Raw genomic sequence first — 288,358 nt, forward strand, 5'->3', positions numbered from 1 at the left:
TCTTTTATGTCCACCGGAGAAAGACAGCACCTCTGACAGTGCAGCACTCCCTCAGTACTGCTCCGGAGTGTCAGCCTGGATTATGTGCTCAAGGAGATCCACCAGGTAAAGGTTAGCCTGTACCCCATGGCCTCCTGCACCCATTGCAAGAAAGGCCAATCTGCTTTGCCAAAGACCTTCTTGGCATCTTAAGAGAGGATGAGGCTGGATTCATCTGATAAAGTCACAGAGTGAGTTATGTTGAGAAGACACCAGACATTATTATAAGAGTGGCCTTTGCCTACATTACAACAGTGACTACACTTCAAAAGTGCTTCATTGGCTGGGAAGGGTTTTAGGATGTCCCGAGGATGTGACAGGCGCCATATAAATGCAAGTTCTTTCTTCTTTTCACAAATTAAACCCATCAGATCAGGGTGGATTAACTCAGACAGCATATTGTAATCACAATTCGACCAAGAAACAGGCCAATAGGAGGTACAATCAATGAGGTCCTTTTCAGTTTACGAGAGCGTCGGTCCAGGTATCAGGGATGGATTAGTAGATTCATGACAATGCTCAAGATCATTTGATGAGCAACTCTTTGCAAAAATCACGCAGAGAAACCCCCAGGGCTTGGGACCTTAAAGGTTGGATCACTTCATCCATTGTGAGGGGTATTTCGAAAGCCACGCAATGAGCTTCATCGAGGCGCATCAGGGTAAAGGCATCACCTGCCGTCAGTCCTGGTTCCACAGTCCTTTGAATTAAAAAACCCAGCCTCATAATATCTTTTTAACACAATTGTTTTATTGAAACAAATAAACAAGTGGTGAACAGCAGTGTGATTATTCCGGGTTAGCAATGCAGAGTGAGATTCAATTCAAATATTCGATAACAGCAGGTGAGGTGCTCTGAAATTCTATATGTACAGTGGAGCATGCTTAAAGTCTCCATTCAAGTGCCTTTCATTATTTTGAGGGTCCGAGGGGTTTTGAGGTACAATGAGGTTATGAGATGCCTTTCATTATTTTGAGGGTCCGAGGGGTTTTGAGGTACAATGAGGTTATGAGATGTCTTTCATTATTTTGAGGGTCCGAGGGGTTTTGAGGTGCAATGAGGTTATGAGAGGTCTTTCATTATTTTGAGGGTCTGAGGGGTTTTGAGGTACAATGAGGTATGAGTGGGTTGCAGTTGAAATGATCGCGAATTATTGGATGTATTACTTGGTGCAGTAGGATGCCATCAAAAGCAGATGTGTCATGAATTTGACCCGGAATCACACAAAGAGATTTCACAGGGCTTGCCGGGCAGTCAGAGGTTGTCCACGTTGCAACCTCCAGCAACTCTAGGTCAATGTGTGACACCAAACTCGGTGATTACACTTCTGCATAAGATCCAGGTGCCTGAGAGGCAGCTCTACGAGCAGGAAATGCAAGGAGTGAAGCATTGCTGCTGGTATTCTGACACAGAACGTGGGAGCAAAGCCAGGGCAGTTCTTGGGGTACACACAGAGATCTGGATTGAATGTCCAGCAATTCTTTTAGGCCTCCAGGCAAGGCAGAATCGCACCTGGGAACGTCAAACTAACCGCAAGCGTTTCTCAAGCTGCAGTCTGCTGTACTGCCCCATACATCTGAACGCTAAAGGTATTCAGTTAGACTGCAAGTGCAAAGGGCAAAGGGCAAAGGGCCCTGGCGTCCAGAGGAGCAGGCATTTCCACACTTGGCGTTGGATGATAGGTCGCTATATGGTATGACTCCACCTTTTGGTAGTAACAGAAAATGCACGCGTGGTGATCTGCTCTCACGGGCTTGAGTGTGATTCTTCCATTGGTGCCTGAAGAAATGTTTTGAAACAGGAACGTCAAATTATGGGGTTCAATGAAGCCCAAACTGCAGGTACATTGAGGTCATATTAACTCTTTAACAGGAAGTATTGTGTTCAGTTCTGGGCACCGCACCTCAGGAAGGATATATTGGTCATGGAGGGAGTGCAGGTGCAGATTCACCAGAATGATACCGGGGCTAAAAGGGTTAAATTTCGAGGACAGGTTGCACAGACTAGGCTTGTATTCCCATGAGTGTAAAAGATTAAGGGGTGATCTAATTGAGGTGTTTAAGATGATTAAAGGATTTGATAGGGTAGATAGAGAGAAACTATTTCCTCTGGTGGGAGAGTCCAGAACAAGGGGGCATAACCTTAAAATTAGAGCCAGGCCGTTCAGGGGTGATGTCAGGAAGCACTTCTTCACACAAAGGGGAGTGGAAATCTGGAACTCTCTCCCCCAAAAAGGTGTTGAGGCTGGGGGTCAATTGAAAATTTCAGAACTGAGACTTTAGTTAGGCAAGGGTATTAAAGGATATGAAACCTAGGCGGGTAGATGGAGTTAAGATACATGATCTAATTGAATGACGGAACAGGCTCGAGGGGCTGAATGGCCTACTCCTGCTCCTACATTTCTACATTTTGGAGTTGGAATCAGCTCAAACAGGTGGCCCAAGGCTGAGATGCTAAACATAGCGTGTGGAACTAAACCAGATATACCAGGAGAGTCCCAGACTAATCCGTGATCACAGCCTGGATCCCTGGTGATACTGGACTGAGTACACGCTCTCTCATTTTACCAACATAAAACAGAGACACCTACTTAATACCTACAATGAGACAAAGGTACTTTAGTTGGGCATCATCAATATTGTAGCTAGAACTATAGAATTTGCCTCAGTACCCCTGGATTAGGGAGTAGGAGTTCCAATTGGTTCTTATCCAGTGACTCCCTCTAAAAAATGCTCCTGTGTGGACATTGGTTGAGGGCAGGTGTGACTTAGAGTGTGATGAACCTTATAGTTGAATAGCCTACTATCTCTCTCTAGGCTCAGCATCCTTAGGAAAGGAAGGTCAAGGGGAGAATTGGAACGGCCGTAGAGTTTTTAAGAACAGGGAAAAACCATTAGGCCCAACAAGCCTGCCTGATTATGGTAGATCAGCCCCATCTATCCACCGTCTCACTCCATCCCTTCTCTTTCCAGATTTCCATCTCATCTAATTGTCTCTTGAAACCAGTTACACTGTTTTAGTGACCGACCTGGGCAATGTATTCCACTACTCCGTCACTCTTTGGTTGAACTGCCCCTCTCTGTCAGCCACGGCTCAGTGGGTAGCACCCCTGAGACACAAAGTTCACGCCCCGCTCCATGAGACTTGAGAGCACAAAATCCAGACTGACACTCCCAACGCAGTACTGAGGGAGCGCTGCACTGTCGGAGGTGCCGTCTTTCAGATGAGGCGCTAAACCGAGGCCCCGTCTGCCTTCTCAGGTCGACGTAAAAGATCCCATGGCAATATTTTAAAGAAGAGCAGGGGGGGTTTTCCCCGGTGTCCTGGACAATATTTATTCTCAACCAACATAATTGAAACAGATTATCTGGTCATTATCATATTGCGGTCTATGGGATCTTACTGTGCGTAAATTGGTTGCCGCGTTTCCTACATTACAACAGTGACTACACTTCAAAAAGTACTTAATTGGCTTTAAAGCGCTCTGGGAAGACCTGAGGTCATGAAAGGCACTATAGAAATGAAAACCTTTCTTTACTTTTAACGGCGAATGTATATAGTAAACTGTATGGGTTTCCTGTCCATGAGCACAAAACACTTCTAAGCAGTGTACTATCATGGTGTATCTAATACCTGTAGAGAAACGGAAATGTGACTGTAAATTGTAATCTAAAAGCAGGAGATCAACAAACATCACAAGAGATAAGGCAGCGTGGTGGTAAAGTGGTTGAAATTACAGGGTGGATAAAGGGGAACCAGTGGACGTAATGTATTTAGACTTCCAGAAGGCATTCGACAAGGTGCCACATAAAAGATTATTGCTCAAGATAAAGAATCACTGGATTGGGGGTAATATTCTGGCATGGGTGGAGGATTGGTTATCTAACAGGAAGCAGAGAGTTGGGATAAATGGTTCATTCTCGGACTGGCAACCAGTAGCCAGTGGTGTTCCGCAGGGGTCGGTGCTGGGTCCCCAACTCTTTACAATCTATATTAACAATTTGGAGGAGGGGACCGAGTGTAACATATCAAAGTTTGCAGATGATACAAAGATGGGAGGGAAAGTAGAGAGTGAGGAGGACATAAAGAACCTACAAGGGGATATAGACAGGCTGGGTGAGTGGGCGGAGATTTGGCAGATGCAATACAATATTGGAAAATGTGAGGTTATGCACTTTGGCAGGAAAAATCAGAGAGCAAGTTATTATCTTAATGGCGAGAAACTGGAAAGTACTGCAGTACAAAGGGATCTGGGGGTCCAAGTGCAAGAAAATCAAAAAGTTAGCATGCAGGTGCAGCAGGTGATCAAGAAGGCCAACAGAATGTTGGCTTTTATTGCTAGGGGGATAGAATATAAAAACAGGGAGGTATTGCTGCAGTTATATAAGGTATTGGTGAGACCGCACCTGGAATACTGCATACAGTTTTGGTGTCCATACTTAAGAAAAGACATACTTGCTCTCGAGGCAGTACAAAGAAGGCTCACTCGGCTAATCCCAGGGATGAGGTGGTGGACATATGAGGAGAGGTTGAGTAGATTGGGAGTCTACTCATTGGAGTTCAGAAGAATGAGAGGCGATCTTATTGAAACATATAAGATTGTGAAGGGGCTTGATCGGGTGGATGCGGTAAGGATGTTCCCAAGGATGGGTGAAACTAGAACTAGGGGGCATAATCTTAGAATAAGGGGCTGCTCTTTCAAAACTGAGATGAGGAGAAACTTCTTCACTCAGAGGGTAGTAGGTCTGTGGAATTTGCTGCCCCAGGAAGCTGTGGACGCTACATCATTAAATAAATTTAAAACAGAAATAGACAGTTTCCTAGAAGTAAAGGGAATTAGGGGTTACGGGGAGCGGGCAGGAAATTGGACATGAAGCTGAGTTTGGATCGGTCAAGGCCCTGTGGGTGGCAGAGCGGGCCCAGGGGCTGAGTGGCCGGGTCCTGCTCCTACTTCTTGTGTTCTTTAGATTTGAGGTTAGGATCAGCCATGATCTTATTGAATGGCGGAGCAGGCTCGAGGGGCCGATTGGCCTACTCCTGCTCCTATTTCTTATGTTCTTATGTTAAATTCCAACAAACTGTATCACAGAGAGGGAGGAACTAGATTGACCTTCTGGGTTAAAATTACTTCACAACTGCAGCAGCGATGTGGAGCAATTTTGCTTTGCACCGATGCTACGGTCAGGGAGGGGGAGGTAAAGGCAACCCCCAATTACTCACACAAGGTGGTACTGACTTCAGCTATGCCATTGTGCGAGACGCTAAACTGAGGCCCCGTCTGCCCTCTCAGGTGGATGTAAAAGATCCCACGGCACTCTATTTTGACGAAGAGCAGGGGAGTTCTCCCCGGTGTCCCTGGCCGATATTTATCCCCTCAACCAACATCACTAAAAACAAAACAGATGACCTGGTCATTATCACATTGCTGTTTGTGGGATCTTGCTGTGCGCAAAATGGCTGCTGCGTTTCCTACATTGCGTCAGTGACTACACTTCAAAAGTGCGTAATTCGCTGTAAAGCGCTTTAGGATATCCTGCGGTCTAACCTGGTGATCCCAATCTGGAGACTGCGTTCAGTTCTGGGCACCGCACCTCAGGAAGGATATATTGGCCTTGGAGGGGGTGCAGCGCAGGTTCACCAGAATGATACTGGGGCTAAAAGGGCTAAATTATGAGAACAGGTTGCATAAAGTTGGCTTGTATTCCCTTGAATTTAGAAGATTGAGAGGTGATCAGATCGAGTTGTTTAAAATATTAAAATGATTCAATAGGGTAGATACGGAGAAATTATTTCCACTGGTGGGAGAGTCCAGAACGAGGGGACATAATCTTAAAATTAGAGCCTGGTCATTCAGGAGCAAAATCAGGAAGCACTTCTTCACACAAAGGGTAGTGGAAATCTGGAACTCTCTTCTACGAAGTCAATTGAAACTTTCAAGAACGAGATCGATAGATTCTTGTTGGGTAAGGGTATCAAGGAATGTGGAGTAAAGGCTGATAAATGGAGTTAAGATACAGATCAGCCGTGATCTAATTGAATGGCGGAACAGGCTCGAGGGGCTGAATGGCGGAACAGGCTCGAGGGGCTGAATGGCCTACTCCTGTTCCTATGTTCTGGAGCAGAGACAACTGACAAAGTGGCTGATTCATGGGTTGATATATGGCCAGCTCAGTTCCAAGAAATCATAAAATAACGGCCTATGTTTTGGAAGATTAGAGACAGATATATCATTGGTTTTAAACCACATTCTTGTCTGGGAAGTGACTGGTCACTGAACACATATATTAGCATTCTAACCGTGCTGTCACTACAAAAGAGCTTTGCTCTTAGCTAATTCTTGATCAAAAAGTTCTGGGCCTGTAAGTCAAGTAAATCCTCTCCAACGAGCTCGACAGATAGGAGGCATTTGACGATCGACCTGCTCCTCCTACTCCACATCAGTAGCTACTTTGACTAAATGTGTGACACGGAGGCTTGAGAGACTCCTACTTGAGTCGAGGAGGAGGGACGGGTGGATTCAGAGAATGTCGAGTATTTTGGTATCTTAATCACACTGAAGAGCCTTGCAATCCACTTTCGGTATTCATCTCGAACCTGTTATACACAAAGGGGAATATACACCATGAATTCGTTGCACATACAATGTCTGGCCCCCCGAATCCCATTAACTTCTCCATCCCTCTCATAGACACAGTCAATACAGGGACCTCAGTCCTGTTATATACACAGTCAGTGCTGGGACACTCAGTCCTGTTATATACACAGTCAGTGCTGGGACACTCAGTCCTGTTATACACACAGTCAGTACAGGGACCTCAGTCCTGTTATACACACAGTCAGTACAGGGACCTCAGTCCTGTTATACACACAGTCGGTGCTGGGACACTCAGTCCTGTTATACACACAGTCAGTACAGGGACCTCAGTCCTGTTATGCACACAGTCAGTACAGGGACCTCAGTCCTGTTATACACACAGTCGGTGCTGGGACACTCAGTCCTGTTATACACACAGTCGGTGCTGGGACACTCAGTCCTGTTATACACACAGTCAGTGCTGGGACACTCAGTCCTGTTATACACACAGTCAGTGTTGGGACATTCAGTTCTGTTATACACACAGTCAGTGTTGGGACACTCAGTTCTGTTATACACACAGTCAGTGCTGGGACACTCAGTCCTGTTATACACACAGTCAGTGTTGGGACATTCAGTTCTGTTATACACACAGTCAGTGTTGGGACACTCAGTTCTGTTATACACACAGTCAGTGCTGGGACACTCAGTCCTGTTATACACACAGTCGGTGCTGGGACACTCAGTCCTGTTATACACACAGTCAGTGTTGGGACATTCAGTTCTGTTATACACACAGTCAGTGTTGGGACACTCAGTTCTGTTATACACACAGTCAGTGCTGGGACACTCAGTCCTGTTATACACACAGTCAGTGTTGGGACATTCAGTTCTGTTATACACACAGTCAGTGTTGGGACACTCAGTTCTGTTATACACACAGTCAGTGCTGGGACACTCAGTCCTGTTATACACACAGTCGGTGCTGGGACACTCAGTCCTGTTATACACACAGTCAGTGTTGGGACATTCAGTCCTGTTATACACACAGTCAGTGTTGGGACACTCAGTTCTGTTAGACACACTGGGAATCCTGTTATCTGTCTGTTTCGTACACATCGAACAGGATAACACAATGTGGTGCCCTATGGTACTGTGACCCTTACCTGTTTGTTGATGATGCAGTGTAGGATGAAAATGAACGTTCCCTGGAAGCTGTTGATTATGGTGAATATATAGGCCAGCGCAATGGTCCTGGCCTGAAAATGGAAAACTCCAAATACCCAGGTACAGCCCAGAAGAACCAACTGAGCAACGGCAGTAACGATAAACATTCTGTATGAGGCAAATAGAACACGTCGTCAAAAAATAGGCCAACAAGTGTCTGCCAATAGAAATCAGCACCTGGGGGTTCTCTGGTGGGAGGCCAGCAGAACTCTGGAGGGATGGTGTAAAGAGTGAGAGACCAACAGAACTCCAGAGAGATGGTGTAAAGAGTGAGAGACCAACAGAACTCCAGAGAGATGGTGTAAAGAGTGAGAGACCAACAGAACTCCAGAGAGATGGTGTAAAGAGTGAGAGACCAACAGAACTCCAGAGAGATGGTGTAAAGAGTGAGAGACCAACAGAACTCCAGAGAGATGGGGTAAAGAGTGAGAGACCAACAGAACTCCAGAGAGATGGGGTAAAGAGTGAGAGACCAACAGAACTCCAGAGAGATGGTGTAAAGAGTGAGCGACCAGCAGTGGAAAGGAGGTAGAAGCTGGTTGTGGTTCTTTGGGTATGGGGAATGTGAGTGCCAGCATGAACTTCAATAGGGGAAAAGAGCATCAGTATGATCAGGAAGAGTTAGAGGAAGAGAGAGTGTCTGTGTGAGAGGGGGGGGAGTTGGATGGGGTACAGTGTCTGTGTGAGAGGGGGGGGGAGTTGGATGGGGTACAGTGTCTGTGTGTGAGGTGGGGAGTTGGATGGGGTACAGTGTCTGTGTGAGGGGGGGGGAGTTGGATGGGGTACAGTGTCTGTGTGTGAGGTGGGGAGTTGGATGGGGTACAGTGTCTGTGTGAGGTGGGGAGTTGGATGGGGTACAGTGTCTGTGTGAGAGGGGGGGAGTTGGATGGGGTACAGTGTCTGTGTGAGGGGGGGGGAGTTGGATGGGGTACAGTGTGTGTGTGAGAGGGGGGGGGAGTTGGATGGGGTACAGTGTCTGTGTGAGAGGGGGGGGAGTTGGATGGGGTACAGTGTCTGTGTGAGGGGGGGGGAGTTGGATGGGGTACAGTGTCTGTGTGAGGGGGGGGGAGTTGGATGGGGTACAGTGTCTGTGTGTGAGGTGGGGAGTTGGATGGGGTACAGTGTCTGTGTGAGGGGGGGGAGTTGGATGGGGTACAGTGTCTGTGTGAGGGGGGGGGAGTTGGATGGGGTACAGTGTCTGTGTGAGGGGGGGGGAGTTGGATGGGGTACAGTGTCTGTGTGAGAGGGGGGGAGTTGGATGGGGTACAGTGTCTGTGTGAGGGTGGGGAGTTGGATGGGGTACAGTGTCTGTGTGAGAGGGGGGGAGTTGGATGGGGTACAGTGTCTGTGTGAGAGGGGGGGAGTTGGATGGGGTACAGTGTCTGTGTGAGAGGGGGGGGGAGTTGGATGGGGTACAGTGTCTGTGTGAGGGGGGGGGGAGTTGGATGGGTACAGTGTCTGTGTGAGGGGGGGGGAGTTGGATGGGGTACAGTGTCTGTGTGAGGGGGGGGGAGTTGGATGGGGTACAGTGTCTGTGTGAGGGGGGGGGGAGTTGGATGTCAGAGAGTGACTGTGGGTGAAGTGACCATCTAGTTGGTCTGTTGAAAATCCAAACGGCACATCATGTTGCCTTTTTTTAAGATTAAAACCTATCCATTAAACTGAATCGAGGGAGTGATCAATCTATGGAACAGGCTCCCCGGGGAGACGGCGCAAACAGTCAGTAATGATTCATTCAAATGCAAATTAGATCGATTTCTTTCAGAAAGTAATATTTTGGGATACAGTCTATGAGTAATTTGAGACATGACTTGATGGTGAGTGTAGCATGTTCGGGAAGAACAGGACAACTTTGGACCAATGCTGCCCAAAACTCTCCACCACTGGGGGTTTTCCTCGCCTCAGGTCTGGGGTCTGTTGTAGATCAATTGATGAGGGATTGATTGCTCTGATTAGTCAACAATTTCATTATCGTTGTATCACGCGATAATCAGGATGGTAGGAGGAGATCTCGATGGACCTCGGTCATTTCTAGTCTGACAATTCCTATGTTCTAATTGTGAAATATAATCGTATTTAAAACTAATCGAAATACATCATTTGTAATCTATAAAAATCAGAATTTCCTTGGGAAGTCTGTCTCCAAACCACCAATTTTGTGCCCTCAACACTTATCCCTTCAGGCTGCCATGTCCTGGAGTTAATCCTGTCTTTGGTTTAAATATGGCGGGAATCCAGGTGGCCCAGAATGACGTTACCTCAACTCAAAGAAATCCCAAGGTCGTTCGTTGTTTAAAGGAATAGTGGAGCATTGTTGAGTGAATCCGATACCTGATTTTCTGTAAATGGGGTAGATCTGGATTGATGGTGTAAAACTTCTGGGCCAGTTTCCATATCGTCAAGATGAGGAAAACAAGGTTTACCTGCAAAGCATCATGAGGAAATGTTTGAGATGAGTTCTATTTATTTATATCGTGTATGTGCGTATATGTATTTGTCTTTATGAGTGAGTGCACGTATGTATGTGTCAGCATGTGTATGAGTGTGTGTGTGTGTGTGAGTGTGAGTGTGTGTGTGTCTGTATGTGTGTGTATGAGTGTGTGTATGAGTGTGTGAGTGTGTGTATGAGTGTGTGAGTGTGAGTGTGTGTGTATGAGTGTGTGAGTGTGTATGAGTGAGTGTGAGTGTGTATGAGTGAGTGTGAGTGTGTGTGTATGAGTGTGAGTGTGTGTATGAGTGAGTGTGTGTGTATGAGTGAGTGTGAGTGTGTGAGTGAGTGTGTGTGTATGAGTGTGAGTATGAGTGTGTGTGAGTGTGTGTATGAGTGTGTGTGTGTGTGTGTGTATGAGTGAGTGTGTGAGTGAGTGTGTGTGTATGAGTGTGAGTGTGTGTATGAGTGTGTGTGTGAGTGTGTGAGTGAGTGTGTGTGTATGAGTGTGAGTGTGTGTGTATGAGTGTGTGAGTGTGTGAGCGTATACATATATAAGGTGTCAGCCATAGCTCAGTGAGTAGCAGTCTCACCTGACTCAGCAAATTGTGGGTTCATGTCCCACTCCAGAGACTTGAGCACATAATCTAGGCTGACATTTCTATCATGCCTTTCATGACCTCAGGACGTCCCAAAGCTCTTTACAGCCAATGAAGCACTTTTGAAGTGTAGTCACTGTTTTAATGTTGGAAAAGTGGCAGCCAATATGCGCACAACAAGGTCCCACAAACAGCAATGTGATAATGACCAGATAATCTGTTTTTTTAATGACGTTAGTTGAGGGATAAATGTTGGCCAGGACACATACTCCTCTTCGAAATAGTGCTATGGGATCTTTTACGTCCACCTGATAGAGCAGACCGGGCCTCGGTTTATTGTATCATCTGAAAGATGGCACCTCCGACAGTGCAGCACTCCCTCAGCGCTGGGCTGGGAGTGTCAGCTTAGATTAGCTTCATAAAATACAAATGTCCATTCTTAAGAACACAGTTAAAAGAAATTTAAGAAAAAGGTCAGAGGGATATCATAGAAAAACATCGAGCTTCCACCCCGTTAACACCACCAGGAAATTCCACCCTATGGGGAGGTGGAGAACAGGGGCTGCTCTCTGTGAAAGTGGCTGACATGGACCCATTGGCCCCGTTTTGCACTTGCCGAGAACTGTATTTATCGGCGTTGCAATGCTGCAGTATCACCATCCTCCCACAAGAGGCCCTCAGCGAGCAACAGAATCAGCGCGTTCCCTCTAGTGACAGAAACAGCTACTGCAGCAACAGGAGTAGGCCATTCAGCCCATCGAGCCTGTTCCACTTCATTTTAGTCAATAGACCTTACCAAGGGAGTTGACTACCAGTGGGCACAATGTCCTTCTATGCACTTTCCTTGGGATTGGCAGAGGTACAGACTGCTTTCTGTAAATGTTATCCAAGCAAATGGTAAAGGAATGTGTGCCTGAGGGAGGGGGGGAAATGCCTGAGGGAGGGGGGAGGGGAAAATTCCTGAGGGGGGGGAGGGGAAAATCCATGACTGGTAAAACCCAAACAAGAACTGTCTTAAAGGGACAGTCCAATTATTGGGACTTCCCTTGCAAACTGGACCATTGCTTTTTGCCTACAGAGTGACAGCTATCAAAGTACAGATGGATTTTGCTGCTTGTTAACAACACTTACCAGACAGATGACGCAGAGTGGGCCCACGAAGCTCCATCTAAATCCTTTATCCATTGTCAGCCAGCAACTGCCAGTGAAAAGAAAACCTCTGTCATTTTAAGAAGACATCGGAACAGACAACTCGTGCCTCGTTGCCTCTCCCTTCCGACCAGGCCCTACCAGCTCTCCTCTAGGACTAGGGTTGCCAACCCTCCAGGATTGTCCTGGAGCCTCCAGGAATCTCCCGGACACTGCCGCAGGCAACCCGGCAAAAAAAAAAAAAAATCACAGGAGGCATTAAAAAGAAAAAATGTGTATTTGTCTCTTTGAACACTTTCCGCTCTCGGTTATCAAAATATTGGAGATGAGAAAAAAGGGGCTGTTTGACTGACAGTCAAGGGTCATCCAATTGGGTAACGAAGAGTCTGTTTTCTATCCAATTGGCCGTGGGGCACCGTGAGGATGGACGTGTCGGGCGACCAATGGCCGGAGGTCATGTGATGAAACCTCCAGGAATACATCCAACCAGAGTTGGCGACTCGATCTAGGTCACCAGTGCAAGCAGTAGCAGATGGTGAGGTTAATTAACTGAGCCCTCCCCTAGTAACGGGCCTCCATTGCTGTTGTGGACATTTTGTGACCTCCACAATTGCCTCCAGTGGATTTTGACCTAGCTTTGGATCTCAGGCCTTCCTGCTCAGATACGGTTTGCACCCGGAGGGCCGCAGAGGCCAGGATTTCTGTTCGAGAAAAGAAAATTAATTCATGCCACATTTCTATCCAATCCAAACCTCCCTGATAAAGCGGGGAATCGCCATCAACATTAGTCCCCTTCACGAGAACTGTTAATACTAAATTTTACAGCTCTGATTCGAAGAGGAATTTAGCTTCATCCCGATCAGTGTCTCCACACGTCACGAGGGGAGCTGCTCACTCATCATTCGCCGGGTACAAAATCTCACGGCAACATTACCAAAAATGCCATGATTCAGACTGCGAGGAGTTCGGTTAAGAGCGACACATGATGGGTTGTGTGGACATCACACGCGTTCCATCGTTTTGAAGTCTGTATTGGCGCTCGAGACAAGGGCAAAAAAAAAAATCAACAAATCTACCGGCTGAAAGGAATTTCTTCTCATGGAGCCTGTGGGACAGATTTGTGGCTCTTCAGTGTCTCAGCTAACACCTTTACAGGGAGCTGTGAGATAATGCTGCCTCGACAGTGAAAAGTTCCAGTTATTTACCTGACGCAATAAAAACTGTAAAGAAGAAAGAACTTGCATTTATATACAACCTCAGGACATCCAAAAGCATTTCACAGCCAATGAAATACTTTTGAAGTGTAGTCACTCTTGTAATGTAGGAAATGCGGCAGCCAATTTGCGCACAGCAAGATCCCGCAAACAGCAATGTGATAATGACCAGTTCATCTGTGATGTCGGTTGAGGGATAAGTATTGGCCAGGACACCGGGGATAACATACACTTCAAATATTGCCATGGGATCTTTTACATCCACCTGAGAGGGCAAAGGGGGCCTTGGTTTAACATCTCATCCAAAAGACGGCACCTCCGACAGTGCGGCACTCCCTCAGTACTGCACCGGGAGTGTCAGCCTGGATTATATGCTCAAGTCTCTAGAGTGGGATTTGAACCCATTTCCGACTCAGAGGTGAGCACGCTACCCACTGAGCCATAGCTGATATCCTTGTAATTGCTTCTTCTACTGCATTTTTGAGACGCTTAGCCAAAGGGGCATCACACTTAGAGCAGGAGAGAAAATGAGATGAATCAGAAATTAATGGTGAGGTGATCCTCTGCTTCAAACCTTTATCTACTTTTCTCCTAAAAGTTGCAACGGCCTCTGTCTAAATCACTCCCTGAGCATTGTTAGCACTCTCGCCTCTGAGTCAGAAGGTCTTGGGTTAAAGTCCCACTCCAGAGACTTGAGCAGACAATCCAGGCTGACACTCCCAGTGCAGTACTGAGGGAGTGCTGCACTGTCGGAGGTGCCATCTTTCAGATGAGATGTTAAACCAAAACCACATCTGCCCTCTCAGGTGGATGTAAAAGATCCCACGGCCACTATTTCACTGAAGAGCAGGGGAGTTCTCCCCGGTGTCCTGGCCAATATTTATCCCTCAACAAACATCACTAAAAACAGATTACCTGGTCATTGCTGTGTGCAAATTGGCTGCCGTGTTTTCTACATTACAACAGTGACTACACTTCAAAAAAAATCTTTCATTGGCTGTGAAGCATTTTGGGATGCCCTGAGGTTGTGGAAGGTATTATATAAATCACATCTTTCTTTCTTTCTCTCTCCTTTCCTTCTCTCTCTTTCTTTCTCTCTCTTTCTTTCTCTCTCTTTCTTTCTTTCTGCCTTTCTTTCTTTATTTCTCTCTCTTTCTCTCCTTCTTTCTCTCTTTATTTCTTTCTCTCTCTCTTCCTTTCTCTTTCTCTTTCTTTCTCTCTTTCTCTCTTTCTCCCTTTCTTTATTTATCTCTCTCTCTTTCTCTCTATTTCTCTCTTTTTTTCTCTTTCTCTTTCTTTCTCTCTTTATTTCCTTCTCTTTCTCTTTTTCTTTCTTTCTTTCTCTCTTTCTTTCTCACTTTCTCTCTTTCTCCCTTTCTTTATTTCTCTCTCTCTCTTTCTCTCTTTCTTTCTCTTTCTCTTTCTTTCTCTCTCTTTCTTTCTCTCTCTCTCGTTCTCTCTTTATTTCTTTCTCTCTTTCTCTTTTTCTTTCTCTCTTTCTTTCTTTCTCTCTTTCTCCTTTTCTTTCTTTCTCCTTTTCTTTCTTTCTCTCTTTCCTTCTTTCTCTCTTTCCTTCTTTCTCTCTTTCATTCATTCCACGATCCAACAATCCTCAGTGTGAATAAGTTGCTCCTCATCCTTCCCCTCACTTCTAACCACTGAAACAGTCTTTCCCTATTCCCTCGATCTGAACCCGAATGTAAAAAGCAACTTCTGTTAACTCTCCTCCGATCCAGTGGCCCTTTGCTGGAATCTGGCTGGCACAGGATTGGGCTCCACTGAATTTCCAGTTGAAACGCCTGCTGGCACTCATCGCCCAGGCTCAAACGTAAAGGACGGGCGACTGGGCGAGATGGCAGAGGGCTGCCAGTGCCCCAGGGAGCCGTGACCCCATCGGAGTCAGAACCTCCAGGGGAAGGAAGAACAGGGAGAGGTCACACAAAGGGAATTCTGTCGCAGGCTCACTCACTATTCTCTGGTGCCGTATCCCTTCGGGTTTGCTGCTGCTGATATAATGACAAACAGGGCCGGGATGGCGTAGGCAACCGGATAGGTGTATTTCCCTCGAAGACTCTGCGTCAAGAACACCTTCACCACCATCAGGTAAAGCTGGACGCCTTCCAGAAGCATCCACATGAAACACACCAGGAACAGATAATGAAGGAATCCAGCGATGGCCCTGCAAACACTCTGGAGATAAAGAGTCCTTTCAGTGTTACTCAAACATTCGCCCTGATAAATTGTCCTGCGCACTGAGGTGAATTTTGAGTGGGCCTTAGCCTGGGATTAACGGCCTCGGAATGGGGTCAGGAGTCTCACCGCCAGGTGTCCAAAGCGCCCGCCCCGATTCAGGCGATCGGCCCCTTTAAATATGGAAATCGGGTTCCTGTGATGTAAATAGGGCCCTGATTGCCATTTTACGTCCAAATCGGTCAGAGCCTGCGCAGTGCTCACTCGGACCAGCACCACGTGGCTCGCCTGGCGAATGTGAATGAAGCCAGAGCCTCAAAATCAAGGGGGGATGAGGATGGGGGTTGTGGGGTTATGTGAGGGGGGAGATGGGGAGTGGAAGGAGTGGGGGTGGGAGGTGGCGAGGGTGGGGGGTGGGGGAGTGTGAGGGTGGGTGGGGGGGATGGGGGCATGAGGGAGGATGGGGTGAGGTGGGGTGGGGATAGGGCAGGGGGTAGAAGGGGTGTGGAGGTGAGGGAGGCTGGGATTGGGGGTGAGGGAGGTTGCGGTAGCGGAGGTGAGGGAGGGTGGGGTAGGGGAGGTGAGGGAGGGTGGGGTAGGGGAGGTGAGGGAGGGTGGGGTAGGGGAGGTGAGGGAGGCTGGGGTTGGGGAGGTGAGGGAGGCTGGGGTAGGGGTAGGGCGGGGGTAGGAGGGGTGTGGGGGTGAGGGAGGGTGGGGTGAGGTGGGGGTAGGGCAGCGGTAGGAGGGGTGTGGGGAGGTGAGGGAGGGTGGGGTTGGGGAGGTGAGGGAGGGTGGGTAGCGGAGGTGAGGGAGTCTGGGGTTGGGGAGGTGAGGGAGGGTGGGGTTGGGGAGGTGAGGGAGGGTGGGTAGGGGAGGTGAGGGAGGGTGGGTTTGGGGAGGTGAGGGAGGGTGGGGTAGCGGAGGTGAGGGAGGGTGGGGTCGGGGGGGTGAGGGAGGGTGGGGTCAGGGGGGTGAGGGAGGGTGGGGTCGGGGGGGTGAGGGAGGGTGGGGTCGGGGGGGTGAGGGAGGGTGGTGTCGGGGGGGTGAGGGAGGGTGGGGTCGGGGGGGTGAGGGAGGGTGGGGTCGGGGGGGTGAGGGGGGGTGGGGTCGGGGGGGTGAGGGAGGGTGGGGTCGGGGGGGGTGAGGGAGGGTGGGGTCGGGGGGTGAGGGAGGGTGGGGTCGGGGGGGTGAGGGAGGGTGGGGTCGGGGGGGTGAGGGGGGGTGGGGTCGGGGGGGGTGAGGGAGGGTGGGGTTGGGGAGGTGAGGGATGCTGGGGTCGGGGGGGGTGAGGGAGGGTGGGGTCGGGGGGGGTGAGGGAGGGTGGGGTCGGGGGGTGAGGGAGGGTGGGGTCGGGGGGGTGAGGGAGGGTGGGGTCGGGGGGGTGAGGGGGGGTGGTGTCGGGGGGGTGAGGGAGGGTGGGGTCGGGGGGGTGATGGAGGGTGGGGTCGGGGGGGTGAGGGGGGTGGGGTCGGGGGGTGAGGGAGGATGGGGTCGGGGGGGTGAGGGAGGGTGGTGTCGGGGGGGTGAGGGGGGGTGGGGTCGGGGGGGTGAGGGGGGGTGGGGTCGGGGGGTGAGGGAGGATGGGGTCGGGGGGGTGAGGGAGGGTGGGGTCGGGGGGTGAGGGAGGGTGGGGTCGGGGGGGTGAGGGGGGGTGGTGTCGGGGGGGTGAGGGAGGGTGGGGTCGGGGGCGTGAGGGAGGGTGGGGTCGGGGGCGTGAGGGAGGGTGGGGTCGGGGGGGGTGAGGGAGGGTGGGGTCGGGGGGGTGAGGGGGGGTGGGGTCGGGGGGGTGAGGGAGGGTGGGGTCGGGGGCGTGAGGGAGGGTGGGGTCGGGGGGGTGAGGGAGGGTGGGGTCGGGGGGGTGAGGGAGGGTGGGGTCGGGGGGTGAGGGAGGGTGGGGTGGTGCGGGGGCCTTTTCACTGCTGGAATGGGCGGCCGACCAAACCCCCCGTCTGTTTCTAAACCCAACGTCGTGGTTTCCAGGAATTTATCCGGAAAGTACACACACTGCTCCCCCTGGTGGCACGGTGGGGAAACGCACCAGCCGCTGAGCCACCAGTGATTGGATGGTTCAAGGTTGGATGCCAGGTCTGTGCTGCATCAGCCAGGGGCGCGGGGGGCCGGGGCGGGGGTGGAGGGGGGGCCGGGGGCGGGGGCAGGGGTGGAGGCGGGGGTGGGGGCTGGGGGGGGTGGCGGGGGGTAAATCAGGTCCCGCTGCGGTGGCCTTTGTTGCAAAGTGCACGGGTCATCTGTTAGACGACAGGAATGAGTTGAGCTTTCCTAAATGGTGAGGAACTAGGAACTGTGGACGAGCAGAGAGATTTGGGAATCCAACTACACAAATCATTAAATGATAGTAGACAGGTACAAACAGCAATCAAAAAAGGGCTAATGGAATGTTGGCCTTTATCTCAAGAGAGTTGGAATACAATGGGGAGGAAGTTATGTTTCAGTTGTACAGAGCCTTGGTCAGACCCCATCTGGAATTTTGTGTACAGTTCTGGGCACCGCACCAGATATATTGGCCTTGAGGGGGTGCACAGATTCACCAGAATTATTCCGGGGTTTAAAAGGGTTGAATTATAAGGATAAAGGACAGGTTGCATAAATTTGCCTTGTATTCCCATGAGCACAGGGGTGATCAGATTGAGGTGTTTAAAATGTCAAAAGGATTTGATTTATTAGATAGAGAGAAACTATTTCCTCTGGTGGGAGAATCTAGATCGAGGGGACACAATCTTAAAATTAGAGCCAGGCCATTTAGGAGGGAAATCAGGAAACACTTTTTCACACAGAGGGTGGCAGAAATTTGGAATTCCCTCCTGCAAAAGGCTATAGAGGCTGGGGGACAATTGGAGTTTTCAAGACTGAGATCGATAGATTTTTGTTGGGTGAGGTTATGGAGTAAAGGCAGGCAAATGGAGTTGAGGTACAGATCAGCCATGATCTAATTGAATGGCAGTGCAGGCTCTAGAGGGGCTGAATGGCCTCCTCCTGTACCTATGTTCCTAGACCCTTCCTTAGCTTATTTTAGAGATGACAGCATGCACTGGGTCAGTGAGGCCTCCGTTAACCACCGTTCCTCGCCTTCTTACCATGTTTCTGGTCGCAGATAACCCGACGAGGAACAGGAGCTCTGCCACGAACAGACACAGGCACAGGTGGGTGTGAATAGTCGTCCGCGTGCTCTGAATTCCCCGGCACACGATGAACGTGATGATCGCAGTGAACAGACACACCAGTGAGGTAATGATCCCAATGTAAGTAATGGTGGTTAAAGCAGGGCTCTACGGAGGAATTAACGATCATTACTAAGCAGGAAGATGCTGGGATTCCACTGCTGGAACTAGCACTGTGGTAGTGATGCCAATGGATTAATTCATAGAATCGTACCGCACAGAAGGAGGCCATTCGGCCCATCGTGACCATGCCGGCCGAAAAAGAGCTACCCAGCTTAATTCCACTTTCCCGCATTTGGTCCGTAGCCCTGTAGGTTATAACACTTCAGGTGCACATCCAGGTACTTTTTTAATGAGTTGAGGGTCTCTGCCTCTACCACCCTCTCAGGCAGTGAGTTCCAGACCCCCACCACCCTCTGGGTGAAACAAATTCTCCTCAGCTCCCCTCTAATCCTTCTACCAATTACTTTAAATCTATGCCCCTGGTCACTGACCCCTCTGCTAAGGGAAATAGATCCTCCCTATCCACACTATCTAGTCCCGTCATAATTTTATACACCTCAATTAAATCACCCCTCCTTTGTTCCAAAGAAAACAACCCCAGCCTGTCCAATCTTTCCTCATAGCTACAATTCTCCAGTCCTGGCAACATCCTCGTAAATCTCCTCTGTACCCTCTCTAGTGCAATTACGTCCTTCCTGTAATGTGGTGACCAGAACTGTACGCAGTACTCAAGCTGTGACCGACCCAATGTTTTATACAGTTCTAGCATAAACTCCCTGCTCTTATATTCTATGTCTCGGCTAATGAAGGAAAGTTTCCCGTATGCCTTCTTAACCACCTTATCTACCTGTCCTGCTACTAATTAGTCAACCTCTAGCACTAGCTGGTTAAACGCAACTATTGAAGGGGGCGGGGGGCAAAGGATCAATCCAGCAGCCTCTGTTCAGAGAATGTCCGGCCCTGTCCGCAACAGATGGCCATCGATCAGGCAGCTGTCTGCATCCTAGAATGTCCATTAAATCGGCAGCTCCAACTTTGGACCTGCCTTTGGAACAGATACAGAATTACCCATCACAGAGACATGGTTGAGGGAGGGGCAAGACTGGCAGCTCAATATTCCGGGGTACAGAATCTTCAGGCGAGACAGAGGGGGAGGTATAAGAGGAGGGGGGGGGGTCGCAATATTAATTAAAGAATCAATTACTGCCAGAAGGAGGGATGATATATTAGCAGGTTCCTCTAATGAGGCCATATGGGTGGAGCTTAAAAACAAAAAGGGGGCAAGCACTTTGATGGGAGTGTACTATAGGCCCCCAAACAGTCAGGGGGAGATAGAGGAACAGATATGTAGGCAAATCTCAGAAAATTGTGCAAATAATAGGGTAATAATAGTGGGAGATTTCAACTTCCCCAATATTAGCTGGGATACTCAGAGTGTAAAAGGCTTAGAGGGTACAAAATTCTTAACGTGCATCCAGGAGAGCTTTTTGAGCCAGCATGTAGAAAGTCCTACAAGAGAGGGGGCGGTACTGGACCTAATTCTAGGGAATGTGGCCGGCCAAGTGGAAGAAGTGCTTGTAGGTGAGCACTTTGGTGACAGTGACCATAATTCGGTGAGATTTAAGGTGGTCATGGAAAAGGACAGGGAGGGGCCAGAAATAAAGGTTCTAAATTGGGGGAAGGCCGATTTTAATAGGATAAGGCAGGATCTGGCCAAAATGGACTGGGATCAGCTGCTTGTAGGAAAATCCACATCAGAGCAATGGGAGTCTTTCAGAAGGGAGATTGAGACCATACAATGGCAACATGTTCACGTAAAGGTCAAGGGTGGTTCCAAGAACTCCAGGGAACCTTGGATGTCAGGGGATATACGAGAATGGATTAGGAAAAAAAGGAGGGCTTTTGGCAGATACAAAAGGCTAAAGACGGAGGAAGCCCTAGAGGAGTACAAAAAGTGCAGGGGGGTACTTAAAAAAGAAATTAGGAGATCAAGGAGGGGCCATGAAATAACACTGGCGAGCAAAATAAAGGAAAATCCTAAGATGTTTTATAAGTATATTAAGGGTAAGAGGATGACTAGGGAAAAAATAGGGCCCATTAGGGACAAAAATGGCAATCTGTGTGTGGAGCCGGCAGATGTAGGAGGGGTTCTAAATGAATTTTTTGCATCTGTTTTCACTATGGAGAAGGACGATGTAGACATAGAAATACGGCAGGGGGACTGTGATATACTCGAACATATTAACATCGAGCGGGAGGAGGTATTGGCGGTTTTAGCAGGCCTAAAAATGGATAAATCCCCAGGCCCGGACGAAATGTATCCCAGGCTACTGTGTGAGGCAAAGGAGGAGATTGCGGGGGCTCTAACACATATATTCAGAACCTCTCTGGCCACAGGGGATGTGCCAGAGGACTGGAGAACCGCTAATGTAGTACCATTATTCAAGAAGGGGAGTAGGGAAAAACCGGGGAACTACAGGCCAGTGAGCCTAACATCAGTGGTAGGAAAATTATTGGAAAAAATTCTGAAGGACAAAATTAGTCTCCACTTGGAGAAGCAAGGATTAATCAGGGATAGTCAACATGGCTTTGTCAAGGGAAGATCATGTCTGACTAATTTGATTGAATTTTTTGGGGGGGTGACTAGGCGTGTGGATGAGGGTAACGCAGTGGATGTGGTATACATGGATTTCAGTAAGGCCTTCGATAAAGTCCCCCACAGGAGACTGGTCAAGAAGGTACGAGCCCATGGAATCCAGGGTGCCTTGGCACTTTGGATACAAAACTGGCTTAGTGGCAGAAGGCAGAGGGTGATGGTCGAAGGTTGTTTTTGTGACTGGAAGCCTGTGGCCAGTGGGGTACCACAGGGATCGGTGCTGGGTCCCTTGCTGTTTGTGGTCTACATTAACGACTTGGATATGAATGTAAAAGGTATGATCAGTAAGTTCGCTGATGATACAAAAATTGGTAGGGTGGTAAATAGCGAGGAGGATAGCCTCAGTCTGCAGGACGATATAGATGGGATGGTCAGATGGGCGGAACAGTGGCAAATGGAATTTAACCAGGAAAAGTGCGAGGTGATGCACTTTGGAGGGACTAACAAGGCAAGGGAATACACAATGAATGGGAAGACCCTAGGCAAGACAGAGGGTCAGAGGGATCTTGGTGTGCAAGTTCACAGATCCCTGAAGGCGGCGGAACAGGTAGATAAGGTGGTAAAGAAGGCATATGGGATACTTGCCTTTATTAGCCGAGGCATAGAATATAAGAGCAAGGAGGTTATGATGGAGCTGTATAAAACACTGGTTAGGCCACAGCTGGAGTACTGTGTGCAGTTCTGGTCGCCACACTACAGGAAGGATGTGATCGCTTTGGAGAGGGTGCAGAGGAGATTCACCAGGATGTTACCAGGGCTGGAGCGCTTCAGCTATGATGAGCGACTGGGAAGATTGGGTTTGTTTTCCTTGGAGCAGAGGAGGCTGAGGGGGGACATGATTGAGGTGTACAAAATTATGAGGGGCACAGATAGGATGGATACTAAGGAGCTTTTTCCCTTCGTTGAGGGTTCTATAACAAGGGGGCATAGATTCAAGGTAAAAGGCGGGAGGTTTAGAGGGGATTTGAGAAAGAACTTTTTCACCCAGAGGGTGGTTGGAGTCTGGAACTCACTGCCTGAAAGGGTTGTGGAGGCAGGAACCCTCACAACATTCAAGAAGCATTTGGATGAGCACTTGAAATGCCATAGCATACAAGGCTACGGACCAAATGCTGGAATATGGGATTAGATTAGACAGGGCTTGATGGCCGGCGCGGACACGATGGGCCGAAGGGCCTCTATCCGTGCTGTATAACTCTATGGCTCTATTCCACTGATCGAGCACACAGCAGTACCCAAATGGTCCAGTAGGGAGCAGAACACAACTGCTTTATAAGGGCGGAATTTACCAAGAGGCTGGCTGTGACATCAATGCACTCTTGGTAAACTTTGTCCTTATGTAGAAGGTGCCCTGGGTTTCTTGGCTCTATGTTGGAAAGGAGGATGATGCAAAAGGATAGACAGCAAGTAATGTGAAAAGCCCCGACAACATCAACAACAATTACATAACGCCTTTAACGTAGTAAAACGTCCCAAAGTGCTTCACAGGAGTGTTATCAGACAAAAACAAAAAGCCCCAAATTGAGATCGAGGTGGAGAAGGTTGTCTTCATTGGAAATTGTGAGGTTAGCCCCTCCGCCTAATTGTATTAGCCTCCCAGCATCTGGAAATTGGGACAGATGTTCTCAAATTGACATAATTTCAACACAGGAATCATCTACTCGATATCCAGCCCCTCCGCCTCTGGCGCACTGTATCTGCAGTGTGTGCGATCTGCAGCAACTCACCAAGACTACGTCGACAGCATCTCCCTCCCCTGTGACCTCTGTCATCAAGAAGGGCAAGAGCAGCAATGTTCTGGGAGCCCCTTCACCCCCAGGCTCCCATCCGAGTCACACACAATCCTGACTTGGACATATAATGCCGTTCCTTCATTGTCGCTGGGACAACATCCTGGAATTCCTTAAATCACACCATTCTGGGAGCCCACCACCCACAAGGACTGGTACAGTTCAAGGTGAAGGCCCATCACCATCTTCTCAGGGCAGCTAGAGATGGACAATAATTGCCGGACTTGCCCACACCCGAAGAACAAATAAAAGGAAAAACGATTATTCCATTTTTTTAAGCCATGAGAACTTTGGACAGAAAATATTCTCTCTAGATGTTCCTTCCCTTTAAATTTTCATTGACCCTGTGTTTTTAACGTTCACACACACTGGCAGCTGGTTAACAGAAGACACAGAAGGAAACAGTGCAGATAGGTGAGTTGCCACCACTAAAAAAGGGACGAAACCCAATATCTCCCAATCTCTGTTGCGTATCAGGCCTTCCCAATACCCTCAATCTCTTACCTCCACCTTGTAGAGTGCAACCAGCACTGCAAAGTTACTAAGGTGCCTGCAGTTGCAGGTGGTGTGAGTCCAATTGGAGGCCACTTTACGACAGCCGCTGGTAGACCAAAATTTCCTGTTCTCTGTCTCACGCCAGTGCACGCAGACCGTGTAATCTTCAACATCGTCAACCTGTGAGACAGGAGCCAAACACAGGGAGATGGAATAAAGCTCACTGTATTTTCTGTAATAGCACTCCCTGATATACCCCACACCCCTCACTGTAACACTCTCTGATATACCCCACACCCCTCACTGTAACACTCTCTGATATACCCCACACCCCTCACTGTAACACTCTCTGATATACCCCACACCCCTCACTGTAACACTCCCTGATATACCCCACACCCCTCACTGTAACACTCTCTGATATACCCCACACCCCTCACTGTAACACTCTCTGATATACCTCACACCCCTCACTGTAACACTCTCTGATATACCCCACACCCCTCACTGTAACACTCTCTGATATACCCCACACCCCTCACTGTAACACTCTCTGATATACCCCACACCCCTCACTGTAACACTCTCTGATATACCCCACACCCCTCACTGTAACACTCTCTGATATACCCCACACCCCTCACTGTAACACTCTCTGATATACCCCACACCCCTCTCTGTAACACTCTCTGATATACCCCACACCCCTCACTGTAACACTCTCTGATATACCCCACACCCCTCACTGTAACACTCTCTGATATACCCCACACCCCTCACTGTAACACTCTCTGATATACCCCACACTTCTCATTGTAATACACTCTGATATACCCCTCACTCTGACAATCTGATAGACCCGATGGGGTGGTGGGGACAGATTCAATCATGGCCTTCAAAACAGAACTGGATAAGTACTTGAAAGCGAAAATTTGTAGGGCTAAGGGGGTAGGGAGGGGGAGTGGGACTAACTGGATTGCTCTTGCATAGAGCCGGCTTGGACTTGATGGGCCGAATGGCCTCCTTCCGTGCTGTCACCTGTCTATGATTCTAAGACTTCTACCCCACATCCCACACATAGAGGGTGTTAGAGAGCCTTATAGTGGGGGTGTTGCAGAGAGAGTGTTATAACCAAAAGCCTTATAATGGGGGGGTGAGAGGATTTCTCTGTTTTTACAAACCTCATGGTTTTTGATGATAAAAGTGACGTTCTGGAGAGTTTTGTTGTTACTGTTAATCGTGGCCGTTAGCATATCAGAGTTCAGCTGCAAATACTCCTTCCCATACTTCTTATTCTCCATTTCCAAATCATCCACATCCAGAATGGATTCCATCTGTTTGTAGGCGAGGAGGGACACGGCTGCAAAATCTGTCAGGAGACAAAGTCTGTGATGTTACTTCATGACCACAGCTTGTTTCATTTAAGGAGAAGGGACAATACCAGCACAGTGCTCCTAAACTTCGAAGGATTACTTTAAAAGAAAACACAAGTCATGGCTCAGTGGATCGCCCTTGTTGTGGTTTCAAACCCCATTCCATGAGACTTGAGCACAAAATCCAGGCTGACATTCCAGTGTAGTACTGAAGGAGTGCTGCACTGTTAGAGGTGCTTTCTTTCAGATGAGCTATTAAACCAAGGCCTCTTCTCAGATAGATGTAAAAGATCCCGTGACACTATTTGAAGAAGAAAAAGACTGGTGTCCTGGTCAAAATCTCTCTCTCAACCAACAAAAACAGATTGAGATGGATCTTACCTTTCTGGCGAAAGTGTAAATTGAAGTCAGAGAGATATAGAACAGGCTGCCTGCTCGCTATCACTTGTTTTATATCGTCGCACAAAGCCAAAGCCCATCCCATTAATTTGTCTTTTATCTCATTGCTGTTTGTGGGAACTTCTTGTGGGCAGATTGGCTGCTGTGTTTGCCTACATTACAACAGTGACTAAGCTTCAAAGGTACCTTCATTGGCTGCGAAACACTTTGGAACATCTTGTGGATGTGAAAGGTGCTACATAAGAAATTGGAGCAGGAGTAGGCCAATCGGCCCCTCGAGCCTGCTCCGCCTTTCAATAAGATCAGCCATGATCTTATTGAATGGCGGAGCAGGCTCGAGGGGCCGATTGGCCTACTCCTGCTCCAATTTCTTATGTTCTTATGTTCTTATAAATGCAAGTTCTTTCATTCTTTAACCACCTCTCAGGAAGGATGAGCAGCAAGTTTCCTCTATCTAACAGCATTATCCGGGGCGGAGAGGGGGGAAATTTTGGGACTCCACTTGAACCAAGACTGCGGGGGCCAAAACCTCTTGAATGAGAAAGGTGTGAAGCAGGTTCACATGATGGGGGGGGCTATTAGGTGCAGCCCACTTTAGCGGCCTTAAATGTAGCGCCAATGGCTGCACCGTGGCTGCAGTGTGTACCATCCACAGGATGCACTGCAGCAACTCGCCAAGGCTTCTTCGACAGCACCTCCCAAACCCGCGACCTCTACCACCTAGAAGGACAAGGGCAGCAGGCACATGGGAACAACACCACCTGCATGTTCCCCTCCAAGTCACACACCATCCCGACTTGGAAATATATCGCCGTTCCTTCATCGTCGCTGGGTCAAAATCCTGGAACTCCCTTCCTAACAGCACTGTGGGAGAACCGTCACCACACGGACTGCAGCGGTTCAAGAAGGTGGCTCACCACCACCTTCTCAAGGGCAATTAGGGATGGGCAATAAATGCTGGCCTCGCCAGCGACGCCCACATCCCAAGAACGAATATAAAAAAAGTATTAAAGGGGCTGGTGCAGGCGGAGCCTCCAGATGACTCCAATACTTCCTGATCCAAAGTACTTGTAGAGGTAATGGTTTTGGAATACTGTGTTGAAAGGGTAGTTTTTACCTTGAACGTTACTGATCAAGGATGTTGAAGATATTTTGGGTAAAAACGGAGAAAAGACTTTATGAAGCGATCGTTAATTCCATATTATTATACAGAAGGTCCGAGAGAGACGCCTGCAATGGTTTGGGGAACGTTTCAAGAATGCTCTGCACACAGAGGGACATGGAACAAGAGGCCGAGGAAGACCAAGGGAGTGCTGGTCAGACAATGTCAACAGCGACTTGTCACAGAAAGGAACGCTGATAATTGAAGTAGCCAGGGCTAGTTCAGAAGTGACAACAACAGTAGAGTGAATTCGTTCAGCCCCATCGTCACTGCTGAGCTGACGGATGGGAGCTCAGTCGTAGTTAGTTACTGATAATGGGTTTTAAAAATACTAGTTTGTGGTCAAAGTATAAATGTTAAGCCATTTTTCCCAGAAGCTGCAGTGCAGTTTGTGATTTACATTCTGGTGCTGAGGTAATGAAAGTGACTGCACTGCACCCGGGGAGGGAATACTGCCAGTTTCTGTGGGAGCGCCCAGTGTTACATAGAACTACATAGAATTACATTGAGTCTATTCACAGAAACAGGCCATTCGGCCCAACTGGTCTGTGCCAATGTTTATGCTCCACATGAGCTTCCTCCCTCCTTGCTTCATCTCACCCTATCAGCATAACCTTCTATTCCTTTCTCCCTCACGTGTTTATCTAGCTTCCCCTTAAATGCATCTCTGCTATTCCTCTCAACTACTCCTTGTGGCAGTAAGTTCCACATTCTCACCACTCTCTGGGTAAAGAAGTTTCTCCTGAATTCCCTATTAGATTTATTAGTGACTTTCTTATGGCCCCTAGTTTTGGACTCCCCCACAAGGGGAAATATCTTCTCTATATCTACCCTATCAAACCCTTTCATAATTTTAAAGACCTCTATTGGGTCACCCCTCAGCCTTCTCTTTTCTAGAGAAAAGAGCCCCAGCCTGTTCAGGCTTTCCTGATTGGTATAACCTCTCAGTTCTGGTATCATTCTTGTAATCTTTTTTGGCACCTTCTCCAATGCCTCTAGATATCCTTTTGATAATACGGAATTCAGAACTGTGCACAGTACTCCAGAGTGCAGAGTTAGTTGACATCCATTTGCATCTAATTTGCACTGGTTGTGTCCTCTTCACATTCAGGCACCAGATAACCATATCAAGGAAGCTCATGGGCAGTGTTTTTCAGGTGCAGAATGGAGGAAAAGGATCAGTCCCCGTTTTCCCTCCGTTTTGCATCTGTAGTTCAGCCAGTATTTGGGTTCAGTGCACAGGAAAACGACCAGAAAAGGAGATGAGTTCAATCCCCTAGCTCCGTGGAAGTCTTAGTTTCAGTCGCGTTCAGCTCGGGTTAGCCCATCGGCAGCAGGGAGGGAGTGAACCACATCTGAACAAGATCCGTTCGCACAACGGTCAAAGACATCTTTTTATACATTGTTGATGGCATCCATGAAAATTCCCAAAGGATCAACCACTTATTAGCCTTATCCTCAAGGACCATTGTTAATATTGGGACTGCTTCCTTAGTCACAAGGCCTATTGAAAGGCTTGGGCCCACTGCCTTAGTTACAAGGCCTATTGATAGGCTTGGGCCCACTGCCTTAGTCACAAGGCCTATTGATAGGCTTGGGCCCACTGCCTTAGTCACAAGGCCTATTGATAGGCTTGGGCCCACCGCCTTAGTTACAAGGCCTACTGATAGGCTTGGGCCCACCGCCTTAGTTACAAGGCCTATTGATAGGCTTGGGGCTGTTGGATTTGACCTGTGCCAAGAAGGATATCTGCTGTAGATCTTCTAAAGTTTGCATGAGTTGTAACTTCAGAATTCATTGTTAAAAGAGGGAAAAAATTGTTACCAGACATTTTTGTTTCCCAGTAAAAGTCCATCTCATTTCCTTTAGCCAATAATGTGACAGTTCCATTTGTTTTGATCTTATCATTTTGAAGAATTTGGACTTGGAGATCTGAAATGAAATGTTAATAAGAACAAATAACATTCAATATTGTTTGCAAATGCTGCTTCCTCCTTTTAATCCTTTATACCATAAACCAAGCCTGAAACATGACTCACTCAGTCTATGTTGATGAACATGTATTTTAAATAAAACCTATTCTGGATATGGCTAGACTCACTGATCCTATTCTAGGAAGACCTATTTGAGCCAATTCCAACTCCAAAACTTAGGAACATAGGAACAGGAGGAGGCCATTCAGCCCCTTGAGCCTATTCTGCCATTTAATTAGGTCATCGCTGATCTGTATCTTAACTCCATCTACCTGTCGTAACCCTTAATACCCTTCCCTAACAAAAATCTGTCAATCTCAGTTGTGAAATTTTCAATTAACCCCCACCCCGCCTCAACAGTTTTTTGGGGGAGAGAGTTCCAGATTTCCACGAGCCTTTGTGTGAAGAAGTGCTTCCTGACATCACCCCTGAACGGCCAAGCTCTAATTTTAAGGTTATGCCCCCTTGTTCTGGACTCTCCCACCAGAGGAAATAGTTTCTCTCTATCTACCCTATCAAATCCTTTAATCATCTTAAACACCTCAATTGGATCACCCCTTAATCTTCTATACTCAAAGGAATACAAGCCTAGTCTATGCAACCTGTCCTCATAATTTAACCCTTTTAGCCCCGGTATCATTCTGGTGGATCTGCGCTGCACCCCCTCCATGACCAATATATCCTTCCTGAGGTGCGGTGCCCAGAACTGAACACAGTATTCCAGATGGGGCTTAACCAGAGCTTTGTATAACTGTAACATAACTTCCTCCCCTTTGTATTCCAGCCCACTTGAGATAAAGGCCAATATTCCATTAGCCTTTTAAATTATTTCTTGTGTCTGTCCACTCTTCCCAGGCCTTTTGTGAAGGGCCTAGGCCCAATGGGCCTGTTCTCTAGCTGGCCTATTGGTCTTGGAACACATAGGACTGAGTGAGAGAGAGAAGAAGGAAGCCAAAATGGAAAAAAAAGTCCCAAAAGCACTTTAAGGAGAAGATACTCCCTGAATTTCCATGGACCTTCTGCCATACTCCCGGGGAGAGTGCGGTGAGTTAGGTCAGGGCCTGAATGCACTGGGTCCCAGTTTTCACTGCCTGTTTCTGTGGGGAATTGTTTGGGATGGAACCTCCATCTTCTTCGAACGAGATCAACAGAGGAGTTGGGACCAGAGAAGCGGCTTCCAAGGCCAGGAATATTTAAATTGAGGACACTTCCCTCATCCTCATATACTCGGACAAGGGGACAGTGCCCAGAGGTTCCCAGTGGGGGGATCACGGCCCTTACACCAGGATCAGTGACCTGTGGGAGTTCAGGGGTCAGACAGTTGTCCTTAGGTGTTGCTATTAATAGACCGTGAGAGTATCAAGTTCCCAACCTCGGCTGTCCTATCGGGGGGTTCAATAGGCGAGATGACTTCCCAACAAATCAGGAGTCATTGGGAACAGGTCATCCTGAGGGCCTTCAGACTTCCGATGGGGCCAGGGTGCAGAGAAGCCCTCCGGTATCTCGACTATAATCCATTCATGAACCTGAATAGTGACTGTCAGCAGGCTACTCTGTGGTGGGGCACTTGAGGCTGACAATTTTTTCATCTAACTTTGAGAGCCGACGTCACTAGATAGCAACATTTAGGTGTGGCTCAGTGATATCACTCTCGCCTCTAGAGTCATGAAGGTCATGGGTTCAAGTTCAGAGGCACCAGAGACTTGAGCGCAAAATCTAGGCTAACACTCCAGTGTAGTACTGAGGGAGTGCTGCACTGTTGGAGGTGCTGTCCTTTGGGTGAGGTGGATGTAAAAGATCCCATGGCACTATTTCAAAGAAGAGCAGGGGTGTTCTGCCTGGTGTCCTGGCCAATGTTTATCCCTCAACCAACATCACTAAAAACAGATGATGTGGTCATTATCACATTGCTGTTTGTGGGATCTTGCTGTGTGCATATTTGGCTGCCGTGTTTCCTACGTTACAACAGTGACTTCACTTCAAAAGTACTTCAGCTGTAAAGCACTTTGGGCTGTCCTGAGGTTGTGAAAGGTGCTACATAAGTGCAAGTTTTTCTTTCTCTAACAGGGCGTGGCGATCATGGCTGAATTTCCCCTCCTCCAGTCAAGAGGCGGTGAAACCAATGGTCAGACTCCCTACTTCTGCCATCTGAGCTCATGCCCTTTGGTGGAACCTTACCTAGATTGTCTGTTGTTAAGTTAAATGTCTCATTGCTCATGCTTGCTGCAGCCACCATCACGATGCTCTCCATACTGTCCATGAGTAACATGACAGCTTCCTGGCGCTCACCCTTCCCCATTTTCTTCCACTCGGAGATGTTTTGGATCATGCCGTTAACGGTGTGTGTGAATTTCTGTGGGATTAAGAAGAACTTGAACTGTGATCTCCTCAAAAGGTTATCGGCTCAGATTGGGGGTGCTGGATGATGCCAGATGATGGAGCCCAACTGCGTCCTTAGCAAGTGCACACTGGCCACTGCCCGAAAGAGCTAGTGTAGACTAACAACTGGCCATCAGCGACAAATTGGGTCTGGCTCCCACATGTCCCGGGTCTGGACAGCCCATGGGCATTGGCTAGTTTCAGGCTCAGATTTGGTACCACCCATAAAAGACAGTTGGTGTAGCTCAGATCCAACTCCCACATGTCCAGGTTGGTGCCCAGCCCATGGGTTACAGACTTTTTCAGGGCGGGGATGCTTAATGCAGTATAGGCAGGTTCGAGATTGGTGCAGGCTGACTTAAACCATGGAGTACGTGCAGGGTCTGGGAAGCCACAGTCCAACCGATACAGGCTGTACAGCCAATGGAGTACAAGTTGGGTCTGGACCAGAGGCCAGAAGCTGATCCAAGCCTAGTGTAGGCAAGATCCAAATAGGTGATGGCACAGCCCAGGTTCTGCCTGTAAATATAGGTGTACCAGGTAGAATAGCCATAGTAAGCGTTTGTTAATATAATATATATGTCCACAAATGATTCTGGCATGGTTGCAATGGCTGTACAGGATCAGGCCTGGAGCAGTGGAGACATTACCCCATTAACCGTCCATGAGAAGAGAAATGGAGATAATCTGATAGGAATAGGGCTTGGGTTCATAGAAATTTACGGCACAGAAGGAGGCTATTCGGCCCATCGTGTCTGTGCCGGCCGAAAAAGAGCTATCCAACCTATTCCCACTTTCCAACTCTTGGTCCGTGACCTTGTAGGTTACGGCACTTCAAGTGCATATCCAAGTACTTTTTAAATGTGATGAGAGTTTCTGCCTCTACCACCCTTTCAGGCAGTGAGTTCCAGACCCCCACCACCCTCTGGGTGAAAAAAATTCTCCTCAACTCCCCTCTAATCCTTCTACCAATTACTTAAATCTATGCCCCCTGGTTATTGACTTCTCTGCTAAGGGAAATAGGTCCTTCCTATCCACTTTATCTGGGCCCCTCATAATTTAATACACCTCAATTAAATCTCCCCTCAGCCTCCTCTGCTCCAAAGAAAACTTGCCACTTTCCCTTGAATCCAATGGACTCTTACTTTTCTTACCAGTCTGCCATGTGGGACCTTGTCAAAAGCCTTGCTAAAATCCATGTAGGTTACATCAAACGCGCTACCCTCATTGACCCTCATGATTTTATATCATGTTCTTCAGTGCCAAGAAACCCACATAGATCATGTCCACCAGCTACTACCATGTACTGTATAGTTGGTCTGTTTTGTAAACGGATCAGAAGCCACCTAAAGCAGTTCCCTGCCAAATGTTTCTTTCAGCAGAGAACAAGATAAAACTTGTCAGTGACTGTCGGTTTAGTGGGACTCGATGCTAGCTACAGAATGTGATTCGTGAGGACGGCCATTGCCTGCTGTTGGCAGAATTCATATACTTCAATGAAATTCAACCTGCAATGCTCTTCAAAGGAGCTCTTCAACCATTGATCATTCTCCAACAGAAAAAGGCTGCTCACAATTAACACCATGGGACACTTTGGGGAGGGCAATCACTTTACAGTTAAAGAGCTTCATCCTATATTAACATCCCTCTTTAAATTCAATCTTGACTTCTAATTTGCAATGTTTTTACAGTTTGGTCAGCTTTGAGATATGTTTGCATTGGTTTATAGATTTAATGTATCTGATTCAAAAGATACACTTCTGAAAAAAGGATTAAGAATTTCTAACCTAAGAGATATATAATATAGCTACTCGAACTTAAGATTTTAGAATTCATTTCTATTATACTTTTAGATAAAGTTAAAAGTTCTGTCTACTAAGATCTGAATATTTTCAATTTAACTATTTTATACTGTTATGGATGTATTGGGAAGAGAATAGACTTCGAATGTTACAGAGAACTAGAGAGCACTCATGTATGGAATGTCTGGAGTGTGATAAACAACCGAAGACATTAATGGACATGCACAATAAATGGTAGGAGCTAACCTCACCACTAAACGAGCTTCAGTACACACAGGACGTGATGCCATATGGTACCCACATTTGTCCTACGTAATTAAACCTATTAAAGATTCAACACACTGGAGCTCCATGGGGAAACTTCAATCTAGACTTGCTGAGGCTGGCCTAAGCAGTCAAGACGAATCACTTGCGACCTCCTGAGGAGTCCTTGGTATGTGAGTATGGGTACCCATATCTCATACACACTGCATGTAAAGGGTTGTGTTATATTATCTCATTGACTTGATTTAATAAAGATTATTACCAAAACCTTCCAGTGTTTCCCAGTCCTTGAACCTGTATTAGAGGTAAAAGGATGTTTGAAAATATCCTATAATACCTCCATATAAGGGCAATAGGCATGTATGATAATATCTTATGTAAACCTAACATCGCCCATGCTCCATTGACGGCTTTTAATATGTAGTTTTCGAAATGTTGCCTCGCCTAGAGATCCTAAGCACCATGGTTTGAGTTGAGCTGTTGCTAGGGAACAATGCCATACGGCAAGCTTTGGCTCACATTTACCTACTGGTGCTGTGGATGATTCCATGAGGTTTTCATTTCTCCAATGGAGCAACCGCTAGACAGGAAACATTAAGAGGTGTGCTCAAAATCATTGAAACTTCACTGCATTTCATGTTGTGGTTTTTATTGAGATTGAAGGCCCATCCTTCGGCCCACAGAGCAGGCTCGAGGGGCCGAATGGCCTATTCCTGCTCTTAATTCGTATGTTTGTATCCCACAATGTCCCACCGTGACGGTCATAACCCATCAAGTGGACAACAAGGCCTCAGATAGAAACACACTCTCTTTTGAGCCAAGGGTCTTACAAGAGTAACAGCACTTTTAAGCTTCAAATTGTACAATCTAATTGATGAGGTGATTTCAGGAAGCACTTCTTCAGACAAAGGGTGGTGGAAATCTGGAACTCTCTCCCCCAAAATGCAGTTGAGACTGGGGGTCAATTGAAAATTTCAACACTGAGATTGATAGATTTTTGTAGGGTAAGGGTACCAAGGGATATGGAACCAAGGCGCGTAAATGGAGTTAAGATACAGATCAGCCATGATCTAATTAAATAACGGAACAAGCTCGAAGGGTTGAATGGCCTACTCCTGTTCCTATGTTCCTATGAGGCAGTTGGGCTGCTCTTGGCTTTGGCAGCAGTGTGAAGCACCTCACGATACCACCGGCATTCAACCAAGAGGGAGGGCAGCCTCCTTCAGGACCCCTCCAGCCTGTGATGGGCTCAGGAGGCCATTGATCACTGGGCTGCTCGTCTCTGTGTGACTCTGCTGGGCCCTCAGAGAAGAGTCCGAGTGGAGCAGGCCGTCGAAAACAAGTGGGCCTCTGAGCAGAGTACCGATTAACTGGATGCCAATGAACCAGAGTACCCAATGTCAGAACCTCCATCAAACTAAACGCTGAGAAGACTCACCTCCAGTGAAAGTTCCCTGCTGACATTACTCTTTTCTTTGTATTTGTGACAATTTTCATTGACGTCAGAGGCCATGTTAAAGATGGAACAATAGAAATGTTTATTCTTTTCATTCTTGGGTTGTTTTCGATTATTCCCTTTCTCCAGCTAGACAAAAAGGGGAAACAGATTAAATATAAAATTAACAAGCCTCAGGTAACATCACAGGTCAACAGAAACTTCCCCCCACAGATAGTAAATGTGCATCAGGGGCTCCTCCAAACATGTATTTAAGGGGAAGCTAGATAAAAACATGAGGGAGAAAGGAATAGGGTTAGATGAAGTGGGGTGGGAGGAGGCTCGTGTGGAACATAAACACCGGCATGGACCAGTTGGGCCGAATGGCCTGTTTCTGTGCTGTACATTCTATGTAAACATCTGCTGAATAAATATCTGGTTGGGAATGAGATTGGCGATTCGGAGGATAGATACAGACCGCGATAGTTAAATACTCCACAAGCCATTGTTATGACAAGCGTACATAAAATGTACAGCACAGAAACAGGCCATTTGGCCCAACCGATTTATGCTACACACGAGCCTCCTCCCACTCTATTTACTTCATCTCACCCCATAAACATATCCTTCTATTCTTTTCTCCCTCATGTGTTTATCCAGCTTCCCCTTAAATGCTATTCGCCTCAACCATCCCATGTTTTTTTAATTCGTTAATGGGATGTGGGCATCGCTGGCAAGGCCGGCATTTATTGCCCATCCCTAATTGCCCTTGAGAAGGTGGTGGTGAGCCGCCTTCTTGAACTGCTGCAGTCCGTGTGGTGAAGGTTCTCCCACAGTGCTGTTAAGAAGGGAGTTCCAGGATTTTGACCCAGTGACGATGAAGGAACGGCGATATATTTCCAAGTCGGGATGGTGTGTGACTTGGAGGGGAACGTGCAGGTGGTGTTGTTCCCATGTACCTGCTGCTCTTGTCCTTCTAGGTGGTAGAGGTCGCAGGTTTGGGAGATGCTGTCGAAGAAACCTTGGCGAGTTGCTGCAGTTAATCCTGTAGATGGTACACACTGCAGCCACAGTGCGCCGGTGGTGAAGGGAGTAAATGTTTAGGGTGGTGGATGGGGTGCCAATCAAGCGGGCTGCTTTGTCCTGGATGGTGTCGAGCTTCTTGAGTGTTGTTGGAGCTGCACTCATCCAGGCAAATGGAGAGTATTCCATCACACTCCTGACTTGTGCCTTGTAGATGGTGGAAAGGCTTTGGGGAGTCAGGAGGTGAGTCACTCGCCGCAGAATACCCAGCCTCTGACCTGCTCTTGTAACCACAGTATTTATATGGCTGGTCCAGTTAAGTTTCTGTGGTAGCAAGTTCCACATTCTAACCACTCTCTGAGTAAAGAAGTTTCTCCTGAATTCCTTACTGGATTTATTAGTGACTATCTTATATTTATGGCCTGTGGTTTTGGACTCCCCGACAAGTGGAAACATCTTCCCTACATTTACCCTATCGAGCCCCTTCATAATTTTAAAGCCCTCTATCAGGTCACCTCTCAGTCTTCTCTTTTCTAGAGAAAGGAGCCCTAACCTATTCAGTCTTTCCTCTCTTAGTTCTGATATCATTCTTGTAAATCTTTTTTGCACTTTCTCCAGTGCTTCTATATCCTTTTTGTAATATGGAGACCAGAAATGTGCACAGTACTGGTCTTCATGTTTTCTCTCAAGGGCAATATTTTTTCTAAAGGGCAGCAGACCAGCATTAAATCGTGGTAATATGAAGACGTTTGAATATTGTGGAGTTCTGTTTGATAAACTTTGGGGATCAGAGAGTATTTATGCAGAATTATACAGAAGAGTAGCATTGAGTCCATGGGCCTCATGTTGTATGTGACAGGAGTGGGTTAGATTTACAGAATAGCCTATTATCATTCCGTGCTTCTGTCCATGACAGGGTTTATTTCAGTTCGTAGATTGCTAAACCAGTCCTGGATATCTGAACTCCAACAACTTGCATTTATACAGGGCCTTTAACGCAGTAAAGCATCCTAAGCTGCTTCACAGGAGCTTTATGAGACAAAAATTGACGCCAAGCCAAAGAAGGTGGCATTAGGACAGGTGACCAAAAGCTTGGTCAAAGAGGTAGGTTTTAAGCTGCGTCTTAAAGGAGGAGAGAGGTGGAGAGGTGACAAGTTTTAGAGAGGGAAATCCAGAGCTGAGGGCCTAGATGGCTGAAGGCACGGCCGCCAATGGAAGGTGAAGGAAGTGCTTGATGCTCAAGAGGCCAGAGCTGGAGGAACGCAGAATTCTCAGAGGCTTGTAGTGCTGAAGGAGGTTACAGAGATAGGGAGAGGTGAGGCCATTGAGGGATTTAAACACGAGGGTGAGAATTGAAAATTTCGTAGGATGGAGCACATCTGCCAAAAATTGAGTTTGCACATTAATCCAGCCCCAGTTGGACCGCTGCCCACCACTCTGGTCCCAAGACTGCAGTGGGGACATCTTTACTTTGGGGAGGGTGTAGCAAATTGATACCTAGAATGAGGCACCTGAGTTGTGAGGAGGTGCAATGGAAATGGGCAATGTTGACCCTTGAGGAAAAGGGAATGCTGGGCACATCTTATTGAAGACTAAAGGGCTTCAACAAACTTCAGCCCTCGTCGTGCGACTGACAAAGTCACAAACCGTATGAGGGGGGGGGGGGCATGGACTTAAACTGAGAAGGCAGTTGTGAGGTTTCTAATTAATTATTTTGCACAGAGGGGAGTGAGTGCATGAAATAGACCGCCTGGAGAAGTAGTGGCAGTGCAATGAACCAGTAAACGGGCACGGATGTGATTGCAGCCTTTGAAAGATGGAATGATGTCTTCCTGGAATTTGGGACCAGCTCGATGGTCCATAACGATCGTTTGAGGCATGACTGCCAAGGCCAATACTGTCCTCAACCAGCACCTTCCAAGAAGGGTCAGTAGATCAGGACCAGGAACACTGGTAGGTTTTCATATCTCCAGCTCAAGGGCACATGGGTCATTTCAGTGCCCCTACCAGCCCCACTTACCTGATACCAGCTAACTCAGCATGGACCAGCAATCAAACCCAGGACTATCTGGTCTGTTTGAGTCCGAGGCACAATTGAGATAGCACAGTAGTTTTTAAAGACATGTTAACCGCAACAACAAGTCTTCTGCAACGTCGGGTTTGTATATTTAGCTGCATTTAAACTGAAACCAATTGAGAAAAAAGTCTATCTTCACATATTTTTACTCGGTCTATTGTTTTGTTTCTTTCCCAAGCCCTCTAATTCTCTTCATGTGGGTTCGCAGTACATCTGCCCTCTGCCCTTCCCTGTGGTTGCCATGTCAACTTGGCTTCCGTCTTATGTTTTGGCTAGGTTGGGATTTTTTGCAATTTCCTCTCAGCTTTCTGTGCAATATTGTTAACTACTTGATGGGCAATTTATACTCAACAAGGTGTCAGCTGTGGTTCAGTGGGTAGTACTCTTGCCTCTGAGTCAGAAGGTTGTGAAACCCACAGACTTAAGCACAAAATCTAGACTACCACTCCAAGTGGAGTGTTGGAGGTACCTTTTTTGGATGAAACGTTAAACCAAGGCCCCATCTGCCCTCTCAGGTGGATGTAGAAGATCCCTTGACGCTATTCGAAGAAGAGCAGGGGAGATCTTCCCGGTGTGCTGGTCAATATTTATCCCTCAACAAACATCACTAAAACCGATTATCTGACCATTTATCTCATTACTGTTTGTGGGATCTTGCTGTGCGCAAATTGGCTGCTGCGTTTTCTACATTACGACAGTGACTACACTTCAAAAGTACTTCATTGGCTGTAAAACGCTCTGGGATGTCCTGAGATCTTGAAAGGTGCTGTATAAATGCAAGCTCTATCTTTTTAAACCTCCGATGAGTAGATTTTGTTTCTGTCTTTTAGCCAATTTTCTCTGCCCGCCCACCCCATGGCACTGGTAAATCCTGTTGACAGCTCTCCTGGGCACCAGGCTCCCTCTATTGACGAGCCCAAGTGGTCACTCTTTGGCTGTGTTGGCACACCATTCTGTCGTGGGATGGGGAGAAAAATCACGACCGAGCCCTATCCTTTGCTCAACTGATGTCCAAACACCCACACTTTCCGCTGGCGTTGCTGAATATTGACCAGGAGCTCAAAACCCTCGCCCATTTTCCTCTCTCTCTAGACTGGAGGACATGATTGCAATTGCAACACCAAAGCTGAGAGTCGGTGACTTACCAGAAATCTTCTCATTTATTTGACTCGGGTGGAACTTTAAAGAAAAACATATATCTATCACCAGGATGACGGAGAAATAATAGTTATGAGGAGAGACTTGGGATACTGGAATTATTTCCATTGGAGCTGGGAAGGAGAAGAGGAGATTTAGTAGAGCTTTTGAAAATTATGAAGCGTTTGATAGGGTGAATCGATTACTCCCTCTCTTTGGTGAGTCAGTAACAAAGGGGCATCAGTTTAAAATGGTCACTCAGAAATCAAAGTGAGGGGATAGCGTGTAGCTCAGTGGGTAGTACACTCATCTCTAGAATCAGAAAGTTGTGGGTTCAAATCCCACCCCAGAAACTTAAGCACAAAATTTAGACTGATTTTCTAATGCATTATTGAGTGGGTGCTGTTTTTCAGATAAAATGTTAAACTGAGGCCCCATCTGCCCTCTCAGGTGGATGTAAAAGATCCCACAGCACGAATTTAGGGAAGTTTGCCTTGGCCAATATTTTTCCCTCAACGGACACCTAAAACGGATTATCTGGTCATTATCACATTGCTGTTTCAAGCCCCACTCCAGAGACTTGACCACATCATTTAGACTGACACTCCAATGCTGTAGTGAGGGAGTGCTGCACTGTCGGAGGTGCCGTTTTTCGGATGAGACGCTAAACCGAGGCCCTGTCTGCTCTCAGGCGGACGTGAAAGATCCCATGGCACTATACGAAGAAGAGCCATAAGAGATAGGAGCAGGAGTAGGCCATTCGGCCCCTCGAGCCTGCTCCGTTATTTAATGAGATCATGGCTGATCTGATTTTCACCTCAACTCCACTTTCCCGCCCTTTCCCCATATCCTTTGACTCCCTTGCTGATCAAAAATTTGTCTAACTCAGCCTTGAATGTATTCAATGACTCAGCCTCCACTGCTTTTTGGGGTAAAGAATTCCAAAGATTCATGACTCTCGGGGAGAAGAAATTCCTCCTCATTTCCGTCTTAAACGGGCGACCCCTTATTCTGAGACGATGCCCCCTAGTTTTAGATTCCCCCATGAGGGATAACATCCTCTCAGCATCTACCCTATCGAGTCCCCTCAGAATCTTGTATGTTTCAATAAGATCTCCTCTCATTCTTCTAAACTCCAATGAGTATAGACCCAACCTGTTCAATCTTTCCTCATAAGACAACCCTTCCATACCCGGAATCAACCTAGTGAACCTTCTCTGAACTGCCTCCAATGCAAGTATGTCCTTCCTTAAATAAGGGCACCAGAACTGTACGCAGTACTCCAGGTGTGGTCTCACCAGCACCCTGTACAGTTGCTGCATTAGGGCAGGAAGGTTCAGGTTTTATTCCTGGTCTTCGTTGAGTTAGATGGACTTAATTTGGATGTAGCAGGGTGTTAACTGTTAAACTTAGTATTCATGGAGCGGATAAGGATAAGACATACCGGCCAAAGCTTTCTGCTCCGGGTAGCAATTTAGTTGTTTGAGGATGTTTGTGTGTAAACATTGACGAGGGACAGGGTCAGACTCAGGTGTGATGCCGCCACAGTTGAATAACCAGCTGGTACTCACTGTCCGGGCACATGCATGAAGAATAACCAGTTAGTCAAGGGTCTGCCGCTGGCCACGAGACTGTATCAGGGATGAATCAGCACCTTCAGTAAAGAAGGGGATAAAACTGGACATAAATACACACAGAATCGATCACTGACCTACCTTCATTGATGAACACTCTTTAGGGATCATGTCTTTCTGTTCTGAAAGGCAGTCTAAAACTACAAAAGGAAGCAAAATCCAACAATAAATCATCTGGGGTTTTTTTCCGTGTAAAGTTCGAGACCTTCCAAGCAATGAACACAATTGAGACCAATGCCTTTGATCCTATGCAGGTCACACCCTCACAAAGCAAACCCATCTCATGCAGGAAGCACATCCATATCCCTAGACTCGATGCTGTCCCAATCCTCCCGAGAAGGCGCTGATTCTTCAGAAGGGTCGGTGACCAGAGGACACAAATTTAAAGTTTATTGGCAAAAGAACCAGAGGGGAGATGAGGAGAATTTTTTTTACGCAGCGAGTTGTTATGATCTGGAATGCGCTGCCTGAAAGGGCGGTGGAAGCAGATTCAATAGTAACTTTCAAAAGGGAATTGGATAAATATTCGAAGGGGAAAAAATTGCAGGGTTATGGGGGAGTGACATATTTGCAGGACTACGGGGGATTGGGACTAAGTGGATAGCTCTTTCAAAGAGCCAGCACAGGCACGATGGGCCAAATGGCCTCCTTCTATGCTGTATCATTCTATGATTCTGTGACGTGGTTATAACCACAGGTACCCAGCTGTAATCCGGTACTTCATCCAAGTGGCCATTTTTCACGCGCGTGCCTTGACGGCGAGTGTCAGCAGTCCAGTCAACTATGGGGGGCATCACAATTGATCCTAATCTTATGCTTACTCAATGTCTGTAAATGTGCACTTCCAGTCGGGCTCGTGGATAGTGATCAGGAGTGACATGTCTGACCGACAGGGACACTGAGACCCTTAACTCCAACTTGGCTGAGCTCAGCTAATTCCAAGCATTGAAACCTCTGGGGTCTGTACCCCTAAGCTACTACGTTGTGTCGGTGGGACAAACTATCAAAGAAAGGTCCAAGTGTTTTCCGGCAAGACGGAGAAAAAAATCAGAAGGTGATTTTATGCAGATTTCTCTCGTAGACATCTAGGGGCGATTTTTGGACGAGCGCTGTTGCAGACCATGGAGCAGCTCAGTTTGGATGATATATAAGGGCAAAAGTTAATAAAATCTAAATAATTTACCAAGAAGAATGATCATGATCAGGGCGTTAGATGTACCTAAGACCCAGGCCCTGTTATTTACTCGGGGCCGTGAAGAGAGTAGGGGAGATGAGGATTTCCGGGAAGTCCAGATGTACGAGCTTCACGGATGTCCTGATGATTCCGACATCAAGACGTCTTTTAAATCTTTTCAGCAGGTTTCCCGCCCGACAGGCAACGTGATTGACAGGCTGTGGCTGCCTGTCTGGACGGGAAAGCAGCCGGGGAGCAGATGTCAGGCAAGTGGGAGATCGGGTGAGGGGGAAGAGGGTTGGGGCTAGACATCGGGAGGTGAGTCGGTCACCGGGTTAGGGTGGAGGAAGGCGTCGGGGATCATGGGCGGGATCGGAGACCGTGGGGGGGGGCGGGGTGGGTCGGCCGATCGCGTGCCGTGGGATTGCGGCAGGTAAGCTTGTTGAGCCTGGAGGAAATAATCCTGCTCCTCCTGGCCCACAAGCAGTGCAATAAAGACACTTACCCATCTCAGCTCCTCTTACGTGGCGTGAAGCAGAAGGCCTGGGAATCCCGGCCCCAGGAGTTAAAAATGAAAAAAACGATCAAAATGGGGGCCACGCAGCCTCCTATAAAGATTTCACTGACCGACCTGCCTCCTGGGATCGGAATGATCGCCGCCCCCCCTGACCGACCTCCGTTAAAATCGAAAGTGGGCGGGTCGGAGGAGAGTTGGGGTCGGCTTTTACATTTTCCCAACCTGTTCCCAACCCACCCATTGAAATTACCCCCTAGGAGTCAGGTGTCTAACTTTTAAAGGGTTACATTCGAAGAGATGAGAGAGCAGTTAAAGCAAATGGATTGGGGTAGGTTGCTGAGAAACATTACTCGAGAAGGTATGTGGAATACCTTTAAATGTATAATGCTGAGCACGCAGGATAAATATATTCCTAAATAAAGTCAGACTAAATAAACGCGACCCGAAATGGATTAACACAAATGGATTGAAAGTAAAATAGAGGGAGAAATTTGACCGCTAAAAATTCTGAATGGAGAAAGTGGTGGAGGTTTGACAAGAAAGTGCAGAAAGAGGCAGAAAGGGGTGGTCAGAGGAGCAAAGAGGAACCTCGGAAAAAATGGGAAAATGAATCAATCAGGGTTCCTGCTCTTGTTTGCTACTCAGCAACTCCTGCGGGAAACTGTGGGCGTGGGCGTGTGTTTGTGCGTACTTGTGTGCAGGGTGAGGCCGGGACTGGTTGTGGCGATGCCCCCTGTAGTCAAACAGCTCATCACCGCTCACCGTCTAGGACTCACACATGGCCAATTTGGAGGCCAGCAAAAAGCAACGTCCTTCGATGGATCGGCGGGTGGGGGTGGGGGGCAGGGAGGTGGGGTTGGGGTGGTGGGGGGTTAAATTGACCAAAAAAAGGCAAACAAGGAGTCTTTAAATAATGTTGTGTGCTTGCCACTTATTCGCCCTAAATTTCTACACTAGCCTCCTTCTGGTCTGAGAAGCAAGTCCATTCAATCCATCGTTGATAAACATGTACAAAATAATCCATTACCTATGCAGGGTTTTATGTTCTTGGCCGACTCCTTTCCTCTGATGCAGACGCAGTAGTGACCGTTCTCTTTTGGATGGCAGCGACCATTGTCACCACATATACGATCCTCCGCGCAATAGTCTGCAATTGTACAAAAGAGAAAACACGAATCGTATATAATTCCCAAACTTTTTAACATGCCACATGTTGGTGCGTGTAACAGGCTTGGGAGGAACAGGTGACTTTGGCTCCCAAAGCTCTCCACCATTGGGCGTTTCCCTCGCCTGATGTCTGGGGTCTGTTGGAGACTAATTGATAGGGATTGATTGCTCTGATTAGTCAACAATTCCATTATCCTTGTATCGTGCGATAATCAGGATGGTTGACGTTTTTGAATGCGATCAATTGGTTTGAAATGATTCTCATGATGCACACACCTGTACCAAGCTCCTATATCTGCTACTTCGATTGAGTTAATGTTGACTTTACAATAAAAGGTTCAAATAGTGACAGTGGGAATTTTTAACATAGAACGACACAGCACAGAAACAGGCCATTCGGCCAAACATGTTCCACACGAGCCTCCTCCCACCTTACTTCATTGCACCCTATCAACAGATCTTTCTATTCCTTTCTCCCTCATGTGTTTATCGAGCTTCCCCTTAAATGCATCAATGCTATTCGCCTAAGCTATTCCTTGTGATGGCGAGTTCCACATTCTCACCACTCTTTGGGTAAAGAAGGTTCTCCTGAATTCCCTATTGGATTTATAAGTGACTGTTATGTTTATGACCCCTAGTTTTGGACTCCCCTCACAAGTGGGAACATCTTCTCTACTGGTTCGAGTGTGTTGGCCATTCATATGATAATGAGGCAATTTTTTTTTATATTCGTTCATGGGATGTGGGCATCGCTGGCGTGGCCAGCATTTATTGCCCATCCCTAATTGCCCTTGAGAAAGTGGTGGTGAGCTGCCTTCTTGAACGGCTGCAGTCCATGTGGTGAAGGTTCTCCCACAGTGCTGTTAGGAAGGGAGTTCCAGGATTTTGACCCAGCGATGATGAAGGAATGGCGATATATTACCAAGTTGGGATGGTGTGTGACTTGGAGGGGAACGTACAGGTGGTGTTGTTCCCATGTGCCTGCTGCCCTTGTCCTTCTAGGTGGTAGAGGTCGCGGGTTTGGGAGGTGCTGTCGAAGAAGCCTTGTCGAGTTGCTGCAGTGCATCCTGTGGATGGTACACACTGCAGCCACTGTGCGCCGGTGGTGAAGGGAGTGAATGTTTAGGGTGGTGGATGGGGTGCCAATCAAGTGGGCTGTTTTGTCCTGGATGGTGTCGAGCTTCTTGAGTGTTGTTGGAGCTGCACTCATCCAGGCAAGTGGAGAATATTCCATCATACTGCTGACTTGTGCCTTGTAGATGGTGGAAAGGCTTTGGGGAGTCAGGAGGTGAGTCACTCGCCGCAGAATACCCAGCCTCCGACCTGCTCTGGTAACCACAGTATTTATATGGTTGGTCCAGTTAAGTTTCTGGTCAATGGTGACCCCCAGGATGTTGATGGTGGGGGATTCGGTGATGGTAATGCCGTTGAATGTCAAGGGGAGGTGGTTAGATTCTCTCTTGTTGGAGATGTCACTTGTCTGGCACGAATGTTACTTGCCACTTATCAGCCCAAGCCTGGATGTTGTCCAGGTCTTGCTGCATGCGGGCACGGACTGCTTCATTATCTGAGGGATTGCAAATGGAACTGAACACTGTGCAATCATCAGCGAACATCCCCATTTCTGACCTTATGATGGAGGGAAGGTCATTGATGAAAGATGGTTGGGCCTAGGACACTGCCCTGAGGAACTCCTGCAGCAATGTCCTGGGGCTGAGATGATTGGCCTCCAACAACCACTACCATCTTCCTTTGTGCTAGGTATGACTCCAGCCACTGGAGAGTTTTCCCCCTGATTCCAATTGACTTCAATTTTACTAGGGCTCCTTGGTGCCACACTCGGTCAAATGCTGCCTTGATGTCAAGGGCAGTCACTCTCACCTCACCTCTGGAATTCAGCTATTTTCTCCATGTTCGGATCAAGGCTGTAATGAGGTCTGGAGCCGAGTGGTCCTGGCGGAACCCAAACTGAGCATCGGTGAGCAGGTTATTGGTGAGTAAGTGCCGCTTGATAGCACTGTCGACGACACCTTCCATCACTTTGCTGATGATTGAGAGTAGACTGATGGGGCGGTAATTGGCCGGATTGGATTTGTCCTGCTTTTTGTGGACAGGACATACCTGGGCAATTTTCCACATTATCGCGGTAGATGCCAGTGTTGTAGCCGTACTGGAACAGTTTTGCTGGAGGCGCAGCTAGTTCTAGGGCACAAGTCTTCAGCACTATAGCTGGGATGTTGTCGGGGCCCATAGCCTTTGCTGTATCCAGTGCACTCAGCCGTTTCTTGATATCACGTGGAGTGAATCGAATTGGCTGAAGACTGGCTTCTGTGATGGTGGGGATATCGGGAGGAGGCCGAGATGGATCATCCACTCGGCACTTCTGGCTGAAGATGGTTGAAAACGCTTCAGCCTTGTCTTTTTCACTCACGTGCTGGACTCCGCCATCGTTAAGGATGGGGATGTTTACAGAGCCTCCTCCTCCCGTTAGTTGTTTAATTGCCCACCACCATTCACAAATGGATGTGGCCACGCTGCAGAGCTTTGATCTGATCCGTTGGTTGTGGAATCGCTTAGCTCTGTCTATAGCATGTTGCTTCCGCTGTTTAGCATGCATGTAGTCCTGTGTTGTAGCTTCACCAGGTTGGCACCTCGTTTTTAGGTACGCCTGGTGCTGCTCCTGGCATGCTCTTCTACACTCCTCATTGAACCAAGGTTGATCCCCTGGCCTGTTGGTAATGGTAGAGTGAGGAATATGCCGGGCCATGAGGTTACAGATTGTGCTGGAATACAATTCTGCTGCTGCCTCATGGTTGCCCAGTTTTGAGCTGCTAGATCTGTTCTGAATCTATCCCATTGAGCACGGTGATAGTGCCACACAACACGTTGAAAGTGTCCTCAGTGCGAAGACGAGACTTCATCTCCACGAGGACTGTGTGGTGGTCACTCCTACCAATACTGTCATGGACAGATGTATTTACGACAGGTAGATTGGTGAGAATGAGGTCAAGTAAGTTTTTCCCTCGTGTTGGTTTGCTCACCACCTGCCGCAGGCCCAATCTGGCAGCTATGTCCTTCAGGACTTGGCCAGCTCGGTCAGTAGTGGTGCTACCGAGCCACTCTTGGTGATGGACATTGAAGTCCCCCACCCAGAGTACATTCTGTGCCCTTGCTACCCTCAGTGCTTCCTCCAAGTGGTGCTCAACATGGAGGAGGACTGATTCGATCAGCTGAGGGAGGGTGGTAGGTGATAATCAGCAGAAGGTTTCCTTGCCCATGTTTGACCTGATGTCATGAGATGTGGAGTCAATGTTGAGGACGCCCAGGGCCACTCCCTCCTGACTGTATATCACTGTACCGCCACCTCTGGTCAGTGGGACAGGACATACCCAGGGATGGTGATGGAAGAGTCTGGGACATTGGCTGAAAGGTATGATTCTGTGAGTATGGCTATGTCAGGCTGTTGCTTGACTAGTCTGTGGGACAGCTCTCCCAATTTTGGTACCACTCCCAAGACGTTCGCAAGGAGGACTTTGCAGGGTCAACTGGGCTTGGTTTGCCTTTGTCATGTCCGGTGCCTAGTGGTCCGACCGGTTTTATTCTTATTATGACTTTTCTTTAGCGAGATTATACAACTGAGTGGCTTGCTAGGCCATTTCAGAGGGCAATTAAAAACCAACTACATTGCTGTGGGTCTGGAGTCACATATAGGCCCAGACCAGGTAAGGATGGCAGGTTTCCTTCCCTAAAGGACATTAGTGAACCAGATGGGTTTTTATGACACATCTGGTAGTTTCATGGCCACCATTATTGATACTAATATTTCAATTCCTGATTTTATTTAATTAATTGAATTTATGTTCCACAGTTGCTGTAGCAAGATTTGCACTCATGATTCCAGATTATTAGTCCAGGCTCTATGGATTACTAGGCCAATAACATAACCACTATGCTACTATACCCGCTATATTCTACCATATCTGCTCCTCGCTGGGTGTGCATATCTGGAAACAGCGCACTCCCGGCCTTGGCATTACCCACCCATTAGCTTTAATGGATGGAGACCCTCGGTCTGAGAGGGTGCACTTTCCCGTTGTAAGCTCCGGCTGCGAACCAGGAGTGGTTGCGGCTGAATTGTTACCCCATTGACGCCTGCAGGAAGTCCAGCTGAACTTTCTAAAAAAGAATGTGTTTTTCTTGTGCTGTGAATTTTTACGCTGATCAAAGTGAGGGGAGAGATTGTTGCAGTTGGGGGAGATCTCTTACGGAATTTCTCAGGTTGAAACGTCCTGTTTTGCAACAGTAGGAAATTTGAATCCTGCAATGCAGTTACCATATAACGCAACGACTAAGAATGCTTTACAAAAGCGTGAAAAGAAAAGTCTTTGGGTGCAATAAGGAGAACGGAGGACATTGTACAGTTATGAAATATGTTCGCACAACACACAGAAGGAGTTGAGAAACACAAGCTCAGGGCCTTTCAACAAACGGACTGAATTTTCTTTTTATTTGTTCATGGGATGTGGGCATCACTGGCAAGGCCAGCATTTATTGCCCATTCCTAAATGCCCTTGAGAAGGTGGTGGTGAGCCACCTTCTTGAACAACTGAATGGCTTGCTAGGCCATTTCAGAGTCAACCACATTGCTGTGGGTCTGGAGTCACATATTGGCCAGACCAGGTAAGGACAGCATTAGTGAACCAGATGGATTGTTACAACAATCTGGTAGCCTTCATGGCCACCATTATTGATACTAGATTTTTTAAATTCCAGATTGTATTTAATTAATTGAAATTAAATTTCCCCAACTGCTGTGGTAGCATTTGAACTCATAACTCTGGAATATTAGTCCAGGCCTCTGGATTACTAGTCCAATAACATAAACACTATGCTAAATTTGATTGAGATTACATTGGGCATCTTTCACCTTTCACCACCTTGGCGCCAGGCTGGCAGAGCGGGTTGCCTGCCCATTGTAGAAGCTGGACTATTTTCATCCCGTTCAAGTCAATAATACCAGGGGTTAAATTATGAGGATAGCTTGCATAAACTTGCCTTGTATTCCCTTGAGTGTAGGAGATTGAGGGGCGATCTGATCAAAGAGTTTAAAATGTTGAAAGGATTTGATAGAGTAGATACAAGAGAGAGTCTAACCACCTCCCCTTGACATTCAACAGCATTACCATCGCCAAATCCCCCACCATCAACATCCTGGGGGTCATCATTGACCAGAAACCTAACTGGACCAGCCATATAAATACTGTGGTTACAAGAGCAGGTCAGAGGCTGGGTATTCCATGGCGAGTGACTCACCTCCTGACTCCCCAAAGCCTTTCCACCATCTACAAGGCACAAGTCAGGAGTGTGATGGAATACTCTCCACTTTCCTGGATGAGTGCAGCTCCAACAACACTCAAGAAGCTCAACACCATCCAGGACAAAGCAACCCGCTTGATTGGCACCCCATCCACCACCCTAAACATTCACTCCCTTCACCACCGGTGCACAGTGGCTGCAGTGTGTACCATCCACAGGATGCACTGCAGCAACTCGCCAAGGCTTCTTCGACAGCACCTCCCAAACCCGCGACTTCTACCACCTAGAAGGACAAGAGCAGCAGGTACATGGGAACAACACCACCTGCACGTTCCCCTTCAAGTCACACACCATCCCGACTTGGAAATATATCGCCGTTCCTTCATCGTCGCTGGGTCAAAATCCTGGAACTCCCTTCCTAACAGCACTGTGGGAGAACCTTCACCACACGGACTGCAGCGGTTCAAGAAGAAGGCACACCACCACCTTCTCAAGGGCAATTAGGGATGGGCAATAAATGCCGGCCTCACCAGTGACGCCCACATCCCATGAAGGAATAAAAAACAATACGGAGAGTCTATTTCCTCTGGTCGGGGGGGGGGGGGGGGGGGGCGGGGGGAGGAGTCCAGAACACAGTGGGCATAACCTTAAACTTAGAGCTAGGCCATTCAGGACTGAAATCAGGAAGCACTTCTTCACACAAAGGGTAGTGGAAATATGGAATTCTCTCCCCCAAAAGGCTGTGGATGCTGGGGATCAATTGGAGCTTTCAAGACTGAGAGAGATAGATTTTTGTTAGGTAAGGGTATCAAGGGATGTGGAGCTAAGGCAGGAAAAAGGGACGGAGGTACAGATCAACCCGGACCTGACTGAATGACAGAGCAGGCTTGAGGAGCCAAGTGGCCTACACCTGGTCCGAAGAGTCCTGCAAAAATCAGGCAGGCTTTACAACGTGCGGGCACTCCGCTCTGCCAGGTTACTGCCAAGGCGATGAAGGTGAAAGTTGCCCCCTGTGTTTCAGCAATGAGAGGATTCTCTGAAGCGCCTTGGGGCGTTTTATTACGTTAAAGGTACTATACAAATGCAAGTTGTTTGTTTGTTTGTTTTTGGTTGTTGTTGTTGTTGTTGTTGTTGTTGTATACCTGACATAACAAACACCTCAAAAACTGAACAGTTCTGGGAATAAAACTACTTCCTAGCAAACTTACTCACTTCATATTGCGATCCGTTCACTAACTTTCATGTCTCCTCTCAGGCAGCTTGATCTTTCCTCCCATTACATTCCTGAAGCAAAAAATCCCTTCATTGCGGCCTTTAGCCCCCATATATTTCAAGCCTCCTTATCGCTCCAGGGCAGCCTCTCCTGCATGCTGAGCCACTCTAAACAAATAAGGGTTTTCCATAACCCAATGGGGAGGAAACACTATTGCTATTCACACCTGTTTAATTTCTATTGGAAGTGAAGGGAGGAAATATTACCAGTACATTGGACAGCAACTCCAACCAGCCCCCGGGGGATGTATATGTACAGGTTTGGTTGGTGCAGGGTAGACAAAGTCACTACTCCGAGTTTCTGTCCTTCAGGTGTAGCTGGGGACTGTTTGGAATTGCTGTCCAGTGTAGGTCAGCGAGCACAAGGGGTGATGGGTGAACATGACTTGGTGCGAGTTAGGATATGGGCAGCAGAGTTTTGGATGAGCTCAAGTTTAGAGAGGGTGAAGATGGGAGGCCGTCCAGGAGAGCATTGGAATAATCGAGTCTGGAGGTAACAAAGGCATGGATGAGGCTTTCAGCAGCAGATGAGCTGAGGCAGGGGTGGAGACGGGCGATGTTACGGAGGTGGAAGTAAGCGGTCTTGGTGATGGTGAGGATATGGGGTCGGAAGTTCATCTCAGGGTCAAATAGGACACCGAGGTTGCAAACGGTCTGGTTCAGCCTCAGACATTGGCCAGGGGGAGGGATGGATTCGGTGGCTAGGGAACGGAGTGGGGACTGAAGACAATGGCTTCCGCCTTCCCAATATTTAGTTGGAGAAAATTCTGCTCATCCAGTACTGGATGTCGGACAAACAGTGTGATAAATCAAAGGCAGTGGATGTGGAGAGGTGGTGGTGAGGTAGAGCTGGGTGTCGTCAGCGTACACGTGGAATCTGACGTTGGGTTTTCGCCGAGGGGCAGCATGTAGATGAGAAATAGGAAGGGGGTCAAGGATAGATCCATGGGAGACTCCAGAGGGAACGGTGCGGGAGCGGGAAGTGATTCTCTGACTGCCACTGGATAGATAGGAATAGAACCAGGCGAGCGCAGTGCCACCCAGCTGGATGACGGAGGAGAGGCGTTGGAGGACGATGGTGTGGTCAACTGTGTCAAAGGCTGCAGACAGGTCAAGAAGGATGAGGAGGGATAGTTTACTGCAGTCACAGTCACCTAGGATGTCATTTGTGCCTATGATCAGGGCCGTTTCAGTGCTGTGACGGGGCGGAAACCAGATTGGAGGCGTTCAAACATGGAGTTGCGGGAAAGATGGGCACGGATTTGGGCGGCAACAGTTCAAGGACTTTGGAGAGGAAAGGGAGATTGGAGATAGGGCTGTCGTTTGCAAGGACAGAGGGGTCACGGGTAGGTGTTTTGAAGTGGGGGGTGATAACGGCAAATTTGAAGGGGAGGGGGACAGTATCTGAGGACAGGGAACCATTAACAATATCAGCTAGCATGGGGGCCAGGAAGGAAAGTTTGGTGGTCAGCAGTTTGGTGGGAAAAGGGTCGAGGGAGCAGGAGGTGTGACCCATAGTCAAGATGAGCTCGGAGAGGGCATGAGGGGAGATAGGAGAGAATCTAGAGAAAGATGTGAGCTCAGGGCCTGTGCAGGGGGGAACCTTAGGGAAAGTTTGGCTGCGTGGGCTAGGGGAAGGGATGGAAGCGGCAGAGGCAGCTGAACGGATGGTCTCAATCTTAGAGGTTGATGAGCTCCTCGCACCTGATGTTGGAGATGAGGGTGGAGGAGGCAGGGGAGAGGGGTTTAAGAAGACGGTTTGTAGTGGAGAAGAGAAGCCGGAGGTTGTCTTTGCATTCCAGGGTGATCCTGGAATAGTGAGCAGTTTTGGCAGAGGAGAACAGGACCTGATAGTGCTTTATGTGGTCCAGCCAGATCTGGTCTATGGTTGGGACATACAGTGCACACCAGGTACAAATCCTTTACATGTGTGGCTAGAAAGAGTATCTTATCATGTCAAAATATATCTTAGCACTACACATAATGAATTACTTTAGGAACACAGTGACTGTTGTTAGCTAGACAAATGTGGCAGCCATTTTGCATCCATAATATCTGAAAAACAGCTATGGGATTAATGGCCAGCAAATGTGGCACTGGTGTTGTTAGATGAGGAACCAACAGCGGTCAAGACACTGAGAGAACTCCCTGGTCTCCTTAAAACAGTTGGGAGGAGGGAAGGATGTTCTGCAAGGATTGTCCTGCTCGTCTGCTGTACTTCAATGGAAGAGCCGTGGAAGCAGCTTTTTCCTCTAGAAAAGAGAAGGCTGAGGGGTGACCTGATAGAGGTCTTTAACATTATGAAGGGTTTTGATAGGGTAGACGTAGAGAGGATGCTTCCATTTGTGGAGAAAGCCTAAAACTCGGGGCCATAAATATAAGACAGTCACTAATAAATCCAATAGGAAATTCAGGAGGAATTTCTTCACCCAGAGAGTGGTGAGAATGTGGAACTCGCTCCCACAAGGAGTAGTTGAGATGAATAGCATAGATGCATTTAAGGGAAAGCTAGATAAGTACATGAGGGAGAAAGGAATAGAAGGATATGTTGATAGGGTTAGATGAAGTAGGGAGGGAGGAGGCTCGTATGGAGCGTAAACACCGGCATAGACCAGTTGGGCCGAATGGCCTGTTGCTGTGCTGTAAATTCTATGAAATCCTATGTAATTCTATTGAAACCCTGGAACAATGGTGTAAAGGGAGTTTTTGGCGTTTTTCTGGGGCCTTGATCTTGCCTCCCACTCAATTCCCGGAGCAAAAATCCCTTCAGCACGGCCTTCAGTCCCAACATTTTTCAGGCCTCCGTGTTGCCCAAGTGCCGCCTCTCCTGCATAAAGCTCCATTTTAAAAAGAAAAAAGAAAGAGTTGCATTTACACAGCGCCTTTCACATCCTCAGATTGTCCCAAAGCGCTGTCCTACTTTTTTGAAGTGTATCCACTGTTGTAATGCAGGAAACGCGGCAGCCCATTTGTACACAGCAAGGTCCCACCAACAGCAATGTGATAATGACCAGATAATCTGTTTCAGTGATGTTGGTTGAGGGATAAATATTGGCCCAGGACACCAGGGACAACTCCCCCGCTCTTCTTCGAAATAGTGCTAGGGGATCTTTTACATCCACCAGAGAGGGCAGACGTGGCCTCAGTTTAACATCTCATCCAATAGACGGCATCTCCGACAGTGCAGCACTCCCCCAATATTTCACTGGGAGGGTCAGCCTGGATTTTGTGCTCAAGTCTCTGGAGTGGGACTTTGATCCCAGAACCTTCTGACTCAAAGGTAAGAGTGCTACCCACTGAGACACAGTGGACACTTGAAATAAATACTTTTGCCATAAGTCGTTAGTTCTGAGGTTTCTGCGACTCTGCGGCCAAAGTTACGATGGGCGAACGTGAGAACCCCCGTGGACAATCACCCCCGCCCCCTCCCCCCCCACCTCCCCCGCCGTCGGGATCTTTATTGTCCACCTGAACAGGGGGATGGGACCATCCCTTGTTAAGGAGGGAATCTTTTGACAATGCAGCAATCCCTCATTGGCAGATTTGAGGCAGAAAGGTGGGAGATTATGATTATGACCATCCACTGTGCAGCCTTTGGCAAGCCCCGCGCCTCATTTGCATGAGGCATCGTAGTGATAAACATTAATATACAGCTGCTATAGCCCCTCCTCCCCAAAAGGAGATTTACAAAGCTGAGTTTCATGAAGACTAATTGATCCCCGATGGCATTGCTCATAGCAAGTCAAGACCATGTGTAATCTTCAGGTGAAAGGTCTCCAGAGGGTGGGGCATAATTGGGCCAAGGTGCATAAGTGCAAATCAGTCCCCATTTTAAAGTCATACATTCTGCCCTTATTTTTAAAGAATACTTAGATTTTATATCATCAGTATTTAGAACAAGTTGGGAAGCAGAGACAGAATTGGATAGATAATAGCAGCTTCTCTGCAGTACAGGTAAGCTTCTGGGAGATGCAAACCTGAAGTGCTACACTGCCACCAATGGTGGGATGGTGTAATTACACTGTGACAAGTTTACATAGGCAGTTTTCATTATAAATATGGACTTAGGAATTTGTAATGAGATAAGTAGACAGAAAAATATCACAAAATCGTGACAACAAATCATTGGTTAGGCTTCAGCTAGAGTATTGTGTCCAATTCTGGGCACCACACTTTAGGAAGGATGTCAAGGCCTTGGAGAAGGTACAGAGGAGATCTACCAGAATGGTACCAGGGCTGAGGGACTTCAATTATGTGGAGAGACTGGAGAAGATGGGGTTGTTTTCCTTAGAGCAGAGAAGATTAAGGGGAGAATTAATAGGGATGTTCAAAATTACGAAGGGTTTTGAAAGAGTAGATGGGGAGAAACAGTTTCCACTGGCAGGATGGTCAGTAACCAGAGGTCACAGAGTTAAGATAATTGGCAAAAGAACCAGGACGGAGATGAGGAGAAATGTTTTTACGTAGCGAGCTGTTAAGATCCGAAATGTACTGCCGGAAAGGGTGGTGGAAGCAGATTCAATAGCAACTTTCAAAAGGGAATTGGAAAAATACTTGGAAAGGAAAAGTTTGCAGGGGTATGGGGAAAGAGCACGGGAGTGGGACTAATTGGATAGCTCTTTCAAAGAGCCAGCACAGGCACGATGGACTGAATGGCCTCCTTCTGTGCTGTATGGTTGTGTGATTCTATAACAAGAAGTAAGATTCTGTAGTCAGGAACTGCACACAGATGTAATACTTTTAATATATTATGGGTATAAACCGGACATTAATTTCTAATGTTTTAAATGGAAGTCGCTCTGTATCTTATGAGACGCGGTGGTGTTAGTTTCTAAGATTACGAAGGTTTTCAATGAGTTTACATCATGACTAATGCAAACCTGTAACACCTCAGACCCTTTCCAGTTATGGACTTTAACAACCTTAGACCTTGCAGTCAGACGCATCCTCAACAAGACATATTCAAAAGTAGAATTTTCTACAAGTTCTATAATATGGAAACATTATTATATTATAACAATAACATCACATTTTTAATTAATAATTTATTGTTGGTTACTTACCAATCACATGTTTTGAGAACCCAGGCTGGTTCCAAATTATGCAAATGTAGAAAACTGGTAGTCAATAATGGGGCAAGGGAGAGAAAGAATTCAACATTAGACATCTTCAGTTTAATAATTACTTTATGCACTTAAAAACTGTTATCATCTTCCATGTACTCAGTAGCAACAGAATCAGATGACTGGGGGTGATTTACAAGACTGAGGGCCACAGGTGACTGGGAGTGAGTTACAATGCTGAGGGGCTCAGATGACTGGGAGTGAGTTATGAGGCTGAGAGACACAGGTGATTGGGAGTGAGTAACGAGGCTGAGGGGCTCAGATGATTGGGAGTGAGCTACGAGGCTGAGGGGCTCAGATGATTGGGAGTGAGTAACGAGGCTGAGGGGCTCAGATGATTGGGAGTGAGTTATGAGGCTGAGGGGCTCAGGTGATTGGGAGTGAGTTATGAGGCTGAGGGGCTCAGGTGATTGGGAGTGAGTAACGAGGCTGAGGGGCTCAGGTGATTGGGAGTGAGTTATGAGGCTGAGGGGCTCAGGTGATTGGGAGTAAGTAACGAGGCTGAGGGGCACAGGTGATTGGGAGTGAGTAACGAGGCTGAGGGGCACAGATGATTGGGAGTGAGTAACGAGGCTGAGGGGCACAGATGATTGGGAGTGAGTAACGAGGCTGAGGGGCTCAGATGATTGGGAGTAAGTAACGAGGCTGAGGGGCACAGGTGATTGGGAGTGAGTAACGAGGCTGAGGGGCTCAGGTGATTGGGAGTGAGTAACGAGGCTGAGGGGCTCAGGTGATTGGGAGTGAGTTATGAGGCTGAGGGGCACAGATGATGGGAGTGAGTAACGAGGCTGAGGGGCTCAGATGATTGGGAGTGAGTAACGAGGCTGAGGGGCTCAGATGATTGGGAGTGAGTTATGAGGCTGAGGGGCACAGATGATTGGGAGTGAGTAACGAGGCTGAGGGGCTCAGATGATGTCACAGAAGTGATCGTATTAAACAGTAATAGATCAAAGTACTTATTTCTTTTATTTTTTTCGAGTTTCTCTCTTCTTTCCCTGAAGTGGCTTACTCTTGCTGACCCACAGGTGACAAACTACCCTAACGGGCCCACGGGCTCATGCACGAGCCTCGAAAGCAGAGTGCCAGCAGGTACTTGGGCCATCGCAGTTGGTCCCTAATCCGATCCTCACCAAAACTCCACCCTCACGCACTCAGTTTGCAGAATGGGTCATTGGATAGAGAGCAGAAGCAGGAAAGCTGGATGATTTTCCTCTCCCTCGTCCAGTGAGATGAGATAAGTTGTGGCAACCTCCCTCCGACTGCTTCCCCAGATGAGATCAGCCAATGCAGCATAGGCTAAGGATCAAATTTGTGTTCCTCTGGTCTGCAAGGCTTTAGGCTGCATGGTGGTACCTTAACTCACTCGGCCATAAGGAGAAACGTCCAGGTATTTTGTAGCAAGTCACCACCGAATATATTAGTTGCTCCACAGAGTGTTGCACCAACCCTCATCGTGTTTCTTTGCCCAAATGCTAACCACTATGGAGATTAATCTCCAGCTAATGGCAACTTCTCCAACTGAACTGTGCTAAGGGAAAAGTACAGTTTACTTTTGGCAGGTTTTGCACCATTCCCCGATTCCGTCCTATATTTATTGGACTTGACATTGTTTTGCACAGTGTCTAAAGCCACCAATTTAGCCAGTTATTAGGGCACGCATTTGGTCAAGTTTAGTCAGGAGGAGATTTCCCAACAATGAAGACAATCTTCTGCCAGGTTTGGAATGAATACTCAACCACACTAGGTTTGAAACTCGCATGGAGACTCCATTTTGGAAAACGTGTTTAGAACACAAATACTTACCCGTTCTCAGACAGCATCCCCACTGACCCCCTGCCCCTGTTCTCATCATATCCCTCAAACCCTATTCTCTACATCTTAATTTCTCCTGAACCCATTTATACCATCCGTTCAATGACCTTCCTTGTTAGCTTATACCACAACTCAATTAAACTGTGAAAAATTTCTTCTGAGTTCCATTCTCACTCCCAACTTCCTCATTTTTAACTGGTATTTGAACCCATCATCAGAATCAACAATTTTCCTGCATAAATTTTGATAATTTCCTTCAGAATCTTAACAAGTTCATTTCGGTCATCTTAAAGTATCAATTTTTCCAAAACAAAAGTCCAATTTTATTGTGCCTTCCTCATAGCATCTTTGCTGCTCACCTCTCTACCTTTCCAAGGGTATTGATACAACACTCTGTTCCTCGTGAGTCAGGTCCATTTGATGCTTCAATATAATATAACACCAAGACCAGATGGTGTTGTCTCTGTGTGACATGCTGGGTGAGGTGCACGTAGTAATGTTTTTAGCAGGAAAAGACTCTTGGTCCATCTAGCCTGCCCTTCCAAACCTCCCATCAGGTTCCTTACTGTGATAACAGGAATTCACCCATTCCTTGTTTTAAAGCCGGCCGTTGTTTTCTGTTCCATCACCCACTCTGGTGATCTGTCCACTCAATAGAATAAAATGTGACCCAAGTATTTTACTTTCCACTGACACCTTTAATGTTAAATGGCGTCCCCTGTTCCTCGAATCATGTGCCTCACAGAAGAACTTACTTAGATCTAAATTCTCCTTTCCCATGAAAATCTTAGCCATCAACTATCCCTCATCCTTCTCTTCCCCAGAGAGTAAAGTCCCAGGGTAAACAATCTTTTCCTAAACTCAACCCCCCAAAATTTAGCAGAGAGCCTTTTCAACCTCCTCTGCATTCTCTCCAATAATTCTATATCTTTTCTGTAATACGGAGACCAAAACTGAACACTACTCTAGTCTTATCTCCAACCTCTCTTTCCTCTCCCCGTTCCTGGGACGTGTTGTCGCCAATTAAATCCGTGCCCACCTTACCCGCAACTCCATGTTTGAACTTCTCCAATCTGGTTTCCGCCCCTGCCACAGTACTGAAATGGCCCTAATCAAAATCACAAATGATATCCTCTGTGACTGTGAGTGTGGGACACTATTCCTCCCCATCCTTCTCGATCTGTCTACAGCCTTTGAGACGGTTGAGCACATGATCTTCCTCCAATGCCCCTCCCCTGTTGTCCAGCTGAGTGGGACTGCCCTCCACTCTTACCTATCCAGTCGTATCCAGGGCATCTCCTGCAATGCATTCTCTTCCTGCCCCCGCATCGTTACCTCTGGAGTCCCCCAATGATCTATCCTTGGCCCCCTCCTTTTTCTCATCTATATGCTGCCCCTTGGCGACATCAACCGAAAACAGGTCAGATTCCTCATGTGCGCTATCTTTGTAACATCCTCCAACCCTACAAGCCTCCGAGAACTCTGCATTCCTCCATTTCTGGCCTCTTTTGCGCCCCCCCACTTCCTTCACTCCAGCATCGGTGGCCATGCCTTCAGCCATCTAGACTCTAAGCTCTGAAATCCCTCCCTAAACCTCTCCACCTCGCCACCTCTCTCTCTCCTCCTTTAAGATGCTCCTTAAAGCCTCCATCTTTGACCAAGCTTTTGGTCACCTTTTGACACTCCAGCTCCACATCGCCACCACCACCACCACTCTCGACCTCTCCACTGCCTCTGTGTGGTCAGGCTACTTATCTGACATCCAGTCCTGGATGAGCCACAATTTCCTCCAATTAAACATTGGGAAGACTGAAGCCCTAGCCTTCGGCCCTCGCCGCAAACTCCATTCCCTGGACACTGATTCCACTCCCCGCCCTGGCCACTGTCTGAGGTTCAGTCAGACTGTTCGCAACCTTTGGCGCCCTATTTGCCCCTGAACTGAGCTTCCAACCCGATATCCGTTCCATCTCAAAGACCGTCTACTTCCACCATAATATCGCCTGTCTCCACCCTGCCTCAGCTCATCTGTTTCTGAAACCCTCATCCATGCTTTTCTTACCTCCAGGCTTGACTATTCCAATGCTCTCCTGGCCGGCCTCCCCTCTTCCACCCTCCATTAACTTAAGCTCATTAACAAAACTCTGCTGCTGATATCCTAGCTTGCACCAAATTCCATTTATCCATCACCCCTATGTTCACTGACTTACATTGGCTTCCAGTCAAGCAACGTCTCAATTTTAAGATTGTCATCCTCATGGTCAAATCCCTAGATGGTCTCGACCCTCCCTATCTTTGTAACATCCTCCAGCCCTACAAGCCTCCGAGAACTCTGCATTCCTCCAATTCTGGCCTCTTTTGCGTCTCCCACTTCCTTCACTCCAGCATTGGCGGCCGTGCCTTCAGGCTCTAAGCTCTAAAGTCCCTCCCTAATCCTCTCCGCCTCTCTCTCTCTCCTCCTTTAAGATGCTCCTTAAAACCTACATCTTTGACCAAGCTTTTGGTCACCATTTGGTCTTCTTTGGCTCAGTGTCAATTTTTGTCTGATAATCACTCCTGTGAAGCTCCTTGGGGAGCTCCTCAGTAAGATAAAGGCGCTATATAAATGCAACTTGTGGCTGTTGTTGTGGGACATCCTCTGATTCCTTTAACCCTTTTTAGTGATCTACCATAGCAACCCATCTTTTTATTAAGTGATTGCCTCTAACATATTCCTACCGTTAACATCTTCCTCTTTTCTTTCAACGCAAAGAGACGTTGTGCCACTCCCCAGTTCCTTCTTTCCAGCAACGTACAAATTTGTGCACAAAAACATGACTATCAGTTCATCATTTCATCAGATCCACCTGTTCCTCCTCTGACTACAACTAACCGTTAATAACCATTCCGTCTCAGTTCTAATGCACTGTTGACGAGTGAGACTTACTCAGTAAGGGTGCGAGTTGTACTGTTTTCATGTTGATGGTACCAGGGTCCGTCAGGAAGCAATAAGGGCCACACCACAGCCTCGACTCTGCAGCACCAACAGATCACTTCTAGCCAAGCCCTCCTATGATCAGATATAACAGCACAGGAAGGAACCACAGCAAACTGTGTCACCAGCCCATTCACCGCAGAAAGTTCTTCACTGTTTGGCTATCTCCACTCATGATGTGGAGATGCCGGTGATGGACTGGGGTTGACAAATGCAAGGAATCTTACAACACCAGGTTATAGTCCAACTGTTTTATTTGAAAATCACAAGCTTTCGGAGAAAGCCTCCGAAAGCTTGTGATTTTCAAATAAAACAGTTGGACTATAACCTGGTGTTGTAAGATTCCTTGCATTTATCTCCACTCAGAACTCAGAGATTACTACCGCCTAGTTCCTATTCAGTAAAATATTCTATTTTCCACAAAATTATACGAGCAACTCAGATCAGGAATTCACAGCGAGATATTTTCAGATTGCTCGTTGCACTCTTTCAACTGAAGAAAACTGTCAAAATGTCAACAGGTTAGTGCTAGTGCTGGAATCTAACACTTTTTAAGACAATGAAAAGCCATTAATTCCTTTCTTATTTGAGCCCCACCCACCCACCTTCTCACCACATAGTTCAGACCCACCCACCCACCTTTTAGAACCATAGAAATAGAACCATAGAAAGGATACAGCACAGAAGGGGGCCATTCGGCCCATCGTGTCCGTGCCGGCTCGAAGAACAACCAGGTGCCCATTCTAATCCCACCTTCCAGCACCTGGTCAGTAGCCCTGCAGCTTACAGCACTTTAGGTGCAGGTCCAGGTACTTCTTAAAAGTACTCTACCACCAATTCAGGCAGTGAATTCCATACACCCACCACCCTCTGGGTAAAAAAGTTTTTCCTCATGTCCCCTCTAATCCTTCCACCAATCAGCTTAAATCTATGTCCTCTAGTTCTTGAACTCTCCGCTAGGGGAAACAGGTACTCCCTGTCTACTCTATCTAGGCCCCTCATAATTTTATACACCTCAATCAAGTCTCCCCTCAGCCTCCTCTGCTCCAAGGAAAACAACCCCAGCCTATCCAATCTCTCCTCGTAGCTGCAATTTTCAAGCCCTGGCAACATTCTTGTAAATCTTCTCTGCACTCTCTCCAGAGCAATTTCGTCCTTCCTGTAATGTGGTGACCAGAACTGCGCACAATACTCCAGCTGTGGCCTTACCAGCGTTTTATACAGTTCCATCATTACATCCCTGCTTTTGTATTCTATACCTCGGCTAATAACTGAGAGCATTCCATATGCCTTCTTCACAACTTTATCTATCTGTACTGCCACTTTCAGGGATCTGTGCACATGCACTCCAAGGTCTCTCACTTCCTCTACCCCTCTCAATATATTCCCGTTTACTGTGTATTCCCTTTTACTGCTTGCCCTCCCTCAGTGCATTACCTCACACTTCTCTAGGTTGAACTCCATTTGCCGCTTTTCCGTCCACTCCACCAACCCATTGATATCTTCTTGGAGTCTACAGCTATCCTCTTCACTATCAACTACACGGCCAATTTTTATTCTGCAAATTTGCCAATCATGCCCCCTATATTCAAGTCCAAATAGTACAGACCCACCCACCCACCTTTTAGAACCATAGAAATAGAACCATAGAAAAGATACAGCACAGAAGGGGGCCATTCGGCCCATCGTGACCATGCTGGCTCGAAGAACAACCAGGTGCCCATTGTAACCCCACCTTCCAGCACCTGGTCAGTAGCCCTGTAGCTTGCAGCACTTTAGGTGCAGGTCCAGGTACTTCTTAAAAGTACTCTACCACCAATTCAGGCAGTGAATTCCATACACCCACCAACAGCAAGGGACCCAACACTGAGCCCTGTGGCACACCACTGGAAACAGATTTCCATTCGCAAAGACATCCATCGACTTTTACCCTTTGTTTCCTGTTACTGAGCCAATTTTGGATCCAATTCGCCACATTTCCCTGTATCCCATGGGCTTTTACCTTTCTGACCAGTCTGCCATTTGGGACCTTTTCAAATGCCTTACTAAAATCCATGTAGACAACATCCACTGCACTACCCTCATCAATCCTCCTTGTCACTTCCTCAAAGAATTCAATCAGATTTGTAAGGCATGACCTTCCCTGAACAAATCCATGCTGACTATCCCTGATTAAACCATGCCTTTCCAAGTGAGAGTTTATCCTATCTCTCAGTATTGATTCTAATAGTTTGCCCACCACCGAGGTAAGACTGACCGGCCTATAATTGTTTGGCCTTTCCCTCGTACCCTTTTTAAACAATGGTACTACGTTTGCAGTCTTCCAGTCCTCCGGTACCTCCCCTGTATCTAGTGAGGATTGGAAAATGATCCTCAGAGCATCCGCTATTTCCTCCCCGGCTTCCTTCAATAGCCTAGGAAACAATCCATCCGGCCCTGGTGACTTATCAACTTTCAAGGATTCCAGTCCCTCTAGTACTTCCTCTCTCGTAATGTTTACCTGATTCAATATTTCACACCTCTCCTCTTTAACTACAATGTCCGGATCATCCCTTTCCTTTGTGAATACGGAGACAAAATATTCATTTAAAACCCTACCTACATCCCCTGCTTCTATATACAAGTTACCCTTATCATCCCTGATAGGTCCCATATTTAACCATATAGTTCAGTCCCACCTTCTCACCACATCACTGAACCCCACCTACCCACCTTCTCACCACATAGTTCAGCCCCACCCACTCACCTTCTCACCACATAGTTCAGCCCCACCCACTCACCTTCTCACCACATAGTTCAGCCCCACCCACCCACCTTCTCACCACATAGTTCAGCCCCACCCACCCACCTTTTTACCATATCCTTCAATCTCTTCTCCCTCCTGAAACACATCTAATTGTCACTTGAACCCACCTGTACCATTTGCTTCAATGGCCTCCCCTGGTCACTTGTACCACAACTGCTCTGGCAAAGTGATGGCAGAGGCACGACCGGCCAGCTGTCCTCCTTCTGTTCTGTAAACTCCTACTGTTTTAACTCAGACTGTTTTGCCTGACTTCCCTACTTATGCTTAGCTTTCAAATGTTTAATTTGTGTCCATTAAACCCTTCACTAGAGTGAATTCAATAAATCTGGTATTATCGGAGTTGGCACCAGTAAACAATGACCATGAAAGCGGTTAGATTGTCGTAAATGTTCACCTGGTTCACTAATGTCCTTCAGAGGAGGGAACCTGAAACTCCTACCCCAGGCTTGGCCTACTCGCGATTCCAGGCCCACTTTACATGGTTGACCTTTCCTGATCTCTGAAGTGGCCGAGTAAACAAGTGGTAAAAGCAATAACTACGGCTAGCCTATCACCACCTTCTCATAGCAACTGGACATGACCAATGAGTGTGGTTTTGCCCACATCCTAAGAACCAATAATAAACAAACTTGCCACAGTCGACTTTGACGTCCCTCGTCATCATCCAGAAAACAGCCCTTTTTCAAAGAAAGCAAGCCAACTTCTTCAAGTTTTTCTTATAATTGAAATTTCAGACTTGGCGTAATGTTTTCTTTTGCACCCTCTACCAGGTCAATGATATCCTTAGAATCCTACAGCGTAAAAGGAGGCCATTTGGCCCATCGTGCCTGTGCTGGCTCTTTGAAAAAGCTTATCCAATCAGTCCCACTCCCCCCACTTTTTCCCCATCGCCCTGCAAATTTTCCCTTTTCAAGTTATTTATCCAATTCCCTTTTTGAAAGTTACTATTGAATCTGCTTCCACCGCCCTTTCAGGCAGAGCATTCCAGATCATAACAACTCGCTGCGTTAAAAAAAAAATCTCATCTCCCCTCTGGTTCTTTTGCCAATTACCTTAGCATCCACTGAAAACATTTACCATATATGGACGCTTATGGTGTGCTTCAAATATCTGGAGGCACTTTAAATCCATTGAATTTGAAGTGGAGTGAGAATCGTGCGGATGAGTGCGGTAGATATTTTGTAGCTGCTAACCGATACAAACGATATTTAGACGAGTGACCGGTTAATCTATTTTTGGGAGTTTTGCCTGTAGGAGGAATGTTTGTCAGGATATCAGCAAAGCATCCTGATCCAGTGCCTTGGGATCTTTAATAGCCACCTGAACCGGAAAATGGGACATCGGCCAGCGCAGCACCTCCAAGATCATAGAATCGTAGAATCATAGAAAATTTATGGCACAGAAGGAGGCCATTCGGCCCATCGTGTCTGGTCAGCCGAAAATGAGCCACCCAGCCGAATCCCGCTTTCTAGCACTTGGCCCGTAGCCTTGTAGGTTACGGAACTTCATGTGCACATCCAAGTACTTTTTAAATGAGTTGAGGGTTTCTGCCTCTACCACCCTTTCAGGCAGTGAGTTCCAGACCCCCACCACCCTCTGGGGGAAAAATGTTTTCCTCAGCTCCCCTCTAATCCTTCTACCAATTACTTTAAATCTATGCCCCCTGGTTATTGACCTCTGCTAAGGGAAATAGGTCCTTCCTATCCACTCTATCTAGGTCCTTCATAATTTTGTACACCTCAATTAAATCTCCCCTTAGCCTCCTCTGTTCCAAAGAAAACAACTCCAGCCTATCCAATCTTTCCTCATAGCTAAAATTCTCCAGTCCTAGCAACATCCTCGTAAATCTCCTCTGTACCCTCTCTAGTGCAATTACATCCTTCCTATAAAGTGGTGACCAGAACTGTATGCAGTACTCAAGCTGTGGCCCAACCAATGTTTTATACAGTTCTAGCATAACCTCCCTGCTCTTATATTCTGTGCCTCAGCTAATAAAGGAAAGTATCCCGTATGCCTTTTTAACCACCTTATCTTCCTGTCCTGCTACCTTCAGGGATCTGTGGACATGCACTCCAAGGTCCCTCACTTCCTCTACACCTCTCAGTATCCTCCCATTTATTGTGTACTCCCTTGCCTTGTTTGCCCTCCCCAAATGCATTACCTCACACTTCTCTGGATTGAATTCCATTTGCTACTTTTCTGCCCACCTGACCAGTCCATTGATACCTTCCTGCAGTCTACAGCTTTCCTCCTCACTATCAACCACACGGCCAATTTTTGTATCATCTGCAAACATCTTAATCATGCCCTCTACATTTAAGTCTAAATCATTAATATATACCACAAAAAGCAAGGGACCTAGTACTGAGCCCTACCAAACCCCACTGGAAACAGTCTTCCAGTCACAAAAACACCTGTCGACCATTACCCTTTGCTTCCTGCCACTGAGCCAATTGTGGATCCAATGAGCCACTTTCCCTTGGATCCTATGGGCTTGTACTTTTTTTGACCAGTCTGCCATGTGGGACCTTGTCAAAAGCCTTGCTAAAATCCATGTAGACTACATCAAACACACTACCCTCATCGACCCTCCTTGTTACCTTCTCAAAAAATTCAATCAAGTTAGTCAGACACAACCTTCCCTTAACAAATCCATGCTGACTGTCCTTGAGTACTCTGTGCCTTTCTAAGTGACGGTTTATCCCGTCCCTCAGAATTGATTCGAATAATTTGCCCACCACCAAGTTTAGATTGACTGGCCTGTAATTACTCGGTCTATCCCTCTCTCTCTTTTTAAACAATGGTACAATGTTAGCAGTCCTCTAATCCTCCGGCACCATGCCTGTATCCAGTGAGGATTGGAAAATGATGGTCAGAGCCTCCGCTATTTCCTCCCTTGTTTCTTTTAACAGCCTGGGATACATTTAATCCGGGCCTGGTGATTTATCGACTTTCAAAGATGCTAATTCCCTTAATATTTCCTCTCTCACTATGTTTATCCCATTCAATATTTCACACTCCTTCTCCTTAACTACAATCTCTGCATCGTCCCCCTCTTTTGTGAAGACAGACGCAAAGTATTCATTAAGAATCATACCCACATCTTCCGCCTCCACACATAGGTTCCCTTTTTGGTCTCTAATAGGCCCTACTCCTTCCTTAGTTATCCTTTTGCTCTTAATGTATTTACAAAACATCTTTGGATTTTCCTTGATTTTACTTGCCAGTATTTTTTCATGCCCTCTCTTTGTTTTAATAATTTCCTTTTTAATTTCACCCCTGCACTTTCTATACTCCTCTAGGCTTTCTCTAGTATTGAACGCTGTGTCTGACATAAGCTTTCCTTTTTTGCCTTATCTTACCCTGTGTGCTCCTTGACATCCAGGGGGCTCTAGATTTAGCAGTCCCACCCTTTTTCTTTGTGGGAACATGTTTACTCTGAACCCCTTGAATCTTCCCCTTGAACGCCTCCCACTGCTCTGACACTGATTTACCTTCAAGTCGCTGTTTCGAGTCCATTTTTGCTAAATCACTTCTCAGCTTATTAAAATTGGCCTTTCCCCAATTGAGAACTTTAACACCCTTTCTATCTTTGTCCTTTTCCATAACTGTACTAAATCTAACTGAGTTATGTTCACTATCACCAAAATGCTCTCCCACTGATACCCCTTCCACCTGCCCAGCTTCATTTCCTAAAACTAAATCCAGAACTGTCCCCTCTCTTGTTGGGCTTGCTACATATTGGCTAAAGATCTGCCTTCTCAGGTGGACATGAAAGATCCCATGACACTCTTTCCAAGAAGACCGGAGGAGTTCTCCCCAGTGTCCTGGCCAATATTTAACTTTCAATCAACATCACTAAAAAAACAGACTATCTGGTCATTTATCACATTGCTGTTTGTGGAATCTTGCTGTATGCAAATTGGCTGCAGCATTTCCTACATTAAAATAGCGACCACAACTCAAAAGTGCTTCATTGGCTGTAAAGCAGATTGGGATGAGGTGATGAGAGACGCTTTATAATGAGGCCCTCCCTCAGTACTGCACTGAAGTGTCGGCCTGAATTAGGTTCTCAAGCCCTGTCGTAGAGTTTGAACCCCAGTCTAGTGGCACAGGGCATGAACAACTGAGTCAAGCTAACGCCAGCTGGCTATATTATATCATTCAAGAACGATAAAAATAACTTTCTTTCTCTAGCGCTTTTCATGACCTCAGAGATCCCAAAGCGCCTTACAGCCAATTACGTACTTCTGAAGTATAGACACTGTTGTAACGTAAGGAAATGTGATAGCTAATTTGCGTACAAGAAGGCTCCACAGACAGCAGTGAGATAATGATCACATAGTAGGTTGAGAAAAACAGCATTGCGTAACCTAAGTTTACAGTTAAGAACGTAAGAACATAAAAAACAGGAGCAGGAGTAGGCCATGCGGCCCTTCGAGCCTGCTCTGCCATTCAGTAACATCATCTTTAACCTCAACTCCACTTTCCCGCCCGATCCCCATATCCCTTGATTCCCTTAGAGTCCTAAAATCTATCGCTCTCAGTCTTGAGTATACTCAATGACTCAGCATCCACAGCCCTCTGGGGTAGAGAATGCCAAAAATTCACAGCCTTTTGAGTGAAGAAATTCCTCCTCATCTCAGTCCTAAATGTCCGACCCCTTGTCGTGAGACTATGCCACCTAGTTCTAGACTCTCCAGCCAGGGGAAACATCCTCTCAGCATCTACCCTGTCAAACCCCCTCAGAATCTTGTATGTTTCAATAAGATCACCTCTCATTCTTCTAAACTCCAGAGAGTATAGGCCCATTCTACTCAATCTCTCCTCATAAGGCAACCCTTTCATCCCAGGGATCAATCTAGTGAACCTTTGTTGCACCGCCTCTAATGCAAGTATGTTTTTCCTTAGGTAAGGAAACCAAAACTGTACACGGTACTCCAGGTGTGGTCGCACCAAAGCCCTGTACAATTGTAGCAAGACTTCCTTACTCTTGTACTCCAACCCCCTTGCAATAAAGGCCAACATACCATTTGCCTTCCCAATTGCTTGCTGTACCTGCATGTTAACCTATTGTGTTTCGTGTACAAGGACACCCAAATCTCTCTGAACACCGACATTTAATAGTTTCTCGTCATTTAAAACATATTCTGTTTTTCTATTTTTCCTACGAAAGTGAATAACCTCACATTTCCCCACATTATACTCCATCTGCCACCTTCTTGCCCACTCACTTAACCTGTCTATATCCATTTGCAGACTCATTCAGTTCTGTTAATAGGAAGGAAACACAATCGGCGTAGAACAGGAAAGAGCTTCGGGGAACTTGGTATTTTTCTAACTGATTGAATGTGTGTCATGGAGCCCATTCTATCTGCAATTATTTGCATGGGCCTTTACTCTCTAGAGAATTGTTCAGTAACTCTGTTCTGTGTTTATAAACAAAAGCAAATGATTTGCTTAGCTAAATTGAGTTGCAGGATGAAATGTGAAAATGTCACAACAATATGGGGGTAGATCCTGCGATAGTGTAAAATGGGTGATAATGAGTCTTCAGCCCGTTTTACATCTCTTCCCGTTTCTATTGCCATCGAAGTCTTAGAAAATAATAATAATAATGTAAAACGGGCTGTTGACTCGCTGTCGTACTTATTACACTATCGCACAAAGTCAAGATCTATTCCCTGCAGTGGCTGCCAACTCTGAAGGATAGCAGGGCAGGGTGACCAGTGGAGATATGGGGGTGGAGGAACCTCTGGGGATCAGAAAGTGTTTATGAGATCTTTCCCTCAGGAGGTCAAACGGGTGGGATAGAGTCCGTGCTGTTAATTGTATCCATGTGATTTATATCAAATTAGTGTTAATTGTATTCAGGTGGTGTGTATCAATTGGGGACTCTCTTGTATCCATGGATATATATGAGAGCTTATCTAGGGTGTGGAGTGGGTAATGTGGATCTCTGTGAATAAAGGCTTGGAAGCAACTGATGACCAGGCTCTAGTATTCTATCCTTCTCCACCAGGCTATCCAGTTTTTACACATGCTTTCTTTGACACATTTCCACACAACGAATGCCAAACTCTGTCGCTCTGTTAAATATATCTTTACAAAGGTACCCCGCTGCTGTAGAGATAGACTAGGATGTACTATTCAGTTTATGGTCCTTAAACGATGAGCTCCTGAGGAAACATTTTTCAGGTCCTCGCAGGTAATGAGATACATTGTGCATCGCAAGAGCTTACCATAAAATCCCAGGCCCACGATTTTGCGAAGATGCCTTGCGACGTTTGCTGTACCTTGTCACAAGTGGAGACACAGAACATCTAACCCCCACGCCCCCCTTTCTTTCATTCTGAACATCAATTGGAGGTTAGCATTTCTCATAAGGAAGTGCGTGTGTGTGTGTGTGTGTGTCTGTGTGTGTGTGTGCAGATGTTGGGCAAGGCCAGGTTTAGACTCAGCAGTGAGATTTTCCACGGTAAATAACCTGTCAACGGTCACTGTCCAGGCTCACAGGTGAAGAAAGCAAAGTTACCAGAAGGGAGAGACGATCGTCTCTTGCACGGGATTAGGGAGCTCCAGTGGCCACCATCGAGGAAGGGGGCCCCTTACACACTGGCTCAACTGAGAAATGCTGCCATGGTGTGGGGAATCTGAAAGGAAAGAGAAAAATCATACAGTGCGAGAAATAAAAGAGTACACCTGAAAATTATTACATTGAGTGATTTCCATCTCTTTTTATATCTTTCCGTTCTTTTATTTCTGCTCAGCCCAACTCATCTCTCCCTTTATCTTTTCACTCCTTCTCTTCTTTTCCCTCTCCATCCCATTCCTTTCATCCCACTTTCTCCTTCCCAGTTCCTGCTTTCCCACTGCTTTCATCTCCCTCTAACGCTACTTTTCCCTTTCGATCTGTTTTATTTCCTCCTTTTCGTCCTATTGCTTCACATCTTGTCCCATCAGAAACCCAATTGCGCAGTTACTGATAGTTCCTGACGGGCACCTCTTCATCCGGATCTCCTGCCTTCCTTCCATTCCTCCGGCTTTCTCCCTGGCTGATGCTGGGATACGCTTCTTCGGATACAGGCTCTCCTTCATCAATTGGCCCAGCTGTACATCCATCCATGAACCTAGAATGCCAGGAGACTAGTTCACAGTGGAGAGAGTCACAATGGTGCTCAATATGAAAGCAAGAAAATGCTGGAAACACAGCAGATCCATCAGCATCTGAAAACAGAATAAAACGCTTCAGGAGTGGAATCTTGGTCACAAATAACGAAGGGTTTACACCTTCTCAGGTGTTTCCAACATTTTTAGCTGCGCTCAATCTTATACTCACCTAAAGTCTACGCACGTGCCTTCCAACAGGGATTGCTGGATACCAATTGGAAGCTGAAACCCTGGCCGATATTTACCCTCCCTATCCGGGGACACTGGATCCAATTGTATCGCTCCAACTCAGCACAGGCCAGGAATCAGCTACAGATGAGGAGGCCATTCGGCCCATCTGTGCTCACCCATCCAGAAATGCCTTAAAGTCTTCCATTTGCCGCATCCAATTGGTCCTTAAATGTTCCCAGTGTTTTAACTCCACGGCTCTATCTGGGAGACCATTCCCAGTGTCGATCACTCTCTGTGTGAAGAAGAACTTTTGTGATATCAGTCCTAAATTTTTTTTTTTTTATTAGTTTCAACCTGTTCCACCGTGTCTTACTCCCGTAACTGAATTTGAAGTATTTTTCCACGTATAATTTTCCACTTTGGAAATTCATCCAATTTGGATCTAAGAATTAGAAAAGTGGGAATGCAAAAGTGAGCAAGTTATGACACAGCTGTACAGAGCTTTGGTCCGACCCCATCTGGATTCCTGCGTTCAGTTTTTGGCACTGCACACTTCAGGAATGATTATATTGGCCTTGGAGGGGGTACAGAGCAGATAGCGGGACTGAAAGGGTTAAATTTGGAGGACAGGTCGCATGGACTTGGTTTAACCCTGGAGTTGAGAAGGTTGAGGCATGATCTAATCGAGGTTTTTAACATGTTAAAGGGATTCAGAGGGTCGATACGGAGAAACTATTAAAATTAGAGCTAGGCTAGTTAGGAGTGAAATTAGAAAGCACTTTTTCAGACAAAGAGTAGTTGAAATCTGAAATTCTCTCCCCCCAAAATGTTGAGGGTCAATTGGAGCTTTCGAGACTGAGATCGATAGATTTTTGTTAGATAAGGGTATCAAAGGATATGGAGCATGTAGAGTTGAGGTGCAGATCAGCCATGATCCAATGGCGTAACAGTTAACTATCTTATATTGCTCTCTTAAATCACCGCTCAGGTGCCTCACTTCAAGACTGAAAGGCCTAAGTTTCTGTCGGACTGTAGGATGCCGCAGAGGGGCCACGGAGCGATTTGAACACAATGCGTTGCTCGATCGGGAGCCAATGTCGATCAGCGAACACAGGGGTGATGGGTGGATGGGACTTCCTCATATGTCATGTCTTCTGCAATAGCAGCCGTGTGGAAAGACTGAAACAGCCTTGCAAGATTTCCCGTCTGACGTGCACAGCAATGATTCAGAACAACCTGTGTTTCCTTTCCCTTGGCTTCTGTCTGTCATATTCTTTCTGGCCGTACGGCTGAGAATGCAGGGGCACAGCACCTATTTGCTAATGTCTGTGGAATCAGTAAGGTATCCAATGACTGATCAGTGTTGTGTATGGAATCAGTAAGGACTCCAACATCTGGTCAGTGTTGTCTATGAAACCAGTGACAGAGCTAATGTCTGGTGTAGGAAGAGACGTACAGGAAAAGTATACATCCTGTTGCACCAGGCCCGACATCTATGACATGTTTTTGCTTTGAGAATATCTGCACTGATCAGAGCTCTGAGATGAGAAAACATGAATGCTCAAAGCCTGATAGAAATTTAGTTAATTTGCCCTTTGAAAGATTGTTGTGCAAGTGCTGCTGGCAGCCAATCAAATGATAATTAAATACACTAAACCTGGTTTTGCGCCATTTTTAGCAGCAAACCATTTTCTGTTCCATTTATTCCTTCCCGATATTTCCTTCAAGCTCTCTGGAGGGAGTGCAGCGAAGGTTCACCAGACTGATTCCTGGGATGGCAGGACTGTCGTATGAGGAGAGATTGGGTCGACTAGGCCCGAATTCACTAGAGTTTAGAAGAATGAGAGGGGATCTCATTGAAACGTATAAAATTCTGACAGGGCTCGACCAACTGGATGCAGGGAGGATGTTTCCCCTGGCTGGGGGGGTCCAGAACGAGGGGTCACAGTCTCAGGATACGGGGTAGGACATTTAGGACTGAGATGAGGAGAAATTTCTTCACTCAGAGGGTGGTGAACCTGTGGAATTCTCTACCACAGAAGGCAGTGGAGACCAAGTCACTGAATATATTTAAGAAGGAGCTGGATAGATTTCTGGAAGCAAAAGGCATCAAGGGGTATGGGGAGAGAGCGGGAATATGGTATTGAGATAGAGGATCAGCCATGATCATATTGAATGGCGGAGCAGGCTCGAAGGGCCGAATGGCCTACTCCTGCTCCTATTTTCTATGTTTCTATCATCATTGCTTCTTGCTCTCCTCCCAACTTCCCTCTCCCTCCTTTCCCTTTTTTTCTCTCTCTCTCTCTCCTCCCTCTCCCTCCTCTCTATCTTCACTCCTCCAGGCCAGATGAACCCCTGACAATATTTTCTATCCTTGTGTTAGATAAGAGCCTGGAAATTCCTGGAGTCCTTCTCTGCCAGTGTGGAGGACAACCTCTGCCCGCCTGTAACCAAGGCCAGAGGCCCTGTTCCACATTCCAAGGACAGGCTCATTTGCAGAGCTAGGGTGGGCCACTGGGCTGCTTTGCCTCGAGCTGGTCCGCCCTTGTAAGAGAGAGTGGAGATGTCTGGAGGCCCAAACTCCAGCTGGAACCACTCCAACAAGAGAAGGTAATAAATCCAGCCCAGGATCAATTACATTACTCTAGTGAAGGTTTGAGGCCTTTAGCAGACCGTGAAGGCAGCCAATTTGCACACAGCAAGATCCCACAAACAGCAATGTGATAATGACCAGATAATCTGTTTTTTAGTGATGTTGGTTGAGCGATAAATATTGGCCAGGTCACCGGGGAGAACTCCCCTGCTCTTCTTTGAATAATCCCATGGGATCTTTTACATTCACCTGAGAGGGCAGACAGGGCCTCGGTTTACCATCTCATCTGAAAGGCGGCACCTCTGACAGTGCAGCACTCCCATCAGTACTGCACTGAATCGTCAGCTGAGATTTTGTGTTCAACTCTCCGGAGTGGGACGCAAACCCACAATAGCCCATGTCTCAACTGACATGAGTTCGACAGAGATCTTTCAAGGGTGCAGAGGGATTAACCTCCTGGAGAAACCTGGGAATTTTCCCCCGACACGCACCTTGACCTGGGGGAGGGGGGAGGGAGGGTGGACCTGGCAGTTAGTTGCCCCTCCCGGACCAGAATTTAATGATCCAGTTCGAGCGAGGTGGAATCCCTGTGGAGCTGGGAACCAGCCCATTTTCCACCCTGGTCCTACTGACCATAGCCCTTGGTGTGTTTGTTTGACAATAACAATGACTTGCATTTATATAGCACCTTTCACATAGTAAAACACCCCAAGGCCCTTCACAGGAGCGTAATCAGGTTTCATAATGCCAAGCAAACCATGCTAGCAGCACAAGGACCAAAAACTTGGAAATATATCGCCGTTCCTTCATCGTCGCTGGGTCAAAATCCTGGAACTCCCTTCCTAACAGCACTGTGGGAGAACCTTCACCACACGGACTGCAGCGGTTCAAGAAGGCGGCTCACCACCACCTTCTCAAGGGCAATTAGGGATGGGCAATAAATGCCGGCCTTGCCAGCGACGCCCACATCCCATGTACAAACAGCTAAATAAAAATTAAAATGCTGCTCTCAGGATCATGGCCTGAAATATTAAAATTGTTTTCTCTGTTGATATTCAATGAGTAGGGTTTAAATTCCTAAAAAAGTGTTCACATTGGGAATTCTTTCTATTATCGGTCTAATGTTACAACTCTCCACCTGCCCAACATTCATTTTCAGATGACTGGGAGAGGTCCTGGGAAAGAATGGTTTAGTGGAGGAGACCATGTGATTAGCAGGGAGTTGAGGGAATGCTGCCTCGGATCGAGATTCAGGATCGGGTCAGAAAGGCATGACGGAACGGGATTCTCCAAAACACGGGTGAAAATTCCAGAATCCCATGTGAGAACTTATTCAATCAGCGTACACAACAGAGCAAGAGAAGACACAACTCAAGAGGCAGCGGGTACACAAGAAAAATGAGTCATCCCGTTGCTGCTTTTCCCGCTAACTCTCATTACCATGGCATCCAATTGTGTTTTTAATAACTCTTGTGTTGTCTTATGTGAGAGATCAATACAACATTAATCACTTTGACTAAAGCCTCCCGTGATATATATCTCTCTGTTTTTGGTGCAGAAATGGCAAATCTTATTCAAACTTCATCATACTAAAAGTTATGTTCCAACAGGAAGGCAGGATGCAGCTAACTTTGCATATACAAAACAGACTTCACCTCATGAATTGACTGCCTGTTCTTCATTTAACAGGGAAGTTGTGTGAATGACAAACTATAGTGGTTTAATTCAGGGCATGTTTTGCATAGCTGGCAGATGTGACTCTTGTCCTTCCGATTCTCAGTTTGAAAGCATCTCTCCTGAGCACTAAGTGAATCACATGGTCTCCTGCGCCAGCTCATTCTCTCCCCAGGACCCCAGTACCCTGGAATGCCTCGCCTTCCTTGGATTTTTGATATCCTTTCGCCCTGCAGCCGAGTCGATCGGCGATCCCCAGGTAGGGGGCGGAGGAGAAAGGGTTGAGGTCTCCAGCATGTTGGTTCCCCACCCTGGTCAGCGCTGCCCTGAGAGCTGCCGGACTGTTCCCAGCAAGTGTTATAGAACCCCATGACTGCGGGGTAAATGATAGTGAACTGCCTCCTGTTCCCTTGTTTCGGAGGGTGAAACTTCCACAGTCGGAGGCAAAATTTCAAGGTTTGCAGATGACACAAAACAGTGAGGAGGATAGTAAAGAAAGAAAGACTTGCATTTATGTAATGCCTTTCACAACCTCAGGATGTCCCAAAGAGCTTTACAGCCAATGAAGTACTTTTGAAGGGTTGTCATTGTTGAAATGTAGGGAAACATGGCAGCCAATTTGCGCACAGCAAGATCCCACAAACAGCAATGTGATAATGACCAGATAATCTGTTTTTTAGTGATGTTGGTTGAGAGATAAATATTGGCCAGGACACCGGGGAGAACTCCCCTGCTCCTCTTTGAATAGTCCCATGGGATCTTTTACATCCACCTGAGATGTGGAGATGCCGGTGATGGACTGGGGTGGACAAATGTAAGGAATCTTACAACACCAAGTTATAGTCCAACAGTTTTATTTGACCTGATGAAGGAGATAATCTCTGAAAGCTTGTGATTTTCAAATAAAACTGTTGGACTATAACCTGGTGTTGTAAGATTCCTTACATTTATCCACCTGAGAGGGAAGACAAGGCCTCGGTTTAACATCTCATCCGAAAGGCGGCACCACTGACAGTGCAGCACTCCCATCAGTACTGCACTGAATGGTCAGCTGGATTTTGTGTTCAACTCTCTGGAGTGGGACGCAAACCCACAATCTTCAGACTCAGAGAGTGCTACCCACCGAGCCATGGCTAACACAAGCAGCAGCCCAGAGGAGGACAGGGACAGATTGGACAGATGAAATTTAATGCAGGGAAGTGTGAAGTCATGTATTTTTGGACGGAAGAATGAGGAGCGGCAATATAAACTAAATGGTACAATATTCAAAGGGGTGCAGGAAGAGAGAGACCTGGGGTTCACATACACAATCTTTGAAGGTGGCAGGACAAGTTGATAAAACTGTTAAAAAAGCATAGGGGATCCATGGCTTTATAAATAGAAGCATAGAGTACAAAAGCAAGGAAGTTATGGTAAACCTTTATGAAACACTGGTTAGACCTTCGCGAGAATATTGTGTCCAATTTTAAGCACCACACTTTAAGAAGGAAGTCAAGGTCTTAGAGAGGGTGCAGAGGAGATTTACTGGAATGGTGCCAGCGATGAGCAACTTCAGTTATGCGGAGAGAATGGAGAAGCTGAGATTGTTCACTTTAAAGGAGAAAAGGTTAAGGGGAGATTTAATAAAGGTGCTCCAAATTATGAAAGGTTTTGAGTTATTACGATCTGGAATGCACTGGCTAAAAGGACGGTGGAAGCACATTCAATATTAACTTTCAAAAAGGAATTGGAAATACACTTGCAAATTTGCAGGGCTATGGAGAAAGAACAGGGGAGTGGGACTAATTGGATAGCTCTTTCAAAGAGCCGGCACAGGCACGATGGGCTGAATGGCCTCCTTCTCACTTGCATGGATTCTATGTGGAAGCTGACCCCATATCTCCACAGTTTCATTGTTCCATTTTTGGGCGGATGGTGTGAGTGGTGGGGACTGTACCTGACTGATATTACACGGGGCCTCGATGAAAATCTGGGGAGGCAGGAACTCTAACATTCGGACCCCCCTCCTCCTGGCCTCCGGACCTCATGTGGCTATCCAGGAAACCTCAACACCAAAGTTATGGCAGGTATGCAAAGGAACAGCCACAGATTTTAGGCCCACATGCCAGCAAATGTTAGACATATTGAGGTATTTGATGAAAATGTCCAACAATGAATAACTTATATCGAGCACCTTGATCATTTTTTTCTACAGGCAAAACTTGGCAGTTCTTCCTGGTGTCCTGGGCAATATTTATCCCTCAACCATCATCATTCAAACAGATTATCTGGTCATTATCGCATTGTTGTTTGTGGGAGCTTGCTGTGTGCAAATTGGCTGTCGTGTTTCCCTACATTACAATAGTGACTACACTTCAAAAAGTACTTTATTGGTTGTAAATTGCTTTGAGACGTCCTGAGGTCATGAAAGGCACTACATAAATGTAAGTCTTTCATTTTTCAACAAGGGCGTGGCTGCACTGTTGGAAGAAATTGGATGACCTTACCCGAGTTGTCAAGGTATTTGATTGGCATTGTAGTAATCGATTAAATAAATAAAATAGTTATGCAGGGCAGGAGGTGTGTTGCAGCTGCAATATGTGGGAGCTACTGGACAGTTTTGTCCAGGGCGACTACATCTGCGGTAAGTGTCTGCAGCTCGAGGAACTTCGGCTCCGAGTTGAGGGGCTGGAGTCCGAGCTGCAGACATTGCGATACATCAGGGAGGGAGAAAGTTACCTGGACACTTTGATCCAGGAGGCAGTCATGCCCCTTAGACTAAATACTGTAGAATTGGCACGTGGTCAGGGAGAGGAGGGTGTGACTGCGAGTGAGGGAGGTACGGGGATCCAGGAGGTAGCATTGCAGGAGCCTCATCCTCTGCACTTGTCCAATAGATACGAGGTTCTTGCAGGCCTTGTGGATGAGTGCAGGGATTGCAGGGAGGATGAGCAAACTGGCCACGGCACCGTGGCTCAGGGGGCCATTCAAGTGGGGGGAGTAAAAAAGAATGTGGTTGTAGTAGGCGACAGTATAGTTAGAGGGATAGACACTGTTCTCTGCAGCCAAGAGCGAGAGTCCTGAAGGCTGTGTTGCCTACCCAGTGCCAGGGTTAAGGACATCTCCTCAGGGCTGGAGAGAAACTTGGAGTGGGAGGGGGAGGATCCAGTTGTCTTGGTCCACGTAGGTACCAACGACATAGGTAGGACTAAGAAAGAGGTTCTGCTGAGAAAGTTTGAGCAGCTAGGGACTAAATTAGAAAGCAGAACCACAAAGGTGATAATCTCCGGATTATTACCTGAGCCACGAGCAAATTGGCACAGGGTAAATCAGATCAGAGAGATGAATGTGTGGCTCAAAGATTGGTGTGAGAGAAGTGGGTTTCGATTCATGGGGCACTGGCACTAGTACTGGGGAAAGAGGGAGCTGTTCCGTTGGGAAGGGCTTCACCTGACCCATGCTGGGACCAGTGTTCCGGCAAACCGAATAACTAGGGCGGTAGAGAAGGCTTTAAACTAAATAGAGGGGGGGAGGGCTCAGGTGGGGCGAAGTTTAGATTGATAAAGAGAAAAGACAAGGAAGTAGTACAGGAAAGTGATGGGGGTAACGATAAACAGAGTCCGGAAGGGACAGAGCGTACAAACATAAGAGTGCACTAGCAAATGGGGCCGGGGTAGGAAAGAATGGTAAAAAGACAAAATTAAAGATTCTTTATCTGAATGCACGCAGCATTCGTAATAAGGTAGATGAATTGATGACACAAATAGAAACAAATGGGTATGATCTCGTGGCCATTACAGAGACGTGGTTGCAAGCTGACCAAGGTTGGGAGCTAAATATTCAGGGTTATTTAACATTTCAGAAGGATAGGAAAAAAGGTAAAGGTGGTGGGGTAGCTCTGTTAATAAAGGATGAAATTGGTATAATAGTGAGAAATGATCTTGGCTCAGAAGATCAAGATGTTAATTCAATTTGGGTGGAGGTAAGAAATAGCAAGGGGAAGAAATCACTGGTGGGAGTAGTATATAGGCCCTCTAACAGTAGCGACACTGTAGGGCAAAATATAAATCAGGAAATAAGGGGGGTTTGTAAAAAAGGTAATGCAATAATCATGGGCGATTTTAACTTTCACATAGATTGGACAAATCAAATTGGCAAAAATAGCCCTGAGGAGGAGTTCATAGAGCATATCAGGGACTGTTTCTTAGACCAATACGTCAGGGAACCAACCAGGGAACAGGCCATTTTGGATCTGCTAATGGGTAACGAAACAGGATTAATTAATGATCTCAAAGTAAAAGATCCCTTGGGAAGCAGTGATCATAACATGATAGAATTTCACATCCAGTTTGAGAGCGAGGATCTTGGGTCTGAAACTATTGTATTCAGCTTAAATAATGGCAATTATAAAGGAATGAGGGCGGAATTGGCTAAAGTGGACTGGGTAAACAGATTAGATGGTATGATGGTGGATAAGCAGTGGCAAACATTTAAAAAGATACTTTATGGCTCGCAACAAAAATGTATCCCTGTGAGGAGGAAAGACCCCACAAAAAGAGTGAACCAAACATGGCTAACTAAGGAAGTCAAGGATGGTGTCAGGTTAAAAGAAAAAGCATACAACATGGCAAGGATTACTGGTAAGCCTGAAGGTTGGGAAAACTTAAAAACCAGCAAAGGATGACTAAAAGAATAATAAAGAGGGAGAAAATAAATTATGAGAGTAAACTAGCAAGAAATATAAAAACTGACAGTAAAAGCTTCTACAAGTATATAAAAAGGAAGGGGGTAGCTAAAGTAAACATTGGTCCCTTAGAGGATGAGACTGGGGAAATAATAATGGAAAACAAGGAAATGGCAGAGGAATTGAACAGATATTTTGTATCTGTCTTCACAGTAGAAGACACTAATAATATACCAATAATAGTAGAAAATCAAGGGGCAAAGGGGAGGGAGGAACTAAAAACAATCACTATCACTAGAGAAAAAGTACTAGGTAAACTAATGGGTCTAAAGGCTGACAAGTCCCCTGGACCTGATAACTTGCATCCAAGGGTCTTAAAGGAAGTGGCTACAGAGATAGTGGATGCATTGGTTGTAATCTTCCAGAATTCACTAGATTCTGGAAAGGTCCCAGCGGATTGGAAAACTGCAAACGTAACACCCCTATTCAAGAAGGGAGTGAGACTGATCAGCCATGATCTTATTAAATGGCGGAGCAGGCTCGAAGGGCCAATTGGCCTACTCCTGCTCCTATTTCCTATTTCTTATGAGACAGAAAGCAGGTAACTATAGACCAGTTAGCCTATCATCTGTCATTGGGAAAATGCTAGAATCCATCATTAAGGAAGTAGTAGCAGGACATTTGGAGACTCATAATACAATCAAGGTGCATCAACATGGTTTTATGAAAGGGAAATCGTGTCTGACAAATTTATTAGAGTTCTTTGAGGAAGTAACGGGCAGGGTGGATAAAGGGGAACCAATGGATGCAGTATATTTGGATTTCCAAAAGGCATTCGATAAGGTGCCACATAAAAGATTACTGCACAAGATAAGAGCTCATGGTGTTGGGGGTAATATACTGGCATGGATAGAGGATTGGCTAACTAACAGAAAACAAAGAGTCGGGATAAAAGGGTCATTTTCAAAATGGCAATCTGTAACTAGTGGGGTGCAGCAGGGATCAGTGCTGGGGCCTCAACTATTTACACTATATATCAATGACTTGGATGAAGGAACAGAGTGCCTTGTGGCCAAATTTGCTGATGATACAACGATAGGTGGAAAAGCAAGTTGCGATGAGGACACAAAGTGTCTGCAAAGGGATATTGACAGGTTAAGCGAATGGGCAAAAATTTGGCAGATGGAATATAATGTGGGGGAAAATGTGAAGTCATCCACTTTGGGAGGAAAAATAAAAAAGCAAAATATTATTTGAATGGAAAAATACTACAAAATGCTGTGGTACAGAGGGATCTGGTGTCCTCGTGCATGAAACACAAAAAGTCAACATACAGGTGCAGCAGGTAATCCGGAAGGCAAACAGAATATTGGCCTTTATTTCTAGGGGGACGGAGTATAAAAGCAGGGAAGTCATGGTACAACTGTACAGGGTGCTGGTGAGACCACACCTGGAGTACTGCGTACAGTTCTGGTGCCCTTATTTAAGGAAGGACATATTTGCATTGGAGGCAGTTCAGAGAAGGTTCACTAGGTTGATTCCGGGTATGGAAGGGTTGACTTATGAGGAAAGATTGAACAGGTTGGGTCTATACTCATTGGAGTTTAGAAGAATGAGAGGAGATCTTATTGAAACATACAAGATTCTGAGGGGACTCGATAGGGTAGATGCTGAGAGGATGTTACCCCTCATGGGGGAATCTAAAACTAGGGGGCATCATCTCAGAATAAGGGATCGCCCGTTTAAGATGGAAATGAGGAGGAATTTCTCCTCCCAGAGGGTCGTGAATCTTTGGAATTCTTTACCCCAAAAAGCTGTGGAGGCTGAGTCTTTGAATACATTCAAGGCTGAGTTAGACAAATTTTTGATCAGCGAGGGAGTCAAAGGATATGGGGAAAAGGCGGGAAAGTGGAGTTGAGATAAAAATCCGATCAGCCATGATCTCATTGAATGGTGGAGCAGGCTCGAGGGGCCGAATGGCCTACTCCTGTTCCTGTCTCTTATGGTCTTATGGTCTAATGTAAGAACACTGCTCTCATGAAGTCTCTACTCACAGCTGCATCACTGACACTTACTTTTCTAGGCCTCCATGTTCTAAGAACCCTCTGTGTGCCAATCCTTCTCCCTTCATTCTCCTACTGATAATTCTTAATCTGTGCTCCCTCCTTACTGATTTGCTAATCAGTGGAAACAATTTTTCACTATTTACCTTCTCAAAACATTCCATAATGTTCCCGATCCTGCAGCACCTTGATTTTAAAATTCTCATCTTTGTTTTCAAATCCCTCCATGACATCACCGCTCCCTACCTCTGTAACCTCTCCCAGGCCTACAACCCTCCGAGATCTCTGAGCTCCTCCAATTCTTTTGCGCACCCCCAATTTTAATAGCTCCATCATTGGCGGCTGTGTGTTCAGCTGCCTAGACCCTAAGATCTGGAATTCCCTCCATAAACCTCTCCACTTTGCTCTCCTTTAAGATGCTCCTAAAGATCTACCTTTAACAAAGCTTTTGGTCACCTGTCCTAATATCTCCTTATGTGGCTTAGTGTCAAATTCTGTTTGATAATCATTCCCGTGAAGCGCCTTGGGATGTTTTATTATGTTAAAGTCGCTATATAAATGCAAGCTGTTGTTGTTGTAATTCTGAAAAGTTACCATCAACTTTAATCACTAGCTGTTGCATAACAAGGAAGTAAGCACCAGCTCATTTACCTCTAAATTAAAATAGAAATCTAGCAGAGGGATCTCTGTTCACGTATTTGTGTTTCTCCCTCTCCTGCCAGGGGCCTCGTTTCCTAGTTGTAACTGAGAGTTTATAGAGGACCTTTGCCAGTACTAAGTCATTGAGAGTGTCTACATGCTCACTACAGTCCGTCACAGAGGCTGCGTGAGGGAACCATGAAATGCAGACACTTTTACCTAATATTGGGTAAGTGTTGGCACTCCAAATGCATTATTGTCAGTTTGATAATCCAACAAAGGTTATAGAGAGAGAATGCAATATAGACTCACCGGGGATGCAGAGCTATGAGGAGAAACTTGATATACTGGGGCTATTTCCACTGGATTGGAGAAGGGCAAAGGAAGATTTAGAGAAGGTTTTTAAAAAAAAAATTATGAAGGGATTATGAAGAGATTTGATAGGGTGAATAGAGAAAGATTACTTGGTTGGATGACCAGGCATCATCAATTTAAAATCGTTACTGAGAGATGGAGGAGATAGGTTAGGAGAAATTTTTTTACACTGTGGGGGAATCTTGACTTTGTGCGATAGTGTAAGATGGGTGATAGGGAGTCAGCAGCCCATTTTACATCTCTCCCCATTTAAAACGGGAGAAGTGGTGATCTCTTAAACAGAGAGTAGTGGTGAACGGTTGTTTTTTGGACTGGAGGGAGGTATACAGTGGTGTTCCCCAGGGGTCAGTGCTGGGACCACTGCTTTTCTTGATATATGTTAATGACTTGGACTTGGGTGTTCAGGCCACAATTTCTAAATTTGAAGATGACACAAAACTTGGAAAGGTAGTAAACAGTGAGGAGGATAGTGATAGACTTCAAGAGGACATAGACAGACTGGTGGCACGGGTGGACACGTGGCAGATGAAATTTAACACAGAAAAATGCGAAGTGATACATTTTAGTAGGAAGAACAAGGAGAGACAATATGAACTAAAGGGCACAACTCTAGAATGGGTACAGGAACGGAGTTATCTGGGGGTATATATGCACAAATCGTTGAAGGCGGCCGGGCAGGTTGAGAAAGTGGTTAACAAAGCATACGGGATCCTGGGTTTTATAAATAGAGGCATAGAGTACAAAAGTATGGAAGTCATGATGAACCTTCATAAAACATTGGATCGGCCACAACTGGAGTATTGTGCCCATTTCTGGGCACTGCACTTTAGGAAAGATGTGAAGGCCTCAGAAAGGGTGCAGAGAGATTTACTAGAATGATTCCAGGGATGAGGGACTTTAGTTACGTGGATAGACTGGAGAAGCCGGGGTTGTTTTCCTTGGAACAGAGACGGTTGCGAGGAGATTTGATAGAGGTATTCAAAATCATGAAAGGTCCAGACAGAGTAGATAGAGAGAAACTGTTCCCTTTGGCGGAAGGGTCAAGAAGCAGAGGCCATAGGTTTAAAGCGATTGGCAAAAGAAAAAAAAGGTGACATGAGGAAAAACCTTTTTACACAGCGAGTATTTAGGATCTGGAATGCACTGCCCGAGGGGATGGTGGAGGCAGATTCAATCATAGCCTTCAAAAGGGAACTGGATAAGTACTTGAAAGGAAAAACATTGCAGGGCTACGGGGAAAGGGCGGGGGAGTGGGACTAACTGGATTGCTCTTGCATAGAGCCAGCGAGGACTTGATGGGCTGAATGGCCTCCTTCCGTGCTGTAACCTTTCTATGATTCTATGGTTCTAACTACTCAGTTGTCTCCACAGATACTGCCTGATTTGCTGAGTATTTCCAGTGTTTTCTGTTTTTATTTTATTGGAGCATGGAATGCTTTGCCATAGGGAGTGATTGAGGCAGAGACTAATGTATCTTTTAAGGAGAAAGTAGATAAATATATGAAGCAGAGGAGGATACACGGAAAGAGTAGGGCAATGGGATTAGTTCTGGATTGATACAGGACTATGGGGAGAGAGAGGGGCAATAGGATTAGTTCTGGATTGATACAGGGCTGTGGGGAGAGAGGGGCAATAGGATTAGTTCTGGATTGATACAGGGCTGTGGGGAGAGAGAGGGACAGTGGGATTAGTTCTGGATTGATACAGGGCTATGGGGAGAGAGAGGGTCAGTGGGATTAGTTCTGGATTGATACAGGGCTCTGGGGAGAGAGAGGGGCAGTGGGAATAGTTCTGGATTGATACAGGGCTATGGGGAGAGAGAGGGGCAGTGGGAATAGTTCTGGATTGATACAGGGCTCTGGGGAGAGAGAGGGGCAGTGGGAATAGTTCTGGATTGATACAGGGCTATGGGGAGAGAGCGAGGCAATGGGATTAGTTCTGGATTGATACAGGGCTATGGGGAGAGAGAGGGGCAGTGTGATTAGTTCTAGATTGATACAGGGCTTTCGGGAGAGAGAGCAGGGCAGTGGGATTAGTTCTGGATTGATACAGGGCTATAGGGAGAGAGAGGGGCAGTGGGATTAGTTCTGGATTGATACAGGGCTGTGGGGAGAGAGCAGGGCAGTGGAATTAGTTCTGGATTGATACAGGGCTGTGGGGAGAGAGCAGGGCAGTGGGATTTGTTTTTATGGTCCTATGCTATTCAATTGAAGTATTTCAAATGCAACAGAAGATTTCAGTAACTGAGTTTACTCTCTAGTTCTTTCATTTGCTTCTTGGTATTTTTAATTGCTCTGCTCCATGTTCACCTTTGATTTGCCCTGATATTCCCTCTCTGCGGTCTTGAGGGACCTTTACTGTTCAGTTGGTGTATATAGGTTAGCCTTTCGACTTTGCACTCCCAGAAACTTATGCGTGGTTTTTCAACATTAATGGTCGGAATGGTTGGAAAAACGTTCACAGCAGGTCACCTGAGTTTTCCAAAGAAAGGAACCCAAAAAATTGAAGGACTTCAGAATCTGGAAATCTGAAAATAAAAACAGAAAAAAGCTGTACCCTGGAAAGATAACAGTCAATGTTTCAGGTCTTAAACAGTCTTAAGGCCTGAAACGTGCACTGTGGTTTATCCACCAATGCTGCCCGGCTTTCTGAACGTTTCCAGCTCTTTTCTGTTTTTTTTTCCTGAATTCCCAATAGGCGTTTCCCATATGCAAGGCTGCCCTTTACTGTGGCTCAGTGGGTAGCATTCTCACCTCTGAGTCAGAAGCTTGTGGCTTCATGTCCAGGGAGTTGGGCATAAAATCTAGACTGACGCTCCAGTGCAGTGCTGAGGGAGTGCTGCACTGCTGGAGTGTGCCGTCTTTCAGATGAGACGTTAAACCGAGGTCCTGTCTGCGCTCTCAAGTGGACATTAAAGACCCCATGGCAATATTTCGAAGAAGAGCAGGGGAGTTCTCCCTGGTGTCCTGGCCAATATTTACCCCTCAACCAATATCACTAAAACAGATGATCTGGTCATCAACTCATTGCTGTTTGTGGGATCTTGCTGTGCACCATGTGGCTGCTGTGTTTCCTGACATTACAATGGTGACTACACTTCATTGGCTGTAAAGCGCTTTGGGACATCCTGAGGTTGTGAAAAGCACTATATAAATGCAAGCTCTTTCTTTTACCAATTGTATTATCATTTCCAAAGATATTGGCCCTCATATCCCCCTCCTTCCACCCTCTAACCAGGCACCAGTCAGGCAGAATGTCCCTGAATTGGCCTCACCCCCATCTGCTACACTGACTGCAGATTCCTTGCATCTCACCCTCTCCCCACCCAGCCACCCACCCCGTGGGAAACCACGCAGGCAATGCAAGGAGGCCTTTGAGGGTCTCCCCCACTTCCCTCCTCGACTTTGCGCCGAGGAACTGAGCCGTCTCCAGGTGCGGAACGCAGGAGAATTGGTCACCTGTTCCCCCCAAGATCGTTTTAAAAGAAGAGAGGGAGATCGCCAATCACTTTAAAGTGCGAATACACTCGTGCGGGATACGATCAAACCTGAGGCTGAGTGAAAGCAGCAGAACAAACAAGCATCACACAGACCCCAGAGATTTGTTTATGACGACAGCGCTTACAAAGTAGAGACATTTTGTTTGCAGCTTTCAGATCATTTGGCTGATAACATCTGCTTTGTGCCCAGAGATTGGGTTGATTCTAAATATGAATTGGCACAATGAACGCACTGTCTTGAGGTTAATATAATATGTAAACTTGACACAGACCTCTGACCTGCAGCATTGTGTTCCCCAGGAGCTACCTGTTTTCCAAGCTTTATTTTTTGCCGGTTTGCTCCTGATTTTCTCCCACCCCGGAGGCATTTGACTCCCTGCCTACGCTCCTGTGGCTATCAGTCTCCCTCCAGCACCTCCCAACAAGCAGCCATTCTCCGCGCGTGAGCCTGGCCTGTTGAGTGTTGAAAGGCTATTCGGCCACAGGAGGCATCTCGTTCAAATCCTGATCCTGCCCTCAACTGACGTCCACCGGCCTGAGCTTTCCGGCGGTGACTTTCACTGGACGACAAACAGGAACTGGAATTCTGAATGACTGTTTTGCCTTCCTCAGACCAGGGAACTGAGGCCAACTGTAGCCCCCCCCCCCCGCCAATCCCAACACTTGTCGTGACTGTGAAACAAAACTGGAATCCCCTGGTGTTTATGGCGTAGTCACATTTTTGCCTTCACCGACTGAACTATCGTGCTAGGTTGGGGGGGTGGGTGGGGTGCAGTTGTTGCTGCTGATTTAAATACACTGTAGCATTATAGAATCATACAGCACAGAAGGAGGCCATTCGGCCCATCGAGCCTGTGCCGGCTCTTTGAAAGAGCTGTCCGATTAGTCCCACTCTTTCCCCTGCAAATTTTTCCTTTTCAAGTATTTATCCGATTCCCTTTTGAAAGTTGCTATTGAATCTGCTTCCACCGCCCTTTCAGGCAGCGCATTCCAGATCATAACATCTCGCTGTTTAAAAGATTCTCCTCATCCCCCTCCTGGTTCTCTTGACAATTATTGTAAATCTGTGTCCTCCGGTTACCAACCCTCCTGCCAGTGGAAACAGTTTCTCCTTATTTGCTCCATCAAAACCTTTCATGATCTTGAACACCTCTACTAAATCTGCCCTTAACCTTCTCTGCTCTAAGAAGAACAATCCCAGCTCCTGCAGTACCTTGAGATAGAATACTCCCTCTCCATCACTCTGCTTTTTTGCACCTTTGAAAGCATTTTTACAACTCACCATTTTGACTAAGCTGAGTGCCCTTTTTCTCCATGTGAAGTGCCTTAAGATGTTTTTCTAGATTTAAGGCACAACATGTGGATGGGTATTCTGCCCAGTGGAATTTGCTGCCCCAGGAAGCTACATCATTAAATAAATTTAAAACAGAAATAGACAGTTTCCTAGAAGTAAAGGGAATTAGGGGTTACGGGGAGCGGGCGGGAAATTGGACATGAATTTAGATTTGAGGTTAGGATCAGATCAGCCATGATCTTATTGAATGGCGGAGCAGGCTTGAGGGGCCGATTGGCCTACTCCTGCTCCTATTTCTTATGTTCTTATGTTATGGTATTAGACTAACTACCATGAGTTCAATTCCCATCGTGGCAATTTATCTTCAGGAATGGATTTGCCACCCCTGCACAGTCTGACCTACAGGTGACTACAGTCCCATACTACATGCTTGACGAGTAATGCCCTGTACAACTGTAGCAAGACTTCCTTACTCTTGTAGTCCAATCCCCTTGCATTAAAGCCTGGACAATAGATCTTGCCTTTCTAAACGATCCCCACATCCCAATAAAAAATAAATGCGAGTCGCTGCGTACAGAAAAAGCAAACATTACCTTTTGGGGTGAAAATATTAATTCTGAAGCCCCACTCAGGAGAATTAAGCCCATAATCCAGGCTGACATTCCAGGGCAGGACTGCAGGGGTGCTGCACTGTCAGAGGTGCCGCCTTTCGGATGAGACATTAAACCGATGCCCTGTCTGCCCTCTCAGGTGGACGTAAAAGATCCCATGGAACCATTTTGAAGAAGAGCAGGGGAGTTCTCCGCGGTGTCCTGGTCAATATTTATCCCTCAACCAACATCACAAAAACAGATTATCTGGTCATTATCACATTGCTGTTGGTGGGATCTTGCTGTGCATAAATTAGCTGCCGTATTCTCTACATTACAACAGTAACTACACTTCAAAAGTACTTAATTGGCTGTAAGATAAGATAAGAAATAGGAGCAGGAGTCGGCCATACAGCCCTCGAGCCTGCTCCGTCATTCAATCAGATCATGGCTGATCTTCAACCTCAACTCCGCTTTCCCGCCTGATCCCCATATCCTTTGATTCACCGAGAGTCCAAAAATCTATCCATCTCAGCCTTGAATATACTCAACAACTGAGCATCCACAGCCCTCTGGGGTAGAGAATTCCAAAGATTAACAACCGTCCGAGTGAAGAAATTCCTCCTCATTTCTGTCTTAAATGGCCGAACCCTTATCCTGAGACTATGCCCCCTAGTTCTAGACTCTCCAGCCAGGGGAAAGAATCTCTCAGCATCTACCCTGTCAAGCCCCCTAATAATCTTATATGTTTCAATGAGATCACCTCTCATTCTTCTAAACTCCAGAGAGAATAGGCCCATTCTACTCAACCCCTCCTCATAGGACAACCCTCTCATCCCAGGAATCAATCTAGTGAACCTTTGTTGCATTGCCTCCAAGGCAAGTATACCCTTCCTTAGATAAGGAGACCAAAACTGTACACAGTACTCCAGGTGAGGTCTCACCAAAGCCCTGTACAACTGGAGCAAGACTTCCTTACCCTTGTACTCCAATCCCCTTGCAATAAAGCCCAACATGCCATTTGCCTTCCTAATTGCTTGCTGTACCTGCATGCCAACTTTTTGTGTTTCTTATACGAGGACACCCAAATCTCTCCGAACACCAACATTTAATAATTTCTCACCATTTAAGAAATATTCTGTTTTCCTATTCTTCCTACCAAAGTGAATCATCTCACATTTCCCCACATTATGCTCCATCTGCCACCTTCTTGCCCACTCACCTGACCTGTCTATATCCCTTTGCAGACTCTTTGTGTCCTCCTCACAGCTTACTTTCCCACTTAGCTTTGTATCATCGGCAAACTTGGATACATTACACTCGGTCCTGTCATCTAAGTCATTAATATAGTTTGTAAATAGCTGAGGCCCAAGCACTGATCCTTGAGGCACCCCACTAGTTACAGCCTGCCAACCTGAGAATGACCCATTTATCCCGACTCTCTGTTTTCTGTCCGTTAACCAATCCTCTATCCATGCTGATATGTTACCCCCAACCCCATGAGCCCTTATCTTGTGCAACAACCTTTTAAGTGGCACCTTATCGAATATCTTTTAAAGATCTAAATATACTACATCCACTGGTTCCCCTTTATCGACCCTGCTAGTTACAATAAATTTGTCAAACACAATTTTGCTTACATAAAACCATGTTGACTCTACCTAATCATATTATGATTTTCTAAGTGCCCTGTTACCACTTCCTTAATAATGGATTCCAACATTTTCCCGACGACTGATGTCAGGCTAACTGGCCTCTAGTTCCCTGTTTTCTCTCTCCCTCCTTTCTTGAATAGAGGGGTTACATTTGCTACCTTCCAATCCGCTGGGACCGTTCCAGAATCTAGGGAATTTTGGCAGATCAAAACCAATGCATCCACTATCTCGGCAGCCACCTCTTTTAAAACCCTAGGATGTAGCCCATCAGGTCCAGGGAATTTATTGGCTTTTAGTCCCATCTTCCCTACTGATATTAATTACTTTAAGTTCCTCACTCTCAACTATTTCTGGTATGCTTTTTGTGTCTTCTACTGTGAAGACAGATAAAAAATATTTGTTTAAAATCTCTGCCATTTCCTTATTCCCCATTATAATTTCTCCTGTCTCAGCCTCTAAGGGACCAACATTTACTTTTGCTACTCTCTTCCTTTTGAAACATTTGTAGAAACTCTTACAATCCGTTTTTATATTTCTTGCTAGTTTACTTTCATATTCTATTTTCTCCCTTTTTATCAATTTTTTGGTCATCCTTCGCTGGTTTCTAAAACTCTCCCAATCCTCAGGCTTACTACTCTTCTTCACAACATTATAGGCCTCTTTTTTTAATCTAATACTATCCTTAACTTCTTTAGTTAGCCACAGATGAATCACTTTTCCTGTGGAGTTTTTATTTCTCAATGGAATGTATATCCGCTGAGAATTTTGAAATATTTCTTCAAATGTTTGTCATTGCTTATCTACTGTCAAACCTTCTAATCTAATTTCCCAATCTATCTTAGCCAACTTGTCGCTCGTACCTATGTAATTGCCTTGATTTAGGTTTAAGACTCTAATTTCCGTCTTAAGTATGTTGCTGTCAAATTCAATGTGAAGTTTAATCATATTATGATCACTCTTCCCCAGAGGATCCTTTACTGTGAGATTACTCATTAACACTGTCTCATTACACAATACAAGATCTAAACTTGCGTGTTCCGTGGTTGGTTCTATGACGTATTGTTCTAGGAAACTGTCTCGAATACATTCTTTGAACTCATCGTCCTCCAGACTGCCTTTGCCAATTTGGTTTGTCCAGTTTATAACCGCCCACAATTATTACATTACTTTTGTTACAAGCTCCTATTACTTCTTGATTAATACTATGTCCAATAGTATAGCTACTGTTAGGGGGCCCTATAAACTGCTTCCACCAGTGTTTTCTGCCCCTTGTTATTTCTTATTTCCACCCATATTGATTCTTCTGTAAAGCACTTTGGAACGTCCTGAGGTTGTGAAAGGTGCTATATAAATGCAAGTCTTTCTTTTTTACTCCTAGTTTTATCACTTCTCTCTCACTTTGGAACCCTTTGCCAGTGTTTGCCCCCGCCTGACCTACTCTGATCAAAGTTGTCCATTATGTCTGCATGTGACTGGAGTGGGACTTGAACCCACAGCCATTCTGACTCAGGGGCAAGAGTGCTACCCACTGAGCCAGGCAGACTGGAAGGCCTTGGGTTTGATCTCCGGAGTGCATTGAGTTAGCTGATCGCAGCTGAAGCGAAGTTGGGTCGCAGCCAAGGTTTCCAAGCCTAAACAATATTCAGTGACTCCTGCTGGAAAGTTGGCAGGGTAGAAATTCTCCCTGGAGGGGCGGCGCAAAGCAGGTGGGATCGCATGGGCCGTAGGCAATGGAATTGAATATTGGATGTAACGGAGACTATACCGTCCGCCTTGTACTACCCTCCAAGACAAATTGCTGAGGGCAAAGTTGGGTGTAGCCGCGATGTCCCATGGTCGAATAGCCTGCTGACACTCACATATGAAGAATGGACGAGGGTATCAGGGAGTGTCCAGCACTTGTGGAATTGTACGTCTAGCAGGGAGGAAGGGGGAGTAGAAAATTAGGAGACAAAAAGGCGAGGGGGGAGGAATCAGAAATGAAAACAACTGAAAATATATACAAATTACATCTGTTTAATAAGCTAACGCTGCCTTCCTTTCCCTTCAGTGACGTTTTGCTACAATGTCTGGGATCTGTTTGCATTTACAGCCCAAAGCAGCAACTGCCCAGGTGAGTCATGATGTTTTAAGAAATATATATTTACCTTTAAGCAAGTTCCATAATCAAATGACCTGCTGAGCATTTTCTGTTATTATTCCTTCTTAAAATATCTTAGTTTAACAAAGATTGTTCCATTAAAATTGGCATTGCATTTAGACATCTAGAAGATCAAAGTGCTTGGCCATCATTAAGGTGCTCTGCGTAGCGAGGTTGAGGATTAGTGCTTAATATTGTAAAGTCAATTTTATTGTATATACTTTTTAGAATGTATCTCTGAATAGTCCTTGAATCTTTAATGGATGGTGAATATCTGACAAATCCAATGTGAAGGGGAGTGCTGCAATCTCAAACTGATTCTATTTCTGTTCAAGGGATGATCTTGACTTCAATGCACGAGGATAAACGACCAACCGTAAGTCTTAACAGCCTTAATGGTGTATCCCTTTATCCCACACAATTGGGCTCGATTGTCACAGTCAATTTGTGATGAATTCATTTTCTGCTTCTATTCTATTTGCAAGGCCACCAGCTATAACAATCTGCCCTCATTTAGTTCCTATTCCCAACCAGCATTACTCCCGTACTCTCTTGGAGATGTTGCACTTAGCACAAATTCTTTAGGCACTTCTTGGACTACTAAGGCCCCAATATGGCGGGCAGGAAGTGTGCACACATTTCCGGGCAGAAGTGCGCCTCCCACCATATTGTGTGAGGACAAAAAGAATGCTTCCTTTACCCACGCCTGAGGCACATGCAAATAAGGGGCCTAATGCCTGCATGAGGCCCCATCTCCAAGATTGGTTTGCCTTGAGACAACCGGCACCGGGCCTAGGTTATCGCCTGCCAGGCCCAACCATGAAGTTAAGTAACTTACCTGAATGTGGAGCCGGGAGAGCAGGAGTGCTCCTCCCGATCGATCTCCGGCACTCCCTGAACTGACCCTCTGGTCCCCTGCCCCCCCACCCCCCCCCCGCCCCGATGCCTGGCCTCCATGATCCCCGGCCTTGCGATTCCCAGACCCGCCTCTGGCAGCTGGCCCTGACCCCTAACCCAGGCCCTGATCCTGACCTCGACCCCCGAACCCGCGGATCAGCGGCCTGATCTTGCACTTCTCTTCACTGGTGGCCTCTCATATCCTCGCTGCCTCCATTGAAATATCGGGGGAGCCTTGGGCCGCACCATTCAGATGCAGGGAACATACGCTGCGTGCCCCCCCCCCCCACACCCCACGCACACAAAAAATGGGCACGCCCGAATTGTTGGGCCATTGACTCTCCGTTGGAATTTGATTCCATGGGCACGACAGGAGCCTTGGGCACTTTGCTTGAGTGGTCACTCTTCACACATGAATCCAGGTAGGAAGTGTCCGTGGGCTGTTCAATTGCCAGAGATACGATAGCCCAGCTCGAGCCTGACCTCTGTCGACACCCACATGTTCCAGGAAGAGTCATTCAATGGCAAAAGATCCAATGTTTCCCTCCAAATGTAGGAGGCACTGAGGCAAATAGCAGAGCGCCTGCAGATCAGCTAACTAAACACAGAGTAGGGAGATGAACATCGGCCCTTCCCAGTCCTTATAGACCGATCCTGACATCCACACTCATACACATTACAGGAGGACTCGTTCGATAGTTATAGAAACCCAATGATTCCCTCCTGTGAATTAAGGTCCCATTCACTTCCATTCTCTCCTTTTCTCTTTTCTTAAACTTTTTCTTGTTCCTTCTGTGGCCCTCTCCTCCACTGCCTGTCTCTAATTTTCCTTATTATTATTCTCTTCCTGCCATTATCCTGTCTTCAATAATTCCATTTTCCCTTCTCCTAGCCAACGCCCAATTCTCCATCCACACTGCCATCGACCGTAGTTCCCCGTTGGGAGTGCAGAGTCACAGAACAGTTCCCAGGATCTCTTCCATGGCAGAATTTATTCCACACAAGTTTTTAAGAGATTAGCTCCCTTGCTATTTGTTGCATTGTCATATTTCTTCAACTACAAAGGGTTAGGGAGGAGCAGAGCTCACAAGTTATGGAAGACCAGAACTAGGTTAGATGTCAGGAGATGGTTCTTTGCCCAGAGAATAGTGAACCTCTGGAACAGGCTGCCAACTCGTGCAGTGGATGCCAATTCGCTGAATTCCTTCAAGCGAGAGCTGGACTTGTTTTTGGCTGGGGCGGAGATCGCCTTGTACAAAAGGTGGGTACTGCATGACAATGATCAGGGCCAGAGTGGTCAGCTGGACTAGTGACGGTCACCTAAAGGGGTCGGAGAGGAACTTTCCAGATTATCATGGTGAGATACCAAGAAAGCTTACCAGTTTTAAAGGGAGATACAGACGGTTTCAAATCTAAAAGAATTTTGCCTAATACATCCTTCTGTGGTAACAAAACAATATTAACTTTGCTCACCATTTACAGGTAAATGTAATAGTGAAATGGAATTCGCTCAATCTAACTGGACAAATAATTACCTCCATGTGGGTCATGAATTCTGTTGACCATTTTTTCAGCTGGAAAGGTAAAATGCCCTTATTATCTGACATTGTGCTATTACGTACTGATGTGACATTCATTTAATAAACAATCTTATACCCAAATATGTATTAGAACCAACTCCAAGTCAATATCAGGTTCAATGAAGTAAAAGTCTACTGATGCCACAGAATTCTAATCTCCTTCTTCCTCTTTTATACAAAAGGGGGGAAGCTCATGTGTCGTGAGGAGACATTACAGGAATCTTTATTCACTCGAAGCACGGAATTAAAATTTGAACATGAGCTGCCCACTATTGTCCGACCAATGATAGCAGCACGTGCCTAAATTGAGAGGACTGAGAGGATATTATTATCCGGAAAGCCTGAACAGGCTGGGGCTCCTTTCTCCAGAAAAGAGAAGGCTGAGGGGTGACCTGATCGAGGTCTTTAAAGTAATGTTCCAATTGTGGGGGGGGGGAGTCCAAAACTAGAGGTCATCAATATGAAATAGTCACCAGTAAATCCAATAGGGAATTCAGGAGAAACTTCTTTACCCAGAGAGTGGTAAGAATGTGGAACTCACTACCACGAGGAGTAGTTGAGGCGAATAAAATAGATACATTTAAGGGGAAGCTAGATAAGCACATGAGGGAGAAAGGAATCCTGATAGGGTTGAATGAAATAGGGACAGAGGAGGCTCGTGTGGAGCATAAATGTCGGCATAGGCCAGTTGGGCCGAATGGCCTGTTTCTGGGCAGTAGTTTAGATGTAACTCGACGTAAATTCCTCAAAGCACCCCACTGTAGATTCGTAAAATGAACTCTTGAGCACCCAAAGCCTGGCGCTAATTATTCAAGAGGAGGACTTTCACGGGGGAGGACTTTCTTTTCAAGAAGCGGCCCCCACCTTGGTAAAAAAAAATAGAGCCACAATATTTATGTTTGCTAAAGGTCGAGCTTTTCCCAACATTTGTTCTTCTGTTCATAGCTAGTCTATAGTTTCCATAAGTTGACTTTATCAACCAGAACTCATATCTTTATTTGCTACTGTGTATGAGTAGGCTTGGCTATGTTTAACAATTAACCCCTAATCTTGGTATATCACCCTCTGGAGAACACATGGAATGCCCACCACACTCTTCGGAAGCAGAAGATAACATATCAGCAGGCCAATGTATACAGGCTAAAACTAAAGAGTCAGATTTATTTACATAGTAAATAATATACAGAAGCAAAATAAAAACATATATTAAAATCATTGGGTGTGCCACAATTGTGACACTTGGTACAGTGATATCAATGGGGAATGCTGTAACTTTTCCTTCAAAGTACTCTCTTGGAAAGAAAAAGATATAAAAATATTCATCGATGGTCTTTTAATAAAATGTCAAAGATCTGTCACGTTGCATTTCTTGTGATGTGTGAAATGTGCAATGGCAGATGAGTGTGTGTGAGTGTGAGTGTGTGTGTGTGTGTCACAGACACTGTTGCTTTACTGTAACGGACACAATGCCCTCTGACCATTCTATTTCATAGATATTGATATTCAGTCTATCCCAACGAGTCCAGAAAGTAAAGCGGCAAATTTATCCACGTCCAATAACAGCCTGGAAGTCAGTTGGACTCGAATTGAAGATGACACCATAAATGGTAAACATGGCTCTGAACTTCCTCAGTGATACTTTGCAAAGCAAAAATATTTTTTAACAACTAATTATTTTTTGCATGTGAAGTCTGTGCTCTCTCAGGGCGAGGGATTTTTTTATTGCTGCACAAACTTTCCATTTCAGCCGTCAGCAGCTCCAGGTCAGGTTTGTTGCTGAGTAAAGCTCCCTCTATTCTGTCTGCACAACTTGCCTCAGTCCAAACGTCAGAAGAATGCCCCATTCAGTGGCGCTTTTCCATTTTACGCCCTCAGTTAATCTGCGGTCCCCCTGCACAAAATTTATTGCCAGCTGGCCCCTGCCCTTTGCGGCCTGGATTGAGATGCCTAAGTTCATGTGATGCTCAGAGCCAGTAGACAAAGTAAGGTTTCATCCTATTGAGCCCAAGTCCCAGGGGTGAAAGGCCACCTTCTAACCTATGACTTCACTCAGTCTGGAAATTCAGATCCATTCCTTTCAGTCCCTTTTTAGCTTGTAATCATAGAATCATACAGCACAGACGGAGGCCATTTGGCCCATCGTGCCTGTGCCGGCTCTTTGGAAGAGCTATCCAATTAGTCCCACTCCCCCGCTCTTTCCCCATAACCCTGCAAATCTTTCCTTTTCGAGTATTTATCCAATTCCCTTTTGAAAGTTACTATTGAATCTGCTTCCACTGCCCTTTCAGGCGGTGCAAAGTCAATATTACCCTCACAGTCTTTGGCAGAGGGTAGCAATTAGGAGCTGGAAACAGAGGGAAATGGCAGTGACTCCTGAGTGGCTTCCCAGCTGAGTGAAGCTGCCTCATCACGGGCCAGGAATCGAACTTGGGGGACCTTCTAGTCTGTGTGGCTTAGGACCATACCAGCTAGGTTATTAAAGGAATGGCAACCATCTCGTCAAAGGGTGAAGGAATCTGTGGAACGGGTTTGTTTCTTTGTCCGAAGTACTCTGGAAAAATATACAAAAATATTCGTTGATGGTTTTAAGAAGGAATGTCGATCGTCTGCCATCTTATCGCTCCAAATCTCCAGGCAGCGGTGGTGGTGTCAATGCTGGGAGGAGCTTCATGGTCCCCAGTGCAACTCCACTGATTAACTTCTGCGCCAGGGCTGTAGGCTTGGCTTCACTGTTGAATTGGAGGCAACCAATCCTGGGAAAACTTGCAATTGGCCAGGTTATGCATCTATTCAGCCTCTGCAGCAGGAGGCTAATGGAATGTTGGCCTTTATCTCGAAGGGGGCTGGGATACAAAGAGATGGAAGTTATGTTACAGCTGTACACAGCTCGGCTTAGACCCCATCTGGAGCACTATGTTCAGTTCTGGGCACCGCACCTCGGGAAGGATATATTGGCTTTGGAGGGGGTGTAGCACAGATTCACCAGAACCTAAAAGGGTTAAATTATGAGGACCAGCCTTGTATTCCCTTGAATATAGAAGATTAAGGGGTGATCTAATTGAGGTGTTTAAGATAATTAAAGGATTTGATAGGGTAGATAGAGAGAAACTATTTCCTCTGACGGGGCAAGTCCAGAACAAGGGGGCATAACCTTAAAATTAGAGCTAGGCCGTTCAGGGGTGATGTCAGGAAGCACTTCTTCACACAAAGGGGAGTGGAAATCTGGAACTCTCTCCTCCAGAAAGCTGTTGAGGCTGAGGGCCAATTGAAAATTTCAGAACTGAGATTGATAGATTCTTGTTAGGCAAGGGTATTAATGGTTACGGAACCAAGGCAGGCAGGTGGAGTTAAGATACAGATCAGCCATGATCTAATTGAATGGCGGAACAGGCTCGAGGGGCTGAATGGTCTACACCTGTTCCTATGTTCCTATTGAGGCACATGCTTCTTGTTCTCACCATCTGACATTTCCAGAGCTGTCCAGAAGTTAGAATCGGATATTGGGACAAACCAATTTGCCAAAAAACATGGGGGTGACTTTCTGTCTTCAGTGTCCCAGAATTCCTGATTAAGTGCAAAACTCTTGCACTAGGACTATGGAAGATGAAACTTTACCTCATAAAGTGTAATGGAGGTCAATTGCCTGTTAATAATGTTGGAAACCCTTTCTGTGTGCAGATAACAATAGTCTTGTCTTCATCGCTTACCACCGACTGGGGGAGTTTGTGCACATACAGTATTCTTTAAACGACACAGTTATTAACCTGAAGTTGGCCAGCAACATAGTGACAGTCTTATGGAGCAATAGATTGAATTGTGGCACTTTTTCACCAATCACCTTGACTTTCCCCAACGATCAGGTTTGTGAAGTTTTCTGTCTCCCTAAAAAGGGATTGTTGCTAGTTTGGTAAAGAGATGCAGGCAGATTTTCACTGGTGCAACTCACATTTGATCTCATGAATAAACCTTTATAAAACCCTGGTTAGGCCTGAGCTGGAGTATTGCGTCCAATTCTGGGCACCGCACTTTAGGAAGGATGTCAAGACCATGGAGATTAATTAGAACGGTACTAGGGATGAGGGACTTCAGTTACGTGGAGAGATTGGAGAAGCTGGGATTGCTCTCCTTAGAGCAGAGAAGGTTACAGGGAGATTTAATAGAGGCATTCAAAATTATGAAGCGTTTTGATAGAGTTAAATAAGGAGAAACTGTTTCCACCAGCAGAAGGTTCGGTAAGCAGAGGACACAGATTTAAGGTAATCGTCAAAAGAGCCAGGGGGGAGATGAGGAGAATTTATTTTACGCAGCGATTTATTATGATCTGGAACACATTGTCTGATAGGGCGGTCAAAGCAGATTCAAAAGTAACTTTCAAAAAATAATTGGATGTAGTTTGATGGATGAGTTACATGGATTTTAGCAAGGCTTTTGACAAGATCCCACATGGCAGACTGGTCAAAAAAATAAAAGCCCATGGGATCCAAGGGAAAGTGGCTCATTGGATCCACAATTGGCTCAGTGGCAGGAAGCAAAGGATAACGGTTGACGGGTGTTTTTGCGACTGGAAGGCTGTTTCCAGTGGGGTTCTGCAAGGCTCAGTACTAGGTCCCTGGCTTTTTGTGGTATATATTAATGACTTGGACTTGAATGTGGGGTGCTTGATTAAGAAGTTTGCAGATGGTACAAAAATTGGTCGTGTTGTTGATAGTGTGGAAGAAAGCTGTAGACTGCAGGAAGATATCAATGGACTGGTCAGGTGGGCATGAAAAGTGGCAAATGGAATTCAATCCGGAGAAGTGTGAGGTAATGCATTTGGGGAGGGCAAACAAGGCAAGGGAGTACACAATAAATGAAAGGATACTGAGAGGTGTAGAGGAAGTGAGGGACCTTGGAGTGTATGTCCACAGATCCCTGAAGGTAGCAGGACAGGTAGATAAGGTGGTTAAAAAGGGCATACAGGATACTTTTCTTTATTAGCCGAGGTACAGAATATAAGAGCAGGGAGTTTATGCTAGAACTGTATAAAACATTGGTTATGCCACAGCTTGAGTACTGCGTACAGTTCTGGTCACCACATTACAGGAAAGACGTGATTGCACTAGAGAGGGTACAGAGGAGATCTACGAGGATGTTGCCAGGACTGGAGAATTTTAGTTATGAGAAAAGATTGGCTAGGCTGGGATTGTTTTCTTTGGAACAAAGGAGGCTGAGGGGAGATTTAATTGAGGTATATAAAATTATGACGGGACTAGATAGAGTGGATAGGGAGGACCTATTTCCCTTAATAGAGGGGTCAGTGACCGGGGGCATAGATTCAAAGTATTTGGTAGAAGGATTAGAGGGGAGCTGAGGAGAAATTTTTTCACCCAGAGGGTGGTGGGGGTCTGGAACTCACTGCCTGAAAGGGTGGTAGAGGCAGAAACCCTCAACTCATGCTTAGGTGTACACTTGAAGTGCCGTAACCTACAGGGCTACGGACCAAGTGCTGGGAAGTGGGATTAAACTGGATAGTTCTTTTTCATCTGGCACAGACATAATGGGCCGAATGGCCTCCTTCTGTGCTGTTACTTTCTATGACTCTATGATTGTATGGATAAATACTAGAAGGGGAGAAGATTGCAAGGCTATAGGGATAGAGCAGGGGAGTGGAACCAATTGGATAGCTCTTTCAAAGAGCCAGCACAGGCACGATGGACCGAATGACCTCCTTCTGTGCTGTAAGATTCTATGATTCTATAAGTACAGGCTAACCTAGTAAACTAGCGGCATTAGGATAGCAGCTTCTGAAAAACAACTCTGAGGATGGACCTTATCACATGCGAAGACAAACAACTGGACTGAAGATAGAAGGGGGCCAGGAGGTTTGTTATGAACCAAACTGTGAGTTTTACACCACATCTTCTCATGTTTAAGTAGGGCAAGATGGCTGGGCTGGAGTTTATTGCTTCTGCGTTCAATGGCTTGTGATTTGCCTGCCCCCCAACAACAAAGTATACGGCGGCTTGGGATATCACTGGTCAGATGCACTCCTTATAATGATGGACTTTACTGAAGGGGTTCACGTGAGAAAAGTCTGGGATTCACTTAATGGGGCCCAGACTATTTCCCCCATTTGGTGCCTGCTGTAATTCTGCCTTCCAAAGGTAAAAATAATGGGGAAGAAATTTGACCTTATTGCACCCGTTCCATGGGGGTACAATGGGCACCACGAGGAACAATATTGGTAACAAACCCCCTTTGCGCTCCCAAAGACGCCCGATCCCAAAATTGGGTTGGATGGTTTTTCAGGTGTCCCTGGCAGCCGCCTAAATCAGGCGTGAGGCCCCTGACATATGTCAACGAGGGGACTAGCCTGTTTTGGGACCTCTCTGCCAAATTGGGCAGTGTGGAGTGGAGCAGGAGTGCTCTCCCCTGACTCCACAGTATCCCGATCACCTCACCCACCCTGGCCCCCCCATCGCCACTCCAGCCCCCTGCCAGGATTCACCTTCAGGTCGTTGTTCTCTCATAGCCCTCAGTTTAAAAACCAATCTCACCCCCAATTTCTCCTATCCGCGACTCAGTGGTAGCACTCCCGCCTGAGCCAAAATCTAGGCTGACGCTTCAGTGCAGTACTGACAGAGTGCTCCGCTGTCAGAGGTGCCGTCTTTCGGATGAGATGTCAATCTGAGGCAGCCTTCTGCCCTCTCAAGTGGATGTAAAAGATCCCATGGCACTATTTGAAGTAGAGCTGGGGAGTTCTGCACCAAAGTCTTAGATTACGTGCTCAAGCCCTTTAGTGGGGTTTGAACCCATAACCATCTGAGAGTACCATCATTGAGCCAAGCTGACACTTTGTACACATTTACGAGGCATGGATTTCTCAAGCTCAAGAGATAATTATAGCCGGGCAAGGCCATTCTGCCCATCTTCATTCATCCCTCCGGATAGACCCTACAGTCCCCACCAACGCAGCATCCAATTGTTTTGTTTTAATGATTCCAGGATTTTGCCTCCAATACACTTTCACCAACAAACTATCAAATTCAGCCGAAGCATTTCCCTGCTTTTTATGTATTCTATTTTGAACAGAGTTTGGCGAAAGAAGACGTCGTTTGTGTTCATTGGCATGAGAAAGATGAAGTCGGAGTCTGGTCTTCAGATGGCTGTGATCTGCTATTCATCAACACCAGTGTCATTGGCTGTAACTGTACACAACTCTCCTCATTCACCGTACTGAAAAGGATAAAAGGGATTGAGGTAATGTCAGAGTTTCATTGTGGACGCGGTCGGGGTGGGGAGGGATTGTTGGGAAGAGGGTTTGCTTGCGATATTGATCTAATTCACCTGTTTTCATGGAATCATACAGCACAGAAAGAGGCCATTTGGTCCATTGTGCCTGTGCTGGCTCTTTGACAGAGCTATCCAGTTCGTCCCGCTCCCCCGTTCTTTTCCCATAGCCCTGCAATTTTTCTTCCTTTCGAGTATCTATCCAATTTCCTTTTGAAAGTTACTATTAAATCTGCTTCCACCACCCTTTCAGGCAGTGCATGACAACTTGCCAAGTAAAATGATAAGGAATTCCCTCCCTAACCCTGTCCACCTCACTATTGTTCGCCCTGCCTTTGCAAAGTTCCTTGATACCTTTCTTTTTGACCATGCTTTCGATCATCTCTCCTGCCTGTTGCTCTACTGATCTGCTTCCATCTTCTCCTCTGTGAGACTCCTTGGAAATATACTCTGTTAAAGGCATGATAGCAATGCTGGTTGTTGTTGTAGTAGTACAGATGCTGGTGTCCGACTGAACATAATGCACAGTATGGTGACAGCAGAGTAAGAAACAGCTGGAAAACACCCAGCAGGTTCAGGCAGCATCTGCGGGGAGAGAGAAACAGAGTCAATGTTTCAGCTCGATGACCTTTCGTCACAACTGGAAGAAGTCAGAGACTTAACAGCTTACAAGCAAGTGCAGAGCCAGGGAAAAGGGGAGAGGGAGGGAGGAGAGCAGGGGGTTGGAGTGCTGGAGGACAAAAGGGAAGGTTTGTGATAGGGTGGAGGGCAGGAGTGATCAAATGACAAAAGGGGGTGGCAATGGGACAAGTAAAGAAACAAAAGATGAGTCCAGAGGTGGTGTAAATGGCAACAGCAGAAACATTACAAGCCCTTGATGTCCGTGTGCTGCTAGTTGTATTCCGAAAGGCATTGCATTGAGCTGAGCAGTGAGGGATTCTGCAATGTATATTTGTACAAGAGGAATCAGTGAGAATGGACTGCAGTTTGGGGTCCCTTGTGTCATTAAAAAATAACCGTCACCATCTGATCCCTCATTCTCACCTCATTTGTTAGCTGCTGTGGATTTTTAACAAATGCTACAGATCTGTAAATTCTGTACGACAGTACAACGAAATATATGAAAGTTAATACAGGCACATTGGGAGATACGCAGGAGGTAAAGGAGACAGAAGAAAGGACAGACAGAAAGAGTGATAAAGAGTCAGAAAAAGAAACAGACACACAACCAGAGAAATACGGACATCACAGAGTAAAGTGTGTGAGAGCCATAGAGAGAGGGAAAGAGAGATCAGTTCGGATTTCTGTCTCTCCACCATTGGCGGCCGTGCCTTCAGCTGCCAAGCCCCTAAGCTCTGGAATTCCCTCCCTAAACCTCTCCATCTCTCTACCTCTCTCTCCTTTAAGACACGCCTTAAAACCTACCTCTTTGACCAAGCTTTTGGTCACCTGTCCTAATATCTCCTTACGTTGTCAAATTTTGTTTGATAACGATCCTGTGAAGCCCGTCGGGACATTTTACGATGTTAAAGGCGCTATATAAATGCACGTCGTTGTTGTTGTCTACATTTTTTAACTGTCAACATAAAGGTGATAGTCAGGTGAGAAAATTAGTGGCTTTTTGCTTCAAAATTCAGTGATGAGTTTTAAAAGAAGAATTCAATTACAATGAGGAAAGACACTGTCTTTTCAGCTTTAATGTTCTTTCTGAAGTTAAAGAGCCCGAAGCTAAAGTGATAACGGATGTAAAACCAGCAGTCTCTCTGATGTACACACACTTATGCAAACTCTTTTAAAAAAGTACATCGCGTCATCATTTAAAAGGAACAGCGCTCTGTTAAAAAAGCACTCTATATAAATTTTACCCGAGTGAAGGTTTTAAGACGACCTCTAAATTATACAGATAGGCACGTTTAGATTATTAAGTAGAATAATCTAATTGGCATTATATAGAATTAGATAATATTGAGCTGGAGTTGTTAGGTTAAAAGACACCATTGTTGGACCTGAGAGGCTTTTAGCACAGCAGTGTGAAATAAGAATTTCCATTAGCAGTATAGATAAAAGACTATGTTTCTTTGCAGTAAAGATCGGAAGAGATAAGACATCAAAGATATACACAACTAAGAGCAACAGCGAATAAATTAAATGATAGCAGTTGTGTTTTTTTCATTCATTCATGGGAAGTGGGTGTCGCTGGCAAGGCCGGCATTTATTGCCCATCCCTAATTGCCCTTGAGAAGGTGGTGGGGAGCTGCCTTCTTGAACCACTTGCTAGGTTATTTCAGAGGGCAGTTAAGAATCAACCACATTGCTGTGGGTCTGGAGTCACATATAGGCCAGACCAGATAAATTCAGTAGGTTTCCTCCCCTAAAGGACATGAGTGAACCAGGTGCGTTTTTATAACAACCTGGTAGTTCTATGCTCACCATTACTGATACCAGTTTTTATTCCAGATTTTTAATTAATTAACTGAATTTAAATTCCACAGCTGCTATGGTAGGATTTGGACTTATGTCTTTGTGGATTATTAGTCCAGGTCACTGGATTACTAACCTAGTAACATAACCACTATGCTACCATACCCATAACTTTGCTACAGCACCCCTGTAGTCCATGAGTTTCGGCACGGAGGTCAGTACATGTGTCAACAGGATATACACAGTGAGGTACATATGATCATACGAATTAAGAGCAGGAGTCGGCCATTCGGCCCCTCGAGCCTGCTCTGCCATTTGATAAGATCATGGCTGATCTGATTGTGACCTCAACCCTACTTTCCCATCTACCTACTATAACCTTTGACTCCCTTGTTAATCAGGAATCTATCTAACTCAGCCTTAAAAATATTCAATGACCCTGCCTCCACCGCTCTCTGGGGAAGGGAGTTCCACAGACTCACGACCCTCTGAGAGAAAAAATTTCTCCTCATCTCCGTCTTAAATGGGAGACGCCTTATTTTTAAACTGTGGCCCCTAGTTCTAGTCTCTCCCACAAGGGGAATCATCCTCTCAGCATCTACCCCTTCAAGTCCCCTCAGGATCTTATATGTTTCAATAAGATCACCTCTCATTCTTCTAAACTCCAATGTATACAGGCCCAACTTGTCCAACCTTTCCTCATAAGAAAACCCCCTCATCCCAGGAATCAGTCGAGTGAACCTTCTCTGAACCACCTCTAAAGCAATTATGTCCTTTCTTAAATAAGGAGACCAAAACTGCACACAGTATTCTAGATGTGGTCTCACCAATGCCCTGTACAACTGTAGCAAAACATCTCTACTTTTATATTCCATTCCCCTTGCAATAAATGACAACATTCCATTTGCCTTCCTAATCACTTGCTGTACCTGCATACTAACTTTTTGTGATTCATGTACTGGGACACCCAGATCCCTCTGTACCTCAGAGTCCTGCAATCTCTCTCTATTTAAATAATGTACTGCTTTTCTATTCCTCCTGCCAAAGTGGACAAGTTCACATTTTCCCAAATTATACTCCATCTGCCAAATTTTTGCCCACTCACTCAACCTATCTATATCCCTTTGAAGACTCCTAGGCCCCGATATTAGAGTGGATGTGGGGTGGCAGCGGGGGGGTGAATGGGCACACGGATAACCCGACAAATAAAAAATGTCCTTTGGTTTCCCACCCGATCGCAATTCAATTGGTGCCACTTAACGTGGCTTCCGGGTTTGCCGTCCGAAAGCCGCGCAGCGGGCGGACTGCGCACCCGCATCACAGGCCGTCAGCTGGAGGAGCTCTACTTAAAGGGTCATTGCTCCAATGGCTTTTCCTGGAGTAAACACTCACACACCGCAATGGAGCAGCACAGGGGCAAGGCTGCTCCAAGATTCAGTGATGCTTCGCTCCAGGTGCTACTGGATGGGGTGAGGAGGAGGAGGGATGTGTTTTAGCAGGAGGACGGGAGGAAGTGGCCTGCCTCTGCCACCAAGAAGATCTGGCTCGAGGTGGCAGAGGAGGTCACCAGCAGCAGCAACATCTCCCGCACCTGGATCCAGTGCAGGAAGTGTTTCAATGACCTAACTAGGTCAGCAAAAGTGAGTACAGTTATTGATTCTCCTGCATTCCGTGTTCCACATCACTACCACCCCGCCCAACTCATTCTGCACTGCCAGCACTACTCCATCACATCACTCCTCATATCCAATTACCTGCACTTCCTCAGCATTTCCTCACCTCAGCATTAGTCACCCCACCACTACCACTCAACCCAATCCTCATCCAACGTCATGGCTCACACGTCGGTGGGTCCTAGTCCTCAGTTCGTTGGGTTGGCGCCTGGTGAGTTACCACACACATGAGAGCACGAGCAGACATTGGTGGAAGGGGCAGCTGTGGAGAGTCCGCGTCGGTGAGAGCACTCCTCTCCAGGCTCTGCTCAGCTGGACACAGATGTGGAACCCTGAGGGCTGTCCTTTAAAATGAGAATGATCGAGGGGCAGCAGCACATTTGTGAGATACTGGAACAGGTGCCATGCGCACTCTCCACAATAGCACAGAGGATGGAGGAGTCCAACTCCTGCATGAGTGGAATGGTGGCCCAGGTACTGGAGGGAATCTCTGAGATAGTGTCACAGGGACGTGAGGGCATCTCTGAGATAGTGTCGTGGGTAAGTGTGGGAATCTCTGAGATAGTGTCGCAAGGACGTGAGCAACTCTCTGAGATAGTGTCACAGGGACATGAGAGAATCTCTGAGATAGTGTCACAGGGACATGAGGGAATCTCTGAGATAGTGTTGCAGGGACGTGAGCAACTGTCTGAGATAGTGTCATGGGTAAGTGAGGGAATGTCTGCGAAGGAGGGAAGGCTAGCCTCCATTGAGCTTCAAGCACAGCTCACAAATGAGTCCATTCAGGCCCTGACAACGGACAATTGGACTCAGGGTTAATAACATTCTGCCGCCTTAAAAAGGCAGGCAGATACACTAGCACTGGCCTTACAAGGCATCACACATGTCCTCCAAACTGTTGTCCAGCAGAGTGATAGGAGTGGTATGGGCCTGGCCCAGGGGAGGGATGATGGCGAAAGGGGACATGGAAGTGGGGACGCCACTCAAAGCGCCCCCATGTCTCACCCATTGCCCCCCTCTCAACCAGTACCCGCAATGCTGCCTCCTCTCCAGGTGGCCGAGTCTGCCCCTGCACAGCTGCAGGTGGAGCAGTCTTCGGAGGGACCCTCACGGGCACCAATACCCAGAGGGCATCGGCCCAAAGCATCTAATCGGTCAGGGCATGAACATGAGCAACCTGCCACTACCTCTGCTGCAAGCACAGGGTTTGCACCACGGAGAAGTGGTCGGAAGAGAAAGGCGAAGGTTTTGTAAGCACGAAGGGGATGCACAGGGTGTTTGACGGTTGGTCATGTTTTTTATTTATGTTTGCTTTTTGTTAAAATCACATTAAATATTATGATTCACACCACTACTGCCACATCTTGGCCATTCTTGACTGGCTTTTGTGATAGGGCCCTTTCATGAGGTTCACCATGAATGGCGACACTTGATGCCACCCATTGGGTCACTCTACAGTGGGTGTATGTGTTGCTGCAGGACTATTTTGTGCGGGGGAGGCGCCTGGTGTGGCCGCTGCTCTTTCCAGGTGGTCTGAGGACTGGACTCTTCACACTTCCTGTTGTTAGGAGAACTGTTTACATATCAGTGACTCCCTGGCCTCACAAGCAGCCGGGTGAGCCACTGCTCTGCCCATGGGTTATTCCTGCTCCTCCTCCTCCTCCTCCTTCACCTCCTCATCCTCCTCAAAGTAGGTGGCAGATGTGGATGGGGCCTCCTCAAGTGGCACCCCTCTCCGTTGTGCCATGTTGTGCAGGGCACAACACACGACTATAATGCATCCCGCTCTGTCTGGTGCGTATTGAAGCACTCCCCCAGAACGATCGAGGCTAAATCGCATCTTGAGCAGCCCTATAACATGCTTAATTGTAGACCTGGTAGTGATGTGGCTGTCGTCATATCGACGCTGTTGCTCGGTGATGGGGTTCCTCAGGGATGTCATGAGCCACGTGTGCAGGGGGTATCCCTTGTCCCCGAGGAGCCAGCCCTTAAGGGTGTTCAGTGCGTGGGAGAGGGGCGGGATGTTGGATTCCCTCAGGATGAAGGAATCATGGCAGCTGCCAGGGAATCTGGCGCACACGTGAAGGAATCTTTTGCAGTGATCACAAACGAGCTGATGCAGTGATAGCCCTTCCTCTTGATGAACAGTCCTGGCTCGTGTGGAGGTGCTCGGATTGCTATATGGGTGCAATCGATTGCACCCTGCACCTTTCGGAAGCCAGCCACAGAGCGGAATCCCATTTCCCCCTCCATCTGGCTGAGGTTGACGTACTGCAAGGCCCTGCGAAACAAGCCGTCGGTGACCTGCCTTATGCACTTACGTGCAGACGACTGAGAGACCCCGGCGATGTCCCAGGTGGCCCCCTGGAATGATCCGGAGGCGAAGAAGTTGAGGGCAGTGGTGACTTTGACAGCAACAGGTAAGGAGATGCTGCTCGGCCCAGCCAGGAGCAGCTCGGCATGAAGGAGGCTGCAGATACTTGCGACTACCTGGCAACTGCCTCTGAGCCTCCGTATGCACTGCTCCTCAGAGAGGTCCAGGAAACTGAGACCCTGTGGCGAGGGAAGTGCCTCCTGGGACATCACTCTCTCTGTTGTTGCCCTCCGTGCTCTTGTGCAGGTGCCTGTGGCGCAGCACTGTGTTGTGGAGCTCCACGTGGCGGAGGTGGACAGCGTGCCTGGCGAGGCTGGTGATGTTGCTCGTCCTCGGATGTAGTTGTGAATGCAGCCATGGCGCCCCCCCATCCTGACGGTGTGAGTTTGAGGGGGTCCGAAAAGTAGTTAAATATGTGTGAACAGAAGAATTTTGAGTGGAATGTAAGAATTTTCAGTGAAAACTCAAAGATCTCACAGCCAAAGGTTTGTCTGAAAGAACTGAGTGCCCTGCTGCAATAAGTGATATGTTCTCCCCATCTGTCAAACAAGCATTTGAATGTGTAACTGGCTGCTGGCTGAAACACGTCTGTTAGAACATGGAGTGTTTCCCACAGCACTTAAACTATCTGAACAACTGTGTAAAGTATCATCCCACCGGCTTTGATTGTCCAGACGCGTGAGTGGGGAATCCGGAAGTCTGCGGGTTGGAGCCGGGTTCCGAAACCAATCGGGATTTTCCCCGATTTTCGAAGCCCCCCCCACCCCGCCCCCATCTCACCCGCTACTTCCCTGCAAAATTGAGCCCCTTATGTCCTCTTCACAACTTACATTCCGACCTACCTTTGTGCCATCTGCAAATTTAGCAACCGTACATTCGGTCCCTTCATCCAAGTCATTGATATAGATTGTAAATAGTTGAGGCCCAAACACTGATCCCCTGTGGCATTCCACTCGTTACATCTTGGCCAACCTGAAAATGACCCATTTATGCCTACTCTCTGTTTCCTGTTGGCTAACCAATCCTTTATCCATGCTAATATGTTACCCCCTACACCATGAGCTCTTAGGGAGCGATGACGTATGATACCCACATTTGTCCTACAAGAATACAACTCACTGAAGCTCAGTTAGCAACTTAACTACCTTCAAGGTGAAGTAACATGAACGGCTTTGGATAGGCAATTGCTCATGATTCTCAGGGCGTTCTTTATACCTGAGTTTCTAGACGTAGCTCAGCGTGTACTGCTGTGTATGTAGTCTTAAGATGAATGTTTTGAAAGAACAATAAATGGAGTTAATTGTCAGACGTATTCCTGTCTCTAGCTTTTCAAATCTGTACAAGGAATGATCTAACACAGATGGTTCAACATTGTGTATTATATGGCATAATGCTCTTATTATAAAACAGCACATGCTCCAACTCACTGTGAACAATATCATGGGAGATCTACCAGTACATGAACAATATCTGTACCATATCCTTACAGCACAGTCAAAAAAAATCCGGTCCAAACCCCAGCTGCATTGCTGTGGAAATACTGGCGTAGATTCTTCAATCAGTAAGGTTTGTAAACAAATGCTTCCTGTAGTCTGGGAGTTTGGGCACGGAGGTCAGTACATCTGATTCATGGCTTGCATGACTTTCCAACTGCAATGAGTGAGAAATAAGGCAGGGCACAAATCAGGCGCGTTCACCTCCGCATCCAAGTTCCCAGAGGGCGCTGCTGCCATGTGTAGCTCTACCCCGGGAACACGAACTCTCAACTCTATCTCAGGACTGACGTAAAACAACGAACACCTCTACCCCATCCACTAATCAATTCATCTTGTGCTGTTCTGATGAAAGGTCATCGATTTGAGACGTTAACTGTTTCTCTCTCCTCAGATGTTGCCTGACCTGCTGAGTGTTTTTTTATTGATCTTACGTTCAACTTGTTTTGTTCTCCAATTTGCTTCTCTCCTCTCCCAGAAGCAGTGTGTTATCGTTATGATAGATTGCCACAGATGCCCTTAAACAAACTTGCATTTATATAATGCCTTTAACATAGTAAAACATCTATAGACGCTTCACAGGAGCATAATCAAACAAAAACTGACACTGGGCCAAAAAAAGGAGACATTAGGACAGGTGACCAAAAGTTTGGTCAAAGAGGTAGGTTTTAAGGAACATCCTAAAGGAGGAGAGAGAGGTAGAGAGGGGCGGAGAGGTTTAGGCAGCTGAAGGCACAGCCGCCAACGGTGGAGCGATTAAAATCGGGGATGTGCAACAGGCCAGAACTGGAGGAAGCAGAGATCTCAGAGGTTCGTAGGGCTTGAGGAGGTTACAGAGATAGGGATGGGTGATGCCATATAGGGATTTGAACACAAGGATGAGAATTTTAAAATCGAGGCATTGGTGGAATGGGAGGCAATGTAGGTCAGGGGTGTTGGGTGGAACGGGACTTGGTGCGAGTTAGGATACGGGCAACGGGGTTTTGGATGAGCTGAAGTTTATGGAGGGTGGAAGATGGGAGGCAGGCTAGGACAGCATTAGGGTTAGTCGAGTCTAGAGGTAACAACAAGACGGATGAGAGTTTCGGCAGCAGATGGTCTAAGGCAGGGATCCAATAACCCCGGTGAAAGTGGGTTTATTTGAACGTTGGTCGAGGATAGGATTGGGTTTGGCTGTGATACCATGATGGGTGGAATAGCCAGTGAATGCTCATCGTCAAGGCTTCTGGAAGAAGAAAGACCACTTGGGCACGATGCTGGATGGCGACCAGTGTCTGCGGAACTATTGCCCACCAGCCCTTCAGGAGGCAGGGGAGAGATAAAAACTGACATGGAACAAAAAGCAGGCCAGGTAAAACTGAAATAGTTCACTAATCAAACTCATTCTTTGCCAACAGAATGTTATCAGAGTTATAGACTCAATTTCATTCGTTAAGGCCCCATCTGCCGGCGAAAGTAAAAACAAGCACTATAAAGACATCGCTGCCAATCTGGAGAACATGCAAAATATCGTAAAGAATTTCACGGCCAATATTGTGAACCAGGGGCAAGTAAAGATATCGTCAGGCAACATAGGTAATGTCATGTACACCTGAAAAGGATGGGAAAAAAGATCATGGGCCGGATTTTGCTGTGAGCGGTGAACGGACGACACCAGCCGTTAGATAGACTTGCACTCGCCCGCGGACTTTCCGTGGGGATTTTGCACAGCGAGCCAGCGGGACGTCCAAACAGCGCAGAGCAGCGCAGAGTCAGACTGGGAATAGGAGTTAGTACAGTGAATTCAATATCAAATCTGGTACAGCAAGTGGAACAAAGAGAGGGAAAGAATGATTGGATTAAGAGACAGAGAAAAGGGACAGAAAGAAAAAGTTAAAAAGAAATGTTAGTCACATTTTTATTAAAAAAATCTCCAACAATAATTAAAAGCTGAAGGAACGAGACTCCACACTTGTAAAAGTTAATTTTCAGTGCCAAAGACATTGTTTGGCACTAATTAAGACTGACCCCATTGTTAAAACGGTGCTTCGACTGGAATGGACAAGCACTAACCTTTTTGTGGCGAGTTTAGTCCGTATCTACGGCACCAGTACAGGAACTTCACGCCGTTCAATACGGGAAGCCAAACGGCGAGGTGTTGTTTTCGTGCAGCTTACGGAGGGGCAGCGCATCTTAGACAGCAACGTCCGGACTGTCACGTTTAACTGCGCGTGTGCGCTCGCCAAGTTACTGTTCGATTTGCGCATAACGGTGAGCGCTGTTAGCCTTACCGTTATCTTCACAGCAAAATCCGGCCCCATATTGTGGCAGGATTGACGTAAAGAAGTTACATATCAAAATGAAAAAGAGAGAGGACTTGTATTTATTTGCTGCCTTTCACGTCCTCAGGACTTCCCAAAACACTTCACAGCTAATGAAGTCACTGTTGTAATGTTGGCAAATGCAGTGGGCAAGTTGAGCACAGCAAGATCCCACAAACAGCAATGAGATAAATGACCAGTTCATCTGTTTTGGTTGAGTTGGTTGAGGGGTAAATGTTTTGCCAGACAGCTCCTTGTTCTTCTTCCAATAAAGCCATTCGATCTTTCACATCCACCTGATCAGTTTAACATCTCATCCAAAGACAACAATTCCGACTATCAGCACTCCCTCAGTACAGGCCCTCCGACAGTGCAGCACTCCCTCAGTACTGACCCTCCGACAGTGCAGCACTCCCTCAGTACTGACCCTCCGACAGTGCAGCACTCCCTCAGTACTGACCCTCCGACAGTGCAGCACTCCCTCAGTACTGACCCTCCGACAGTGCAGCACTCCCTCAGTACTGGCCCTCCGACAGTGCAGCACTCCCTCAGTACTGATCCTCCGACAGAGCAGCACTCCCTCAGTACTGACCCTCCGACAGAGCAGCACTCCCTCAGTACTGACCCTCCGACAGAGCAGCACTCCCTCAGTACTGACCCTCCGACAGTGCAGCACTCCCTCAGTACTGACCCTCCGACAGTGCAGCACTCCCTCAGTACTGGCCCTCCGACAGTGCAGCACTCCCTCAGTACTGACCCTCCGACTATCAGCACTCCCTCAGTACTGGCCCTCCGACAGTGCAGCACTCCCTCAGTACTGGCCCTCCGACAGTGCAGCACTCCCTCAGTACTGACCCTCCGACAGTGCAGCACTCCCTCAGTACTGACCCTCCGACAGTGCAGCACTCCCTCAGTACTGACCCTCCGACAGTGCAGCACTCCCTCAGTACTGGCCCTCCGACAGTGCAGCACTCCCTCAGTACTGACCCTCCGACAGTGCAGCACTCCCTCAGTACTGGCCCTCCGACAGTGCAGCACTCACTCAGTACTGGCCCTCCGACAGTGCAGCACTCCCTCAGTACTGGCCCTCCGACAGTGCAGCACTCCCTCAGTACTGGCCCTCCGACAGTGCAGCACTCCCTCAGTACTGGCCCTCCGACAGTGCAGCACTCCCTCAGTACTGGCCCTCCGACAGTGCAGCACTCCCTCAGTACTGGCCCTCCGACAGTGCAGCACTCCCTCAGTACTGGCCCTCCGACTATCAGCACTCCCTCAGTACTGGCCCTTCGACAGTACAGCACTCCCTCAGTACAGGCCCTCCGACAGTGCAGCACTCCCTCAGTACAGGCCCTCCGACAGTGCAGCACTCCCTCAGTACTGACCCTCCGACAGTGCAGCACTCCCTCAGTACTGCACTGGAGGGTCGCAGTGGATTATGGGGGAGAATTTCCACACAGTGGGTTAGATCTCGGCTTTGAGCGATTGTGTAAAAAGGGCAATTATGAGTCGACAGCCCGTTTTACATCTCTCCCGATTTTTATTCTGTACCAGGGCAGGTACAGCACGGGTTAGATACAGAGCAAAGCTCCCTCTACATTGTCCCATCAAACACTCTCAGGTCAGGTACAGCACGGGTTAGATACAGAGCAAAGCTCCCTCTACACTGTCCCATCAAACACTCTCAGGACAGGTACAGCACGGGTTAGATACAGAGTAAAGCTCCCTCTACACTGACCCAACAATATTTGTCAGCCCCGACCTCAGAAGAGTGTTCCACTGACATGACATTTTTCCATTCCCCTCACCAAAAATGTTGCAGCCTCTCTGAGCTTGATTGCTAATTTATTTTTTGAATGAGAGCCAGTTTGTGCTGTTTACTGGAACTGAATAGAGACTGACATATTTCAAAATTGCTACAATGTTCCCACATACAAATAAATACACAATGCATTTTAAAGTTACAATCACATATTAATCTATTAATCGAAATATTTTTGTGGTGCTTGTACAAATTAATCTTCATCATTGTTATTTCTAAGGTCAGTACATCTCTCAACTTCCCACCTCCCTGTCCTAAACTGCAAATAACCCCCGCCTCCCCCGCCATTACAGACTCTTCCCCCTCCCTCCATCCTCACTGTGTTGAAATCAAGACGCATCGGGATAGAAATTGGTATGGCTTGTGCCTATTTATTGGGCGTAAAACGGGCACAAATCAGAGCAATTTAGCAGTGGAACGGCCTGCGCCCAATCTGCACAGGTGTTGGTTCCACTGCCAAATTTGCGGGATCCATTTTGTAGGTGTCCCGGGTGAATGCCTAAAACAGGCATTCTTAGCCCCCGCCACTTATACTGTCCGCGATTAACAAGGCCAGCCGCCTATATCAGGCAAATGGCCCTGCCCGTTTGCTATTACCACAGGAGTGAATTACAAAGGCATGGCCTATGACGTATTCAGCCGGCCAGCTGGTTTGAGGAGTTCGGTAGGTTCGTCAATACATTTGTCCCTCGTTAACCCCCTGTATTTGTGGAATCGTTTCTTGGTCTTGATAACTGGATTCATCAAAGGCATCAAAACAGAGGAGTGAAGGGGGAGAGAAAAGCACAATCAAAATTGGCCTATTAATCCTGAATATTGGTTGGATTTCAGCCTGTACAGAATATGCTAGCTGGCTTCAGTCTGCTAGAGCAATCAAGTGAGGAGTCTGAACACTGAGATCGAAATGAGGAGGTTTAACTTATTAATGAAGAATGAGGAGAGGAAATACAAACTAAATGGTATAATTTTAAAGGGGGTGCAGGAACAGAGAGACCTGGGGGTGCACATACACAAATCAAGTTGAGAAGGCTGTTAAAAAAGCATACGGGATCCTTGGTTTTATAAATAGAGGCATAGAATACAAAAGCAAGGAAGTTATGCTAAACCTTTATAAATCACTGGTTAGGCCTCAGCTGGAGTATTGTGTCCACTTCTGGGAACCACACTTTAGGAAGGATGTGAAGGCCTTGGAGAGGGTGCAGAGGAGATTTACTAGAATGGTACCAGGGATGAGGGACTTCTGTTCCATGGAGAGACTAGAAATGCTGGGGTTGTCCTCCTTAGAGCAGAGAAGATTAAGAGGAGATTTGATAGAGAGTTTCAAAATTATAATAGGTTTTGATAGAGGGAGAAACTGTTTCCACTGGCAAGAGAGTCGATAGCCAGAGCGCACAGATTTAAGATAATTGGCGAAAGAACCAGGGAGGAGATGAGGACGTTTTTTTTTAACACAGCGAGTTGTTATGATCGGCAATGCATTGCCTGAAAGGGTGGTGGAAGCAGATTCAATAGTAAGTTTCAAAAGGGAATTGGATAAATACTTCAAAAGGAAAAAATAGCAGGGCTACGGGGAAAGAGCAGGGGCGAGTGGGGCTAATTGGACAGCTCTTTCAAAGAGCCGGCACAGGCACAGCGGGCCGAATGGCCTATTTCTGTCCTGTGAGATTCTATGATTCTATAAGCGGTGCTGCTCATTTGGAAATTTGAGAATTGTTTTAGTTCTTTTGGTACTCGTTGTAAATTGTGTTTGTCGGGAAGGGTCATTGAAAGGACTTGAGGGGAAAAGAAAGACTTTGGCACTCAGAGAAAGTGAATGTTCAAGTGTTTTTGATTTTGGATTGATTCTGGGAAACCCCAGCCCATTAGACTGTGAGGAATGTTCCCCAGTCACGACACCCACCAAACACAAGGCCTTTATACACAAAGATCAACATAGCTTCAGAATGTTGCTAAAGAGTAAAATCTGCCTCCCTCCCAATTATGTCCAGATGAAGGACGGATTTAGGGGGAGTGAGGGGGGGATGGGTCACTCTGGATGCCTGCCTCTCTCTTCCGCGGTTTTGTCCGTGCCCGGGTGGCCACCTGGTACGCTGGGGGCCTCCCGCGACCGGTGGGCACCGCGGGGTATACAACAACAAAAACAACTTGCATTTATATAGCGCCTTTAACGTAATATAACGCCCCAAGGTGCTTCACAGGAGTGACTATCAACCAAAAAAAAACATTGCCTCCTAGACGCTGATAATATAATTTAATTGTTGAATCATCTCTAGGTGTTTTTCCTGTTTGTTATTAAGCATATTAGTTTAATTAGACCTTTTGTTTATTTTATTATAATGATTTTAGAATCAGCCGTGGCTCAGTTGGTTACACTTTGGTCCCTGAGTCATGTGGTTCCATTCCCACTCCAGAGACTTGAGCACAAAATCCAGGCTGACGCTACAATGCCGTACTGAGGGAGTGCCGCACTGTCGGAGATGCCGTCTTTTGGATGAGATGTTAAACCGAGGCCCCGTCTGCCCTCTTGTTTGGATGGAAAAGATCCCATGGCAATATTTCGAAGAAGAGCAGGGGAGTTCTCCCCGATGTCCTGAGCCAATATTTATCCCTCAACCAATATCACTAAAAAACAGATTATCTGGTCATTTATCTCATTGCTGTTTGTGGGACTTTGTGCAAATTGGCTGCCGTGTTTCCTACATTATACTTCAAAAGTATTCATTAGTTGTAAAATGCTTTGGAACGTCCTGAGGTCATGAAAGGCGCTACATAAATGCAAGATCTTTCTTTATCTTTTCTTTATTTTGCATCAAAAAAGATAATATACAGGAGCTGAGGGGTTTAGAAACAAGGATACAAGATTAAAAGTAAGAGATTTAGATCAGAGGGCAGGAGAAACTTCTTCACTCAGAGAGTTGTGGGGTTTGTGGAATTCACTTCCAGGGTTCATGGTTGAGGCATAAACCATGTCAACATTCAAGTTTAGAATGGGTCAGTAGGTGAAGGAAAAGGAGATAAAGAGGAATTGGGATTAGTGTCAGTAAATGTGATTAGAACTGTTTACTTGGGTGGAGTGTAAACACCGACACGGACTGGTTTGGGCCGAATGGCCTGTTTCCATGTTGTAACTTCTATGTGTTTCTGTGTAAAAGCCACACATCTGTCTGATTCTGCTTTCTAGAAATCGCTGTTCAAGCATTTCACGGACATATTCCACTGGATGAAAAAGCAAACTTTTCGATCACCAATGTCAAGGTCGAGTTGTCCTGGGAAGCGATTGCAGGAGAAGATCCCTCTGGTAATATTGGCTTCTGCTTTAAATGTTGGATGTCTGTAGGTAAAGCCTCCTCCCTCGGGGGAGAGGGGGTTCTCCCGATTGCAGCCCACCCACCCCTGTAACTTCAAAAGTTCTTCCTTGGATGTTTCCACTCGTGGGGGAGTCCAAAACAAGGGGCCATAAAAAAAAAGGATAGTCGCTAATAAATCCAGTAAGGAATTGAGGAGAAACTTCTTTACCCAAAGAGTGGTGAGAATGTGGAACTCGCTACCACAAGGAGTAATTGAGGCAAATAGCATAGATGCATTTAAGGGGTAGCTAGATAAACAAATGAGGGAGAAAGGAATAGAAGGATTTGCTGATAGAGTGAGATGATATAGGCTGAGAGGAGGCTCGTGTGGAGCATTAGCGCCAGCATAGATCTGTTGGGCCGAATGGCCTTTCTGCGCTATAAATACTATATAATTCTATGTAACGTAGCCGTTATGTGGCTTATCTGGGGCTTCTGTCAATCTTCCGCTGATGTTACAGCAGCCGATCGGGAGAATCTCCTGAGGAAATTCCTGGCCTTTATCACTGAGCCGTACAGACCAGGAAGGTCTCAGGACCTATGTTCCTACGTTCCTACGTTTCTACCTTCCTAAGTTCCTACGTTCGAAGGTTCTTATGTTCCTAGGATCTTACATTCCTAAGTTCCTAGGTTCCTACCTTCCTACGTTCCTAGGTTCCTATATTCCTAAGTTCCTAAGTTCCCCGGTCCCTTGGTTCCTATGTTCCTAAGTTCCTAAGTTCCTAGGTTCATACATTCCTAAGTTCCTATGTTGCTACATTCCTAGCTTCCTACGTTCCTCGGTTCCTTGGTTCCTAAGTTCCTACGTGCCTAGGTTCCTAAGTTCTTACGTTCCTAAGTTCCTAATTTCCTAGTTTCTTAAGTTCCTATGTTCCTAAGTTCCTAGCTTCCTATGTTCCTACCTTCCTAGCTTCCTACGTTCCTAAGTTCCTACATTCCTACGTTCCTAGGTTCCTACATTCGAACATTCCGACATTCCTAGGTTCCTGTCAAAGCGGCAGGTTGTCGTCCGCCCTTCTCTGGTCCACTTCCTCCCCCTGGAAAGGTTCTGCAGAACTTTGGTTCCACATGTGCAATTGCTGAGGAACAACAATGTCCACATTACCGGCTTTTATTTTTACCAACGAGTTGTTAGAAAAATATATCATCTGCTCAACAAATAGAAACAGAAGGAATTTTAGGAACAGGAAAAGGTTAATAGGAGAAATAAGGCCTTCCCATTTTTTTGCACCTGTCCACTTCTCTGCCAATTCCCTCAATTCTTTCTCTCTCCGGCTATCTCTTGAGCCCTTTGACATTGTACTTCCCTGTTGACTTATTCCGCAACTCAATCACCTTTATGGTGACAAAGATCCCGCTGACTCCCCGCCTTGCTCCTAATTTTTAACTCGCGCCCCTTGGGCTTTGACTCCTGTACCACCGTGGGAACTGATGTTGATTACTTTTGTTAATGCCTTCCCCTTTCATATTTGTAATACCCACCCCGTGTGCAGGAATTGCTTCCATTACCTGCATCGTCCTCAAGGGCTCGGAATCTGGAATGGATGCGGATTTCTTAGCAGGGAAATATGAACAAAAACCCAAGTTGCTTTCTGACGTGGTGACAGTCACCGTCAGTAACCAGAAGACAGAGAATCTTCCCTCTCCAATTGTCCTCAAATTCGCACTGAGTGAGGTTGGTTACTTTGTGTGGTTCAATGTGTATTAACGCCATCGTTCTGCTTGTATGATTTTATGTGAGTTTTTTGATGTCATCAAGGTGAGAAATGTCAATGTTGGAGAATGGAACACTTTGCATTTCAATACTTAATGTCAGCAGCAAAAACACCCACTGTAGGTACAGCATGGGTTAGATACAGAGTAAAGATCCCTCTACACTGTCCTATCAAACACTGCGAGTGCAGGTAGAGCATGGGTTAGATACAGTGTAAATCTCCCTCTACACTGTCACATCAAACACTCCCAGGGCAGGTAGAGCAGGGGTTAGATACAGAGTAAAGCTCCTTCTACACTGTCCCATCAAACACACCCAGATCAGCTACAGCGCAGATTAGATACACCCCACCTGCTCTGGCCTATATGTGACTCCTATCCCACACTATTTGGTTGACTCTTAATGCCATCAGGAATACTACTTTGCCAGTGTTGCCGAAATCCCTGGAATAAATATTGACCTCTATCTTTGATGCTGCTGTCCCCAGCAAAACAATCCCCCTTGTTGTTCCCCCAGCATGGACTGCCCCTCAAGACAAGTCTGAGGGGCATAAATTGAAGCGTACTTGGTGCACAATTGGCCAAGCCGTCCATCAGCAGTTCTTGCTTGACCATATCACAGAATCACAGAATGGTTACGGCACAGAAGGAGGCCATTCGGCCCATCAATCCCAGCTTCTCCAGTCTATCCATGTAACTGAGGTCTCTCATCCCTGGAACCATTCTAGTAAATCTTTTCTGCACCCTCTCTAAGGCCTTCACATCTTTCCTAAAGTGCGGTGCCCGGAATTGTTCACAATACTGCAATTGTGGTCGAACCAGTGTTTTCTAAAGGTTCAACATAACAGCCTCACTTTTGTACTCTATGCCTCTATTTATAAAGCCCAGGATCCTGTATGCTTTCTCAACCTGCCCTGCCACCTTCAACAGCCTGTGTAAATATACCCCCAGGTCTCTCTGTTCCTGCACCTCCTTTAGAATTGTACCACCTCTCCTCGTTCTTCCTACCAAAATCACTTCACACTTCTCAGCGTTAAATTTCATCTGCCACGTGTCCCCCCATTCCACCAGCCTTTCTATGTCCTCTTGAAGTCTATCACTGTCCTCCTCACTGTTCACTACACTTCCAAGTTTTGTGTCATCTGCAAATTTTGAAATTGTGCCCTGTACACCCAAGTCCAAGTCATTAATATATATCAAGAAAAGCAGTGGTCCCAGTACTGACCCCTGGTGAACATCACTGTATACCTCCCTCCAGTCCGAAAAACAGCCGTTCATCACTACTCTCTGTTTCCTGTCACTTAGCCAATTTCGTATCCATGCTGCCACTGCCAGTTTTATTCCATGGGCTTCAATTTTATTGACAAGTCTATTATGTGGCACTTTATCAAATGCCTTTTGCAAATCCATATACACAACATCAACTGCATCGTCCTCATCAAGCCTCTCTGCTACCTCATCAAAAACTCAATCAAGTTAGTCAAACACGATTTCCCATTAACAAATCCGTGCTGGCTTTCCATTATTAATCCACACTTGTCCAAGTGACTATTAATTTTGTCGCAGATTATTGTTTCTAAAAGTTTCCCCACCACCGAGGTTAAACTGACTGGCCTGTAGTTGCCGGGTTTATCTTTACATCCTTTTTTGAACAAAGGGTGTAACATTTGCAATTTATACGGCCAACTCCTGTTCTTATGTTGCAATATCAAGTAGTTTGATGCATTGTTGTCTTCAACCAGAACCATAGACTATCCCAAATCTTCTTGGTAGGCAAGGCGCCTCAAAACCCTCTCCTCCATCCCTTTCAACCTCACCTCAAACATCAAGTGTGAAGAGCTCCTGGACTTCTTCGTTGCGAGGATTGAAATTGCTCATGGTGCTACCTCTGCTGTGCCCGGGTCAAGGAAGGCCCAAAGTCTCCTTGTGAGGCCCGGACGTGCACTCCTGCTCCATCTGGCCTGCATGGAAACCTAAACATTTACAAGAAAGCTTAACTTGCCTGGGCCTCTTCTGGCCCTCGATCTGGCTCCCGACAGGTTTGGCCTTTAAAATTGCAGTCGGTCAGATACAGCTGGGAAAATGTATGTGTATGTCCCCCGACTCCATTTTAATCAACCCTCAACTGGTTTCTGCCAGGCCCCCAGGGGGGGGGGGGGAGTTAAAATCCGGGCCTCTAGTATTTAGATGGCTGCAATTTGCCTGCTTTATTTGATTGGCAGAACAAACTGTAGTTTCTGTATCAATAGAACCAATTTACCTAGAGAGTGGTGAGAATGTGGAATTCGCTACCACATGGAGTAGTTATGGTGAATATTATAGATTTTAAGAGAATAATCTATAATAATGAAGAAGGGGCTTGATCGGGTGGATGCGGTAAGGATGTTCCCAAGGATGGGTGAAACTAGAACTAGGGGGCATAATCTTAGAATAAGGGGCTGCTCTTTCAAAACTGAGATGAGGAGAAACTTCTTCACTCAGAGGGTGGTGGGTCTGTGGAATTTGCTGCCCCAGGAAGTTGTGGAAGCTACATCATTAAATAAATTTAAAACAGAAATAGACAGTTTCCTAGAAGTAAAGGGAATTAGGGGTTACGGGGAGCGGGCAGGAAATTGGACATGAAGCTGAGTTCGGATCGGTCAAGGCCCTATGGGTGGCGGAGCAGGCCCAGGGGCTGAGTGGCCGGGTCCTGCTCCTACTTCTTGTGTTCTTTAGATTTGAGGTTAGGATCAGATCAGCCATGATCTTATTGAATGGCAGAGCAGGCTCGAGGGGCCGATTGGCCTACTCCTGCTCCATATTTCTTATGTTCTTAATATAGATTTAAGGAGAAGCTAGATAAGTACATGAGGGAGACAGGAATAGAAGGATATGTTGATAGGGTGAGATGAAGTAGGGTGAGAAGAGGCTCGTGTGGAGCATAAACACCGGCATAGACCAGTTGGGCCGAATGGCCTGTTTCTGTAATGTGAAATTCTATGTAATTCTATGATTGCAATATAAAAATGTTTCAGAGTTAATTACCCAAAGTAACTTTGCTCCCTTTTTTTATATAGAAGAAAGAGTTGAGGCAAAATGCGTTGTGCGTCTACTGGACAAGTACCACAAATGAGACGGGTTGGCTGTCTGACGGGTGCACAGTGATATTATCCAAAGAGAATCAGACGATCTGCAGTTGCACACATCTGACCAGCTTTGCTGTGCTGATGACACAAAATCCGATCCCGGTACAATCTATATTTGGGTAAAATGTCTCTTTGGTGTCTGCTAAATGGAAGAGTAGGCCTCAGACAGAACACCTTGGAGGGTATCAAGGGACACGGGGCTAAGGCAGGTAAATGGAGTCGAGGGTCAGGAGCAGGATCAAAGGTCTGAATGGCCTACTCCTGTTCCTGTGTTGCTAGTTATGAAGAAGAAAGAGAGAACTTGCATTTATATAGCGCCTTTTATGATCTCAGGGCGTCCCAAAGTGCTTTACACCCAATGAAGTACTTTCGAAGTGTAGTCACTGTTGTAATGTAGGAAACGTGGTAGCCAATTTGCGCACAGCAAGCTCCCACAAGTAGCAATGTGATAATGACCGGATAATTTAGTTCAGTGATATTTGTTAAGGAATAAATATTGGCCAGGACACCAGAGAGAACTCACTGAGTGATGATATAGGGCATTATGGGATATATTGTTTCCACCAATCGAAGGCCATTTCATGGGCTCGTCCACTTTTTCTCTAACATAGCTGATTGGCGGAAGGTAAATCCACCATATTTCATTATCTTTCAGATTCGAGAGATATTTAAGTTGACATTTCTGATTCCGGGCAGCAACGATTTTAGTTTGTATAGGGCCTTGGCAGAAGGTTAAGCAGTGTACGGGCACTGTCCTGAAGTACGATGGGCCGGTCTAGCCCTAGATCGGGCAGTGGTATGGAGCTCTACACCAGGCCAGTGTAACCCATGGGCCAGGAAGGGGAAAATCAGTCAGTGTAACATCTGGTGCATGTGTGGGTGTTCGGTGAGAACAGGATCGAACTTGATTGTGATGCCCCCCTACAAGATGTTGGAGAGACGTTCAGCGTGACTCTTACTGCAGGGGAGCAGCTGAATAGCTCTTCAAAGACTGAAGATCCCTGGTTGTAGGAAAATGTTGGAGCCCTCATCACAATTCTCTATATCATCAGGTGTCCTCCCCCCCCATTACGCTGATGGTTGTCGTCCAGTAGTGGCTTTGTGTTCCCATTGCAGGACCAAGTTTTGCTGGATACGACAATCTACTATCATATGGGACACCTTTTCTGCCCTTAATGCCCAAGCTTGAAAAGAGTAAAAGATGGGGTAAGTCAGAAAGTATTGGTAAGATGTGCCAAGTTTAAGTCCTAAAAGCTGTAAGTTCGAGGAGGAATGGAAGACAGAGGGGGAGAGGGAGTTCCATAGATTTGAAACCCTGCAAAAAGAATAAGTACAAGATGGTGAGATGCTTTCCACACAGTGAAGGATAAGCGTCACTGTAAAGTTTATTTTTATTCATTCTTGAGACATGGGCGTCACCGGCAAGGCCGGCATTTATTGCCCATCCCTAGTTGCCCCTTGAGAAGGTGGTGGTGGGCCTTCTTCTTGAACTGTTGCAGTCCGTGTGGTGAAGGTTCTCCCACAGTGCTGTTAAGGAGGGAGTTCCAGGATTTTGACCCAGCGACGATGAAGGAACGGCCGATATATTTCCAAGCCGGGATGTATGTCCAAGTAGGAATAGGAATGGTGTGTGACTCGGAGGGGAATTTGTATCAGGAGTTTAATGTCTCAATGCGTTGACTCCTTGCTGGGGTATGATTTCAGAGTGTCCTTCAGCCCCTCACTCAAATGGCCATGTAGGATTCGAAACAGTGCGTATAAGCAGAACATTCCATCATGTGAGAGCCTCACAGACCAGCCTGACCCGATCCTTCCTTCACCCAATATCCAAACATATGCATGAACTTCTGGCAGGGAACGCTGGTTAGTGATGAAGACTGAGGAGTCTGCCTAACTTTCTCCTCGCCAAACAATGGGGCACCTCTACAGTCAACTGTAGCTTGCCTTCCACTGAACACAGGCTGGGAATCAAACCTGGGGCCTACCTGGACTGCGTGACTCAATTGCTCACCGGAGAAACTCGCGGAGCACAGTGAGGTTGGATTTCTGTATATTTCAATGTATTGTTCTTTGCTCTTCCTTACCCAGGTGGCCCATGAAAAGAATTTGCAATACATCACTTATATTGGAATAACAGTGTCATTGGTTTGTCTCCTGCTTTGTCTCATCGTCTTCTTCTTCTGCTGCTCGATTCAAAACATTAGAATCACTATCCACACACACCTGTGCCTGAGTCTTTTCCTGGCAGAAATCCTGTTCGTTATGGACTTCCAGAAAAGTGATAACACGGTAAGTCGGCAACTCTTTACAGCAAGTAATGTAATGGTCACCCCTGAATTAGCAGGTTGTGGGTTCAAACCCCACTCCAGAGAATTGAGCACAAAATCTAGGCTGACACTTCCAGATGCAGTACTGAGGGGGTGCTGCACTGTCAGAGGTGCCGTCCTTCAGACTTTAAACTGAAGCCCTGTCTGTCCTCTCCAATGGATGTGTAGGATCCCATGGTGCCATTTTGAAGAAGCCATGATGTGGAGATGCCGGTGATGGACTGGGGTTGACAATTGTAAACAATTTTACAACACCAAGTTATAGTCCAACAAATTTATTTTAAATTCCACAAGCTTTCGGAGGCTTCCTCCTTCCTCAGGTAGAATGGTGTGGAAATGTTGGACTATAACTTGGTGTTGTAAAATTGTTTACAATTTTGAAGAAGAGCAGGGGAGTTCTCCCCGGTGTCCTGGCCAACATTCATCCCTCAACCAACATCACTAAAAAATAATTATCTGGTCATTTATCCCGATGCTGTTTGTGGAATCATGCTGTGAGCAAATTAGCTGCCACATTTCCTACATTACAACAGTGACTACACTTCAAAAGTGCTTAATTGGTTGTAAAGTGCTTTGGGACGTCCTGAGGTCATTAAAGGTGCTATATAAACGCAACTTATTTCTTTCTTTCTTAATACACATGCAGCAGCCTGGTCTTACTGCTGCTGTAACAAATTTTGGGGCAGTTCTGGTAAAGGCCCTAGTGCCCATGAAACCATAGCACGAAACTGCTTCTAGTTTGGAACTAAATTGATAATCTCACTCAGAGAAACGTCAGAGTGGTCGGGAGGGTATGTACGATGGAAAAATGTCACGCTTGTGCAATGGGGAGGCATCTCATTGGGTCAGTGCACGGGGAGCTCTACCTTGTAACTTACCATGCCACAGCTGACCAGGGAATACTGGATGCTGCCACTTTGAGTGCCATTCCCAGCACTAATAAAGTGTCACCCTAGCCTCAGTGAGTAGCACTCTTACCTTCTGCCAGAAGATTATGAGTTCGCTGAGAGGTGAACATGTAGTCTGGTCTGATACTTCAGTGCAGTACTGAGGGGGAAGAATGAGGAGGGATAGTGCACCATGGTCACAGTCACATGGGATGTCATTATGGGATGTTTCAGCGCTGTGGCAGGGGATGGAAACCTAATTGGAGAGATTCAAGCATGGAGTTGTTGCAAAGACGGGCACGGATTTGCGGGGCGGCAACAGAATCCTGGTGAGGGCGGGATCAGGATTGGCCCGTCACGGGCACAAAGCTGTCCACACACACCGTCCAGGCCCAGAGATGAAGAATGGCCAGTTGAAAAGGTACAACAGGCCAAACGATCCTTGCGCAGTCTACTGCTTGTCAGCTGAGAACAGTAACTCAGCAGGAATCAAAACAAGGGATCTTTTGGTCTGCGTGAATCCCAATTGATGATGTACATGTTACCGTATCTTTGCGATATGTGATTCTTTCAGATTGTGTGTAAGGCCATAGCCATTGCCCTGCATTACCTGTTCCTGGCGTGCTTTGCCTGGATGCTTCTGGAAGGTGTCCAGCTTTACCTCATGGTGGTGAAGGTCTTCCACTCACGAAGCCTTCGACGCAAATACATGTATCTGTTTGGCTACGGGTCGCCTCTCCTCATTGTTATAATCACAGCAGCAACCAATATCAATGCTTACGGATCAGAAACTTAGTAAGTATGAGATATCCATACATGAGTACAGTACCTGTTATTTAAACAATGTCTTCAACAAAGATACTTCTATTATTTATGCTTCTATAAATTACTAAATGATTTGAAAATAGAAAGTTCACAAGTGTTAAATTAAGTTGTTGGAGAGTTCCCACAACACATTTGAGATGAACTCTTCCAATCACACCGGTGAGCTTTGACCTTTGACTGATGATACAGTGTTGGAAAACTGGCTCCAGATGCAGTTGTCCTCTGTGTTTTATTAAACTTTTGTTTCTTTAACTGTAAGGGCACCAAGATGGTGAGAGAGAAAACGCAGGTACCAGCAAAGGTGCAATTCCTGATTTATGAATTTGCACCATGTTCATGTCAGTATTGCGTTTTTCTAACACCAGAGTCATTTAATTGTAAATCGGAACGTCTATATTGCCATCTGACAGGTCCTTGGCATATAGTGACCTGCTGCATTTACTCTGCGTTGGCCCTGGGAGAACAACTAATGCCAATGGCTTAGTTGGTAAAGGCACTGCCCAGTGTAACCATACAGACCAGGTACTGACCAGTCCCAGTTGGACCATATGCACCAGGCACTGCCCAGTGTAGCCATATAGACCAGGCAGTGCCCAATGTGCCCATACCGACCAGGGAATGCCAGATGTGCCCATAACAGCTGCAGGTTTGACCTTTGGTCTGTGCTCTTGGATGAGACAATGCCCCGGAAACTGACAGGGACAGTAGGAAAAAATTCCAGTCCCCTCTGAAGCAGGTAAACTGATGTTATTATGTGTAGTTATATGAAGTAGTACAACCAGGAGCTTTGCACTGTAACTAAATACTGCAATGAATATCCACCTTGTATAGTTAGACTGACTTGAAACTTCTTTCCTTTCAAGCTGCTGGATAACGCTCAAATCTGGATTTATCTGGGCTTTCATGGGGCCAGTCTGCACAATCATTGGGGTAAGTTCATAACAACCAACAGGGTGACATAAACTGCCATTCATTCCATTCATAGCAACGGTTTATAAGGCCAATTACAGTCTGGTGAATCGTAATGCTCTGTGAAGCCTGCTTACAACCTGAGTCCTGCTCCCATATCTGGGAGGCTCCTCAAGCCCCTCCCTCACACTCCTAGTCAGGATTCAAGACAAGCTTGTTGTCTGATAGGCCTCTGTCACCTCTAACCTCTCTCTCTGTTGCAGTCTGTGCTGCCTCTCTGTTTGACCAATGGCCAGTGCTGTTCTCATTTTTCCTCTTTAATTCAATCCAAGCTGCAACTATGTGACCTCACATGACCTCCCTTCATGGTGTTGAAGTAGTGTGTTTCCAGGACTGGCTGTAATTCATTTCCAGGAGTATCGAACACCTTACCTCTCTCAATCTTCTTCCCCTCCTTACAGGCCTTAAAAGCCCAAACTTGCCATCATCTAACCAATAGTACTGGTACTATCTCCTCTGCTCCCCTACTTTTTTCAATCTTGGTGGCGTGCTTAAGGGCTTTGACCCTTCACCTAGGCCTCTGAATAAAAAGGAGAAAAAAAGTCCAGTTAGGGTCACACCTGCCTTTTAAACAGTGTAATTGAAAGATCCCAGGGCACTATATAAAAAAAAGAGCAGGGGAGTTCTCCCCGGTGTCCTGGCCAATATTTATCCCTCAACCAATATCACTAAAAACAAGTTATCTGGTCATTTATCTCGTTGCCGTTTGTGGGATCTTGCTGTGCACAAATTGGCTGCTGCATTTCCTACATTACAACAATGACTACACTTCAAAAAGTACTTCATTGGCTGTAAATCGCTTTGGGACGTCCCGAGGTTTTGAAAGGCGCTATATAAATGCAAGTTTTTCTTTAATTAGTGAGCAATAGCTTTTCTGTTCTCCATTATTGACACCTAATTAATTGTTTTTAATTTGCAGCTGAATACAATTTTCTTCATCATTACTGTGTGGAAGTTGATTGATAAATTTTCAATGCTCAGTACCGACGTGCCGCACTTTAAGAAAGTGAGGTAAAGCTAATTTTTTAATTTAATCTACTTTCATTCTTTAGCCTTTCTCTTTCTACCTCAGTGAAAAAAACTATCATTGAATGAATGGTGAATGATGACCATGAAGCTGTCCCGTTCACCCATCATCCTTTGTGCTCGCTGACCTACATCGGCTCCCGGCCCGGCAACGCCTCGATTTTAACATTCTCATCCTTGTTTCCAAATCCCTCTCTGGCCTCGCCCCCTCCCTATCTCTGTAACCTCCTCCAACCCTACAACCCTCCGAGATCTCTGCGCTCCTCCAATTCTGGCCTCTTGCGCATCCCCGATTTTCATCGCTCCACCATTGGCGGCCGTGCCTTCAGCTGCCTAGGCCCCAAGCTCTGGAATTCCCTCCCTAAACCTCTCCACCTCTTTCTCCTCCTTTAAGACGCTCCTTAAAATCTACCTTTTTGACCAAGCTTTTGGTCACCTGTCCGAATATCTCCTTTTATGGCTCGGTGTCAAATATTGTTTGACAAAGTTCCTGTGAAGCACATTTTACTACGTTAAAGGTGCTATATAAATGCAAGTTATTGTTGCTGTTCGGGAAGGAAACCTGCCGTCCTTACCCGGTCTGTCCTATATGTGACTCCAGTCCCACACCAACGTGGCTGACTCTTAATTACCTTCTAAAGTGGCCTAGTAAGCCACTCAATTGTACAGGGCAACTAGAGATGGGCAATAAATGCCGGGCTTGCCAGCGACGCCCACATCCCGAGATAAAAAAAATCCACTGTCCCTTCATTTCAAAACCTTTCAGTTGGTTCTCCTAATAGCCTTGCAGGTAAAACCAAGTTACTGGGACAACCAGACCAGAAGACCTTGGGTTTGAGTCAGTTCAGCCAAGGCAGCAGATCGAGTGCTACAAATCTTCCTGTGAGGGGAGAAAAATAATCTTGGGTTTCCATTCCTGGTTCTTCTCCAATGCCCCTGCTGGGAAAACTTGTGTGTGGACATTAGGTATGGACAGGATTGGTTTTGGCTGCGTGTCTCCCCTTCAGTCAAAAAGCCCGCTGACTATAGTTATCTCAGCTCATTTAGAGGAGGCAATGGAGGGCCAACAGGGCCTGTGACATTGCCCTCCACCATGAGTCAGTGCCTTCAGGAGACGAGGGGCCAAAGGAGAAGAAATGTTGGAAAATAATATCCATGAGAAACCCATTTGTTCTATGGCTCTATGATAGAACCTGTTTCTACATTCGTTCTAATCTACCTGATACCTGATTTTGAGAAACAAAAAGTAACTGCTTCTGTGTGTAAGATTCGGAACTTAGGAATAGGAGTAGGCCATTCAGCCACTCGGGCCTGCTCCGCCGTTCAATTAGATCATGTATCTGTCCCTCAACTCCATTTTCCTGCCTTTGCTTGATATCCCTTGATACCCCTACCTAACAAAAATTTATCAATCTCAGTTTTAAAAGCTCCAATTTTACCCCAGCATCCACTGCCTTTCGGGGAAAGAGTTCCAGATTTCCACTACCATTTGTGTGAAAAAGTGATTGCCCCCCTAAATGGCCTAGCTCTAATTTTAAGATTATGTCGCCTCGTTCTTAATTCCCCCCAACCAGAGGAAATAATTTCTCCTATCGAATCCTTTTAACGTTTTAAGCAACTCAATCAGATCACCCCTCGATCTTGTATACTCAAGGGACTAGAAGTCAAGTTTAAGACAAGTTAACCTGTCCGCATAATTTAACCCTCGAAGCCTCCGGCATTATTCTGATGCCATTTTTGATCACTGATCTCCATTTTTAATAACTTTTGCTAATTTTTTTTTCATTCTCTCCTGACGATTCTTATTGGGTTACAGTTGACCCGAGTGAGGCAGAGAGTGTTGGAAGACGAGTCCAAGTGCGGAGATTACCCTTCGGGCCTAGTCCTGTCCTCACTCAATGTCCAAACACGGTAGCGGGGAGATCCCTAGTGGATATTTGCCCTCCCCAGCTTTGGGGCGATGAATGCAGCTCACTCTTTAATCTCGGAGAGCTGTGCCGGAGCGAGAGAGGAGAAACAATTTGCAACGACTCGCAAATATTTTTAACAGTACAATTCCTTTCCGCAGATCATTCACCTGTACCGCGATTGCTCAGCTCATTCTCTTGGGTTGCACTTGGATCTTTGGTACGTTGTATTTCACAGAGGAAACTATCGTGATGTCTTACATATTCACCGCAATCAACAGCTTCCAGGGGTTTTTCATCTTCATCCTGCACTGCCTCCTAAACAAGCAGGTAAGGATTCATTAAAAGACATCCATAAGTAAAACCAAACCGAATTCTTCCTCCTATAAGAACATAAGAAATAGGAGCAGGAGTAGGCCATACGGCCCCTCGAGCCTGCTCTGCCATTCACTAAGATCATGGCTGATCTTCGACCTCAACTCCACTTTCCCACCTTATCACCATATCCCTTGATTCCCTTAGATTCCAAAAATCTATCTATCTCAGCCTTGAAGATACTCAACGACTCAGCATCCACAGCCCGCTGGGATAGAGAATTCCAAAGATTCACAACCCTCTGAGTGAAGAAATTCCTCCTCATCTCAGTCCTAAATGGCCGACCCCTTATCCTGAGACTACGCCCCCTAGTTCTAGACTCTCCAGTCATGGGAAACAGCATCTCAGCATCTACCCTCATCAGCCCTCTAAGAATTTTAAACGGTTCAATGAGATCACCTCTCATTCTTGTAAACTCCAGAGAAAATAGGCCCATTCTACTCAATATCTCCTCATAGGACAACCCTCTTATCCCAGGAATCAATCTAGTGAACCTTCATTGCACCCCCTCTAAGGCAGGTATATCCTTCCTTAGGTAAGGAGACCAAAACTGTACACAGTACTCTAGATATGGTCTCACCAGAGCCCAGATAATTGCAGCAAGACCTCCTTACTCTTATACTCCAACCCCCTTGCAATAAAGGCCAACATAACATTTGCCTACCTAATTGCTTGCTATACCTAAATTTCGGTGTTCCTTTTGTCTGTGTGTGTGAACTTCAGCGGTGGTTTTGTGATGCTGTACTCCCGGCAGGGAGCACGCTGGGGGAGAGCTTGAGTCAGAGACAGGGCTACAACCACTGTAGCCCCAATTCTCCAACCCACACTGCCCGAGGGCGTGACTCCCCTCTGGGAGGGAAGGATGGTGGAGTTATTCCTTCCGTGCTTATCAAGGTAAGGGATGTTGGGGCCGGGAATGGGACACTTTCCCATTGAGGGCACCAAGTGTCTGGAACAGCATATTTAGATGCAGAATGAAACTTCAGCATAAAGCTGTCAGCTATGACGTTTGATTGGCACCCCATCCACCACCTTAAATATTCACTCCCTTCATCACTGGCGCACTGTGGCTGCAGTGTGCACCATCTACAGGATGCACTACAGCAACTCGCCAAGGCTTCTTCGACAGCACCTCCTAAACCCATGACGTTTTCCACCTAGAAGGACAAAGGCAGCAGGCACATGGGAACAACACCACCTACACGTTCCCCTCCAAGTCACACACCATCCCGACTCGGAAATATATCGCCATTCCTTCATCGTCGCTGGGTCAAAATCCTGGAACTCCCTTCCTAACAGCACTGTGGGAGAACCTTCACCACACGGACTGCAACGGTTCAAGAAGGTGGCTCACCACCACCTTCTCAAGGGCAATTAGGGATGGGCAATAAATGCTGGCCTTGCCTGCGACGCCCACATCCCATGAACGAATAAAAAAAATATGACTCAATGGTAGCAGTCTTGCCTCTGAGTCAGAAGGTTGTGAGTTCAAGTATCATTCCAATGACTTGAGAACAAAATCTTGGTTGATATTCCAGTGCAGTACTGAAGGGGTGCTGCACTGTTAGAGGTACCGTCTTTTGGATGAGACGTTAAACCGAGGACCCGTCTGCGCTCTTGGTTGGACGTAAAAGACCCCAGGGTGCTATTTTGATGAAGAGCAGTGGAGTTCCCCCCAATGTCCTGGTCAATATTCATCCCTCAACCAACATCACTAAAAAACAGATTATTTGGTCAATATCACTTGCTGTTTGTGGGATCTTGCTGTGCGCAATTTGATTGCTGCGTTTCCCATAATACAACAGTGACTACACTTCAAAAGCACCTCATTGGCTGTAAAGCGCTTTGGAATATCCGCTATAGAAATGGACACCTTTCTTTCCAACAATGTCTCTGAGTCCCAAGCTCAGAGCAGCGCCCCCTATGCACGAGTGCAGCATATTTCTTCTTTCCTCAGACACTGCCATCATCAAGCCCTTCTTAAAAAGTTGCCCTCCAAGCCCTCCATCCTCTCTAATTACCCCATCTCTAAGGTGCTAGAATGTGCCATTGCCACCCACCACCATGCCTACTAATCCCTATTGGAATCCTTTCGGTCCAGTCCACCACATTGAGACCTCCCAAGTCAAAGCCTGCAGCAAAATTCCATTCCTCCTTGACCTTCAATATTTTCAATCACACCATCCCCCTCCAACACCTCTCCTCCAGGGCACTACCCTGGCATGCTTCAATTCCCACTCGTGCCAAAGCAGTCGGCACATCTCCTACAATGGTTTCTCCTCATGTCGCTCTTGCTGGTGTCCAGTACCACAAGCGGGGGTAAGTCCTTCTGGTACCTAGCCCCCGATGGGCCCGTTATTCACGTGTGCGCGTGAACCTGGACGGTGCGTTGGTTATTCAACCATGGAAGACGTCACAGCTTATGTCGTGCCTCAGTGGGTGGCGCTCTCGCCTCTGAGTCAGAAGGTCGTGGGTTCAAGTCCCACTCCAGAGACTTGAGCACATAATCCAGGCTGACACTTCAGTGCAGTACTGAGGGAGTGCTGCACTGTCGGTAGGTACTGTCTTTTGGATGAGATGTTAAACCAAGGCCCTGTCTACCTTCTCAGGTGGATGTAAAAGGTCCAAGGGCACTATTTTGAAGAAGAGCGGGGGAGCTCTCCCCGGTGTCCTGCCCAATATTTATCCCTCAACCAACATCACTAAATCTGGTCATTATCACATTGCTGTTTGTGGAACAGTGACTACACTCCAAAAGTACTTCATTGGCTGTAAAGCACTTTGGGACATCCTGAGGTTGTGAAAGGCGCTATAGAAATGCCTCAACTCTCCCTCATCCCCCCCACTGATAGTACGATCTCTTGCCCGGTATGATTGCAAGTGGCCATCCTTCATGTCTAAGTCTAGGCTGGACGTTCATCAAGTTCACATCCTGTCCTCGCCCGATGCCCACACACTTGCAGTGTCCAGCAGGAGCCATTGGGTGGCGATCAGGAGCTGGAGCCCTGTTTGCTTTTTAACCCGGCGACACTGAGGCCAAATGTGGCCCAGCCCCTCCGGGAGAATTTTCTGGTTCTGACCCAACACAAGCAGCCAGCAGGGGACGGGAGAACACTGGGGGTGTGGGGCTGGGAGCTGAATGCTCCTTTCACCAGGAGACAAACAGGCATCGATTGGAACTTTACTGCAGCAGGCTTGCCCGAAAAGGGAGCGGCTGCAGTGGAATTAGGCTCATTTAGTACTGGCACTTGGAACGTCCCTTTATGTTCTGACAGGTACGTAATGAGTTTATGAACACGTTACGGAAGATCTCCAGAAGAACGACAGGAGACACCGGCCAAGGGACTTCTTGGAAGGTAAGGGTCAAGGGTCAATAACATTGGAGTCAGTGAGAGGGGGAGAGGGCGGGGCAGTGTGTTGGGAGGGAGGGGCAGTGTGTTGGGAGGGAGGGGCTGTGTGTTGGGAGGGAGGGGCAGTGTGTTGGGAGGGAGGGGCAGTGTGTTGGGAGGGAGGGGCAGTGTGTTGGGAGGGAGGGGCTGTGTGTTGGGAGGGAGGGGCAGTGTGTTGGGAGGGAGGGGCTTTGTGTTGGGAGGGAGGGTCAGTGTGTTTGAAGGGAGGGGCAGTGTGTTGGGAGGGAGGGGCAGTGCGTTGGGAGGGAGGGGCAGTGTGTTGGGAGGGAGGGGCTGGGTTTTGGGAGGGAGGGGCTGTGTGTTGGGAGGGAGGGGCTGTGCGTTGGGAGGGAGGGGCAGTGCGTTGGGAGGGAGGGGCAGTGCGTTGGGAGGGAGGGGCAGTGCGTTGGGAGGGAGGGGCTGGGTTTTGGGAGGGAGGGGCTGTGTGTTGGGAGGGAGGGGCAGTGCGTTGGGAGGGAGGGGCTGGGTTTTGGGAGGGAGGGGCTGTGTGTTGGGAGGGAGGGGCTGTGTGTTGGGAGGGAGGGGCTGTGTTTTGGGAGGGAGGGTCAGTGTGTTTGGAGGAAGGGGCAGTGTGTTGGGAGGGAGGGGCAGTGTTTTGGGAGGGAGGGTCAGTGTGTCTGGAGGAAGGGGCAGTTACTGGCTGAAATCTCATCTTGCGTTGGTCACTTGAAGGGGATCGCTGCAAAAATGGTCATTTCTCCACTTCAGTTTCTCTCTCGCTCCCCTTCTGTTGATGAGGAGACACTGCCGGGAACCAATGAACACGAATAAACCAGAACCCAGTATAATTAGCACAATGTGCAAACGGATTTATATACACTGGTGAAACCCCCCCCTGCGGAATTGCTCCTGGTCAGTCAGAGGTAATAATGGGCAGAATTATTCTCTGCGAATCCCGGCCGGGATCAGGTGGGATAACATTGGAGAATGCTCTGGCGATCCCTAACTCTGTCTCACCGCTCGACCTGCATCTCTCTCCCCCTCCTTGCTGGGGGCACTACTGGCCCTTCCTTCCCTGCCCACCCTGTGCAGATGGCGGCGACAAGGGGGTGAGGCCCAGGTTTTCCAGTTGATTTGCTTCTCGGCTTCGGGAAGGAAACCTGCCGTCCATTCCCGGCTTGGGCCTGTTTCTGACTCCAGTCCCACACCAATGTGGTTGACTCTTAACTGCCCTCTGTTGGGGTCTAGTGAGACACTCAGTTGTACTAAAGGAATGGGCAGCAAATGCCAGCTTTACCAGCGATGCCCACCTCCCGAGAATGAACAAAAACAAAAGCGATCCCACATCTCACCACGATGGCCGAAGCAACTTTGTTGACGCAACGCAAAAGCAAATTGATTTAAAGATGATCTATTGATTATTGGCACCAAGCAAACGGGATCCATAATATGATCGACTAAGCACGGGAAGTGACCTCACTGCCTTATGGTGAACTGTAGGAGTGCAGAGGATTGAAAGGTTATCGAGGACACTAGCAATCTTATCACTGATATATATGCATGTCTGTTTGATTTCAGGGATGGCAAAGCCTGTAAGAAATACACATGGCAAGATCGAAAGCAAAGAGCAATACAGTTCAGAGACTGAGCTGCTCTCAGTCATTTCGCTTTTCTCTTGCGTTGGGAGCTTTTACAATCTCACTGGACATATGTAACGCGCAATGAGGTGGGGTTTTATCTGAGTCTGTCTCCTTTCCTCCCCCATTGCTCCGTCTGTGCCGTGACTGATGGCTGACTCTTTTCTTCCATTCACTCAGGCCCCTCCCCTCTTCCCTTCAATGGCCGTCTCCACCCATCAGCTGATCCTATCCACCCCTTCACTGACCATCCCGCTCAACAGGGGTCATTGTGATTTTGGGCGATAGGGGAAAACGGACGCTATCAGATCACCGGCCCGTTGGACATCTCCCCTCAAATATTCCTTTCTGTTGCCTACAATGGAATGGAAAATCAGGAGAGATGTATGATGTAACACTATCACCAGAAGTTAAAGTTACCCCCAGCGATCTTCAATTTCCTTCAGACTAATAATCCAGAAATCCCACCAGGGCATTTTGAGAATTTGAATTCAGTTCCAAAACAAAAAAATCTGGACATAGGAACATAGGAACAGGGGTAGGCCATTCAGTCCCTCGTGCCTGCTCCGCCATTTGATAAGATCATGGCTGATCTGTGATCTAACTCCATATACCTGCCTTTGGCCCATATCCCTTAATACCTTTGGTTGCCAAAAAGCTATCTATCTCAGATTTAAATTTAGCAATTGAGCTAGTATCAATTGCCGTTTGCGGAAGAGAGTTCCAAACTTCGACAACCCTTTGTGTGTAGAAATGTTTTCTAATCTCACTCCTGAAAAGTCTGGCTCTAATTTTTAGACTGTGCCCCCTACTCCTAGAATCCCCAACCAGCGGAAATAGTTTCTCTCTATCCACCCTATCCGTTCCCCTTAATATCTTATAAACTTCGATCAGATCACCCCTTAACCTTCGAAACTCGAGAGAATACAACCCCAAGAAAAGCTGGCACCAGTAAAAGTGACCATGATGCTGTTGGATTGTGGTAGAAGCCCAACTGGTTCACTAATGCCCTTTAGGGAAGGAAACCTGCCGTCCTGGGCCTATACCTGACTCCAATCCCACACCAACGTGGTCGACTCGTAACTTCTCCCCGAAATGGCCGAGCAAATCCCTCAGTTATAACTAACTGCTACCACTGGTTCAAGAAGAAGGCCCACCACCGCCTTCTCAGGTCAACTAGGGATGGGCAATAAATGCCGGCCTTGTCAGCGATGCCCACATCCCAAGATTTTATTTTAGAAATGATGCGACACTCTCAGCCTTCGACAATCTTGCCTGTTTCTTTACTACGTGTGTTTTATTTATTTTTTGATGGTTTACATGTTTCTGCAGACTTTGGGTGACAAAATACATGGGGACTGATACAACCGGGGGGTTTTACAGGCTGCATTGCCAGAGCTCGTGAGCCACATTTGGCTTCCTGATCGTAGTTTGGACAGCTGTGCTGCAGGCAACGCAGCCCACAACGGCAGTGCAAGGAGCGACAGGTCTCCCAGGATATTGGGGCCTAGTTGAGTTCGATCTCTCTGAGCTCATGAGATCCCGGCCTCAACCCACTGCCCCTCCCTCTCCCCCCCCAACCCCGCTCCTCAAACCATTACTGGCAAGGCCTGGTGTCAACATAGGACTGTTTTCCCTTTGACAATACAAGTTAACACGAAAAAAAAATCCAAATATCTCCAGGCCTGAACTGAAGCTAAGTTTTGAGCTCATTCTTATCGCACAGTTAGGGTTGCCAACCCTCCAGGATTGCTCTGGAGTCTCCAAGAAATGAGGAAGAGCTTCTTCACACAAAGGGTAATGGAAATGTGGAATTCTCTCCCCCAAAAGGTTTTGGATGCTTGGGGACGATTGGAGCTTTTAAGACCGAAATCGAGAGATTTCTTTGTTGGATAAAGGCATCAAGGGACACGTAGCGAAGACGGGGAGTCCTGATCAGCCATGATCTAATGGATGGTGGAACAGGCTCGTGGGGCTGAATGGCCTCCCCCTGTTCCTAATGTTCTTATAAAGGGCATCACAGCAGAGCCAGATCCTGTCCATACCCAATGCCCACACACAAGTTCAGCAGGAATCACTGATGGTAGTCATTCAGAAGCTAGCCTGATTTAACTCCTTGCTACCTCAAGGATAGCGAGGCCCATTGTAGTGATCAACAAACACGCATCACGATAAATGGAGTTGAGGTGCAGATCAGCCATGATCTAATTGAATGGCAGAGCAGGCCCGTGGAGGCTGAATGCCCTCCTCCTTTTCCTATGTTTCACTACTTGGTGACTGTATTTAATAAAATAGGCTGTAGAAATATATTACCTGTGGTCAATTGATGAACATATGTTTTTTTTATACGAGATGGCAACGGAGTTTTTTATATAGAATTACGTAGAATGTACAGCATAGAAACAGGCCATTCGGCCCAACAGGTCCATGCCGGTGTTTATGCTCCACACGAGCCTCCTCCCACCCTACTTCATCTCACCCTATCAGCATATCCTTCTATTCCTTTCTCCCTCATCTGCTTATCCAGCTTCCCCTTAACCGTATCCGTGCTATTCGCCTCGACTGCTCCATGTGGTAGCGAGTTCCACATTCCAATCACTCTCTGGGTAAAGAAGTTTCTCCTGAATTCCTCGTTGGATTTATTGGTGACTACCTTATATTTACGGCCCCTAGTTTTGGACTCCCCGACAAGTAGAAGCAAGGGACCCCCCACCTTGCTCACACAGAGCTACCTAGTGGCCAGAGTCTGCAAATTCGTCATGACAGTTGACATGACAAAATTGAATGGGAAATGTTGACATAGCAATTTAGAATGGTAAACCGTGACGAAAAGTTGTGACAATGGAAAGTAATGTTTGTGGACAGAAAATGCACGATTATTATGACAACTGGTTATTAATGGTATAAAGATGTACATGAATCTTTCAATAATGTAGTTATATTTGTAAGTTTTGTTTCTCAATAGTTAATGGGTTAACTTCTCAGGTTAAACATATTAATGATTTGAATATTAATATTTCATTGTGTACTCTTGCTTTAATTTTTAAGGATAGTGTGGTCTTGGATATTTATATTGCATTATTACTTTTTTGAACTGATATTGAGGCCTTTCAGGGTCATGTTTGTGACTTGTGTAAATAATTGTCATTTAACATAATTGCGCCTGTTATTCTCTTGCTTGCTTTGAGGTTTAGTGGCGTTTAAAATAAAAACTGATCTTTACTGATTTTCTTCAAATTTACCCTAGTTTTTTGGGCTCTACGTTTTTCTACCCTGATTTGCTCCTGGTAAAAATCAAAACTGGAAACATTCGAACAAACCCGTTTTTTTAAGCCGGTAATAAAAGTCCTTTCTGTTTTGGTGTCCAAAAGCGGGTGAGAGTCATTGCCATCTAGTGGCTGCACAAGTAATAGCAGATTGTATTCTGGGGATAAAGTTTGACTGGGAGCTGGGTGGGTGACAAGTGCAATAATAAAAAGTACTTGTTCTTAAAGAGCGGCTGCCTTGCGTGTCTGATTTGAAGTAGCCCATGGAATTAACATTGAGATATCACAGCTTTGCATGAATAGATAGCTCCCTCTACACTGTCCCATCAAACACTCCCAGAGCAGGTACAGCACGGGTTAGATACAGAGTAAAGCTCCCTCTACACTGTCCCATCAAACACTCCCAAGGCAGGTACAGCATGGGTTAGATACAGAGTAAAGCTCCCTCTACACTGTCCCATCAAACACTCCCAAGGCAGGTACAGCACGGGTTAGATACAGAGTAAAGCTCCCTCTACACTGTCCCATCAAACACTCCCAAGGCAGGTACAGCATGGGTTAGATACAGAGTAAGGCTCCCTCTACACTGTCCCATCAAACACTCCCAGAGCAGATACAGCACGGGTTAGATACAGAGTAAAGCTCCCTCTACACTGTCCCATCAAACACTCCCAGAGCAGATACAGCACGGGTTAGATACAGAGTAAAGCTCCCTCTACACTGTCCCATCAAACACTCCCAGAGCAGATACAGCACGGGTTAGATACAGAGTAAAGCTCCCTCTACACTGTCCCATCAAACACTCCCAGAGCAGATACAGCACGGGTTAGATACAGAGTAAAGCTCCCTCTACACTGTCCCATCAAACACTCCCAGAGCAGATACAGCACGGGTTAGATACAGAGTAAAGCTCCCTCTACACTGTCCCATCAAACACTCCCAGGGCAGGTACAGCATGGGTTAGATACAGAGTAAAGCTCCCTCTACACTGTCCCATCAAGCACTCCCTGCCCCCCCACCCCCTCCAATTGGCCCAATTATAGTAGGCCCGGGGCCTCTTCGGTCCTGTTGCCAGTGAAACCGCTCGGAGAGCGCACAGAGCATGCTCCAACCGGTTCTATCTTAAAATGACGGCCGGGGTCCCCTGTACTCCACGGTACCCCGAGTTGCAGACTAAAATGGAGCCTACCAACCGAAACAGGCAGGTGCTTCGGACGCCCGATGGTAGACCGCCCCCTCCCCCGCCTCTGAAAGTGGCAGCGGGCCGATCGGCGGATGTTCACGGGGAAGGGGGTGGGGGGTTTAAATCTACCAACCCCACTTCGAGGCTGTTGCTGCCCCGTCTCTGCTCTCCCCCGGTCCCGGCGAGTTTAAAATGGACCCCTTTTATTCAGTACGGGCGCGTGAGACGCTCGTACGAGAAATGCACCGCCTGCGAACGTCACCCTGGAATAAAGGAGGAGGGATCGAGCCAAGGACCTGCTCTTTCTTTTATCCGAAAGGAAACTGGTGAGAAGATGAGGCAGCAGCGTTCAGCGACGAGAGATACAAGAGGATGCAAATCGCAGCAGTTAAAAATAAAATACATTCGTCACTGAAAATGAACAACAAACGTTCCTTAATCCAAACTTCCCTCAGCTCATTGCTCTCCGCGCTACAGCTTCCCCTCCGACGTGCAATCCTCAAGCGGCCAAACGCAGGGGGGGCAGCCCCGTTCCCCTTCCCGCCTCCCCCAACCCTATTTGCAGGATCGTGTTACCCTCTCGCCCCCGGGTTTAGCCTAACCCGCCTGAACGGAGGCTTGTTGGGGTCAGATGCCCCGTCTCAAACAAACCCGCTCGCTCAGACTGTAAAATGGGTATCTAACCCAAACCCGCCCCCTGCCCATCGGGAGGCGTTCGGTTAAAATTGTTTCTAAGGCCCAGTACCAGTTCATAAACATATACAAACGTCGTGATATAAATATATAAACAGGAGTCAGTAATCTGTGTGTGTTTTTTTTATAAATAGCATTACACTTTCAAAAAAGTTTTACATTTCTACATGAGAGCGTATTGTAACAAAATACAAGCAGTCCCACCATCAATACCTTGGCAGAATGTTCCTTTTTTGGTCTTTATTGCGATGGACAAACTGTATCTGTGTAAGCTCCAGCAGACTCCTGGCAAACTGCGGGCCTAGGGCACAGTTGCATTCCTCAATGGCTAAAGAGTTGGGTTGGCTGTGTTTTTTTTAATTCGTTCTCGGGGCGTGGGCATCGCTGGCAAGGCCAGCATTTATTGCCCATCCCTAGTTGCCCCTTGAGAAGGTGGTGACGGGCCTGTTTCTTGAACCGCTGCAGTCCTGTGTGGTGAAGGTGCTCCCACAAAGACCATACCCCATTAGGTCGGGAGTCCCAGGATCTTAACCCAACGACGATGAAGGAACGGCCGATATATGTCCAAGTCGGGATGGTGTGCGACTCGGAGGGGAACCTGGGGGTGGTGGTGTTCCCATGCACCTGCTGCCCTTGTCCTTCGAGGTGGTGGAGGTCATGGGTTTGGGAGGTGCTGTCAAAGTGTTGGGCATTCTTCTGCTGTGGAATTTTTATACCAGTCCTGGTTCAGACCATCCCAGTCAGACCAGGTTGGACTCTGGCTTGTTGCCAGGTTCCTGGGCTAGGTACTGGCACTCTTCTGCTGGCACTGACCATTCAGTGCCGTTGCTGCACCAAACACATCATCAACATAAAGGAATGGACTCTCTGCCTCCGATGGTGGCCCAGGGCCAATCAGAAGCTGTCATTGTCAATGGGAAATGCAGGCTTCCTTCTTATTGGCTCGCCAATGGACCAATAATGATTGACTGGTAGAGAAAAATGGGGTGTGGTCTTTGTAGGCCACAGGTGTCCCCTTGTCACTTTGTTCTGCCTCCAACCAATGTCAAGAAAAGAGGCAAAAGTTCACGCTAGACTTGCCTTCTCTGCCGTTCTAATTCACCTCAACCCTTAAGGGGACAGCAGTCACCACTGTCACCTCAAGGCTCGATTGTTAGGAACGTAGGAACAGGAAGAGGCCATTCAGCCCCTCGAGCCTGCTCGGCCAGTCTTTTAGATCATGGCTGATCCGTACCTCAACTCATCCACTCTCCTCACACTTCTGTTCTCCGCCCCACCCCCACCCGACAAGCTCCAACTCATTCCACACAAAGACCAGCCCTGTCCTCACCGACCCTCGCTGGCTCCCTCACCCCCAGTGCTTCAACTTTAAGATCCTCCTTTTCCAATTCCTCGCCCTAATCTTCCCTAACCGTCCATCCCAGCACGCCTCGCCTGCCCTTCCAGTGCTGATCTACCGTTCAGAGGAAATAATTAATCGTCTGGCTCGAGTAGATGTGTGATAAGACCATTGGTAGCCCTTCCGTGCCCTAGCGACCTGTGATATTTTTCATGCTTTGCTTTGGATCTGTACAAAGAAAGGTGGAGAGTTTCTTAATAAATGGGGCTGAAGTCGGGTTATTGTTGGTGCAGTTCTTTCTCCTGGACCCCTATATCCACACCATCTTCTACTCTAACTCCATGCCTCACCGCTATAGATCTTCCTCCCTCAGTCATACAATCTAAAACCCAAGTTTCATGACACCGAACCACCATTTGATGAATTGTGACCCTTTCTCTCCAACCCTTGGTGTTGACCTGCACTCTGAGTCTCGGCCTTTCACTTGGGTGTTCTGTTTTCTCTGAAACATCACACTCAGCTAAACCTAGAATTTCTTTCTTGCCACTTTCTCCCCTCCACCTCTCCCGAAGGTGCTGTCTCCGGGTGGGGTTATGATCATCAGGGCATCAGTCGTTCCCCGTTCAATACCTCGTCCAAGTTGCCTTTCTTCCAAGTGCGAGCTTGGGCAATAGGCGGTCATCAGACTCCTGCGAGTGCGGAAGGGCCATGCCTGAACATCCAAGAGACACGCACACTTAACAGAGGGAGCAGTGACTTTGCAAGTCCTCCTGCTTCATTGGCAACCAAAACAGCCAGTCAGAAGAGCGTCTCACTCCCCTGGACCTGCTGTTACTCCCAAGGGATTGGGATGGACTTGCATTGGAAGCAGTTGAGTTCTCTGTACATTCTGTGAACCCCTCCTTTTCATCAACTGGCTGTGCTGCTATTTCAGTGACTTATAGGTTAAGCTAAACTGCATTGAGGTCGTTGAACCCAGTACAGCTATGGACTGCAGAATCACAATTGGCCCTCCCGCATTATTGCATATAAACTGAGTTCACTATAATGTTGTAACATATATATATATACATATATATACACACACACATATCTGCCTTACATACACACACGCAGACACACTAAACGATCTGTCAGCTTACACTGCAGTTGGCTTGATCCAATAATATAACTTTCAACGTGATTAGGTTCAGCCTCTGCATCACCTCAATGTAACACAGCACTCAGTGCCAGTTGGGTAAAGGGAGTGGGGAGGAGGAGGGGAGGTGGGTAGCACATTTTGTATCAGGGAATAGTTCCATCCCTGCACCATGAGGAGAGGCTATGACTTTCCAGTCTCCAGTGCCATTCAGCCATGTTGGTTTCCCATCCATCCGGTGCGTTGCTAACGGTGACGATGGCCAAGACTCTCAGGGTGACACCGAGGTGACTGCTGGTTGTCCCTCAAGTTCTGCACTAACTGTCCCCATCGCACAATCCAACCTACATACACTTCAGTGCTGATACTGGAGTCTTGGTTAGCAGGTTGTCTGCCCAATTTTGGATTGGACAGCCCATATTTCGAATGATCAGTCTGGACAAATTCTAGGAAGTAAATCAAACACCAAAAAAACTCTGTTAACAAAAAACAAAACTACATTTTCTTTTCCCGCTCACACCAATACCTCATGGTGAACGGGTACAAATTATTAAGGTTTTTGGTGAATTTTCAACAGCAGCAAAATCAATCCACAGAACTTAAGATGCCACCTCATCCTCGTACCCTGACCAGCCCCTGTCTGGTTCAGGATTTAACAACCGGTGGAAGGGCAGGGTTGGTACTGACCCCCTTTATTCACCCTTCACCAGTCTCCCGTCTTCCAGACGGAATTCCAAAGCACTTGAGATGTGGCACAACAAATGGAACGGGGAAACAGGAGAGAAGCGGGTAACAGTTATCTTATTTAGAAGTGAGGGAGGTAACCAGTGGGGAATGGAGAACTTTCTATTTCAGATGCTTGCATCAAGCATGGGTCAGATACCGCCCATCGCTCTGCAAAGTTCCCCTTCGCTCTGTCCCAACAACACATCTGATGCCAGCCCCCAAAGAAGCAGTGAGTGGGACAATCGTCCTGAGGCCAATGTGGCTATTAGAGACTAGATGGAGACTGCCCAGACTCATTTCATATGGGAGCCCTAATCCAGCAGAAGACCATCAGCTTGGACTGGATATGAACCTAGGACCTTGAGGTGAAAGGGCACCATCTAATCGGCTGTACCATCTAGTACCCATACTGTAGTTATTGTGTGTTATTGTACGAGTTCATGCTACAGACACGCTCATTAGAAGCAGTGAGCTAGATATCGCTCGAGTGGATTAGGACATTCCAACTTTGGTGGCGAAATGCTTTGCTTTTTCTCTTTCTTCTGAAGCTCGTTCTGCATTTACACAGAGAGACGGCAGAAAGAACGGGCGGCAGGAATGGAGCAAAGTCCCGGCGGAGAGGCCGGTGGCAGTCCCAAGCAGAGTGAGTCAGTGCGAAGCCGTCTCTCTCTCTCTCTCTCTCTCTCGCAATTGCACAAATTCAAGCAGTTCTCCAGGCAGCCCTGCATTGGCGCTGTGTTTTAACTCACATTCCGGTCTCGTGCGTGCTTTTCAGTCCCTGAAGGAAAGCGGAAAAATAAAGGACATCAGTTGTCTGAAATGGTTAACAATTTTTATCAAAATAGCGCCTTGGGGTCTTTTATGCCTGCCTGTGAGGGCAGATGAGGTCTTGGTTTAACATCTCATCTGAAAGACAGCACAGGCACTCCCCCAGGGGTGTTAGCCTAGATTACATGCACAGATGTTTGGAGTGGGATTTGAATCCACAACCTTCTGCATCAGAGGCGAACACACTACCCACTGGACCACAGCCGACATGGGCGACAGGCTAAGAGCCAATAGATTGAGGAGTGCTGCCTGGTTAAAGTAATGCTCCGCTGGCCATGGGCAGCCTTCTCTCTGACTGGATCTGATCACGTACGTACCTGGGTGGAAGTGGTTGAAAACTCTGAATACTTTGATGCTTTCTTCATTTGACAAACACCCACTAATAACTTGGCATATTCGTCCCTCACCTGTAAGACAAGGAAAATATGGAGTTTGTATGGCTTTATCTACACCACTGGCACTGATCATACTGCTGGGGCTATCCGGAGCCCCGAGTATCTCTGGAGCCTCCAGTTACGTCCTGCCTGGGTAAGGGATGATGACTGAGATGGGATCTTGGCTGCTTTCCTTGTTCTGCTAAACCACAAGGCAAGGGATAATTATTAGGAGGAAGGGTCATCCCAGCTTCTAGACAGCGAGTGAAAGGGCCACACTAACGGTGCAGTGGTCACACGGACCAAGAAGGTTCCAGCTCCAATCTCTGTTCTGGATCGAGATGGCAGATCCTACAATTGTACTTAATATCCATGGGATGGTGAGGGTTAAAATGAGCCAGAGTATTTATCCCTCACCGGTATCTGAGATATGCAGGTATATGGATATTGTGGTCGGCTATGATGCCCGCTATTGTGGAATAGCCTACCGACTGGTGACACCTCCCAACATAGGCACATCATTCTTCATGTCTGCGTGCGCATAGCCCGCCGTAGGCTCAGACATGAAGAACGGTCACTTGGGCATGGTTTGGGAGGCTGCATGAGAAAAGGAGAGAACGTTGCAGAGGTGGGTAGACTCCCGTTGGCTGGCAGTCCAATTCCAAGCTCCATTTAAAAGAATATTGGGGCTGATTTTCCTCTCTAGGCTTCTGCTGAGCACCAGGTGGGTGGAGCATACCCGAGGTGCACTTGCACTGCACCTGTGAGGGAAGGGGCGGACCCAGTTTTTCTGGCCCGGGCTATTTGCTTGGCCTGGACATTCCCTTGATGCAGACCCTTCCTACAGTAGGGTCTTGTGGTGGGATACGAGGGGCAGGGTGAGGATGGGAGTGACTGCAGCTCCGAGGCCTGAAGATTGCTGTGGGGCAGGGTGGGAGGGAAAATACTACATAATGCTTTCGGCAAACGTGTGGTTCCGATCTGCAGGGTGCTTCCAGGCCCCCCAATGTGAGGAGGCTCTTAGCACAAAGCTCCCACCAGTAGGTATTATGGGCACCCCTAGGTGTAGCCAGGGGAGGCAGGGCCTTCTCCTGCCTCATCAACATGCTGACACTGGTCTTTCTCCCACTACAAGCCCAGCAATGTCCATTATGGGATGTCCTAAGCCAACATCAGGCAGGGCCCGAGACCTGACAGAACAAGTCTCCATCCCCCTTTCTCCTTCACTGTTCCTGGGAGTGGAGCATTCAATGAATGCAAAGGATGTCACCCCACTTTGTTCTGTGGTTTGTCATTTTAGGAAGGTAACAAGGCCAATGGAGCAACTCATCCTCCCAATGGGTTCAGACTTTTTTTTATTCATTCATGGGATGTGGGCATCACTGGCAAGGCCAGCATTTATTGCCCATCCCTAATTTCCCTTGAAGAAAGTGGGGATGAGCCACTAGGCCATTTCAGAGGGTGATTAAGAATCAACCACATTGCTGTGGGTCTGGAGTCACATATCGGCCAGACCAGGTAAGGACGGCAGGTTTCCTTCCCTAAAGGGCATTAGTGAACCAGATGGGTTTTTAATGCCAATCCAGTAGTTTCATGGCTAGTTTTTTATTTATTTAATTGAATTGTAAATTCCCCAGCTGCCTGTGGCAGGATTTGAACTCATGACTCTGGATTACTAGTCCAGTAACATAACCACTATGCTACCGTACCCAATAATAATACTCTTACCTGCTTGTTAAAGAGACAGTGCAGGATGAAGATGTACGCCCCCTGCAGGCTATTGATGACAGTGAAGATATAGGACATGACAATGGTTTCCTTCCGTAAGTGCAACATGCCAAATATCCACGTACATCCCAGGAGGCAGAGCTGGGCGATGGCAGTGAAGGTAAAAGCCCTGAGAAAAAGACAGGAGGCATGGCATGAGGGCACTGAATTGAAAATCTGCCGGTAGGGTTCTAGCTGTTTGGCGAGCCCCACTCCCACTGCAGCTCACACATTGACAACACAGTAAAAGCTCCCCCGGTGCTTCTGGGATCTTATTCAGTGGAAGGTTTTTTTTCTTTATTATTCATCGCCGCTGGGTCAAAATCCTGGAACTCCCGGCCATAACAGCACTGTGGGAGCACCTTCGCCACACTGACTGCAGTGGCTCAAGAAGAAGGCCCACCACCAACTTCTCAAGGGGCAACTAGGGATGGGCAATAAATGCCGGCCTTGCCAGTGATACCCACATCCCGAGAACGAACTAAAAAAAAAACAGAGTTATCTTTACTTTCCCCAACCCAAAACTGAGGAATTTTGTGGTCCATTTCAAACTGTAAAATGCAAGGTGGATGATTCCTTGTAACACCAGGGTCATAAGCCAGACCTCCAAAATATCATTGGATACCATTACATATGATCATACGAATTAAGAGCAGGAGTAGGCCATTCGGCCCCTCGAGCCTGCTCTGCCATTTGATAAGATCATGGCTGATCTGATTGTGACCTCAACCCTACTTTCTCGTCTACCTACTATAACCTTTGACCCCCCTTGTTAATCAGGAATCTGTCGAACTCTGCCTTAAAAATATTCAATGCCCCTGCCTCCACCGCTCTCTGGGGAAGGGAGTTCCACAGACTCACGACCCTCTGAGAGAAAAAATTTCTCCTCATCTCCGTCTTAAATGGGAGACCCCTTATTTTTAAACTGTGGCCCCTAGTTCTAGACTCTCCCACAAGGGGAAACATCCTCTCAGCATCTACCCCTTCAAGTCCCCTCAGGATCTTATAAGTTTCAATAAGATCACCTCTCATTCTTTAAACTCCAGTGTATACAGGCCCAACTTGTCCAACCTTTCCTCATAAGAAAACCCCCTCATCCCAGGAATCAGTCGAGTGAAACTTCTCTGAACCGTCTCCAAAGCAATTATGTCCTTTCTTAAATAAGGAGACAAAAACTGCGCACAATATTCTAGATGTGGTCTCACCAATGCCCTGTACAACTGCAGCAAAACATCTCTACTTTTATATTCCATTTCCCTTGCAATAAATGACAACATTCCATTTGCCTTCCTAATCACTTGCTGTACCTGCATACTAACTTTTTGTGATTTGTGTACTGGGACACCCAGATCCCTCTGTACCTCAGAGTTCTGCAATCTCTCTCCATTTAAATAATGTACTGCTTTTCTATTCCTCCTGCCAAAGTTGACAAGTTCACATTTTCCCACATTATACTCCATCTGCCAATATTTTGCCCACTAACTCAACCTATCTATATCCCTATGGGAGAATTAAGAATGATTGGCCGTTTCACACGTCCAACCTACAGCCCTGGGGTCACGTATTCTCCCCGAACTCTGGCAATCGAACCCAGGCCAGCTCAGTCCCATTTTGTACTTATATCTTAGTTGCCGGTTTGCCTCGTTTGAGTTTGGTGGGGCCTGAAGTTTTGGAAAGGGCTGTTCTTAGCACTGTTCTCTCCTTGATGGATAAATCCTAAATCAGAACGGCAAGATCTGTTAGTATGAGCAACTTGATCCATATATATACATAGGAATTAATGGGAACAGGAATTGAACCATTAAGCGAGGTCCCCTGAGGTATGGATCTATATAAAGACAAAAATCTGGATGTAAGGTGCCATTCCATCTGTTAGATCTCCTCACCTGATTTTCTTCAACTGGTCCATATCAGGATTAAGGCTTGAAAACTTATCGACTAGCTTCCACACAGTAATAATAAAGAAACCCCCATTGACCTGCCAGAGAAAGATAGAATATTTTGAGATAGATAATGGTTTATTTTAACATGTTACTTTGTCTGTCAAAACTTTTGTGGGCTTGCACCTCTCATTGGAAAATGGCTACACCTAGCCCTTAGTTTGCTCTATTTGAAGATCTTATCAAAGGTTTAATGAGATATTGCCGTCATGCAGAACATTTACATTAAATGTAGTGTAGTGGATTAGCAACCCAGAGGTGATGAGTTCAAATCCCACGATAGCACATTGTGAGAGTTGAAATCAAAGCAGCCCGCTTGATTAGCACCCCATCCACCACCCTAAACATTCACTCCCTTCACTACCGGCGCACTGTGGCTGCAGTGTGTACCATCCACAGGATGCACTGCAGCAACTCGCCAAGGCTTCTTCGACAGCACCTCCCAAACCCGCGACCTCTACCACCTAGAAGGACAAGAGCAGCAGGCACATGGGAACAACACCACCTGCGCGTTCCCCTCCAAGTCACACACCATCCCGGCTTGGAAATATATCGGCCGTTCCTTCATCGTCGCTGGGTCAAAATCCTGGAGCTCCCTACCTAACAGCACTGTGAGAGAACCGTCACCACACGGACTGCAGCGGTTCAAGAAGGCGGCTCACCACCACCTTCTCAAGGGGCAATTAGGGATGGGCAATAAATGCCGGCCTCGCCAGCGACGCCCACATCCCATGAACAAATTTTTAAAAGTTGATAATTTATGGGCTTGCACCAGAGGAAAGGAATGGCCGTAAAAAACAACTAGTTCACTCATGCCCTTCAGGGAACCTACACATGATCCAGTTCTAGGTGGTTGATTCTTAAAACCTATAGTTGCTTCCTCTGGGTTATTAGGGATGGACAGTGATTTTGGCCTTACCAATGTTGGCTCCATCCTGTGATTCAATCCCTGCCCGGGTCACTAAGTGTCGAATATGGGCACGGAGAGGATCAAGTTTGGTTGCAACTTCTTTGCATATGGTTAAGGTGGCTGAGGGTTGCCAGCACAATGAAACTGCTAGCAGCAAGATCACAAGTTAATTATGGGTGAGGATGGCTATTCGGCCCATTTTAATCCATCCAGAGAGGCCCTAATGTCTCCCCACCCCCCCCCCCCCATTGTAATATCCATTTGTTTCTTACTTCAAAGAGTGGAGGGGATTGGAGGAGGAGAAAGAGTTTTATTAAACCTTTTCTCACTTGAGTACAGACACATATAACAAACCCTGTTGAAACGCCCAACTCCTTATTTATACTAAATAACACCAAAACCAATGACTTCACTGATTCTTCCCCATCCCAAACAATAAACCATTTTCCCCAGCCCTTTATCAGGGACACAATGGCCCCTTTGATCTGCTGATAATGTGCAATCGCCATTCATGTGCCACATGCTCTATCACTGGAGCTTCGAAAAGCTAAACAGAAAGCTTGGAGCAAGAGAGGCCACTCTGGGCCTCTCTCCGGCTCTGGACCTTACTCTCTCTCCCTTGGTGTCCCTCTCTCTCTCTCTCTGGGTCTGTCTCTATCTCTCTGCTGTTCCTTCCGCGCCTGCTCCTTCCACCCGACATCCTCAATAACGGACTCCCCGCCCTACACTTTCTTCCGAATCCCCGTTGACAGCTCCAGCTCTCTCAATCCTCTTCGTTATCACGGTCGGGGCCTCACCTAAATATTCTGGGCGAGCAGCCAAGGCTCAGCAAGCTCCCCACAGTGGGCAGGGCAGGGTCGGATTGTGGGGAGGGGGGGGAACAGGGGCGGTGCGGACAACCTGAAGGATCCTGCGAGGTGCCAAGATGGAGGCAATCCAGAAGGTTGGGGGGAGGGGGCCACTGAACAGCTAGCAGCGGGCCTGAAGTTTTCTGAGGTGCTGGCGGGACGTTCATGGTTCTCCAGACCCCACAAAAAATCGTTCTAAAAGTGTTGTGGGGGCTTCAGCCAGACCCATTAAGGGCTGTTAGTTAGAACGGTCACCAACTAATCCCATTGGTAGTTGGAAATTGCAGCGGGGGGGTCCTTCAACCATTATACGATCCTGGCTTAAATATTTTAATAAGCCTCCCATCTACCTTGAGTCCGCTGGAAAATCAAGTCAGGCGGGCATTGAGTGGAACATTTCTTCTTCAACTTTTAACTGCTTAGCGTTCCAGCATGAGCAGGGCGGACAGCAAGAGAATATCACCCCCACAATGCCCGAGGTAATCTCTTTTTTGTGAAGCAAAAATGAAAGAGCCTTCGAGCAGAAATGAAGCTGCCCAGCACATCGTGAATTTACTTTATTCATTCTCTGGGCATCGCCGGCAAGGCCGGCATTTATTGCCCATCCCTAGTTGCCCCTTGAGAAGGTGGTGGTGAACCGCCATCTTGAACCGCTGCAGTCCGTGTGGTGAAGGTTCTCCCACAGTGCTGTTAGGGAGGGAGTTCCAGGATTTTGACCCAGCGTCGATGAAGGAACGGCTAATATATTTCCAAATCGGGATGGTGTGGACTTGGAGGGCTTGGATGGAGAGAAATTTGTTGAGTGTATTCAGGAGGAATTTCTCATTCAGTATGTGGATGGCCCGACTAGAGAGGGGGCAAAACTTGACCTCCTCTTGGGAAATAAGGAAGGGCAGGTGACAGAAGTGTTAGTGAGGGATCACTTTGGGACCAGTGATCATAATTCCATTAGTTTTAAGATAGCTATGGAGAAGGATAGGTCTGGCTCAAAAGTTATAATTCTAAATTGGGGAAAGGCCAATTTTGATGGTATTAGACAGGAACTTTCAGAAGTTGATTGGGAGAGTCTGTTGGCAGGCAAAGGGACATCTGGTAAGTGGGAGGCTTTCAAAAGTGTGTTAACCAGGGTTCAGGGTAAGCACATTCCTTATAAAGTGAAGGGCAAGGCTGGTAGAAGTAGGGAACCTTGGATGACTCGGGAGATTGAGGCCCTAGTCAAAAAGAAGAAGGAGGCATATGACATGCTTTGGCAGCTGGGATCAAGTGGCTCCCTTGAAGAGTATAGTGATTGCCGGAGTAGAGTTAAGAGAGAAATCAGGAGGGCAAAAAGGGGACATGAGATTGCTTTGGCAGATCAGGCAAAGGAGAATCCAAAGAGCTTCTACAAATACATAAAGGGCAAAAGAGTAACTAGGGAGAGAGTAGGGCCTCTTAAGGATCAACAAGGTCATCTATGTGCGGAACCACAAGAAATGGGTGAGATCCTGAATGAATATTTCACATCGGTATTTACGGTTGAGAAAGGCATGGATGTTAGGGAACTTGGGGAAATAAATAGTGATGTCTTGAGGAGTGTACATATTACAGAGAGGGAGGTGCTGGAAGTCTTAACGCGCATCAAGGTAGATAAATCTCCAGGACCTGATGAAATGTATCCCAGGACGTTATGGGAGGTTAGGGAGGAAATTACGGGTCCCCTAGCAGAGATATTTGAATCATCAACAGCTACAGGTGAGGTGCCTGAAGATTGGAGGGTAGCAAATGTTGTGCCTTTGTTTAAGAAGGGCGGCAGGGAAAAGCCTGGGAACTACAGACCGGTGAGCCTGACATCTGTAGTGGGTAAGTTGTTAGAGGGTATTCTGAGGGACAGGATCTACAGGCATTTGGAGAGGCAGGGACTAATTAGGAACAGTCAGCATGGTTTTGTGAGAGGAAAATCATGTCTCACGAATTTGATTGAGTTTTTTGAAGGGGTAACCAAGAGGATAGATGAGGGCTGTGCAGTAGACGTGGTCTACATGGACTTCAGCAAAGCCTTTGACAAGGTACCACATGGTAGGTTGTTACATAAGGTTAAATCTCATGGGATCCAAGGTGAGGTAGCCAATTGGATACAAAATTGGCTTGACGACAGAAGACAGAGGGTGGTTGTAGAGGGTTGTTTTTCAAACTGGATGCCTGTGTCCAGCGGTGTGCCTCAGGGATCGGTGCTGGGTCCGCTGTTATTTGTTATTTATATTAATGATTTGGATGAGAATTTAGGAGGCATGGTTAGTAAGTTTGCAGATAACACCAAGATTGGTGGCATTGTGGACAGTGAAGAAGGTTATCTAGGATTGCAACGGGATCTTGATAAATTGGGCCAGTGGGCCGATGAATGGCAGATGGAGTTTAAGTTAGATAAATGTGAGGTGATGCATTTTGGTAGATCGAATCGGGCCAGGACCTACTCCGTTAATGGTAGGGCGTTGGGGAGAGTTATAGAACAAAGAGATCTAGGAGTACAGGTTCATAGCTCCTTGAAAGTGGAGTCACAGGTGGATAGGGTGGTGAAGAAGGCATTCGGCATGCTTGGTTTCATTGGTCAGAACATTGAATGCAGGAGTTGGGATGTCTTGTTGAAGTTGTACAAGACATTAGTTAGGCCACACTTGGAATACTGTGTACAGTTCTGGTCACCCTATTATAGAAAGGATATTATTAAACTAGAAAGAGTGCAGAAAAGATTTACTAGGATGCTACCGGGACTTGATGGTTTGACTTACAGGGAGAGGTTAGACAGACTGGGACTTTTTTCCCTGGAGAGTAGGAGGTTAAGGGGTGATCTTATAGAAGTCTATAAAATAATGAGGAGCATAGATAAGGTCGATAGTCAAAATCTTTTCCCAAAGGTAGGGGAGTCTATTACAAGGGGGCATAGATTTAAGGTGAGAGGGGAGAGATACAAAAGGGTCCAGAGGGGCAATTTTTTCACTCAAAGGGCGATGAGTGTCTGGAATGAGCTGCCAGAGGCAGTAGTAGAGGCGAGTACAATTTTGTCTTTTAAAAAGCATTTGGACAGTTACATGAGTAAGATGGGTATAGAGGGAAATGGGCCAAGTGCAGGCAATTGGGACTAGCTTAGTGGTATAAACTGGGCGACATGGACATGTTGGGCCGAAGGGCCTGTTTCCATGTTGTAACTTCTATGATTCTATGATTCTATAACTTGGAGGTGATGGTGTTCCCTTGCACCTTGTCCTTGTCCTTCTCGGTGGTGGAGTGCACGGGTTTTGGAATCGGAGGCATTATGAAGAACTACAAATGCAAACAAACGTTCTTTGTGTTTTCATGCGTTTTCCTTAACTAAACTTACCAGAATAATAATACAGACTGGAGCCAGGAAAGCCCACAGAAATCCTGATTTCAAATCCAGCCAACAACTAGAAAAAAAGGAAAAGAATTTATTGGTATCCAGAGTCTCAGTGTGTTATTTTTACATTCCCCCACACACATGCAGCTTTCTCTCCACCTGTCCTGCAGATGCTGGCTCTACTTAAATGGTCATCCCTTATGTGTGAGCCTAGAGTAAGTGCCGACTTGCTATTCTACAACAGGTGCATCACTGCCCAGCTCGATTCTGTCCTCATCCAATTTTCCACTGTCGGCCACTGGATTGCAGTCAGGAGCAGGGACCCTACATTTGGTTCCTGGGCTAGAGGGGGTTACCAAAATTGAGCCAGGGTTCTCTCTCCTGATCATCATTCAATGAGTCCCCACCCCCTCCAACTGGAAAGAGCTGGTGTGTGGAGGTCGAGTGAGGAGCTGGTTGGGCTTGGCTGTCCAAAGGTGAATAGTGTGTGCCCACACTCACTATCAAGGCACACATGAAGAAGGAGCACAGGAGCATTTGAACGAGGTAAAAGACAACAGCCAGCGAGAGTCAGCAACGTCAAGAAATGGAGAACGTTGAGGAACAATCTTCTCTCAGATACAAACTCATCTAACGCTCTAAATTAATAGTACTGTTCACTGAAAGAAAGGCACACATTTTCCATACTTACTACTTGTCTGTTCCGTATCCCCGAGCATAAACTGCAGCCGAAACGGCAACCACAATCAGCGGAAACCCATAGCCAAACAGGTACATGTACTTTGGTCGAAGGCTCTTTGCATTGAAGACCTTCACCACCATGAAGTAAAGCTGGACGCCTTCCAGGAGCATCCAGGCAAAGCACGCCAGGAACAGGTAATGCAGGAATCCGGCAATGACTGCACAACCAACCTGAAAGGGATGCAAAGGAGAGCAGGCTCATTAACCTTGTGAGCATATCGTAGGGGTGAGCAGCGAGCCAAACCAAACATGCATCAAGAACAACAACAACAACAACTACTACTACTACTACTACTACTACTACTACTCACATTTATATAGCACCTTTAACGTAGTAAAACGTCCCAAGGCGCTTCACAGGAGCGTAATCAGGCAAAACTTAACACCGGGCCACATAAGGAGATATTAGCTTGGTCAAACAGGTAGATTTTAAAGAGCGTCTTAAAGGAGGAGAGAAAGGCGGAGAGGTTTAGGGAGGGATTTGCGGCCTAGGTAGCTGAAGGCACGGCCGCCAACGGTGGAGCGAAGAAAATCGGGGATGCGCAAGTGGCCAGAATTGGAGGAGTGCAGAGATCTTGGAGGGTTGTAGAGCTGGAGGAGGTTACAGAGATAGGGAGGGGTGAGGTCGCGGAGGGATTTGAAAACAAGGAGGAGAGTTTTAAAATCGGGGCGTTCCCGAACCATCTGTAATCTGTACGGATGCAGGGCGAAGGAATGATTTATACTTAGGGTCCCATAGCCAGGGAATGGGAACAACCTGGACAGAGTTCCCTGCTCCTGGTCACATCATCCGATGAAGCCTGCTGGAAATTTCAATTCCAGGGTTAGTGGTTGAGGCAGAAACTATGCCGGCATTCAGGATTAGATTGGACGGGTGGATGAACAAAGAGATATAGGAACAGAATGGGTAAATGTGATCGCTCGTGTGGAGGGTCAATACCGACACGGACAGATTGGGTGGAATGGCCTGTTTCCATGATGTAACTTCTATGTGAACAGAGGTGTACAGAGTACTTCAGATAGAGTCTAACCATGCACAGTCTCTTACCTGGTTTTCCGTCTTGGTTATCCCAACAAGGAAGAGGAGCTCTGCCAAGAAGAGGCTCACACAGAGGTGGGTGTGAATAGTGGTCCTTATACTTTTGATTGAACGGCACAGGATGAAAGTGAGGATCGAAATGAAGAGGCAGACAAGCGACAAAATGATCCCAACTGTAGTGATCATACGCAGGTAGTAATCGTCACTCTTCTGTGGGGAAACAAAAAGCCAGTTTTAAAAACCAATGACCGATCAAGATGACACGTCCTACTGCAAGTCAACGCCAAGATCGCAGAGAGTAAGAGAACAAAGGCCAATCAGGATGTGGTGATTAGATTATGCCAATCTTGGCTTTAAGGGCCTCTACGTTGTATGGGGAAGGGACGAATGAGGGAGATAAGGTCCTGGAACAGGATCAGAAGGAGAGGCCAGTGTGAGTCTAGGTTTCAACACAGCGAGGAGTTTGTATGGTGGAATGTTTGCAGCTGACGAGGAAGAGAGGAAAGTTCAAAGTGCAGTGATTAAATCACAAACACTCTGAATATTATTGCTCTGGAGGTGCTGTCTCTTGCTAGGGTAAGTTCCATGGGAGCTGCCTACTCTCCAATCCCTTCCAACACAGGAAGAGCAGCAACACCAATGAGTGAAGCCTTTCATTTCTCACATGAGCCATGCTGCGGCTCTGGGCGAGACTGACAATTTTGCAATCCCCTGGACCTTCGCCGATTGGCATCGAGAATCTGTATCGAGACTGCCGCAGGCTTGTTTCATGACAGGTCAAGTGACTGCTGGCAGACTTTCAGTCCTCTGTTTCTAGGTAAAGATCGCTGATTGCTCTTCGCCCCCCCCCTCCCTCTTTTCCAATTTGGACAGTACCTCTATTTCGTGCAAGGCCATGAGCACAGCGAAGCTGGACAGATGTCTACTGCTGCACACGGTGTGCGTCGTGTTGAAATTGTCCACCTTGCAGCCACGATCAGACCAAGCGCTCGCTGAACTGTCCCAGTAGACGCATTTTGCTTTTTCATTATTGTTCTGATAAAAGAGCAAGACAATGTTTAAGGATTACATTAAATATTGATTCTCTTGTCAGTTGACACGCAAACAAAATGGGATCCACCTCGTTTTGTATTGTTATTGAGTTCATCTCTGGAGCTTTAAAAGAATAGAACTTGCATTTATATAGTGCCTTTCACATCCTCAGGATGTCCCAAAGTGCTCCACAGTCAATGAGTTACTTTTGAAGTGTAGTCACTGGTGTAATGTAGGAAACGCGGCAACCAAATTTGCGCACAGTAAGATCCCACATATAGCAATGTGATAATGAATCCATTTTAGATGTTGGTTGAGGGATAAATATTGGTGCCGTCTTTTGGTTGAGACATTAAACCGAGGCCCCGTCTGCCTTCTCAGGTGGACGTAAAAGATCCCATGGCACTATTCGAAGAAGAGCAGGGGCGTTCTTCCCAATGTCCTGGCCGGTATTCATCCCTGAACCAACATCACTAAATACAGATTATTTGGTCATTATCACATTGATGTCTGTGGGATCTTGCTGTGTGCAAATTGGCTGCCACTACTTTACAACAGTGACTGCACTTCAAAAGTACTTCATTGGCGGTAAAGAGCTTTGCGATGTCCTGATGTTGTGAAAGGCGCTATATAAATGTAAGTCTTTCTTTCTTTCATACCTCCCTCAATCTTCCCTTTTCCCTACAATCTATAGCCATGTTCAGGGAAGCACAGGCAACAGTTAGCAGTGGTCAAACAGAGAGATGAGAAAGATTGCTTTTGTTATGCAACTGTTGCCATGACGGTAGACAAAGTGGGCCAACGTTCTCCAGAATTGCGTAGGCCACAGATCCCCCCCACAGCCATGTAATAATCTCCTGGGAGAGGAAAAAAAAAACAGAGAAAAAAACCCAGGGCCAATAAGGGAAAAAATACTCTGGAAAATTCCTCTCTGACCCCCCTCAGTCAGTCGGAACCAGTCCAGGAGATCACATGGACCACACGAAACCTATAAAAACATTCTATATGATGCGATCTCTGTCCCAGCCAAGAACTGGTCCAGCTCCCTCTTGAAGGCATAAAGTCTTGGAGCATTCTGGCCCAATCTAAACAATGTCAGAACTTAAAAACAAAGTTGAACCAACCTTCTTGTTCTCGAAGGTGAGGATGACTGGGTCAGAAAAGATCTTCCTGTCCACGTTGGTCACTGTGGCAGTGATGACTTCAGAGATCAACTCTAGCTTGGTTGCCTTATTCTTATCGTCTACAAAATTGCCTTCCATAAGAGAGTCCAGCTGTTTGTATGAGATTAGGGCGACGGCAGCAACATCTGTACAAAGGAAATGTTAAACGTTAAGCTGGTTTACATTTACTGTAATAACAATGGGTGATTTTTCAAGTGTGGGTCAGGCCGTAATGATTGTACCAGGAATTAGGGTTGCCAATCCTCCAGGATTGCCCTGGAGTCTCCAGAAATCAGAGATTAATCTCCAGGACACTGCAGCGAGCAACCTGGGAGAAAAATCATAGGGGCATTAAAAAAAAATGTTGTGCTTTTATCTATTTTTGATGAACACTTTTGTTCATTCGCTCGAAAAATATTGTAAATGGGGAAGAAAAGGTTCATTGACTGACAGTCAAAGAATCATCCAATTGGGCCATGAAGGGTCTTTTTTGCTTTGTAATTGGCGTGGAAAGGCGGTGAGAGGATCGATGCGCCGGGCGACCAATGGCTGGAGTGTGGGGGCAGGGAGGTTGGAGGTAGGACATCAAGTGATGAAACCTTCAGAAATACGTCCAACCAGAATTGATGACCTTAACCAGGATAGGTCCGTCGATTCTACCTTACAGAAGAGAATTTTTTTTTTGAACTGGGAAAGTTGAATCAAACCAGGAAAGGAGTAGCATCTGATTGGATTTATCCTCCAGCAGCCTCACATGTGCGGTACTATCAATAACAGTGATTTTGTTTACTCTCTTTGCCTTGCATCATGAATCACACACATTAAAATAATTGCAGAGTAGATGCATCCAAATTACACAGGTTCGGACGCCAGAGGTAAATTGTTGGTTTTATCATTATCGACAGAAAGTACAAGCAAGTTATATATCTATATACTTACTAGTAGGATAACCATCGGGGTCTGTGAACTATGAACCAATCTAGGCAAATTCTTAGCATGGGATACCAAAGAATTACTGAAAGTGAGCCTATTGCCCCTAGCACCCAGATGGACAATGTCAGATAACTTGTTCTATACCTATCAATTCTGAAATTATCATCATGAGATCTTTATGTGTCATATGCTATTAAACCAGTAGATGGCAATGTCGCACCACATTCTCACTGGAATGTGTGTTTTGTTTATGTCAAAGATAACACAATTTTTCATGGTTATAAACATCCCACTTTTAAAGCTGTAACCTAGATATGTTGGCTCTAAACCAGCTATAAGTCTTACACAAACTCTTAGTTGCTTTTTAAATTGCATTAACCTGACACCTCCTGCTTACTTAGCATTCTCCAGTGGAATCCTGACAACCTAATCTAAACCATGCAGAATCTATTCTGATAATACAAAGATATTAATACTAACTTCTGTATTGTGAATCTACTTTTTCCTATTATATTATGCGTTCTCCTACACAAGACATGACTTTGACCTTTTATGCACCATGAGACAGGGAAGAACCGAGTTATACATCTATATACTTACTAGTAGGATAACCATCGGGGTCTGTGAACTACGAACCAATCTAGGCAAATTCTCAGCACGGGATACCAAAGAATTACACTCAGGTCTGTGACACTTCCAACAATCTACAACCAAGGCCTGTATAATTGGTTCAATGGTACTGGCTATATTAGAATGGCAGAGAGCTAGAGCAGGGATTGAACACAAAGGGAAGTCTAGACTCACCAAAACTCTCTTTTCCAGCCACGTTGTTCCAGCTAATGTCCAGGCTATTCTTGGCAGTGGCTAACTTTGCCCTTTCATCCGTAAGGATTGTGTTGTTCCAGATTGCTTGAATAAGGATATCTGTGCAACACAACAGACCAAGTTGGGGGGGTCAGCATTAAAATGTCAACAGTTTTAGAAACAGGAAAAAAAGGCCATTGAGCCTCAGCTAACCCGTCCCAGTTTCAGGAATCAACCCCACCTACCCACCTTTCACCATGTCCCTCAATCCCTTCTCCCTCCAGAAACGTACTTAATTATCTCTTCACCCCATGTATACTGAGGGCTGTTAATTGTATCCATGCGATTTATATCAATTAGTGTTAATTGTATTTAGGTGGTGCATATCAACTGGGGATGCTCTTGTATCCATTTATATGAGAGCTTATCTAGGGTGTAGGGTGTGTGATGTTGATCTCTTTGAATAAAGGCTTGGAAGCAACTGAAGACCAGGCTCTAGTATTCTGTCCTTCGTCGCCTGACTATTCAATTTATCTCAAGGGCTTCAACATCTTTCCCTGGTAACTCATTCCTCAATTCCATTGCCATTGGAGCAAAGAAGGCTGAGGGGAGATTTAATAGATGTTTTTTAAAAATTATGGAGGTCTTTGCTGGAACGAATAGGGAAGAGTCTATTTCCTCCCTTTGGGGAATCGGTGAGAAGAGGTCATCAATTTAAAATTGTGATGAAGGCGATGGGGAGGAATTTCGAGTTAGAATGTGGAACGCTTTGCCACAGGGAATAATTGAGAAAAGGCCATTGCATCTAAAAAGAAGAGTCAATAAACATGTGAAGCAGAGGAATATGCAGGGCCATGGGGAGAGAACAGGACAGAAGGAGTAGTTTAGGGTTGCTTGAGCAAAGAATCAGCACAGACATGATGGCCTGAGTGGTTTCCTTCTGTGCTGTAAATTTGCATTCTTTGTGGTTCTTCTCTTAATAATACTTCTGTGTGTCCCCTGGTATTTGACTCCTTCGCTATAGTGAACAATTTTCTTGAACCATCAACCTTGTCAAGGCAGGTCCGGTACTCGTAGAAACTGAGTGGTAGTTCATTGGTCTGGAGGTGGGCTCACTGTCGACCATCTTGGACTATCCCATACACTACATTATTTAAGAGTTCAAGTTGTATAGAGCCTTGGTCAGACCCCACCTGGAGTACTGCGTTGAGTTTTGGAAGGATATATTGGCCTTGGAGGGGGTGCAGCGCAGATTCACCAAAATGATACCGGGGCTTAGAGGGTTAAATTGTGAGGACAGGTTGCATGAACTTGGCTTGTATTCATTTGATTATAGACGATTGCGGTGTTTAAAATATTAAAAGGATTTGCCAGGGTAGATACGGAGAAACAGGTGGACATAATCTTAAAATTAGAGTTAGGCCATTTAGGAGGGAAATCAGGAAGCACTTTTTCACACAAAGGGTAGTAGAAATCTGGAATTCTCTCCCTTAAGTGGATATGGATGCTGGAGGACGATTGGAGCTTTCAAGACTGAGGTAGATTTTTTTGTTGGGTAAGGGCATCTGGGGATATGAAGCTAAGGCAGGTAAATGGAATTGAGGTCCAGATCAGCCATGATCTAATTGAATGGTGGGGCAGGCTCGAGGGGCTGAATGGCCCACTCCTTTTCCTATGCACCAATGTTCCTAAGTGAATACATTAGCTCAGTCTCAAAAAAGGGCATTGATACACACTCCAACAAGTGAATCAACTTCACCTGCATCTAAATAGGAACATTTTAATAACTAGTGATGTTTATGATAAGTTAAAAATAAATATGATACCATTTTTTTATAAAAGATTTGTATTTACAGAGAATCTTAGCACAGTTCACAGGCAACAAATCACTTTTTAAGTGCAACTACTGTTGTTATGTAGTCAAATGCTGCATCCAATTTTTTTTTATTCGTTCATGGGATGTGGGTGTCATTGGCGAGGCCGGCATTTATTGCCCATCCCTAATTGCCCTCGAGAAGGTGGTGGTGAGCCGCCTTCTTGAACCGCTGCAGTCCATGTGGTGACGGTTCTCCCACAGTGCTGTTAGGAAGGGAGTTCCAGGATTTTGACCCAGTGACGATGAAGGAACGGCAATATATTTCCAAGTTGGGATGGTGTGTGACTTGGAGGGGAACGTGCAGGTGGTGGTGTTCCCATGTACCTGCTGCTCTTGTCCTTCTAGGTGGTAGAGGTCGCGGGTTTGGGAGATGCTGTCAAAGAAGCCTTGGCGAGTTGCTGCAGTGCATCCTGTGGATGGTACACACTGCAGCCACTGTGCGCCGGTGGTGAAGGGAGTGAATGTTTAGGGTGATGGATGGGGTGCCAATCAAGCGGGCTGCTTTGTCCTGGATGGTGTCGAGCTTCTTGAGTGTCGTTGGAGCTTCACTCATCCAGGCAAGTGGAGACTATTCCATCACACTCCTGACTTGTGCCTTATAGATGGTGGAAAGGCTTTGGGGAGTCAGGAGGTGAGTCACTCGCCGCAGAACACCCAGCCTCTGACCTGCTCTTGTAGCCACGGTATTTTTACACAGCAAGACAGTACAAGCACAGTATTGACACACAGCAAGATCTCACAAACAGCAACAAAATAGGTTACCAGTTAATCAATTTTGGTGGTATTAGCTGACTGTTAGCCAGAAAACTAGAACTCCCTTGTTGTCTTAAATGGTGTGATGGAAACTTTAGCGTCCACTGACACATATATATATATGTAGTATTAAAGGCTGGGGAATGAGAATAGACTGAAACTAATGGCTAGATAGAATCTTTATAGCACACAGCTAGGACCACATACCAAAACTGTCGGATGAGAAATTTTTCTTTTCTTGGTGACTTAAATTTTGAGCGGCTGCAATTGTGTAATTTTCCATGACTTCCAAGAAGTTCGAAACCAGCTCCTTGGCCTCCTTTGAACTCGTATTGTTCAACTTTGAAATGCTCGTGAAAGATTGATGGGCGAATGAATCAATATCCTGTTGGGACAGAAGACAGCGATTGATGAAGCTATCGAATTAGGTCTGGAGATTACATCACATTAGTGCATTCTGCCTCCCTCAGTAGCTCGTAATAAAAGTTATGTTTAGTGTGCTAACACCAGAAATTTGATATTTGAAGCAGAGGAAAGCGCAGGGCTATGGGGGATGAGAACAGGGCAGAAGGATTAGTTTTGGATTGCTCTCGCAAAGAGTCAGCACAGACATGATGGGCTGAATGGCCTCAGCTGCCTCAAATCTCTTTGGTGAAGGATTATGGACTTTTCAATGTCAGTTTTAAGGGAAAATAAACTGACTGCGCTAAAAACCCTGAATTGCTTTAAACGTCTGGCTCCTGTGAGGAAAAATGCTCGCAGACAAGGACATCGTGTTGCGGGGAGATAAGCCCGAGCAAAGACAAAGGAATTCAGCTGACCAAGAGGACGGGGAGATTATACGGATCGAGGTAACCAAAAAATAAAAGGCACGTGAAGAGAGTGTATGGGAGTGGTGGACAAGGCATGCTACGCCAGTGAAGAAAAAACATATCATTTAAGCAATCATGCGTTAAGCCTGTGACGAGGGGATTTAAAGAAGGACAGCTTAATCCTCTCTTACACTGCAGTCAGCGGAGAAGGAGTCCATTGTCCCGGAAGAAAGATGTCGTCAGGAGCATCTGACGTCTCCATAGACAAGGGCGTGACAACCCCTCGTTTTGGGCATTATATCAGTCAAGCTTCCCGCTCCTAATTGCTACCCCAGTGTCTCCCATTGGTCAAGTGCATGTGTGTGGACTAAACTCAGCTTGGTCATGACGTCCTGTATGGTCCACTACACTGCCAACACTCACTGCTGAGGCTGACTGGAAGGAGAGTCACTTGGGCCAAGATGTGAGCAAGCAACCGGAGCATCTGAACCTGGACTCCAAGAAGGGTCACATGCTCAGGGGAGGGGAGGTGGATATTGGACAAACGGAGAGAAGAAATTGGAGCAAAGCTTGTCACCACAAGACCAGTCGCAAACTGAGCCACAGTGAATCTAAAAATTATTTCTACTTAATGCGTGTACTTGGTAATTTACCTCAAGTGATGAAGTCTTAGGATGAAAGTGTTTCAGATCTGTAAAAAGAAAAGAAACCAATTCAACTGGCAATCAACCCACCAATTCAACTGGCATTCAGACCAATTTACCTGGAAATCAAAGCATTAATTCAACTGGAAATCAACCCACCAATTCAGCGGGAAATGGAATCGGAAAGGCTGACACTGTCAGTGCAGTACTGAAGGAGTGCTGCACTATCGGAGGTGCCATCTTTCAGCTGCGATGTTAAACCGAGACCCCTTCTGTTCCTTCAGGTGGACGTAAAAAAATCCTATGGCACGATTTCAAAGAAGAGCAGGGGAGTTCTCCCCGGTGTCCTGGCCAATATTTATCCCTCAACCAACATCACTAAAATAGATTATCTCATTGCTGTTTGTGGGATCTTGCTGTGCACAAATTGACTGCCGCATTTCCCACATTACAACAGTGACTACACTTCAAAAGTACTTCATTGGTTGCAAAACGCATTGGGATATCCGGAGGTCGTGAAAGGCGCTATATAAATGCAAGTCCTTTCTTCTTTATTTCTTTACACTGTGACTGTCACTTGCTAACATGGCCTGGAGGGTTTACATCCCATGTACAAGTCTGTTCCATTCCCTAGCGTTGATATCCAGCATCTTCAGAAACACTACTTAGTAAAATTAATAATTCGATAAGGAGGTCTCTGCACAGATTGTAACTCTATATAAAGCAGAAGCAAGGATTAATAATCTTTTAAAATCTGATTATGGCCCTCATACCTCCAATAATTCAACCATTTTTCTCCCGCTGTCTCCGATCTTTTTCTCCGATAATCTCCAAACATGCAGCAGGCGCCATTCTGTCCACATTCCAACTCAATTATTCCTTAATACTCCTCGTTGCATCATCATTCTCTACTCCTGGGTGGGATTATTCTTCCCAATGGAGCAGTCAATAGGACCCACTCAAGTGCCTCCGAGGGATGGAGACAAATCGTTCAATACACTTACATTGGAAACAAAGGGGCCAAATCTTGCTGGAATATCTCACGACGTGCCCCATTAGTTAGACTTTTTTCTGCACCCATCAACTCAAAATTCTCTTGCACCGTAACTTGCTGGAAGTGCGAGCTGATAAAGGTGGGGCCATGACAACAGGGCATCTGGGCCCTTAGTGAAGGGTGGGACCAACAGTCTATCTCCATAACCAGTGAGATTTAAGGATTGAGAAAGAAACAGAGGAACGACGGAGAAAGTCAAATCAGGTACAGAAAGAGAAATAAAGAGAGGGAAAGAAAGATTGGATTAAGAGACAAAGGAAAAGTAAGACAAAATTAAAACATTTAAAATTAGGAATTTTTTTAAATTTCTAAAAAATTTTTACTACAAACAGTTTAAATTTTTCTCTTTCTGGACCAAAGGTTGATTGGCATTGCATTAACAATCATCACATAGTTAAAAAGATACTTAAGCAGTTAATCACCAGCCCTAAATTTCTGTGGTGAGTTTAATGGACGATTAATGTGCAAATCCAGCAAGTTCTTAAAAATAAGACCGAGGCTAAGGTGGAGATGCTGTTTGTGCAAAGCAAATGGCAGAGCAACGTAAATCGACCAGTAAGTTCCGGAGAATCGCAACTCACTCGCATCTCTTAATTCCCAGAACTTGCTGGCTGATTTACATAGAATTACATAGAATGTACAGCACAGAAACAGGCCATTCAGCCCAACAGGTCCATGCCGGCGTTTATGCTCCACACAAGCTTCCTCCCACCTTTCTTCATCTAACCTCATCAACATAACCTTCTATTCCTTTCTCCCCCATGTGTTTATCTAGCTTCCCCTTAAATGCATCTATGTTATTTACCTCAGCTACTCCTTCTGGTAGCAGGTTCCACAGTCTAACCATTCTCTGGGTAATTAAGTTTCTCCTGAATTCCATATTGGATTTATTAGTGGCTCTCTTATATTTATGGCCCCTACTTCTGGTCTCCCCCACAGGTGGAAACATCTTCTCTACGTCTACGCTATCAAACCCTTTCATAATCTTAAAGACCTTGATTAGGTCACCCCTCAGTCTTCTCTTTTCTAGAGAAAAGAGCCCCAGCCTGTTCAATCTTTCCTGATAAGTATAACCTTTTAGTTCTGGTATCATCAAGTCCCTGCTTTTCAATTCTATCCCTCTTATTTGCATTTTTTATGCCCTTATTAACCTGCATCGCTACTTTTAGTGATTTGTGTATCTGTACCCCCCCAGATCCCTCTGTTCCTCTACCCCATTTAGACTCTTATTTTCCAAGGAGTATGTGGCCTCTTTATTCTTCCTACCAAAATGTACCACCCAACACTTATCTATATAGAAATTCATATGCCAAATACATGCCCATTCTGCAAGTTTATTAATGTCTTCTTTTATTTTTTCGTATTCCTCAATATTAACTAAACCCACCAATTTGGTGTCGTCCACAATTTTTGAAATTGTACTTCCGATTCCTGAGTCCAAATCTTTTATGTAAATGGTGAACAACAGTGGTCCCAGCACCGATCCTTGTGGAACACCACTTCCCACCTTTTATCAGTCTGAGTAACTACCTATTTTCTGTTTTGTAGCCAGCTTGCTAACCATTCTGCCACTTGCCCCCGACTCCACATGCCCTGACCTTTGTCATGAGTCCACTATCCGGTACCTTATCGAAGGCATTTTGAAAATCCAAATATATTACATCTACTACATTACCCTTGTCTGCCTTTTCTGTTAGTCCTTCAAAGAATTCAATAAGGTTGGTCAAGCATGAGTTTCCATTTTGAAGTCCGTGCTGACTATTCTTTATTATATTTTCAGTTTCTGGATGTTTTTCTATTACATCTTTGAGTACCGATTCCATTATTGTTCCTACCACCGACGTTAAGCTAATTGGTCTCTAGTTCCCTGATATACAAATCACTAAAAGCAGTGATGCAGGTTAATAAGGGCATAAAAAATCTCACAAAGCACTGGGTTGATTTCTGGAGGGATAGAATTGAAAAGCAGAGAAGTTATGTTAAACTTGTATAGAACCTTCTCTACCTAGAATGTGGAACTCGTTAGCCACAAGGAGTAGTTGAGGCGACGAGCATAGATGCATTTAAGGGGAAGCTGACTAATCGCATGAGGGAGAAAGGAATAGAAGGATATGATAATGAGGTTAGATGAGGTAGGGTGGGAAGAGGGTCGTGTGGAACATAGACACCAGCATGGACCTGTTGGGCCGAATGGCCTGTTTCTGCGCTGTACATTCTATGTAATTAACCTGTGGCCTTTTGCTAAGCTGCGAAGGGTGGAGTTTATATTCTTCAAGATCATTCAATCAACAGACTTTTTGCGAAACGCTTTTTCCTGTTTATATATATTAAGAGGGACAAACACATTTTTGGTGCCTTCCTGCCCTGGCTGGTCTTGGGGGGGGTTAGAATCATTGAATCTTACAGCACAGATGGAGGCCATTTGGCCCATCATGCCTGTGTTGGCTCTTTGGAAGAGCTAACCACTTGGTCCCACTCCCCCAAAGCCCTGAAAAGATCTGCTTTCATTGATAGAGCAATTTTTATTATCAATCTTGGTGTGGCATTCCCCTGGCAAACAACTCAATCCTTTGTGAGTGCTCTGCACCTTGTGTTACTTTGAGCATTTACGAAAGACAGGTGAATGTTTTGGATGTAACCATTGCAACAGAATAGTCTTTACCTCGGCACTGGGTCTTTGTTTTATTTTTAAAGTTACGTTCTCCGGTGGTTGAGACAAATCCTCCATTACAGGTGCAGTAGAAATCTCCAGGTCTGTTGGTACATGTTGCATTCGCACCGCATGGATCTGACTCACACTCATCGATATCTGGAATAAAAAACAATCTTATAATCTCCCTGAACACCTTCGTGCACTGATCATCTCTCAGTCCTGCTCTAGTTTCTGCCTGAAGTGGGGTTTCCTGTGACATTTGCCTCCCTGTGTCACGGCTCAATTTCTGGAGAAGTGAAACTGAGAGAACTTCGACCCCATTCAGCACCGTGCAGCAAACGTGCTGGGAGGAGATACCAACAACATGGACAGTAGGTCCTTTTTGGGCCAATGTTTCTCCCCTCCTGAAGGCGATGACTCCCATTAGGGGCCAGTCAACCTTCAATCTCTCACCCAAGTGTCCATTCTTCCTGGGTGAGACTGGACAGTGAGTGTCAGCAGATTGTGGGTGGAGGCATCACAGGTGAGTGTAAAACTAAATAGTCCACCCATTAACTCTGAATGTAAAGAAAATCCAATCGTTAAGTCTTTCCGAGGTGCCAGCAAATTTATAATTTACCATTTCTTCTATTAATGACGAATAAATTCACTCATCCCTTGGCTTCATCTGTCTTCTAATGACCTTCAATAACCTCCAACCTATGAAGTCCATTTTAGTTTTCTCTCAGTGTGAATGGTACTTCTCTACATTGGGCAACTGATCATAGAATCATTGAATCTTCCAGCACAGATGGAGGCCATTTGGCCCATCGTGCCTGTGCTGGCTCTTTGGAAGAGCTATCCATTTGGTCCCACTCCCCCATAGCCCTGCAAAGATCAACTTTGATTGATAGAGCAATTTTTATTATCAATCTTGATGTGGCGTTCCCCTGGCAAACAACTCAATCCTTTGTGAGTGCTCTGCACCTTGTGTTACTTTGAGCATTTACGAAAGACAGGTGAATGTTTTGGATGTAACCATTGCAACAGAATAGTCTTTACCTCGGCACTGGGTCTTTGTTTTATTTTTAAAGTTACGTTCTCCGGTGGTTGAGACAAATCCTCCATTACAGGTGCAGGAGAAATCTCCAGGTCTGTTGGTACATGTTGCATTCGCACCGCATGGATCTGACTCACACTCATTGATATCTGGAATAAAAAACAATCTTATAATCTCCCTGAACACCTTCGTGCACTGATCATCTCTCAGTCCTGCTCTAGTTTCTGCCTGAAGTGGGGTTTCCTGTGACATTTGCCTCCCTGTGTCACGGCTCAATTTCTGGAGAAGTGAAACTGAGAGAACTTTGACCCCATTCAGCACCGTGCAGCAAACGTGCTGGGAGGAGATACCAACAACATGGACAGTAGGTCCTTTTTGGGCCAATGTTTCTCCCCTCCTGAAGGTGATGACTCCCATTAGGGGCCAGTCAACCTTCAATCTCTCACCCAAGTGTCCATTCTTCCTGGGTGAGACTGGACAGTGAGTGTCAGCAGATTGTGGGTGGAGACATCACAGGTGAGTTTAAAACTAGATAGTTCACCCATTAACTCTGAATGTAAAGAAAATCCAATTCTTAAGTCTTTCCAAGGTGCCAGCAAATTTATAATTTACCATTTCTTCTATTAATGACTAATAAATTCACTCATCCCTTGGGTTCATCTGCCTTCTAATGACCTTCAATAACCTCCAACCTATGAGGTCCATTTTAGTTTTCTCTCAGTGTGAATGGTACTTCTCTACATTGGTCAACTGATCATAGAATTATTGAATCTTACAGCACAGAAGGAGATCATTCGGCCCATCATGCCTTTGCCAGCTCTTTGAAAGAGCTATCCACTTAGTCCCATTCCCTGCTCTTTCCCCATAGCCCTGAAAATGTTTCCTTTGATTGATAGGGCAATTTATATTATCAATCTTGATGCGGTGTTCCCCTGGCAATCTAATTAAACCTGTGTCACTTTGAGTATTTACTGAAAGACAGGTGAATTTTTGGATGAAGCTTCTGCAGCCGAATAGTCTTTACCTCGGCACTGAGTCTTTGTTTTATCGTTAAAGATAAATTTCCCAGTGTTTGAGACAAATCCCCTGTCACAGACGCAGTTGAAAGACCCGAGTGTGTTGGTGCATCTTGCATTAGTGCCGCATGGGTTTGTCTTACACTCGTTGATATCTGGAACGAAAAACACACTTAGAATCTGCCCTGAGCACCGCAGCCTACTGACCACCTCTCAGTCCAGCTCTGGTGTCTCTATCTCAGAGAACGTAACATCATCCAGCACCGCAGCAGTGATGGGAGGAGATACCAACATGGAGAGCAGGATCCTCTTGATGCCAATTGTTTTCTCCTCTTCCTCCCTCAAAGGCATTTTCTGCCATTAGTGCTGATAACCCATCCAGTACCTGAGCCAAGTGACAAACCATTGTGTGTGAGCTTAGACAGTGAGTGTGAACAGGCTAGTTGGCTATGGGGACGTAGGAAGCAAGAGACCAATTCTGTCTTCACACAGGTACTTTCCAATAGGGATCGCTGGATAGTGCTAAACATGACTGATTTGACCCTCCCTGTCTTAGAGGTGTTGAGGCTAATCGCAGCATCCCTACTGCTACCCTGACTGAGATCAGCTAACTCAGCAGATAGGAACAGGAGGAGGCCATTTAGCCCCTCGAGCCTGTTCCACCATTCAATGAGATCATGGCTGATCTGTGACCTAACTCCATATACCTGCCTTAGCCCCATATCCCTTAATACCTTTGGTTAACAAAAATCTATCAATCTCAGGCCAGGAGTAAAACCTGGGACTTGACAGCAGTTTCATCGAGTGTAAGACAGTCCTACTATTGAGCATAATCTTTAACAGAAAGGCACATAACTTGTGCTGGTTCACACATTGTTCAGATGTCACCACTTGTCATGAAAGTCAATGCAGATGAAATACTTTCAGTTGGAAAGATTTAGCGGGACTGATAAAGGGTCTAAGGACCAGTTATATTATTAGCAGCAAATCTGTTCACTCTGAAATCTCCCTGAAAAAACGAGTATTTCTCAACATTAATTATTTGCACCATTTGGTGCCCGGAGTGTTTTCATTGCTTTATATTTCTCCTTACACCCCCTTGCTCTTCCCTTCCTCCGACAATCCATACCCTTGTGAAACTCTATCTAACACCACATCATTACAACTTCCCAATTTATCACATCTTCTTTCCAATTCCCATCAACCTCAGTATGTCCTGCACTATGGACCTTCATCTGGGTCGCTCAATAAGAAAACATATTTTTCCATGGAATTTAATTTAATTTAATGTTTTCCTCCCATTCCCTCGTCCTCTGGAAACTTTAGCCTTTCAAAATCATCTAAAGATTGGAAATGACTCGTGTAAATATTAACACATGACATTCCTCAGCCCAAGTCCATTATTTTAGTGGGTTAATGTCTACATTAAAATACCAGTCAGAGGAGCATCACATGAACATGTTGAAAATTGATTCACTAATTTCATGCCCTAAACATTTCTCACAATGTCACTTCAATCTCACAATTAAACCTTCTTACTCTCGGGATTTGATTTGTTGGACCAGGTCTTACATCCCCTATTCCATCTGGAGATGATGGTAGTTAATCACACTCTCTGGGTACCACATATCTCATCCATGATTCAGAGTTCCAATTCCTCATTTGCTTCCCTGATATTCTGATGATTATGTCCAGGTGACACACCTTGTTCTGTTTGTACTAAGTATGACCTTTGATACATTTGATGGGCCCTTTCTGTGTCCATGTATTTATGGTGTGATTTCTAAGACACATTTCATTATCAGATTTCAATGCTGGCAGACTGTGTTATAAAAATAACACTTTCCCTTGAGCTTTCACTGCTCATCGTTCGGTCTTGTAATCTCTGAATTAACAACTTCTGTAACTCTTCCTTGATACTTCCATTGGTTCTTGACCATCAGTATGGACTTCACCAGGAGTCCCTTCAACTAATTTGGGTTTGAAGAATGTGATGAAGAACTCATGGGATAGTGGGAATGATGAGTATAATTCTTCTAGTTTACTATAGTTGGGTACAGCAGCTTAATGGCAGCAGCCTCGAGGTCATGGTAATGAATTAGTAAGCCAGAGATCAAGAGTTCAAATCCCAATCATGACAAGTTGTGAAATTGAATTCAATAAATGTGGACTGACACCAGGAAATTACCATGAAATCTGTTGGATTGTCATAAGGTCCCAACTGGTTCATTAATGCCCTTTGGGAAAGGGAACCTGTCACCACTATCTGGCGGACGTAACTTCAGTCCCACACAATGTGGTTGACTCTTACTGCCCTCAGGGAGGTTAACTAGGGATGCAAACATCTAAAGAAAACAAAAATTAAAAGAAGAATTGTTGTACTTTAGAAAGTGGGCTATCAGCACAACTAGTTGTTTCAATTAACAGCAACTTTCACTATTGAGAATTCTTTGACTGTGGTTACAGACCATCTAGATGCTCATGGAGTGTTTTTATTTTCTGATGAGTGTCATGGAATCCTTCAATGACCACATGAATACCATCTCCCCAACAGCACGTGGACAATAACAAAGATTTAGATTGGTTCAGAACATCACAAGTTCCTGATCACAAAGCAGACCAAAACTACCTCACTCATTCTTAGAAGCATCACCATCTCATCATCATTGACTGACACAAGTGCCATTGCTTCAAGGTAACTCAAGGACTCCCTATCTCCTGCAATGGGTGCGTAACCAGTACAAGAGCACATAATTATCAACAAGCACATTCATTCATCGTCTTGAGACAACATCTCATTCAGAACTGATCTCCAACTTGATGATCCATAATTTCTGCACAGATTACAAGCAAACTTAGGCCAGTCAAAACCTAATCACTTAATAGTCTTCCAATGAATCGTCAAATTACAATTCTCTTCATAACTCAATAGCTCAGTTGGCAAGGCACTTGGCTTGAAATTGAAAAGATTAGAATCCTCCTGAGTTCCAATGATCCTTCTATTCTCTAGAGGGCAGCAAAACTAACACGGGTAAGGTGAGAAGTGAGCAAGGTCCATGCATGGCACTGGGCAGGTTACCATGGCAACTAGCCAAATGGCAGCCCTAACTCAAAGCAAAGAAAGCAGAGCTGATCAGCCCTGCCTTTCTTCCCAACAGATTGTCGACAATCATAAATGGCGTCAGAATGTACCATCTTTGAATATTAAGAACCTGACTCTTCAAGAACACTCATCCATAACATTTGCTTAAGATCTGTGAGGCCAGTGTTAGATGAATTCACATGGTCAAATGGATGCAAAAGAGAGATTAAAACAGAGTTGAAGAATTTGTCATCAATTATTTTTCGTTACAAATTTATCATCTAACGAGCCAGGTCAGTACAAGAGAGATACTAAGTAATCTCGATATTGGTTTTATGGACACTGGAGCTGATGGAGCTCCCATTTCTTTTTCCATCAATTTTCTCCTTTCACTCTCTCCTCTTCTTCTCACTGAGCTGATTCTTCCCGGCTTTGGTTCCACAAGCTCCAGATTTTCTCCATTATCTCGTCCAAATGGTCATTCTTGATGTAGGTGCCTCGATTGGATATTTGGCTGTGGGTTGCCTCACTGCCAAGCCCAACCCTCTCCTAAGCTGTTACTCACAGTTGCACATTCCCAGCAGGGCTCAGTGGATAATGATCGGGAACAGGAACCCTGGCTGGCTTTCCCTTTTCTAACCCCTGCTGGCTGAGATCAGAAAATCCAGCACTAACTGGCCTAACCAGCTTAGTCACTGGGAGGGCAACTTCCCATTCCTAAACCTGTTGATCCAACACTCTCATTATCTCCAACGTAAACAATACTGGGAGTCTCTGAGCCAACTTCACCTTCTTTATTAATTATATGAATCTAGCTGAATTGAGCTACGGCGATTTAAAAAATTCCATTACATCAACGGCAAGAAGAAATGCTATGTGAATAGTCCACCTTGGACAGGGAGTCTGAAATACTGGATTGCCTATCTATAGGTTCCAATTGCTATCACTGGCCGACCTATGTCGTAGTTCTAAACTAGATACGGATCCAACTCAAGCAAGTCTGCCTACTTCTACCTCCGTAACATCGGCCGTCTCCGCCCCTGTCTCAGCTCATCTGCTGCTGAAACCCTCATCCATGCCTTTGTTACCTCTAGACTCGACAATTCCAATGCTCTCCTGGCCGGCCTCCCACCTTGCACCCCCCGTAAACTTGAGCTCATCCAAAGTTTGCTGCTCGTATCCTAACTTGCACCAAGTCCCATTCACCCATCACCCCTGTGCTCACTGACGACATTGGCTCCTGGCCCAGCAACATCTCGATTTAAAAATTCTCATCCTTGTTTTCAAACTCCTCCATGGCCTCGTCCCTCCCTATCTCTGTAACCTCCTCCAGCCCTATAACCCTCCGAGATCTCTCTGCTCCTCCAATTTTGGCCTCTTGCACTCCCCAATTTTAATTTTTCCACCATTTGCAGCCGTGCCTTCAGCTGCCTCAGCCCTCCCTAAACCTCTCCGCCTCTCTACCTCTTCCTCCTTTGAGACACTCCTTAAAACCTACCTCTTTGACCAAACTTTTGGTCACCTGTCCTAATATCTCCTTCTGTGGCTCGGTGTCAAATTTTATCTGAGAAAGCTCCTGTGAAGCACCTTGGGATGTTTTACTACATTAAAGGTGCTATTTTAATGCAAGTTGTTGTTGTTGTTCCACTGTTGCTGTATGTTTTGCCCATGAAGGGTAGTGCAGTGCTGATCCTCTACCTGTGACTTTGGATTCAGTGCCAGCGTGAAGAGCATTCTGCTGAGTTAAGTCCTGAGTTCCCCTGACATTATTCAGACAATTTGCCTCATCCTCAAACTCGTCAATGGTAACACTGGAATTCCCCTTTTTTTAATGTTGATGTGGGTTGACAGCAAGATCATACAATTAGTCTCACTTGAGGTTAGTTTTATGCTGTGATTGGTCTCTACTGCAAATGGAAGTGAGACCGTCCAAATTCATCCCCTTCGTGAACAGGTTCCAGGCATGTTGAGCAGAACTATTTAGACCAGGTATACCCAACAATACATAGCCTAACTCTCCCTCTCTCTCTCTTAGCATAGGGACATCACGTTTTGAAAGGGCTCAGTAACGTTCTTACCTATACACCCTGTATAACCATCTGTAAAGTTAGTTAGTCCCGTTGATGTGGCGAATCCTTTCTTGCAGAGACAGTAGAAACTCCCCACTGTATTATAACATATTGTATTTGGCCCACATACTGGTGGATTTTGGAAACATTCATTATTTTCTGTAATAAATATGAAATGTACATGTGAATATTGTCTATTATCTATATTGTGTTGTAGCCTCCTTGTTCCTCTCTGGAGAGTGTCATCTCAGTGTGACAGCCTTCTTAGCAAATGCTGACAGCTAGTGATCCATCCAGTATATTTGAGAGCCTGTCAGTGGGCTGGATGTGGAATGGGCAATCACAAGAGTAACAAGGAATGTATCAATTTGGGACCCTAGAAATCTTTGAGTTTGAACCATTTGGGGGAGATTTTATAAATCAGATGCTTGATAATTCTACAGTTGCCAATTGTGATACTACAGTTTGCCTCTCAGCTGGTAGAAGGACATTTTTTCTTACCAATGATCTGTCATCAACACTTTATTGAGGATCATATTCCCAACTGGGTATTTGGCCACTCTCAGGAATGCTCCAAGATGTTGGATCTCAGACTGACTGGACATCCTGGCTTCCACAGGGGCCACATGTCGGAGCTGCTAAGTGGCCCTTCCACTTGGTGTAATGGAGGCTGGGATAATCCCACTGCTAACAGTGGTGGGGAACAAGAGACGAAAAGGGAACGACACTACACACCCAGCTCCAGCAAGATCCCACAGCTGAGCAGACTACAATTGAAGGCCCTGAGACAAATGCAGCAGCAAGTTTTCCAAGAGTCACCAATGGAGAGAAGGCAACCTCAAATGCATCAGCATTTCATCCAGGCAGGGAATTTTACACTGAGGCGATAGAGTGTTAAAATATTAGTCCCCCAATAGACTGGTCAATGGAGTAGCAGGTGTATCTTAGACATGTGGAATAAATGGGTCAAATGAGGCCATTCCTGGTCTAGATTCAGCATTATGTTCCTTGTTATAAATGAAGTGTGTAATATAAAGGACACTTTATGGTCAGGAGAACGATCCCAATCCTAAGTTCATGGGTACAAAATTGTGTCCATTTTTGACTGATCACGCTTCTGTGAAGTGCATTTGGGTGTTTTCCCAGTTGCCGTTGATGGTTCCATCATCCTTTCTTCTGTTGTAACCCTGTGTAGTTTGATCAGCCAATGCGTGCGATAGCTTTGTCTGCTAGGGGAGGGGTCAAGGCCCATAGTACAAGGTCGAAAAATGTAAAAGAGAAGATGAGGTAAATCAAATAGTGATTAGTTGATATCAAATCTTGAAGATTATGGGAAGAAAGGAAGACTGAGTGAGGTAAAGACTTTTGAGGTTGTGGGAAATAAGTTAGAATTGTTAACAGTTTCTATTTTAACTCCATATAAACTAATGCTACAAACATCATAGAAGACCAACAGGACAATGAAATTCAGGCTTCATGCCATTGGCCAATGGAGGTGTCCATTTCATTGCAAAAATCCTGGCCCACACATTCCATCCAAGGACCTCACTGTAATTATTGTAAATACGGTTTGAAGCAGACAAGAACACCTTTGCAAAATGAAATAAGAAAGAAGGACTTTCCTTTATCTGGTGCCTTACGATGTCTTTGAGAAACCTTTCAAAGTGCTCCAGATATAGTAAGTTACTTTGAAGTGCAGTCAGTGTTGTTGTGTTGGCAAAGTGTTATTATGCCATTTGGCAATCGACAATGTCTCACAAACTGCAATAAGATGAACGTCCAGTTAAGAATATATGAAAAGAGGAGACTTTAAGGTTATATTATTGAAGTAATCAAGATTATGAGGGCATTTGATAAAGTTGATCCAGGTAACTTGTTCATTATGATGGTTCCAGTACCAGGGAACGCAGAGGTTAGAAAGTCAAGAATCGGAAGGAAAGTCAGATGGAACTTTCTCACCTGAGAAATGTTAGAATTGTTAATTTTTTTTTTTATTCGTTCATGGGATGTGGGCGTCGCTGGCGAGGACGGCATTTATTGCCCATCCCTAATTGCCCTTGAGAAGGTGGTGGTGAGCCGCCTTCTTGAACCGCTGCAGTCCGTGTGGTGAAGGTTCTCCCACAGTGCTGTTAGGAAGGGAGTTCCAGGATTTTGACCCAGCGACGATGAAGGAACGGCGATATATTTCCAAGTGGGGATGGTGTGTGACTTGGAGGGGAACGTGCAGGTGGTGTTGTTCCCATGTGCCTGCTGCTCTTGTCCTCCCAGGTGGTAGAGTTCGCGGGTTTGGGAGGTGCTGTCGAAGATGTCTTGGCGAGTTGCTGCAGTGCATCCTGTGGATGGTACACACTGCAGCCACTGTGCGCCGGTGGTGAAGGGAGTGAATGTTTAGGGTGATGGATGGGGTGCCAATCAAGTGAGCTGCTTTGTCCTGGATGGTGTTGAGCTTCTTGAGTGTTGTTGGAGCTGCACTCATCCAGGCAAGTGGAGAGTATTCCATCACACTCCTGACTTGTGCCTTGTAGATGGTGGAAAGGCTTTGGGGAGTCAGGAGGTGAGTCACTTGCCGCAGAATACCCAGCCTCTGACCTGCTCTTGTAGCCACAGTATTAATATGGCTGGTCCAGTTAGGTTTCTGGTCAATGGTGACCCCCAGGATGTTGTTACTAGAGAAGGACTATGAAGCAGACAGTATATATAGGCTCAGGAGAAAACTTCTGGAGAGAAGAGATTGAGGGATATGGTAAGCAGGTGGGTAGATGGGCTTGAGGTCAATTAAAAACAGACTGGCATGGTGGGCATAGTGAACTTTACTTAAATGTTCTTAATCAGAGGAATGTTGGTGTTTGGAGAAACTTAACCACATAACCAGATATGGAGGCTTTGGTTAATCCCTGCAGTTTGGGAACATAAGGCAAGAAATGTAGGAAATCTCTGAACAGCGGAGTCTCACTCATCATGGATATTTGACTTCTGCTGGCATTTGAGGGAAAATGGGAAAACTAGTAAGGAATTTTTACATATCCCACGCAAGTGCACCTGTTGGTGGGACAACGAAGGAGCAATTGGGATCTTTGTGGGCTAGATCATCAGAGTGACAAAGATAGCACAGATGTTATGGGTCAGAAAAGAGTGAAACAAGGGAAAAATTACAAAGGGACAAAGGGAGGAGAACTAGAGTCAAGAAGGATAATTAAGAATAGGCCTGATAGCACCAAGACATCCAGGCATATCCTGGCATCAATTTACAGTCATTATGGTATCGTCACACTCCATGTGGACTGTACTCCTGTAGAGAGTTCAAGGGCTCAACAAAGAGCAAAGGGTAGCCTCTTTACTTTGTATTTGCCTCTTTATGAGCAGCGTCGTTGAGGTCTATTCAGTGTATTGCAGAGAAGGTGCTTTGTAAAAGGGGCCATGATAGTAGTTGTGGTAAAGCAGACTGTCGTCTGATATACGGGGCATTTCTGAATGAAGTCTTACATCCTGTATTTTAGATAACTCAACACTTACGCTGCTCTCTAAAGTCTGTACAGGTAGGAGAATTGAGAACGAAGCCAGTTCAACCAATGGACGTTGAACATGATGACAGCATCTACAAAACAGATGAACAATGGGTTTCCTCTTCCCTTAACTAGTCTCATCGTTACTGTCCTTCAGGCAGTTGAGAAGTGAGTTCTACCTTATCAGTGCGGTACATTAGAATCTGTCACAAATAATTGTGATAAATAGCAAGCAAGAAATTATTTGTCCAGGTATGTTAATTGGTCGTTGATGATGAAAGAATGGATGATGTCATTGATCCGTCACTGAGGCCCAGGAAAGCATCACTGTCAAAATCCAAAAGGATGGATCACAAATCAGCAAATCAGATAACATTTTAAATAACTATAATCATCAGGGTACCACAGTCAAATGGCGCTTTATCATCAGTCACTGGGAGGAGGCATTGTATTCTCATTAAGTACACGGGGCCCCTCATTCTTCTACCCAAACAAGCTTTTGGTTGAGAATCCAATAGCTCTGCCCATGGACTGGTCATAGCAGCTTATCTCTCACAGTTGCACACAGCTGAGTCCAATTTGTTGAAATGATACTGTACAACTCATTATAACATGGTGTTAGGGACGAGTACTTGGCATGTTCATGAGTACAAGGCAATCAACAAAAGGATCGATGTTACTTCAATAAGTTTGGAGGCAAGTTCATAGACTAAGGATATTGTTATAAATGAGATTTAGACCATGCCAGTTTGAGAACACTGTTCTGGGTAGGGGCAAATTTTACTTTAGAATTGGGACTATTGCTCTGGATGGACAACTTTTACTCTAGAATGCAAACCGTTGTCCTGCTAAGACACAACTTGTACTCAAGAACAGGGGCCTTTTTTATGGTGCAGCTAAAATTCCAATTTTAAGGATGGTGGCGATCTTGAGAGCTTGCCTTGCTCGTTTTGGGGTAGAACTGGCCAACTGGGAGAGATAATGAAACATATTACAATGAAACTCGTGCAGCAAGATATGCCTTTCTTTTCAAAACCATAAACATAAACATTTCCGCCACAGGTATCTCCAAATATAACTTCCAATGCTTCAGCTAACCCAAACGCCTGGGAAGAATCTCACACTATTGAATCAACCCAGTAATCAACAAGTGCCATGCCTAAAGTACCTCTGTCAATAGTAGAGAATGCCAGCCATGCCACCTGCATACGCCATGACACACGGACTAACTAAACCAGCCGCAACACCTGTTGGATGGTATTTTCTCTGCCAGCCATGCAACTCCAGTAACTGCTTGCCAATGCTGCCATTTGTCTCAGCTCTAACACTCTTGCAAGTATTCCTTATAGTATTAAGATTACATTAATGCCAGCCATGCCATGCCAATTGAGCCAACTGTACCAGGTTGTGTGTGTTAATTGTGCTCAGGTAGGTATTTAGCTCCATGTGCCTCGCCATCCATGCCAGATAAGCCATTCAGGTTCAGTCAAAGCGTAAAGGGGAAGAGAACATCTGCATTATTTGAAAAACTATAATCTTTCGACAATCTTTTTTTAACACAGATTGCTTCCCCTGTTGCTCCTCCTCCCTGAAGGTGGTGACTCATGCTGTGGTACATCGTTGGCACCGGCCACCCACCAACACCTCACCAAAGTCACCATTCTTCACGTTTGAGCCTCAACAGTCAGCAATGACAGCTTTTCGACAGGTGGAGGCATCGCGGCCGACCCCTGACCCCGTCCTTAGCCGGGCGCAAATGTGAGATTATCGCTCCGGAGAAATCTCTTTTACACAGAAGTGGTGTTAGGAGGTGCAATGCCTGTCCAGAAACAGTAGGAAAAGTACGAGGGAATGGGACAAAGTGGACAGCTCCTTCACAGGCATTCGTCTTTGGGCAATAACGCAAATCGGGCGGCATTCCAACAGCCACCCATTATTCGCCCGCTCGATATTCAATGCCATTGACTTCAATAGAGCTCAATATCGGGGGGCGTGAAACGGTTGGCCCATGGACGGATGGCCTCCTTCTGTGCTCCAGATGTCCATGGTGCTACAACAATAGCTACACAACCATTTTTCAGTAGGAGTCACTGGGTGGCGGTCAGGAGGCAGAAGGCTGGTACTCATGCCAACTGTCGTGCCCAAAACCGCCATACCGATCCAGAAGGTTGCGAGCTTCAATCCCTGGTCCGTGGTCAGATAGGTGACCTCAGCAGCTGGAGAACGACAATTCGCCTCAGCGGCCCCGGGGCTTGGGAGGGGGAATTTGGCCAGGGTCAGCCTGCCCCTGATCGCTATCTCTTGTTATGTGGACTTTTGGGTGAGAGAGGAATAGGCTCAGCTGTGATGCCACCCATGGCCAGATAGCTCACTGCCTCGGGTCATCGATGGAAAATGATCACTTGAGCTGGGTGCCACAAGGTGACAGATGCCCGTGGAGTTATTCTTGTTATTCACTTAGATTCCGAGATCCTGGTTCTGAATCTCAGGCTCAAGAGAGTTTGATTTCTTAAAGGGACCACCCAATCTTGAAATAAAATTCCGATAATGCCTGTTTTATCGATTTATTTGATGTCAGTGAGGAAAATCGCACCTCGTGTCACATATGCGTAACGGCGGCGTGGCGAAAATTAGACTCTTTGTCCTTCCTCAAACAGAATTGAAGTTTGCCAAATACTTTTTGTTTTAGATTGATGGAGGTGACGCTCCTTTAGTGACTGTTGGCTGAGACTCGTTGCATCCTAAAGGTCAACGGACGCAGCAACACTGGGAATCGAGAGGGGCAGGCTTGCCCACTCAGTGCTCCTGGGTCCACATCCGTCCTTTGACCTGAGCCAGGTGCGCTGAAATGGACCATCTCCCCTATCGAGCCACAAAGTCAAGCATTAAAATACCAGAGATAAGAGTTTCCTCACCTTGGCAGTGTGACATGAAGGTAAAGATCATTTCTCCTGATCGGGTGACGAATCCTTTCTTACAGGTACAGTAGAAACTCCCGAGTGTATTGTGACATATTGTGTTCACACCGCATCGAGCTTCTGAAGCATCTTCATCATAACACTCATCGTCATCTGAGATGAAGAGAAAGAAGATTGCAGGCTTCGTATTACTTTAAATAATCTATCGCATGAGAATTCTTTTTCTCTCTTAGACTTTTTTTTGCCTTCTACTGCCGTAGAGTCCAATAGCAAGGGACAGATCCACGTGTCTGAGCTTCTGACATTTGCACGAAGGACCTGTACAAAGTGGGGTCCTGGACATCAATGGCAACATGCAGCCTTTCCTTGTTGGGCCCGGAGGAGTTTAAAATCCTGCAGATTGTAGGAGGAGAATTGGAAGAACAAGGGAGGGGAGGAGCCCCACAGTTTTGAGTTCCTGTGCTGGAATGAATTCAAGTGAGAGAATGTGATAACAGGTAATCAGTTTCTTTTTTAAGTGATGTTGGTTGAGGGATAATTAATAGCCAGGACTCCAAGGGGAACTCCCCTGTTCTTCTTCGAAATAGTGGCGTGGGATCTTTTACGTCCACCCGAGAGGGCAGGCGGGGCCTTGTTTAATATCTCATCCAAAAGACGGCACCTCCTACAGTGTGCTCAAGTCTCTGGAGTGGGACATGAACCAACAACCTTCTGACCGAAGGGTCCAGAGGGCTACCCACTGAATCACAGCTGACGCTTATCAGCTGGTTACAGGACCATAGATTTGTGTACCCAAAGCACATTGGCTTTGTGGACTGTTACTCTCCGCACAGTGAACTCCTCGTCATTCCTCGGGAGGGAGAGAGGGAGGCAAATCACCCAGCTTCTCATTCAACTAATGCAAGGGAGGAAGAGAGGACTTAAGCAGCTTCCTAGAGTGAAGTTTCTAGGTTATGACTCACCGATGCAGGTCCTATTTTTTGTTAAGTAGAATCCAGGTTGGCATCGATTGGCTATACATAGAATCCACACATTGCAGAAGTAATTCGCTGTAAAAGAAAATCAGAAAAACAGGACTCACACACTGGAAGAAATCCATTTCTATACAGTTATATTACATTCCTACAGAGCTGTGGGTGCAAGGAGAACGTCCCCAGGTAATTCTTTTCCAATTCATTGCTTGAAAAAAAAAGAGCTGCATAAATATGTGGTTAACAAAGAAATTAAGGGTTCTAAGGGCGATTGTAGAAAGTGCTGATAGGTCTGACACACGGCACGTGGGGAAGACCCAAACAACAAGGGCAGCAGGTGCATGGGGACACCATCATCTCCAAGATCCCCTCCAAGTCGCACACACCCATCCCAACTTGGACATGTATCAGCGTTCCTTCATCATCGCTGGGTCAAAATCCTCGAACTCCCGGCCTAACAGCACTGTGGGAGCACCTTCATCACACGGACAGCAGAGGTTCAAGAAGAAGGCCCACCGCCACCTTCTCAAGGGGCAACTAGGGATGGGCAATAAATGCCGGCCTTGCCAACGATGCCCATTTCCCAAGAATGAATTTTTGAAAACACACACTACAGGGGATGGGTCTGATAGGGTAGACATAGGGAAGATGTTTCCACTTGTGGGGAAGACCAAAACTAGGGGCCATAAATATAAGATAGTCACCAATAAATCCAATAGCAAATTCAGGAGAAACTTCTTTACCCAGAGAGTGGTTATACAGTGGAACTCACTACCACATGGAGTAGTTGAGGCGACTGGCATTGATGCAATCAAGGGGAAGCTAGATAAACACATGAGGGAGAAAGGAATAGAAGGGTGTGCTGATAGGGTGAGATGAAAAAGGTGGGGGGTGGAGACTCGAGTGGAGCATAAACACCGGCATAGACCGTGGACCGATTGGCCTGTTTCTGTGCTGTACATTCTATGCAATTCTATGTAACACACACTACAGAGGATGGACCCAAGAAACTACGGGGGAGTGGGAATCATTTAAAATGTTAGCTAACATGGGGGCTAGGAAGGGAATTTGGGTGGTCATAGTGGGAATGGAATCAAGGATGTAGGTTTTGCATGATGGGCAAGGCATAGGGAAAGGGGTGAAGCATTCGAGGCTGATAAACAGATAGTCTCAACCTCAGTGACAAAGGAAATAAAGAAAGAATTTACATTTATGTAACGCCTTTCATGAACTCAGGATGTCCCAAAATGCTTCACAGCCAATTAAGTTTATTTTTGAAGCGCAGTCACTGTTGTAATGTAGGAAACATGGCAGCCAATTTACACACAGCAAGATCCCACAAACACAGTGCGATAAACGACCAGTTAATCTGTTTCAGTAATAAATTTTGACCAAGATACTGCTTCCAATAGTGCCATGGGATCTCGATTTAATGTCCCATCTGAAAGGCGGCACCTCCAACAGTGCAGTGCTCCCTCAGTTCGACGCTGCAGTGTCAACTTAGATTGTGCGTTCAAGTCTCTGGCGTGAGGCTTGAACCTGCGACCTTGTGAAAGTTGGAGGCGAGAGATTGCTTGAGCAAATCGATGGCTGCACAGGTGTTGCGGCAGGTAGAGGGCCAAAGGCTAGACGGTTTGAAAGTGGACAATGAGCTCCTTTTGGCGGAGGTGAGGGTGGAGGGAGCAGGGGAGAGGGGTTTAAGGAGACAATTGGTAGTGAAGAAAAGAAACCAGGAGTTATCTTTGCTGCCCGATGATTCGAGAGTACAGGACAGTTTTGGTACAGGGCAGTGAGGTTTGGTAGAGCTTGATGTAGGTCCAGCCAGATCTGATGATGGATGGCTAAGCCAGTTGTGTACCAGATACACTCAAATCAGTGCCCCTTGGACTTGAAGCGAAGATGGTGGCCATACGGCGGGAATGACCAGGATGGGAGAAAATGAAGGTTTGACAGCGATAAAGGCATCAAAGATAGAGGTGACAGATTGGTTGAGCAAATCATGGTAAATGGAGGGCCGCAGGCTAATCAGTTGGGTGTTTGAAAGTGCAGTTATAAGTGACATAGGCAAGATTATTTTCCCCTCCAATGCTTGGAAATACTCCTGGCGTTAAATGGGCAGGCAGCAGCCCTTTATTGGCTGCTGGTACCTAAACTCTTCCCCTGGCACTCCCAGTGCATCAAAACCAAAGCGCCCAGGTCAGCTCACCTGTGCGCAGGTGCACTCAGTGCCCGAACATCATTACCATGTGTGGCACTGCCCAAGAGGCAGATAATGGACCCCACTGCCTCTACTGGATTACCGTTCTTTGCCAAGTCCAAAACCAGACAAGGGCAGAAGGTGGGACCAAGGCTTGAGTTTCAATCTTTCCTCTGTTAAAGATGAAAATCCATTGGAAAACGTCATCACTGATGTTCCACATCATTAGACACAGGGACAAGGGGGAGCAAAATGGTGTCAGCTGTGGCTCAGTGGGTAGCACTCTTGCCTTTGACCTTCTTGAATCAAGAAGGTTGTAGGTTCAAGTCTTACTCCTGAGACTTCAGCACAAAATCTAAGCTGATACTCCAATGCAGTATTGAGGGAGTGCTAGGCTGTCTTTTGTATGAGATGTTAAACCATCTGCCCTCTCAGGTGGACATAAAAGATCCCATGGTACTATTCGAAGAAAAGCTAGGGGATATCTCCCCGGTGCCCTGGCCAAAATTTATCTCTCAACCAACATCACTAAAATAGATTATCTGGTCATTATTTGTGGGATCTTGCTGTGCGCAAATTGGCTGCTGCGTTTCCGACATTACAACAGTGACTACACTTCAAGAGTATTCCATTATCTGTAAAGCTCTTTGGGACATCCTGAGGTTGTGAAAAGTTCTATAGAAATACAAGTCTTTCTTTCTTATATAATGTTTGAAACCAGACTTTTGCCATTCAGTTTTCATTGAATAAAATTCAAGCCCTCCCACTTAAATCTAGAAAGCCCAGGCTAGCACCCCTGGTTACAACCTGTCTCCCTACCACCATCTCAGTCACCATCGGCTTAACCATTGTCAACAAACTTCTCAATATACATGAAAGCTCCCTCACCTCAGGACGTCCCACATGACAGATGCTCAATGTATCAGCAACACCAAAAAAAAAGAGAGAAACACCAGAATTGTCCAGAGTGACACCAACTACTCACTGGTAAAGGAGAAGGGTCATGGATCGCTGGGATGGAGGTGGGTGAAGAAGGAAGGGGGGAGCATTCAATAGCTTATCTTGCTTAAAGAACCTAAGCTACACAGATAGGCTGAAGGACCTTGGTCTATTCACTTTAGAGCTGCGTAGACTTGGAGATGACCTGATGGAGGTCTATTAAATAATTAAAGGGCTGGATGGCGAGCCTATTGAGAGATTATTCCAGTTTAACAGTTGAGGAGGACCAGGAGACATGAGTTTAAACTATGGGAGTAGGAATAGACTGGATTTTAGGCGGTTCTTCCATTCCCAGAGAGCAGTGAGCCTCTGGAATGTGTTGCCGGCTGTGAGCTGGATGCCGACTCTCTGCCTTCAAGAGGGAGCTGGACTGCTTCCTGACTGGGGTAGAGATCACATCATCTAGACGGTAAGTGTCTTTATAGATAACACACGGTCCACGTGGTCTCCTACACTGGTTTCAATCTCCTGAGGGGGTCGGAGAGGAATTTTCCAGGGTATTTTTTCCCTTATTGGCCCTGGGTTTCTTTCTCTGTTATTTTGCCTCTCCCAGGAGGCAAATGGTTGCGGGAGGGAGGGGAAGTGTTTAGTCAGGATGCTCCGGCCACGAAGGTTAGTGGGGCAGGCTTGATGGACCAGCTGGTCTTTTCCTGCCTGTCAATTTTGTGTGTATGTAAGTGCCGAAAGAATGCAGCGACTGGACAACAATATCTGGTCACAACCAAACACTGTGAGTTAGCAAAGGAAGAAAAGACAAGCTATCCTTTTCCCAATCCCACACTCCAACTAATCCCACTGGCACGGGTTAACTCCTGCTGCTGCCTGGGGCTGCCCCATTTCGACTCCTGGGGCTATGGAAGACCCCTTAGAAGGATGAGGGGTATAGAGACATACCCACAGCATCACCTCCTACACCAAAATCCACAAGGGCCAGCTCAAGGCCACACACGCCCGTGTAGCTGTCGGGTGAGGATTGGATTGGGCTCGATTATGCCCCCCGTGGTTGAATAGCTTGCCTAAGCTACATGACAAATGGCCACTTGGCGGACTGTTGGATAGCGGCTCGTCATTGTGAACCGTACCCAGTAAGAGTCGATGTCTTCAGAGGGGAGAAAATTACAGGGAGTAAAATTAATATCTGTTTTGTGAGGAAGAGAAGTAATGTGAGAAAATAAGGTAGGAATTTAATGAGAAAGGCCTTAATCAGGCCTTGACCCAGCCTTGAGGAGGCCTTTCCAGAATCTGCTGACTGTTTCCACTGAGCTGCACCCACACTCAGTCCACCAGGTGGCAGCCTATTCCATCAGGTCGATGTTCGGAGGGTGAACTCTCCTCTTGTCGGATTTTGCTCAGTATCTTACAGCCATGTCACCAGTGGCTGAGGAGCGAGCCTCAGCCCTGAGCGTCGTAGAAACGTGTGGAGTTATATTCAAGATCAAAAGTTTGAGGGATTCCGTCCTCACTGGGGTCAGATCGGACGGGATCGCTCCACGCGCTTGATCCTTCTCGACACACCCAGCAGAGTCAGGGCCGAGTGCGGCATTTAGCACCTCGATAGCTTTGGCCATGGGCAAGGACATCCGACCTGCCAATGTCTCTGGCGACATCCAGCCCGCCCTTCCGCCATCCTGTACGTCCCTGACTCTGGTTACCTTGGCAGCCAGGGCCCTCCTCTCCGTCAGCCATGTGTGGCCGAAGCCTGGGATGAGAGAGTTGTCCTATGAGGAGAGATTGAGTAGAATGGGCCTATACCCTCTGGAGTTTAGAAGAATGAGAGGTGATCTCATCGAAACATATAAGATTCTGAGGGGGGCTTGAAAGGGTAGATGGTGAGAGGCTGTTTCCCCTGGCTGGAGAGTCTAGAACTAGGGGTCATAGTCTCAGGATAAGGGGTCAGCCATTTAAGACTGAGATGAGGAGGAATTTCTTCACTCAGAGGGTTGTGAATCTTTGGAATTCTCTACCCCAGAGGGCTGTGGATGCTCAGTCATTGAATGTATTCAAGACTGAGATCAATAGATTTTTGGACACTAGAGGAATCAAGTGATATGGGGATCGGGCGGGAAAGTGGAGTTTGAGGTCAAAGATCAGCCATGATCTGATTGAATGGCGGAGCAGGCTCGAGGGGCCATATGGCCTACTCCTGCTCCTATTTCTTATAAACCGAGGTGCAAGTTTGGTGATTGAAGGCATTGAATTTGCAGAGCGGAGAGTAGCCTACTGCAATTGGCATTCCCAGGCAGTCTCTCCTCCAACTCCTAACCAGGCTTGGTTCCTCCTTGCTTCCTAATCAGAGCAGTGGGGCCATAAGCTAAGATGCTCAGTCACAGCAGGAATCTAGTGCAGCTGTTGTTAAATTTAACAGGAACAGCCAATTGTTCTCCCTTTTTCAGAAAAGAAATTCTCCCCTGGAGGTTCATCTGGAGCAAGTTCCAAGTGGGATCATCCCGGAGACCTTTCGCATGTGGCAAAGCTGATAATCGCCACACTATGGAAACCTTAGCTCATGGTTTACTTTGCAGGTCCGAGGTCTGAAGTTATATGTGTTTTTTTTGCCAGTATGATTTTATCTCAATTCTCCAAAGGCAGGGAATCTGCTCTGTGGGTTTGACACCCAGTCTTGTCCTGATGAGTTGGCAGTAGATTTTTTTATCGATTTAACACCCTCGTTTTCCGAGCTCTGTTCACGTTTTGTTTACACCTCTTTTTAAGAACAGTTCAGTGCTGACCTCAGTTGGGTTAGAGAGAGGCAAGCAGCTGTCCCTGGAGCTCAAGAACTCCAACTGACAGAGACGGGTAAGCTGTGTGGCATTGTGGTGGCAATACGCTCGCACATGTAATGGTGAGTTGTGCTCGTCAGGCCCTCCGTGAAGACCACCTGGTCTTTATTGTCCATCCAGCAAAGGCTGAAACACGGGCTTTGTAGTTGATTAATGACTAAATTGATAGCTCTCCTTCTGAGGGGGGGTGGGTGGGATACAGAGGTAAGTGAGGGCTCCTCTATTGTCCAGATTTTGGCAATAGGAAATTGGAATCACGTTGCCTCTCCGTGGCAGTCTCGGTAATTTGACACCTGAGCCAAGCAGGCAGTGAGGGCAGGCAGTCAGATTCACCGATGGACCCCAAGTAGTAGACTTGTGACTAGGGTTGGGATTGGCTTTTTACCAGTCAGGTCTGTAAGCTAATGCTCTAATGGGCAGTGTGGTCCAAGCTGGAAAAGTAATGGGAAGATTATGAATGTGTTGTGCCCAATCAAGCCCAGCCCTCTTTTAGAAACTATACCACCTACCCACCTCCTCTCCATATCCCCCATTCCCACCTACCCTCCTCCTCGCCATATCCCCCATCCCCACCTACCCTCCTCCTCGCCATATCCCCCATTCCCACCTACCCTCCTCCTCGCCATATCCCCCATTCCCACCTACCCACCTCCTCTCCATAACCCTCATCCCCACCTTCCCACCTCCTCTCAATATCCCTCAAACCCCACCTTCCTGCCTCCTCTCCATATTCCTCAACCCCACTGACCCACCTCTGCGCAATAACCCTCATCCCCACCTACCCACCTCCTCTCCATATCCCCCATTCCCACCTAACCACCTCCACTCCATATCCCCCATCCCCACTGACCCGCCTCCTCTCCATATCCCCCATCCCCACTGACCCGCCTCCTCTCCATATCCCCCATCCCCACTGACCCGCCTCCTCTCAATATCCCTCAACCCACCTACCCGCCTCCTCTCCATATCCCTCATTCCCACCTAACCACCTCCATTCCATATCTCCCATCCCCACTGACCCGCCTCCTCTCCATAGCCCTCAACCCCACCTACCCGCCTCCTCTCAATATCCCTCAACCCACCTACCCGCCTCCTCTCCATATCTCTCAACCTCACGTACCCACCTCCTCTCCATAGCCCTCAACACTACCTACCCTCCTCCTCACCATGTCCCTCAAGCCCACCGACCCGCCTCCTCTCCATATCCCTCATTCCCACCTACCCACCTCCTCTCCATATCCCTCAACCCCACCTACCAACCTCCTCTCCATATCCCTCATTCCTACCTACCCACCTCCTCACTATATCCCTCAACCCCACTTACCCACCTCCTCATCATATCCCACAAACCCTTCCCTCTTCAGAAATACTGCCCTTGGATCTATTTACACTGGCCATTTCAGTGGCCTCCCTAGTAACTTATTCCACCACTCGATTACCCATTGAGTTTTCACTGATTACACTCCAGCAATACTCCTGACATCATTTGATGGTCCGGTGTGTCCTGGATCTCACCAACCTGCACCTAGAAAGTTGCGGGTCATGTCCCTACAGGGAGGGAGTGCAGACACACTGACACTTTGCTCATGTGCAATGCCCACGAGTTCAGGTCAGGGACTTTTCAAATTGGTGATGGGATTGTCGCCACGACAGAGGATTAACCGTGACTGAGTTAATTGAGGCCAGCAGTGTAAAGGGGAATTACCGACACCTCGTCAGTCTCTGCTGGTTTCCGTATCAACTGTCCCGACGTCTCGATCGAAACATTCCTTCTTTATAAGGCTGTCTGATGATCCCTTTTCAGCTGGGGATGACTAGGTACCAATCAGGACTGGGCAGCCTGGCCTTGCTTCCTGAGCACACTAAAGAATTGTATCACCTTAGCTACAGCTAAGTCAGCACAGACTGGGAATCCAACCAGGGAGGTTTTTGTGAGAATGGTTCAGCATTGTGCTGGACAGTGATTTAACCATGTGCCATTGAGGGGAGCTCCAATACTATATATTTCTGCACTGTATTCATCCTCTCCACCTCCCCTTTCACTATCGCTAGTTCTTATCTTCACCCTACGTTAAACTGCAGATCAGCACCAAAGCTCTCCTACAGCTGTGTCTGATGGAAATGACGACCACAACTTGCATTTATATAGCGCCTTTAATGTAGCAAAACTTCCCAAGGTGCTTCACAGGAGCGTAGTCAGACAAATAAATCGACACCGAGCCGCATAAGGAGACATTAGGTCAGAGGTAGGTTTTAAGGAGCGTCTTAAAGGAGGAGAGAGAGGTTGAGAGGCGGAGAGGTTTAGGGAGGGAATTCCAGAACTTGGGGTCGAGGCAGCTGAAGGTGCAGCCGCCAATGGTGGGGCGAAGGAAATCGGGGACGCGCAAGAGGCCAGAATTGGAGGAGCGCAGAATTCCTGGAGGGTGTAGGGCTGGAGGAGGTTACAGAGATAGGGAGAGGCGAGGCCATGGAGGGATTTGAACATGAGGATGAAAATTTTAAACTTGAGGCGTTGGTGGACTGGGAGCCAATGTAGGTCAGCAAGCACAGGGGTGATGGGTGAATGGGACTTGGGATATGGGCAGCAGAGTTTTGGATGAGCTCAAGTTTATGGAGTGACATTGTGTCATGACTTCCCGTTGTTTCACAGACTGAAGCCTCACTCTCTTTGCAGACATAGCCTGAGTTTCAGAAAACCGCATTGGTTATTGTACAGAGAGTTGTGCAAGTCTTGTCATGTAGCAATGACCTCTGAGGATTTAGAAACTTGTGTTTCATCTGTGAGGTCAAGGGTCAGATCCAGCATAAACCAAGAGGATGAAAGTCCTCCCTCCCCACTGGCTGTTAAGGTCATATATGAACTGTTCAGGCAATCTCAATCCAGGTTCTATTGGACATTGGCTCACAGTATAAATCTGCCCCTAATTCAGCAGTACATTGGTAATCACGCTCAGCTTTACTCTGTATCTAACCCGTGCTGTACCTGCCCTGGGAGTGTTTGATGGGATAGTGTAGAGGGAGCTTTACTCTGTATCTAACCTGTGCTGTACCTGCCCTGGGAGTGTTTGATGGGATAGTGTAGAGGGAACTTTACTCTGTATCTAACCCGTGCTGTCCCTGACCTGGGAGTGTTTGATGGGACAGTGTAGTGGGAGCTTTACACTGTATCTAACCCGTGCTGTACCTGCCCTGGGTGTGTTTGATGGGTCAGTGTAGAGGGAGCTTTACTCTGTATCTAACCCGTGCTGTACCTGCCCTGGGTGTGTTTGATGGGTCAGTGTAGAGGGAGCTTAACTCTTTATCTAACCCGTGCTGTACCTGCCCCGGGAGTGTTTGATGGGACAGTGTAGAAGGAGCTTTACTCTTTATCTAACCCGTGCTGTACCTGCCCTGGGAGTGTTTGATGGGACAGTGAAGAAGGAGCTTTACTCTTTATCTAACCCTTGCTGTACCTGCCCTGGGAATGCTGACACTGTGTGCCTGAAATGGAAAGTGTCCCATTTTGGGATCCCTCACCTCAACTAGCATAAATTTCACACAAAAGTCGGAAAAAATAGAACGCCCTCTGATATGTGGATATCTGATTGTGAAATTTAAAATATTATTTACGATTACGAATTTTAACGAATACAATGATTTGCATTTAAGCCCAGTCACACAGGACCTGTGATATTGGTCGGGCGAATTCCTTGGAGTTGCTCACGTTCCACTGGCATTACTGCACTAGGGTTACCACTAAGCCGGGTTTCCGATGAGCTAACGGCGGCAGAGTGGGAGCAGCTCCGAGGAATTTTCCAGCCATTGTTTCATGTCTCACGTTTAAAAGGAACGTTAGGAACCGGAGAAGGCCATTCAGCCCCTCGGGTCTGTTCTGCCATTCAATTAGATCATGGCTGATCTACTCCATTTACCTGCCTTTGCTCCATATCCCTTGATTCCCTTCCCCAACAAAAATCTATCGATCTCAATCTTGAAAGCTCCAATTGTCCCCCAGCATCCACAGCCTTTTGGGGGCCAGAATTCCAGATTTCTGCTACACTTTGTATGAAAAAGTGCTTCCTGATTTCCCTCGTAAATGAACTAGCTCTAATTTTAAGATTATGCCCCCTGGATCTTGATTCCCCCACTCGAGGAAATAGTTTCTCTGTATCTACCCACTCGAATCCTTTAAACATTTTAAACACCTCAATCAGATCACACCTCAAATCTTTTACATTCAAGGGAATACAAGCCAAGTTTATGCAACCTGTCCTCATAAGTTAATCCCCTAAGCCCCTGATATCATTCTGAAAAGAATCAACTGATTACCATTCGAAAGGCACTACTGGGTGTGGTATTAAGCCATGCAGGGCAGAAGGTAGTAGGTTTGATTTCCGGTGTGTGTTGAGTTAGCTCTTAGTTGGTGTGGCAGTCAGTGTTGCTGGTCCCGATCGCCAATCTATGACCCCCGACTCCATCGTTGGCTAAAGACAATGGGTAGGCCTCGCTGCCTGTATTTCCTGACACTCTATACTGCGATCCCGCTCACGTTGAGGCACCTGACACTCCTTCGGTGCCGGCTTTGGCTCAGTGGGTAGCACTCTTCGCCTTGGAGTCAGAAGGTTGTGGGTACAAGGCCCACTCCAGAGACCAGAGCATAAAATCCAGGCGGACACTCCCAGTGCAGTACCGAGGGAGTGCTGCACTGTTAGAGGTCTTTTGGATGAGACGCTAAACCGAGGCCTTATCAGCCCTCTCAGGTGGACATAAAAAGATCCCATTGGAGGCAGAACAGAGGAGTTCTCCCTGGTGTCCTGGCCAACATTTATCCCTCAACCAACATCACTAAAACACTTTATCTGGTCATTATCTCATTGCTGTTTGTGGGATCTTGCTGCACGTAAATTGGCTGTCGTGTTTCCTACATTACAACAGTGACTACACTTCAAAAAGTACTTCATCTGTCTGTAAAGTGCTGTGGAACATCCTGAGGTGGTGAAGGACACTATAGAAATGCAAGTTCTTTCTTTGTTAATTACTGTCACAGGAAGAATGAATGAGATAAGGGAGGATCTCGGTCAGGTGTTGATCTACACCTCAGCTCGAGCCATTGATTTGGGGGTTGGGGGTGACAGAAAATCTGAACGCACTAAGATGGGTTCACCTGTGTAATAAACTCTCAGACAAGCCTTCTGTTGTATGTTCCTAAACACACAGTACAAAACTGAAGTACAAAACTCATCATCGTGTCACTGGAATATTGTATTAAAAATCACGCACAGCCTTTCTCTCCTTCCCCAACCCTAAAAACGTCTGGGTTGACAACTCCACCATGATAGACAGTGCCCCTTTAAAAGCCCCGGCTACACAGCAGGGTTTTGTGCAGAGAACCAACCTGTTTCAGACCGACAGATCTTTGACGCTGATACAGTGAAAGGTATAATGGTCTATCTGAGCATCTGTGTGTGTACTGAGGCACTGGAGGTGACATGATGGGCAGGGCAGATCAGATTACTCACACAAGTGGTTACAAACCCTGCTTCTACTGATATTCTTGTTTACAATTGTCAACCCCAGTCCATCACCGGCACCTCCACATCATGACTACTGATATGCGTCAGTGAAGGGAGCCCTGCTTTGGACCGACTTTGCCCAGTCTGGATTACATGTGACTCCAATCCCACGCACTACATGGTTGGCTCTTAATGCCCTCCGAAGTTGTAGAAATAATTCAGGGCAACTAGGGATGGGCAATATCCATGGCGTTGTGAGCCCATATCCAGAGAACAAGCAAAACAAAAAGAGCACAGTCATGACTCTGTATTTTAAACGTCGGTCAATATGGAGGCTCCTTCACCTGCAACTCTTTTGCTTTTGTTAATCCCCTTTCCCCTCTCCCCCTCCCAAGGCGCTGACTGTTCAGGCACAGTCGCACCAGTGCCAGCTGCCACCTCGCCCGAGTGACCATTGCCAGCCGAGACGATGAGCTAATCTACCACAGAGGGCATCGCACCCGAGCCTGAACCCTTGCCCGCTCTGGGCCAACAAGGAATTCTCGACAGGTCTCGGGTTTTTGGAGATGGGTTACCCGGGACAGTGCAGTCATGGTTGCAGCTAGAAAAGAACTCTCAATGAACTGCGTTAATTGAGTAATGATACCGGCAGGAATACTATTGTAGAGTCAGTAACTGTGAGACGATAAGGGGACCGACAGACCTGAGTATCTGAGGCCAGTCCTATCAATAGATGGTATGTCAGGGACAAGTCTCAGATTTTCTGAACACTGTCCTTTCATTTGACATTCTGGATTTCGATGCCACCCTCTCTCCTCAGATTGAATTTAACACATGGGAACGTGCAATGCTCGGATGTGTCACTGCAGGCCTCTCCCAATGGCTGATGGCGTCTTTCCCGGGAGTCTATCCGAGAGATACTGGCCGGGAAGGTCCCAGGTTTGATCTCGGTCCGTAGAGAGTTATCTGATCTCAGTAACTTGGCCTCAGTGCCCCAGACTCGAGAGGGGTGAAATCAGCCAGGGTTGATCTCCCGGTCACTGCCCAGAGGCTCCTGTTTCAAGAGCGCATGTTGACACCCAGTGAGGAGAGGATCAGACAACGTTATGATGGCCCCCATGGTTGAATAGACCATCAACATTCACGCACTCTGGGTTCCCACTTCGACAAGGGATTGGGGTTGCGAGGGGGTGGGGGCAACATTTGGACCTGTTCTCCCGAAAAGACTCAATACCTTGAGAGGAGGGAACTGGTGATATTTCGGGAAATGTGCTGAAACCCAACTTGTTACAGCGTGGTCCTCGGGTTGCTGGGACCGAAACCCCCTCCCTCGGACTGGGCGGCACATTGCGCTCTCCTCCCAAAGGGAGCGGGGGCCGGGGGGTCAATTCTGTCCCAAACAGGCCGGGTTAACACTGTCCCATCTTCCTCTGCCAGGGATCCCGCACAAAAGAACTCACGGGAACTTGCCCAAACCGAATCGAAGAATCGCGCAGTCACAGAACGGAGCAATCAGAAAACAGAGCCACATTCTGACTAAACGGTGAAAAGTGGCAGGGACACACTCGAATCTTACAGCCAGCAAGAAGCGTAGGATCACACAAGTGTTCACAACAGCGAGTTGCTAAAGAGATGGCATAGGAGCAATCCCAATATAATAGTTGCACCAGTGATACTGTTAATCAATCGCCTCAGATTATTCCAATTACTACAAATCCGATAGCTCTCCCCATTTATCACTCAGTTTTTCAATGGTTTGCCCTGACAGCTGGTTCCTCACAGTTCAAACTGAAACGGCACATACATCTTACACACCCACAGTTCCGTTCTACAGCAATCCGAATGAGAAAGCTTCACAAAATGTGCCCCCCTTCAACACCCACTCCCTCCAGTCTGTAGGCTTTTCAGACGCTGCTCAGAATCACTTGCTTCCCACAGTCAACTTCACCACTGCACACGTAAAAAGCCGGTTATTTTTAGTCTGCCGGGATGGCAGAGACACAGGGGGCCAGAGTGAGCGGAAAATGGGATTTGCAGAGAAGGAGTGATTTCTGAATGGGGCGTGAGAGGTGGAGAGAAGGAAAGGAAGAAAGCAAAGAGGGCCATTTATATAGATAGAGAGAACGAGAGAGAGCAGACAGAGAGAGCATGAAAGGGACAAAGAATGAAAAGAGAGGGAGAAGAGATGGAGAGACAGAGAGAGGGATAGGGAGAATAGTGAGAAAGAGAGAGAGACAGCCTGTGAAAGAGATATAAAATAGGGTGATAGATAGAGACCAAGAGATAGGGAGAACAGAGAGAGAGAGAGACTTTGGAAGAGATTTAAAGTAAAGAGGTAGAGAGACAGAGACCAAGAGATAGAGAGAAGAGTGTGTGAGAGAGAGAGAGCAAGAAAGTCAGAGTATAGCGAGAGAAAATGTGAGAGGAAATGAGTAAGAAATAATATTTAATGTATATGAGAGAGAGGCAAATTGTACACATATCTATATATTAAACAGAGAGGAATAGAGAGAGAGGGGACAGAGTAGAAAATATATTACATTCTTAAATAGACAGAGAAAACACCTTATTTAACAGTATAATAATGATCCAGCAGTGCTGTACACACAGCAATCTTCCCACCGTCAATCACACATTACATACCGAGTATAAGGTGGCCGTATCTGGTGCCCATGGTTTCCCCAGCGAGGTTTAACAGTGTCAGTTAGTCCAGCTCTGCTCTCTCCTTTTCCTACTACTGAGATCATCCGGCAGAACTTCCACAGTTGTAGTCATAGACACGCCCAAAAGGGGAGGAGAGACCATACTTAATCAGGTCAGCCTTCGAGACTGCTGGTTTTATTAAAGGATAAGCCTTTTAGCCTGAATTTAAATTCTGGTCAGGCAATCTTCCTTCTGCTGTGGCTGTCTGGCTTGGGGAATGTGAGCAACTCCTGATTGGAAACTTTGGCCTAGAAATTGGGCTGCGTTGTGCTTGTTTTTTCAGACGCTAAGTGGCCTACTAAGTCCCCAATACTGCAGGCAGCAAACACGCGCACACTTCCATTTGGAAATGCGCTGCCCGCCAGATTGGGTAACGACAAACAAGAGGCGTCCTTTGCCCACGCCTGAAGCAGGCATTAGGCCCTTTGCATACGTAAATCAGGGGCCTAACACTTGTTTGAGGCCCTCTCTCCAAGATTGGTTTGCTCTGAGGCAGGGAAACCAGGCCAAGGGATCCTGCTCCTCCTGACCCCACATTTCATCCCCCTCCCTTTGGCCTAGAAATCGCCACCGCTCCCGATCCCCGGACTCGACCCCTGAACCCACTGACCCCGAGGGCCAAATCTTCTCCAGTCTTTGCTGCAGGCTGCTGTGCCACCTCAGCTCGATTACAATATGGTCCGAGGACCTAAATCTGGGGAGCTTTGGACCTCTCCGTCATGCGCTCCCGAATTTCTGAGCCTCTGTCTCTTGTTTGTGCTTATTTTTATGCTTTTTCAGTCCAGCCCCTCTCCTGAAGATGCGGATTCTGCCTCGGGGTGGGGTGGGAGGGTCGGGGCATGATTCTATGGGCGCTGGTAATCATCTAGTGCGCACCGGATTAATTCCGCCGCCTTGGTTGAATGCCCTGCAAACCGGTTGCCTGGGCAACCGGTGTCGGCGGGGCATTCAACCATGGCGGCGGAATTAATCCGGTGCGCACACGTAGCCACTTTCCAGCAGGGGTCACTGGCGAGCGATCAGAAGCGGGAACACGCTTGGGTTTTTTTTTGATACTTGGCCGACCTCATCGCCCCCATGTGCCCCCTTGGCCATGATCAGCTAACTCAGTACTGAGCAAGAATTCGACCTGGGGGTGAACGAAAGGGGACATTTACTGACCGATAAACGTCAGCAATGAATGTATCGGCGAGTCATTTTTAGTCATGTGATTCCCTGTTTATTTTGAACGGGTTAATGCCTCGCCAAGAGAGCAAACGGACTCTCAAGCGTTCACATCGAAACTTTAGCGGTCGAACGGCACACACACCCCTGAGTTTCCTTTGAGGCCTACTGACCAACAAGACCTCAGGCTCAATTCCCCAGCCTCTTCAGAGTTAGTTCCCCTCAGCTTGGGCAGCTCCATAACTGACCCCAGCGCTGCCGGGTCAAAGGCAGGAAAAAATAATCCGCTGAGGTTCTCGCTCCGGCTTTACAGCAACTCCTACTGGACGTTAGCGCCCGTGCACCTAGGGGTTGCCAACTCTCCAGGATTGGCCTGGAGTCTCCAGGAATTAAAGATGCTGCTGCGGGCAAAACAGCCAGGAGGGAAATCATAGGCGCGTTAAAAAAAAATTGATGTTATTTTTTTCATTTTCTTTGAACACTTTTTTATTTATTAGATAGAAAAAAATATTGGAAATGGGGACAACAGTCCAGAATCATCCAACCTGGGTAAGGGAAGGCGGTAGGGACGGTGAAAAAGATCCAAATTGTACAAAAAAAAATGTCAAAAGCAAAATCTAACAGAACAAATAAAGCAGAAAATGCTGGAGACGCCCAGCGAGTCAGGCTGCATCTGTGTGTCCTCAGCATCCTCAGGATGTCCCAAAGCGCTTTACAGCCAATGAATTACTGTTGAAGTGCAGTCACTGTTGTAATGTAGGAAACACAGCAACCCAATTTGCGCACAGTAAGATCCCACAAACAGCAATGTGATAATGACCAGGTATTCTGTTTCTAGTGATGTTGGTTGAGGGATAAATATTGGCCAGGACACCTGGGAGAACTCCCCTGCTCTTCTTCGAAATAGTGCAAGGGGATCTTTTATGCCCACCTGAGAGGGCATAAAAGCCCTCTCAGGTGGGCATAAAAGATCCCCTTGCACTATTTCGAAGAAGAGCAGGGGAGTTCTCCCAGGTGTCCTGGCCAATCCACATCCAAAAGATGGCACCTCCGACAGTGCAGCGCTCCCTCGGAACTGCACTGGAGCCTAGATTATGTGCTCAAGTATCTGCAGCCTCAAGACTGCCCAAGAGGACAAGGTTGCCGTTGGCTATAATGCTCCCTCCTGCCCTGTGACTCTCCACTCCTGACGTTCACTGATTTTGTTTGTACACTGCCTTTTGGATGAAGTAATAGAGGACACAAGGGACTCGTACCACAGTGTGTGTGAGTGCCTGCAGGGGAGGGTGGGGGATGAACTGGTTAACAACCGAGCACTAACAGTTACAGCCTAGGCAAACAGGCAGGGTTATTACACAATGAAGGAACAAAGAGGCAAGAATTGGAAACAATCTGAATAACTCCAGCAGAGACTTGGGCCAAAAAATGAAAAAAAAAAACCCATAAAAAGAGGAACAGAGATGGAATGAAACTAAAAATAAAGAAAATCAAATAGGGAACAGAAAGACTAGAATTTTTAGGAACAGGATAATTGTTAGAGCCAAAAGCCGATCCCTTGCTCAGAGATATCAACCATCCCCATCCACATCCTCACCATACTCTTCAAATCTCAACCACCTTATCATCATATCCTTCAACCCCACTTCTCAAAGTTTCAACTCCTCAAGCCCACTAACCCACCTCCTCTCTGTATCGCTTAACCCCACCGACCGTAAGAGAGTAATGAGATCGGTTGATCCTTTTTGTGAGATTCCATTTTGAGGTTGTAGGAATGAATAAGACAAAATCTTGATTTCAACAATTGTAAACAATTTTACAACACCAAGTTATAGTCCAGCAATTTTATTTTAAATTCACAAGCTTTCGGAGGCTTCCTCCTTCGTCAGGTGAACATCGTTCACCTGAGGAAGGAGGAAGCCTCCGAAAGCTTGTGAATTTAAAATAAAATTGCTGGACTATAACTTGGTGTTGTAAAATTGTTTACAATTGTCAACCCCAGTCCATCACCGGCATCTCCACATCATGATTTCAACAAGGTGAGGATGTAGGGAGGGCCTGTTTGATACTGTGGAGGAGGAACAATTGGGAAAAGTTCCTGAAAGAGGGACAATAGGGTTTCTCCTTTGTTCTTTGGTTGGAGAATGATAGGCCTGTGGACATGTGACTTTTCCACAGTGTTGTTTAAAGACATTATAGAGGCAAATATCACTTTTTTGTCTGCAGTGCCACAGGAGAAAACATCATGAGGGACTCATCAACTTGAAGACAAGATCCAATTCTCTGAACTTTTGCACCTGCCAAACATTCAGTCAGCACTGACAAATCTTAGCCCCTCACCCCCCAGCTTTAATGTAAATCCTGGAGCAAGAAGGTCATTGTCACCATGGTAACATCAAACATGGCTTCTCATTGTCACCATGGCAACATCAAACATGGCATCTCATTGTCACCATGGCAACATCAAACATGGCTTCTCATTGTCACCAAGGCAACATTAAATATGTCCTTGCATTGAGCTAAATAGTGAACATTTCTGATGTACTTTACGGTACAACAGGATCAGAAACACTCAAGAAACTAGCCACTTGATTGCTGAATTACTTCACTTCAGTTGGAGCAACAATTGTGGTTCGACAACTGGCATTAGCACCAAGGAGAAGGAGGGGAAATATCAGAGGTGGTTCATCCTCCTGATCAGAAAACATTTCTTCACACAAAGGATAGTGGAAATCTGGAACTCTCTCCCCCAAAAAGCTGATGAGGCTGGGGGTCAATTGGAAAATTCAAAACTGACATTGACAGATTTTTGTTAGGCAAGGGTAATAAGGGTTACGGAACCAAGGCGGGCAGGTGGAGTTTAGACACAGGTCAGCCTTGATCTAATTGAATGGCGGAACAGGCTCAAGGGACACTCTAACCAGTGATAGCTGCTGGAGAGTACTCGCGTGCGGAGATCAGATTAGAGCATATGCTTGGCGGTGATGCCCCAGTAGTCGAGTAGCCTGATGATGTTCACTGCCTGGGCTCATACATCTAGGATGGCCACTCGGGCTAGGTAACGGAGAGGGCGAGAGGAGAAAATTGAAGAATAAAAAGCACAAGCAAGTAGTTAAACACGAAACACAACATGGAGTGGAGAATTTATTCCGTACCTGGTGTGTGTTTTGTCCTTTTCTGGTGAAACGCTGCTGTTTCTGTGCAGTTTTGACACATAAACAGGGAGAAGGCAAACCCACTTCTGGAAACAGGGCCAGCTCCATTTCCATCTATTGACCACGATTCGAGCCCTTCAGCATGATGAATGATGGAGAGTTAGCATGAAGGAAGTGTTGCCCAGGCACCCAGGGACCTGCTCACAATAAACTAACAAGTGCAGCAGGAACCAGCCACACCGTAGGGAAAGCAAGAGAAGCCCAAGCCAGCTAGGTACACAGGCAACCTGCTCGCCTCAGTCACTCCATGGGGTCGATCTTGAGTGCCTTCGCCTGGCGTTAAATGGGGTCGGTAGCCTTGTTGACACCGGCGCCATTTTGAAAGGGGCCTACGGCCGGGTGTCCAAAGCGCCCGCTTGTTTGAGGCGATAAGCCCCTTTAAATACGGAAATCGGGGTCCTACGTTGTAAAACATACAACATACAACAGATTTATTGTAGGGGATGCCCCTGGGAACCCGACACTCCCTGTGGATTCCATATTTAAAGAGAAAAGTTCTGTTTAACTTTAGATAATTTGATAGATTTTTAATCCAAAAGAAAAACAGCTCGAGTCAATGGAAGTAAAGTCGATCAGTCGGGGGTCATTGGGGCAAAGGGCTTTGTGTCTGAAAATGTAAGGAATCTTACAACACCAGGTTATAGTCCAACAATTTTATTTGAAAATCACAAGCTTTCGGAGGCTTTCTCCTTCGTCAGGTGAGTGTGGGATTCCTTGAAAGTTACCGCATATATAGTCAGAGAACAATGCCTGGTGATTACAGATAATCTTTCCAACTGCCCGTTATCAAGGCAATCAAAGGAATTGAATAGTGTTCAGACAGAGAGACATTAGATACAAGACTATTGAATATACAAACGGCCAGAACCAAAGATAGAGAGAGAGAGAGAGAGAGAAACATCCGAAAGGAAGAGAAAGAGAGAGAATGACCAGTTGTATTAAAAACAGATAACTTTTTTTTCCGCTGGTGTCACGCTACATGTAACCCCACCAGCGGAAAAAAAAGTTATCTGTTTTTAATACAACTGGTCATTCTCTCTCTTTCTCTTCCTTTCGGATGTTTCTCTCTCTCTGTCTTTGGTTCTGGCCGTTTGTATATTCAGTAGTCTTGTATCTAATGTCTTTCTGTCTGAACACTATTCAATTCCTTTGATTGCCTTGATAACAGGCAGATTATCTGTAATCACCAGGCATTGTTCTCTGACTATATATGCGGTAACTTTCAAGGAATCCCACACTCACCTGACGAAGGAGAAAGCCTCCGAAAGCTTGTGATTTTCAAATAAAACTGTTGGACTATAACCTGGTGTTGTAAGATTCCTTACATTTGTCCACCCCATTTGTCCATCACCGGCATCTGCACATCATGTCTGAAAATGGGCAGGGACACAACACAAAACACATTGCAAGTAGAATTAATCCCACTCACCCATCAGCCCATCCTCGCCGACCTGAATTGGCTCCTGGCCCCCCAACGGCTGCAATTTACAATTCCCATCCTTCTTTATTGATCGCCTCATGGCCTCACCTCTCAGCTGTGGAATTCAGAATCCAGCTTAACCGCTGAGCCAGCCATGCCCGCCAATCTAACCTCTGGTTGTCTCCTCCATTCTGGAAAGTCACTTCACCCCCAGCTGCCACTAAAGGCAGACACTAAGGGAGGGGAATCCTTCGTGTGGGGTGAGACCTCCCCCCAACCCTCTGTATCTGCCACAGCCCTGGCCCATTTTCCTGGGCCGAGCCTCACTATGTACGTGCGGTGGGTTCTCGGTGCGATTCCCGGCTGTCGAGGCGGAGATTCCCAGGGCCGCTGCAATACCCAGAAGATCCGGCGACGAATTTTAAAGGGGCAGGACCGCCCCGCAGATGGGAAGTGATGTCCCACTGAAGGCCTCGGCCGAGACCAGAGACTTCTTCAACAGGTAAGCGCGGAGGGTGGAATGGAGGGAGAGGAGGCCACTATAAGGTCCTGTCCCTCTCCCCGCTAGGGGTACCTCAGTGCCGTTATTGCTGCTTCCTGGGGCCCACCGCCACCTTCCCCAAGGCGGCCTCCGGGAAGCAGCGGTAACATGGGCGGAAAGGTGGCAATCTGGGTTCCGTACCCCCATCACCATTTGCATGCAGCGGGCATGGGGGAGAAGTTGGCAGTGATGGTCCCTGGGGGGGGGCGGGTGAGGGGAGGAAAATCCTGCTCAGGGAGGTGAGGCTGCGTTCGGTTTCACCAGCCATATTTTGCCTGCCGCGTCCGTCGCGGTCCCACCCGATTAGGGACGGGATCACGCGTGAAAATTCTTTTCTGTTCAGGCATTTGGTACTAAAATCACTTGCTCAAAGTTTCTCAAAGGGGGTTCCTGGCCTCCTGCATCTTTCGGGCCAGCAGAGCCCTCCTAATGTGACGGTAACAGCTCTATCACCATGGCAACGTGGCCAAAGTCTTGAAGAGGCCTTGAGGTAAGAGTCATAGAATCATAGGAGGTTACAGCAAGGAAGGAGGCCGTTCGGCCCATCGAGTTCTGGTCACCCTATTATAGAAAGGATATTATTAAACTAGAAAGAGTGCAGAAAAGATTTACTCGGATGCTACCGGGACTTGATGGTTTGACTTACAGGGAGAGGTTGGATAGACTGAGACTTTTTTCCCTGGAGAGTAGGAGGTTAAGGGGTGATCTTATAGAAGTCTATAAAATAATGAGGGGCATAGATAAGGTAGATAGTCAAAATCTTTTCCCAAAGGTAGGGGAGTCTATAACGAGGGGACATAGATTTAAGGTGAGAGGGGAGAGATACAAAAGGGTCCAGAGGGGTAATTTTTTCACTCAAAGGGTGGTGAGTGTCTAGAACAAGCTGCCAGGGGCAGTAGTAGAGGCGGGTACAATTTTGTCTTTTAAAAAGCATTTGGACAGTTACATGGGTAAGATGGGTATAGAGGGATATGGGCCAAGTGCAGGCAATTGGGACTAGCTTAGTGGTATAAACTGGGCGACATGGACATGTTGGGCCAAAGGGCCTGTTTCCATGTTGTAAACTTCTATGATTCTATTCTATGAGTCCATGCCGACTCTACGCATGAGCAATCCAGCTCGTCCCATTGCCCCGCCCTATCCCCGTAGCCCTGCACATTTTTTCGTTTCAAGTACTTATCCAGTTCCCTTTTGAAGACCATGATTGAATCTGCCTCCACCACCCCCTCGGGCAGTGCCCAATCCAGATCCCAACCACTCTCTGTGTAAAGAAGTTTTTCCTCATGTCATCTTTGGTTCTTTTGTCAATCACTTTAAATCTATGACCTCTGGTTCTGAGAACACAGGAATTCCTGATCACTGATCTAATAACGTCACACTGAAGTGAGGCAATTATTTTTCTCTAATGCAAGAACTCATCTCAATGTGATTTGCGTCATTGGCAAACACAGAAAAAAGAGGTTCCCCTTTTGAATCTTTCGGATCTAGCTTCCGCCCTTCCCTCATCACCACTGAGAACGCCCTGGTTTGAAGTCACCAATAACATCCTCTGGTTGAAATAATGGTCAGTTCTTGTTCTCTGTCTTCCTCAGCCTCTGACACAGTCGACCACTCCAACCTTCTCCACTACCTTGCCTCTATCTCCAGCAGTGGCTTCTCGTCCTGCCGCCACACACTCACCTCAGAAGTACCTCAGGGTTCCTTGATTAGACTGTTCTCTAGAAAAGAGAAGGCTGAGGGATGACCTAATAGAGATCTTTAAGATGATGAAAAGGTTTGCTAGGGTAGAGGTAGAGAAGATGTTTCTACTTGTGGGCAATCCAAAACCAGGGGCCATAAATATAAGACAGTCACTAATAAACCCTATAAGGAATTCAGGAGGAACTTCTTTACCCAGAGAGTGGTGGGAATGTGGAACTCGCTACCACAAGGAGTAGTTGAGGCAAATAGCATAGATGCATTTAAGGGGAAGCTAGATAAACACATGAGGGAGAAAGGAATAGAAGGTTATACTGATAGGGTGAGATGAAGTAAATAGAGTGGGAGGAGGCTCGTGTGGAGCATAAACATCGGCATAGACCAGTTGGGCCGAATGGCCTGTTTCTGTGCTGTAATTTCTATGTAATTCTATGTAAACATGCTGCCTTCGGATTACATAGAAGTTACAACTTGGAAGCAGGCCATTTGGCCCAATCAGTCAGTGTTTACCTTCCATGTGAGCAAATAGTTCCAATCACCTGCTCTATCCCATATCTCGTCAAACCCTTAGTCTTCAGACACCTATCCAATCTAATCTTCAATGTTGCCATAGTTTCTGCCTCAACCACCAACTCTATGGTGTATTTGGCCCCTCGTTCTTGGCCCCTCAACGAAGGTTCGCTAGATCGATTCCTTGTGTAGAATGGACCTACAGTCTCTGGAGTTTAGAAGAATGAGAGGTGATCTCATTGAAATGGATAACATTCTTAGAGGGCTTGACAGGGTAGATGCTGAGAGGCTGTTTCCCCTGGCTGGAGAGTCTAGAACTAGGGGGTCATAGTCTCAAGAAAAGGGTTCGGCCATTTAGGACCGAGATGAGGAAAAATTTCTTCACTCAGAGGGTTGTGAATCTTTGGAATTCTCTACCCCAGAGGGCTGTGGATGCTCATTCGTTGAGTATATATCAAGATCGAGAGATTTTTGGACTCAAGGGGAATCAAAGGATATGGGGATAGGGCAGGAAAATGGAGTTGAGGTTGAAGATCAGCCTTGATCTTATTGAATGGCGAAGCAGGCTGGAGGGGCCGTATGGCCTACTCCTGCTCCTATTTCTCATCTTCTTATGTTCTTATTGGAAACGGTCTATTTTTATCTCTCCTGTCCCATCCTTTCAGAATTTTAAACACTTCTGTCTGGAGATGCGATTACAGGAGGAGGAGGTGTCAGTGTTGGTATGTATGCTGGTGATGCCCAGCTCTTCCTCTCCACCTCCACCCTTCATTCCACGGACACCTCAGTGTTGTCGGACAATCCATCTGACGTCAAGCTGTGGATAAGCCAGAACCTCCTCCAACTGAACATGAGGAAAGCCGAAACTCTTACTTGGTTCCCACCAAAAAATCCCAACATGTTCCCTCAAAGGAATAGCTTGGGACTGCCAAATCTAGAGCCCTCTGGATGACAAGAAACATACAGGGTAAAAGATAAGGCAAAAAAGGAAAGCTCATGTCAGACACCGAGAGCTCAATACTGCAGAAAGCCTAGAGGAGTATTGAAAGTGCAAGGGTGAAATTAAAAGTGAAATTAGGAAATCAAAGAGAGGGCATGAAAAAATACTGGCAAGTAAAATTAAGTAAAACCCCAAAATGTTTTATGAATAGATAAAGAGCAAGAGGATAACTAAGGAAAGAGTAGGCCCATGTGTGGAGGCGGAAGATGTGGGTATGGCTCTTAACGAATACTTTGCGTCTGTCTTCACTAAAGAGGGGGACAATGCAGAGATTGTAGTTAAGGAGGAGGAGTGTGAAATATTGGATGGAATAAACATAGTGGGGGATGAAGTATTAAGGGGATTAGCATCGTTGAAAGTAGCTAAATCGCCAGGTCCGGATGAAATGTATCCCAGGCTGTTAAAGTGATTGGTAGAAGGATTAGAGGGGAGCTGAGGAGAAATTTTTTTACCCAGAGGGTGGTGGGCGTCTGGAACTCACTGCCTGAAAGGGTGGTAGAGGCAGAAACCCTCAACTCATTTAAAAAGTACTTGGATGTGCACTTGGAGTGCCGTAGCCTACAGGGCTATGGACCAGGTGCTGGAAAGTGGGATTAGGCTGGCACGGACACGATGGGCCGTACCTTTCTATGATTCTATGTCAGGAAGCACTTCTTCACACATAGGGTAGTAGATGCTAGCTCAATTGTTAATTTTAAATCTGAGATCGATAGATTTTTGCTAGCCAAGGTTATTAAGGGATACGGAACCAATGGAGTTAGGTTACAGCTCAGTCATGATCTCACTGAGTGGTGGAACAGGCTCAAGGGGCTGAATAGCCTACTCCTGTTGCTATGTTCCTGAACTCTAATCTCTGTTTTCAAAATGGACTCAATCAGGGCTATAGTTTAAGTGCTACTTTCGCAGAGTCGCAATGCTAATCTTTTTGAAACTTCAATGACCTATTTGACCATGAGCCGAACTTCCATTCCCATCCCAAAGACCACCTACTTTCACCTCCATAACATTGCTCAACTCCGCCCCTCTTCCACTGAAATCCTCATCCATGCCTTTGTGACCTCCAGACTTCACTATTCCAAAGTTCTCCTAGCTGGTCTCCAATCCTCCAAAATTCATAAATTTCACTTCACCCAAAACTCTGCTGCCTGTAACCTAACTCACACCAAGTCCCACTCAATAATCAATCTTGTGGTTGTTAACCTACATTGGCTCCTAGTCTACCAACACTTCAAATTTAATTTCTCATCAACAAGTGTAAATCCTCCCATGGCCTCACCCTCTTCCTTCCTCCTTCAGCATTACAACCCCTGCCCCCCACCACCACATCCCCTCTCAAAATTTCTCTTCTTCTGACTGGCCTCCACAACCCTCCCTTCGCCCCACCAGTGGTGGCCATGCCTTCAAGCCATCTAAATCCCAAACGCTGGGATTCCCTCACTAAACACCTCAGCCCCTCCATCTCCATCTCCTCACTTTGATCATTGCAATATTAAAACACAAAGAAAGAAGGACTTGCATTTATATAGAGCCTTTCCTGACCTCAGGTCGTCCCAAAGCACTTTTCAGCCAATGAAGCATTTTCGAAGTGTAGTCACTGTTGTAATGTAGGAAACACGGCAGCCAATTTGCGCACAGCAAGCTCCCAAAAACAGTAATGCGATAGTAACCAGATAATCTGTTTTAGTGATGTTGGTGGAGGGATAAATATTGGCCCAGGACACCGGGTAGAACTCCTCTGCTCTTCTTCGAAATAATGCCAAGGAATCTTTTACGTCCACTTGAGAGGGCAGGCGGGACCTCAATTTAACATCTCATCTGAATGACAGCACCTCCAACAGAGCAGCACTCCCTCAGTACTGTGCTGGAGCATCAGCCTAAATTTTATCTACTGGAGTGGGACCTGAACCGATGACCTTCATGACTTAGAGGTGAGAGGGCTACCCACTGAGTCACAATTAACATTAATAAAGTTTGCCTATTTAGTCGCCCAACCCAGACATATGTCCATATTTTGGCCAAATCAGGAAACACCATGAACAATCCCTTGCCTCACCCAGCATCAGCCTTTAAATATAGGATGCAAAATGGGGAAGAGTGCACTGCCAGGGCAGTTCAGCGGCTTCATTGAATATAACTGATGGTTGAGCTATAAAAGGACTTCCTCATAAGCGCAGTATGTGGAGTCCACCACTTCCCATTCAGGAACCTCACTGAAGCACATTCTTGGTCTGAGTGATCGGTCAGCTCGGTTTTGACCGATGTTCTTACCCATCATGCTTTGCCCCTGTACCTGGGTGGGGGCAGGGAGTGGCGGGGTTTCAGCCTGGGTTACGTAGAATTACATAGAATTACATTCGGCCCAAGTGGTCCATGCCGGTGTTTATGCTCCACACGAGCCTCCTCTCACCCCTCTCCATCTAACCCTATCAGCATAACCTTCTATTCCTGTCTCCCTCATGTGTTTATCCAGCTTCCTCTTAAATGCATCTATGATATTCACCTCAACTACTCCATGCGGTAGCAAGTTCCACATTCTCACCACTCTCTGGGTAAAGAGGTTTCTCCTGAATTCTTTATTGGATTTATTAGTGACTACCTTATATTTATGACACCTAATTTTGGATTCCCCCACAAACAGAAACATCTTCTCTACGTCGACCCTATCAAACCCCTTCATAATTTTAAAGGCCTCTATCAGGTCACACCTCTTTTCTCTTTTCAGCCTTCCGTGTCAAAACTGGCCTGTTCCATCTTTACTTATCCCAGAAGAGGCACAGAAGTGATGGATATAGGTAATGAGAGACTGGCCTGAAGGGTGTGTGGTGGGACGTTTCCTCACCAGTGAATGCAGGTGGAGCTGGGCCTGGGGGAGATGGGGGGGCGGGTTGGGTGGTGTCATGATGCCCAGTGTGAAGATAATTGAAGGCATGTACTGCCTCAGAGAGGGAACGATGTCGGTCAGAGTAAGAACATAAGAACATAAGAAATAGGAGCAGGAGTAGGCCAATCGGCCCCTCGAGCCTGCTCCGCCATTCAATAAGATCATGGCTGATCTGATCCTAACCTCAAATTTAAATTCATGTCCAATTTCCTGCCCGCTCCCCGCAACCCCTAATTCCCTTTACTTCTAGGAAACTGTCTATTTCTGTTTTAAATTTAATGATGTAGCTTCCACAGCTTCCTGGGGCAGCAAATTCCACAGACCTACTACCCTCTGAGTGAAGAAGTTTCTCCTCGTCTCAGTTTTGAAAGAGCGGCCCCTTATTCTAAGATTATGCCCCTTAGTTCTAGTTTCACCCATCCTTGGAAACATCCTTACCGCATCCACCCGATCAAGCCCCTTCACAATCTTATATGTTTCAATAAGATCGCCTCTCATTCTTCTGAACTCCAATGAGTAGAGTCCCAATCTACTCAACCTCTCCTCATATGTCCACCCCCTCATCCCCGGGATTAACCGAGTGAACCTTCTTTGTACTGCCTCGAGAGCAAGTATGTCTTTTCTTAAGTATGGACACCAAAACTGTATGCAGTATTCCAGGTGCGGTCTCACCAATACCTTATACAACTGCAGCAATACCTCCCTGTTTTTATATTCTATCAGCCGCCCAGTAAGAGGTGGTTAGTGGTGTCGGCAGGATCTTTTTGGGGTGGGGGAGATGTTTGGGTTTGATCTTCCTCGGCCAAACGAAGACTGCTTCCAACGGCCAAACAGGAATTTCACAACAAGGTTCAAATAGAAACATTTATTATTCCCGTTAATCAACAACTCAAATAAAGCAAACTAAAAGGATCAGACAAACACATGAAGTCCAAGGTTTGGATATGTGTCGCTAACTACGCTACGATTCACAGCAACATCCCGGTGAACATTTAGAAGCACAAACCCAATGAATAAGTCTTCACTGGTCAAATGTTTCAACCCAAATCACTAAAACAGATTATCTGGCCATTATCCCATTGCTGTTCGTGGGATCTTGCGCAAATTGGCTGCTGCGTTTCCCTACATTACAATACTTCTAAAAGTTCTTCACTGAAGTACTTTGGGCCGACAGTACTGATGGTGTGAAAGGTGACATGTCCATGCAAATTCTTTCTTCCTTTCTGAACTAATGTATGAGATTTCAAAATGTGGCAAATTGCGGTTAACACGTCATTTGAAGCTCTCAGAAATGTTAACGTCACCTTTCCTGTGTCTGAAAATAGCCCGTATATAAAGCGTTGAATGCAGAACTGTTCAAAGAGTCTTAGCTCAGGCTCGAGCTGGCAGACTTCTAGGTATGGGAGTGGGGTGCAGATACAAGAGGGAGGACGTCCTTTTCCGTTGCGTTGCGTTGTGCCAGCACAGCACGCTGCCAGCTCTGACATGGCACAGGTTGAGGGTACTGCCAGGCCTTACATAGAATTACACAGAATGTACAGCACAGAAACAGGCCATTCGGCCCAACAGGTTTATGCTCCAGACGAGCCTCCTCCAACTCCCTTCCTCCCTCGTGTTGCTTTCTCTTAAATGAACCAATGCCATTCACCGCAATTATTCCTTGTGGCAGTAAGTTCCACATTCTCACCACTCTCTGGATAAAGAAGTTTCTCCTGAATTCCCTATTGGATTTACTAGTGACGATCGTATATTTATGGCCCCTAGTTTTGGACTCCCCCACAATTGGAAACATCTCCTCCACGTCTACCCTATCAAACCCCTTCATAATCTTAAAGGCCTCTATCAGGTCATCCCTCAGCCTTCTCTTTTCCAGAGAAAAGAGCCCCAGATTGTTCAGTCTTTCCCGATAGTTACAGCCTCTCAGTTGTGGTATCATCCTTGTAAATCTTTTTTGCACCTTCTCTGGTGCCTCTATATCCTATTTATACGGTGCAGCGTACTGTAACCTTGGTCCTCACTTCACATTGCTGGGTGTGAGGATATATCAATGGCAGTCTATGAGGATTCAGAATCAGCCTGTGGGCAGTGGCCGAGTGATTTGGGGGAGTGTGTGCCATTTTCCGTGATTCTTACCCACTTTCTGTCAGTACCAAAACTGTGTGTGGAGGTTTGCCCTGTCTGAAAGTGAGCAAACTGAGGAGGAGGAGGAGAGGGAGGATGAGGAGGGGGAGGATGAGGAGGAGGAGGAGAATAAGGGAAGGAGGAAGAGGTGGAGGAGGAGGGGGAGGGGATGAGGATAGGAGGAGGAGGAGGAGGAGAAGGGGAGGGGAGGAGGAGGAGGAAGAGAGGAGGAGAAGGGGAGGGAGAAGGAGGGGAGGAGGAGGAGGAGAAGGGAGGAGGAGGAGGGGAGGAGGAGAAGGAGAGGGGGAGGTCGAGGAGTGGAGGATGGGGAGGAGGAGGAGGAAGAGAGGAGGAGAACGGGAGGGAGAAGGAGGGGAGGAGGAGGAGGAGAAGGGAGGGGGAGGAGGAGGAGGAGGGGAGGAGGAGAAGGAGAGGGGGAGGTTGAGGGGTGGAGGATGGGGAGGAGGAGGAGGCTGGGAGGAGGAGGGGGGAGGAGGAGGAGAAGGAGGAGGGATGGAGGTCAATTGAGAATCAAGATGAGAGCAGGAGGCCGACACTAGCCATGAGATCATGGCTTCTGAAACATGAGCATAGCCAGGAAGACTGGTGCAACAGGCACTCATCCAAAGTACATTTAGCTTTGTGCCGAGCTGCCCCTTTGGTTATTGTCAGCTGTTGGCTCAGTGGGTAGCACTCTCACCTGTGGGTCAGACGGTTGTGGGGTCAAGTCCCATTCCTGGGATTCGCACACAAAATCTAGGCTGGCACTCCAGTGCAGTACTGAGGGAGTGCTGCACTGTCAGAGCGCCGTCTTTTGGATGAGATGTTAAACCAAGGCCTCGTCTGCCCTCTCAGGTGCACGTGAAAATTTGCTGTGCACAAATTGGCTGATGCGTTTCCTACATTACAACTGTGACTACACTTCAAAAAAGTACATGATTGGCTCTGGGATGTCCTGAGGTCGTGAAAGGCGCTATACAAATGCAAGTTCTTTCTGTCAGCATGTATGCAGTAAAGTGACTAGACCACTTTCGGAAACATTGGGTGGGCGAGTGGAAGTAAAAGCTCTGGGCTCATTCAAGATGGGGGGGAGGGGGAGAGAGTCATGGGTTTCTTTGGGGAGGCTGAGTGGATGGGCCGAATGGCCTCCCTTATCGTTATTAATCGTTCATGACGGGTGTGAGCGATGTTCTCTGCACTTCCTCTGATATCAACACTGCACATCCTGTGTTGCAAAATTAATCATAAGAAAAATCTCCAGCAAACAATTCAAAAACAAACCAACTCATTTATTTCCCTACGTTTTATGATGCGCCGGTGATGTTTCTGTTTTATTTTCTTCTCCGGACTGATCCCTTCAGTGCTGACACTTTAGGGGTAATTTTGCGTCATGTTTTAGAAACAGGCGATTTCGAATTAGCCGCCTGATTTTCCCTTCCACTGACTTCAATGCTAAGGAAATCAGGGGAGGCGTATGAAAGGCGGCTAATTTAATATTGTTCATTTTACGCCATCGTTCAAAGTTTAAATGACCCCCATTGCGTGTGCCTCCTAACCCCTGACCTATTACTGCCTGTGTCAAGCTCCTTCACGATTTCTGTGTGAGAACAGTTTGAGTTCGAGGGTGACATCTCCCTCCACCCCCACACCACCAGTGGGGCCTCCCTCACCCTGGGCGGCTTGTTGAAAAATGTCCATCCGTAGCTCTGCTGATCAGCTGTCTCTCTGCGGACAAGGCTCAACTGGTGGAGTGAAGCCTTTCCTATAGCCTCGTTATTTGTATTTTCCCATGTTAAAAATAATCATATGTGTTAGGTATATAGTGCGCTGTTTCTCTCGTGGCAAGTCTACTGGATCAGTGGGAGTCGGGGGAGAGAGCAATGGGCAGAGAGATAAAACTTTTATCCAAGTACAAGGGTAATATTAAAAATAATATTAAAAATAATAGAAGGTTCACTCGGTTAATCCCGGGGATGAGGGGATGAGGGGGTGGACATATGAGGAGAGGCTGAGTAGATTGGGACTCTACTCATTGGAGTTCAGAAGAATGAGAGGCGATCTTATTGAAACATATAAGATTGTGAAGGGGCTTGATCGGGTGGATGCGGTAAGGATGTTCCCAAGGATGGGTGAAACTAGAACTAGGGGGCATAATCTTAGAATATGGGGCTGCTCTTTCAAAACTGAGATGAGGAGAAACTTCTTCACTCAGAGGGTGGTAGGTCTGTGGAATTTGCTGCCCCAGGAAGCTGTGGAAGCTACATCATTAAATAAATTTAAAACAGAAATAGACAGTTTCCTAGAAGTAAAGGGAATTGGGGGTTATGGGGAGTGGGCAGGAAATTGGACATGAATTTAAATTTGAGGTTAGGATCAGATCAGCCATGATCTTATTGAATGGCGGAGCAGGCTCGAGGGGCCGATTGGCCTACTCCTGCTCCTATTTCTTATGTTCTTATGTTCTTATAATATTCACTTGGATCAGTTCACTTGGCCTTTATATCTAGAGTACTAGAGTACAAGGGGGCAGAAGTTATGCTGCAGCTATACAAAACCCTGGTTAGACCGCACCTGGAGTACTGTGAGCAGTTCTGGGCACCGCACCTTCGGAAGGACATATTGGCCTTGGAGGGAGTGCAGCGTAGGTTTACTAGAATGATACCCGGACTTCAAGGGTTAAGTTACGAGGAGAGATTACACAAATTGGGGTTGTATTCTCTAGAGTTTCGAAGGTTAAGGGGTGATCTGATCGAAGTTTATAAGATATTAAGGGGAACAGATAGGGTGGATAGAGAGAAACTATTTCCGCTGGTTGGGGATTTTAGGAGTAGGGGGCACAGTCTAAAAATTAGAGCCAGACCTTTCAGGAGTGAGATTAGAAAATATTTCTACACACAAAGGGTTGTAGAAGTTAGGAAATCTCTTCCGCAAACGGCAAGTGATACTAGCTCAATTGCTAAATTTAAATCTGAGATAGATAGCTTTTTGGCAACCAAAGGTATTAAGGGATATGGGCCAAAGGCAGGCATATGGAGTTAGATCACAGATCAGCCATGATCTTATCAAATGGCGGAGCGGGCTCGAGGGGCTGAATGGCCTACTCCTGTTCCTATGTTCCTACACCTGCCCACAAGTTTTAACTTTAGTCCTGGTTAGCTGGATCTTGGGCTGAGGAGCTGTCAAGAATGTACCAAAACAACACCAACAACTTGCATTTATATAGCGCCTTTAATGTAGTAAAACGTCCCAAGGTGCTTCATAGGAGCGTCATCAAACAAAATTTGACACATAAGGAGGTATTAGGACTCCTTATACCCAAAAGCTTGGTCCAAGAGGTAGGTTTTAAGGAGCATCTTAAAGGAGGAGAGAGAGGGAGAAAGACGGAGAGGTTTAGGGAGGGAATTCCAGAGCTTAAGGCCTAGGCAGCTAAAGGCACGGCCGCCAATGGTGGAGCGATTAAAATGGGGGATGCGCAAGAGGCATGGCATGTGGGCATCGCTGGCAAGGCCAGCATTTATTGTTAAGTTTAAAGAACAAAATCAAATGTTAAGAAAGCTGTTTAGGCAAGAACTGTGGATTAAAGAACACTTTAAATATTGGCAATAAATAAGCAGAATAAAGAATGCTTTAATTATTATTGGCAAAAAAATAAGCAGACATACTGCAGGCCAACCACAATGCTGACAAATCCCAGTGTAGCTCAGAGCAGCACAATTTCTGCACCAATGCTGCAGTGTTGATGTTTGACGTTAGAGACCTGGTCAATAAGCCGACCTCACTGGGGGTTGCTGAATCCCTGTGATACTGATTGGCGGTCCATTACTGCAGCATGGGTTTTTAGCTGGATGGAGTACAGTGCAGCAAAGGATTACTTCTATCCCGTTGCTTAATGGGCGATCGCACCCCAATAAAGAGCAGGAACCCCTCAACACACACACATCAAAACAACGTTCATGTTTGGGCCTTTATACACAACAGTAACCTCCCTGCACCGGCACCAGAGGAAAGCTAATCAAATATCATGTAAATGTGTTTTACTCCCACACACACATTTGTCTGATTTATTTTCATTCATTTGAGTTTTGCAGCAAATGCCTTTTGTGTAAGTTTGGGTGACAGGAAGGTCATCTTGAGAGAGACACACAAAGGGCGGAGAGAATCAAATGCAAAGCACTTCTTTGCATAGATATTACACATCGAACGGTTGCCCACTGCATCTCAAGGGTCATCTGTTTGCATATCTCCGCACTCCCAGCTATCCCTTCGTCCCCCGGTTACTCAGGGCTACCATTGCTTCTCAAGTCCAGAGTCAGGCAGGACCTGCGGGTTAAATCTCGAGTCCGACGCTTTGCTTATTAATGTCCAGTTTACGTTTTGGAAATTTTTTGTGCACCTCCCTCAAATGCTGGATTGTCCCATCCAGAATCAGACAGGTGGCTTCCCCATTTCTTGCAACTCGCTCCCTCACCCAAAAGAAGCTATTAGGAACCTGACCCGAGTAAGAACAGCTCTTGGCAAAAGTTGACATTTTCCATGCTTACCAATATTTTATAGATTAGAATCATAGAATGATACAGCACAGAAGGAGGCCATTCAGCCCATCGTGCCTGTGCCGGCTCTTTGAAAGAGCTATCCAATTCGTCCCACTCCCCCGCTTTTCCGCCAGAGTCCTGCAAATTTTTCCTTTTCAAGTATTTATCCAATTCCCTTTTGAAAGTTACTATTGAATCTGCTTCCACCGTCCTTTCAGATCATAACAACTCTCTGCGTAACAAAAATTCTCCTCATCACCTCCCTGGTTCTTTTACCAATTATCTTAAATCCGTGTCCTCTGGTTACCGAGGATTTTGTTATTTTGGGCAATTTTTTTTTTAAATGGAGAGGAATTTTATTTTGGGGATTCTGAAATGCTACAAACATGGGAATATTTAAAAAGAAATAGAAATACAATATTTAATGTAAATCCAAAAAGCACTGCACATTTGGAGCAGGAGGGAAGACTTTGAGACAATCTCCTAACGGATTGCCAGATCCCCATCAGCAAAGATCTGAGGGGGGTCTCACTGGTCCAGTTGGACTGGACATTCGATTTGGCATCACCTTAAAATAAATTGTTCCCGAATCAGAAAGTGACCTCCAGTTTTCCCCTTTAACGTTGCCCTTCAGCTCAGGTCTGTAATGTTATTGGGCTCCATTTGAAATATAGGGAAACCTCTTTGTTATTGAAAAGACTTTCATCTCGACAGGAGATTAATTGACCCATATTTTCGTGGGTCCACAATCTTGTCAGTCTCATAAACATTAGCTCGTTTACACTAGTGAACTAGAGTGAGCCTTTTCCCTGGGTCAGAAAGTACAGGGTTCAAATCCCACTCCAGACAGTCCCGGCGAGTGGAGGCTGGAACTCCGGCTCTGAATTTAGGTTGACATCCAGTGGGATACTTGTAGGGGTGGGTGGCCCTCTCCCCCCGCCCCCCCGCCATATGGGTTGTAGGAGCCCACAAAACCCTCCTGCCATATAGGGCCAATTGGCTGGTATAAAGATGGTCACGGCCATGTAAGGAGCATTCACATTGCGGCCCGTCAGACTGTTACTCACTGCCGAGGCTCATATATAAAGAAAAGTTCATAGAATTCGGCCCATCGTGCCTGTGCCAGCTCTTTGAAAGAGCTATCCAATTAGTCCCAAACCCCTGCTCTTTCCCCATAGCCCTGTAATTTTCTCCCCTTTAAGTATGAGGAAAGATTGGGTCGACTCGGCCTGTATTTTCTAGAGTTTAGAAGAATGAGAGGGGACCTCATTGAAACATATAAAATTCTGACAGGGCTAGACAGACTGGATGCAGGGAGGATGTTTCCCCTGGCTGGGAGGTCTAGAACGAGGGGTCACAGTCTCAGGATACGGGGTAGGACATTTAGGACTGAGATGAGGAGAAATTTCTTCACTCAGAGGGTGGTGAACCTGTGGAATTCTCTACCACAGAAGGCTGTGGAGGCCAAGTCACTGAATATATTTAAGAAGGAGCTGGATAGATTTCTAGACACAAAAGGCATCAAGGGGTATGGGGAGAGAGCGGGAATATGGTATTGAGATAGAGGATCAGCCATGATCATTTTGAATGGAGGAGCAGGCTCGAAGGGCCGAATGGCCTATTCCTGCTCCTATTTTCTATGTTTCTATTTATCCAATTCCCTTTTGAAAGCTATTTTGAATCTGCTTCCACCGTCCTTTCAGGCAGCGCATTCCAGATCATAACAACTCGCTGCAGAAAAAAAAAATTCTCCTCATCTCCCCTCTGGTTCTTTTGCCAATTATCTTAAATCTGTGTCCTCTGGTTACCGACCCTCCTGCCAGTGGAAACAATTTCTCCTTATTTACTCTATGAAATATTCCCTTAACCTTCTCTGCTGCAAAGAGAACAATCCCAGCTTCTCCAGTCTCTCCGCGTAACTATAAAATAAACCAAATAATAAAGTTCATTTGCAGCAGAAAAATATTATTAACTACTCTAGAAACACTGTTTCTGACAGATAATGGAACATTAATGGAATATAAAAATATCGATGCCGCTGAAATGCTTTGTGCTGTAGACGAGGCTCTGACAGGTGGGTTTGGTGTTGTGGGACAGCACCAGACATAGTACCTCCCTGTTCGGTGTATAAAGAAGGACATTGAAATACTCTGCTTTTCCCAAATGGGACATCTGCATATCATTAAATTATGAGGACAGGAGGGAGAAACTTGGGCTCTTCAGCTTTGAGAGGCGGCATCTTAAAGCAGTCCGACATCAAGTTACAGATGATTCACTGCTTCCTTGTACATTGGGGAGACTGAAGCCATCATTAGATGTTCCCGACAGGAACTCTGCTCCCGCGCTACTGATTCCAACCCCCTCCCTGGCCATTCACTCAGCCTTGGCTTCCTGTTTGACCTGGAGCTGATGTTGAAACCTGTCCATCCCTGAGACTGAATACTCCCAACCTCTGCAATATCTCCCGCCTCCAACCCGATGGTGCTGAAACCCTTATCCACAGTTTAATCCCTTCTAGAGTCTATTATTCCAATACGGTCCTTGCGAGCCTCCCATCCTCCACCCTCCATAAATTTACAACTTGTGCAAAATGTAGCAACCTGTACCCTATCTCACACTAAATCCCGCTTACCAATAATCCCAGTCCTCTCCGAATGACACTGGCTTCCTGCGCCCCGGTGCTTTGAACTCAAACTCCTCACCCTCCTCTTCAAATCCCTCCGTGGCCTCGCCCTACCTTATCGCTTTACCCTCCTTCAGCCTTATATCCTCTCCCTCACCCTTCAGTCCTCTGACTTTGGCCTTTTGTGCATTCCTCCTCCCTTTGCCCCAACATTAGTGGTGCAGCCTTCAGCCACCTCAGCCCTGCTCCCTGGATCTCCCTCCCTAAACCTCTCTGCCTTTTCTTCTCTTCCCCACCTCTAAAAAAAAACATCTTCTTGATCAAGGATTTGGTCATCCTTCCTAACCTCTCCCTCCAATGGCTAGTTGTCCGTTTCTCCATCTATCTCCATTGTTTTTCTTTATTCGTTCATGGGATGTGGGCGTCGCTGGCGAGGCCGGCATTTATTGCCCATCCTTAATTGCCCTTGAGAAGGTGGTGGTGAGCCGCCTTCTTGAACCGCTGCAGTCCGTTTGGTGACGGTTCTCCCACAGTGCTGTTAGTTCCAGGATTTTGACCCAGTGACGATGAAGGAATGGTGATATATTTCCAAGTCGGGATGGTGTTGTTCCCATGTGCTTGCTGCTCTTGTCCTTCTAGGTGGGAGAGGTCGCGGGTTTGGGAGGTGGTGTCGAAGAAGCCTTGGCGAGTTGTTGCAGTGTGTACCATCCACAGAAGCCTTGGCGAGTTGTTGCATTGCATCCTGCTCCCTGGATCTCCCTCCCTAAACCTCTCTGCCTTTTCTTCTCTTCCCCACCTCTAAAAAAAACATCTTCTTGATCACAGTGCGCTGGTAGGGAAGGGAGTGAATGTTCAGGGTGGTGGATGGGGTGCCAATCAAGCGGGCTGCTTTATCTTGGATGGTGTCGAGCTTCTTGAGTGTTGTTGGAGCTGCACTCATCCAGGCAAGTGGAGAGTATTCCATCACACTCCTGACTTGTGCCTTGTAGATGGTGGAAAGGCTTTGGGGAGTCAGGAAGCAACCTGGACCAATGTCTTTTATGGTAAAGGCACTATACAAATGCAAATTGTTATTATAGAAGATAGTAATTGGTGTGGAGAAGGCAAATGTAGAGCATGACTTACAGATGTCCCATGAAAGTAGGATGAAGGGACACAGGTACAAACTGGTGAAGGGAAAATTTGAAACTAATGTTAGGCAGTCCTATCAACAAAGAGTGAACAAAACTTGGAATAGATCTCAATGGAAGTTAAAAGAAAGACTTGCATTTATTTGGCACCTTTCAGGACCTCAGAACGTCCGAAAGCCAATGAAGTACTTTTGAAGTGCAGTCACTGTCGTAATGTAGGAAACGCAGCAGCCAATCGCGCACAGCACAAAAGGTACTGGAGGCAAAAACCGAGAGACAGTTGGATGCCTACTATTCTGACTAGCTGAGGTAAGATGGGCCAAATGGCCTTCCTTATCCACATCTGTCGTGCAAAACCCCTGGACTGCTACAAAGGTAAAAAGGAAAAGTTCTGATTCTAAATCGATGGGCCCCATCATTTCTGGTCATGCCTTCTTGAAGACTCCAGTCACTCTGGCACAAGCACGACGGGCCGAATGGCCTCCCTCTCAGTTGCATCATTCTATGATTCGATGATAAATTGTGAATAAATAGCAGTAAAGAGATGTGGGTGCCTTGGACTTTTCTTGACGGACAGATTATTAGTTGAGTCGTTGGCCATGGTTGAGAGTGAAAGTGTGGACCGGGAGTAAACTTTATTAAGCCTGGAGCCTGAAAGCAAAGAGAAAGGTAGCTGGTCACGTGACTGTAATCGTTCATTTTAAAAACCTTTAACTTAAAGTGCCTTGGCACGTTGCAGCCTCCACATCCAGTGCTATGAAATGGTGACAAGAAGCTTTATCTGTATCACTCACACCATCGAGTCGCCATATAGACCTCAGCTGCTGTGGCAAAATGCCAAGTTAAGGCCACAGGGAGAGGGAGGCAGCCATTCGCAAAGCTGCTGGTGTGGCACAGCAGCACAGACAGACAGGCACTCAAGAGCAGGTCACTCGCACACATCTCTTAGTCCCAGATGGTTCCCAACTCAGATCAAACGCAAGAAAATAAAATAAAAAGCAGTCCTGCACGAAAACATTATGCTCAATGCAGTCAATTTTCTTTAAACCCTTTACAATTAAATTCAGAGAAATTTGGTACATCCGCCAATACTTACATAGAATTTACAGCACAGGAACAGGCCATTCGGCCCAACTGGTCTATGCCGGTGTTTATGCTCCACACGAGCCTCCTCCCATTCTATTTATTTCATCTCACCCTATCAGCATATCCTTCTATCCCTTTCTCCCTCATGTGTTTATCTAGCTTCCCCTTAAATGCATCTATGCTACTTGCCTCAACCACTCCATGTGGTAGCAAGTTCCACATTCTCACCGCTCTCTGAATAAAGGAGTTTCTTCTGAATTCCTTATTGGATTTATTAGTGACTATCTTATATTTATGGCTCCTAGTTTTGTACAAGTGGATACATCTTCTCTACGTCTACCCTGTCGAGCCCCTTCATAATTTTAAAGACCCCTATCAGGTCACCTCTCAACCTTCTCTTTTCTAGAGAAAAGAGCCCCAGTCTGTTCAGTCTTTCCTGATAGTTATACCATTTCAGTTCTGACATCATGCTTGTAAATCTTCTTTGCACCCTCTCCACTGACTCTGTTTTATTTTTTTGTAATATGGAGACCAGAACTATACGTCGTACTCTAAGTGTGGTCTAACCAAGGTTCTATATAAGTTTAACATAAATTCTCTGCTTTTGAATTCTATTCCTCTAGAAATGAACTCCAGTACTTTGTTTACACTTTTTATGGCTTTGTTAACCTGCGTTGCTACATTTAATGTGTTGTGAATCTGTACCCCTAGATCCCTTTGCGCCTCTACCCCATTTAGACTCTTACTTTCCAAGGAGTATGTGGCCTCCTTATTCCTTCTACCAAAATGCACCACCTCAGACTTAGCTATAATAAAATTCATTTGTATGTCACTTTTTGTCTCACGGTGACTAATATTTATGAGGCTATTTTGGAGTCAGAGAAATGCTGAAAGCAGCAATAAACACAGTCAAATTGTCCACCCTTATTGCATCATTCAGCGTTCACAAAGGAGAATATGACCCTATGGGAGCAGTAATGGTGCCTTGGCTCAGTGGTAGGCCTCTCACCTCTGAGTCAGAAGGTTGTGGGTTCCAAGAGTCACTACAGAGACTTAAGCTCATAATCTAAGCTGACACTTCAATGCAGTACTTGGGGATTGATGCAGTGTCTTGCAGATGATTCGTTGAGTCAAGGTTCTCGTCTGCCTGTTCAGATGGACACAAGAGAATCCCACGGCACTTTTGGAAGAAGAGCATGGGAGTTCTCCTGGTGGCCTGGCCAACATTCATCACTCACCCAACACCACCAAAAACAGATCATCTGGCCACTCATCTCAATTGCTGTTTGTGATGACTCACTGCGCACAAAATGGCTGCTGTGTTTGCCTACATAACAACAGTGACTACACTTCAACAAATAATTCATTGGCTGTAACAGGCTTTGGGATGTCCTAAGGACTTAAAACATAGACACAAGATCCTTGTTTTTATCTTCTGTCACCTTATCTAGAGGAGAATGCCTGGACTTTGTGTGGAAGTTCTCCCTGTCGAGCCGCCAAAGAACCAGGAAAATCATTGGTTAGGGAGTTGGAGATGGAAACCAGCACCCACTCCGGCTCAGGCCCCACTTCTACAAGCTCCAGAATAAAAAAACTATTTATTATTTTAATTCCTATTCTGATGAACATCTAGTTTGGTCGACACACTGGGAGAGAATTAAGTTGTAGGCCTGGACTGTGTGGGCACAGGGTGCAGTAACTCAAAGAGGGCGCATATACCTGTAACATTAAGAAAGAAAGGCTTGCATTTATATAGCGCCTTTCACGATCTCAGAAGGCCCCAAAGTGTTCACAGCCACTGAAGTCCTTTTTTGAAGTGTAGTCACTCTTGTAATGTAGGAAATGCGGCAGCCAATTTGCTCACAGTAAGATCCTAGAAACAGCAATGAGATAATGACCAGATAATCTGTTTTTAGTGATGTTGGTGGAGGGATAAATAGTGACCAGGACACCAGGGAGAACTCTGCTGCTTTTCTTTGAAATAGTGCCATGGGATCTTTCACATCTGCCTGGGAGGGCAGACGGGGCCTCGGTTTAACATCTCATCCAAAAGACGGCACCTCCAACAATGCAGCACTCATTCAGTATTGCATTGGGAATGCCAACCTAGATTGTGTGTCAAGTCTCTGGAGTGGGACTTGGGTTCACACAATCTTCTGAGTCAGACGCAAGAGGTGCTACCACTGAGCCCTGGCTGTCACCATTACCTCAGAAACAAGAACAAAGCCAGCTTAGAGCCACAAAGCAGGCCCTGTGAGATACGAAAGCATGGGGTGTTACTTGATTACACAAGGAAAATTCAAGCTTTATCATCTGTGTTGCTCAGCGGAGAGTGTGTGGTCTTGAATATTTTCACATCCACGATTGTTACAACTTGTTGCAGCCAACACTCCAAACTAACAGAGGTCTGTGCTGACACAAAGACCCACACAGCTAACTGACAGCCCTTAATACAAATTGTCAATAAGAAAATCCAGTCTGGAAATGATTCACTGTTTTATTAAAATACTGAGCTCTCAAACAGTAGTGACCTTTCATTCAGCCAATTTTCCGATCCATCAAAAGGCCCTGCATAATCTTTTCAGTTGGAACTTGGCTCATTTTATGGCCCCGTTTTTGCCACTCTTCATAGTTTGTGATTTTAGAGATATCACTTGTTGGTACTCAGGCTGCCTCCCAACTCTCGTAGCTTGTGTCTGTAGTAAAAAGGCGTTTTAGTAAAGCAGACCCATTCTCTCATGAACTGAAACGAGTGTTGCAAATGGGATAGCGTTCCATAGGACTGGCAATTTACCTTTTCCCATGGTATGGTGGGTGTGGGAAGCCCACTATATTCTTCTGACTTTAAAGACCATCCATTTATGCAGCACCTTTCATGTCTCAGAGTGCTTCACAGCCAATGAAGTACTTTTGAAGTGTTGTAATATAGGAAACGCAACAGGCAATTCACGCACAGCAAGATCCCACAAACAGCAATGTAATAATTACCAGATAATCTGTTAATTGGTGTGTGGATTGAGGGATAAATATTGGCCAGGACACCAGGAGACCTCCCCTGCTCTACTTCTTTTATATCCGGCTGTGAGGGCAGACAGGTGCCTTGGCTCAGAATAACCCTCTCACCTACGGGTCAGAAGGTTGACTCGAGTTCTACTCCAGCAACTTGAGCACAAAATCTAGGCTGATACTCCAGCGCAGTACTGAGGGAGTGCTACACTGTCAGAAGTGCTGTCTTTCGGGTGAGACATTAAACAGAGGCCTCGTCTACCCTCTCAGGTGGACGTAAAAGATCGTGTCACTATTTCAAAGAAGAGCAGGGGAGTTTTCCTGGTGTCCTAGGGCCAATATTTATCCCTCAACCAACACCTAAAAACAGATTATCTGGTCATTATCACATTGCTGTTGGTGGGAGCTTGCTGTGCGCAAATTGGCTGTTGTGTTTCCTACATTACAACAGCAATTACACTTCAAAAAAGTACTGCATTGGCTGTAAAGCCCTTTGGGACATTTTGAGGTAGCAAAAGATACGATATAAATGCAAGGCCTTTTTTTTTCTTAATTATCCAATTATTCGCCCTTTTTGTTAAGTAAGGAATTGAAGGGCAAGCCAGTAGCGAATAGCCCTGCCCAGGGCGAGCACCGTAATGGAAGATGGCAGAATAACTACAATGGCAAAGCAAATTTGGAGCGTCCACATCTCATTCCTTGACTCTCGATGTGGAGAGTCAAGGAATAAGATGTCCACACCATGGCTACTATCGACACCACAAACTGCCGGCTCACAGTGGAGAGGATCTCCACGAAGATCGCGCATATAGACACAGACATCAAGTTTTTACAGAGCTGCAAGAAAGCAGACAAGATCCCGAAAGTTATTTCCTTGACTCTCATTCTCACTCAACGGGGACTTTGGGTGATATTGATTCAGCCACCCTTTGTATATAACTCCAGATTTTCATTTCCAAAGTCAATGGAGCCACCAAGTACCACCAATGCCTCTTGGATTGCAAATTTCAATAGTTTACAATCAGCATGTGGTAGGAAAAGCCATAGAGGTAGGTGATAGGAATGGGGAGGAATGTAGTCCATGTGCCCGGGATTAAAGAGGAAGGGTGCTGGGATAGGTCAGTGGGAGGGAATCCAACATGATGAAAAATGGAAGGGGAATGTTTGTTCAAAAATGGAACGCCTTTCAGGAGACTTGGTCCCTGAGAAACTTCAGGCCAAAGACCCTACAAGCACCCCAGGAAAGAGTGGACTACTTCTTATTTATTGAGAAACCCAGGTGAAGACCCAAGGCCTCTCGGCACAGGACACCACCAAGGTTAAAAGAGAAGACAAGGTAAAACAGGAAAGAGTGATTAGGTGACACCAACTTTGTGTTTTTAAAACCCATGAATGGGAGGATTGAGGGAGGCGAGGAGTTCCACAGTTTTGATGTCCTGGAAAAAAATTAGTTCGAGCAAGAGATGGTGCAATGAGTCTCGATTTCAACTCGATAAGGAGGAAGAATGTGTAGGAGGGGGTATATAGAACGAGAAGGAGTCAGGCACGAATAAGTTAGGAGCTGTGGGTCATGAGTGGATGATTAGACCTGAGTAATTAGTCGGCCAGGAGGTCACAGGCATGAACAAGTAGAAGTAATGGATTAATGGTTTGACCACGAGCTGGTCAGGAGATCTAATGAAAGAGTTAGAGCTTCAGGTCACCAGTGAGTCAGGAGCTTTGAACAAGGACCTCCTTATCTCCTTTTGTTTCAAATGACTTCCTCTTTCTCCATTCTAGTCCCAATTACTGTCTTAATTTGACCTGGATGTTGATGGATACAGTCAATGGTTGTTGCACTAATTAACATTGATGGGATGTGTCTTTGCTGCGGATGGATGATGATGATTTGATGACCTGCTCCTTACTGATTTAATTTTTTGCTCTGAATATTGTAGTAAGGAGCCAGGATACATAGGGCGTGCCACTGTTACTGAAATTCATGTACATTGTATTGGGGTGTTCATTATAGCCTCATCCTCCCTGTGTCAATCACCAGTAGACATATCATGAAACATGGAATGAATCTATCATCAGGCATAGTGCAGGGAGCTGTCCTCGACCGAGTGTTGCAGACTGGCACATTCCAAGGTCCAGGACTACGTGCTGAGGGACGCACTGAGGATGGGTGCGGTCGCCGCAAAGGCTCTGTGGGGAAAGGCAACCGTCTAGAGCCTTCCCACCATTGTATACCGAGGGGCTGCAATCAGGGAAAAACCCCCTCGGGCAGAATGTAAAATTCAAATTGATGTAATGTACCTATAATGAACCTGTAATGCACCCGTAATGAATCTGTAATCAATAATCTGTATTGAGTGTAATGCAATGAGGCACCCTAGAGCATCATGAACTGTAATTATGTCCAATGTTTTCATTGAACTGTACTTGATGTAACCTGCAAATTGTATAATCTGTATTGTGTACGTTTGGAATGTAATATGACAACTTTATTGTATGTATTGCTGCAAATTTTATGAATAAAGTATATTTTTGGAAAAAAAAATAATGGATAGACATGGCATGACATGGAGATCAGACGGTATCACAGCCAGATTGAGTAGACCTGGTGTCACCAACTTTACCCACAGCCCCAGGCAACGATATGGCTCCACAGGCTTTGAGCCAGCAAGGAGCCAAACGGTGACACCAGCACCACTGGCTCGGCACTCTCAGTGGCAGGCAAGGTTACCCACGCACTTAATGTTTAGGGTTCCTTGAAGTCTAGGGTAGGCATCAGCCATTGTGTAGGGAACAATTGACTGTGGCACTGGTTGGCATCTCCAACTGTTCCACTTCCTTTCCCAATGGCTGGCAACAGGAACGTGACACAGCTGCTGGAGTGTGGGAATACTGGGAGGGGTGAGGTCGAACACCAACCTCATTGTTGATGTCGAATGCCTCAGGGCGGGGAAGGCAGCTAGCCAACAAGGGAGACTTCCTGCACCTTACCTGATGAGTCGGATGAGTTATGCCTATCGCTGGCCCATTTTTCAGTTATTTATGATCTTAAGCTTGGCTCAGTGGTTGCCCTCTTACCTCTGAGACAGAAGATCATGGGTTCACGGGCCCAATCCAGGACTTTGAGCAAAAATTCTACACTGCCACTTCAGCGCAGTACTGAGGGAGTGTGTTGTATTTTTCCAATAAAATGTTAAACTGAGGGCCTGCCTGTCCCTTTGGTGTTAAAGGTCTCACGGCCCTTTTAGAAGTAGAGCAGGGGGTTTTCGTGGTGTAAATAAAAATGAACAGGTTGTAGATCGTGTTTCGTTCGCTCCTCCTCTCCTCTCTTCTGATTCTGTTAAAGATCTTGGTTATTTTTCCGTTGTGAAGATAACGCTGAGTGTTGACATTGTTTTCCCTACAGATGCTGATAGATTTGCTGTGCACTTCCACCATTTTCTGTTTTTGTTTCAGATCTCCCTCTGTCTTGGCCTTAAATTCCCTCCCCTCCCATAACCAGTTTAACCAGCCGTTCATCTCATTGCTATTTTGTGGGATGTAGCCGCGTGAAAAATAGCTGCTGAGTTTGCCAACATAACGACAGTCACTCCACTTCAAAGCGACTCATTCCATGCACCGTACTCTGAGAGATGTAATGAGGCAAATATCAAAAGCCAGTTTAATTTATTCATTCCCGGGATGTGGGCGTCGCTGGCAAGGCCGCCATTTATTGCCCATCCCTCGTTGCCCCTTGAGAAGGTGGTGGTGGGCCTTCTTCTTGAACCGCTGCAGTCCGTGTGGTGAAGGTTCTCCCACAGTGCTGTTAGGGAAGGAGTTCCGGGTTTTTGACCCAGCGACGATGAAGGAACGGTCGATGTATGTCCAAGTTGGGATGGTGTGTGTGACTTGGAGGGAAGTTGTGCCTTTTTTTTTCAAATCTGGAGGGTTTAATATTCAGAGTCACTGAATCTCCTTGTGGGGCCACTTCCTGCTTTCTGACTGTTCAAATTGTATTGGGTAACAATAGTATTATTCTTGGCAGCGATTGTCCCTGTGCTGTAAGCAGGATCTAACACTCCCTGACCTTCTGTGAGGTAACAATGTGGGCCTTGTAAATTGACAGTTTTATATCGGTACTGGGAAGAAAGGAAAGACGTCCCAAAGCACTTTACAGCCAATGAAGTACGTTTGAAGTGTAGTCACTGTTGTAATGTAGGAAACGCAGCAGCTAATTTGCGCACAGCAAGATCCCACAAACAGCAATGTGATGTTGACCAGAAAATCTGTTGTAGTCATGTTAATTGAGGGATTAAATATCGGGCAGGACACAGGGGAGAACTCATAGGAACATAGGAACAGGAGTAGGCCATTCAGCCCCTCGTGCCTGCCCCGCCATTTGATAAGATCATGGCTGATCTGTAATCTAACTCCATATTGTCTTGGCTCTTTTTTCAGTAGTGCCATGGGATTTTTTTACATCCACCTGAGAGGGCAGACGACGCCTCGGTTTAATGTCGTATTGGAAAGGTGGCACCTCCGACAGGGAGGGGCAGCCTAAATTACGGGCTTAAGTCCGTGGAGTGGGGCCGCAAACCTACAAACCTTTGACTCAGAGACAACAGTGCCAGCCGACACCTTTCCCTCGACATACCTACGTAGATATGTTTCTGTGCCTAAGTGCTTGTGCACTGAAATGACCTCGATTTGAACTTGGCAGCTCGCTCGTTAACACAGCTCGGCCTATACTGGATGCTCAGACCCTGGCACTGAAAGGGTTAAAGAGAATAAACAGAGCAGCTGGGAACATGCTGTGACATTGAAAGTACCACAAACAGCCCTCGCCTGAGAACAAAGTGGGGGAAATGTTGCAAGGCCGAGTGTGGACATCTCACGTCCAGATCTTGCAGCAGGGAGGGAGCTCTTCAAAACACCCACTGGCCGAGCACAAGGCAGCAATACAACCCTATCTCCCCCTCCCCCACGCTTCAGGAAGCCTCAAAGCCCCCATAACAAAGGGACAAGTCAGCTCTCGATTGCAGTGGCTCAGTGAGTGACTCTTCTGCCTCTGAGTCGGAAGGTTTGTAGGTTCCAGTCCATAGAGGCTTGAGTACATATTCCAGGCTGACACTCACAGTGTAGTACTGAAGGAGAGTGGTGCTGTCTTTCGGGATGAGATATTGAACCAAGGCCTGTCTTGCCCTCTCAGGTGAATGTAAAAAATACATATTTGAAGACGAGCAGGGGGAGTTCTCCTCAGTAGTCTGGCCAATATTTACACCGTTGAACAAATTACCTCATTGCTGTTCATGGGATCTTGCTGTGTGCATATTGACTGCTGTGTTTCCTACATTACAACAGTGACTGTACTTCATTGGCTATAAAGTGCTTTGGGTCGTGAAAGGTGCTATATAAATGCAAGTCTTTTGTTTGTTCTTGATGCACTGTCATCTTTCTCCCCTCCTTTCCTGAAAATTGTGACTCTTTGGCAGAGTCCGGTCCTCCCGAACCCCCGTGTACCTCCCACAAGTGGCCAGATAGTACACTGTGAGCCTAGACAGTGGGTAGTGGCAGGCTATTCAACCACAGAAGGCTCACAAATGGAACGTTGCACACCATGGGTTTGATTGATGTTGAGTGCTGTGCAAGAGGTTGACCTGTAAATCACTCTGACGCAGGAGGGAGTGAGAGCACGAACTACGCTCCAGGGTAAAATGAGGGCTAATGTTCTGCCACACAATATGTTTATTTATCCTTGTTAGCCCTGTGTAAACAACTGTCTCGAGGCCTGCTGAGCGTGACAGGATACCAGTGGGACAAAGCAAAACAGTTTCGGTTGTGTTGTTTGTTATTACACAACGCAATCGTCGGACACCTCATCTGAGTGAAAACAGATGAAAAAGAGGCAGTCTGGACTAGTGTTGCCAACCCTCCAGGATTGCCCTGGAGTCGCCAGGAATTATGACTAATCTCCAGGTCACTGTTACGAGCAAAGCGCAGAAGAAAAATCATAGGGGCATTCAAAAAATTGTGGTTTCCAAAAAATTTTTCGTCAAACACTTTTGTTTACTGGTTAGAAAAATATTGGACATGGGAGAAAAGGCTGTGTGACTGACAATCCAGAATCATCCAATCGAGTAACGAAGAGTCTATTCGCTTTCCGATTGGCCATGGGAAAGCGGGGCACCGAGAGGATGGACATGTCGCTCGACCAATGGCGGGAGTGCGTGGGGGCGTGGGGCGGTTGGAGACAGGAGGTCATCTGATGAAACTTCCAGAGTTGGCAACACCGGTCTGGACACTGACCTTTCGGCCCTGGGACCTGGGTTAGAATCCAGCCCAGGCTGGTCTCCTCCCTCTGCTGATTGTACAATGAGTTTGAGCATTCTCGATCCATTTCTTCCTGGGAATGGGTCTGCAAGGCAAAAATTGCTCTTAGTTTTGGCATTAAATCGGCACTGTTACTCAGTGAGGCCACAGGACGGCTGGTGTGGAAAGTGGAAAGAGATCACATTGGTGCAGTACTTTGGAATTTGAGATAGAGGCACATTGCTGGCAGTGTGTCGAGTGGAGGGAGCTTTACTCTGTATCTAACCCGTGCTGTACCGCCCTGAGAGTGTTTGATGGGACAGTGTAGAGGGAGATTTACTTCGTATCTAACCTGTGCTATACCTGCCCTGGGAGTGTTTGATGGGACAGTGTAGAGGGAGCTTTATTCTGTATCTAACCCGTGCTATACCTGCCCTGGGAGTGTTTGATGGGACAGTGTAGAAGGAACTTTACTCTGTATCTAACTCGTGCTGTACCTGATCTGGGAGTGTTTGATGGGACAGTGTAGAAGGAACTTTACTCTGTATCTAACTCGTGCTGTACCTGATCTGGGAGTGCTTGATGGGACAGTGTAGAGGGAACTTTACTCTGTATCGAACTCGTGCTGTACCTGCCCTGGGAGTGCTTGATGGGACAGTGTAGAGGGAACTTTACTCTGTATCGAACTCGTGCTGTACCTGCCCTGGGAGTGTTTGATGGGACAGTGTAGCGGGGCCTGCACCCACGACATACAAGGCCAGCAACGTGAATGGGCCAGGGGAGGGGACTCTCTGGGAGCCCCCTGCAACCTCAGCCTCGGCCTTCTCAAAGGTCGCGGGCATCTTTGGGGTACGCTGAGACAGAGAAGCTTATCAGCCTTAGGATTGTTGGCACTGAGGCCCACACTGGGGGGTCCAAGCCTGGGTTGTGTCCAGAACCACCCCCTTGCCCTGATAGGAGACAAGCCACAAATTAAAAAAAAACTTTCATAGCAACCCCGTTGGCATAGAAACCGCTGGGAGGCACAGTCTTGCCCTTCTGCGGTGGGCCCCATTTCGATCCCCCTCACCAGCCCGGCTACCAACACCACCTTTTGTGCCCCCCTGGTGTAGGCGGGCACCCAGGAAGTGCCTCAACTAGCGCTGGTGCCCAGCAGCACCTCGTAAATGACCTCCCACTGACCTCCCGCAGACTGTGACTACAGTTGTGCAGCAGTCACAGTAGTAATTGTGAAATCAAACTCAATAAATGTGGTAATTTGTGGCATCGCACCAGAAAAAAATGGGTATTTTTTTGGTTATTAAAATCCCAACTGGTTCACTGAGGCCCTTCACGGAAGGAAACCTGCCATCCTTATCCGGTCTGGCCTACTTGTGACTCCAGTCCCACATCATGTGGTCCTCTCTTAGTGCCCTCCAATAGAAACAATTCAGGGCAATTAGAGACGGGCAATATCTGTGGCTTTGTAAGCCCATATCCAGAGAACAAGTAACTGTGGAGATTCCTTTACCTGCAGAATTTTGCTCCTTTCTCCCCTCTCCCTCCTCCCAAGGCGCGGACCATTCGAGTAGTCCCTCCACTGCCAGCTGCTTCCTCGCCTGAGTGACCATTCGTCACATGCCAGCTAAAGATGGCCAATAAATGCAGTGTCACCCACCTCCCAAGAACAAAGTAATACTTTAAAAAAAATGCTCCGACAAGGTCAGCGATGGAGATTCTGGCCTAACCACTGGGACCACATCCCCACTGGTTTTATGGCCATTGTGTCTCGACTCTGAGTTAGAAGGTTGTGGTTTCAAGTCCCACTCCAGAGACAATCTAGTCTAGAGATCATGGACTATTCTGTATATAATTCCAGGCTTACTGACATCTTAATCTTATCATGGAAACTATTATTTTAAATGAAGAATTTCTGTAGTTTGCTTCTCACCACTGCAACTGCATTGGAATCTTTCCATCAGTGTGTGCGATCTTCACTCCGTGTGTGTGCGATCTTCACTCCGTGTGTGTGCGATCTTCACTCTGTGTGTGTGGGATCTTCACTCTGTGTGTGTGCGATCTTCACTCTGTGTGTGTGGGATCTTCACTCCGTGTGCGGGATCTTCACTCCATGTGCGGGATCTTCACTCCGTGTGTGTGGGATCTTCACTCCATGTGTGTGGGATCTTCACTCCGTGTGTGTGGGATCTTCACTCCGTGTGTGGGATCTTCACTCCATGTGTGTGGGATCTTCACTCCGTGTGTGTGGGATCTTCACTCCGTGTGTGGGATCTTCACTCCGTGTGTGTGGGATCTTCACTCCGTGTGTGGGATCTTCACTCCGTGTGTGGGATCTTCACTCCGTGTGTGTGGGATCTTCACTCCGTGTGTGTGGGATCTTCACTCCGTGTGTGGGATCTTCACTCCGTGTGTGGGATCTTCACTCCGTGTGTGGGATCTTCACGCTGTGTGTGCGATCTTCACTCCGTGTGTGGGATCTTCACTCCGTGTGTGCGGGATCTTCACTCCATGTGTGGGATCTTCACTCCATGTGTGTGTGATCTTTACTCCGTGTGTAGGATTTTCACTCCGTGTGTGTCGGATCTTCGCTCCGTGTGTGTCGGATTTTCACTCCGTGTGTGCGGGATCTTCACTCCATGTGTCGGATCTTCACTCCATGTGTGTGGGATCTTCACTCCGTGTGTACGATCTTCACTCCGTGTGTGTCGGATCTTCACTCCGTGTGTGTCAGATCTTCACTCCGTGTGTGCGATCTTCACTCCATGTGTGTGGGATCTTCACTCCGGGTGTGCGATCTTCACTCCGTGTGTGTGGGATCTTCACTCCGTGTGTGCGATTTTCACTCCGTGTGTGGGATCTTCACTCCGTGTGTGGGATCTTCACTCCGTGTGTGTGCGATCTTCACTCCGTGTGTGGGATCTTCACTCATCCTCTGCTTGTCTGAGGTGGTCAATCCCACAAAAAACACAAGCACAAAACCCTGAAGCATCGACCGAGAGAGGGACAGGGTGAGAGAGAGAGGGAGAGGGAGAGGAGAGAGAGAGAGAGAGAGAGGGGGAGGAGGAGGAGAGTGAGAGTGAGAGAGGGAAGGAGACTGAAGCGAGGGAGAGAGAGAAAAAATGTGAGAGGAACAGAGAGTGGAGAGAGGGCGAGAGAGAGAGAGGGGGAGAGGGAGGGGAGAGTGAGAGAGAGGAGAGTGGAGAGAGGGAGAGGGAGGGAGAGGGCGAGGAGGGGGGAGGGTGAGAGGGAGGGGAGAGGGAGAGAGAGGGGTGTGGAGGGGGGAGGGGAGAGGGAGAGAGAGAGAGGGAGAGAGGAACGGAGAGTGGAGAGAGGGAGAGAGAGAGGGAGGGGGAGAGGGAGGGGAGAGTGAGAGTGAGAGAGAGAAGGAGAGTGGAGAGAGAGAGAGGGAGAGGGAGGGAGGGAGAGGGGGAGGAGGGGGAAGGGGAGAGGGAGGGGAGAGGGAGAGAGAGGGGGGAGGAAGGGGGAGGGGGAGAGTGAGAGAGGGAAGGAGAGTGGAGAGAGGGAGAGGGAGGGGGAGGGGAGAGGGAGAATGAGAGAGAGAAGGAGAGTGGAGAGAGGGAGAGGGAGGGAGAGGAAGGGAGAGCGGGGAGGAGGCAAAAAAGGGAGAGGGAGGGAAAGAGGGAAGGAGGAAGGGAGGGAAGAGAGGGAGGAAGGGAAGGAGGGCAGGGAGGGACTGAGGGAAGGAAGAAGAGAATAGAGAAAAGAGGTATAGAGTGGGAGGGAGGGAAGAAGGGAGGGAGGGAGGGAACAACAGCAAGGAGCAGGAAATAAAGAGGGAATATTATGCCCAGGATTCCAGAGACTGAAGCAATAAACCCTACGGTTAAAAATATAAATTTAGGTCACTGCTCCTTTCCCTGATGCCTGGATTCCATCTTGGAGCTGTCAAAATCAGGGAAGTATTATGAGTGAGGTATATAAAGGAAAAGACTGAAAACAATTTAAATAGATAGTGTCGCAGGGGAGGAAGGATGTGACTCTTTAAACTCCCAAACACTCACCCAACCCTCCATCCCTCCCTCCCTCCCTCCCTCTGACACAATAACAGCCGAGTGGAAACAGAGTGGAAAATCGATCTCTCTGTGGTCTTGCCATGCCCGGAGAACATCAGGGACGGGGCACTGGCATTCTGTAACCTCAGCTGCTGTCTGGTCACATAAAGCCCCCCGATGGACCCATGTGTAAAGGCAGCATTTGGTGTCGAAGAGGTCAGGAGGAGGTCAGTGCCGAGTTCACCCACCTCAACCAGGGTGGAATTGTTCCTGACTCTCTCCATCAGCATTCCTAGGCTGGTAAGGGTAATAATGAGGGAATATTGTGCCCAGAATTTCTGAGATTGAAGCAATTTGCCTTGTGCCCACTGTTTTCACTCCATCCCTGCAAGTGTAAGGAGTGAGGTACATGAAGGAAAAGACTGAAAACCTCCTTTCTTTCTTCCCTCCCTCCCTCCCTCGCTGTCCCGTGACACCCCCCCACTCCCCCACCCCCACCCCTGCCGAAAAGCTTGCACGTGTGGGCCTCAGGTTATGACAGGATTGGGCCCAGCTGCGATGCCCCCCGTAGTCGAAAAGCACGGCACTGCCCACCTAAGGCTCATTCATTCACGAAGAAGAGCAAGTTAAAGCGCGGTTCCGCGGGGCAGTGCACGCCCACAGATCTATCAAGTCATCATCGCTACGAGGGAGCGGGTGGGGGAGGGAGCAAGAGATTGCAACCCCCCCCCTCCCGTTGCCAACGACAGATAGCGGCATGTTGCTTCGCGGTCCATTTCTGGTCTTGCGTTTGGTGCGTATCTGTCTGGGAACCAGAACCCTCAGCGAGCAGCAGAGACGGAGGACATTTGGAAACTGTGGGGGGAGCCCATGAAGTAACTAGGTGTGGTAATGTGCTGGTTTAATGGCAGCTACCCAACCACTGGCACCCTCTTCTGGCCTTACCATGGCAACGTGCCCACCTCAATCCTGAGCGCAGATGAGAGCCGCTCCAACACTGTAATTTTACCCGTGGCAAGAAGCATGGGCCGGCCGCTGTTCCCACTCACAATCCTCAGCGCAGCTGATGCTTCCGTTGGACTCGCAACCCCAGATCAGGGGGTCTCCAAACAGAACCCGAGCTCCTCATTCTCGGTTATCGATGGCCACAGCAGCGCCAGGTTTCATTTTTTTAAAAACGCAAGGCAGCAAGGGGGCCATTTTCTGACGGGGCTACTCGTCGCCTAGGGAACCGAGCACACCGACAACATGCACTGAAAATTCGGGCCTACCCATTCGGAAAGTTTAAAATCAAAGGTCAGGTAACTGCGTGCAGTGTGTCCAGATTTGCAAAAACACTCCCTTTTTGAAAAGGTGCAGTCAGATAATTACCCTGCTAAACAAACCTGTAGGACTTGGCGATCACTGAATAAGATGGGTAATATCCAGTATCAGCCCCACACCTACGTTGGCAGATGTAAAGTGGTGATTGCAAGTAGAAACAAAAATATGAAGTGTTTTTCTTTCTTCCAATTTTCCCTCCAGGCGTTAGCCGTGGCTGAGTTGGCAGCAGTCTCCCCTTTAAGTCAGGAAGTTCTCGGTTCAGAGATCTCAGCACACAATCCAGTGCCAGTACTGAGGGAGTGCTGCACTGTCGGAGGTGCCGCCTTTCAGGTGAGTCATTAAACCGAGGCCCCGTCTGCCCTCTCAGGTGGACGTAAAAGATCCCACGGCCACTATTTCAAAGAAGTGCATAGGAGTTCTCCCCGGTGTCCTGCCCAATATTTATCCCTCAACCAATATCACTATAAAAAGAGATTATCTGGTCATTATCACATTACGGTTTGTGGGATCTTGCTGTGCGCAAATTGGCTGCTGCGTTTCCTACATTACAACAGTGACTACACTTCAAAAGTACTTCATTGGCTGTAAAGCTCTTTGGGACATCCTGAGGTTGTGAAAGGCTCTATATAAATGCAAGTCTTTCTTTTCCTTCTCTAAAGGAGCTGACTCTTATTGGGATACAGGAACAGGCAACTTCTGGTACCTCACTCAAGTGGCCGTTCTTCATGTGTGAGCCTGGACGGTGCGTGCCAGCAGGCTATTCGACTGTGGAGGGCGTATCAGACTCGAGCATGCCCTTGATATCCTCACACACACATTTCCAGCGGGACTTACTGGATGTCACTCAGGAGTACGGACCATGGTTGATTTACCCCATTCCCAGACGAGGGGTACTGAGGCTTTGTAGTAACTCAGCTGAGATCAGGTAACGCAGCACAGAGTGGGGACCAAACTGGGGGCATTCTAGCTCAGATGTAGAGGGAGCTTTACTCTGTCTCTAACCCGTGCTGTACCTGCCCTGGGAGTGTTTAATGGGACAGTGTAGAGGGAGCTTTACTCTGTATCTAACCCGTGCTGTACCTGCCCTGGGAGTGTTTGATGAGACAGTGTAGAGGGAGCTTTACTCTGTATCTAACCCGTGTACCTGCCCAGGGAGTGTTTGATGGGACAGTGTAGAGGGAGCTTTACTCTGTATCTAACCCGTGCTGTACCGCCCTGAGAGTGTTTGATGGGACAGTGTAGAGGGAGCTTTACTCTGTATCTAACCCGTGTACCTGCCCAGGGAGTGTTTGATGGGACAGTGTAGAGGGAGCTTTACTCTGTATCTAACCCGTGCTGTACCTGCCTTGGGAGTGTTTGATGGGGCAGTGTAGAGGGAGCTTTACTCTGTATCTAACCCGTGTACCTGCCCTGGGAGTGTTTGATGGGGCAGTGTAGAGGGAGCTTTACTCTGTATCTAACCCGTGTACCTGCCCTGGGAGTGTTTGATGGGACAGTGTAGAGGGAGCTTTACTCTGTATCTAACCTGTGCTGTACCTACCCTGGGAGTGTTTGATGGGACAGTGTAGAGGGAGCTTTACTCTGTATCTAACCTGTGCTGTACCTGACCTGGGAGTGTTTGATGGGACAGTGTAGAGGGAGCTTTACTCTGTATCTAACCTGTGCTGTACCTGACCTGGGAGTGTTTGATGGGACAGTGTAGAGGGAGCTTTACTCTGTATCTAACCCGTGCTGTACCAGCCCTGGGAGTGTTTGATGGGACAGTGAAGAGGGACCTGTACTTGATGCTGTCAGTCGGTGCCTTAAATGGAAAATGCTCCATTCTTCAGCACTGACATCCCTCACCCTGATGGGCACAGAAGGGTTAAACGTGAGCCAACAGCTTTGAGTGAGAGAAAGCGGCCTCAAACCAGAAGGAGAGCATTTCTGGGAATGAATTCTCCACTGAGGGTGTGAAATACTGTCTTCCTCATTTGTTGTACTGATGATTGCTTTATGATTTCCTCCCATTGATTTCTGTACCAAGAGGAGAGTCCGAAATGCTATTTGGGCATCAGTGTGAGGCCTGAATGGAACTGGAAATGCGAACAAGTTCGCTGGAACTTTGAGGAGCTCCCACAGTACGAAGGAACAATCAATTAGTCAATCTAAGAAGCAGCAGGTACGGAGTGTGAATGTGTCTCACGTAACAGCAAGAACTTGCATTTATATAGCGCCTTTAATGTAGTAAAATGTCCCAAGGTGCTCCACAGGAGCGTAATCAGACAAAAATTGATACCGAGCCAAGGAAGGAGATATTAGGACAGGTGATTAAACGCTTGGTCAGAGAGGTAGGTTTTAAGCAGTGTCCTACAGGAGGAGAGCGAGGTGGAGAGGTGGAGAAGTTCAGGGAGGGAATTCCAGAGCTTAGTGCCTAGAGATGACACGGCCGCCAATGGTGGGCCGATGGAAATGGGGGATCCACAAGAGGCCAGAATTGGAGGAACGCAGAGATCTCGGAGGTCACAGAGATAGGGAGGGACGAGGCTCATGGAGGGATTTGAACACGAAGGGTACTGCACTTTGAATGATTCTCACAGGACACCATCCATATTCTCAAACTGTCGTAGTTATCTTTAGCTTGCTCTCATCCATTCTAAAGAACATTCCAGCATTTCCAATGTATGGAACTCATTTAAACCCCTACCTCATCTGGCCGACACATGATTCTAGTCACGCTACATGATTGATTCTTAATACCCTCTGAAGTGGCGTTGCAAGTTATACAAACAATTCCTAAGGCGGCTCACCACTACCTTCTCGTGGCAACTGGGATGGGGCAATGAAAGCAGCCTTGCCAGCACCGCCCACATCCCGCAAACAAAATTAAATAAATAAAATCAGCTCGAGCCCCAAGAGAACTCGAGATTATTCAGACAGGAACCTCTGGAGCATCTTTCAGAGGAGGCGTTAAGGTGTTATCCATTCGCCTCTGGAACCTGGGGCCAATGGGAAGAGCATCTCTTTGCCAGATGTGCAGGTTGGGGCAGTGTAAATCCAGCGAGCGCTGGGCTTAAGCACAAATAAAGAAAGAACTTGCATTTATATAGCGCCTGTCACAACCTCAGGACGTCCCAAAGCGCTTTATAGCCAATGAAATGCTTTTGAAGTGTAGTCAACTGTTGTAATGTAGGAGACATGGCAGCCAATTCGTGCACAGGAAGATCCCACAAACAACAATGTGGAAATGACCAGACGATCTGTTCTTTTTTAAAATGATGTTGGTCGAGGGATAAATATTCGCCCTGGACATCAGGGAGAAACTCCCCTACTCATCTTCGAAATGGTACCGTGGGATTTTTTACATCCACCTGAGAGGGCAAACAGGAGGAGGGAACTTCTGTTACTGTGTTCTGTTGCTGGGGGCTGGACAAAGAAAGAAAGACTTGCATTTATATAGCGCCTTTCACAACCACAGGACATACCAAAGCACTTTACAACCAATGAGGGACAAATATTGGTCTCGGACACCAGGGAGAACTCCCCTATTCTTCTTCAAAATAGTGCTGCGGAATCTTTTATGTCCACCTGAGAGGGCAGACAGGGCCTCAGTTTAATAGCTCATCTAACAATAGCACCACACTCCCTCAGTACTACAATGGAGTGTCAGCCTGGATTTTAGGCTCAAGTTCCTTGGAGGGGGACTTGAACCTACAACCTTTGAACTTCAAGGGGAGTGTACGGCCTACTGAGCCACAGCTGACAGCCCACATTCAGGTACCACATGGATGGCTGGTGTTGAAAATTAAATGCTACACTGTGGGAGATGAGCAGGGGTGGGGGTAGGGTATGTTGTCCTCGAAGAATGGGGCTGAGTCAGGGAAGAGTGCGAGAAGCTTTTAACTCCTCTTGTGCTATACCCTACCTGGGAGTGTCTGGTGGTGATACGTGGGGTGTGGTAATTTTGCAAAATAACCCCCCCTCAATGGAAATACACTACTGTGATTGTGTGGTAGTGTCAGCCATGGCTGATGGTAACACTCTTCACCTGGTGAGTTAGATAAATCATGAGTTAAAGCCCCACTCCAGAGACTCTTAAGCACAAAATCTAGGCTGATGCTCCAGTGGAGTACTGAGGGAGCGCTGTCTTTGGATGAGATGTTAAACTGAGGCCCTGTCTGCCCTCTCAGGTGGACATAAAAGATTCCACGGCACTATTTTGAAGAAGAGTAGGGGAGTTCTCCCTGATGTCCTAGGCCAATATTTATCCCTCATTGGTTGTAAAGCACTTTGGTACGTCCTGCGGTCGTGAAAGGCGCTATATAAATGCAAGTCTTTCTTTGTCCAGGCCCCGGAGACAGAAACAGAACACAGTAACAGAGGTTCCCTCCTCCTGACATTAAACTCCTTTGCTGACTAATCTCTTCCCAAATGGGGAAACGAGAATTGGGTGTGTTGAAACATGATGAGTCAGCAGGTAATCAAATAGCACAAATAAAACCAGAGCAACATCCTTGTTGCCACCTCAAATTAAAGAGCCTATGCCATGTTTAATAAATAATAATTAAAGGATCGTTTTCACCAGGGGCTGGGGGCTGGAAAAGTGACAAGAAGCTCAGGCAATCTGGGGGAAGAGCCCAGCTACCTATATTTTCAGCCTGTTTCCCCCCCTCCGTCTCTAAGTGCACGGTACAGTTCCACAGGCAATAAAAAACCCCCTCCAGTTCCTTTACATAGGCAGGGAGATACCAGTTAATATTTCTGTTCACAGATAGCTACCATTCTCTGGAGTAGACTCCCTGAACAAATGGCCCTTTTAAAGGGAACTTGACAGGGGCCTGAGTGAAGAGAAGGGGAGATAATTTCGAGTTCTAGAGGGTGAGTTCTTAATTTGTTGCGATTGTGAGATGTTGTGACCCACCAGAGTCTCCTGGAGCCTTGCTCGATTACTCTGGGCAATCGGAGAGGAATTTCCTAGTGTTTTTCCTGAATTGGCTTGCAGGGAAAATGGGCCAAAGTATTTTACCGAGGTTGGGAGAGCGAAGAGAATTAAAAATAAATAAATAGGAACGTAGGCTGATCCATTGAGGGAGTTTAGGAGTGATGAGCCTGATTTAGACAATGGTTTTTTGAGGTTTATAAAGATGGAGAGTTTTGGGAAGGATATTCTTGAGAGTGGGGCCGAGGCAGCTGAAGGCACTGCCACCAGTGGTGTGGGGAGGAGAGAGTTGGGGGATTGAAGCTGCAAACAAGGCCTGAGTCAGAGGACCGATGGGTGTGGGATCGAGGAGCTTGGAGAGGTAGAGTGGAGTGAGGCTGTGGAAGGATTTGAAGATGAAGATGACGACTTTAAGGTCAATGCGCTGGGGGCCAGCGTAGGCCAGTGAGGACAGGGGGTGATGGGGCGAGCAGGACTTGATACCGACAGGATATAGGTGGCTGTGTTTCGGGCCAGTGGGAGGGTAGAGAATGGGAGGGCATTAGAGATATCAGGTGCACAAGCCATGCGTGGGTAAGGGTTCCAGTGGCCGGGGGGAGGCTGTGGGCAAGCAATGTTGCAGAAGTAGAAATAAGGAGCAGTTGGTGAATAGGATAGTGGGGTTATCGCTCAGCTCACCAACGCCAAGGTTCAACCAGAATGAGATGCCGGGGTGGGCGGGGGCTAGTGGAGTCCATGGCAACGGAGCGCCGAAAGTGATGGCTTCGGTCTTTGAAGGCTTGGCGTTGGGCGGGCAGTCTGACGCCCAGGAGGTGGCAGCGAGGCTCCTGTGCCCCTCCCGGGAGATTTCGTGGCTGCGGGTGGAATCAATGTCGTGCGTGGTCGCACCCTGTCCGATGGGGGCAGGGTCGATGGGCCTGTTGGCTCTTCCTACCCTTTTGTTTTACGTGGAATTAACACCGCAGAAACAGGCCATTCGGCCCAACTGGTCTCTGCCGGTGCTTCAGGTGAATACTCACATTCACAAGGACGATACCCGAGATTGGGCAGTGTGTCCATCACAGGTGGACATCCAGTGACCCCTGCTGGAACGGGCACATGTGCATCAGGTGAGGAGAGGGCGATGCCCTCTGCAGTTGAATAGTCTAGGCTCACACATGGAAAAAAAATGTGAGCCTCCTCCCACCCTACTCTATCTCACCCTATCAACATATCCTTCTATTCCTTTCTCCCTCATGTATTTATCTAGCTTCGCCTTAAACGCATCTATGCTATTTGCCTCAACTACTCCTTGTGGTAGCAAGTTCCACATTCTCACCACTCTCTGGGTAAATTAGTTTTATGTATGCAGCAGCTAAGGTTTGTTCCGCACATTAATAAGGCCATAAAAAAAGTAAGCCAAGCACTGGGGTTCATTTCTAGAGGAATAGAATTAAAAAGCAGGGAAGCTATGTTAAACTCGTAATGAACCTTGGTTAGACCACACTTGGAGTACTGTGCACAGTTCTGGTCTCCATATTATAAACAGAATATAGAGGCACTGGAGACGGTGCAAAGAAGAGTCACATGGATGATACCCGAGATTGGGCATTGCGCCCATCACAGGTGGACAACCAGCGACCCCTGCTGGAACGGGCAAATGCGCAGGTATCAGGTGAGGAGATGGCGACGCCCTCTGCAGTCGAATATTCTCGGCTCGCGTATGGAAAAAAAAAACGGCCGGATGGATAACAGAGGGCTGCCGACACCCACGGACGAATTCCCCAGCGCTGACAGGAGCCGAAGGAGGAAAGTTGGAAGGAGAAAAAGCAATTATACTTAAAGTGCATCCGCAAAATATTTGTCTTTGTACCAACGCAAGCAGAGAGCTCAGAATAAAGTATTTCTGCAGGTCCCAGAGCCTGGCTTGCACGTTCCTTTTATAAAAGAAACGCTTTGCTTTAACCAACTTTTCCAGATCACCGGAGCAATCGGAAAAGCTGTCAATCAAATGTTTAGTTATGATTGGTTGCATCTGGACTGCAGTGTGTTGAATTAGCCCATTTCAGGCACAATAATCTGTGCAGGCAACTAACAAATCATGTCTGTTTTGCCCAGGTGAGGTGTAAGCTGGAGGAGGAGGAGGGAGGGGAGGCAGGAGGGGAGGGATGAGGCGTTCGTGCCTGTTGCATTGGCCAGGACTCAGGATATTTAACTAACCACCAGCATGAGAAGCAGAAATAATCTCCAATTGTTCCCAGTTTCCACGGCTTAATTGGAACCAAATGTTGGGCGGGCATCTTGACACAGATTGTTGAGATTGTTGTGGGATCACAAGATATTTTTTTATTCAGTGGTTTTGTCTTTTCATTTTTCTAAAGGATTATTTTACTCAGACTAATGTGCAAAAATATTACCTTTCCAGGACTGCCAGTCCCAAGCCAAGGGACGGACGAGAGAGAGGGAGAGACATTTTCCGTATCTTGCAGCCACACAGCTACCTAGGTGATCCCATATCGAACCCAATTTACAGACAATTAATTAATTTTGAAGTGTAGTCACTGTTGTAATGTAGGGAACACGGCAGCCAATTCACGCACAGCAAGATCCCACAAACGGCAAAGAAATAACGACCAGATAATCTGTTATTTAGTGATGTTGGTTGAGGGATAAGATTGGCCAAGCCACCTGAGAGGACAGACTGGGCCTTGGCTTAACATCTCATCCGAAAGACGGCACCTCCGACAGTGCAGCACTCCCTCAGTACTGCACTGGGAGTGTCAGCCTAGATTTTGGGCTGAAGTCTCTGGAATGGGACTTAATACCAGATGACCTCCTGACTCAGCAGCCAGGGTGCTACCCACTGAGCCACGGCTGACATGAAGACCAGGACGGCCCCAAGATCAATCCCATGCTGAACGAAGTCGAGGTCTGAGGTGAGGAGGGGTGGTGGAAGGAGTAAATCGACCAGCGCTCCTGCTCCCGATCGCTGTCTGGTCATAGCTGCCGGAAAGCCGGAGGAAGGTTGCATTGGCCTTGACAGTGATGCCCCCCATGGGGTAATAGTCTGCTACCATTTACTCATGCTATGCGGTCCTCGAGGGAAGCACGGTGAGCCTTCAGAGCAGAAGAAGGTACTGGGAAGAGTCAAGGCTGCACATTCAGATGGAAGCAACTAAGGATGTCTCCCAGGTTTGGAAACAGTTGAAAGGCGTTGGCATTCGTTCCAATGCCCATTTTAAGGAGTGAGAAGAAAGGCCGGTACCTGCCGTGAAGGGCACAGCGAGTGTTACGATATCGTAAGTAGCATCCAAACAAGGCGCTACACGTTAAGAAGTCTCCCGGTCTCGCTCACAGGGCTGAGTGCATCTTCCAATGTGAATGTGCATCCCTTCTGATGACCCACCTTTGACAATTCAACCAGCACCCAGTGTGAGACGATCTCTGCACGACACGCGATTTTTGTGGCATCTACAGATTTTCTTTCCCCAGAATAAACTTGTACAGACATCCCGTAATGCCAGCTCAAGTAACAAGCAATAGTGTATGTCTGGGATGGTGATCCAAATCTCCTTAAAAGGTTTCTTCAATCCCCGTCTGCATGTCACCGAGGAGTCTACTTACTTTTCCTTACAGTAAATGCCTTCCTTAAAAGGATAGAGGTATCGTCTTTCCCTTCAAGAGAATCCCTGCCATGTCGGAATCAGCCCGTTGCTCATGTCACTGTTGTAATGTAGGAAACGCAGCAGCCAATTTGCGCACAGCAAGATCCCACAAACAGCAATGAGATAAATGACCAGGTAATGTTTTTTTCAGTGATGTTGGTTGGGAGATAAACATTGGCCCAGGACACCGGGGAGAACTCCCCCCCGCTCTTCTTCGAAATAGTGGCCGTGGGATCTTTTACGTCCACCCGAGAGGGCAGACGGGGCCTCGGTTTAACGTCTCGTCCGAAAGACAGCGCCTCCGACAGTGCAGCACTCCCTCGGTACTGGAATGGGTCGGAGCGTCAGCTTAGATATTGTGCTCAAGGCTCTGGAGTGGGGCTTGAAGAATTAAACCTTTTAATGAGCTGGAGGCCTCATCTCGACATGTCACCTATTGGACACTATGATCAAGGCACAGTTCAGCCGTCGTACTTTTGGCCGTTCTGAGCTTTTTCCTCTCCCTGGAAAACACTCTGCCGAAGATCAGGCTGATTGCTAACAGGCTGGTGCTTATGTACGGTAAACCACATAATGGCGGATTAAGTTAAAGATCAAAATCATAACCAATTGCTGAATGCTTCCGGCTCTGTTCTCAGCTCATTTTGCGGGCTTGTTTTTTTTTATTTGCTCAACGGCAAGTCTAAATGAAGGGTTAGGCCTCCAGCGGACGAGTCCTCCAAGGCTGAGAATGGAAGAAGGGTGGGCAAGAGTGAACCAACAAGTCGGGGTTCAGCGGCGACAAACCTGGGCTTTGACGGGCTGTGGGGAAAATGGAGGATTGAGGGTTGGGGTTGCCAACCCTCCAGGATTGTCCTGGAGTCTCCAGGAATTAAAGATTAATCTCCAGGATACTGTTACAAACAATGTCCGGGGAGAAAAAATATTGGGGTATGAAAAAAAGGTCTGATTTTTCATTTTCTTTGAACACTTTTGTTTGGAAATATTAGAGATGGGAAAGAAACGCTGTTTGACAGTTGGAGGTGAGAGGTCATGTGATAAAATCTCCAGGAATATGTCCAACCAGAGTTGGCAACCCTAATTGAGGGAGAAAAGAAATTCATAAGGAGGTGGACAGGGAAGGTAAGATGAGGGGGCAGCTAAGGGAGAAAGGGAGGGAGGGAGCCAACCCAAGACTAAACCATTCTTCTGGGATTTACCAGTGTCCATCAGAGTACTGCTGATGCAAATCAGGAGATCTGTGAAGACCTTCCATTAGTTTTTCTCTAAGATTTTGCCTCTTTTCTACTACAAGACGGGTAAGCTGTTACCTTAATCACAGCACCCTGGAGGGCCTCTCAATGCCATCCAGGGTACTTGCTATTAAGAAGGCCACAATGGGTGAAGAGTTGTGCCATCTGGGATGCCTATTGGGATGGTAAACCTCCAGGACGTAGCTCCCCGCAATGGCCTAGTGGGTAATGGCAACTCTATTAAGCTACACAGGCCAGAAGGTCGCAGGTTAGATTGAGTCAGCTGATCACAGTTGGGACAGCAATGGGGATGGGCTCTAAAATTGGCCTCCATGCTTCAGCGTTAGAGATGGGAATAAGTCACCCAGGGTTCTCAGTCTTCTGAGACTGTGACTCTGATGCAGTCAGTGGCCAGATTGGTCCGTACTCACAGCCCAGGTTCAGATATGAAATATGGCCATTGTGGTGAGGTCAGTCAGTAGCAGTGGAACTGTACGCAGCAAGGCCTAGAAATTGTGCCACGTAATGCCTGTTTTCTCGGACGCTAAGCGGCCAAGGCCTCAAAATGGCGGACAGGAGGCGCGCGGACACCTCCAGCCAGAAATGCGCCGACCGCCATATTGAGAAAGGACACCCAAGAGGCATCCTTTACCCACGCCTGAAGCAGGCATTGAACTATTTGCATAGGTAAATAAGGGGCCTGATGCCTGCTAAAGAGGTCCGAGGCCCAATATCGGGGGGGCCTCGCACCTCACCATTCCTCCGCTGCGTATTTACTCTACTCCCCCCCCCGACCCACCAAAAGTGGGCACTCCCGAATTTCTGGGCCCGAGAGTCAGTGCTGTCAAGAGGAAAAGTTTCGGTACGAAAACTTTGATGATACCAGTTCAGCAGGGCTCGTTAAAAGTACTCATCCTGGGGATTTGGTCGCTGACAGCTGATGATAGTGTGCTGATATTTCAAACGTTGCTCGTGATGGCAGATAGGAATGTGCCTTAGACACTGAGAATGAGGGCTGGGGCCCTTCTCTAGTTTTTTAAATTGGAAACACATTTCTCATCTCAGTTGGACATATTCGGGATTTGTGAGTCCTTGGCTAGCCTGATTTGTTTGCTGTTGGTTAACATGTATTTATACAGTAATAGAGAGTCCTACCAGCATATCCTATTGGCTGCAGTAGTGGACAGGAGCCTAGAGTTTCCAATCAGCATTATTTTCACAAGCCAATGCCAATTATAGGAACAGGAGTAGGCCATTCAGCCCCTCGAGCCTGGTCCGTCATTCAATTAGATCATTGCTGATCTGTGTCTTAACTCCATTTACCTGCCTTGGTCCCTTATCCTTTACCTGACAAAAATCTATCAGTTTTGAAATAATAAAATATTATTTTTTATTATTAATAAAATATATCATGCTGGAAAATCTGGACCAATGAGTTTTAACTGAAGGGATGCAACCAATTGTTATTGTCACCTTTTCTTTCTCTCTCTCCGTCCCCTAAGCCATTGGCTCCTTGCTGAGGCAAGATTCCAGATGTTGCCCTCTGGTACGTTGCCCATTCTCCATGTGCCAGCTTGTGATTAGCATCACAGCCCAGCCCGACCCTGTCCTCGGCCAACAGTTACCCACGCGCACTTTCCGGCGGGGGCAGGGGGGGGTGGGGTCACTGGGCACCTGTCCACTTCACTCACCCCTGGCCGACTCTTCCCGCCCTTTGCCCGGGGAACCCTGAGGCCAGTTATACTAACCCCGCTGTGGCCCTGAGATCTTGGGGCCTTCCCGGCCTGTCTCGTCCTGCAGCATAGCGGACAGTGCTCTTCAATCGACAACACGAGGACTGATAGAGACCAGTGGAGAAGTTAACTTAGAACAGAGACCCGGAAAAATGCCTTTACACGAAGCATGCCAAAAAAAAGTAACAGAAGCCAAAACACTGGATTGTTCTAAGTACCTGATTTCATGGTGGCGGAATTAATGTACTACAGGGACGGGCTGGGCCTCTTCTAAGCCCTCTTGAGCACAGCTCATGGGTAGTCTGAAGTCTGGAGCATGATTGGGATCGTTAGATGACCTGTCCCTTTAAGGCCACTGCTCTGCCACGTCCTGTGAGCAGGAGGCCTAATTAGACACATGTTGAGGTCAGTTCGAAGATTATTGCTGTTGTCCGGGGAAATTTCTGTGGACAGGGGATGGTGCGTAAATCCCAGGCTCCTTTCCTTGAGGAGAGGGCCAGGTTATTGAGGTCATGGTCGGAGATGACTGGCTTTATATCTCTTTTTTTAAAAAAATGGTTTAAAAATTGTCCAGTTGCGCGCCGTTGCTGTTTTCTGCACGAGTTTTGCACCAATTGGACGCAAACGCAAACTTTGCAGACGCGTGACAACGTGTGACGTTCCCAAGTGTGACACCTTGAGGTGTGCCGGGTATAATCCAGGTGAAATACTTCAATTATATAGAGGCAAATTCGCCAATCTCACATTCTCCTGTGGAGCAACGCCAGAAAGGATGTCTGAGTTGAACACAGTTCTCCGCTCTCCGTTCGATTGCGGCTCCCTACCGGGAGCACGGAAGTGGTGAATTTAACATATCTCTGTAGCCTCCTCCAGCCCTACAACCCTCCGAGATCTCTGCGTTCCTCCACTTCTGGCCTCTTGCGTATCCCCGATTTTAATCACTCCACCATTGGCGGCCGTGCCTTCAGCTGCCTGGGCCCTAAGCTCTGGAATTCCCTCCCTAAACCTCTCCGCCTCTCTCTCCTCCTTTAAGAGGCTCCTTAAAACCTATATCTTTGACCAAGCTTTTGATCGCCTGCCTTAATATCTCCTTATTTGGCTCGGGGTTTCACAATGTTCCTGTGAAGCGCCTTGGGACGTTTACCATGTTAAAGGCGCTATATAAATGCAAGTTATTGATGTATGCAAATCTACCATTGCGCCATCAAGAAGGCTTGAAGCTGAATGTCCAAATTCACAGCCTCTTGGACAATGCTGACCTACGTTGTAGGTGTCAGCCATGGCTCAGTCATAGCGCCCTTGCTCCTCAGTCAGAAGGTTGTGGGTTCAAGCCCCACTCCAGAGATTTGAGTACAAAATCTAGGCCGACACTTCAGTGCCGTACTGAGGGAGTGCTGCACTGTCAGTGGTGCTGTCCTTCAGATGAGACATTAAACTAAGTCCACCCTCTCAGGTGGACGTAAAAGATCCCACGGCGGTTTTTTGAAGAGTTCTCCCTGGTGTCCTGGCCGATATTTATCCCTCAACCAACATCCCCAAAAAACAGGTCATTTGTCTCATTGCTGTTTGTGGGATCTTGCTGTGCGCTGGTTGGCTGCTGCGTTTCCGACAGTGACTACACTTCAAAAAGTACTTCATTGGCTGTAAAGCGCTTTGGGACATCCTGAGGTCATTAAAGGCGCTGTATAAATGCAAGTTCTTTCTATTTGCTGAATAGATATTTCAAATTAATATTTTTTTTAATAAAGACATGTAACAAAGCAATGCTATTTGGGAATCTCTGAAATCCCAAATGTCAATTGGGATCCCTCATCCGCTAGTTATATTTGTTGTTGCCGAGGGAATCACGGCGTTATTTTTAAACAGCAGTGTTTCCTCTATTTCCCTGCGTTTCCAAAAATAATCCAGCTGGGCCGCAGCCTTTAGATGTGTCACAGCGTTTCCTTGCCAACACCCTGTGACAATTGGCTTTCTTCAAAAACTGAGGAACCAGGGTAAGGGGGCAGGATAGCATCAAAGCTAAACAGGATTCAAAAGGAGAAGGGGTAAAACGGGAAGTAGTTACTCAGAGTTTTAGAAGGCCGTGGGCTTTGTGAGGGAGTTCCATGGTTTTTTGAGGTCCCAGGGAATGAAGGAGGCAGTGCCATGACACCTAAAACGGAAGATCTGGTCGTTATCTCATTGCTGTTTGTGGGATCTTGCTGTGCGCAGATTGGCTGCCGCTTTTCCTACATTACAACAGCGACTACACTTCAAAAAATACCTCATTGGTTGCAAAGCGCTTTGGGACGTCCTGAGGTCGTGAAAATTGTGATATGAATGCAAGTCTGTCTTTTTACGAGTTTTGATTTCAACAGGGTGAAGCCCAGGAGAGGAGCGGGAAACGTAGGGCAGTGTATTTAATAGCGAGGAGGAACAAGAGAGGAAATATAATCGTGCGCATAACGTAGAGAGAGACAACGGTCGAGCAGTGAGGCTGGGGGTGAAAGGGGGGCTTTTCCTGACCTTCGACCCCGGGAATTCGCAGTTTCCCAAGTGCAAAGGTCAAGAGAAAGGAGCAGAGACCCCTGAAAGCAGGAGTGGCGTTCGGACTGTGGAACTCCCGCATTTGCACAGGCCCCCCCCCCCCCCCGAGCGGAGATATGAAAGGACACCTACGGGTGGGGGGCATGGGGGTGGAGGGGTTGGGAATGAGGAGCGATTGGAGTGGGGGGTTGAGGGTGGTGAGTGGGGGGAGGGGGTGTGGGGGTGGGGAGGGAGGTGGGTGGGAGGTAGATGGGGTGGGGGTGTGGGGAGAGGGGCAAGTGGTTGGGGTGGGGGTTGGGAGGGGCAGAGGGAGATGGAGGGGGTGTAGGTGGGTGAGGTGGTGGGGGGTTGAGGGTTGCAGGTGAGGAGGACTACGGCATGTGTGGGGTGGGGGAGGCCGTGGCAGGAGGGGAGGGGGGTGGGGGTCGGGGAGGGGGGCTGTTGGAGGGGCTGGGAGCTTGGCCTCTAACAGCAGTGGACACAGCCCAGGGAGGGCCAGCTAACTGAGGCGGGAGGGGGTATTCTGGCCTGTGATAGAGGGTTGCCAACCCTCCAGGATTGTCCTGGAGTCTCCAGGAATTGAAGATTAATCTCCAGGACACTGCCTGGGCAAAACACCCGGGAGAAAAATCCTAGCAGCAATGAAAAAAAATTGTGTTCTTTGCATTTTTTTTAACCCTTTCATTTATTAAATGTAAAAATATTGGAATTGGGGAAAAAGGCTGTTTGGCCGACAGTCAAGATTAATCCAATCGGGTAACAAGATTCTGTTCGCTTTCCAATTGGCCATGGGAAGGCAGTGCGCTGGAGGATGGACCAATGGCGGGAGTGTGGGGGCGGGACGGTTCGAGGCGGGAGGTCATGTGATGAAACCTCCAGGATAACACCTGACCAGAGTTGGCAACCCTAAGAGTGGTTTGGCGAACAGGAGGAAATGGGGTTGAGGGGCAGCTAAGTTCTAAAGTTACATCGAAGTCAATACTCCGAGCAGAGGGGCTGTCAAGAGAGCCCAGGAGGAAGCGGAGATAATTTGTTGCATGTCTCTCATGTCTCTCTTTTATTTCTATTATTTCCATCATTTCTTTCCATCGAGTCTGATTATCAACTTATCTGATTGGAAATAAGCTTCTTGACAGGTGACGGAGGAGCTGGAGATAGATCTGAGCATCTCCCACTCCCAGGCTGGAGGAGATAAAAGTTGAAGCAACACTAAATAGTGATTTTTTTTGCAGGACTGTGAGGCATAGAGTCAGAAAGCTTCAGGACTTGAACCCGAGCCACAAACTCGGGCCTGGTAAAACACTTAACGCCTCCACATAACCCAGCCTCCCCCACAACTCTCAGGATCCACCCTTATGTTTGCTGGTTCCAGCCCTGTTGTCTGGCTGGTCTGGATCACTGCAATTCTCATCCTTTGTGTCACTGACTCACCGAATTCTACTTTGCCAACTCCATTCCCAGTGCAGATGTCTTTGATGTCCAGATGTCCCAGTTCTGACTGCAAAGCAAGATAGTCCTTGGCCATTTCATAGACCTACATTATCCCGCATCCATTGCTGACCTTCAGTCCTCCCTCTCTGATTTGGTAAAATGATGCTTGGTCATTGATATGATGGAGAATTGAACAATTCTCCTCCGCCCCTTTATCCCACTGTTCACCACGACTGGCCAGTGCTGCATATTTCACAGAGTGCTACACATTCTTGGGGGAATTTCATTTTGTCCATCACCACACCTTCCGTGGCACGTCTACTCAGTCTGCCCAACTCCCTACCTTGAATGTCAGCCATGGCTCAGTGGGTCGCACTCTCGCCCCTGAGTTAGAAGGTTTGTAGGTTCAAACCCCACTCCAGAGACTTGAGCACTAAATCTAGGTTGACGCTCCAATGCAGTACTTAAGGAGTGCAAAAGTGCTGTCTCAGGTGGACGTAAAAGATCCCACTATTTTGAGGAAGAGCAGGGGAGTACCCACCGGTGTCCTGGGCCAATATTTATCCCTCAACCAACATCGCTAAAATAGATTATCTGGTCATTTATCTCATTGCTGTTTGTGGGATCTTGCTGTGAGCAAATTGGCATTTCCTACATTACAAAAGTGACTACACTTCAAAAGTACTTCATTGGCTGTAAAGCACTGAGGTCGCAAAAGACGCTATATAAATGTAAGTCTTTCGGTATGTTATATGTGCACGTAAACCTGTGCATGAGACACATACGTGGCCGTCACATGCAATGGTGCTTTGGTTGCAACATATTATCATCCATTACATCCAACATGCAGCATTTAAAGGATGCAGAATGGTAGAGAGCGACAGTTAATGAAGCCCACAGTATGGACGGCCATGGTGTGGTTGATTTGTTGAGCGGCACCGCTGGACTTGCCCACCAAGTTGGTTCAACGTCTGTCCCGCCATGGACTGTGGCCTACCATCTTTGGGCGGGGTGATGTACATTTCTCTCAATGCAGTTCTAAAGCTGCTCGACCTCCACATTGTGTTTCAAGTTAGCTTTTATGGGGTTTATATTTTGTGTTACCATGACAACACGCTTCAGCCAAGGCCTCAGGATGACTCCAGCCTATTTGGTGTACAAATAGGGTGGAATCACCACCACCTTCTCAAGGGCGATTAGGGATGGGCAATAAAAGTCGGCCTTGCCAACGATGCCCACATCCCATGAACGAATAAAAAAAAAGCAAAATATTTTTATTTTCCACAAAGTCAGATTTTTATGACCTATTTAATCCTGAATTACTGCTATTTATCACTCGATAACCAAGGGCACTTTCTATGTTCTGGGATCTTTGCCCTTGAATAACTAGACTGAGACTCAAACCCTGATAGATTTAAATGGCTAATGGTATGAATACAGCGTAAGTGGGTCTGATTCTGGTGGGAATAGTTTATAGGCTCCCCTAACAGTAACTATACCGTTGGACATAGTATTAATCAAGAAATAATTGGAGCTTGTAACAAAGGAAATGCAATAATCGTGGGGGACTTCAATCTTCATATAGACTGGACAAATCAAATTGGCAAAGGTAGTTTGGAAGACGAGTTCATAGAATGTATTCGAGACAGTTTCCTGGAACAATACATCATGGAACCAACCAGGGAACAGGCTATTTTAGATCTTGTATTGTCTAATGAGACAGGGTTAATTAGTAAGTTCACAGTAAAGGATCCTCTGGGGAAGAGTAATCATAATATGATAGAATTTCACATTGAGTTTGACAGTAATGTACTTAAGACCGAAACTAGAATTTCAAACTTAAATAAAGCCAATTACATAGACATGAGGGTCGAGTTGGCTAAGGTAGATTGGGAAATTAGATTAAAAGGTTTGACAGTAGATAAGCAATGACAAACACTTAAAGAAATAATTCAAAATTCTCAGCGGATATACATTCCATTAAGAAACAAAAACGCCCCGGGAAAAGTGATTCATCCGTGGCTAACTAAAGAAGTTAAGGATAGTATTAGATTAAAAAGAGAGGCCTATAATGTTGTGAAGAAGAGTAGTAAGCCTGAGGATTGGGAGAGTTTTAGAAACCAGCAAAGGATGACCAAAAAATTGATAAAAAGGGAGAAAATAGAATATGAAAGTAAACGAGCGAGAAATATAAAAACGGATTATAAGAGTTTCTACAAATATTTAAAAAGGAAGAGAGTAGCAAAAGTAAATGTTGGTCCCTTAGAGGCTGAGACAGGAGAAATTATAATGGGGAATCAGGAAATGGCAGTGACGTTAAACAAATATTTTGTATCTGTCTTCACAGTAGAAGACACAAAAAACATACCAGAAATAGTGGGGAACCAAGGGGCTAATGAGAGTGAGGAACTTAAAGTAATTAATATCAGTAGAGAAAAAGAACTGGAGAAACTAATGGGACTAAAAGCCAATAAATCCCCTCGACCTGATTGTCTACATCCGAGGGTTCTAAAAGAGGTGGCTGCAGAGACAGTGAATGCATTGGTTTGATCTTCCAAAATTCCCTAGATTCTAGAACGGTCCCAGCGGATTGGAAGGTAGCAAATTTAACCCCGCTATTCAAGAAAGGAGGGAGAGAGGAAACAGGGAACTAACAGACCAGTTAGCCTGGCATCAGTCATCAGGAAAATGCTGGAATCCATTATTAAGGAAGTGGTAACAGGGCACTTAGAAAATCATAATATGATTAGGCAGAGTCAACATGGTTTTATGAAAGCAAAATTGTGTTTGACAAATTTATGAGAGTTTTTTGAGAATGTAACTAGCAGGGTCGATAAAGGGGAACCAGTGGATGTAGAATATTAAGATTTTCAAAAGGCATTCGATAAGGTGCCACTTAAAAGGTTGTTACACAAGGTAAGGGCTCATGGGATTGGGGGTAATATATTAGCATGGGTAGAGGATTGGTTAACAGACAGAAAACAGAGAGTAGGGATAAACGGGTCATTCTCAGGTTGGCAGGCTGTAACTAGTGGAGTGCTGCAAGGATCAGTGCTTGGGCCTCAGCTATTTACAATCTATATTAATGACTTCGATGAAGGGACTAAGTGTAATGTATCTAAGTTTGCTGACGATACAAAGCTTGGTGGGAAAGTGAGCTGTGAGGAGGATACAAGGAGTCTGCAAAGGGATATAGTCAGGTTAGATGAGTGAGCGAGAAGGAGTATAATGTGGGGAAATGTGAGGTTATTAACCTTGGTCGGAAGAATAGAAAAATAGAATATTTTTGAAATGGTGAGAAACTATTAAATGTTGGTGTTCAGAGAGATTTGGATGTCCTTGTCCATGAAACACAGAAAGTTAACATGCAGGAACAGCAAGCAAAAAGAAGGCAAATGGCATGTTGGCCTTTTTTTGCAAGGGGATTGGAGTACAAGAGTAAGGAAGTCTTATTACAATTGTACAGGGCTTTGGTGAGACCTCACCTGGAGCACCGTGCACAGTTATGGTCCCCGTATCTAAGGAAGGATATACTTGCCTGAGAGGCGGATTGATTCCTGGGATGAGAAGGTTGTCCTGTGAGGAAAGATTGAATAGAATGGGCCTATACTCTCTGGAATTTAAAAGAATGAGAGGTGATCTCATGGAAACATATAAGATTCTGAGGGGGCTTGACAGGGTAGATGCTGAGAGGTTGTTTCCCCTGGCTGGAGAGTCTAGAACTAGGGGGCATAGTCTCAGGATAAGGGGCCGGCCATTTAAGACTGAGGTGAGGAGGAATTTCTTCACTCAGAGGGTTGTGAATCTTTGGAATTCTCTGCCCCAGAGGGCTGTGGATGCTCAGTCATTGAATATATTCAAGGCTGAGATCGATAGATTTCTGGACTCTAAGGGAATCAAGGGATATGGGGATCGGGCGGGAAAGTGGAGTTGAGGTCGAAGGTTAGCCGTAATCTGATTGAATGGCGGAGCAGGCTCGAGGGGCCGTATGGCCTACTCCTGCTCCTATTTCTTATGTTCTTATTCTTGGTGCTCGGATCTGCCTTTTTCTCTGATGGTCACATCAGTCCCCATTATCAAGATGAGGCTTTGATGACAATTTTGTTCCTTCCATTTTCTTCACTCTCCTCTCATGAAAACATTGATTTGTTGGTTCACCGGGTACCAGGTCTCCTCTGGTTCCTCAATCAAGTGGCCACTCTCCAATTGTGCGACTCGATAGCGATGGTCAACATTAACTTACATTTCTCCTCCAATTCTGCCCTCTTGCGCATCCCTGATTTTCACCGCTGCACCATTGGCAGCAGTGCCTTCAGCTGTCTAGGCCCTAAACTTTGGAATTCCCTCCCTAAATCTCTCCACCCCTCTCTCCTCCTCCTTTAAGACGCTCCTTAAAAACCTACCTCTTTGACCAAGCTTTTGGTCACCTGTCCTAATACCTTCTTATGTGGCTTGGGGTTAAGTTTTGTCTGATTACACTCCTTTGAAGCACCTTGGGACGTTTTACTACGTTAAAGGCGCTATATAAATGCAAGTTGTTGTGGTTTATCATTAACTCTTGGCTGTTGCTCCGATCGTGGGTGAGATTGTGAATGCATTTGAGAGTCTGCCGGGTGCCTACTTCATCTACATGGAGTTAATCAAACTGGGGGACTGTCGGACCAAACTTAGGAAGCTAATTATATCCCAATGGGCCAATCCCTGTAAACAACGTAACAACAGAATTTAACAATATGTAACGTAGAGCAACGCATCTGACTGAAATCGCAGTCAGTTCGGGTCGATTGGGTTTTACGATGTTATACAGTTATGTGTATCAATACAGGATATTGCAGCTGATATGTTGCTGATAACGCTCCTGTGAAGCGCCTAGGGATGTTTTACTATGTTATAGGCGCCATATAAATGCAAAGCTATTGTTGTCATAAGGTACAATAGAGAAACATCTCAAAGTGCTTCACGGTTTGGTGTCTGAACTGAGCAGGAGTAAATAAGGAGACACTTATTCCACCAGCAGGAGAGTCGGTAACCAGAGGACACAGATTTAAGGTAATTGGCAACAGAACCAGAGGCAAGATGAGTAGGAATGTTTTACACAGCGAGTTGTTATGATCTGGAATGCGCTGCCTGAACGGGCGGTGGAAGCAGGTTCAATAATAACTTTCAAAAGGAAATTAGATAAATGCTTGAAGGGAAAAAATTTGCATAGCTACGGAGAAAGTGCAGGGGAGTGGGACTAATTGGATAACACTTTCAAAGAGCTGGCACAGACCCGATGGGCCAAATGGCCTCCTTCTGTACTGTATCATTTTATGATTCTAATGAGATTGCATCCCTCATGCTTTACATTTTGTGGCTCATTCTTTAATCAGTGTGGAGTCTTGTACTCTTTATTACCAAATCAATTCCACACCACAAAACTTCAGTCTAGTTATTTTCATCTGCGACCAAATGAGACTTGAAAGTTTTTCTTGCATCATATCCCTCATATAAAAGGATTTGTTTGGAACAGTTAAAGGATGCATTCGTGACGTGTGCCCCTGATTTTACCTCAGTGCTGGGAAGGGTTGGGCCATTGCCTCGATGAGATGGAATTCCTATCTCATCTGAGTTGTGAAGATCAACCCAACTACTGCAGTGGAAAAGGCCTGAGGAAAGCACCCTTGTGGGTACTGCTTTTTTCTTCATTTGTTCATGGGATGTGGGCGTCGCTGGCGAGGTCGGCATTTATTGCCATCCCTAATTGCCCTTGAGAAGGTGGTGGTGAGCCGCCTTCTTGAACAGCTGCAGTCCGTGTGGTGAAGGTTCTCCCACAGTGCTGTTAGGAAGGGAGTTCCAGGATTTTGACCCAGCGACGATGAAGGAACGGCGATATATTTCCAAGTCGGGATGGTGTGTGACTTGGAGGGGAACGTGCAGGTGGTGTTGTTCCCATGTACCTGCTGCTTTTGTCCTTCTAGGTGGTAGAGGTCGCTGGTTTGGGAGGTGCTGTCGAAGAAGCCTTGGCGAGTTGCTGCAGTGCATCCTGTGGATGGTACACACTGCAGCCACTGTGCGCCGGTGGTGAAGGGAGTGAATGTTAAGGGTGGTGGATGGGGTGCCAATCAAGCGGGCTGCTTTGTCCTGGATGGAGTCGAGCTTCTTGAGTGTTGTTGGAGCTGCACTCGTCCAGGCAAGTGGAGAGTATTCCATCACACTCCTGACTTGTGCCTTGTAGATGGTGGAAAGGCTTTGGGGAGACAGGAGGTGAGTCACTTACCGCAGAATACCCAGCCTCTGACCTGCTCTTGTAGCTTCTGGCTCAGAGGATGAACGCGCTGTTTTGAGCCACATGGACCAACAACAACTTGCATTTATATAGCACCTATAATGTAGTAAAACGTCCCAAGGTGCTTCAAGGGAGCGTCATCAGTGAAAAATTGACACTGAGCCAAAGAAGGGGACATTAGGACAAGTCAAAAGCTTGGTCAAAGAGGTAGGTTTTAAGGTGTGAGGTAGACAGGGGGAGAGGTTTAGGGAGGGAATTCCAGAGCTTAGGGTCTAGACGGCTGAAGGCACTGCCGCCAATAATGGGGTGTATGAAATGGGCGATGGACAAGAAGCCAGAATTGGAGGAATGCAGAGTTCTCGGAGGGTTGTAGAGCTGGAAGAGGTTACAGAGATAGGGAGGGGCGAGACCAGGTAGGGGAAAGATCCTGGGATCGATTCCTATCAATGTTGAGTTAGCAGCAAAATGTGTGGATAAATGCGAAATTAAATTCAATATAGTTTGTGGTGGTTTATTTTGGTAGGAGGAACAAGGAGGTCTCTTATTCCTTGGAAAGTAAGAAACTAAATGGAGTGGAGGAGCTAAGCGATCTGGGAATACAGAAACATAAATCACTAAAAGCAGCAACACAAGTTGATAGGCCATAAAATGTGCAAACTAAGCACTGAGGTTCAGTTCTAGAGGAATAGAATACAAAAACCATGAGATAATGTTAAATTTATATAGAACTTTGGTTAGACCACACTTGGAGTACTGCGTGCAGTTCTGGTCTCCATACGAAAAAAAGGATTCATTTCAACACCAAACCAAGCGGGAGAGATTAGAAATGACACGGTTTGCAAGATATAAATCTTCAGATTTAAGCCGTTGAGTTTAGAGACCAAGACAACCTGAAAAGCATCATCTGAGAACATGAACAATGTTCAGCAGGATTTTGTCCTTCACGCTCATAAACGTGGGCTTAGTTTAAAAATTACAGCGGAAACCTTTATTTTTCTTGATTCGAATTCCCAATTTTCTAAAGTTGCCCAAGCTTTTCAGGATCTTTTATTGTCTTAGGCCCGAGGCCTCCAGGATTTCACAGGATGTCAGTGCAACCTACTTCTATCCAAACACCGAGAACATGCTGCTTCCCTTCCTAACACGTTGGCTTCTCCCGTTGCCCCCACATGTCCGACCGAAACCCAACATCAACGCAGTGCTGACTTATTTTATTTTCTCGCCATTTGGCAAGGGCAGCCGCGATTGACGTTCAGAAAGCAGCCAGAGACGTGCGCAAAGGGGGAGTTATTTCCCTGTAAAAGACGGGAAACTCCAGAGGTAGAAAGCAGGGTTCCTGCCCCCAGTTTGTCCCCGGAGAGCAGCCGCAGACGTTTATTTACTCCAGCCGGGCATGGCTGATGGTGGACGGCTAACCGTGCGGTGTTGGCGAAAGGCAAGCCAGTCAATGCCAAGCAAATGCCAGTGCCACCCGCCCGTTGATATTTTCCATCCATGCACTGAGGTCCAAAAACTGACCCATGGACAATTTATATCTGAGAGAAACAGGCACGTTGCTCTGTTGGTAGCACTCTCGCCCAGTCAGAAGGTTGTGGGTTCAAATCCCACTCCAGCGACATGAGCAAAAGGTCGAAGCTGACACTCCCAGTTCAATACTGAGGAGTGCTGCACTGTCGGAGGTGTCGTTTTTTGCGATGAGACGTTAAACCGAGGCCCTGTCTGCCCTCCCCGGTGGACGTAAAAGATCCCACGAGACTATTTCGAAGAAGAGTAGGAGAATTCTCCTTGGTGTCCTGTCAATATTTATTCTCAACCAACATCACTAAAACAGATTACCTGGTCATTTACCTCATTGGTGTTTGTGGGATCTTGCTGTGCACAAATTGGCTGCCACGTTCCCTACATTACAACAGTGGCGACATTTCAAAAGTACTTAATTGGCTGTGAAGCGCTTTGGAACATCCTGAGGTCGTGAAAGGCGCTATATAAATGCAAGTTCTTTGTTTTTCCTTCATTCATCATTATTTCCAATTTTTTCCCTTTCTCTCCCTTGCCCTCCTGAACTCGCTTCACCTGGCACCAATGGACTCCTGATACCTCATCCACGTGGTCATTCTTGCGAGTTGACTCAGCAAAGTCAAACAGTCAGCAAGCTATTCAACTACAGGGGGCATTACCGCCAAGCCTTACCCTGCCCTCAGCTGACAACCGCACTTGCACATTTTCCATCACGGGTCCCAGAAAGCAACCAGTGCAGGAAATGATTTCTGAGTCCGTCCTCAGCCCAGCGACATTGAAATCAACTGAGCACACAGGCCAAGACTCAAAGCTGAGACCTTTTTTTAGTGAGTGGCTTAATGTTACACAGTGCATGTGTTTATCCACACAGGCACAGAGCAGAAATTATACCGCTCGGTGATGGAGGGGGGCGTGCTCGAGAATATTATGCTTACTTAGGGAGGAAAGAGGCCGCTTGGAGCAGTCAGCATGGGCTCAGGACTTCAAGAGCATGAATTCATCGGTGCCAACCTCAACTCAGTCGGCAGTGCCCCCACCTCTGAGTCAGAAGGTCGTGGGTTCGAGTCCCACTCCAGAGACCTGAGCACATAATCTAAGCTGACACGCCATTGCAGTACCGAGGGGGTGCTGCACTGTCGGAGGTGCCGTCTTTAAGGTGAGACGTTAGACTAAGGATGCATCAGCCCTCTCAGATGGACGTAAAAACTCCCAAGGCAGGTGATTCTCCTGGTGTCCTGGCCAACCTTAACATGACTAAGATAGATTATCTGGTCATTATCTCATTGCTGTTTGTGGGACCTTGCTGTGCACAAATTACAACAATGACTACCCTTCAAAAGTACTTCATTGGCTGGGATGTCCTGAAGTCGTGCAAACGCTATATAAATGCAAGTTCCTTATTTTAAGCACATCAGGAGGGTGTGCATCTGTTCTGTACTCTGTCGGCCGATCTTATGCAAGGGGGGGATGGTGTATTGAGGAGACAGATGGAATGCACTACATTTAATGTCGTTCCTCCAAGCTAAAGAAGTGAAAAGTAAGGTGGTGGGCTGAACCCAGCCAAGCTGGTGCCCAAATTTGGTCATGGTCACGGCCCGGTCATTACAGGCCTACCTCCTGACCTTGCACCAGGAAACGAGGGTAGAAAGTGGAGCATAGGTACAGGCTTGACCATCAGCCGTCGGGTCTTCTGGTTGCTGTTGGAGAACGTTAGCCAGAAGGTCCAAGGCCCAAAGATCACAGGAATAAAGGATTTAACCCACTTTAGGGCTCCTCTAGCTGTCGGGCTTCTTCAGACTCTATGATTTGAGATGGTCCCGGCGTAAAGCTCACATCCTTGGGATGTCCCTCCATCTGGGCACCCAAGGGAAATTACTGTTGAAGGATGGGATGGCTCCTCCTGCCTTATTACCATTTGAACACTGGACCTGTGCCTATTGCAGGTGCTGATCATGCTGTCGATTTTAAAATTCTCATCCTTGTGTTCAAATCCCTCCGTGGCCTCACCCCTCCCTATCTCTGTAAGCCCCTCCAGCCCTACAACCCTCCGAGATCTCTGCGCTCCTCCAATTCTGGCCTCTTCCGCATTCCTGATTTCCTTCGCTCCACCATTGGCGGCCGTGCCTTCAGCTGCCTGGGCCCTAAGCTCTGGAATTCCCTCAATAAACCTCTCCGCCTCTCCACCTCTCCCTCCTCTGATAAGATGCTCCTTAAAACCTACCTCTTTGACCAAGCTTTTGGTCACCTGTCCTAATATCTCCTTATTTGGCTCAGCGTCAAATTTTGTTTGCTAACATTCCTGTGAAGTGCCTTGGGAAGTTAAAGACGCTATATAAATGCATATAGGAGGAAGCCCCAGATATCTTGGGGCAACGTGAGGGCAGTCTTAGCGGTCTCCTGTCCGCCCCCATATTCGTGACCTTTGCCCCCGAGGAACATGGGGTGGGGGAAAGGAAAATCGTCCCCAAATGTCTCCTTCAGATAATAGTCCCTTGGGGCTCACCCAACACCCAGCACTGCCCAGTGAGGCTCAGACAGCCAGAAAGCCGCATGGTCGATCCCTGGCCTGAGCGACTTAACTGATCTCACGCAGCTGGGGCAGCAGTTAGGGGTTTCAGTGGCCCCTCGGCTAGAGAAGGAGAAAATCCACCGCCACCCCTGCTTCTGATTGTTATCTAGCGATCCCTGTTTGACCCTACGTGCGTTGGCGGCCAATGGACAGAGTTGGGCTGGAGTGGACTATCCGGTCGACACTCACTTTCCCGCGCATGCCTGCGCTACGAGGCGATGCCCTTAGCAGAGGAAGCGGCAAAAAAAAAAAAAAAAATCCCTTTAAGCGACATCCCCTTTAAGCAGGGAGATTCTGCACTTCATTTGTTACCACAGTTCCCCTGGAATGAACTTTGCTGATGCACCACAATTTCAAATCTGGCCCCAAGTAATCCAGGGGGATTTCTCCATACATCCAGTTCCCTTTGACCCTCCCACACTTTTTTTTTTCACAAGCTCTGGAAACTTTTTTTTCAAACCGGAATGAATAGTGCCAGTTGGCTTTTTATATGGTCTGTGTTTACCCTGGGTGTGGTTAGATTAATGTCCCCTTTTGTTTTGCATAATTCTATGCACAGCTGTACGCAATCCATTGACCTCATCTGCGATACCCACGGCTCTCATGACCCCAACTGACATGGAGGATGTTATAAATTGGATAGCCAGGTGGTGAAGGATACAATACCAGAGCTTGGTCTTCAGTTGCTTCCAAGCCTTTATTCACAGAGATCTTCCCTTACACACCCTAGATAAGCTCTCCTATAAAATGGATGCAAGAGAGCCCCCAATTGACTCACACCACCTGAATACAATTAACACTAATTGATCCAAATCACAGGATACAATTAACCAGAGGGGGAATTGGTTTGCCAACTCTGCTTGCACGTATTCCTGGATTTTATCACATGACCTCGGCCTCCAACTGTTCCGCCCGGTCAAACAGCCTTTTCCCCTTTTCCAACATTTTAATAACTAATAAACAAAAGAGTTCAAAGAAAATGAAAGGGGCAGCCAATTTTTTTTTATATATGTCCCGAAGATTTTCCTTCCCGGTGTTTTGCTCACAGCAGCGTCCGGAAGATTAATCTTTAATTCCTGGAGGCTCCAGGACAATCCTGGAGGCTTGGCGACCCTAAGGGGGAGGTGGGGTTACATTTTGTTTCAACACAGCTTGTGCAGTAATTAGGCCTCTGGCAAATAAACAGTTTTAGTCAGCACATCACCGCAAGGAATTTATCCGTGTTTGTTTATCGGAGCTACGCATCAAGCTTCCAACAATAGTTAATGGCTTCAAACCATTTAATTAACATTTCAAGTCTCAAATAGTAAATGCCAATGTTTAGCAATTGAGTGCGTCTGATTTCCCAATCTCTTTCTCTGAATGTTTCCTGTCACTTGGAATTTTGGGCCTAGCTGTGACTCAGTGAATAACACTCCCGCCTCTGAGTTAGAAGGTTGTGCGTTTGACTCGCACTCCAACAAATTGAGCACATAATCCAGGTTGACGCTCCCAGTGCAGTACTGAGGGAGTGCCGGAGTGTCAGAGGTGCCGTCTTTTGGCTGGGACGTTTAACCGTGGCCCCGTCTACCCTCTCATGTGGACGTAAATGATCCCATGGCACTATTTCGAAAAAGAGCAGCAGAGTTCTTCCTGGTGTACTGGACAATATTTATCCCTCAAATGAAAACAGAGAATGCTGTAGAAGCTCCGCAAGTGAGGCTGCGTCTGTGGAGAAAGAAACAGAGTTAACGTCTCAGGTCAAAGGCCTTTCGTCTGAACTGGAAGATGTTAAAGTTTTTGAGCAAGTACAGAGCCAGGGAAAGGAGAGGAGGAAAGAACAAAAGGGAAGGTCTGTGATGGGGTGGAGGGCAGGAGTGATTAAATGACAAAAGGGACGATGGTGCAAGGCAAGGAGGGTGGTAATGGGACAGGTTAAGATACAAAAGATTGATCAGGAGTAGTTGTAAATGGCAGCAGCAGAACCATTACCAGCACTAGTTGACCAAAAAAATGGGAGCAGTGTTTTATGATCTGAAGTTGTTGAAATCAATGTTGAGTCTGGAAGGTTGTAAAGTGCCTAAATGAAAGATGAGGTGCTGTTCCTCGAGCTTCTGTTGAGCTTCATTGGAACAGTGTAAGAGGTCGAGGACAGTGAGGTCAGAGTGGGAGTGGGACGGGGAATTAAAATGGCAAGTGACCGGCAGGTCAGGGTCACGCTTGCGGACAGGGCAGTGGCGTTCAGCAAAGCGATCACCCAATCTGCGTTTGGTCTCCCCAGTGTAGAGGAGACCAGCGGATACACTATAGTAAATTGAAAGAAGTACAAGTAAATCGCTGTTTCACCTGGAAGGAGTGTTTGGGGCCCTGGACGGTGGGAAGGGAGGAGGTAAAAGGGGCAGGTGTTGCATCTCCTGCGCTCGCACGGGAAGGTGCCGCGGGGAGGGGTGCGGGTGTTGGGGGTGATGGAAGAGTGGACCAGGGTGTCGCGGAGGGAACGATCCCTTCGGAATGCTGAAGTGGGGGGTGGGCGGGAGGGGAAGATGTGTTTGGTGGTGGGATCGCGCTGGAGGTGGCGGAAATGGCGGAGGATGATACGTTGAATGTGGAGGCTGGAGGGGTGGAAGGTGAGGACAAGGGAGACCCTTTCGTGGTTCTGGGAGGGAGGGGAAGGGGTGAGGGCAGAAGTGCGGGAAATAGGACGGACATGATCGAGGGCCCTGTCAACTACAGTGCAGGGGAATCCTCGGTTGAGGAAAAAGGAAGACACATCTTCCAGGTGAAACAACAGTTTATTTGTACCTCTTTCAATTTATATACTCTGATGTTCTTCTTCGAAATAGCACCATGGGATCTTTTACGTTCACCTGAGGGCAGAAAGTTTAACATCTCTCCAAAAGACAGCACCTCCAACAGTGTAGCACTCCCTCAGTACTGCACTGTGAATGTCAGCCTGGATTTTATGTTCAAGTCTTTGGAGTGGGATCTGAACCTACAACCTTCGATGAATTAGAGGCAAGGGTGCTACCAACTGAGCCACATGACAATCGACCATGACCTCTCTCAGGAGGGTTGTTAGGGGCACTGAAAATGGCCTCAGCATCCCTGGTCTAAGGAGAGGATGATTGGGTATCTGCTCCTGATGTCCAGCCGGCTGGAAAATGCGTGCAAGTGGAGACGACAGGATTAGGCTTCAGTAGTTGAATAGCCAACCTGTTGACACTCACTGTGAAGGCTCACACTTGATGAATGGCCGCTTGTGTGAGGTACCAGAGGGTGAGACTACCCAGCGAGCATCAGTGCCTTCAGTAGAGAAAAATGAGAAAATTACCGCCAAAACAATCGGAAAACAACTAAAGTTCCCGAGAACATTAAAAAGGAAAACTGATATCAAAGGTTGTCCTTGGTGTGACCTGCAGTTCAATACTCACTTCTCATTGATATTCCCTCTGCATATGATTCTCAGGCCTGGCCTTTAACAAGCAGAAACCCAATTTTGTTTTTGCTTAAAATTTCACCAATTTACTTGGACCCAGTTTTGAATAGGATCAACAAACAACACTCGGTGCTAAATGCCAAACACCTGTCAACCACTATCCTCTCCAAATTCCATGTGCTCCTCATGCCCCACGAGTCGCTTTTGAAATTCCGTCCCTGGTTTTCAAACCTCTTTACAGCCTATCTCAGTTATTTCCTCTTATTTTATGTCCCTCTACACCTCTAAAATCAGACCTCCTCATCCCTCGCTCCCTCTGCTCCTCTAAAACCAGACCTCCTCATCCCTCGCTCCCTCTGCTCCTCTAAAATCAGACCTCCTCATCCCTCGCTCCCTCCACTCCTCTAAAATCAGACCTCCTCATCCCTCGCTCCCTCCACTCCTCTAAAATCAGACCTCCTCATCCCTCGCTCCCTCCACTCCTCTAAAATCAGACCTCCTCATCCCTCGCTCCCTCTGCTCCTCTAAAACCAGACCTCCTCATCCCTCGCTCCCTCCACTCCTCTAAAACCAGACCTCCTCATCCCTCGCTCCCTCCACTCCTCTAAAATCAGACCTCCTCATCCCTCGCTCCCTCTGCTCCTCTAAAATCAGACCTCCTCATCCCTCGCTCCCTCTACACCTCTAAAATCAGACCTCCTCATCCCTCGCTCCCTCCGCTTCTCCAACTGGACTTCTCCATAATCCCTCGCCCCCTCTACACCTCTAAAATCAGACCTCCTCATCCCTCGCTCCCTCTGCTCCTCTAACACAGGAGGTCTCCTCATCCCTCGCTCCCTCTGCTCCTCTAACACAGGAGGTCTCCTCATCCCTCACTCCCTCCACTCCTCTAAAACCAGACGTCTCCTCATCCCTCGCTCCCTCTGCTCCTCTAACACAGGAGGTCTCCTCATCCCTCACTCCCTCCACTCCTCTAAAACCAGACGTCTCCTCATCCCTCGCTCCCTCTGCTCCTCTAACACAGGACGTCTCCTCTTCCCTCGCTCCCTCTGCTCCTCTAACACAGGAGGTCTCCTCATCCCCTCGCTCCCTCTGCTCCTCTAACACAGGATGTCTCCTCTTCCCTCGCTCCCTCTGCTCCTCTAACACAGGACGTCTCCTCATCCCTCGCTCCCTCCACTCCTCTAAAACCAGACGTCACCTCATCCCTCGCTCCCTCTGCTCCTCTAACACAGGAGGTCTCCTCTTCCCTCGCTCCCTCTGCTCCTCTAACACAGGAGGTCTCCTCATCCCCTCGCTCCCTCTGCTCCTCTAACACAGGAGGTCTCCTCATCCCTCGCTCCCTCTGCTCCTCTAACACAGGAGGTCTCCTCATCCCTCGCTCCCTCTACACCTCTAAAATCAGACCTCCTCATCCCTCACTCCCTCTGCTCCTCTAACACAGGAGGTCTCCTCATCCCCTCGCTCCCTCCACTTCTCTAACTTTGGCCTTCTCCTCGTCCCTCACTCCCCTCACTCTGGACTTTTCCTTGCCCCTCCCCCACCTTCAGCAGCCTCTTGATCAGACTGCTCCTGCCCTCTGAAACCCTCCACCCACTTCCCTCTCCCTTCTCAACACGCCTTTCAATAATCTCTTCAAAACTAACCTTTCCGACTTTGCCTTCAAGTTCTCTATCTCAGCTTTTCCAATCGCCTCACCTTTCCCTGTGATTAGTGTCCCATTCCTCTTTATTGTAATACACTACGAGACATCTTCCTGGACACGAGGAGCGCTATATGAATACAAATTGTTGTCACTGAACAATCTGTTATCGTTGTCTGCCGATACTGCCTCCCGATTTACGCACATCGGAGGTAATTTTACTGGGAGAGTGACGAGAATGTGGAACTCACTGCCGTAAGGAATAGTTGAGGTGAATACCGTAGTTACATTTAAGGGGGACAGAAGGATATGCTGATAGGATTCGATGAAGCTAGTAGGCTCGTGTGGAGCATAAACACTGGCATAGACCAGATGCGCCAAATGGTCTGTTTCTGTGCTGTACATTTTATGTATTTCTGTGTAATTTTGACTTTGGATGATCGCGTAAAATGAACAACTTCGATTCAGCCATCCGTCATACATCTCTCCTGGTTTTCATTTCTATTGACTTCAAAGCAAATGAAGCTCGACACCATCCGGGACAAAGCAGCCCTCTTGATTGGCACCCCATCCACCACCTTAAACATTCACTCTCTCCACCACCTGCGCACCGTGGCTGCAGTGTGCACCATCCACAGGATGCACTGCAGCAACTCGCCAAGGCTTCTTCGACAGCACCTCCCAAACCCGCGACCTCTACCACCTAGAAGGACAAGAGCAGCAGGCACATGGGAACAACACCACCTGCACGTTCCCCTCCAAGTCACACACCATCCCGACTTGGAAATATATCGCCGTTCCTTCATCGTCGCTGGGTCAAAATCCTGGAACTCCCTTCCTAACAGCACTGTGGGAGAACCGTCACCACACGGACTGCAGCGGTTCAAGAAGGCGGCTCACCACCACCTTCTCAAGGGCAATTAGGAATGGGCAGTAAATGCCAGCCTTGCCAGCGACGCCCACATCCCATGAATGAATTAGAAAAAAATCGGGAGAGGCATATGACAGGCAGTTGATCCGATATCGTCCCCTTTTACACTGTGGCCCAAAGTCAAAATTCCCCTTGTCAATTTTTTTTTGTACAAAGTAAGAGACAAGGGAAATTGTGGCCTGTGCTTTAGTGCGGCTTGTGGTAACTTAGCCTGGGACAAGGCCGAGCGCCAAAGCAAGCCCACAGGTGCTAACCTCAGCTTGCATGGAGACATGCTCTTTTTCTTCCTACAACCACAGAATTTACACACAGGACTGCAAGGCCAGAATGATTAAGCCCGACATTGCTCCTCAGGGGACAGCTCACATGATTCTGCTTCCGTTATTTTTGCAGCCTGTCTTTAATTAAAAGAAAAGGCACTTTTAAAGAGGCACTGGCTACATGATCATATCCTCCGCAATGTACTTTGGGGAGAGTGAAGTGAAAGTAAAAGACACACATTGCTTTTTATAACAGTAATATCGGGCAGAGTGTCTCACTGACAGTTGAATCTGATCCTTCCTGTTGCACTGTGTTGTTATAGTGAACAATTTTACAGCCACTTAAGATGTCTTTTAACCAGGGACCTCTGCCTTTTTTCCTCTCTGCCACAAGTGCCCCCCTGCCCACGCCCAGTACCCACTATGACACACCCATGACGGGAAAATAGGAGCAGGAGTAGGCCATTCGGCCCTTCGAGCATGCTCCGCCATTCAATATGATCATGGTTGATCCTCTATCTCAATACCATACTCTCACTCTCTCCCCATAACCCTTAATACCTTTTGTGTTTAGATGCACAACACAGATGCTGTCACTGACACATGATAATACACTCCTGCTGCTCCAGGCATATTGTGGGGAGATGTGCCAATAAATGTTGTAAATAAGCTGAATTCATGTCATGACATGAACTCAGCTCTTTCATGCACAGGTACACTGATAACCTAAACAGTGTCAGCACCAGCACCACTGCACAGAGCCCGCAATGTGGGCCCATTGATTCTTTACTGTCGCAATTCTGCCTTTTAATGCGTGCTGTTTAATTTTTATATCCACTACCCATCTGCTGCCCATTGTGAACTTGCAAACTGTTGGATTTGCAGATTTTTACCTAAAATTGAATGCAAGAGCCTGATATCTTTTCTATGTGGTATAGTGTTAAAATTGTTCCACGTGTAATATTTGGTAATAGTTCACTTATTCACTTAATAGTTCGCAGAACCACAGATTCACAAGGATGACACCAGAACTGAGAGGATATCCTTATCAGGAAAGGCTGAACAGGCTGGGGCTCTTTTCTCCAGAAGTGCTTTTGAAGAGTAGTCACTGTTGTAAAGTAGGAAACGCAGCAGCTAATTTGCGCACAGCAAGCTCCCACAAACAGCAATTTGATAATGACCAGATAATCTGTTTTAGTGATGTTGGTTGATGGATAAATATTTCCCTGGACACCGGAGAGAACTCCTCCACTCTTCTTTGAAGTAATGCCATGGGATCTTTTACGTCCACCTAAACAGGCAGACAGGGCCTCGGTTTAACGTCTCATCCGAAAGGCGGCACCTCTGACAGTGCAGCACTCCCTCAGTCCTGCACTGGAGCGTCGGCCTAGATTTTGTGCTCAGGTCCCTGGATTGGGACGCAAACCCACAATCTTCTGACTCAGAGGTGAGAGTGCCCCCAACTGAGCCATGGCTAACACCCTAAAACATTTCGGCTGGGGGAGGGGCGGAGAGCTGCAAACTGGGAGAAGGGGAATGAACTATTCGACTGTGTGAGGCCCTACACTCATGGCGCTGGGACCCACGGCGCTCTCTCTAAAACGGCACAACTTGATTGGAATCAGATATCATCACTTCTCACTGTTGAGAAATAAATGAACTGAAATTGTTATTTTCTTGTCATTTCTCCAACTCTTCGGCTTTACCCATTTTTCCTTCTGTCTCCCTTTCCCTTCAGACTCTCCCTGCACTGGGTGTGCATCTAGGGTTGCCAACCCTCCTGGATTGCCCTGGAGTCTCCAGGAATTAAAGACTAATCTCCAGGGCACGGCTACGAGCAAACCCCGGGAGCAAAAAAAAATCATAGGGGCAATAACAAAAATTGTGTTTTGTTTATAATTTTCTTGGGAACACTTTTGTTTACTGGTTATAAAAATATTGGAGTCAAGAGTCATCCAATAGGGTAACAAAGAGTCTATTCGCTTTCCGATTGGCCATGGGAAGATGACCAATGGAGAGAGTGTGAGGGTGGGACGGTTGGAGACTGATCAAATCTCCAGGTATATATCCAACCAGAGTTGGCAACCCTACGTATACCTGATCCCAGATGAAGGAAGATACTTGCCTTAGAGGCGATGCAACGAAGGTTCACTAGATTGATTCCTGAGATGAGAGGGTTGTCCTATGAGGAGAGATTGAGTACAAAGGGCCTATACTCTCTGGAGTTCAGAAGAATGAGAGGTGATCTCATTGAAACACATAAGATTCTGAGGGTGTTTGACAGGGTAGATGCTGAGATGCTGTTTCCCATGACTGGAGAATCTAGGACTAGGGGGCATAATCTCAAGACAAGGGGTCGGCCATTTAGGACTGAGATGAGGAGGAATTTCTTCACTCAGAGGGTTGTGAATCTTTGGAATTCTCTACCCCAGAGGGCTGTGGATGCTCAGTCATTGAGTATATTCAAGGCTGATGTCAATAGATTTTTGGACTTTCGGAGCATCAAGGGATATGGGGATCGGGCTGGAAAGTGGAGTTGAGGTCGAAGATCAGCCATGATCTTATTGAATGGCGGAGCAGGCTCGAGGGGCCTACTCCCGCTCCTATTTATTATGTTCTTATATTCTTATGGGCAATCTTCTCGTAGGCCTCTGCTATTTCTGCTTTATGGTTAGTCACTTGGAGGTGTGCAAGGCCCCTCCCCTTAAAAAAACTCTCGCTCCAATCTTTCCCTTAGTTCCATCCTGCCGTTCCGTTGAATTTGCTGGGAATGTTACTTCCTCTTTGTGATATTATACCTGTTGAAACATGATTTAATTTGTTTATCCTTTTTTTTGGCAAACGTCCTCCTCTCCATTCCTTCATCCATTTCCTCTTGGTGGGATGCGGTGTCACAGCTCTCCAATACTTCATCCAAGTGGCCTTCCCTCACCTGTGGGCTGAGACAGTGGACAGGCTGCTCTCTCATGGGGGGCATCACAGCCGAGGCCAACCCTGTCATCACCCAATGCCCTTCCCAGCGTACCTTCCAGCAAGACTCAATGGACAGTGCTCAGAAGAGGAAATGCTGGCTGATTACTCTCAACCAGCCTGAGGCCAATTGTAGTACCCCCTGCCTCAGGCCAGCTCACATCACACAGTGACAACAAGTTACATTCATTTAAAGAGAGGAAGAAAGGACATGCATTTATATAGCGCCTTTCATGACCTCAGCGGATAATGATCAGATAATCTGTTTCAGTGAGGTTGGTTGAGGACTAAATATTGGCCAGGACACCAGGGAGAACTACCCTGCACTTTTTCAAAATAGTGCCATGGGACCGTTTTACACCCACCTGAGAAGGCAGACGGGGCCTCGGTTTAATGTCTCATCCAAAAGACGGCTCCTCCGACAGTGCAGCACTCCCTCAGGACTGCACTAAAGTGTTAACCTGGATTATGTGCTCAAGCATCTGGAGTGCGACTTGAACCCATGACCTTCGGACTCAGGGCGAGGGCTAAGGCTGACGCAAGTCGCATCTTTGCTGTAGCAAAATATCCCAAGATGCTTCGCAGGGAGGTCGCAGGACAGGAGAGTTCCAGTGCATGGGGATAGCAAGGAAAGGAAAAGTCTTGCATTTATATAGCGCCTTTCACTACCTCTGAACGTTCCAAAGCGCTTTACAGCCAATGAAGTACTTTTGAAATGTAGTCACTGTAGGGAAATGCAGCAGCCAATTTGCTCACAGCAAGATCCCACAATCAGCATTGTGATAAATGACCAGGTAATCTGTTTGGAGTAATGTTGATCGAGGGATAAATATTGGCCAGGACACCGGGGAGAACTCAAACATCCAGTATAGGATCTCAAATTGCACAAGCCTCACTTTGACCTGACTGCCTGTCAAGCTGATTCTTTCCTAGATCTTTCTCTATTGTAGTAAGGCTGAGCTTAAGTTCAGATCTTTCACTCATTGAGATTTCAAACCTGTTGCTAGGGCCCAGGCCAACATTTTGAAGAGCCTCTAGTGTCCATCAGCTTCCTTCCCCTGACTTGATAGTTTCTGAGTCCAGTGTTACTCCGATTTACTCTGGGATGCTTCCATCTAACTCATGCATCTAACTTTTTTGATCAAGCCTTGCCTTGACATATCCTGTCTTGATACACATAACTGTATAACATCGTAAAACCCAATCGACCCGAACTGACTGCGACTTCAGTCAGATGCATTGCTCTACGTTACATAATGTTGAATTCTGTTGTTAGGTTGTTAACAGGGATTGGCCCATTGGGATATAATTAGCTTTGTAAGTTTGGTCCGACACTCCTCCAGTTTGATTAACTCCATGAAGGTGAGGTAGGCACCCGGCAGACTCACAAATGCATTTGCAATCTCACCCACGATCGGAGCAACAACTGAAGGTAGCAGAGTAATTGCAACCAAGATGTAATGATGAACAACAACAACTTGCATTTATATAGTGCCTTTAACGTCGAAGAACGTCCCAAGGCGTTTCTCAGTTGCATTATCAAACAAAATTTGACACCGAGCCACGTAAGGAGACATTAGGAAAGGCGACCAAAAGCTTGGTCAAAGAGGTAGGTTTTAAGCAGCCTCATAAAGCAAGAGAGAGAGGTGGAGAGGTGGAGAGGTTTAGGGAGGGAATTCCGGAGCTTAGGGCCAATGCAGCTGAAGGCACGGCCGCCAATGGTGGAGCGATGGAAATTAGGGATGCACAAGAGGCCAGAATTGGAGGAGCGAAGAGATCTCGGAGGGTTGTGGGGAGGAGGAGGTCTTTGGAAATAGGAAGGAGCAAGGCCATGGAGGGATTTGAACACAAGGGTGAGAATTTAAAATTCGAGGCGTTCCCGGACCAGGAGCCAATGTAGGTCAGCGAGCACTGGGATGATGGGTGAATGTGACTTGGTGCGAGTTAGGATCCGGGCAGTAGAGGTTTGGATGAGCTCAAGTTTATGGAGGTTGGGAGATGGGATGCCAGCCAGGAGAGCATTGGAATAATCGAGACTAAGGTAACAAAAGCATGGATGAGAGTTTCAGCAGCAGATATGCTGAGGCAGGGGCGGAGATGGGTGATGTTACAGAGGTGGAAGTAGGTGGTCTTGGTGATGGGGTCAGAAGCTCAGCTCAGAGTCAAATAGGATGCTGAAATTGCAAACAATCTGGTTCAGCCTCGGACAGTGGCCAGGGAGGAGGCCGGAGTCGGAGGCTAGGGAACGGAGTTTGTGATGGGGGCCGAAGGTAATGGCTTCGGCCTTCCCAATGTTTAATTGAAGGAAATTTCTGATCATCCAATGGTGGATGTTGGACAAGCAGTGTGACAAATCAAAGGCAGCGGAGGGGTCGAGAGAGGTGGTGGTGAGGTAGAGCTGGGTGTTGTCAGCATACATGTGGAACCTGATGTGTTTTCAGATGATGAAATCGAGGGGCAGCATGTAGATGAGAAATAAGAGGGGGCCAAGGATAGATCCTTGGGGGCCTTCAGAAGTAACGGTGCGGGAACAGGAAGAGAAGCCATTGCAGGTGATTCTCTGGCTACGGCTGGATGGATACGAATGGAACCAGGCGAGCGCAGTCCCACCCAGCTGGACAACGGAGGAGAGGCGTTGGAGGAGGATGGCGTGGTCAACCGCGTCAAAGGCTGAAGACCGGTTGAGAAGGATGAGGAGAGATAGTTTTCCAGTTGCTGACAGAGATGCAAGGATCCATGCGTCGCCTTGCTGGCCATACAAGGTACGAACACAGCAGGAAGACCACAACAAAGCTTCACCACCAAGGATGATCAAGGAACGCCTACTCTTTGGTAACGACTTGGCTGATAGTCTAGAAATACTAGATAAAAAGTCAGTGGCAGGCAGTCCCACTGTCCAGAATCATGTATAAGTTAAATAGTTTTGGTTAGTTCTGTTTTGTGGTCAGGCCATTGTGAGATATGTGGTTGTATGGTTAATAAGATAGTCTGTGATGCAGTAAGAACAGAGAACCCGGTTGTTTGGTCATTGACTTCCTTCTCCATCTATTATTGGTGCTGGTTTAGCCACAGGCACATTTAGATTTGGGACAGGGATGAGGGGTGGGGGGTGGTATTAGATGTGTCCCCTTTGTTTAAGTATGTATTTGTTTGGGCATTTCCATAGTGCTGGGGATCAGCAGTGGTGATGTTTAATTAAAAGGGCACAGAGAGGAAAGTTGAATCTTTAGTATTTCAATTTTATTTTTATTCGTTCATGGGATGTGGGCATCGCTGGCGAGGCCGGCATTTATTGCCCATCCCTAATTGCCCTTGAGAAGGTGGTGGTGAGCCGCCTTCTTGAACCGCTGCAGTCCGTGTGGTGAAGGTTCTCCCACAGTGCTGTTAGGAAGGGAGTTCCAGGATTTTGACCCATCGACGATGAAGGAACGGCGATATATTTCCAAGTCGGGATGGTGTGTGACTTGGAGGGGAACGTGCAGGTGGTGGTGTTCCCATGTGCCTGCTGCCCTTGTCCTTCTAGGTGGTAGAGGTCGCGGGTTTGGGAGGTGCTGTCGAAGAAGCCTTGGCGAGTTGCTGCAGTGCATCCTGTGGATGGTACACACTGCAGCCACAGTGCGCTGGTGGTGAAGGGAGTGAATGTTTAGGGTGGTGGATGGGGTGCCAATCAAGCAGGCTGCTTTGCCCTGGATGGTGTCGAGCTTCTTGAGTGTTGTTGGAGCTGCACTCATCCAGGCAAGTGGAGAGTATTCCATCACACTCCTGACTTGTGCCTTGTAGATGGTGGAAAGGCTTTGTGGAGTAGTTGATCATTCATATAGCACCTTTAATGTAGTAAAACGTCCCATATATAAATGCAAGTTTATTTTTCTGCTGGCACTTGGGTCCTAATGAACCTTTATGCCAACTTTTCCGATTCCCCTCCCACCCTCCAGCACCATTACTGGCACCAATAGGTTTCCCAATAGGAATTCCCCCATCTGAGGTGTTTGGGAGAAGAGGAGGGGGGTGCCACAAGGAAGACAGTTGAGGGTAGAGCTTTTAAGGCCTGAATTTCATCTGGCCAGTGAATGTGCAGTTCATAGAAACTGATGTCATCTCCAGCCCTAGTCATAATTGTGGGAAAGGAATATGAGACAGCTGTCTAGGGAGGACACATTATTCAGAGCTGAATGGCTTTTGGTCAAAGCTGAGTCTGAGCCAGGTCAGCAATTGGAAACAACGGGACTTCAATGGTTTGTGCATTAGAGAGATAATATCCGGCTTACTCAAAATATTACCGCTGGTAGAAATTTCTTCTGAAATGCCTTGGGACGTTTTACTACATTTAAGGTGCTATATAAATGCAAGTTGTCGTTGTTGTTAATTTAAAAAAAAGGATAGAACAGGGTACTTTCTAAATGGTAAAAAGTTAAAAACAGTGGATGTCCAAAGGGACTTAGGGGTTCAGGTACATAGATCGTTGAAGTGTCATGAACAGGTGCAGAAAATAATCAATGAGGCTAATGGAATGTTGGCCTTTATATCTAGAGGACGAAAGTACAAGGGGGCAGAAGTTATGCTGCAGCTATACAAAACCCTGGTTAGACCGCACCTGGAGTACTGTGAGCAGTTCTGGGCACCGCACCTTCGGAAGGACATATTGGCCTTGGAGGGAGTGCAGCGTAGGTTTACTAGAATGATACCCGGACTTCAAGGGTTAAGTTACGAGGAGCGATTACACAAATTTGGGTTGTGTTCTCTAGAGTTTAGAAGGTTAAGGGGTGATCTCATCGAAGTTTAAAAGATATTAAGGGGAACAGATAGGGTGGATAGAGAGAAACTATTTCCGCTGGTTGGGGATTCTAGGAGTAGGGGGCACAGTCTAAAAATTAGAGCCAGACCTTTCAGGAGTGATGATGTGGAGATGCCGGTGATGGACTGGGGTGGACAAATGTAAGGAATCTTACAACACCAGGTTATAGTCCGACAGTTTTATTTGAAAATCACAAGCTTTCGGAGCTTACCTCCATCGTCAGGTGAGTGTTTAGGACCCTTCACTCATTCACCTGACGAAGGAGATAAGCTCCGAAAGCTTGTGATTTTCAAATAAAACTGTTGGACTATTACCTGGTGTTGTAAGATTCCTTTCAGGAGTGAGATTAGAAAACATTTCTACACACAAAGGGTGGTAGAAGTTTGGAACTCTTTTCCGCAAACGGCAATTGATGCTAGCTCAATTGCCAAATTTAAATCTGAGATAGATAGCTTTTTGCCAACCAAAGGTATTAAGGGATATGGGCCAAAGGCAGGTATATGGAGTTAGATCACAGATCAGCCATGATCTTATTAAATGGTGGAGCAGGCTCGAGGGGCTGAATGGCCTACTCCTGTTCCTATGTTCCTATGTTCCTTTCCTCCTCTCCTCAAGGTGCTGATTCTTGCCAGGAAAATACCTTTTCAGAACTGGCTCTGCCCTCTTATCTCACTTAGGTGGTCAAACTTCACAAGGTACATTTTGCGAGACCCCGCACTACCCATAATTCGCCGATACCCACGAGCTGTGCCCGCCCCACGCCTTGCAAAAATTTACCTCCGTCGCCCCTCCATGTCTGAGCCTGGCCTGCAGCTATTTGGCCACAAGGGTCATCACAATCGATCGCAATATGGTCCCATTTCTGCAGCAGTCATCACTGAATCATAAGGCGGACCAGAAAGCCTAGGGACAATTGCCAAGAACGTTGAGGTGAATTGAGGTGTCTCTAACACTGCCCTGGCTGAGGTCAGTGAACTCAGCAGTAGTGTGAATATCTCAGTATCATATAACACAAGGGCCTTTATCCTGTGACTCACCGGTGGAAGATACTAAGTTTCCATTTTCCCATGATGTATGCAGCCATGTGGGCGTTCGTAGTCCAGCTCAACCATACTTGACCTCCAACTTCCAATATTTATACAATTTTTACTGCCTCCTGTTTATCCCCTCCTCCAGAGGTTACTACAGATCTCAGTGATTTCAGTGGGTTGTCTGCTACTGCACTCTTTCCGGGACGTGATAGAAATCTGTCTATCAGCTGATGAGACTTTAATGTCTCCCACTCTCCGGTCAGTAGGACCTCTGTCTGGCCTGAAACTAAATGACTTCAAACGATACCAGGTCCGAGATGGTCGCTGCGTGACTCCCAAATACTTGACTACGTTGTCTCCAGCTGTCCTGTAGGAACTTAAAATGAAGATCTTCATCTTTAATAGTCCAGACATGTGAAATCATCTTCCCTGGGACTTTAAAAGCTTTCATAAAAAGAGCAATGCATTTACGAGCACTAGAAGGCCATTTGACTGAACAAAATCCACCCGAACTATTCACTTTCTCACCCTATCAATGAGTATTGTCTCATGCTAAAGATTGGGGGAGCAGGATTGGGCCCAGTTGTTAATTGCATTGTTTCAAAGAACCTTTACTGCAACCTCAATATTATTAGCTAATCTCCTTGTTCAAACTCCATTTAGATGATCAAGTCCCATTTGGATGATCAAACCCCATTTAGACGTAGACCATCTCTTCGGGTTATTACCCTGAGAAACAGTGCCATGTATTAATAACACCAACACCATTTAACCTCTCAGCTAGTCATAGAGTCATAGAGTTATACAGCACGGATAGAGGCCCTTCGGCCCATCGTGTCCGTGCCGGCCATCAAGCCCAGTCTAATGTAATCCGATATTCCAGCATTTGGTCCGTAGCCTTGTATGCTATGGCATTTCAAGTGCTCATCCAAATGCTTCTTGAATGTTGTGAGGGTTCCTGCCTCCACAACCCTCTCAGGCAGTGAGTTCCAGACTCCAACCACCCTCTGGGTGAAAAAGTTCTTTCTCAAATCCCCTCTAAACCTCCCGCCTTTTACCTTGAATCTATGCCCCCTTGTTATAGAACCCTCAACGAAGGGAAAAAGCTCCTTAGTATCCATCCTATCTGTGCCCCTCATAATTTTGTACACCTCAATCATGTCCCCCCTCAGCCTCCTCTGCTCCAAGGAAAACAAACCCAATCTTCCCAGTCTCTCTTCATAGCTGAAGCGCTCCAGCCCTGGTAACATCCTGGTGAATCTCCTCTGCACCCTCTCCAAAGCGATCACATCCTTCCTGTAGTGTGGCGACCAGAACTGCACACAGTACTCCAGCTGTGGCCTAACCAGTGTTTTACACAGTTCCATCATAACCTCCTTGCTCTTATATTCTATGCCTCGGCTAATAAAGGCAAGTATCCCATATGCCTTCTTTACCACCTTATCTACCTGTTCCGCCGCCTTCAGGGATCTGTGAACTTGCACACCAAGATCCCTCTGACCCTCTGTCTTGCCTAGGGTCTTCCCATTCAATGTGTATTCCCTTGCCTTGTTAGTCCCTCCAAAGTGCATCACCTCGCACTTTTCCGGGTTAAATTCCATTTGCCACTGTTCCGCCCATCTGACCAACCCATCTATATCGTCCTGCAGACTGAGGCTATCCTCCTCGCTATTTACCACCCTACCAATTTTTGTATCATCAGCGAACTTACTGATCATACCTTTTACATTCATATCCAAGTCGTTAATGTAGACCACAAACAGCAAGGGCCCCAGCACAGATCCCTGTGGTACCCCACTGGCCACAGGCTTCCAGTCACAAAAACAACCTTCGACCATCACCCTCTGCCTTCTGCCACTAAGCCAGTTTTGTATCCAAAGTGCCAAGGCACCCTGGACTCCATGGGCTCGTACCTTCTTGACCAGTCTCCTGTGCGGGACTTTATCGAAGGCCTTACTGAAATCCATGTATACCACATCCACAATCCCCCGCAATCTCCTCCTTTGCCTCACACAGTAGCCTGGGATACATTTCGTCCGGGCCTGGGGATTTATCCATTTTTAGGCCTGCTAAAACCGCCAATACCTCCTCCCGCTCGATGTTATACCACAGTATATCATGCTTTTTAAAAATTCATTCTCGGGATGTATGGCTGGAGTTTACATTCACATGGTTCGAAATGGGTTTTGCGCTGAAAGAAATTAAATTTATCCCCAATGTTCTGAGGTTGGCTCATTCACACAAGCCCAGGTGCAGATTTGGATGGGTGCAAGGAGCACACATTGTGGGGGTGGAAAATTGCGTGCAAGCGAAATTTAATGGGATGGGAATGATTAACGTGGAGTGTCACAATGTGGGGGGGCCGGGGGGTAGGGAGACAAACATACTTCCAGCCTTAGAAGAAGTTCAGAAGGCATCTCAGCCCATTGGCAGCTTTTGCCAAGGGCCACTCTCCAGCACCATCCCCAAGAATCAGCACTGTAATATTCCGTCAAGGAGGCGGAGCCAAGCTTCAGGTCAAAGTTGCCCATTACCATCACTGGTTGCACCTGCCTATGCTGCATTGTAGCTGCCAGTGCCCTTCAGCTGATGGCAGAGACCCTGCAGAGGCAGTTTTTGTATGTTGATTGCCACTGCTTGCAATTATGGTCAGTACCACCTTGGTGGGTGCGGTCAATCAGGGCACATTGGGTGTTGGTCACCCTGTCATGCCTCCTTTCATGCAGTGCCAATCCAAACCCGTGACCTCCACCAGCTAGAAGGTCGAGGGTGGCAGGCGCATGGGAACACCATCAGCTCCAAGTTCCCCACGAAGTCACACACCATCCCAGCTTGGACATATATCGCCGTTCCTTCATGGTCACTGGGCCAAAGTTATGGAACTCCCTACCGCACTGTGGGAGCACCTTCACCACACGGACTGCAGCGGTTCAAGAAGAAGGCCCACCACCACCTTCTCAAGAGGCAACTAGGGATGGGCAATAAATGCCGGCCTTGCCAGTAATGGCTATATCCCGCGAATGAATTTTTAAAAAGCATGATATACTGTGGTTAGGGTACTTCCGAGGAGCATCCAACATGACAGTTAAACGGACATTCATGTATCTTGGTGCCATCTGGTCTGTTGTGCCAGCTCCCTTTGGGACTGAGAAGCCTTTGTCTGCTAAGGAGAGGTACGTTTACCCCTGTTTGCAGATGCGGGTGTGTGGATACTAAAGTGTGAGCACAGAGCACCTCTTGTATAGCTTTGGGAATCCCTCAGCACCTCTTCTTTTTCCAAACGGCTCCATTGGGAGAATTCCCATTGGGAAACCCACTAGTGGCAGTAATGCAACTGGGGGCAAAAAATAAATTGAAAACCTTGGGCACAAAAACTCACGAGATCTTAAGTGCCAATCGAAAACAAAAACGAACCAAAAAAAGGAAAACAGTCAACAAAATGGCTGAACCTTGACCTCAACGCCACTGTGTCCTTTAAATGAGTTTCTATATATATATATCGCTACCTCACAACCTTGAACATTGAGTTTAAGAATGTGGGTTCTGCGCACCAGAACATTGGAAATGGCGTGGACAGCATAAATGCTCCCAAATTAATATTCCCGCCCCTGGAAATATCTGCAATGGGCAAATTAGGTGGAAATCCGCATTCATGTATTTTTGCCTACTTTTCCGATCACAAGATCCATGCGAGAGTATTTCCAATCCTAACATTTTCTCATTAAATATATTTCCCAGACTGGCTCTTAGCCAGTTATTATTCACGTCATTATCCCCTTTCCCATATAAAGAGCCCCTTCCTTAAAGGAAGTTGAAGGTTGGAGAAATGTTCTAATCCCGAACAGAATTGTCGGAGCCATTAGCCTCCAGAGTAATCTCCAGAAAAGGAGAGAGTGACTTCCCGTAGCAGAGTGCCAGCGTAATCTGACACCGTGCTGAAAGAATTATTGCTGAGAGTCTTTCCTTTGCTCTCTTCACACGTCGAACAACCAAAGACTTTACCACAGATGGTGCTGCCCAGGGGAGGGAGAAATAAAGAAAGAACCTTCATTTATATAGTGCCTTTCACATCCTCAGGACGTCCCAAAGCGCTTTACGGCGAGTGAGTTACTTTTGGAGTGCAGAGAATTTGTGCACAGCAAGGTCCAACAAATAATAAGTGAGAACTGACTGGTTAATCCATTTTAGTGATGCTTTTTGAGGGATAAATGCTGACCAGGGCGTTGGGAGAACATTCCTGCTCTTCTTAGGAACATAGGAACATAGGAACAGGAGTAGGCCATTCGGCCCCTCGTGCCTGCTCTGTCATTTGATAAGATCATGGCTGATCTGTGATCTAACTCCGCATACCTGCCTTTGGCCCATATCCCTTAATACCTTTGCCAAAAAGCTATCTATCTCAGATTTAAATTTAGTAATTGAGCTGGTATCAATTGCCGTTTGCGGAAGAGAGTTCCAAACTTCTACCACCCTTTGTGTGTAGAAATGTTTTCTAATCTCGCTCCTGAAAGGTCTGGCTCTAATTTTTAGACTGTGCCCCCTACTCCTAGAATCCCCAACCAGCGGAAATAGTTTCTCTCTATCCACCCTATCTGTTCCCCTTAATATCTTATAAACTTCGATCAGATCACCCCTTAACCTTCTAAACTCGAGAGAATACAATAGTATGTAATATTACCATGGGATCTTTTACATCTACCTGAATTGGCAGACTTAGTGACATCTGAAAGACGACATCTCCTTCAGCACTGCAGGGATGAGACAAATGATTGATGATGAGCTCAAGTGGGGATTAACCCCACAAACATCTGAGTCGAACTTGGGAGTGGGCCCAGTTGAGATGAGTTCAAAGAGTTGAGCGTGAAAACTAAGTGTGACGTATGATGTGTAAAACAAACACTTGGCATCAATAACCATGCCTTAGTCTCCTTCCCTACCTCCTTGCTTGGTGTCCGTTCCACCAGATTTTGATGTGTTTGCGATGTTTTGGCGTTTTCTGGTCACTTTATCAAATAAAGCCTAGAATATCACACTACTTTGGCAATCTCACTTTGTGTGGCTGTTGTGGGAAATGAAAAATCGTCACACTATCGCCGTAAGGGCCTGGACTGAGATATATTGTTGGGGGTAGATTGCAGGGAACTTAGCTCTGCATTCAACCCGATACCAAACATGGGATAGTGTGGAGGGAGCTTGACTCTGCATTTAACCTAGGGTCGCCAACTCTGGTTGGACTTCTTCCTGGAGGTTTCATCACATGACCTGCTGCCCCCAGGCTCCCGCCATTGGTCGCCCAACACCCCCATCCTCATGGCGCATCGTCAACTGTCTCCTCATTACCTGATTGGTTGATTCTTGACTGTCAATCAACCATCCCTTTTTCCCCTGTCAGATAGTTTCAAATAAACCAAAATGGTCAACTCATTTTTTTTAATAAAACAGGACTTTTTTAATGGCGTCATGATTTTTCTCCCTGTTTGCTCGCAGAAGTGCCCTGGTGGTTGCTCTTTCATTCCTGGAGACTCCAGGGCAATCCTAGAGGGTTGGCAACCCTAGTTTAACCAGTTACCAGACCTGGTTGATGGGGTAGTGTAGCGGGAGCTTTACTTTGCATTCAACCCTATACCAGACCTGGGAACGATGAATGTTCGCACTGGGGGGTGAGGACCGCCTTGAAATTCTGCCCAAAACAGGCGTGAGGTTGGCGCAACTGCCCGCTGCTCGTCCAATGCCGGCACCAGGAGGGCATTCAGTTCGGGCCTCATTTAAACGCTGCCGCCGTTCAGCTGCGGGCACCGGTTGTGTGAGGGCACCGATCGGCTGGCCTTCACACTGAGCAGTTGGGGTCGCAGGGTGCTGGGGTGCGGGGAGGGGTGTAGGCCTCACGCAGGCCTGAGTTTCTTTTGTGGGCCTAGGAGGAGCACTCCTTTCAGGCAGCTCGCCGCCTGGTACAAACGGGCAGAGTCGACATGCTCCACCCATTTGTATCTGAAAATTCCAATCATGGTCTGATCACCATATTAACAGCCTCTTGTTCCTGGCCTGCCTGAAAATTGCACCAAGGCAGGCCTTGGGGATCATCGGGGTGACCGAGGTGCCTGAAAAGGAAAGCGTTCCAGCACTAACATCCCTCAAAGATTTGCATTTATCTAGCACCTTTCACAACCTCAGGATGTCCCAAGGAGTTTTACAGCCAATGAAGTACTTTTGAAGTGCAGTCACTGTTGTGATTTAGGAAAAGCGGCAACCAATTTGCGCACAGCAAGATCCCACAATCAGCAATGTGATGATGACCAGATAATCTGTTTTTTAGTGATTGTTGCTTGAGGGATAAATATTGGCCAGGACACCGGGGAGAACTCCCCTGCTCTTCTTCGAAATAGTGTCATGGGATTATTTTACGTCCACCTGAGAGGGAAGACGGGGCCTTGGTTTAATGTCTCATCCGAAAGACGGCACCTCTGACAGTGCAGCACTCCCTCACTACTGCACTGGAGTGTCAGCCTAGATTTTGTGCTTACATCTCTATAGTGGGACTTGAACCTATAACCTGCTAATTCAAAGGCAAGACTGCTAGTTACTGAGCCACAGCTGAAGAGGATACCTTTTCCTCAAAAAAAGTGTTTTTCTTCTCAATGAAAGCCTGCCTGAAAGGTAATTATTGTTGGTCTGAGGCATGCAGTGAAAGCTTTATTGTTAATGAGTTATGGATTGTGTCAGAAACCTCAAGAATGAGTCTCAGGTAGGACGTAAAGGAATGCGAGAGTGAGGGATTGCATTCCAGTGCTGTAACACACCACTCTAAGCAGCTGTGGTTTTATATAAATTATAATTAACTTTCCATACAGCAGGTTGACTTTTCCTCACCCAGGCCTGCTCACGCTGGGGATGTGTCACATGGCTAGAAGTGGATTTAAGGCAGCGTTCTTTCTGAGAGCTGGTTATTCAGCACTACAACCTCCTCCAGCCCTACGACCCTCCGAGATCTCTGCGTTCCTCCAATTCTGGCCTCTTGCGCGTCCCCGATTTTCTTTGCTCCACCATTGGCGGCCGTGCCTTCAGCTGCCTAGGCCCTAAGCTCTGGAATTCCCTCCCTAAACCTCTCCGCCTCGCCACCTCTCTCTCCACCTTTAAGACTCTCCTTAAAACCTACCTCTGTACCGGGTACCGCCCAGGGAGGAAGTTCCAGGTTGGTCGCCCCCCCCCCCCCTGGCAACTGGCCCAGCTGCCCATTCTTCACCTGTCTTCAGGGTGAGTGGCGGCTACTCGACTGCGGGAGGCATCGCCGCTGGGCACTAGCTTGTCCTCACGTTAAATCAACACAAACAGGCACGCGCGCACACACACACACACACACACATGCACACACAAATGTGCACACGTGTGCCATCACACACACACGCATACACATGCACACGCGAACTCACGGGCACACGCACACAGGCACTCTCTTCCAAGCCGGGATGAGGAGTAAAAACCTTGATTTTTGCCCCCTCCCTGGTCCTGGGGGCACTAAAGACAATTTTAACGTTCCTGCTGCCAACTCAGTTCAGCACAAACCGGGAATTGAAACGCACACTTCTTTGTCTATTAATAAACAGTCTATTGATAAATTAGGCCTCACTGCTGTTTAATTCAGTGCCTCGGGTTATTTTCTTCCATGGAGACAGGCTGGCATCGAAATAAAGTGGACAGGTCTGACAGGGATACAGGATCCCCTTCCAGCTGTCTGTCCCTCTGTACAAAAGCTGCCAGGTCTGATTCATGGGTCACGTGATTGTAAAATAACTTTCTGAATCAGTCGTAGACATTCCTTCGGCCCCGTTTCCCCTGATGTCTTTTACAAATTCCCAGCAGAGGAGAGACTGTTGGAATCACTGACTGTGCAGCTACTGTTAAAAGAAAAAGACTTGCTTTTATATATGACCTTAGGACGTCCCAAAGCGCTTTACAGCCAATGAAGTACTTTTGAAGTGTAGTCACTGCTGTGATGTTGGAAACGGGGCAGCTAATTTGCACACAGCAAGATCCCACAAACAGCAATGTGATAAATGATCAGATAATCTGTTTTTTAGTTGAGGGATAAATATTGATTAGGACACCAGGTAGAACTTCCCTGCTCTTCATCGAAATAGTACCAAGGGATCATTTATATCTACCCTCGGTTTAACATCTGCTCGGGAAGACGGTACCTCCGACAGTGCAGCACTCCCTCAGTACTACACTGAAGCATCAGCCTTGATTTTGCATTCTAAATCTCTGGAGTGGGGTTTGAACCACAACCTTCTGACTCAATAGACAAGTGTGCTAACCACTGAGCCGCGACTGATAAAGCTAGGGTGGTCTATAGAACTGTGCTAACTGTTCACCTGCACCAATCCTGGGACCTCAGAGGATAAGATTTCCCATTCCGCCGCCCTGACTGGTAATCTGTTCATGTACTTTGCACCAATTAAGTAAAAAAAAAGTTCCTGCTGCATTTCCGATTTTCTTTTGTTGTCCCATTTCTGGCCTCATCCGTCCTTCAGATCCTGCACTCATTTGGCAGCTGCTTTCCTGACACACAACACTGTAGAATCTACCCCTACGTCCCCCTTTTCTCTGCATTTAATCCTCTGTGTATTCCCCCAATTCTCACACTGAGCCCTTTACACAACTCCCTCCATCCCCCCGCTGCGTGCCCCTGTTTTATTAACTGGGCTTTAAACCTTAGCATGTTTCCAGTGCGGCTGCTTTTTCTCTTTTGAGATGCTGGTACAAGGTTTTTTCCGGGTATCTCAATGATTTGAGAGCTTTACGCTGTTCGCCCTCAGAGTGACACCCCTTAGTGGAGCAGATACTACACCCCCTACCTGCAGTTCAAAAACCCCAAAGACATGATGGTGAGCTGTGGGTACTTCACCAGAAATCAAAGGGCTATTTGTAGAAAGTTTCCGGCAGCAGTATAACCCGAGCTTGTGATCAGATGAGGCGTGTGTTTCTGTTCCTTTGTTCATTAACCTTAGCAAAGAAAGGTATTCTGATATGAAGGAGGGGATACTTTTGGATGTTGTCCCAACACCAATTGCTGCCCCATCCGTTCCCAAGCCACCGATTCCATCGCCCTCCTTGGCCACTGTCTGAGGCTGAACCAGACTGTTCGCAACCTTGGCGTCCTATTTGACCCGAAGCTGAACTTCCGACCCCATATCTGCTCCATCATCGAGACCGCCTACTTCCACCTCCGTAACATCGCCCATCTCCGTGCCGTGCCTCAGCTCCCCTTCTGCTGAAATCCTGATCCGTGTTTTTGTTGTCTCCAGACCAGACTATTCCAATGCTCTCCTGGCCGGCCTCCAGTCTCCCACCCTCCCTAAACTTGAGGCTCCTCCAAAACTCATGCCGACCGTATTCTAATTCGCCTCAGGTCCCGTTCACCCATCGCCCCTGTGCTCGCTGACCTGCATTGGCTCCCGGTCCGGGAATGCCTCGATTATAAAATTCTCATCCTTGCGTTCAAATGGCTTCGCCCCCTCCCTATCTCTGTGACCTCCTCCAGCCCTACAACCCTCCAAGATCCCTGCGTTCCTCCAAATCTGGCCTCTAGCACATCCCCAATTTTAATCGGCACACCACTGGCGGGCCGTGCCGTCAGCTGCCTGGGGCCTAAGCTCTGGAATTCCCTCCCTAAACCTCTCCGCCTCTCTACCTCTCTCTCTCCTTCTTTAAGACGCTCCTTAAAACCTACCTCTTTGACCAAGCTTTTGGTCACCTGTCCTAATATCTCCTTATGTGGTTCGGTGTCAAATTTTATCTGTGATACGGAGATGCCGGTGATGGACTGGGGTGGACAAACGTAAGGAATCTTACAACACCAGGTTATAGTCCAACAGTTTTATTTGAAAATCACAAGCTTTCGGAGGCTTTCTCCTTCGGGGACGAAGGAGAAAGCCTCCGAAAGCTTGTGATTTTCAAATAAAACTGTTGGACTATAACCTGGTGTTGTAAGATTCCTTAAATTTTATCTGATAACACTCCTGTGAAGCGCCTTGGGACATTTTTGCTACATTAAAGGCGCTGTATAAATGCGAGTTGTTGTTGTTGGTTTCTGAGATTCCCCCTTTTCAGGGTCCATATTGCTCGTCCTCTCCTTACCTTATTCGAAGTTTCCAATTCCCTCTTGGCCATAGCTCCGCTCAGCCAGCTGGCCTACGGTACCTTACTCAAATCGTCACTCTTTACTAGACAGCAAGCATCGGCAAGATAGTCAACCAAGGTGGATGGAGTATCGGATCCAACCCTGGCCCCAACCCAACATCCATACATTCCAACGGTGATCGGGAGCAGGGACCCCCGGCAGGTATATTTTTTCTGTTCTCCGTAATTCAGGCAGTGCTGAGCCTGCCCCGGGCTAAGATCTCCTCCTCGTGCTGCATGACTTGGCGCTCACCCAGGAGGTGGTTTAGCCGCTGGCGGGGCTTGTGACAAATGGGTTTCCGGTTTGCTTTGAGCACAGCAATCGAATGCACATAAAAGAAGCATTCCTGGAAACGACTCTTAGCTTTCCAGCTTCAGCAATGCCGCTGAGGAGCAAATCCAGACAGTTGCCCGGACATCTCAACCCCCTCCATCTCGCGCCCTCCAGTGTGTTTAGCCCTCCAGCCCCTAACGCCGCAAGCATGCTCGCCTCCGGTGCGCTGACCCCTTATGGTTACTGTTCCCTCCAGCTCCTGACGCTTCTAGGTCCTACGCTCCAGTATTCTGCCCCCCTCCAGTCCGCTGCCCCCTCGAAGAAGGGCAGGGGAGTTCTCCCCGCTGTCCTGGCCAATGTTTGTCCCTCAACCAGCATCACTAAAACAGATTATCTGGTCATTCATCACATTGCTGTTTGTGGGATCTTGCTGTGCACAAATTGGCTGCCGTGTTTCCTTTATTACGACGCCTCAAAAAGTAGTTAATTGGCTGTAAATCACTTTGGGATGTGCCCTCTTGTCGTGAAAGGCGCTATATAAATGCAAGTTTTTTTTCTTTCGGAGTGGATATGAGCTGGTGGCCTTGGCATTCATTGCGGCAGTCAGTCTTGCCAGCTTGTTGGGCCTGATTGCTTTACTCGCCGCGATCCGGCCAACCGCAGAGCCGATCGGTGAAGAGCGGCAGCCGGCAGAATCCCGAAAATCAATAATTCTTAATGCTTCCGAATCTTGGCCCCAGCACCAGACAGATGGCAGCCCTGATGTTTCTCTGGCACTGTGTGTTCAAGGACTGGGCAGGGTGCCCATCAGCACATCTGCAGTCTGGCTTTTAAAACAAAAGTCCTTCTTCCAATAAAATCCTCTCTGGCCTTGGAGGAAAAGGGGCATGTTGTTAACTGGTGTCGTTTATAACCCAAACAGGCAGTTTTATAGGCAACCCTCCAGTCCAAGGGTCCATCTTGGCACAGGCTATAAAGAAACCTCTGTTTAATGAGGTTATTGCCCCGTCAAACCCTTTTTTAATGAGGGCGCTTCCCCATCAGGACCCCTCTTAATGAGGCAGCCTACTCATCAGGACCCCTCTTAATGAGGCAATCTCCCCATCAAGGCCCCTCTTAATAAGTGAGTGTCAGTCACAATTTAAACATTTTTTTGTTATAAAAAGGGGCTCCATTAGCAACTCGATCACAGCTTTCAGCCTCAGGGATGTCCCTTGGGAAATGATTATGGTTCGAATTGATTCCATTGTTGTTCTCCCCTCGTGAATGCAAAGTATAGAACCATACAGCCCAAAATTAGGCCATTTGGCCCATCGCGCCTGTAGATCTTTGAAAGAACTATCCAATTATTCCCACTCCCCCTGCTCTTTCTCCATAGCCTTGTAATCTTCTTTTCCTTTTCAAGTATTTATCCAATTCCCTTTTGAAAGCTATTATTGAATCTGCTCCCACCGTCCTTTCAGGCAGCGCATTCCAGATCATAACAACTCGCTGCGTAAAAAAAAATTCTCCTCATCTCCCCCCTGGTTCTTTTGCCAATTATCTTAAATCTGTGTCCTCTGGTTACCGACCCTCCTGCCAGTGAGAACAGTTTCTGCTTATTTACTCAAAGTTTCCACTTGTGGGGGAGTCCAAAACTAGAGGTCATAAATATAAGATAGTCGCTAATAAATCCAATAGGGAATTCAGGAGAAACTTCTTTGCCCAGAGAGTGGTTAGAATGTGGAACTTGCTACCACATGGAGTAGTTGAGGCGAATAGCTTAGATGCATTTAAGGGGGAGCTAGATAAACACACGAGGGAGAAAGGAATAGAAGGATATGCTGATAGGGTGAGATGAAGTCGGGAGGGAAGAGGCTCAGGTTGAGTATAAACGCCGAGAAAGACCAGTTGGGCCGAATGGCCTGTTTCTGTGCTGTAGTTTCGATGTAATTAGGGGCACTCACTCAAAACCCTTCATGATTTTGAACACCTCTATGAAATCTCCCCTTAACCTTCTCTGCTCTAAGGAGAACAATCCCAGCTTCTGCAGTCTCTCCACATAACTGAAGTCCCTCATCCCTGTAGTAACTCGTTCTATTGTTATTTTCCAGTTTCCTCGCTAGTTTTATTCATAATTAGTGCCTCTTTGCATCAAAATTTCAATCTTTAAAAACAAAGCAAGGTTTGGTTAAACCTTAAATTGCGGCCAAGTGGTTAGGTATTGGGTTCGCCAAACCAGGAAACCCCTAACTCGACATTTCCACCACTAAATATTGCTACATACGTCATCTCCTGAAGGAGGGACTCAACGCAAGTGAGTTGCTGTCTACCCACCTGACAACCGGGTAAAATTGCAGGGCCTCCTGTTTTGAATGAGCTCCCGTTCAGAGAGATGTGCACTCTCTTTCTGGTCAGACATCGATCAAAGATTGGCTGCAGAGGTCCTTTCCCGTGGCCTAGCGAGTAAAGGCCCTAAGTTTGATCCCTCAGCCTGTGTTGAGTGAATTAATAGTTGCCCCTGGATTCAGGAAGGCGGGAGGGGGAGAAAACAGCCTATTTCCCACTCCTCATCATTAGGTTCGGGATGAAGCTCAGATGTGATGCTTTCCCTGGTTGAAAAGGGTGCCGACATCCACTGTCCAGACTCGCCCTTGAATAATGCCCCTTGTGGAGGGTGCTAGCTCGACTGGAATTGTGCTCCAGGGTGGAGAGGACAAGCTCTGGAAAGGGAAACACAAATAAGGCTGGATAGCAGAGGAGAGCTTACGTACAAAGAATTAAATATATCTCACCAAAGACCCATGAGCAACCGACTGACACATCTATTTACAAATGGGATTTCCCCCACGGAAAATCCCCAGAGGTTAATGTCAAAACAGAATTAGCAGAAGACAGTCAGGGCCTAAATGTGACAGACCAAACTCCCTGGGCTCTTTCTCTCCTTCTATTTGTGCTGGGTTTTAAAAACTTACTCAAAACATCCTGGTTTGCAGGACCTGTAACAATGGAGCATTTCCGGGCACTCAGGTGTGACCTGCCGTTTAAATGAATGCGTCCTCTGCAAAATGTTTGTGAAAATGAGAGAAAATTCACAAATGAACCTGTGAAAGTCCATTTTGCCATCTGATCGCTGGTTTCCTGGAGAGCGGAGAGAGTTGGCTCTGAGATCAAAGATAGCAGTGAATCTACTCCATCCGAAAATGTCACTGAAATTCACCTTTATCTTCCCACTTTCTCCTGAGGATGCTGACTATTGCTTTTAGTGGTACCGTGCCAGCCAGACCCCCCTCCACTACCTCAACCCAGTAGCCGGTCCTCATCTGTGATCCTAAAAGGCGAGTGTTAGCTGGCTATTCAACCAGTGAAGCCATCACATTTATCCTCCGTCCTGCTCTTACCTGTTGTCGAAAAACACATGTTCACGTGGGCACACACACACAAACACACAATCATGCTCACACACATATATTCACGCTCACACACACATGCTCACACTCATACACTCATAGACTCACACTCACACTCATGCTTATGCTCACACACATATATTTACACATATATTTACACTAATACTCATGCTCACACACACATTCTCATGCTCACATACATACAAACTCGTGCTCACACACATACTCATACTCACTCTCACACACTCATACTCATAC

The 288,358-nt window shown here is 46.8% G+C and overlaps 3 protein-coding genes across 5 annotated transcripts; 1 reads left to right on the forward strand and 2 right to left on the reverse strand.

The window, feature by feature from the left end:
- Positions 1-769: 769 nt before the first annotated feature.
- LOC137304521 (adhesion G protein-coupled receptor E5-like) lies at positions 770-59,572 on the reverse strand. Its single transcript, XM_067973158.1, has 15 exons — positions 59,503-59,572; positions 54,708-54,761; positions 42,917-43,036; positions 40,280-40,338; positions 34,331-34,477; positions 30,626-30,800; positions 28,299-28,406; positions 24,722-24,909; positions 23,550-23,720; positions 18,513-18,704; positions 15,200-15,420; positions 11,999-12,065; positions 10,172-10,263; positions 7,780-7,948; positions 770-6,633 (listed from the first exon to the last, which is right to left on the reverse strand). Exons 1-15 carry the CDS (start codon positions 59,531-59,533, stop codon positions 6,493-6,495), a joined length of 1,935 nt encoding a protein of 644 aa, XP_067829259.1. The 5' UTR covers positions 59,534-59,572; the 3' UTR covers positions 770-6,492.
- A 16,969-nt stretch (positions 59,573-76,541) lies between these two features.
- LOC137304250 (adhesion G protein-coupled receptor E5-like) lies at positions 76,542-135,970 on the forward strand. Its single transcript, XM_067972804.1, has 15 exons — positions 76,542-76,587; positions 90,793-90,855; positions 97,038-97,219; positions 100,431-100,598; positions 109,987-110,164; positions 115,890-116,006; positions 117,549-117,730; positions 120,825-120,995; positions 122,982-123,182; positions 124,682-124,902; positions 125,796-125,862; positions 126,821-126,912; positions 128,996-129,164; positions 132,485-132,565; positions 135,923-135,970. Exons 1-15 carry the CDS (start codon positions 76,542-76,544, stop codon positions 135,968-135,970), a joined length of 1,986 nt encoding a protein of 661 aa, XP_067828905.1.
- A 3,476-nt stretch (positions 135,971-139,446) lies between these two features.
- On the reverse strand, positions 139,447-194,861 carry LOC137304515 (adhesion G protein-coupled receptor E2-like). 3 transcript variants are annotated; one of them, XM_067973151.1, is made up of 18 exons: positions 194,774-194,861; positions 180,654-180,740; positions 179,689-179,844; positions 168,128-168,274; positions 167,106-167,252; positions 166,074-166,220; positions 162,367-162,404; positions 161,109-161,286; positions 158,273-158,392; positions 156,497-156,681; positions 155,217-155,375; positions 154,350-154,550; positions 153,252-153,472; positions 152,564-152,630; positions 147,397-147,488; positions 145,472-145,640; positions 143,687-143,776; positions 139,447-143,319 (listed from the first exon to the last, which is right to left on the reverse strand). In XM_067973151.1, the coding sequence occupies exons 1-18, from the start codon at positions 194,802-194,804 to the stop codon at positions 143,287-143,289; spliced, it is 2,268 nt and encodes a 755-aa protein (XP_067829252.1). In that variant the 5' UTR covers positions 194,805-194,861; the 3' UTR covers positions 139,447-143,286. The 3 variants fall into 3 exon arrangements, with proteins under 3 accessions (XP_067829252.1, XP_067829251.1, XP_067829253.1); XM_067973150.1 differs by lacking the exon at positions 168,128-168,274 and adding an exon at positions 173,280-173,429; XM_067973152.1 differs by lacking the exon at positions 168,128-168,274.
- Between the last annotated feature and the right edge of the window lie 93,497 nt (positions 194,862-288,358).

Source organism: Heptranchias perlo, chromosome 37 (genome assembly GCF_035084215.1).
Source record: "Heptranchias perlo isolate sHepPer1 chromosome 37, sHepPer1.hap1, whole genome shotgun sequence".
NCBI lineage: Eukaryota > Metazoa > Chordata > Chondrichthyes > Hexanchiformes > Hexanchidae > Heptranchias > Heptranchias perlo.

What these genes read in the sequence shown, in the direction of transcription:
- LOC137304521 (XM_067973158.1), bottom strand. Translation starts at nt 59,533, where the DNA reads ATGAAAACAGTACAACTCGCACCCTTACTGA. An exon ending in TTGCACTCTACAAGGTGGAG is followed by an intron (nt 18,705 to 23,549) that starts GTAAGAGATTGA and finishes ATTCCTCCGTAG; the next exon opens with AGCCCTGCTTTAACCACCAT. An exon ending in CACTCTGCGTCATCTGTCTG is followed by an intron (nt 10,264 to 11,998) that starts GTAAGTGTTGTT and finishes GATGCTTTGCAG; the next exon opens with GTAAACCTTGTTTTCCTCAT.
- LOC137304250 (XM_067972804.1), top strand. Translation starts at nt 76,542, where the DNA reads ATGTGGGAGCTACTGGACAGTTTTGTCCAGGGCGACTACATCTGCG. An exon ending in CAGTCTGCACAATCATTGGG is followed by an intron (nt 125,863 to 126,820) that starts GTAAGTTCATAA and finishes TTTAATTTGCAG; the next exon opens with CTGAATACAATTTTCTTCAT. An exon ending in ACTGCCTCCTAAACAAGCAG is followed by an intron (nt 129,165 to 132,484) that starts GTAAGGATTCAT and finishes ATGTTCTGACAG; the next exon opens with GTACGTAATGAGTTTATGAA.
- LOC137304515 (XM_067973150.1), bottom strand. Translation starts at nt 194,804, where the DNA reads ATGGGCACCAGATACGGCCACCTTATACTCG. An exon ending in ATACGGCCACCTTATACTCG is followed by an intron (nt 180,741 to 194,773) that starts GTATGTAATGTG and finishes TTTCTTTTACAG; the next exon opens with CGAATTACTTCTGCAATGTG. An exon ending in ACTGTCTCTTTAACAAGCAG is followed by an intron (nt 143,777 to 145,471) that starts GTAAGAGTATTA and finishes CTTGTCTTACAG; the next exon opens with GTGAGGGACGAATATGCCAA.